This window comes from Amblyraja radiata, chromosome 9 (assembly GCF_010909765.2).
Source record: "Amblyraja radiata isolate CabotCenter1 chromosome 9, sAmbRad1.1.pri, whole genome shotgun sequence".
Lineage (NCBI taxonomy): Eukaryota > Metazoa > Chordata > Chondrichthyes > Rajiformes > Rajidae > Amblyraja > Amblyraja radiata.
Window position 1 is genome coordinate 31,819,265 of NC_045964.1, and position 227,704 is coordinate 32,046,968.

The following is a 227,704-nucleotide window of genomic DNA, read 5'->3' on the forward strand; positions in this document are numbered from 1 at the left end:
ATCTTCTGTGATAATTTTGAGTTCTTATGAATTTCTCAGTCTGCTAGTTTCCAGTTCTAGTAATTTTTGATTCTGGTGGTAGTTTCCAGTTATGATGGTTTTCTTTCCTGATTATTTTTGGTTCTTGATACTTGTTTCGGATTCTGCCGAGTTCCCAGTAGAGGCGATTTTCACGTCTGAGGAATCCCTGGGACTGAGAATTTTCTGTTCGGATTTTTAGATATGCAAATATGTACTTGTGGTAAATGCTTTATTTATTGTTTTATTCAACTGATTCCCTGTTGTAGTTCCATCTGTTTCTGGTGAATTTTCATATCTTATGATTTTTATGTCCCGTGAAAAGTTCCAATGGTATACATTCTGGTGATTTTTGGTACTGGCGGTTTCCAGGTGCAGATATGCCCAGTTCTGGCCATTGACATTTGAGTTATTTTGTTTTTAGGTCTGGTGATTTCTAAATGTGGTGTCTGATTCTATTGAAAACCATTTCTTGTGATTTGAAATCTTGGGGGTTTCTAGATCTGACCATTCAATGTTACAGAGTCATAGAGCTGTACAGTATGGGAAACGGGCCCACCTTGTCCATCCTGACTAAGTTGGTACATTGTGCTAGTCCAATATGCTTGCATTTGGCCTATGGCACTCAAAACTCTTCCCATCCATAGATTTGTCTTTTAAAAGTCATAATTGTCACATTTCTATGGTTTTCTGGCAGCTTATTCCAGATACGCACTATCCTAGAGTGGAAAACGTGGCCCCTAATATCCCTCTTAAAACTCTCTCTGCTTGCTTAAAGACTATATATGTGTCCAAGAGTTCCTAATTCTGATGAATTTCTAGTACTGACCAAGTTCCAGCTGTGGTAAATTCCCTGTCTTGGCCCAGAGAGGGGAGCCTGGTCCCTGCAAGTGCCTAAAGACCAGGAACCAGAGCAGACCATGGAGGGAGATGGCAGTGGATGCTGGACAGAGGCCCGGTAAGAAGAACCAGGGTGTGTTACAATCCTCGCCATCACGGTTAGATGTGGGAGGCAACCCCTGAGGAACAAGGGTTGAAGAGGGCCAGGCAAGGAGAGGGACATTGGTTGCGATGGAGGTGACACTGCAATGGGCCTGTGACCAGCTGGGTCTGTAAAATGGGCCAAAATGGGGCCTCTTGCATATGGACTCAGTGGGCTATTCTGTATCTGTACTAGCTGGGGGATTGTGCTCATATATGGTGATGATCTTCTGATGTCTATACAACAAAAGTGTTTCACTGTACCTTGGTAAAGAAACCATTGAATGTGATCAATCTCCCATTCTGGCCATTTCTCATTTGGGGTCAATGTCAAGTCTGGTGATCCCAGGTCCTTATTCTTATGGTTCGAGTTTTGATGATTTTCAAATGTGAAGTTTGCTTCTGGTATATTTTCTGTTCTGGTTAATTTTCAGTTTGGGCGATTTATTCCTCTGGCGAATCTCCATCCTGGTGTCATTCTAGGTTATTTTGAATTTCCAAAGCAGAAGGTCAGGATCTAAAATAACACGGAAAATGCTGAAAATGTTTTCTGTAAGGAGAAAATAGTTAATAGAGAGAAATCTTTTCGGGTTATGCGAATTTACGAGGATCAAAAACAGCCTCAACTTATTGGTGTAAACAAGGAACTGCAGATGCTGGTTTATACCAAAGATAGACACAAAGTGCTGGAGTAACTCAGCGGGTCAGGCAGCATCTCTGGAGAACATGGATGGGTGACGTTTCGGGTTGGCAAAAGGCACCTATCTTTTCGGACCATGAAGAAGTGTCCCGACCCCAATAAACGTCACCTCTCCATGCGGAGTGGCGGCGCCTAACGGCAGCGGTTCGACCGCAGTCTGTCTTTTTTAATTTTTGTCCCGTTAGATGTATGTTTTTGGTTCTAATTGTTATTATTTTTTAGCTGCGTATATGAGTGGGGGGGGGGGGGGGGGGGTTGGGGAAACCATTTAATCTCTTCCCTGTATGGGGACCCGACTTTTCCCCTGTCGGGTCTCCGATGTCATTGGGCCTAACATCGTGGAGCCGGCGACGGCCTCCAACTGGAATCAACCTGAGTGCTCCAGTCGCGGAGCCTGCGGACTCGCCATCACGGAGCTGGCCGACTTCGGAGCGGGGAGAGCTGTGGTGACGTGCGGCTGCAACCCGACTTCGGAGCTTCGGAGGCTCCGGCCACAGGCCCGGTGGACAGGAACATCGGGAGCTCGCAGGTCCCTGGTGGGAGACCGCTTTTCATAGCTCCTGCAACGGCAACTTCTCCCGCCGGAATCGCGGGGTTTAAATGACTCTGAGCAGGGTCTAACATCGCCCGGCGCGGCTTAAATGGCTGCGGGACTTACCATCGCCCGCCGGGGGCTTTAACATCGTAAGCCCCAGTCGCCTCAATGTTGCAGTTGGACTGCTGGACCGCGGGAGAAGAACAAAGGGAAGAGATAAGACTTTTGTCTTCCATCACAGTGAGGAGTTGGAGTGTTGGAGATTCACTGTGATGGATGTTTGTGTAAATTGTATTAAGTGTGTGTCTTGGTTTTTTTTTTGTAATGTCATGACTGCAGGAATGAAATTTCGTTCAAACCTTGTCTGTTTGAATGACAATAAAAGGCATTCTATTCTATTCTATTATCCAGAGATGCTGCCTGACCCGCTGAGTTACACCAACACTTTGTGTCTACTCTATCTCAACCTGCAGGTTATGGATATTAAAAGTTTTTTTTTAATCTGCCGATGCTGGGTATTTATGACATTTTTTGTCTTTACATTTAGATTTCCAACAACTGCAGATTTGTGTTATTTTATTGATCACAACTCTGTTTTAGAAACATAGAAACATAGAAATTAGGTGCAGGAGTAGGCCATTCGGCCCTTCGAGCCTGCACCGCCATTCAATATGATCATGGCTGATCATCCAACAGTATCCGTACCTGCCTTCTCTCCATACCCTCTGATCCCCTTAGCCACCAGGGCCACATCTAACTCCCTCTTAAATATAGCCAATGAACTGGCCTCGACTACCCTCTGTGGCAGGGAGTTCCAGAGATTCACCACTCTCTGTGTGAAAAAAGTTCTTCTCATCTTGGTTTTAAAGGATTTCCCCCTTATCCTTAAGCTGTGACCCCTTGTCCTGGACTTCCCCAACATCGGGAGCAATCTTCCTGCATCTAGCCTGTCCAACCCCTTAAGAATTTTGTAAGTTTCTATAAGATCCCCTCTCAATCTCCTAAATTCTAGAGAGTATAAACCAAGTCTATCCAGTCTTTCTTCATAAGACAGTCCTGACATCCCAGGAATCAGTCTGGTGAACCTTCTCTGCACTCCCTCTATGGCAATAATGTCCTTCCTCAGATTTGGAGACCAAAACTGTATGCAATACTCCAGGTTTGGTCTCACCAAGACCCTGTACAACTGCAGTAGAACCTCCCTGCTCCTATACTCAAATCCTTTTGCTATGAAAGCTAACATACCATTCGCTTTCTTCACTGCCTGCTGCACCTGCATGCCCACTTTCAATGACTGGTGTACCATGACACCCAGGTCTCGCTGCATCTCCCCTTTTCCTAGTCGGCCACCATTTAGATAATAGTCTGCTTTCCTGTTTTTGCCACCAAAATGGATAACCTCACATTTATCCACATTATACTGCATCTGCCAAACATTTGCCCACTCACCCAGCCTATCCAAGTCACCTTGCAGTCTCCTAGCATCCTCCTCACAGCTAACACTGCCCCCCAGCTTAGTGTCATCCGCAAACTTGGAGATATTGCCTTCAATTCCCTCATCCAGATCATTAATATATATTGTAAATAGCTGGGGTCCCAGCACTGAGCCTTGCGGTACCCCACTAGTCACTGCCTGCCATTGTGAAAAGGACCCGTTTACTCCTACTCTTTGCTTCCTGTTTTCTGATGAATTCGCCGCTAGTGAGCGAGGACTGGTCTCTCTCCTTGTGACTGATGGCTCTTCCACCGAGCTGGTCAAACAACGGCGTAGGTTTCTCCCACCGCACGCCGCCAGCTGCTGAATTTACTGCCAGTTCCTTCCAATCCCGCAGGAATGCAAATCCCCGTCCGTCACCAGAGTGCCAGATATTAATATGAAAGACCCAGTGACCCGTAAAATTGCGCATCTGGAACGCCTCGGCGTGACGCAAGCGGGCGTATTTAGGTGAATTGGAGAAGTTGGGACCGAGGAGTGAAGATCTTTACTGATTCCGACAGCACAGGAGACTTGGAAGTGAAGGACAGATCGCAGCGGCGGTGAAAGTGCCTGTCACCCGTGAGTAGATATCTGCACCGGGGTCTCTGGAATAGAGGGCAATGAATGGAATGGTCTTTCATGGCTATTCGCATGGGTGGGCAGTACCTGAACCCAGAGTAGTCCTTAATACTGAACCAAACCCAGGCGTGCTTTCTGTTTCTGCAGCATCGCCGTCAATTTTGGACAGTGGGATAAAAGCAAACCCAGCAGACAACGGTTGAGGTAAAGTCTGAAGAGTGGTACCGACCCCAAATATCACCAATCCATGTCTTCCTGCGATGCTGCCTGCCTAACCCGCTGAGTTACTCCAGCGCTTTGTTCACGGGGATGAGTTGAGTGTTAAGCGTTGATCTTCCGTCTTATCTTAGTTAAGAGAAGGGGCGAGAGATGCCACTCGGGTGCAAGGTAAAGGCTGGAGATGCAAGGAACTGCAGATGCAGGAATCTTGAGGAAAGCACGACATGCTGGAGGAACTCATCGTATCTTCAGACCAAGGTCCCAAACGTTGGCCACCCATGTTGTGCGGAGGTGCTGCCTGATCCACTGAGTTACTCCAGCACGTTGTGCCTTACTCTGGGGTTGGGGGTTGGATGGTATTCTGCAGTGGCCCTGGTGTTGGGATGATAGTGAGGGGGCTTCCATCTGTACAGTTGCGGGAGACCCCGGTAACTCGCCTTCACCGGGGGTCTTGTTGCGGGGTCAGGTATTCGCCCGAAAGCGGATTGCCGGGCGCCCCCTCCCCTCCCCACCCCGTGGTGTTCACCTTGTGTGTGTTTTCTCATTGACTGCAGCTTTCGGATCAGGATTCCATGAGTACCTTCATCATGTCTGTCCTAACTCGGGCGATCGTCATTCTCGGTAAGTTTCATTCCCAGTGAAACCCAGCGGTAAGTCGTGGCACGGATTTCATCGGGTTGAGAGAGGAGATTGAGACACGACAAGAGACAAGAGGCAGCTGAATTCACCCGCAGCCAACACAGACGGAGCGAATGGTCCTGGCTTCTTAAAACCCGACCCAGCCCCGCGGAGGGAACACCTTACGTTTCCCGCACTCAACCGCGCTGCCTGGATCACATCGATGTAGACCTCCCCGTCTTGTCCAGCGATTAGTGCGGAAGGGCAGGACAAACAAAAATGGAGACAGTCACACAGCGAGAAAGCAGGTCATTCTACCTAACCTGCGCATATCGACTAACACACTAGTCCCACTTGCCTGCGTTTGGGCCGTATTCCATAAACCTATCCTATCGATGTCTATTTTTCTTAAACTTTGCGAGAGCACCTGCCTCAGTCAGCAACCTCCTCCGGCTGTTCGTTCCAAACACCCACCACCCTTTGTGTAGGTTATATCCCATAGATTCCTATTAAACTTCCCAGGTCCTAGCCTGCTCAACCTCAGACCCATGAGTCCTGGCAACATCCTTGCAAATCTTCTCTGTGCCCTTTCCAGCTTGATAACATCTTTCCTATAACATGGAGACCAGAACGGAGCACAATAATCTAAATGTGGACATCTCTGCGATGTGCAGAGAACTAGATTTGGCAATCTGGAATTTGCAGAGATTCGCCCAAATGACATCCTGATATTCTAAATACTACTGAGAATTAATTTCCTTGATATATATCATTTGTTCTTTTCATTAAACTCCAAATATGTTCACATTTAGGTTGCTGCGTTTTGTTGCATAAAAATTAATTATGATAAGACCATAAGACATACGAGCAGAATTAGGCCATTCGCCCATCGATTCTACACCGCCTTTCCATCATAGCTGGAGGGGCTGGAGGGGCTTTAATTTAACCTTTTCCGCAAACCACAATTTCTAATTGTTCCAACCGATGTGGCTGATTCTCGAGCTTGTGACGGGAGGTAACGTTTCGGTGTTACAGGGAATTCTTCTTTTAATGCCCACAGGGACTTTAACATTGACCTCACCAGCACAGGGAGACCAAGGAACAGGTATGTTTGCATAAGTAGACATTATCTAACGTCTTTGTTTAACTGCACGAGATCTGTTTTAAAAATACTTGTAAAATTCAGTAACAGGTAATCAATAGATTTATTGAAACGGGAAGATGTGCGTCTGTACAGATCCCATGCAAGTTGTATACATCCCTCTCTTAAATTTTATGATCTCCATGTATCATCATTGATGTTTTCTCGTCGTTAATGGATTAATGTGCAGAGTTGTGGCGTTGGTTTCGTATTGTGGTTAGTGAATAAATGCTCGCTAACGGGGGGGGATAAGCGTGTTGGTCTGTTATGTCAATGTGATTGCGAGTTGACTCTTTGTTCTTCAAGTGCCCGTCTCAGTCAACTGCTCCACCAGAGGAACTTACTTCAAGGAGGACCAGGTGGATGTGCTGTGCCCGCCACGGTGTGCCTATGCCCAGCTTGCAGTCTGGGGGTCTGGCGTGTATGCCTCAGTCTCCAGTATCTGTTCAGCTGCTGTTCACAGGTGAGATTTTCCAAATGAAGTTCACTCTTTAAATCTGAAATCAAGCTGATCTCCAAACACATTCCCGTGAGAATGACGCATAAAGAAGTGTCTAAGCGCTTCCGTTGATAAGTCCCAACACCCGTGGATACTTCTTCATAATCACTATTTATTATGAATTAAATCTCATGACGGTGTTGATGGAATTATGGAAATAAATAGTCCTTTTACTTTTTGCTCTCTTTTAAACCATTTGGCAGGAGTTAGCAGCTAATGATGGTGTAAATGTGAAACGTCAGATTTCCGTACGGAGTTTAACAGAAACGGGTTGACGAGTTTTATTCCCCGCTGCATCATAAACAAGAGGAATCGATTGAATTAAATAACATCTGAAATTGTTATAAATTGGCCTCGCTGTAAAATACCCTGACAATGTTTTGTCGCATGAGGTTTAATTGCTCACTTAAAGGCACGCTTATTAGGGCCTGTCCCACTTACGCGATTTTTTTCGGCGACATGCCGGCACCTGTCATAGTCGCAGCAGGTTACCGAAAATTTTCAACATGTTGAAAATCCAGCGGCGACCAGAAAAAGGTACGACTCTTTGGGCGACTACTCGCCACCAAACAGGCGTCACCCCAGCGACTTACTATTTAGCCGTTTTCTAGATCTGAGCCAAAATGTAGAAATTTGGATAATTGTATTTCCACCCCCCCCCCCCCCCCCCCCCCACCCTCCACCACCCATATCTTTAAAAAATAATTGTTTATCTTCATTATTGCTTCAACTACTATTGGATGATCCATTCTTTATTAGTCGTTTTTTATTTTTTCAAAGCATCAGATCAAAAGGAACTGCAGGTGCTGGTTTATGAAAAAGTGACACATATCTGGAGTAACAGCGGGTCAGGCAGCATCTCCTAGAATATGGGGAGCTTTTTTGAGACTGGAGAAGGTTCTCGACCCCAAATGTCACCTGTTCATGTTCTCCAGAGATGCTGCCTGACACGCTGAGTTACCCCAGCACTTGGGGTCTTTTTTTTTAGCAGGTAAAGGTTGTCTATTCTCTTTTCTGGTTTGCTGCTGTGAGAATTCATCAAAGTGACTGGCTGTTCAGCAGCTTGATCACATCACAGCTGCAAGGTACCAGGGATCCCACTGGTCCGACAGCTGGCAACAGCCCACGTTGAAAAGGAAGCAGTTCTCACTGGGGGGGATCTTATAGAAACTTACAAAATTCTGAAGGGGTTGGACAGGCTAGATGCAGGAAGATTGTTCCCGATGTTGGGGAAGTCCAGAACAAGTGGTCACAGTTTAAGAATAAGGGGGAAGTCTTTTAGGACCGAGATGAGAAAAACATTTTTCACACAGAGAGTGGTGAATCTCTGGAACTCTCTGCCACAGAAAGTAGTTGAGGCCAGTTCATTGGCTATATTTAAGAGGGAGTTAGATGTGGCCCTTGTGGCTAAAGGGATCAGGGGGTATGGAGAGAAGGTAGGTACAGGATACTGAGTTGGATGATCAGCCATGATCATATTGAATTGAATATCGAAGGGCCGAATGGCCTACTCCTGCACCTATTTTCTTTGTTTCACTGCTGAGATTGCTTGATCTCGGCAGCGAGTTTTCTTTAAGTGTTGTTCCACCAATTCAGGGCAAAATGTTAAACTCGGTGTTTATGAACACTGGCGACTTCTCAAAAATAAATCAGCAAACCTTTGCAAAGTTGTGGTTTTTGGAGCTGGAAGGAGCAAGAGAACTGAAAACAAACTCCAATGAAATTCGGGGGCCCATTTCAGCTGAAGGGAGAATGCAAAAGGGAGACCCGATGCTGAATTGTCCAACCAATGTAAAGCAAATGGAGCATTGTAATGCCCAGCCAAAACACAGGAACACCAAGTATTAAAATGTATAATCAGGTAGTATCATACTCTGTTGGCAGCTTACAACACTGCGGTATGAATATTGATTTCTCTAATTTCAAGTAACCCTTGCATTCCCTCTCTCTATCCCTCTCCCACCCTACTCATCATGCTAATTTCACTGTTCATATCCCTTCGTTGTCACCTCTTTCACTGCCACAATGGACCATTGTAGGCTCCAACTTTCCTTGGTCATCGGTACTGGCTCTGATTTGTTCTGAACCTTTTCATGCCTCTAGTTTCACTCTCCCCACCAGACTCAGTCTGAAGAAGGGTCTCGACCTGAAATGTCACCCATTTATTTTCTCCAGAGATATTGCCTGATCTGCTGAGTTACTCCTGCATTTTGTGACTATCATACCCTGTTCAGTGCCAACACTGAGAGCAGACCGTGTTTCTGGTCGCCATGAAACAATCAGGCGCTGAACTTGGTGCAGAAAGGAGTGAACACATTTATCCCTGGTGTTGTGGGTTATACTAGTGAGGAAAAATGAGGGGAACATCAGCTTTTCAACTTGCAAGAGACATCTCTGACTGGAGATCATTTTATCAACATTCGTAGGAAAGAACTGCAGATGCTGGTTTAAATCGAAGGTAGACACAAAATGCCGGAGTAATTCAGTGGGATAGGCAGCGTCTCTGGAGAGAAGGAATGGGTGACGTTTCGGTTCGAGACCCTTCTTCAGATTTTATCAACATGCACGTCCCTTAGATTAAAGCAGTTTTTTTTGTTGTTATTAAAGAATGACAAGAAAATGTCTAATAAATGGCAAGCATTGTGAGATCCTGTGTCCAATAAATTCTAGTCAAAATTTGTATTTTTTACTTGGCGTTTGTTTTCTTCTTGACACATTTTGGCTACTTCTCAAATATATGCTTAATAGGAAAACATTTTTACTGCTTTAATGTTTGTTCATTTGACAGCCAAACAGAGAAATACTGGCGAGTCAGCAGTGATTTGGTTAAGATTTATTTTTTAGATTCTAAAACAAAATTGTGTTTTATAATATATATCTTAAAAATGCCTTTTAAATTAACTGTTGGAAAATCTTCTGTTCCCTCTCCTATTCTCTCTAAACTTTTATCCTGATGTATGTTCTCTTCTAATTTTAAGTCTTGGGTATTTGTTCGTTAATTAATTACACCATGTGAAATCTTTACCAGTTGTGGTCTGTTGATCAGTTCTGCCAAGTGTTCTCAATGGTAGACCAGATATTTAATTGATGTGGGTTTCAATTGATTAATAATCTGGTTTTTAAATTAATTTTTAACCAAAAATAATTTAGTCTCTAAACTGGCTCTTCTGTCTCCAAAGTGAATGCTTAACTCTGGAGGATAACAAAGAAATACCAGTATCAATCTTAAACTTTGCTTTTGAGAAAAGCCACCAAAATATAGTGCAGGCTTATTGGCTGGAATAAAAGTAACTTGAAGCTATGCAAAGGATATAGCAAATGGGGAATGATGAGAAGAATTAATGTTTATTAAATTACTATTTAATAAAATAGTAATTTTAATGCGAGTGGTGATCTTATAGAGGTGTACAAGATCATGAGAGGAATAAATCAGTTAATTACACAGAATCTTTTACCGATTCTAAAACAATGACTTAGCACTGACTCAAATACAAGTTCTTATGTTGATTGGAAGAATGAATGCGAGGGGTGAGGGGGTTACAAAAAAGCTTTTCACAGTACCCCTGTACACGTGACAATAAACTAAACTGAAACTGATCTTATAGAGGTGTATATGATAATGAGAGGAATAAATCAGTTATAAATGCACAGAATCTTTTACCGATTTTAAACAATGACTTAGCACTGACTCAAATGCAAGTTCTTAGATTAATTGGGAGAACGAATGTCTTGACGTTGCCTTCATCCATCATGGGAGCTACCAGCTTTCACTACCACAGTTAAAACGTCCATTCATCAGGAGGCCAAATGAGCCTTCAACCCTTGGACAATCTATCAGAAACAAAGCTGATTGAGACGTCATAGTGATTTTCACCCAAATATTATATAGGGGAAAAGAGGGGGGAGAGAGGGAGGGGGACAGAGAGAGAGAGAGAGAGGGGGAGGGGGGGGGGAAATAGAGAGAGGGAGATGGAAGGGGAAGGAGGAGGGGAGAGGGAAAGGGGGATTATCTTTAGTGAGATTGCAAAATTAAGGTAGGTTTTAGAGCAATTATATTTTCTCCTCCATATGAATATCAAACAATTGTAACTGCTTTCTTTTCCTTGATAACAATACTGAAAAATATGTATACTATGGTTTGCGACGTTCATTTTGCATCATATTTTTTAATGTGCACACACTAACACAGTCCAACAGTTAATTTAATAAGACACAGTGAAGTGTTTTTTGACTTTAATTCTTTAAATAGGAATGATGTTATATATTGAATATTCCTTTAATACATTAGCTCATAGCCAAATCACTGGAAAACTATAATCTAATTTTTTTCATAACATGATTCTAATCCAATAATTTCCATTGGGACTTGCATTTTAATTGTACGTGATTAGTCTGCTGGTGATTTTTGTTTTTGATTACATTCAAAATGATGGCATCAACTTAACTGAAAATATGGTTGACAGCATTGGTTTGTGATTTGAGATAATTGTGTAAACTAGCAACTAGGTGAATCCTGATTAGGTGAACTTGAAGAAAATTTAACTTGCTGCTACTTTGAATGAATTGTTAAGTAGCATGACGGAATATTCCCCTACTGTTATGACGCAATTTTGTTTGACATTCCAAATCACAACCCACATCATTTAAAAAATGATTTTTAAGCCTTGCATTCGGTGCTCCTGATGTGGCCTCCTTTACATTGATGAGTCCAAGTGTAGACAAGGCTACTATTGCATTGCATTCTTGCCATCTGTCCATCAAGGCTTGCTGGCAGGGCCGGATTTACGTATAAGCTTCACAAGCTTAAGTTTAGTGCCTCGAGATCTTACTTTGCCGGATTTACCTACAGGCCTCATAGGCTGAAGCCTAGGGCTTCAAAATCTAGGGGGCCTCCGGCCAAGGTGTTTTTTCCCCAGAGTAAACAAAATCCTGAGAAAAAAAAATTGGAGCCTTATCAGCATTTCCACTTTGACGGAAATTACCCGAAATTCTGGTTTCGGCCCGCTGGAAGTTTTGGGGGAAAAAAATTGCGACCATCCACGCCTGCGCAGTTGAGGGAAGCCGGTGACGCTGTAGCGACGTAAAATAACGCTGTCTCTCCGCACGGTGCAGTGGGCCGGGGCGGCCCCAGTTGCACTCGGCACAATCACCTCGATGCCTCGTGTCTACCAAAGATCCTAGGTGTCTACTCCAGGTAAGTAGTGGAATATTGCGTTGCGGGAGTGCCCGTTTCTCTGGGGGGGGGGGCTGCGGTGTCTACGGCGCGGAGTTGGAGATTCGCTGCGTGGGAGGGAGAGAGAGGGGAGGATGTGAGGGGGAGAGGGGGAGGGGGACAGAGGGAGAGAGAAGGGAAGGGGAGAGGGAGAGAGAGATGGGGAGGGAGAGAGAGGTAGAGGGAGGAGGAGGGGAGAGGGAAAGAGGGATTATCTTTAGTGAGATTGCAAAATTAAGGTAGGTTTTAGAGCAATTATATTTTCTCCTCCATATGAATAATATCAAACAATTGTAACTGCTTTCTTTTCCTTGATAACAATACTGAAAAATATGTATACCATAGTTTGCGACGTTCATTTGCATCATATTTTTAATATGCACACACTAACACAGTCGAACAGTAACAGGCAATCAAATCAACACACAAAACATTTTCTAAAAAAAGGTTTTATTTACTGCAATTACGTAATATTTTATTAGCAGTGTTTGCATGCTCCTTTATAACATTTTACAGTACAACTTGATTATTAAAACAAGGACAGCTTCAATTCATGATTTTTTTTTTAAATGTATACAACAATGACCCCAATCATCCCATTCCAACCATTCATTACTCTTGGCTCAACCAAAATTATTTCTGAAATATTGGTCATAAATTTAGTGCACAAATGCTCCAAAATAAGGCTCAGAATGCACCAGAGAGCATCTAGAACCCCAGAGTTTCCAGGGCCCTTAAGCAGGCCCTGGACCCCGGCCACAAGGGTCTTTGAGCTTCGCGCTTGTGATATGTGCTGCGTGCACTTATTTCACATAACATTTTTGTAATCCTGCCATGGCACCCCCCTTTTTTGAAAAGCTTCGTACGGGCCTGGGGTATTATATTTTTGACACCGTCATAGGCCTTTCTTACATATGCTGTCACAACGCACTGTAGTCTGTTAACAACACCATTAATTTTCCTTGCCCTCCATTTCAAAATAATAGTGTTTAAGCCGATAACTCGACACTAGCACTGGCAATAAATAAAAAGCGCAGCTTTCCAGCCCTTATCTCATTGGCTACGCTCGACTGCACATCGGTGTCAATCTGGTGGACTCTTCCATCTTCATCTCGTCTTGGCGGTGGGGGATTGGGAGGGGCCTCACAAGTGGAATAGCCTAGGGCCTCTCTTCATCTAAATCCGGCCCTGCTTGCTGGATCTCATGGTTGCTAGCCATTTTAACTCCCCTTCCCATTTCCATACTATCCTTTCTGTCCTTGGCAGCCTCCATTGCCAGACTGGCCACGCACAAACTGGCACAACAGCGCTTCGTATTCCACTTGGGTAGCTTGGCTAGCAACCGTGTAAACATTGATATAGCTTCAATACACACACCCCCCCCCCCCCCCCATCCCTTTTTTGCTTTTCTTTCCCATGTCCACCCCCCCCCACCCCACCCAATGCGCACCCATTTCAACCACCATTTCCCATCTCCCTTCCCAGCCCTGCTTCTATCCCCTCCTTTATACCCATCTTCCATTCCCAAGTCCCCCATTTCCCTCTTTCCCCTCACCCTTGTCCCTGTCAACCCATAGTCTGAAGAAGGTTCCTAACCCATAACATCCGCCTGCCCATTCACTCCCCAGACGTGTTTTGCAGAAAGATTATGTTACTTGCAAGGAAGGCATTGTAGAGATGGATTTCCACATCTCCTTGCTGATCCATATTTGGTTGATATGATGTCAGTGAACAATTAGCAATTTTAAATGTTTGTGCGCAGCATTATCCTCTTTGAAGCGACTATCAAATTGAAGAGTGAATTAACACATAATGTGAAATGTGCACTTCGGTCAAATTCCATTGCTAAATGATTTTGGTGAGAAATTAATCCAGCAATCTGTCTGTACTTGCCTTTGAATCACATTCCCATTCAACCCTTACATCAGGGGAGTCCTGCCAATTCCCAGAAAGGCCACTGAATGGAGCAATGTAAGGAAACGGAGTGCTCCGTTTCAGAAAGAATAGTAAAATACATGAACCGCGCTATCATGTAGAGATGCTTGCATTTTATCAGCTGACCACAAGCCACCCTGAACCACAGAGTGAATAACAGAGTGTTCCAGGTATAAATTGAATACAATTAACCTCGGATGCTGATAACCTACATTACTGAATTTAGATGACCGACACGGAGCCACCAATGATTGAAACAAGCTCACTTTTTCACTCCTCCGGTACCTGATCCAATCATTGAAATAATCTTTGCAGTAATTTCCATGTGTTAGTTAACAATTTAACAGGCAACAGAAATGAAAAATGCCAATTGCTATTTCAAGTGGCAAACAATTTGTTGAAAGGACACCATGTGCTGAATATCTCAGCAGGCCAGGCAGCATCTCCTGAGAATATCGATAGGTGCTGTTTTGGGTCTGAACGGTCATGAACTGAAACTTCACATGCCTATGTTCTCTAGAGATGCTGCCTAACCCGCTGAGTTACTCCAGCGCTTTGTCTGTTTTGGAATTAATTGTTCAGAAAGAAATTAATGAGACCCTTCCTCAGACTGATTATGGTGGGGGAAGAAGAAAGCTGGAAAAGATGCAAAATCTCTTTTCTACAAACCTTCTGCTGATATAGATTGTATATAACATTGCATTTCTTTTTTTCTAACTGGGTGAAACGTCTGCACCACCTTTTAGCAGTGGAGCGCAATACCCGCTTCCCCAGTGGTTCAATGAGTTGATTGAGCCAGTCAGTGCTGTGTTAGCTTTACGACAGAAAGTCAGGCAGTATCTGAGGAAAAGGAAACGGAGGTAGCTAAAACATTAACACTGTTTCTCTCTCCGCAGATGCTGTTTGACCAGCGAGTGTTTGACAGCCTTTTCTATTTTTATTTCCCATTTCCAGCGTCTACAGATTTTGATTTTTGCTGATGAACAGGGCTGAGAATGTAGCTCTGATTTACTCATTTAGAGAAGGGAATTTCTTGCATTTGCAGACCGTACATTGCATTGTCAAAGTATTTAAGCCTGTTTCTTTCATGCCAGCTATGGCTAATAGTACTGCCAAAACTTTCTGTAACAATTGGCACATTGAATTTATTTTGGAGATGTTTAGCAGCAAGGCATCTGTAGAAAAAAAAAATTGCAATTTTCTTTTTTTTAATTTTAAACACCTAATTAGAGTTAGCATCCATTAACCTCTTCAGAATGAAACAAGAAATGTACTTTACCAACACTTTGCCCAAATACAACTATTGAAGATGCAGGGTGGCACAGTGGTGCTGGGGTAGGTTTGCTGCCTTTCAGTGCCAAAGACCCAGGTTTGATCCTGGCTACATGGTGCTGTCTATATGGAGTTTCTACATTTTCCCTGTGCCTGTGTCCCTTTTGTCCGGGTGCTCCGGTAACCACCCACACATCAAATACGTGCTGGTTTGCAGGTTAATTGGCTTTGGTAAAATTGTAAATTGTCCTTAGTGTGTAGAATAGTGTTAATGTACGGGGTGATCGCTGGTCAGTGTGGACTCAGTGGGCCGAAGGGCCTGCTTTCACATTGTATCTCTAAAGTCTAAATATCAGAATTGAAGTATAAGAGGTCATGAATTGCTCAACATAATCCAATAACTAATTTCCAATTTGTTGTCAGATTTTGTGTGTAAGTGAATAGATTTCAGACCTGAAACAGAGCATGACTGAGCAGTACAAACCAACTAATTGAGGGGTGATATTACCACCAGACCTAGTATAAGATTAGAGAACGAAGAACATCATAGAGGTCCAATTTCATTTTGAGGAATTGTTGCCTTGTATTGGTATTCCTTGCACCACCATGTTAAAAGCTATGATTAGTAAACAAACTGCTGGAGAATATAGCAGGTGAGCCAGCATCGATGGAGGGACAAAGTTTCAGGTCAGGAGAAGGGTTTGATGTCCCAGCCCGAAATGTCATTTGTCCATTTTCCTCCACAGATGCTGCCTCGCCCATTAAGTTCCCCCAGTTGTTCCTTTTTGCTCAATATTCCAGCATCTGAAGTCTCTTGTGCCCACTCCATGATAACTATGACACTATGAAATTGTTGATAGTTGTTGATAGTGCTGAGCTACCATCTACCTCATTGGAGACCCTCAGACTATCTTTAACCGGACTTTACTGGACTTTATTTTGCACTAAACGTTATTCCCTTTATCGTGTATCTATACACTGTAGATGGGTCGATTGTAATCATGTATAGTCTTTCCGCTGACTGGTTAGCACGTAACAAAAGCTTTTCACTGTAATTCAGTACATGTTACAATAAACTAATATAGCAATGGAGTTGGTAGTAGACAAGCAATGTGGTCTCATCAGACTTAAGGGGCTGTCGCACTTGGCCGACCTAATTGGCGAGTTTAGAAGAGTTTTAGAACATGTTGAAGACCTCCTTCCACCTCCTTCGACTATGTGGAAGACCAGCTTCGACTAGCTACGACTAACTTCGGGAAAATTGGACAACGAATAGTGGAGAGTGAAGACGACCTCCCTTCGACTATGACGATCTACGACTACCTTCGACTACCCTCGATTACCTATGACTAACATGCCGACCTACTACTTCCTAATCTATGAGTAAAAAAGTATAGATTTTTTCCATGGCGACCTTTTTTTACTCGCGGGCATTTTTTTTAACATTTTGAAAAAAACGCCGCGTCCTAGCTGAGGCTTCGAGTACGCGGAGACCACTCTCGAGCATGAAGGAGAGTTACGAAGACCTCCTACGACCTCGTGTCGACCATGCTGCGAGTATGAGTCGAGGACAAATTCGCCAGAACTCGTGGATTAGGGCGCCCACGTGGGACAGGATCTTTAGCGGCAAGATTGGAGGGAGGTGTTTGAAGTTCCCAATGACTTGTGTGTCAAGTCCAGGGCATAGATTCATTAACATAAGGGATCAACAACAAATAGCCAGGGGAAGGATTAGGGTTGTTGAACTGAGAAACAATCTTCGTTCAGATCCTGAAAGCAAGGTGGTGATGAAGAAATGCCCATCACAGAGAATGGAGAGTAAGAAGCTTCATCAATGGTGAGGTTGGAATCAATGTCTAACAAGGCTTTTATCTGAATCGATCTGCATGTAAGGAATTCTGGTAACGCCAATCATCTTCTGCTTGTCCCAAGCTGATCCTTGTCCTGTTCTTCTTCAATACCTGCAAGAGAAGGCAAGCGGGAGATGACCTTCCTCATTCACAGTCTGCATCCCAAGATTGGTAATCTGATTTGTAAAGATAGTTGGAGATAGATGCACAGAGCGTGAATGAGCAGCACAAGCCAAGCCAAAGGAGTAACCAAGTTGCTGGTTTGCTGAGGAGGTAAACCCAAAGTCATCTCCGCACTAGAGGACTGCAATGATAAACAGTTTAAATATGAAACTGCTTTTTTTGTGCACTGTTAATCATGGGAGAAGATGTTGAGTTGAATACTTGTCTGTCTATGAACTGCTGTATTCTGACCACCCAGATTCCGTGTTGGCAACATTCTGGCCACATTTGTTGGAAAGGAGATTGCGGTCATTTCTGTGAACACCACAAACAAGATCTTTCCACAGGACACCCTGGCAGATGTTCCAACATCTTTGATTGAAGATTGTTAAGGGCTTGGATACGCTAGAGGCAGGAAACATGTTCCCGATGTTGGGGGAGTCCAGAACCAGGGGCCACAGTTTAAGAATAAGGAGTAAGCCATTTAGAACGGAGACGAGGAAACACTTTTTCTCACAGAGAGTGGTGAGCCTGTGGAATTCTCTGCCTCAGAGGGCGGTGGAGGCAGGTTCTCTGGATGCTTTCAGGAGAGCGCTAGATAGGGCTCTTAAAAATAGCGGAGTCAGGGGATATGGGGAGAAGGCAGGAACGGGGTACTGATTGGGGATGATCAGCCATGATCACATTGAATGGCGGTGCTGGCTCGAAGGGCCAAATGGCCTACTCCTGCACCTATTGTCTATTAAAGTTTAAACTGGTGCTATTCTGGCACTGGGTTCCAACAGTTCTGCCCGTATCATAACCTCCTGTAATTATTCAAAATGCTATTCGGATCTCTCTCTCTCTCTCTCTCTCTCTCTCTCTCTCTTGAAACGAGAGATGAACAGCAGTTCGCGTGCAAGTCAAAACAGTTTAGGTTTTACATGTAGACTCCTCACAAGGTTACCTCCTCCATCACTCATTGGCCTAATGCCTGCCAGCGTGCAAGAAAGTTCACTGCTTCAGTCTTTCCCAGCAATAGTCACGACAGTGAAGTCCACCTGTCAAACTTCAGGACACTGAACGTCTTGCTTTGCCAACCACAGGTCTCTCAAGAGTTCTCATCAGACTTGCACTACTCATTCTCAAGCCACAAGAAGGGTTTGTTAGGACAAAAAAGCATGAGAACAACACAATGGACAAAACATGCATGCGATTTAAGCGATCAAAGGTGGCATATCAGGGAAAGAAGTGTGGCAATGCCTTAGCTTTAATTGTGGAAGAAAAAAGGGTGGTGGAGACCGTTTCCTGGTGATTTGGCTAAGATGTTATTAGTTTAGTACAGTTTGGAGATATAGTGTGGAAACGGGTCCTTCGGCCCACTGAATCCACGCCGACCAACGATCCCATGTACACTAGTTCTATCCCACACACTAGGGACAATTTACAGAAGCCAATTAACCTACAAAACTGTAGATCTTTGGAGTGTGAGAAGAAACCGGAGAAAACTCGCATGGGCACAGGGAGAATATACAAACTTTGTGCAGACAGCACCCGTAGTCAGGATCAAACTCGGGTTTCTTGCGCTGTAAGGCAGCAACTCTATCGCTGCGCCACCGTGCTTTCCTAAAAACTGTTCATATTGATTCATATCTGAATTTTGGTATGATGGCAAAATTATTTTTCAGAGTAGTGCCTGTCAGGATGAGTTTGAGAAAAGGCGTTAACAGAGTAATCACTGCTTTCCTTTTCCCTCATCTTTAATATTTCTGTACTCTTTTCACTGATGTGGCATTTTACCTGCAATGTAAAATTGCAAAAGATTAGTTGCACTTGGATATGTTAAAGGCACCATATTATGATGAGGCAGTGAACAGAATATGTAATTTACGTTGTAGTTACTGTTACCACAGCAGCTGCCTCCTGGTGTCACTCAAATGTATTGTTTCCAGAAAGCAATAATTTACAATAGAATTAATGTTTAGTAGGAACTTTGGCCGACAGAAAGAGAATTGTAATACAAACCATTTGAAGATTTATTCAATGGCATAAGTGAAGTCTTCACTGGAATTGCTTCAAATAAAAAGGACCAAGAATAACAACTGGTATTTTGCATGACCAATTTCTGAAGAAGGGTCCTGACCCGAAATGTCACCTATCTTTTTTCTCCAGAGAAGCTGCCTAACTCGCTAAGTTACTCCAGCCCTTTGTATCTATCTTTGGTATAAAACTGCATCTGCAGCACCTTCCTATTACATTCATGCTTACTCTTATGTTGTGTGCCATTTTGTTTAGCTTTCCTAGCACATGCATAAAATGCATGATCATTTCATTCTGACAATTTGGCTATTGTAGGAACAATTTTTGTTTTGCATTATTTATATAAAACATGACAGAGGAAAACTAAGTAGAACTAAATATATAAATGGTGTCACAACTTGTGTAAGATTGAACTCATTTATATTTGAACTCAACTTCATTTATATTTTTTCTTTTTTGCTTAATCTCAAGTTAACTCCAAAAGGAAATGTGGGTAGTATGGTGAAAGTGACTTTTGTAGTGTTTCAGAGACTGCTCTGTGAGAGAACTGTAGAAAATCTGGGAGGGGATTAATTAAGTTTGGTTGAATGGTTTCCTTCATTCTCAATTATTTTGCAGTCTTCTACATTTTTCAATTAACATAAACTGTAAATCCTATTCTGACTAACAGAGTGGAGACGGGTTACTCTCGGAAATAAGAAAGAGGTCATTGATTGAATATGTTGACTTGGTTTCTCTCCCCACAGAACTTGCTGAGTATTTTCTATTTATTTCAGATTTCCGCAACCTCCATTAATTTGCTTTGAGGGTAGCTCTCTGCCTAGTTAGAATATGCTTTAACTAGTGTTCAGGACATGTTTCTGTTCTTAATCATTTTGTTGCATCCCACTGAAGGAATAACCTATCATGGATCAATTATTTCCAATTTTAGAAAACTAAAAAGATGCATGAAGTGAATCAAAAATCTAAGTCGATCAGCATTTCCAAAACATTTTCAATTTCCTTTACTGCAAATTTTCTGTATTTAATTGTGGTAGCTATTTGTAATTTTATCATATTGAGCAAGATTTCAGCAAAACTGTTTGTCTGCTCTGCGTCGGCACCTAAAATTACAGAGCTTGTCTGCTCTGTGTTGGTACCTTTGGCAGCATAAAAAAATTAATGAAATACTATTCATAATACTTTTACAATAACCAATCACAGTGATATCATTCAATCATTCCTGAAACATGTGTTTGGTGCTATTTTCTTTCACTGTCCTTAAAGAGGGAATAAGAATAACGAAGTGAAAGGCCTGGATAGTGTGAATGTGGAGAGGATATTTCCACTAGTGGGAGAGTCTAGCCTCAGAATAAAAGGCCATAACACCATAAATAATGTCAGGTTATTTTGAAGGCAATTGACAGGTTCTTGATTAATACAGGTGTCAGGGATTATGGGGAGGAGGCATGAGAATGGAGATAAGGGAAAGATAGGTCAGCCATGATTGAATGGTGGAGTACACTTGATGTGCTGAATGGCCTAATTCTGCTCCTATAACTTATGAACACTTTTAACTTTTATGTTGCCAATTAATTTACTTAATAAGAACAATCATTCCAACTGCACATGTAAATGGTGTTTCTTCACTGCTGTCTTTATTTGTGGTTTATTACAGTGGTGTGATTGACATCAAGGGAGGAGTGGTTCATCTTCAGAAACTTCCAGGACAGGAAAATTATCAGGGTTCCACTGCAAATGGGATAAGGTCCTCATCGCTTACTCGATGGATGAGCTCCTTCTCGGTCTCCAGTGAGTGGTGCTTTATTCTTTTCAAGAATTTCATATAATGGATATGTTTGGGTATAAGATTCCCAGTGTGCAAAATCAATACCTGAAGAGCTAACTGAGAAACAAAAAGTTGAGAATGCCATGCTGGGAATGCTCAGCAGGTCAGACAATAGCTATGAAGAGAGAAAATCAGAGATAATATTTCAGGTTTGGTTTATAGGCAACAGGTGTAGGAGTAGGCCATTCGGCCCTTCGAGCCAGAACCACCATTCAATGTGATCATGGCTGATCATCTACAATCAGTACCCCGTTCCTGCCTTCTCCCCATATCCCCTGACTCCGCTATTTTTAAGAGCCCTATCTAGCTCTCTCTTGAAAGTATCCAGAGAACCTGCCTCCACTGCCCTCTGAGGCAGAGAATTCCACAGACTCGCCACTCCCTGTGAGGAAAAAGTGTTTCCTCGTCTCTGTTCTAAATGGCTTGCTCCTTATTCTTAAACTGTGGCCCCAGGTTCTGGACTTCCCCCAACATCGGGAACATGTTTCCTGCCTCTAGCGTGTCCAACCCGTAACAATCTTATATGTTTCAATGAGATTCCCTCTCATCCTTCTAAACTCCAGAGTGTACAAGCCCAGCTGCTCCATTCTCTCGGCATATGACAGTCCCGCCATCCCGGAAAATAACCTTGTAAACCTACGCTGCACTCCCTCAATAGCAAGAATGTCCTTCCTCAAATTAGGGGACCAAAACAGCACACAATACTCCAGGTGTGGTCTCACTAGGTCTCTGTACAACTGCAGAAGGACCTCTTTGCTCCTATATTTGATTCCTCTTGTTATAAAGGCCAACATGCCATTTGGCTTAGGTTTGTTTGAGACACAGCATGGAAACAGGCCCTTCGGCCCACCGAGTCCACGACAACCATTAATAACCCGTTCACACTAGTTCTATGTTATCCCACTTTCTCACCCACTCCCTGCACATTAGGGGACAATTTACAGAGGTTGATTAACGTACAACCCACACGTCTTTGGGATGTGGGAGGGATGTCAAAGGGCCGAATGGCCTCCTCCTGCACCTATTTTCTATGTTTCTATGAAACCAGGGCACCAGGAGGAATCTCACGCAGTCACAAGGCTAGTGTGGATGGAGTGGACAGGCGACGCCCCATATTGGTCTGAAGAAAGGGTCCCAAGCCGAAACGTCGTTTGTCCACTCCCTCCACAAATGCTGCCCAACCTGTTGGGCTCCCCCTGAGCAAAGGTTGGTAACCCTTCATCAGAACTTGTGGTGTCTGACCTGTTACACTCATCAATCTGGAAAAGTGAAATGTTTCGCTATTCTTAATAACTTACCAAGTAAGTGGGAGGTTTCTGAAATTGCAATCTTGTTAGCATGTGCTTTCAATGCGAAGACAAGTGGTTATTTTTGCAATATTTTTTATGTTTCAATCTTTATTTATAATGCCTGGAAAAGTTTAAGCCTGAGCAATGTGAGAATAATTAGCATGACACGTTAACACATTTTTTCAAGTTTGAGGAGAAAGATTCCTGTTGTAGGAATTTTATAAAAGCTGCTTGCAATTGCTATAATTACTTTTCAAGTGAATAATATTAATCATCAAATTTGTCAACCTGTAAGCTATTGGAAAATCAGTAAAACTTAATTTTGCTTTCATAAATCTCCAGCTAATTTTCAATTGGTTGGGCATCATCCACTGTCTTGCAGTGTAGCTGCTGCTGGCGCTGACGATGGCAGCCAGGGTGTACTGCTACTGCTCCTTGCTGTTTTGTATGTGTTTGTTCGTTTGTGCCGTCTGTGAAAACCCTACAAAGATTACTTTCACGAGAGAGGCACTCATAAACATCGGATATACGGTACCTCCAAACATCGTTCCGGATTTCTCTCACTCGCTGGATTACTTGGACATACTCGTCAGCGGGGTGGCTGCGTTCAAGGTCTTGAGATGGAGGATGACCCGTGGGAAGCGCTCTGGAGCATATTCCTGGCAAACGTACATTCTCTCAATAACAAAGTGGACGAACTGCAACTCCTGCATCGGACAAACAAGGACTTCTCTCGAGCTGCTGCCCTGTGCTTCATCGAGACCTGGCTTTGTGAGTCGACCCCGGACAGCGCGCTGCAACTGGCTGGCTTCCAACTTCACAGAGCGGATCGCGAAGTGGAGGCAGCGGGGAAATCAAGAGGCGGTGGAATATGCTTCTATACCAACCAGGACTGGTGCAGCGACATCACGGCACTATCAAATTTCTGCTCTCCTAACCTAGAATCCCTCTTTATAAACTGTGAACCCTTCTACTCTCCATGGGAATTTAACTCCTTTATTCTCGCTGGAGTTTACATCCCCCCCCCCCCCCCAAGCCTGCGTACGTGAGGCGCAAATGCAACTCGCTGACCAGGTAATGAGGGTAGAGAGTGACTTCCCGGACTCCATGGTCATTGTTTTGGGGGACTTTAACAATGCTAACCTCAGCCGTGACCTTCCAAAATACAGACTTCATGTTACCTGCCCCACCAGAGGGGAGAGAACACTCGATCACTGATATACGGCAATCAAGAACGCATATCGCTCTGTTCCCCAGGCGGGTCTGGGTCTCTCTGATCATTGTCTAGTTCACCTTATTCCGACCTACAGGCAGAAACTAAAAGCTGCTAAGCCTGTGGTCATAACAACAAAAAGGTGGACAAGCGAGGGCATTGAGAACTGACAACCCTGCTTTGACTGCACGGATTGGAATGTGTTCAGGGAAGCAAACACAAGCCTCGATGAGTATACGGACATTGTATCATCATATGTCAGCTTTTGCGAGGACAGTTGTATTCCAACGAAGACCCGGACATGGTTCAACAACAAGCCCTGGTTCACTGCAGAACTCAGACAGCTCCGACGGTCTAAAGAGGAGGCCTACAGGAGCGGGGATGCAGACCTCTACAGGCAGGCCAAGTACAAGCTGAGAAGAGGAATCAGTGCTGCCAAGGAAAGGTACTCTGAGACGTTGAGGAGCAAGTTCTCAGCTAGTGACTCTTCTTCAGTTTGGAAGAGCTTGCAAGAAATTACCAGCTACAAGAGGAAAGCCCCCCGCTCTTTAGACAATCGTCAGCTGACCAACGACCTGAATGAGTTTTACTGCAGGTTTGAAAATCAGAAACGTAACCCTGGTACCCCCTTTCCCCCCCCCCCCCTCCCCAACCAACACAGCCAGACCCCAGTCTACAAAGAATGGATCCTGCGCCCTCTCCTTCCCGGTGAACTGTACACTGCAAGGGCCAGGAAGCGAGCGGGCAAGATCATCTCTGACCCCTCTCACCCTCACCATTGAATCACTTCCCTCTGGAAGGTGACTCCGGATTGTCAAAGCTGCCACAGCCAGACATAAAAACAGTTTTTATCCACGAGTAGTTGCTCTACTCGACACCCATAAATCCGTAGCCTCCATTTGATCTGTTTTTTTGTTGGTTCACATGCTTGATCAATGCTGTTTTATCATTAATGCCTTATTATTATTAATGTTTAGTGTTTTCTGAGTCATTCGTAACTGTCACTGTATGTCACGTTGTTACTTGTGGGCGGAGCACCAAGGCAAATTCCTTGTATGTGAATACTTGGCCAATAAACGTACTTACTTACTTATTTACTTATCAGCTGTGTCATAGAGCATGAAAAAAGGCCCTTTGGCCCAACTTGCCCACACCGACCAACATGGTCCATTTACACCAGTCCCACTTGCCTGTGTTTGGCCCATCTCCCTCTAACCCCTTCCTATCCATGTACCAGTCTAAATGTTTTTTTTAAATAGTACCTAACTCAACTAACTCCTCTGGCAGCTTGTTCCTACCACCCTTTTGTTAAAAAAAAAGTTGCTCCTCACGTTCCCATTTAATCTTTTCCCCCTCACCTTAAACCTATGTCCTCTGGTTCTTGATTTCCCACACTCTGGGCAAAAGACTGCACATTCACCCTATCTATTCCTCTCATGATCTTGTACACCTCTATACGATCACCCCACATACTCCTGCACTCCAAGGAATAAAGTCCTAACCTGCTCAACCTCTCCCTCTAGCTCAAGCCCTCATGTCCTGGCAACATCCTCGTAAATCTTCTCTGCACCCTTTCCAGCTTAACAACATCTTTCCTATAACATTTCTATATTTCTAGAACCGAACATAGTACACTAAAGGGCCTGTCCCACTTGGGCCGTCATTTAAGCGACAGGCCGGTAGTGACTGACGCACGACGGTCATCATCATGCATCCGCACAGCCTTCTGAAGCACGTGACATCATTTGAAGATAGACACAAAATGCAGGAGTAACTCCGGGACCGATAGCATCTCTGGAGAGAAGGAATGGATGATGTTTTGGGTCGAGACTCTTCTTCAATCTGAAGAAGGGTCTCGACCCGAAACATCACCCATTGCTTCTCTCCAGAGATGCTGCCGGTCCCGCTGAGTTACTCCTGCATTTTGTGTCTATCTCCAATCGTCTTGGCCCCGCTCTGGGAGTAGGAGTGGGGGCGGATCAGGATCCGCAACGGCAGTGAGCCCCAGGCCGAGTTCAGCGATCATTTGCCTACTTCTGCTGCTGTTGGAGGTGAGACGTTGCGCACCGCCAGGGTCTTGGGCCTGTCCCACTTTGGCCGTCAGTTATGCGACAGGCTGGTGGCGCGCGAAGATTTAGTTCAGGACGAAGTCCACGCCTCTCCACACTCCTCCACACCACTCCATGCGCCCGTCCTGCGCTACCCACACGCTAGCAGGCCGCGTAAATGGCGCGCGAGTGACAGTCAAGTGGGACAGGCCCTTAAATCTCTAAATGACTGACCTTACTTTCAAGTTCAGATCCAGGTTTGGCTAGGTATCCTGGTTTCAATCACTGTCTTGATCTGCATGATCTGCAGCTGTAAAGCATTTCAGTGTGGCTACATTTTTTAAAGACGTAATTTTAAATATTTGAAGTAGTTTCACCTTGCTTCACATATAAGTGGGTGTGAAAATCTCATGCCTGCTTTCTCAATTTAAAATGTGATTGGGTGTTGCAAAGCATATCACCAGCTTGCGGTTTACACTATTTTCTCTTAGTTTACCAAATTAAATATGTGGAGTGCAGAAAAAATTCAAAGGCAATAAATTATCCACTTGCATTTAGGCACATAGATATAAAAATAGTTTTGTAAATGGGATGGTCATATTCCACACTGGCAGTGGGCCTATACTCACTGGAGTTTAGAAGGATGCAAGGGACCTCATTGAAATGTGCTAAATAGTGAAAGGCCTGGATAGAGTGAATGTGGAGAGGATGTTTCCACTAATGCAGAGTCTAGGACCAGTGGCATAGCCTCAGAATAAAAGGACGTCACTATAGAAAGGAATGAGGATGAATTTCTTTAATCAGAGGGTGATGAATCTGTGGAATTCATTACCACACATGGCTGTGGAGGCCAAGTCAATGGATATTTTTCAGGCAGAGATTGACAGATTCTTGATTAGTAAGGGTGTCGGGGGTTATGGAGGGTAAACAGGTGAATGGGGTTGAGAGGGACAGATAGATCAGCCATGATTGAATGGCGGAGTAGACTTGACATGTTAACATGAACACACAAAACAGAAAGCTGTTTCTCAAACTAATGCAATGTCCGAAATATTGACTTTATGAATTTCTTCTGCAGAAATGGAGAGGATAGGTCTTGAAGTATCTGGACAGCCAAGAGCAACTGTTGTTCCAACTGGTCTGTATTGTTCATTATATATCCAGAATAATGTGTACTGTATAATCAGATTGAAAATCGTTACACTGTAACCTAAAAATGTTTTTTTTCTTTTCAATTCCCTTCTCGTTGACATTTTAATTATCAGCCACAGGAAGTTTTTGAAATAATTGTTTTGTATTTTGAAAAACAAAACCAGGACATGATGCAATATGATTTATTAGGTCTTTCTCAATAAAATTTTCATCTTTCTTAAATGGTGATGCTGCAATTGAGCTTTCTCCAGACAGTTTTACTCCTGCAAATATTTTCCAAGAAAAAGGAGCCTGCCAAGGTCTGAAACGTGTAGCTTTACTCTCTGGTATATTGGCCCTAGCCTAATCTAGATCCCATCAAATAAGTACCCCATCAAATTTATTATATTGCAAGTAACAAGGTACAGGAAGCCTATTGTTACCTCAATGTTCAATTATCGGATTGTGACAATTTAGTTCAAACTAGTATTTGAAACTTAGTCAATAATATGTGGAATAGTAATTCCCCCCCCCCCCCAAAAAAATATGCAGGGATCAATGGAATACAATTGACATTGTTTCCAAACATGAAACTTTCTGGATGATGGCAAAATATACTGGATACTATTATAATTGTTTTGGTCTGTTGCCAGTATTCAATCGCTTAATGTAGAAAAGGTACCTTTTCAAAAATATTTTTTGATATGACAAAGATTTTTGGTCCCAATGTTATTATTGTACAAATATGAACTGCTTGATTATCTTCATCTAATTCAATTTACATGAAGGTTTATTAATAGGATTATAGTATTTTCTGTAAGAGTTTCATTACTGTGAAGAGAAACACAAGGTTAATGGAGAGGTTTGTGAGCAGGGTTATTTTTCGGAGATAGACGTTTTGTGGAGTACCTTTATACTTTCAGGGCAGTAGAATTATTTAAAAGATTTGCATCCAATAACAGATGGTTCAACTTTATTGTGTATTACAGACATTGTGTATTCAATTTTAGTGAAAATCAAAAGACTGCACCTGCAAGAAATCTGAAATGAAAAACAGAAAATAATAGGTAGTAGTCAAGAGGTATCTGTGAAATGAGAAGCAAAGTTGACATTTCATGGCAATGGTTCTTCTTCAGAGTTGGCCTGGAAGTCCTGAAGAATGGCTAGGGACTTACAATATTAACTCTGTTTTCCCCCAAAGAGTCCATCCAGAACTTTGTTTTTAGGTTATGCCGTTGCTTTCTTACATTGTAGAAGATCGAGGGAAAAGAGCGCTCTATGTTTAATATTCTATTTCTCCCTCAAATTTTCCCCAATTTCAGCAAGATGATGTAAAATACATGCAAGGAAACATGAAACCTGCACTTGGACTAACACTCTCCACTGTTAACATTTCTAGCACGGGCTATAAAGAAAAAAACTGGAAAAAGTAGGAAAAAGAATTCAAAACCGATAAACAAAGGTGAGTTCCTCCCACACTCACAAATCTTTTTAGTGATTTATTATCAATTGATTGAAAAGCAGCATGTTCTTAACCCCACAGAGTGCAAGGTCGATATTGCTTTCTTAATAGATGGGAGCTGGAACCTTGGTAAACGCAGATTTAACCTACAGAAGAATTTTATCACTAGAGTCAGCAACTTGCTTGGCATTGGACCAGAAGGGCCACTTGTTGGCATTGTGCAAATCAGGTAATGTGGGAAAAAGTTGAACAAAATCATTTTTTAATTGTTTTTACAAATAAAGCTTAACCAACATTTCCACTCATTGTATCGGTTAAGATGAGTCACAATGTATTTCATGTATTATATATACAGTGACAATCCTAAAACAGAGTTCATGTTGAAGGACAACATGAATTCAAGAGATCTCACTGCTGCCATTAAAAATGTGACATACAGAGGAGGCAACAGCTATGTTGGTGAGTGTTGTGTATTTATAACAATCTCTTCTCTATATATTCCTAAAACTCTCATCTTGTTTGATTGTGAGTCTGTCTGTGTGTTTACGTGCATAGTTATGCCCTGACTTATGCCAAAACGGTACATGATAGCTCTTACAATTTTTAGCCCACCTTACTCGCATATAGTGAGATAGGCAAGTAGGCGGAGGGATGGCTAATGGAGTTTTATAAGTGTGAGGTGTCACATTTTGGGAGGTCAAACCAGTGTAGGTCTTTCACGTGAATGGTAGGGCTCTGGGGAGTGTTGTAGAGCAGAGGGATCTACACGTTCAGGTGCATACTTCCCAGAAGGTGGCGTCACAGGTAGATAGAGTGGTCAAGAAGGCTTTTGGCACATTGGCCTTCATGAATCAGGGTCTAGAAATTGGGAGGTTATGTTATAGTTGTACAAGTTGTTGGTGTGGCCGCATTTTGAGTACTGTGTTCAGTTATGTCATTAAGCTGGAAAGAGTACCATGATTTACGAGGATGGTCCCAAGACTCAAGGGCATGCGATATAGAGAGGTTGGGCAGGCTAGGACTTTATTCCTTGGAGTGCAGGAGTCTGAGGGGTGATCTTATGGAGATGTATAAGATCATGAGGGGGATAGGGTGAATGCACAGAGCATTTTACGCAGAGTGGGGAAATCTAGAATCAGGGCACATAGATTTAAGGTGAGAGGAGAAAGATTTAGTAGCAATGTGAGGGGAAAGTTTTCTTCACATATGGTGATGGGTATATGGAACGAGCTGCCAGAGGAGGTAGTTGAGCCAAGTACGATAACAAAGTTTAAAAGACATTTGGACAGGTATGACTGAATGCTTTATTGTCATGTTACAAATTCTTTGTTTGCATACCCAAGGTTATCAAATAGTCGCCACATAACGGGCGCTTACAAAGTCCCCCTTGTTCATAGATAGGAAAGGTTTAGAGGGATATGGGCCAAGCGCAGGCAGGTGGGACTAGCATAGATGGGGCATTTTAGTCGGCATGGGCAATTTGGGCCGAAGGACCCGATTCCATGCTGTATGACTCTATGACATCCACACGCAGCTCAAGCTATTTGTGCTCATCAAGTCTTGGGCAGTGGAGGAGATCAGATGTACTGGTACTTGACCTCCTGCTGATGTACTGCAAAGCGCTAATGTGGAAATCAGAAACACTTGACCCACAGGTAGAATATTGCCAGCACTTCTCTGTGGAACCACTACAAAGTCTTATAAACTAGAGCCCATTGCGATTAACTGAAGTCTCCATGCCTGACATGATTTGATTCCCCTTTACAAAATGATACGACAGGACAAAGGCTTTTTTTTTAATGAAAAGGGTTGTGGACAAGAGAAAGTTAGCGGGGGACACTTGTTCTGGTTCCATCCAAGATATGGTTTTATGATGCAGGAGTCCATGTGGATATAGAGAGAAATTCCACAATAAATTGAGGGAGCGCCAGGCATTACAGAATTGATTAATGGATCCATAAAATATTAGAATTTCTGTTTGCATTGGCGAGTCAGTCTGTTAAAATCTTAAATGGAGAAACAGCACTTACTGAGAGGGAGGGGGAAGAGAATCAACCAATTTAATTAAAACACTGCATCAGCTGATGAATAGGAGGTTTAGCGATTGTAATGAATGATAACAGACCCACATCTGTGACTAGCATGCTGGTTCACAGCTGAAGGGTAAAGTGAATATTCTGATAAAATCAGACAGAGTTCTAGATACTGACACTACTATAGGGAGCATTTTATTATCATCAACCAGGGATGAATTTCTAGGCAATTGTTCTAGTTGGTAGAGGAAGGAATATAATAGCTGAGGATGCAAATTAATAAATGATTAATGAATGAATGCAAGTACTTAAATTTTATTGAAGTGTACTTATCAAGCTTGATTTTAAGCACATAATTACTAGAACAGTCCAATGTTTTACCGCAAAAAATATCCTGTTTTTATTTTTCCCATTTCTAAATAGTAAGTTGACATTGGGGCACAAAAGATGGCTCAGTCATAGTGTTGCCATAGATGGCGTCAAAGCCAGGTGACTCTTTGCATGCTAGTCCCAGAAGTGGATCTGCTATCATTCATTACAATCACCAAACCTCCTATTCATCAGCTGATGCAGTGTTTTAATTAGAATATAAACACATATTGACAGTGATCTCCCATATTCTTTATCAACCAATTACAGCTTCTTGTCAGTAGGATCAAGTATTTGCAATTGTGCCACATTTCAATAACCACTTTGCGGCTTATTGCAATGGAATGATTGTTTGGGATAATATGTCAACTATCCAATCAAAAATTCAATCATAGTCACTATTTCTAGACTATTGACATTGCTGGTTTTACAGAAAAGCATAAACTGGATAACCTCCAAAATTCACTCAATGTAAAGTAGAAAGCTGTGCTTTCACGTTCATTCCAGTGGGAATGAGCTTGGTGCTCTTCCAAAGGACTTTATTGGTCTGAAATTTTCTTTCAAATAAGGAAATGAATTTACACTAAATTTTCTGAGATTTTATTTTCTAAAGTTAACTAAGTTCTATACGTCCATAATTAATTATAAACCAGTATAAAATGTATCCGTCAACTTGTGTTTTCCACATTTCTGCTCACCCGAGCTGAAATTATAAACATGTAGAAATTGGTTGATTTGTTTCCCCTTCCTTCCAGCAAGTGCTGTTTCTCCATTTAAGATTTTAACAGACTGACTCTTCAATGCAAACAGAAATGTTAATATTTTAAGGATCCATTATCAAATTAGAACATAGAACAGTAAGAACAGAAATAGGCCCTTCAGCCCACAATATCTGTGTTGAGCATGATTAAACTAATCCTTTCCCTTGCACATGAACCATAACTCTCTATCCCTGCATATTCATGCTCCTTAAGCGCAATCGTCCTATCTGCTTCCACCACCACCCCTAGCAGTATGTTCCGGGCACCCAGCACACTTTGTAATAATCTTGCCCCACCATCTCCTTTAAACCACTACCCTCTGAGCTTAGAGATATGTTCCCTTGTCCTTAACATTTGACCCCTGTGATAAAGATTCAGACTGTCTATCCTATTTATAACTCTCATAATCTTATAAACTGGTATCAGGTCAGTAATCTCATTTCATCAAATGATGTGCTTCTGTGAGATGCAGTATTTTGCAGCAAGAGTGCTTGGTGGTGTGGTGGGGGGGGGGGGGGGGGGGGGGGGGGGGGGTGAACGGATTGGGAAGATGTGCAGAGAAGGTCATAAGAGATAGAGCCGTAGAGCATGGAAACAGGCCCTTCTGCCCAACTTGTCCATACCAACTGAGATGCCACATCTACACTGCTCTCACCTGCCCATGTTTGGCTATTAACCCTCTCAACGTTTCCTATCCATATACCTGCCCAAATGTCTTAAATGTTGTTATAGTACCTGCCCCAACAACCTCCTCTGTCAGCTCAATCCATATACCCACCACCCGCTCTATATGCTCTGGATCTCGATTCCCCTACTCTGGGTAAAAGACTCTGGACATCCACCTTATCTATTCCTCTCATGAGTTGAAACACCTCCATAAGATCACCTTTCTACCTCCTGAGCACCTAAAAATAAAGACCTAGATTGCTCAATCTCTCCCTATAGCTTAGGCCCTTGAGTCCTGGCAAGATCCTCAAAATCTTCCCTGCACTCTTTATAGCTTAAAAAAATTCAAAAGATATGGAAAGACCCAACATCCACAACATATAAGAAACATTTGGATAAGTAAATGGAAAGGATAGGTTTAGAGGGATATGGGCCAAACGGAGGCAGGTTGGACGAGTGAAGGTTGGGGTACGTTGGTCAGTGTGGGCACGTTGGTCCAAAGAGCCTCTATAGAGAAAACTTATAGTTTCCTTGTTGCCAATACTATCCTGACAAGCTTAACTTTTAATTATATAGAAATTTCAGTGTATACCTATTCACTCAATGTGCATTGTATATACTAGGCAAGGCATTGATGCATACAACTGAGGGCTTCTTCACCGCCAGCAAGGGGACACGGACTGGATATCCAAAGGTTGTCGTTATCTTAGTGGATGGATGGCCCTCGGATGATGTGGACAGTGCTGCAAATCAAGCCAGAGAATCTGGTATTAATGTCTTTATTGTCTCAGTTGCAAAAGCCCTTCCTGAAGAGCAAAAGATGGTGTTCGATCCAAATTACGCAGAAAAGGTAAGATCACTGCACAAACCTGTAACCTTAACCTACAGCTTTTCTGTTGAAGATGGACACGAAGTGCTGGAGTAACTTAGCGGTCAGGCAGCATCACTGGAGAAAAGGAATAGGTGGCGTTTCGGGTCTGAAGAAGGGTTCAGACCCGAAATGTCCCGTTCCTTTTCTCTAGAGATGCTGCCTGACCCGCTAAGTTACTCCAGCACTTCGTGTCTACCTTCGGTATAAACCAGCAACTGCAGATCCTTCCCATGTCTTTTCTGTTGAGACGGGTGTATCAATTAGTTGTGTTTTATATTCAACATTACACAGGTGTGTTAAAGTTTTTTTTATCATTTCTAATCCACTATATTGCTGGCATTTTGACTACCCCATTCATATTTTGTTAGTTGTGTTAACTTCCAATGAAATGGTTTAACTTTTCACTAATTGTCTGATATTTTAAAACTCCTTTTAGAATTTTGCAACCAGCTTTTTGGTGTTTCTTTTAAAAAACATTTGAGAAATCTTCAGCAATTAACATACATTGAATTAGAAATATTTTATGGAATAAACAGATATAAATTAAAGCAAATTTCAGCATCAGAGTAGAATGTGCAAATTATGCAACGTGGGCATGTTTCCTAGATTGAGTGAATGTTGCAGCTTCAGAATAAAAAGGGAAGTACAACGGGATCTGGGGGTCCTTGTTCATCAGTCAATGAAAGTAAGCATGCAGGTACAGCAGGCAGTGAAGAAAGAGAATGACATTTTGGCCTTTATAACAAGAGTAGAAACATAGAAAATAGGTGCAGGAGTAGGCCATTCGGCCCTTCGAGCCTGCACCGCCATTCAATATGATCATGGCTGATCATCCAACTCAGTATCCTGTACCTGCCTTCTCTCCATACCCCCTGATCCCTTTAGCCACAAGGGCCACATCCAACTCCCTCTTAAATATAGCCAATGAACTGGCCTCAACTACCTTTTGTGGCAGAGAGTTCCAGAGATTCACCACTCTCTGTGTGAAAAATGTTTTTCTCATCTCGGTCCTAAAGGATTTCCCCTTTATCCTTAAACTGTGACCCCTTGTCCTAGACTTCCCCAACATCGGGAACAATATTCCTGCATCTAGCCTGTCCAACCCCTTAAGAATTTTGTACGTTTCTATAAGATACCCCTCAATCTACTAAATTCTAGCGAGTACAAGCCGAGTCTATCCAGTCTTTCTTCATATGAAAGACCTGACATCCCAGGAATCAGTCTGGTGAACCTTCTCTGTACTCCCTCTATAGCAAGAATGTCTTTCCTCAGATTTGGAGACCAAAACTGTACGCAATACTCCAGGTGTGGTCTCACCAAGACCCTGTACAACTGCAGAACCTCCCTGCTCCTATACTCAAATCCTTTTGCTATGAATGCTAACATACCATTCGCTTTATTCACTGCCTGCTGCACCTGCATGCCTACTTTCAAAGACTGGTGTACCATGACACCCAGGTCTCGTTGCATCTCCCCTTTTCCTAATCGGCCACCATTTAGATAATAGTCCACTTTCATGTTTTTGCCACCAAAGTGGATAACCTCACATTTATCCACATTATACTGCATCTGCCGTGCATTTGCCCACTCACCCAGCCTATCCAAGTCACCTTGCAGCTTCCTAGCATCCTCCTCACAGCTAATACTGCCTCCCAGCTTCGTGTCATCCGCAAACTTGGAGATGTTGTATTCAATTCCCTCGTCCAAATCATTAATTGAGTAGTTGAGTATAGGAGCAATGAGGTCCTTCTGCAGTTGCACAGGGCCCTAGTGAGACCACACCTGGAGTATTGTGTGCAGTTTTGGTCCCCTAATTTGAGGAAGGACATTATTGCTATTGAGGGAGTGGAGCATAGGTTTACATTGTTAATTCCTGGGATGGCGAGACTGTCATATGCTGAGAGAATGGAGAGGCTGGGCTTGTATACTCTGGAGTTTAGGATGAGAGGATATCTTATTGAAACATATAAGATTATTAAGGGTTTGGACGCGCTAGAGGCAGGAAACATCTTCCCGATGTTGGGGGAGTCCAGTACCAGGGGCCACTGTTTAAGAATAAGGAGTAAGCCATTTAGAACAGAGATGAGGAAACACTTTTTCACACAGTTGTGTCTGTGGAATTCTCTGCCTCAGAGGGCGGTGGAGGCCTGTTCTCTGGATACTTTCAAGGAAGAGCTAGATAGGATTCTTAAAGATAGCGGAGTCAGGGGATATGGGGAGAAGGCAGGAACGGGGTACCGATTGGGGATGATCAGCCATGATCACATTGAATGGCGGTGCTGGCTCGAAGGGACGAATAACCTACTCCTGCACCTATTGTCTAAAAGAATGCATAATTAGAATGGAAATTAGATGGAATTTCTTTAATCAGAGGTTGGTGAATCAGTGCAATTCATTATCACAGATGGCGGTGGAGGACAAGTCATTGGGTATTTTTAAAGTGGAGATCGATAGGTTCTTGATTAGTAAGGGCTCCAAAACTTACCGGGATAAGGCAAGAGAATGAGGTTGAGAGGGAAAAATAGATCAGCCATGATTGAATGATGGAGCAGACTTGATTCTCCCAATGACCAAATATTATCATATAATTTCTAGGCAAATGAATTCAAGTGATGACCAGCATAAAAAACTTAACCACATATGTGATGTAGTCTAATTCATCGTTATTGGTATGAAAAATAGGGACATTTATTTAATGCCATCAGTTTCAAATACGTCCATTATTTCTAGTTATCATTACAAAGACACTTCAGATTTGAACTTTTGTTTTTCTACGTTCCCAGATTGTTTGCAAAAACAATGGAGCATATTCTTACGCTATCCCAAATTGGTTTGGTATGTACAAGTTCATAAAGCCTCTAGCACAAAGGATGTGCTCTTACAACCAGATGGCATGCAGTAGAACATGTCATAATTCAGTCAACCTTGCCTTCCTAATTGATGGATCGAGCAGCGTTGGGGACAACAATTTCCGCACTGTTTTAAACTTCATCACTGAAATCGTGAAGCCCTTTGACATTCACCAGATTGGTTCAAGAGTTGGTGCTGTTCAGTTCACATATGACCAGAGAACTGAATTTGATTTTGATGCCCATGTAACAAAGGATGATGTGCTCAATGCCATCAGTAGCATCCGTTACTGGAGTGGGGGCACAGCCACTGGAGAAGCAATTGCACACACCACGAAGAACCTCTTCGGAAAAATTAAGAACAACAACGTAAATGTGCTGATTGTCATTACTGATGGTCAATCTTACGATAATGTTGCAAGTCCAGCGACTGCGGCGCATCAAGCAGGTGTGTGGATGAGTCATATAATTGCAAACTTAGTTACAATGTGCAAATAAATGGTCATTTTTTAAATATGGTGATATCGAATGTGCCTTCATCAGTCAGAGTGTCGAGGTTGGGTGGTCATGTTGCAGTTATATAAAATGTTGATGAGGCTGCATTTAGAGTATTGAGTTCAGTTCTGGGCACCATGTCAGAGGAAATATGTTGTCAAGCTGGAAAGGGTGCAGAAATTATTTACGAGGATGTTGCCAGGACTCTGTGGCACTTGCAGCAGCTTGGAGTCACTGCCACCATTTTACAAACGCAAGCTCAAGCTCCCCTCCACCCTCTCTCAATAGACAATAGAAGATAGGTGCAGGAGTAGGCCATTCGGCCCTTTGAACCAGCACTGCCATTCAATGTGATCATGGCTGATCATCCACAATCAGTAACCCGTGCCTGCTTTCTCCCCATATCCGTTGATTCCGCTAACCCCTAGAGCTCTATCTAACTCTCTTTTAAATTCATCCAGTGAATTGGCCTCTACTGCCTTCTGTGGCAGAGAATTCCACAAATTCACAACTCTCTGGGTGAATTTTTTTTTCTGATCTCAGTTTTAAATGGCCTCCCCTTTATTCTTAGACTGCGGCCCTTGGTTCTGGACTCCCCCCAACATTGGGATCATTTTTCCTGCATCGAGCTTGTCCAGTCCTTTTACAATTTTATACATTTCTATAAGATCCCCTCTCACCCTTCTAAATTCCAGTGAATTCCTGAATATAATGTATGTTATTCCCCATTTGTGGAAATAGGGATCAATCCGTTGCCAGAGATCGTTGTGTAACCACAGGAGAGGTCCTGAGTTTAATTAACTACAAGCTCTTGTCCCATTTTCTATAATGTCTATTGTTTATTCCTCTGAGAACAATGCTCCATTTTGTATATTGCTGTAAATGCAATAGCTGCCATAATCTAATGCAATTATGCTATATTATGGTTAAAAAGAGCAAAGAAAATAGGTGCAGGAGTAGGCCATTCGGCCCATCATGACAGCACCGCCATTCAATGTGATCTTGGCTGATCATCCCAAATCAGTACCCCATTCCTGCCTTCTCCCCATATTCCCTGAATCCGCTATCTTTAAGAGCCCTATCTAGCTCTCTCGAAAGTATCCAGAGAACACCGCCCTCTGAGGTAGAGAATTCCACAGACTCACAACTCTCTGAGAAAAAGTGTTTCCTCGTCTCCGTTCTAAATTGCTTACCCCTTATTCATAGTGAAATAGTGATAAACCACACGACTTCTACATCTTTAATGTTAGTTTTACAAGGCACAATGGGTGGCGCAGCGGTAGAGTTGCTGCCTTACATCGACAGTCACCCGGTTTCGATCCTGACTATGGGTGCCATCTATACGGAGTTTGTACGTTTTTTCTGTGATCACGTGGGTTATCACCAAATGCACGCATCCCCTCCCACACTCCCAAGGCATACAGGTTTGTAGGTTAATTGGCCTTGGTAAAAAAAGATTGTAAATTGTCCCTAGTGTGTAGGATAGTGCTAGTTTATGGGTATCGCTTGTCAGTGGGTCAAAGGGCCTGCTTTGGCAGTGTATCTCTAAATTAAATATAGTTTGGGGCGAAAATGTAATAACGTGGGACTGCAGATTCTGGTTTATACCAAAGACAGGCACAAAATTCTTGAGGTGGGGCAGGACAGAGGATGGCCCGTAATAGGTGAACACAGGTGGAGGGTTAAGCTTAGTTTTGGATATAGGTGACATTTAGCTAAAAGGTAGAAGCTATCTTTCATGATCCTGGGGGGAATTCTCCATGGTTAAAGAATGACTGCATTAAAGGAGCATCACATTCAAGTATCAATACTCACCATGTCCATAAGTCAAAAAAGCAGTCAGCTATATTATATCTTAAAACATTTTCAAAAGTTTTTATAAAAGATGTAAGATATGTTTTTTTCAAAATACCTAAGATTAAACAGCTGAAAGGATTCTAAATATTGAAAACAAATATATTAAAGAGAAATGGACACAAAGTAATGGGTGTAACTCAGCATCTTGGGACAACTTGGATAGGTGACATTCCAGATCTGGACCTTTCTTCAGCCCACTCTGAAGATGGTTCCTAACCTGAAACATCACCTATCCATGTTGCCTGACAAAGTTACTGCAGCACTTTGTGTCCTTCAGTGATGTAAACTAGCATCTGTGTATCCTGATTTTCTTTTTAATATTTTAATGAGATAAAGAATTAAGAGTAGTTTTAACCTAATAATACATTGGGAAATTATAATTACCAGATGTAAAACTTGGTATTTATAAAACTAGAAGAAAGCTAGATGGAGAAAATGGGAGGAACCAATTTCCCTTAACAGGGGATCAATAAAAAAAGTGCTTATAATGGATGGTAAATGGACAGAGGAATGACAAAAACATTTGTCATCATCTACAGGCTAATGGCAGTTTGAGACTTGATCCTGCTGTCATTACTCTAAAAATGCAATAGAAATTTAATGAGAATACTGATTTTAAACCAGCTATTTTATATAACAGAAATTTCCAACCAAAGCTGATACTTTAATCATTTAGTATTTGCCGTCATTAGATGTTTGAATGGAAAGAAAACATGATACAAGAGAATTTTGTATTAAAAATGGCTGCATTTGAAGACAATGTCTCTCTGCCTCAAACAACTATGGTCACATTTTTTTTTAATGATTGTCCACTAAAATTCTGCATCTGTGCCTCTGCAATGAAACAAGATTTTTAACTAAAGAAAAATTTAAGAAAATATACCATCTTGGACCATACTATATCCTGAGAAAGCTTAGGTAATATTGATTTGGATTTTAGCAATGATACAGTGCCCTCCATAATGTTTGGGACAAAGACCCATCATTTATTTATTTGCCTCTGTACTCCACAATTTGAGATTTGTAATTTTAAAAAATCACATGTGGTTAAAGTGCACATTGTCAGATTTTATTAAAGGGTGTGTTTGTTTATACATAGTCCCCCTATTTCAGGGCACCAGAATGTTTGGGACACATGGCTTCACAGGCGTTAGTAATTGCTCAGGTGTATTTAATTGTCTCCTTAATGCAGGTATAAGAGAGGTCTCAGCATCTAGTCTTTTACAAAGCTTAAAAATTGTCAATTTTTGAATGGCCAAGTCAATCATCCAATCTGAACCCAATTGAGCATGCCTTTTATATGCTCAAGAGAAAACTGAAGGGGACTAGCCCCCAAAACAAGCATAAGCTAAAGATGGCTGTAATACAGGCCTGGCAGAGCATCACCAGAGAAGACACCCAGCAACTGGTGATGTCCATGAATCACAGACTTCAAGCAGTCATTGCATGCAAAAGATATGCAACAAAATACTAAACATGACTACTGTAATTTCTTTATGGTGACACTAAAATGAATAAAAATGGCCTTTATTAAAATCTGACAATGTGCACTTTAACCACATGTGATTTTTTTTTCTATTACAAATCTCAAATTGTGGAGTACAGAGGCAAATAAATAAATGATGGATCTTTGTCCCAAACATTATGGAGGGCCCTGTATGTTTGTCCTAAAAATTCATGCTTTTCTTTCTCTTTCAGGTGTCGTAATTTATTCAGTTGGAATTTCATGGGCAATGCAAAATGAACTCAAAGCGATGGCTTCAGAACCCAAAGATTCGCATACTTTCTTTGCAAATGATTTCCCGGTTGTTAATAAGTTGGTGCCTGATATTCTTAAAGGAATTTGCAACGATTACTCACTGAGAGCGATGTAAACCAACAGCTGCCTTCATATTCAAATGTTTACCAACAACATATTAGATCTCTTCTGACAATACTAACAAACATGCTCGTGCAATATTTTGTAGAAATCTAGGCCTGAATATTAACAAACAATCCTGCCTGTGTTATTACTCTGACAATCTATCCAAATTGACAGCAGGATTGGAAAAGCTTAATCCATTGCATTTATAAACAGCTAATGTTTGAGGAAAATGTTATTGCGGGTTCAGTGAATGTATCGGAAAAACATTGTTGGCCATTTGATTTCAGTGACAAGTAACCTCAGTTAAAACTAAATACAAAATGCATTTAATGTGTTTTGTTTGCTTCAATGTTATGTAACCTACTCTGCAAAATATCTTAGTTTTCAATAAATCCCAGTCTATTATTACATTTGAGTAGGCAAGTTGGTATTATATTTAACATAATTACAGTCCACATCAATTTATTAACTCTAAAGGGGCTGTCCCACTTGGGCGACCTAATTGGTGAGTTTAGAAGAGTTTGAAAAAAATGACATGTTGAAGACCAGCTTCGACTAGCTATGACTAACTTCGGGAAAATTGGACACCAAATAGTGGAGAGTGAAGACAATCTCCTTCGACCTCCCTTCGACTACCCACGATTACCTACGACTAACATGCCGACCTACTACGACTAAACCTACGAGTAAAAAAAGTATCGATTTTTTCCATGGCGACCTTTTTTTACTCGCAGGCATTTTTTAACACGTTGAAAAAAACACCGCGACCTAGCTGAGGGCTCAAGTACGCGGAGACCACCCTCATGCATGAAGGAGAGTTATGAAGGCCTCCTACGACCTTGTGACGACCATGCTATGAGTATGAGTCAAGGGCAAACCCGCCAGAACACGCGGATTAGGTCGCCCAAGTGGGACAGGCCCTTAAAAGAGTGATTTTATTATTAATAAACAATCCTCTTCAAAATGGAACTGACCTCAAGCACTCAGTCTCCCTCTGTTTTAGTTTCAGAATGTATTCTTTCTGTGAAAAAAAAAACTGTCTTCCAAAACAAACTTATGGCGGCATGAATCATTTATTTTTTAGCAGTGAAACTTTCTGATATGTAATTTTTTAAAACTTTTATTACAAACTGTAAATGTTACAAAATACTCACCGTAATCTTAAAAGAATTACTGAATTTTATCCAGGGTCTGTCAGAAATAAAGTCATTACGGCAGTTGAAATGTGCAGCCCTTCACTCATTTTTTTTTTTTGGTATGGATTGAATTTATTATTGCCTGTGAATTAAAGATATCAATTATCAGGGAAAGCTTTTGTAATCTTACATACTTTAAATTTTTCTTTGATACTTCAATATTGCTTTTGCTGCACAGTGGAAGTAGTTTGAGGTGAACAAGCTTAATTACATCCTATGAATATAGCGGTGTTTATAACAAAGACTGAAAAAGCATTCAGTAGAGACTGTTAAAGCACACCATTACCAAACAAACAAAAATTTTAGGTTCAAGAGTTCAAGAGAGTTTATTGTCATGTGTCCCAGATAGGACAATGAAATTCTTGCTTTGCTTCAGCACAGTTCACAGTGTGCCAACTGATCTTAACAAACTTCCCAATGCTACTGGAAAAGCAACTTGAAATCAGAGTCTACTGATTATAAACCTGTAATTCATGCTGGAAAGATTCACATTGATGGATTAGAAAAGAAACAACTTGTGGTAGAATAGCCTTTAATCAGTGTTTATGGTATTCTGTGGTCACAGGCAACATAAGACGACTTTCTGTGCTCATGTTACTGCATCTTGGATGAACTGATGTACATATATATTCCTAATTACGAGCAGGAATAATGCAGTTGGCCCTTAAGCCTGATCTGTCTTTATATAGATACATAGACAATAGGTGCAGGAGTAGGCTATACGTCCCTTCGAGCCAGCACCGCCATTCAATGTGATCATGGCTGATCATCCACAATTACTACCCCGTTCCTGCCTTCTACTCATACCCCTTGATTCCGCTAGTCCTATGAGCTCTATCTAACTCCTTTGAATGCATCCAATGAATCGGCCTCCACTGCCTTCAGAGGCAGAGAATTCCACAAATTCACAATTCTTTGTGTGAAAAAGTTTTTCATCTCAGTTCCAAATGGCCTCCTCCTTGTTCATAAAGTTGTGGCCCCTGGTTTTGGACTCCATCAACTTCGGGAACATGTTTCCTGCATCTAGCATGTCCAATCCCTTAATAGCTTTATATGTTTCTATCACCTCTCATCCTTCCAAATTCCAGTGAATACAAGCCCAGTTGCTCCATTCTTTCATCATATGACAGTCCCGCCATCCCGGGAAACAACCCACGCTGCACTCCCTCGATACAAGAATGGCCTCCCTCAAATTAGGACACCAAAATTGCGCACAATACTCCAGGTGTGGTCTCACCAGCGCCCTGTACAACTGCAGAAGGACCTCTTTGCTGCTATACTCAACTCCTCTCGTTATGAAGGCCAACATGTCATTAGCTTTCTTCACTGCCTGATGTACCTATATGCTTACTTTCAGTGACTGATGTACTAAGCCACCCAGGTCTTGTTGTATTTCCCCTTTTCCTAACTTGACACCATTCAGATAATAATCTCCCTTCCCATTCTTGTCTCCAAAGTGGATAACCTCACACTTATCCACACTATACTGCATCTGCCCACTCTCCCACCTGTCTAAGTCACTCTCCATCCTCATAGCACCCTCTTCACAGCTCACATTGCCACACAGCTTTGTGACATCTACAAATTTGCTAATATTACATTTAATTCCTTAATCTAAATCATTAATGTGTATTGTAAATAGCTGCGGTTCCGGCACCCCACTAGTCACCGCCTGCCATTCTGAAAGGGACCCGTTAATCCCGACTCTTTGTTTCCTGTCTGCCACTCAATTTTCTATCCATGTCAATACCCTACCCCCAATACCATGTGCTCTAATTTTGCCCACTAATCTCCTGTGTGGAATCTTATCAAAGGCTTTCTGGAAGTCCAGGTACACTACATCCACTGGCTCTCCCTTGTCCATTTTACTTGTTACTGTAGATCAGTATTGCTGATTTGATCAGTGTCTGGTTTTGCTGCTGACCTGATCCATAATCGATGTCAGGTTTTCACACTACCACCTGGTGGAATGCGAGCAGCCATGTTAGGTTAGTTCAACTTGTGACTGCAGTACGCATTTCGATGGTTTCTGTATGTATCCAAATTAAAGTACTTGTTTTGATATATAATGACTGTATCAATAGTGCTTTGCACATGGTGTCAGAAGTGGGATTTCGGTTCAACTTTGGCTGTTATTTACAAGGCTTTTCATAGACATGGCTGAAGGTTTCAGAAAACCTGACCTATTTGTCTTCGATAGGCGAATTGGACAGTAGTGGCGTACCTTTGAGCGACAGTATGATTTGTTCATTCCTGCAACTTCTCATGACAAGCCGGCAACGGTCTATGCAAGCATGCTCCTTTTCCTCACAGGAGATGTTGCCACAGGCATGGCCTCCATTGGGAGTTTCTTAGCAGGCGACGACTCAACCAGCACAGGTTTTGCAGGGGATTTGTCGACAGGCTTTATGAAGATCTCCATCATCGGCACCAGCCCCATTGTCAGTCTTTTTGCAGGCACAGAAACAAAGTCCTGATCCCGGAACTGCTCACCGTCTGCTGTCAGATAATCGTTTCCATCCTCTGTCCATAACACATCATCTGGGTCATCTGCATAATCATAACACATCATCTGGGTCATCTGCATAATCATACTGAACCTGCCTCAATGGCACCGGCTTATTTACTGGCAGAATATGTCATCGGTTTCGTCTGTAGAGACCTCCGCCAGATTGAATCAAATAAGACCTTGATTCCGGACACACCTCCTTGCCCATACGGTCATACCAATTCTGGGTTTGGAGATGGACCACCTGGCCCTCCGACAATGGTTGGAAAGGACAACTAGAACGGTCATAATATGCCTTCTGCATCAGTCATTTACGATGCAGACGCGTCTGAACCACCTCGGGCTCGCACACTTGTGGCTGGAGCAGCTGCTTCGAGACTAGTCTGTCTGGACATGAGTCGCTGAGCTGGTGAACCGACTGTGGGATCACGTGGAATGTTGCGGAGATTGAGAAGTTCCAAAAATACATCAGACCCGGCCCTGCTGGAATTCTCCATGAGCTCCTTTGCACTGCGGACAGCTCGCTCAGCAGGCCGTTCGACAGGGGGTACTCCGGACTGCTGGTGATGTGCTTAAAGTCCCATTCCTTTGTAAAGTCCTTAAAATGCTGGCTTGTGAATTGGCCACTGTAAACATGAGCCAAAGTCATTGAGTGATTTAAACACATCTTTAATGAGCACTTAGCAGCACTTAGGACAACAGGTTATTGGCTCACATGCACTATCAATCTACAGCCACTATTGTCAGACATGAGGGTTTGAGGTACCCCATGAGCTGAAAAATGCCTCGCAGGTTTTTTGACAACCGCCACAGCAGAAGCTGTGGGGAGCAGATCGATCTCAAGCGTCAACCAGGACCAAGTATTGGTTGCTATGCCAGTCGAAAATGTCAGTAACCCAGGGCTCGAAATTAGCGGTTGCCCGGATGCCATTGACCACTCAAAGTGCAGCCGGGCAACCTAAATGCCGACTCATTTTGCCCGGCTTGGCAATCAAATACTGGTTTATACCGATAGTCACAAAAAACTGGAGTAACTCCTCGGGTCAGGCAGCATCTCTGGAGAATAGGAACGTGACATTTCGTGTCGGCGGCGGCGGCTGTATTCCTCTAGTATCTTTGATAGTGGGGCAAAGATACTAGGTGCGTGGTGGCGAAGGGACGAAGCGAATGACGGGCCCCGATCAGCGGCAGCAGCGGCAACAGCGGCCGCGACAGCGGCTCCATCGCCTCCTCCTCCCGCACTCCGCCCGGCGGAAGGAACCTCCCTCTCTCCCTCCTCCCGGCGTGCGAGAGGGGTTGTGAAAGCGCCGTTGGCGGATTTGCAAGCAGCGGCCGCTATCGCCCTGATAACGGCCACTGCTTGCAAATCCGCCAACGGCGCTTTCACAACCCCTCCTGCACGCCGAGGCCGGGAGAAGGGGGAGGGGGAGGCCTCCTTCCGCCGTCTGAAGCAGCTGCACGACAGATCCTATAGCTATAGGATCTTTGAGCTGCACCGCTCGGCCCCGCACCTTCCTGTCAGCTGGCGGAGGAGGGGAGGCGGTGGCGTGGAGTCGGCGGCACTTCGGCGTTCTACAGGGACAGCCAAGGCAGCGGGGCGATGTTGTCCGAGGAGCGCTGACCTTCCTTCCTCCCCACCTCCTCTGCACCTTCCACCCCACCCTCTCCCCTTCTCTCCTGTACGCCCCCTCCACCCCTTATCCTGGGACCCCTCCTCTCCATCCCGCACTGATCCCCATTCCCTCCTCCTCTATTCAGTCCTCACTGACATCCCCTGCCCATCTATTCCCCCCCCCCCCCCCAATCTATTCATCACCCTACCCACCTCGCATTGATTCACCTGCCACCACCCCCCATCCATCCTACACTGGTCCCCCAATTCATCCTGTACTGACCCCCCTTCCCATCCATCCTGCAATTCTCCCCCCATTCATACTGCACTAATCCTCCCATTCATCCCGTACTGACCCACCCTCCATTTACCCTGCACCAATCCCCCCATCCATCCTGTAGTGATCCCCTCATCCATCCCGTACTGATCCCCCAATCATCTTTTACTGACCCCCCCCATTCATCCTGTACTGATCGCCTCATGCATCCTGTCCTGAATCCCTCATTCATCCCGTACTGAGCCCCTCATTCATCCTGTAGTGATCTCCCATTCATCCTGCACAGACCCTCCGATCCACACTGTCCTGACCCCCCCCCCCCAATTCATCCTGTACTGATCCCCCCCATTCAACCTGTGCTGACCCCCCCCCCAATCCATCCTGTACTGATCCCCCATTCAAGAAAAATGGAGGGAACAGTTTGAAGAAGGGTCTCGACCCGAAACGTTGCATATTCCCCAAGCTCCATAGATGCTGCCTCACCCGCTGAGTTTCTCCAGCATTTTTGTCTACCCCCATTCATCCTGTACTGATCCCCCCCCACCCATCCTTCCGTACTGACCGCCCATTCAACACCACTGACATCTCCCCTCACAATTTTACATATTCCAACCAACACGTACTAATTCACCTGCCTCAATCCATCCATTCCGCACCGATTGCCTTCTCAAACCCCCCACCGCCATCTATCCACCCCGCACTGATTCACACACCCCCTGACCCTATTGTGCTTCATGGTCTTCAGAGCGAACATTGACTATGTTTGATAACGGAATGCAATCAAATGCGTTTTAATTCCCAATGTTATTATTTGTTTTGACACCTTTAAACATATTACCAAAAGAACATTTGCTGCAGTTATGTCCTTTGGCCATCTCTTGTCAGTTAGTGTAATGTTTAACCTGTCAGATGGGTATAGTCGGTTTTAACAGCTATTATCATAAAATGCCTTTAGAAATTTCCTTGCAACCTGTATATTTTGTTATGGATAAATTATGTGGGAAGCGAGAGTGTTTCTGTGCCAATAGCAATAACGACCCATGCTATGGCCATGTCATGGTAATTTTCGGTCCTTCACAGAAAACATGCTTGCATCAATTGCAATGTGTAAAAAGAGTTGAGATATTGTATTATAATTTTGCTGCATGTCATTGCGGTATATATAATGTCTTGATTGGTGAATATGTTTAGTTTGTGACTTTATTTGAAGCAGAAATAATATGTGAATGTAGACAAAAGTGCTGGAGAAACTCAGCAAATGCGGCAGCATCTATGGAGCGAAGGAAATGGGCAACGTTTCGGGGCGAAACCCTTCTTCAGACTGATGGGTTTCGGCTTGAAACGTTGCCTATTTCCTTCGCTCCATAGATGCTGCTGCACCTGCTGAGTTTCTCCAGCACTTTTGTCTACCTTCGATTTTCCAGCATCTGCAGTTCCTTCTTGAACATAATATGTGAATGCTTCATTGAGCATAATTCCAACTGGTAACTACACACTTCGTCCAAGCACATTATCACACACTTCATGCAAACCGTCTTAAATGACCACCTAAACTGTCATTTGGCAACCTAAAAAGCTGTCAAGGTTGCCCGGCTGGCAACAGGGAAAAAAAGTTAAGCGAGAGCCCTGGTAACCACCATAGACTACGGCAAGTCAGGAACCGGGTGCTGCAAAAGGGGCTCTTTCTGTTGATGTGGAGCCATGCTGTTGCACACAGTGCATGACTGCACCCTCTGGCGTATATAATCTGACATGGCAGGCCAGGAAAACATGTCCACGATCCTGCAATAACTCTGGATAGAGCTATCATGGTCTGTGAGACATGAGCTGTCGATTCTCAATGCTCAAACGCTCATTCAAGCACAACATTCCAAAGTGGGAGTAGATTGTATACATTCCAGTATACGGGTTGATAGCGTGCTAGCTCCGTAGTCCTTCATCGTCCTGGAAGCATAAGTAACAGGCTGCTCATCCTGCAGACATGCTGCACCGAGGCCATACTGGGATGCATCACAGGTCAAAGTAACAGGTTTGTTGACATCGTAATAAGCCAGGGTAGGTGGGCGTGACCTCTGACGTTTTAGAGTGTCAAAAGCATGTTGCTGCTGTTCGTGCCATGTCCAGGCATTGTCCTTGTGAATAAGCTGCCGCAGGGGAGTCAAGATCTCGCTGAAGTTAGGAACAAATTTTCCGAGGTAATTAACCATGCCCAGAAATCTCTGCAGGCCTGCAACATCAGTGGGTGTGGACATTTCACTAACAGCCACAGTCTTAGAAGGATCCAGCTGGAGACCATCAGCCGTGAATATATGCCCCACGTAGCTCTCCTGGTTAACACGGAACCGACATTTTTGGGGATTCAGTTTTAAGTTCACTTCCCTTGCACGCTCGAGTACCTTCTTCAAATTGACATCATGTTGTTCCATATCTTTGCCACTAACAATGGTATCGCCGGCGATGATAGCACAAGGGTATCCATCAAACAGTTGCTCCATAGAGCGCTGAAACACCTCACTGGCTGAACTGATACCAAACGGCATGCGCAAAAATCTGTAGCGGCCGAAAGCAATGATGAAGGTGGTACGCATAGATGATGCATGATCCAGGGGAATCTGCCAGAAGGAGCTCTTGGCGTCTAATACAGAGAATACCGTTGGCTTACCCATGTGGGCAGCTACCTCCTCCACGGTATGCATGGGGTGATGAGGCCTTTTGAGTGCTGTGCTCAGGTCCCTCGGATTATTATATATACAAATCTCCTATTTGAGATTTGTATATGTAATAATCCGAGGGACCTGAACACAGCACTCAAAAGTCCTCATCACCCCATGCGTACCATGGAGGAGGAAGACTCTCTCTAACTTCTACAGGTGCACAGTAGAGAGCATGCTGACCGGTTGTATCGTGGCTTGGTTCGGCAATTTGAGCGCCCTGGAGAGGAAAAGACTACAAAAAGTAGTAAACACTGCCCATTCCATCATCGGCTCTGACCTTCCTTCCATCGAGGGGATTTAGCGCAGTCGCTGCCTCAAAAAGGCTGGCAGTATCATCAAAGACCCACACCATCCTGGCCACACACTCATCTCCCTGCTACCTTCAGGTAGAAGGTACAGGAGCCTGAAGACTGCAACAACCAGGTTCAGGAATAGCTACTTCCCCACAGCCATCAGGCTATTAAACCTGGCTCGAACAAAACTCTGATTATTAATAACCACTTTCTGCTATTTGCACTTTATCAGTTTATTTATTCATGTGTGTATATATTTATATCATGGTATATGGACACATTTATCTGTTTTGTAGTAAATGCCTACTATTTTCTGTGTGCTTAAGCAAAGCAAGAATTTCATTGTCCTATACAGGGACACATGACAATAAACTCACTTGACTTGACTTGACTTGACTTTATTCTTCTTTGTAGCAGCCACCATCGAGGACATCCAGTCCGTGGGTTCTGAAACAGACTTGATGACTCCCAATGCCACCATCCTGTCCAGTTCGGCTTTGACCCGGTCTCTCATGGCAATAGGTAGATGCTGAGCAGGACGAACCACAGGACGCATCTCCGGGTCTAAAGACATAGAGTAAGTTATTGGTAGCTTGCCTAGTTTTTCAGTGAAAAGATTATGGTAATCCATGAGAATACGCTGTGTAGAATCTGGAACTGGAGTTAGTTGATGCACGGCCTTGCTGAAGGTAACCAGTCCCATATCTTTGCAGGCATCATAGCCGAAAAGTGGAATAACATTGCGGTCAACGACATAGAATCGCAACCTGTATGGTTGATCCCCTAGGTGGCATTATAGCTTTATAATGCCGACCATGTTGACCTCGCTTCCTCCATATGCGAGAAGAGTAACATTGTTGGGTTTTAATAGCTCTGCCTTCCTCAGAGGATTAAACTGTTCCCGAGATAAAACATTGCATTTTGCTCCAGTGTCGATTTTCATCTCGGTCACTTTATTGTTTACTGTTACGGAGGCCATCGGCACACTAATCTGCACATTTTATGATTCCATTGACCTTTGGCCTCTCGTCCATGTTGCTATCGGACAAATCTGACAGGGGCTCAGCCTGCAGCAAATTTATGGGCTCCTTTATCTGCTCTCTGTTAGGTCGGGATCTGTAACATCTTCAGAAATGGTTTAGTCTCTTGCACCCATGGCAAACTTGACCAAAGGCAGGGCACTTCTCTCTCTTAGCCAAGTGCCCCCCATCACAGTTGTTACATTCTTGAATAAAACGAGCTGCAGGATAATTAAGCTGTCTCTGCCTTGTTAATTCTTGTCTTGGTTGACTGAGGGATAAGGTCCGAGTGCTCCCAAGCTGACCTTGTAGTGCCATCTGCTGCTGCCTTCGTTGCCTTGGAAACGGAGCTAGCACACTACCAACCCCTATACAGGAATGTACACTACTACCATGCTGGAATGTTGTGTTTGAGTGTGCGTTTGAGCATTGCAAATCGACAGCTCATAAGTCTCACAGATCGCGATAGCTCTATCAAGAGTTATTGCAGGATTGCGGACATGTTTTTCTGGCCTGCCATGTCTGATTAAATACGCCAGAGGGTGGTCATACGCTGTGTTCAACAAGCATGGCTCCACATCAACAGAAAGAGCCCCTTTGGCAGCACCGGTTTCTGAGGCCGTGGTCTATGGTGGCAACCAATACTTGGTCCTGGTTGACTCTTACTCCGTGGTTTGAGATCGATCTGCTCTCCACAGCTTCCACTGCGGTGGTCGTCAAAAAACTTGCGAGGCATTTTTCGGTCCATGGGGTACCTCAAACCAGCATGTCTGACAATGGTGTCCAATTCACAAGCCAGCGTTTTAAGGACTTTGCAAAGGAATGGGACTTTAAGCACAACATCAGCAGTCCAGAGTACCTCCAATCGAATGGGCTGGCTGAGTGAGCTGTCCGCAGTGCAAAGGAACTCATGGAGAAGTCCAGCAGGGCCGGGTCAGACTTGTTTTTGGATCTTCTCAATCTCTGCAGCATTCCACGTGATCCCACACTCGGTTCGCCGGCTCCGCGACTCATGTACAGACAGACCAGGACTATTCTTCCAGTCTCGAAGCAGCTGCAACAGCCCCAAGTCTGCGAGTCCGAGGTGGTTTGGGCGCGTCTGCATCGTAAAACTGACACAGAAGGCATACTACGACCATTATAGTTATCCTCTCCAACCATTGTCGGAGGGCCAGGTGGTCCATCTCCAAACCCAGAAGGGGTATGACCGTATAGGCACGGTCAAGGAGGAATGTCCGGAACCAAGGTCTTAATTGATTCAATCTGGTGGAGGTCTCTACAGATGAAAACAACAACATCTTCTGCCAGTAAATGAGCCGGTGCCATTGAGGCAGGTTCAGTATGATTATGCAGGTGAGCCAGATGATGTGCTATGGACAGAGAACAGAAACGATTATCTGACAGCAGACGGCGAGCAGTTCCGGGATCAGGACTTTGATTCTGCACCCACAAAAGGACTGCCAATGGGGCTGGTGCTGATGATGGAGACCCACGTAAAGCCCGTTGACAAATCCCCTGCAAAACCTGTGCTGGTTGAGTCGTCGCCTGCTAAGAAACTACCAATGGAGGCCGTGCCTGTGGAGACATCTCCTGTGAGGGTACGGCTGAGGGGTACGCGTGCAAGATGGATCAGCAAGCCTGTGGCTAGTCAAGAATGTTTTATTGTCATATGTCCTGGATGGGACAATTAAATTCTTACTTGCTGCAGCACAACAGAATATGTGAATATGTAAATATAGTACATAACCGGGGAAGAGAAAAAAAGAGGAAGTTCAATAAATAACAAATATAGTGCAATAATAATAATATAGTCTTTTGCAGTTCAGAGCTCAGAGTTTATTAATTTTTGTGTTTAATAGCCTGATGGCTGTAGGGAAGAAGCTGTTCCTGAACCTGGACGTCAGTTCTCAGGCTCCTGTACCTTTTTCCTGATGGCAATGGTGAAATGAGTGTGTGGCCAGGATGGTGTGGGCCTTTGATGATTTTGGCTGCCTTTGAGGCAACGACTACGATAGATCCCTTCGACGGTGGGGAAGTCAAAGCCGGTGATGGACTGGGCAGAGGTCACAACTTTTTGTAGTCTTTTCCGCTCCTGGACGTTCAAGTTTCCGAACCAGGCCATGATGCAACCAGTCAGAATGCTCTCTACCATGCACCTGTAGAAGTTTAGGAGAATCCTCTTTGACATGCCGAATCTTCTCAGGAAATGGAGTCGCTGATGTACCTTCTTTATAATTACATCGGTGCTGGGTCCAGGAAAGCTCTTTGGAAATGGGCATGCCCAGGAATTTGAAGTTTTGACCCTCTCCACCATCGTCCCATTGATGTGAACAGGATTGTGGGTCCTCATCTTTCCCCTACCAAACTCCACAATCAGTTCCTTGGTCTTACTGATGTTAAGAGCCAGGTTGTTGTGCTGGCACCATTTGGTCAGTCAGTGTATCTCACGTATACTCTGACTCATCCCCATCTGTGATTCGTCCAACTACAGTGGTGTCCGTCGGCGAACTTGATGATGGAATTCGCACTATGTCCGGCTACGCAGTCATAGGTATAGAGTGAGTAAAGCAGCGGGCTGAGCACGCAGCCTTGAGGTGCTCCCATACTAAATGTTACTGAGGATGAAGTGTTTCCGCCAATTCAAACAGACTGTGGTCTGTGGATGAGGAAGTCGAGGATCCAATTGCAGAGGGATGCGCAGAGGCCCAGTTCAGTGAGCTTGGTAACCAGCTTGGAATGGATGATGGTATTAAATGGTATAGATACTGGGATTATGTCTAGATGCAGATCTTGGACTCTAACTATAATCAACGTTACATATTACTTGCTATATATCCTCCATTGTTTTACTTTATATACATATTACTTCTGCATGCTTTATGTTTGCCCTCCGGGCAAAAGCCTAAGAAGGGGGATGTAGATCAAACAGTATTGCTGATTTGATCCGTGTCTGGTTTTGCTGCTGACCTGATCCATAATTCAGGTCAAGTTTCCACACTACCACCTGGTGGAATGCGGGCAGCCATGTTGGGTTAGTTCAACATGACTCCGAGCCTGAAGTACACATTTCAATGGTTACTGTATGTATCTAAATTAAAGTACTTGTTATGATATATAATGACTTAATAGTACTTTGCAATAACATCCTCAAAAAATTCCAGAAGATTTGTCAATCCTCTTCGTAAATCCATGCTGACTTGGACCGATCATGTTACAGATATCCAAATGCTATTACATCTTTGATAATCGACTCCAGAATCTTCCCCACCACCGATGTCAGGCTAACTGGTCTATAATTCCCTGCTTTCTCTCTCCCAACTTTCTTGAAAAGTGGGATAATATTAGCTACCCTCCAATCCACAGGAACTGATCCAGAATTCAAGATTCAATTTAATTGTCACATGTACCAATTAAGGTACAGTGAAACTTGAGTCACCATTTGAATTTGAATCTAGAACATTGGAAAATGATCACCAATGCATCCACAATTTCTAGAGCCACCTCTTTGAGTACCCTGGGATGCAGACCATCAGGCCCTGGGGATTTATCAGCCTTCAGTCCCATCAGTCTACCCAAAACCATTTCCTACTTAATGTGAATTTCCTTCAGTTCCTCCAACACCCTAGGTCCTCTGTCCCCTAGTACATCTGTGAGATTGTTTGTGTCTGCCTTAGTGAAGACAGAACCAAAGTACCTGTTCATCTCGTCTGCCATTTCCTTGTCCCCATAATAAATTCATCTGTTTCTGTCTTCAAGGGACCCACATTTGTCAACTTATGTTTTTCTCTTCACATACCTCAAGAAGCTTCTACTATCCTCCTTTATATTCTTGGCTAGTTTACCTTCATACTTCATCTCCCCGTATTGCCTTTTTAGTTTCCTTCTGTTGATCTTTAAAAGTTTCCCAATCCTCTGGCTTCCCGTTCATCTTTGCTGTTATACGTCTTCTCTTTTTATCCATCCAGCCTTCCTTTAACACTTTAGCTTCCGAATCCTTCTTCCTGGCATTTGCCAATGAGAAGTATTTATTTAAAACCCGACTCATATCCCTTGACTTCACACATAAATTACCGCTTTGGTCCCATGGAGGCTGCTCTTTCCTTAGCTACCCTTGATAAGGTTCACTACTTAAAACACAGACAACTCACAAAAACGTTAGGTAAATCTTTTACCTTTACTGATCATCAGGGAGTGACGGGGATACACCAGTCAAGTTAGCAACAGACACTTGACTTCCCCGCGCCACCACTTCAATGAACAAAGATTTGCATGGTGTTGTATACCGTGTGTCACTTAGTCACATTCCAAAGATGTTAGTCACGGTCACAGGATGCAGCCAATGTACATCACTACAGGACGAGTCTGAGCTTGTCTCTTATCAGTTGGTTGGCTCTCTTATCAATTAGTAGACACATTTCAAAGGCATCTTATCAGTTCCCCGTGCCACCACTTCAATGAACAAAGATTTGCACGGTGTTGTATGATCAAAAGTAGTATATGACATAAGCAATGTGTTGAATATTTGTCTCCATTGATCTCTGATATGACCAAATCAAGTTCAAATTTTAAATAAGGTATTTAATAAGGTTGGTGGACTGGTGCGCACGTAACAACTTGTCATTAAACACCTCCAAGACCAAGGAGCTGATTATTGACTTCAGGAGGTCCCATAATGGAGAATACGCCCCAATCTCCATTTACGGGGAAAGTGTGGAGAGAGTGTCCAGCTTTAAGTTTCTGGGCACTCACATTTCAGAGGACCTCACATGGTCCACCAACACCGCTGCGCTGGTCAAGAAGGCACAGCAATGACTGTTCTTCCTGAGGACATTAAAAAAGACTGGTCTGCCCCAACAGCTGCTGACAACGTTCTACCGCTGCACCACAGAGAGCATATTAACGTATGGCATCTCTGTGTGGTATCTCAGCTGCATGGAGGCGGAGAGTAGAGCTCTTCAGCGCGTCGTCCACAGAGCACAGAGGATTATTGGGACACAGCTACCAGCCTTGGAGGGCATCTACCACACATGGTGCCTCAGGAAGGCCGTCAGCATCCATAAAGACTCCTCACACCCTTGTAACAGACTGTTCGAACTACTTCCCTCCGGCAGACGTTACAAGGCCTTCTACGCCCGAACCTCCAGACTCAGAAACAGCTTTATTCCCAGAGCTATAGCGGCTCTGAACCGGCCCTGCTGAGTGCCCCCCATCCCCCCTGGACTGTCTCCCTCGGATGGTCACGTCACACAGCTTATTTATTTATTTTACTTTTCTTTTACATCGGTTGGAAGCTGCATACTAAATCTCGTTGCACTGATGTGCAATGACAATAAAAGATATTATTATTCTTATTATTATTAAGTACCGGCATGGGTCAAATCAAGCTGACACAGGCCCTCTGCCTGCAATTGCCGCTCACGGTGGCTCCAACTAGAAAGATAACTGGTCCGGTTGCAAGGGAGACCCTCTGCTGGTCTACAATGTCTCTGACTCCAGCAGTCTAACCTTCACTGTGTCAGAGCCTCCACTGGCTCACCTAGGAAAGCATGCTGCGAGACACCTAAAAGTCTTTTCACAGCTTTGTCAGCTGTCAAAGCTTTACAGTAATTTTCAAATATCTCAGAATGCCACAGTCATTTAGAAACCATTACAAAGATAATAAATAATTATTTTTAATTAAAAGTAGTAAAACGTGGAAATAAGCCACATTGTTTGAAACTATGAACTTACCTTCTCCTTTATATTTGCAGCTACAATAATTATTAACTACAATAATTATTGAAATGTTTGGATGCTTGATCCTGCACCATGTGTAACCTTGGATCACATAGAATGCAACAGAGGACTAAAATAGTGAATTTAGTATTTTAAATCCTTAAATCCAGGACGATACAACCACAGAAGTCCTGACCTACTTCCATTTAAACAGATAAAGTCAGTGTTTTTGTTCAAAACAGCAAGCATTTACCAACAAGAACAAAGCCATGAAATATTAGTCTACCTTTCATTTAATATTAAGCTTTACTGGATTTAGGTTTGCAGAGATAGTGTTGTGTAAACAAAATTAAAGCAATGGTTGAATTACACTTGAGAATTCATTTTCTACTCAAATATCGAAATAGTTTGAACTCTTAAAATTATGGCTTAAAAACAGAATGACTACACTGTTCAAATCATAAGTGGCAAACATTCATTTCTATTAAAACTTTTCTAAACAAATTGTGGAACTACATATTAGGTCTATCAACATGTAAAAGGAGGCACGTCAATATTTTGAGTTTGAATGGGATTGTTTTTACTTGTTGATGAGGTGAGAACATTGTCCTTAAGAAGTTGCGGCTCACTGTTTTCTTGAACAGCTGCAGCCTATGGTGAAAGTACTCACTTTCTCTTTGACAAGCATTATTGATAAGTTCCAGAACTTTGATCCAGTAATGGCAATATATTCCCCAGTCAGGAAGCTAAATGCAGGATTATGGAACTGTCTTTCAGGATGGGAGAAGCCACAATGTGTTTAAGAAGGAGCTGCAGATGCTGCACCCACTGAGTTTCTCCAGCATTTCTGTGTACCTGGGAGAAGCCACAAGTTTGGGAGGATCTGCTGAAGGACCTGCAATGCATCTCGTAAATGGCACACACTGCAGCCACAATGTACTACTGATAGAACAATGAATATTTAGGTACGAACCTCAATCAATCTTTTTTCTTTTTTCAGATGCCGAATGACCTGATGTTTTTTTTAAAGCATTTTCATATAAATCAACTTTCCAGCATTCATTGGTGTACATTGATATCTTAGGTAGTCAGATGATATCATGAGATTTCTGTAGCAGACAAAAATAAGAAAGCCCCTTAAACCTCCAGACTCATGGACAGTTTCTTCCCAGCTGCTGTCAGGTAACTGAACTATCCTACCACCAACCAGAAAGAGGTCCTGAGCTATTATCCACCACACTAGAGATCCTCGGACTATACTAAACTTTATCTTGTACTAACCATTATTCCCGTTATCCTGATTCTGTACATTGTGGATGGCTTGATTGTAATCATGCGTAGTCTTTTTGCTAACTGAATAGCACGCAACAAAAGCTTTTCACTGTATCTCAGTACACGTGACAATAAACTAAACCAAACCATTACTGGTGACAGACAACAATTAAATCCTGAAGGCACAAAGTCACTAGGCCAGTTGTGCAGCCATGATGAGGGAGCCAACATAAAAGAACGATCCATTCGACTGTATGCTTTTCAATATGCCTTTCATAAAGCACCTGACCAAAATAATTTTGATAGAGGTGACCACTGCACAACCCCCATGAATTCCTCTTCTCATTCATGACATGGTAGGATGCCATTACATAAAACAAAATAGATTCAGAAGAGGATGTCATAGCTGCAAACCGAGCATTGACTAGGAGATGAGGTCTATGGGCAGTAGATCTTTGCCTGACCACAATCACAATATTGTTAAATTACCATTAGCAAGGCCAGTGGATCAAGGTTACTTCACTGAAACATGTTAAAACAAAAACACATAAGTGGCAGCAACAAGCATTCTTAATATCAGGTACCAAACTTGGAGCTACAACTCATGTTGAGCAGCAGAAACAACATACTAGTGGCAGAGGTAAGCATTAGATTAAATCAAAGTTCTATAATCCTACCATTGGCAAAAAAAAAACTTCCAACAGAAGGGTCTCAATCCAAAATGTCACCTATCCATATTCTATCCAGAGATGTTGCCTGACCTGCTGAGGTACTCCAGCGTCTTGTCTCTGATTGTTTATCAGGCTTTAACTAATATTCCAAGTGTACAACATTTCCTCTTTACATTTGTCATCATATTACCAATTTCCCCAACAACTACATTCTGGAAACCACCAATAAAAACTTGAAATCGAGCCACTCGAACCGTTTTCAACATTCAACGTGATCTTGGCCACTCTGCAACATAACACCACGTTCCTTGTTAGTAATAGGTATCTACAAAAAGTATTCTCACAATTAAAATTAACAATTGATGTGACATTAACTACCATTTTCAGGGGAGTTCTATACTTCCACCATCTTGTGTATCTAGAAGAGTTTCTTGAAGTCACTATCCTAAAACCTGGCTCCACAAAATTCACGCTAGATATCAAAATCAGAAGAAAAAGTTTTAATTCTTAGCCTTCACTTAATACCTTGAAAACTTCATAATTACAACTCTATTTTGTGTCAACTGATGATGTAAATCTCAGAGTTGTTATCATTATAGAAGAATTACATTGTACTTCCTCTCAAAGGCAAAGTATTCTTCCCAAAGTGTGGTCTCAGAACAGTGGAGAGTATTTATTTATAGATTAACCAAGACTTTGTGTAGCTGTACCTAGTCTATTCCTTTGTATTCTAATACTTCTTATTTACCTTATCAATCCCATTAAATGCTGGAGGATTTTCTCGTTCCTTCTGAAATTTCAAAAAGGTTTTTAATCATTTAATGTACAAATTATCTCTTTATTCTTCATCACAAAATGCATCATTTCATATTCTTACTTGAAATTTCAAGTAATTTACATTCATCTTCAAAATATACTAACTGTCTTGAAGATATTTATAGGCCGTTTCACAGTGAAACAAACTCTTTGCATTTGATTATGCACCCAAATCTAAATCCACATCATTTCTACTTACTGAAAAAATACACATTAATTACATGCATTGAAAAAGTCTCCAATGCTTTTGGAAAATTGGAGATTTGTGTGTTTTAAATCACAATGTAAAAGATTCTGATTTAATGACATCTGTCCTCGACCTCCAACAATTAGATAGAAAATTACAATACTTAGCCAACGAACATAAAAGAAAATGCAGTTTCACCCAGAAGATATATTTTTTTATTTCCAAATCCCTTTTCTAAATTGATAAATGATAAAAGAAGGGACATATTTTCAACATAATCTTATTTTACATCATTAGGATAATTAAGGATACTCTGAATTCCACAAAATACTAAGGCGGCATTTTTGAAGCTATACAACTCAAGTAATGTAATAACAAACACTAATTTACAGGTACACCATTTAATATTTATTATATGCATTTTATATACATTACTTTTAAACAACTGTATTTTAGCTATGTGGTACAATCTTACAAATTTACTTAATCATGTATTGTAAAACAAAAAAACCTTACAAAACTCATCAGAACTTGCAAACTCATCAGAAATCTTTGTGGAAGACTAGAAAAAATACTTTATTGTATTAATCATGCATTACACAAACAAAATCTTTAGTTACACCATTAACTGAAGCACTTTGAAAATCTGGGATAGCTATTTCAAATACAGCAGCTTTCTGAATCTTGATTTGGCCATTTTAGTTTTCTATATTTTTAATCCAAAATAAAATCTTTTCACTCCGGATTTCACACAAATTGTTCAGTTTCATGGAGTTAGGGTAAGCCCCTAAAGCAAGTATTCTGACAAGAAATCCTGGGCTGTGATATAAACAGTGTTCCACTTTAAACCTATATTTAGAGCTTGCTAGTTTTCTGCAAGAGTTCCATGTTAGACAAAGATATACAAGGCCCGTTAACACACAATACATGAAGGATATAAAGACCAACAGAAAAGTGAAATAAATAACAGTAGGCCAATAGCATTAAGATGGTTAACCCTCGATAAATAAACTTGTAAATACAATAAGATGTACAAAATATCACATAGTGATAGGATGCTGCAATTTTATTTAACAGAGTTAATTATGGGTGTTAAACCCTCTGTGTTTAATTCCAACACATTTTACAGTTTTCAATGATTACTCTTAATTAGCTTTTACACTGATGTTAAAATAGCATCCACGTGGAAGGATTCACTGAGGATTTTGTTTCATTTAATGGCGCAAGGGAACGATGCAGTTACATAATAGTGGATCAGTGACGTTTCAATGTGGTCTTGAGCCAATGAAACATAATATTAACCCTGTTTGGAGCATTATTCTGACAGGAAAATTATACAAAAGACATATAAAAACTAGACATCCTGTCAAAAATACTGTAAAACTAAGGTTAAAATATATTTAATTTCTATTTTCTTTATAATGCTGTAAGTTGCTTAAAGGTATGTTTGGTGGTGGAAAACTGATAAAGGAATTGAAGGATGACACTCTATGGTTCCATTTTAAGCTTGTTGTCCACCACTGTACCATAGTCCTTACCATAAGGCAGGATATGAGCCCGAATTATTTACTGCTGCAAGAATAAATTCCACAAGACTTTGAATACACCTACATAACAGTAAATTAGCTCAGTTTAAATCCAGTCAAGGCTACAAATACTGGTTTGTTTCTTTTTTTAATTACAGTAATTAAAATCAGTCAGCCTGACGTTATTCAAGGATCTGGTGCTTCTTGGATCAGTATGCACTGTCCCTTAACAGAGTGCCTGGATATCACTGCCCAGGGAGAACAGGCCAGTACTTAGTGTTGTATGATAACCGGGCAACTAATGGCAGTGAAGCAATTCCTGTATTTCCAGCTCACCTGCTACTTTGGGGCAAACACGTTCTAGCAATTGTTAAACAAACACCTTTGCGAGGGCATCTGCTCCTGCACAAGCAATATAGGCCTTTGATGGATGGAAGGCTACATCATAAATAGATTCATCACATTTCTTTCGATGGGCAGTAATTTCTTGAACACATGTCTTGCTATCCAAGTTCCATAGGCGAATAGAACAATCATGACCTGGTACAAAATTGAATATAGAAAATCTGCATTACAGTAGAAGAGTTCAAGTCCAATTACTGAACATATTAACATTTCTTTTTTGCAAGCTTATTACAACATTTTGATCCAATATAACCAAAGCTAAAGTAAAGACATTTCCATACAAAGACAGTTTCTTCCCAGCTGTTATCAGGCACTAGAACCACCCTCTCACCAGCTAGAGTACTGACCTGACCTTCCAACTACCTGATTGGAGACTTTTGAACATTATCTTGCACAATACGTTGTACCCTTTTACCCTTTATGGAATGTAATGCTGAGGCTCTATAAGGCATTGGTAAGGCCGCATTTGGAATATTGTTAGCAATTTTGGGCACCATATCCGAGGAAGGATGTGCTGGCTCTGTAGAGGTTCCAGAGGAGGTTGACAAGAATGATCCCAGGAGTTAGTAGGTTAACCTATCATGAGCGTTTGTCAGCACTGGGCCTGTATTCACTGGAGTTTAGAAGAATGGGGGGGGGGGGACCTCATTGAAACATACAGAATAATGAAAGGCTTAGATAGAGTGGATGTGGAGAGGATGTTTCCACTAATGGGAAAGTCTAGGACTAGTGGTCATAGCCTCAGAATTAAAGAACGTTCTTTTATTTGGTCAGAGGGTGGTGAATCTGTGGAATTCATTGCCACATAAGGCTGTGGAGACCGTCAGTGGATATTTTTAAGGCAGAGATAGATAGATTCTTCATTTGTACAGGTGTCAGAGGTTATGGGGAGAAGGCAGGAGAATGTGGTTAGGAGGGAGAGATCGATCAGCCATGATTGAATGGTGGGGTAGACGATGGGCCAAATGGTCTAATTCTACTATCACTTATGACCTTGTGTGCACACTGTGGACGGCTTGAATATAATAATAAATAATAATGTCTTTATTTATATAGCACATTTTTAGTCAACTTGCATTGACCCCAAAGTGCTTCACATAATTACATCCACACACACAGGCAAAGGTGGGTGAAGTGTCTTGCCCAAGGACACACACAGGCAAAGGTGGGTGAAGTGTCTTGCCCAAGGACACAACGACAGTATGCACTCCAAGCGGGATTCGAACCAGCTACCTTCCGGTTGCCAGCCGAACACTTAGCCCATTGTGCCATCTGTCGTCCCGTAATCACGCAAAGCCTTTTCTTTGACTGGATAGCACACAGCAAACAGTGTTTCACTGTACCATGATACTTGTGACAATAGTAAACTATACAGATGAACACGGCAATTATTCAATATGTCTTATAAATACTAAGGGTCTTGAAAATGACATTACTAAGTAGAATATTATTGTGTATTAGTATAGTTTTGTGTAGGAAGGAACTGCAGATGCTGGTTTACACCAAAGATTGACTCAAAATGCTGGAGTAACAGCAGGACAGGCAGCATCTCTGGATTGAAGGAATGAGTCACGTTTTGGGTCGAGACCCTTCTTCAGACTGTCAGGGGAGAGGGAGACACAGAGACAAGGAAGGGTAAGATGTGAAAACAAAACATCAAATAAGATATCAATGAAAATGTAAAATAGATCATTGTTAGCTTGAAAAGATTGACAATGAAGCAAACAGGGATAAAATTCAATCAGGGGGACAGTCAGCCTGGTCCGAGATCTAAGAAAGGGGAGGGAAGGAGAGAGGGTAAGCAAGGGTTACTTGAAGTTAGAGGTCAATATTCATACCGCTGGGGTGTAAGCTGCCCAAGCGAAATATGAAGTGTCACAGGGCCAATGTGACGGAAAGGTCAGTGTGGTAATGGGAGGGGAGGTTAAAGTGTTGAGCACCCGGAAGATCAGGTAGGTTTAGGCAGATTGAGTGGAGGAGTTCAGCGAAAGGATCGCTGAGCCTGCGCTGGGTCTGGCCGATATATAGGAGTCTACACCAAGAACAGTGGATACAGTAGATGAGGTTATAGTCGGTGTAAGTGAACCTCTGTCTCACCTGAAAAGACTGTCGGGGTCCTTGGACGGCATTGGGGTAGGAGCTATCGGGAGGGGTGTTGCATCTCCTGCGGTTGCAGGGGAAAGTACCTGGGAAGGGGGTGGTTTGGGTGGGAGAGGAAGAGTTAACCAGGGAGTTGCGGAGGGAACCGTCTCTGTGGAAAGCAGAAAGGGGTGGAGATGTGAAGATGTGGCTAGTGGTGGGATCCCGATGGAGGTAGCGAAAATGTCGGAGGATTATGTGCTGTATGTGATGTCTGCTGGGGTGAAAGGTGAGGACTAGAGGGTCTCTGTCCCTGTTGCGACTGGGGAGAGGGGGAGTAAGAGCGAAGCTGCGGGATATCGAAGAGACCCTTGTGAGGACCTCATCTATGATGGAAGAGGGGGACCCCTATTGTATGGTCCCAGAGTAGGGGAATCGAGGACCAGAGGACATAGGTTTCAGGTGAGGAGAGAACGATTTTACAGAAGGTGGTAGGTGTATGGAACGAGCTGCCGGAGGAGATAGATGAAGCAGGTACTATTGCAACATTTAAGAAATATTTAAACAGGTACATGGATAGGATAAATTTAGAGAGATATGGGCCAAATGCCGGTAGGTGCAACTAGTGTTGTCAGCGTGGGCAAGTTGGGCCCAAGGAAGGGCCTATATGTATGACTATGTATAATCTGTTTTATTTAATCCTTGATTTGAAAAAATTAGCTATGGTCTAGTAAATTAAATTAATATATCTTAACATTCAAGAACACATTTTCTATTACAGAAAGGAGCTACATACTTCCTGACATTAAGTAGATTCCATTAGGATCCACTGCTAAACTAGTAACAGCATCCAGGTGAGCCACCATAGCATGGATCAGTTTACCTAAATAAATGAACAAAGCAGAAGTCAGCTAGATTCATTTGTAATTGTACATTATAAATCTTGATACTTTCAATCACTCACCTGTTTTATTATCAAAAAACTTAATATGCCTATCTTCATGAGCCGTGATAGTAACGGGCAATGTGGGATGACTGACAACTCTATTTATTTGATTCGCTAGAGGAGACACTGTGAACAGAAAGCAAGGGAAAATTTGATAAAATTATTCAAATCAAAACATAATTCTAATCATATCAAACTACTGTAAGCTACTGCTGTGTCATATCTAGAATTCCCAGAGAATTAAGTTAATATAAAATGGAAAAGGTACAATTTAATCTAAGCCATGCAGTTCTGAAAATTAAGCACTATCTTGATGACTTTCCTACCATCATAAGGTCAGAAGCAAGGATATTTGAAGAATGCACAAATGTTAAATTCCATTAATAACTCCTCAGCAAATGAAGGATTCGGTGTCTACGTGGAGTAAGACCTAGACAACATTCAGGCCAAGGTTCCACAAGACCCTTTCACCATCCACAAGGCAAAGTCAGGAACATGATGGAATTTTCTCCATTTGCTTGGATGAATTCAGTACCCACACTATTCAAGAAGCTCAAGGTGATCGAGAAAATAGCTGCCTGGGGGACTGTCATCTGATCCATCACTGTAAACATTCATACCATCACTGGCACAGTCGCCTCAATGCGCACCATTCACAAAATGCTCTACATTTACTCACCTGGGCCACTTTGACAGGACCTCCCAAGCTTGGTGTCTCCTCGTTCCTCCTCCCCCCCCCCCCCCCCCCCCACAAGAACAAAGGCACCCGTTGCTTAGGATTTCTATGACCTGCAGATTCCCCTCCAGATTGCATATCACCCTGAAGTGGCAGTAAATCACTGGTCCTTCATAATTGCTAGGTCCAAATCTTAGCCTCTACCCAACAACACTACATTCGCCAGCAGTTCAAAAAGACACATCATCATCACCACCTTTTTAAGGCATCTGAGGATGAGCACAAAATCCATTGCCAGTGATGATCAAGTTTCACAATGAATTAAAAACCTTGTTTATAGGTTTATTTATGAGTAAATAGTTATTAGAATCAATTTGAAGAACTAAAATAAATAGATAGAACTTCTACTGGTTCTTTACCACACAATAACTGTTTCTCATTGAGATTTGTCTGCATTTGTCTTACTATTAAGTCAAGCCATGACACTCATCATCACTGCTATGCCTTCAATTCTATGTTATAGCTTAATTAGTTACATGAAATTATGACATCCTATAATTAAAATCACATAAAGCATGTGGGCAATGAAATAAGCATGCTGACACTATAAGGCAGATATTGGAGTCGGACCATTTTGGAAAGCTACATTTCTATATAGGGAGAAATGAAAACCAGCAAGCTTCCATGGCACTATTCAATCCTCCCTGGAGATACGCTGGCCTTGATCCAAGCCATCTGTCTATCTATTTTTGGGGAACAGTGTATGATGTGGAATCTAAATTTACATGCATGGGGGAGGAGTAAAAATAGAACAAGCAAAGTCATTAATTGGACATTGGAAATACGCTAGTTTATTTAAACTTGTATTATAAAAGCACAAGGTAAACCAACAAGTGCAAGAAGTGTAAAAGTAAATTATTTATTGTACCCGTCGAAAGGAAAATTATAATGTAACTTACATTATAACTATCCACTTTCTGAAGTGATGCAGCCTGACCTGCTGATTTACTCCAGCATTTTGTGCCTATCGTTTGCATTATACCTCTATCAGCCATACAGATGTTTTAATCTTTCCTTATCATTAAACAAAACGCCACTTGCATCCTAAATCATCATCATATATTTTTTGAAAGATTTAATTGTACATGAAGTTTTCAGCAAAAAACTCTCCCTTTCTAGAAGTAACTATAGATCACAGTGGGATATATTTTAACAGGTGGAAGAACGGACCTAGCACCAAGATTGTATTTCCTTTGCTCGCTTCATTAATGAAAGGAAAAACAATCTGACTATTTCAGGTGTCTTGCAGGGTTCAAAGTTAGGAGAAAAAGGGAAGCTAAACAAAGAAGACAAAAGTGGGCACTGGTGAATGCAGAAATAAAATTTGATCTGCATGAAGCCACAGAATGATAATCAGCTAAAAAACATTATTTATTTCATTGTTTATATTTTCATTCATAAACTGTCATCAAAATGTTGAAGGAACCTGCTCTTCCAAAATAATGAAAATAATAAGGTATGAACCAAGCCATGTATTGGACTACATACAAAGCTATCATATTTCAAAAAGCTAATATAAAATAGTCAACTTAAGAAAATATTCAAGTATCGATTGTCGATTTCATTAAAAAAAAAGCTCAATTAACAATAAAGCATTGAGGAATCCGACCCAACCTGTTGCTTCAGAAGGGGTAGGGTACTCAGCCTCATTTCAACAATACTATTTTTCTCCCTTTTACTCTAAAGTACTAAAAGTATTATGAACATATGTGACGTTTTATAGCCAAGATGATCATGGATCTTCAAAGCAATGCACTGATCATATTAGACTCATTTATCTATTCACTGGAGTTTCTGTACTATCTGAAAAGGCAACTTCCTGCTTTTATTTCCATTGTTCAACTCCCTTTTACGCTGATCTTGAATAATGCAGGCATTCAAAAACCAAGCTAGTGCATACAGCAGAGAATATCTTATTGACAATCAGGATTTTTTTTATTAATTAAAGAAATTTGACCTTGATACTAGGTTCAATCTTTTGCCTGCTGAGGTCAGAATTACTGGAACGCTTTTTGAATTTTTCAAATTTTTGTTGATCAAATAAGGCAATCAAAGTACAGAAAGTGGAAGAAATAAGCAGCAGGAGTAGCCATTTAAACCTTTAGGAAACAATGTTGGTTGTGGAGATGGTGATAAGAGTACTCTTCGCCTCAGCTTACTGCCCGGTTTGTTTCCCAGTTTCCCATACACCAAATATTTGTCAATCTTGAAATTGCATATATTCAATGATTCAGCCTTCCAGGGAGCACAAATAGAAAATTCCAAATAGTTCAGAAACTCTAAAATGAAATTCCTCATCATCAGTTTTAAATGGGCAACCTCTTATTCTGAATCTGTCAATAGGCAATAGGTGTAGGCAGTAGGCCATTCGGCTCTTCAAGCCAGCACCACCAGTCCATAACTTAGAGCAAGTCCATAACTTTAGGTTTCCCCCACGAGGAAATATTCTTTCTACATCTATCTTGTCAAGCCCACTCAGAATCTTATGCATTTCAATGAGAAGCCACAAATGATAACTTAAAGAAGCTATATACGAATAAACTTTAAACAAAATGTAGTATGAGACATTGGTTGAAAATATAGCATCAGAAACACAGCCTTACTCAAATGTTCAGTCTTAATGCTTTCAAGATTAGGAAACGAGAAGTGGAATAGGTGAAAAATGGGCATTAAAGGAGTCAATTTAATGACGATTGACACAAAATGCTGGAGTAACTCAGCAGGACAGGCAGCATCTCTGGAGAGAAGGAATGGGTGACGTTTCGGGTCGAGACCTTTTTTCAGACTGATGTCAGGGGAGTAGGCGGTACAGAGATAAAATGTAGTCGGAGACAGTAAGCCTGGTAAGAGAACTGGGAAGGGGGAGAGGATGGAGAAAGAGGGAAAGCAAGGGCTACTTAAAAGTTAGAGGTCAATGTTCATACCGCTGGGGTGTAAGCTACCCAAGCAAAATATGAAGTGCTATTCCTCCAATTTGCACTGAAGAATGAATAACTTCAAGAAAGTGTTATAGAAACATAGAAAATAGGTGCAGGAGTAGGCCATTCGGCCCTTCGAGCCTGCACCGCCATTCGATATGATCATGGCTGATCATCCAACTCAGTATCCCATCCCTGCCTTCTCTCCATACCCCCTGATCCCTTTAGCCACAAGGGCCACATCTAACTCTCTCCTAAATATAGCCAATGAACTGGCCTCAACTACCTTCTGTGGCAGAGAATTCCACAGATTCACCACTCTCTGTGTAAAAAATGATTTTCTCATCTTGGTCCTAAAAGACTTCCCTCTTATCCTTAAACTGTGACCCCTTGTTCTGGACTTCCCCAACATCGGGAATAATCTTCCTGCATCTAGCCTGTCCAACCCCTTAAGAATTTTGTAAGTTTCTATAAGATCCCCCCTCAATCTTCTGAATTCCAGCGTGTACAAGCCAAGTCTATCCAGTCTTTCTTCATAAGAAAGTCCTGCCATCCCAGGAATCAGTCTGGTGAACCTTCTCTGTACTCCCTCTATGGCAAGAATGTCTTTCCTCAGATTAGGAGACCAAAACTGTACGCAATACTCCAGGTGTGGTCTCACCAAGACCCTGTACAACTGCAGTAGAACCTCCCTGCTCTTATACTCAAATCCTTTTGCTATGAATGCTAACATACCATTTGCTTTCTTCACTGCCTGCTGCACCTGCATTCCTACTTTCAATGACTGGTGTACCATGACACTCAGGTCTCGTTGCATCTCCCCTTTTCCTAATCGGCCACCATTCAGATAATAGTCTACTTTCCTGTTTTTGCCACCAAAGTGGATAACCTCACATTTATCCACATTATACTGCATCTGCCATGCATTTGCCCACTCACCCAACCTATCCAAGTCACCTTGCAGCCTCCTAGCATCCTCCTCACAGCTAACACTGCCCCCCAGCTTCGTGTCATCCGCAAACTTGGAGATGTTGCATTCAATTCCCTCATCCAGATCATTAATATATATTGTAAATAGCTGGGGTCCCAGCACTGAGCCTTGCGGTACCACACTAGTCACTGCCTGCCATTCTGAAAAGGACCCGTTTACTCCCACTCTTTGCTTCTTGTCTGCCAGCCAGTTCTCTATCCACATCAATACTGAACCCCCAATACCATGTGCTTTAAGTTTGTATACTAATCTCTTATGTGGGACCTTGTCGAAAGCCTTCTGAAAGTGTTGTACCCGTTTATTGCATAGCAAGCAGATTTGCAATAACCTATATTCATGCAACTCACCAGCATCCACCTGTGATGCCAGCATCACCAGAGACTGAGATGTTTCCATATCATAAATGACTGAATTGCCATTATTAAAGGAACCCACAATGTGTGCTGGATCAGCACCTACAAAGTCAATAGACGTCGGGATTCCATTTTCTGAAAATAAATACAATTGAAACAAGTTAATTGTACTTCTACACCTTTATAAAGAAATATTAAATGGAGGATTGAATAGTAGAATGGGTTGGGCATAAACTTTACATCTCTGACTAAAATGCCTACTTGTAAAGGTTTTATATAAAATGAACTTCAATTTTCAGGGCATAGCTGGAAAGCACAAAACGACTCAATTTAACATTAAATGGAAAACATTTGAGCTGGCGTTTGGTAGGAAAATTGTAACATAGGGCCACAACATCACATTAATTACATGGCGAAGAATGAACCCTACTTTGCATTCAACCATTTAAAAGTGCCGTAGTCAGATCATTTTTTTCTTTTTTAAACAATTTGCCTTGTATGATTCACCCACATTAAACAAAATGCTAATGCCTCAGTCACGCAACTATTCAGAAAGAATACACTTCAAATCCAACTTGTGAAGAAAAAAATCACTTACCCCTTTCTACATTGAAAGTACTTAGGCAAGGAGACTTATCCGCTGGATTCCATAACCGAATAGTGCCATCTGCTGAACAAGACAGCAACCGGTTCTTTATACCACTAAACGAAAGGCCCCATACTGCATCCGTGTGGGCGGTCAGTGTACTCAATATGACACTTGGATCTGCAGTTCAATGTGAAATGAAGCAGTTAGCTTGGAAATAAATTATTAGAGTTCTTTAATGTTTTGAAATCTTCTTTCAACTTTGCCCCTCTCACTTAAAGCTGCATCCTCTAGTCTTTGACATTTCCACCTTAGGAAAAAAAAGTTCTGAGTGTACGCAATATGTATGGCTCTCATAATGTTGTAGCTTCTATTGGATGTCCTCTCGGTTACTGATGCCAGGGAAAATCCAACCTCCCCCTTATTGCTTATACCCTCTAATTCAGGCAGCATCTTGGTAAATCTCATTGGCATCCTCTTCATGTGGCTGTCCAGAACTACACACAAAGGTAGTGGCAGGTTATCTCGATTTCTTTGCGTGATTTGACAGCCACTCAAATCATTCAAATGAATGTGATGTACTGTGATTTCATTATCACTAATTTTAGGAAATTGGAGATTTGTATGTTTTAAATCACATTTGTAAAAGATCCAAGTATAAAAGACATACTTTTGGTTCAGTACTTACCATATGTATCATATGGATCAACACTGGGGCTTGGCATATTCCAGCATCGTATCGTTGCATCAATTCCACCACTAAAACACTGTTCACCATTAGAACTGACAGCCAAAGAAAGCACAGATCCACTGGGCACAATGGAAAAACATTTGTATAGAATTAACCACACCTGAACTTCACTGCAACAACTAAATGAACAATTAATAGTCATACCACACTTAAAGCATAAATATATTTAATTGATCTAATTATAATCATGTTTACAGTAGTTTAGTTTATCCAAAATTAACAACTAATTAGAATTTAAAAGCCTTTGACTTCATTTTTGCAGAAAATTGTGTAAGTATAGAACATTGCTGGATATTTTTTACCAATAGTTTAAAATAAACAATATAAATGACAGCAGGTATAAGGCAAAGATAGAGGCAGACTGGTGTTTCATCTGCATTTATTTCAAGGCTTGAGGCTCAACAGGTAAAGAGAATGATCTCAGTGGGTGTATTGGCTTGGGGAACTGGTTTATTATTGGCATAACAGAAACATTGCTGGAAGAAAGGCAAAATTGGCAGCTCAATATTCCAAGGTATGGACGCTGCAGATATCATAGAGATGCAGGTAAGAGAGGGGAGGGGGTGTTTTTGATCAGGGAGGACATAACTACAGTGCTTAGAGTGGATATTCTTGAGTGTTTGTCTAGTAGGCAGAACATAGCAGGAATGATTACTTCACTAGGAGTACATTATAGGCCTCCCAATAGTCAGCATGAATTTGAAGAGCAGATCCTTAGATTGCAGATAACTGCAAAAATAATTGGTTAATATTAGTGGAGGATTTCATCTTCCCCAATGTTGATTGTGTCTCCCATAGTGTAAAGCGCATGGACAGGATGGAATTTTTGTTTAAAATGTGTCCAAGATAACGTTCCTTGCTGGAGAGAGTGCAACACTGAAACTCCTCTGAGGGAATGAGGTAGGGAAACTGATTGAAATGTCAGCCGGGCAACACTTTGGGACCAGTGACCATAATTCTATTAGTTTTTAAAGTAGTTATGGAGAAGGATAAAATATGTTCACAAGTTAAGATCCTAAATCAGGGCAAGGCCAATTTTGGAGGAATTAGGCAGGAGCTTCCAGAGGTCGATTGGACGAGTTTGTTTGCAGGTATGGAGATGGGAGACAACTGGGAGGCATTCAAAAGTAAGAGTACAGGGCAGTATGTTCCTGTGAGAGCAAAGGTAAAGGCTGGTAGGTTTAGGGAGCCCCAGTTCACAAGAAATATTGAGGCTCTGGTCAGTAAAATAAAGGAGGCATAGATCAGATAAGCAAATTCCTCCGTGAGTATAAGGGTAGGAGAACATTCAAGGCAAACAGGCAAAAGGGGATTATGAAATAAAGCCAGCAGGCAAGTAAAGGGAAATCCTGAGAGATTCTACACATTCATTAGGAGTAAAAGGATCACATTAAGAGTAAAATAGAAAGAATAAGTCCCCATGAAGATCAGCGCGGTCATAGTTGTGTAAAGACACAAGAGATGGGAGGATATTAAACACATTTCTCTCATATGATTTTACTGTGGACAAAATCATGGAATGGTGATGTCTTAGATCAGATTACCAAAGAGGAGATATTGGCTATTTTAAAGCAAATTAAGGTGAAAAAATCCCCAAGGCCTGATCAAGTGCATACTTGTGAGAAGCTAAGGAGGAAATTATGGAGGCCCCCGCTGAGACATTTGCATCATCTTCAGCCCCAAGTGATGTTCAGGAAGAACAGAGAGTGGCTAATGTTGTACTGTTATTTTAGAACGGAAGCAAGGACAAGCCTGCAAACTACAAGCTGGTGAGCAAGTTCTTCAAGGGGATTCTTTGGGACAGGATCTACCAGTGTTTGGATAAACACAGACTACGTAGCGATGTTTCAGCATGGATTGTGCATGGGAATCATGTTTCACAAATCTGATGGAGTCAGTCTTTTTCCCCAGGGTAGAGGATTCTAAAACTAGAGGACATAGGCTTAAGGTGGAAGGGGAGAAATTTAAGAGAGATCTCAGGCTCAACCTTTTCACTCAGACAGTGGTATATATCAAGAATTTGCTGCCAGAGGAAGCTATAGAAATGGATACAATTACAACTTTTAAAAGACTCTGGACAGAGATATGGATAGGAAGGGTTTAGAAGGCTAAAGGCCAAAGGCAGGCAGGTGGGACTAGTGTAGATGGGGTGTGTTGGTCAGCATGGGCAAGTTGGGCCGGGAGGCTGGTTTCAGTGCTGAATGACGCAATGACTCTATAAATGGGAGTAGCCTAGCATTCCAACTTGATCAGCATGAATAAGATGGAAGGGCCTATGTCCGTGCCGTGCAGCTCTGTGGCATATATGGCTTTACTTACATATGGGCTCTGAATGTGTATATTGGCTCCACATCTAATGAGGTACTTCTGAAAGAAAAGAAACAGTTCAACATTAGTGCCTTTTGGCTACAGCGGAAGGCAACTAAAGTTATTTTCCAGGTCATTAATTGGTTATTATTGATATTTTGAACAAAGGAGTTGAAACAAAATCAAACAAGATCACAGCAAATCTGATCTTTAATATCACAATTAAAATGCTTCTTAATATAAAAGTATACAACAAAAGAAAATGCTTTATTTCAGAATTCAGTTCTTATCATTTCCGAGTACATACGGTTAAAAGGGTTGATAAATTGAAATAACTTCTCATGGAGAAACCTCCGAGCACCAGGCACAAATGATCAAAATTTATTAATAAAAAGCAGTACATCAACAACCCAATGAAATCAATGAACCTGAAAAAAATATATAATGTGATTCTAAGCTTTCCCTCTGGCAAATGAGCAATAGAGCAACTGGTTTTAAATACAAAACACAGTTGGCCATTTATAAATCCATTTTGCCTGCAAAAGTTCTCTTTTCCGACCCTCTCCATTAAAATCTCCCAATTTTTCCTCAATCCCTACAGAAACTCTGCATACAGAAAAAAATTGGAATTCGAAGTGATTTTGAGCCCGTTTAAAGAGTTAAGTGGTATGGGGAAGAGCTGGCACAACATTGGTGGATCTAGGTGAGGAGATGTGGATGGAATTACATTAGAAAGAAATGTGTGGAGATATCAACAGGCTGAGACGGGATTGGTGGAGGAAACCAGTGGCTAAAGATAACGGATCCATCAACAGGATAATGGATCCACAGCCATTAGATGGATAGGTAGGTTTAGTGTGGGACTAAATAAGGGACGAAGGGCAGGCAGATGGGAACAATGCGGGAGTAGACACAATGAGAGGAGTTTGTAGGTGATGGGCAGATGGAATGGGTGAGCAGTCAGAAGAAGGGTCTCGACCCGAAATGTCACCCATTCCTTCTCTCTTGACATGCTGCCTATCCCGTGGAGTTACTCCAGCATATTTTGTCTTTCTTGGGTGGGCAAGAAAGTGAGTGAGAGGAAGGGAATGTGGCATGGGAAAGAATGGTATATGTGGGAGGATCCTGGTGGGAATGGATGGATTGGGGTTACCTGAAATTAAGGAATTCAATGTTCATGCTGTCGTTTTGTAGACTACAGAGGTGGAATGAGGTGGCTTTAAACTAGAGGAACTGATGCAAGTTAAAGGAATGACAAGATACAATAAAAAGATGCGTTCAGTCGCCTACTATGCTCCCTTTACACTTACGACTGTATGGCCAAATTTTGCTGTAACTCCACCTATAAGTTTGCAGAACTGAGTAACATTGTAATTGTTAGGAGAATAATCGCCCCCTCAATGACATCAAGATGAAGGAGCTAGTTATTGACTTCAGGAAGCACGGTGGAGTATTGCTCCAATCAGTATCAATGGTGCCGAAATGGAAATGGTTGAGAGCTTCATTCTTTGGCATTAATATTCCCAACAATTTGTCGTCGAACAATTAAATTGATGTGACAGCTAAGAAGGCATACCAACGCTTCTACTTCCTCAGAAGACAGAGGAAATTCATTATGTCTCTAATGACACTTACAAACATCTACAGATGCACCATAGAAAGCATAGTGTTGGGTGGAATCACAGCTTGGTTTGAGAGCAGCTCTGTCCAAGACTGTAGAAAATGTCAGAGTTGTAGATATAGCCCAGTCCATCATACAGACCAGATTTCCCACCACCGACTACATCTACACTTCATGCTGCCTCGGAAAATACAGCCAACATAATCAAAGACTTATCCCATCCCGGTCATTCCTTCTTCTCCCTGCTCCCGTCTGGTGGAAGGTACAGAGTTTGAAAGCATGCACCACCAGACTCAGGAATAGCTTCTTTCCCTCTGTGATCTAGCTTCTGATAGTCTTTTCAATCGTTAGGGTATTGTCCAATTCATCTCTACCCCATTGCGGACATTGGACTTTGTCCATGTAATACAATGCTGAGAACTATATTCTGCACTACATCTCCCCTTTTGCTTTACCTATTGTGCTTGAGTTTGACGATTGTATTTATGTGTAGTATTATCTGATCTCATCGGTTAGCATGCCAAACAAACCTTTTCCCGGAGGTTTTTGTCAGTCTCCCTACCTGCTTCCACTACCTGCAACCTCCGGCAACCACCTACAACCTCCGGGAACCGCACGGAAACCTTGGGTGTGGCGCAAAGTCTCCAGAGGTTTCCGTTCAGGTTTCCTAAGTGGGACAGGGGCTTAACTCGCCTGTTGAAGCCCTTTTGTGGCTGTTTGCTGCTGTACTGCCTTATTCGCAAGCTCTGCAATATTCTCATATCCAGTTAATGAAAACAAACAAATCCTTTGAATCACTTCTTGCCTGCACAAATTACTCAAGTGTTTCACATGAATAATTGCCAAAACAACCAAATACCGGCATAAAGGCATCACAAGTACCTAAAACAGTCATTCAGAAACTTGATGATGACTGTCTACAAGTAGAAGTGGGGGAAAAACTCCTACAGATAATAGAAAATTAAAATATAAACAAAATACTGGAAATAATCGGGTCAGTCTGTGGAGAGAGAATGGAGCTAATGTTTCAGGTCAAAGATGTGTCAACAAGTCGATGACTAGAAAAATTAATTATTTTGCTCTCTCCCAAAATACTGCCTGATCAGCTGAGTTTTTCCAACATTTTCTGCTTTTATTATAGTTAGAAGTCTGAAGCTTTTTAAATAACATTGGCAAAAGTTGATCCGTCTATGCTCTGATCACAAATTTCACCAAAGGATCCTGACTGAGTGAGAATCCTCCTTAATATAGTTCAACAACAAAGCAAGGGAGTGGTGTCAATACAAGGGTGTGCCTCAAATGTAAAATTATGCTTTGCTACGTCAACTTAAACCCAGGAAATGTGGCAGTGCTTAACACATACCAACTCTACCTGACATATAAATATATAATAGTTTAAAAACAACTAAAATCATACTTTTTGGCAGGGACAGTTTTTTGTAGATTCCAGAGTTTAAGCGTGTGGTCTTCAGAGGCTGTAACCAGCACAGGCTCTACAGGATGGAAAACTAATGCACGTACTCCATCAAAGTGACTCCGTAATGTGTACTTGGCGTTCCATGTCTTCCTGAATGCATCCTTATTAGCCGGTAACTGAAAATGAACATAGGATTAAAGTATTATATTGCTGAATTATATATCTAAATATAAAACATTAAAGTGGAAGGACTCTTTACAAGTTGACCAAAACCGCATTATGTAATCTTTAAAATATTATAAAATCAATATTCAAAGTGTGTAGGACCTCAACAAAATACACCTAGCTATGGATTTTGGTTTATCCTCCATTAATAAATGAACAGATTATAACCAAAATACTGACAATCAAGTGGGCCTAATTTTGATGAATTAATTTTTCTGACCCCTACAACCTGCAGTGGAAATTAGAACATAATTGTTCTTTAGGCTTCGGCAGAAAATGAACATGACCCATGTACAGTGCCCTCCATAATGTTTGCGACAAAGACCCATCATATATTTATTTGCCTCTGTACTCCACAATTTGAGATATGTAATAGAAAAAATCACATGTGGTTAAAGTGCACATTGTCAGATTTTAATAAAAGCCATTTTTATGCATATTGGTTTCACCATGTAGAAATTACAGCGGTGTTTATACATAGTCCCCCCATTTCATGGCACCATAAAGTTTGCGACACTGCAATGTCATGTTAATGAAAGTAGTTATGTTTAGTATTTTGCTGCATATCCTTTGCATGCAATAACTGCTTGAAGTCTGCGGTTCATGGACATCACCAGTTGCTGGGTGTCTTCTCTGATGATGGTCTGCCAGGCCTGTATTGCAGCCATCTTTAGCTTATGCTTATTTTGGGGGCTAGTCCTCTTCAGTTTTCTCTTCAGCATATAAAAGGCATACTCAATTGGGTTCAGATCGGGTGATTGATTTGGCCACTCAAGAATTGACCATTTTTTAGCTTTGAAAAACTCCTTTGTTGCTTTAGCAGTATGTTTGGAATCATTGTCTTGCCGGCCCGCTGGCCAATGAGTTTTGAGGTATTTGTTTGAACTTGAGCAGATAGGATGTGTCTATACACTTCAGAATTCATTATGCTACAACCATCAGCAGCTGTATCATCAATGAAGATAAGTGAGCCAGTACCTTCAGAAGACATACAAGCCCAGGCCATAACACCCCCACCACCGTGTTTCACAGATGACGTGGTATGCTTTGGATCTTGGGCAGTTCCTTCTCTCCTCCATACTTTGCTCTTTTTCCAGAACTGTGGTTGCTCTTTTAAGTACTTCTTGGCAAACTGTAACCTGGCCATCCTATTTTTGTGGCGAACCAGTGGTTTGCATCTTGCAGTGTCGCCTCTGTATTTCTGTTAATGAAGTCTTCTGTGGACAGTGGTCATTAACTAATCCACACCTGACTCCTGAAGAGTGTTTCTGATCTGTTGGACAGGTGTTTGGGGATTGTTCTTTATTATAGAGAATTCTTCGGTCATCAGCTGTGGAGATCCTCCTTGGCCTGCCAGTCCCATTGCGATTAGTAAGCTCACCAGTGCTCTCTTTCTTCTTAATGATGTTCCAAACAGTTGATTTTGATAAGCCTAAGGTTTGCCTGATGTCTCAAACAGTTTTATTCTTGTTTCTCAGTCTCATAATGGCTTCTTTGACTTTCATTGGCACAACTTTGGTCCTCGTGTTGATAAACAGCAATAAGAATTTCCAAAGGTGATGGAAAGACTGGAGGAAAGACTAGGTGCTGAGAGCTCTCTTATACCTGCATGAAGGAGGCAATTAAACACATCTGAGCATTTACAAACACCTGTAAAGCCATGTGTCCCAAACATTATGGTGCCCTGAAATGGGGGGAGGGACTATGTATAAACACTGCTGTAATTTCTACATGGTGAAACCAAAATGTATTAAAATGGCCTTTATTAAAATCTGACAATGTAACCACATGTGATTTTTTTTCTATTACAAATCGCAAATTGTGGAGTACAGAGGCAAATAAATAAATGAGGGTTTTTTGTCCCAAACATTATGGAGGGCACTGTATGAGATTTTTTTTGTTAATGCTTCTAGTACATCAGATTGAAGGGATGGCTAGCAAAAAGGTTTGCTTATGGAATTTTTAATGAGGGAACAGTAATTCAATATCAGAAATCAAAACAATGCAAATTTTGGAAATCTCAAATAGAGACAGAAGATGCTGGAAATACTCATTACGATGGACAACTGTACGGGAGAAAAAGATTTGATGTCTCAGGCTGATGGCTTCATTTTGAATATGACACAGGCAATATTGCAAGAAAGAGGAAGTTTATTTGGATTCCTGGGATATATTGAAAGTGTAAAGGAAGATATCAGGCAATTATGGGAACAGAGGGAACATTTCATGGACAAATGCAACTTGGAGTAAACAATAGATGCAAGGAGGGTAATGTCAGAAGCAATAAGTAAGAATTTAAGGAACAGGGACAGCCCATTTGTCGTCTCAAGCCTCCACCATTCAGTAAGATCATGTTTGATGTCTGATCTCCAAGCTACCTTCTCTCTCCTCCCTCAGCCCTGATGAAAGGTCTTGACACGAAATGCTAACAATTCCCCCCCCACCACCCCCTACAGATGTTTAGATTAGATTAGATTAGATTAGATTCGTTTATTGTCATTCAGACCTTTCGGTCTGAACGAAATGTTGTTTCCCTGCAGTCATACTTATAATTAAAAAATGACAAAAACACACAATCAACACAAATTTAACATCCACCACAGTGAGTTCACCAAACACCTCCTCACTGTGGTGGAAGGCAAAATCTTAAAGTCTCTGTTTCTTCCCTTTGTTCTCCCTCTGCGCCGAGGCGACGGTTCAAACTCCGCGGGTGGTCGCTGCCGCCGCCACAGCTCCGAGAGTCGGGTCTCCACTGCCGCCGCCACGGTTCCGGGGCCGAGTCGTGTCTCTGTTGCTGCTGCCGCCGCCGCTACAACTTCGGGGCCGAGTCGGGTCTCCGCTGCTGCTGCCGCCGCCGCCACAGCTTCGGGGCCGCGTCGGGTCTCCGCTGCTGCTGCCGCCGCCGCCACAACTTCGGGGCCGAGTCGGGTCTCCGCTGCTGCTGCCACCGCCGCCACGGTTCCGGGGCCGAGTCGGGTCTCCGCTGCTGCTGCTGCCGCCGCCACCACAGCTTAGGGGCCGAGTCGGGTCTCCGCTGCTGCTGCTGCTGCTGCGCCACGGTTCCGGGGCCGAGTCGGGTCTCCGCTACCGCTGCTGCTGCCGTCGCCGCAACTTCGGGGCCGAGTCAGGTCTCCGCTGCTGCTGCCGCCGCCACCACAGCTTCGGGGCCGAGTCGGGTCTCCGCTGCTGCTGCCGCGCCACGGTTCCGGGGCAGAGTCGGGTCTCCGCTACCGCTGCTTCTGCCGCCGCCGCAACTTCGGGGCTGAGTCAGGTCTCCGCTGCTGCTGCCGCCGCCACGGTTCCGGGGCAGAGTCGGGTCTCCGCTGCTGCTGCCGCTGCTACGGCACCGATGCCGCAAGCTCCGCCATTAGGCCTCGGCGCAGACGGAGACGGGGAATACGACAAAAAAACAAAGTCGCATCCCCGGAAGGAAGACCAAAGCATGTTTCTCCCACCCCACCCACACACATACACAACTTAATAAAACAAAATTAACTAAAACATGACAAGAAACAAAAAGAAAGAAAAAAAAAAAAAACAGACGGACTGCAGGTGGGCCGCGCTTAAGCCAGCGCCGCCATCTTGAAACTAGTCACTCCACATGCAGAGTTGCTTGAGCAGATTGTTTTTTGTTCCAGATTCCAGCATCTGCATTCTCATGTCTCCATGACTGATCTTTTCTTGCACACAAATGCAATTTCCTACCTGAACCCCATTACCCTCAGATTTTCCCTCAGATCAGAAATATATTCCTGTCTTGTACATTTGCTATAATTAAATTTCACAATTCTGAGCCGGAGTTCTAAAGATTCATTAGGGGGGAAAAAATTAACTTTCAACTCTGTCTGACACAGATGACATCTTTGGTGGTAGGAATGTAACAGGAAGATTAATTGCAGTGGATGGTGTTTTATAGAGCATGGGGATGTCAATAGGTTCTAGTAAAGCTGTGAAGGATGCTAAGAGGACACTGGAGATGCATTAGTGCAATGTACAAGAGATCAGTATTCCGAATATATCAGCAATGTAATGCATAGAAACTCATTCTGCAATCATTTGCTTAAAAGATTTTTTTTAAATCAGAAAGCAAATCTGACAGCACTGAGATACAGCAACAGGAACAATGTATGCTGTCATAGCTTATAAGCGACACTAAAGTATGATCAATGGGATATTACAGACAGTAAATAGCAGTTTTAATTGATTAATAAAATAAGACACAAAGTGTTGGAGTAACTCAGCGGGTTAGGCAACAACTCTGGAGAACATGGTAGGTGACGTTTTGGGTCGGGACCCTTCCATCTGAAGATGGGGCCCGACCTGAAACCTTTAGCTATCCATGTTCTCCGGGGATGCTGCCTAATCTGCTGAGTTACTCCAGCACTATGTTTTATTTTTGTAAACCAGTATCATTGTTTCTATTAGTTTCAATTGATATGCAATTTACAAGAATATTTCTGCACTTCATACTTCCCTACAGTGCCACCAGATGGTGGTATAATCAAACTTTTAACACCACATTGCACAGAAAGAAGGAAAAAATAACTGAGATTGACACAATGAGAGTATGAGAACACAGAATGAATTAAACAAATTGCGAATGTCCGGGAAAACAACTCAAGATTAATACTTTAAATAAGTTTCTGGGTTTGTGATAGGACAAAATTTGCGAAAGAGAGGCAATACAACAATGAGAAAAGTACAAGTGCCAAATGGCACAATCTAACCAGAGTTAATTATAGATTTTCCTCCTTACAGAAGATAATCTTTTTGGCAGTTTGATTCATTTTACAGTTTCTCAAGAAACAGCTGACTTCACTGAATGCAGCAAAGGTTACAGAGTCAAGCACTACCAAGCAACACTTCAAGTGTTTCAGTACTAGCCACATTGCCAACACAAAGTAAAATACTGTAGATGCGTTAGGTTCTAAATTAAACAAAAAGTGCTGGAAATACTCCGCAGGTCAGGCACCATCAGTGGAGGGAAAAAAAAGAGAAGGTTTCAAGCTGCTCTTCTTTCATTAAAACTGGGGAAATAAGAGTGACAGAAGTCCTAAATTGCAGAGAAACCAACGAGTGGAAGAGAGAACAAAAGGAAAGATCTGTAATAAGGTGGAAGCCAGGAGATGCAGATATCTGCAGGAGATGCAGACACCTGTTCTTATATCTTGACTTTTTTCATCTCCAGGGACCCAAATAGCCCTTCCACATGAAGCAGCAATTCACAAAATAGTGCATTTCATTGGGTGCTCATGACTTTATTCTGGAGGGTGCGAATGCAGATTGAGCGACCTCGATGCAGTTCAATTCTACTCTTTCTGCTTGGATGACCTTGAGCTTCCAGCATCCTGTCAATTTAATTCTCCTTCCCATTCTGACCTTAACCTCCTACACCGTTTAAATAAAGTGCAGCGTCAGCTTGTGAAACAGCACCTCATCTTCCTTCCAGGCACATTGCAACTCTCAAAACTCAATAATGAATTGTATCATTTCAGATAACCAGATTTCAGATAACTGTTTGTGGCAGAACTGACTTCCAATACAAGGTTGTCCACCTAAAACATTAGCGCAACTTTCCTCTCTTCACAGGTGCTAGCTGGCATGCTGACGATTCCCGGCATCTTCAACTTCTTCATTCAACACTGCCCTCATTCATCTTCCTCCATTTGTACTCTTCCAGTGACCAAGCCTCATTAACAAGTATTCATTTCCTTCTCTTGGAAAGCACTGAAAGCACCTGAAGAAACTCATCCATATCCTTAAGCAGTTACATTTTTGTTCCCCTCACGCCCGCCACCCCTCCCTCCTCACTTCCCACGTCCACACCAAACCGTTGCCACTTAAAGAAACCTTGTTTTCTTATTTTCCAGTTCTGATGAAGTCATTGATCCAAAATGTTATCTGTATCCATAGATGCTACCTGACCAGCCGAGCATCTCCATTGCTTTCCAGTTTTATTCAAAACCAGGTGAGATTGAATAAATCAAGTTGTGGCTATACTAACTAAATGAGAGTGGTAGAGGCAGTGTTGTGGGATTGTGGGTAAGGAGGACACAACCAACACAATCGAAAAGTATCAGGCAAGAACAAATTGTGCAATTCAAATCCAAATTAGCTAATTTATTGTAATTGCTAAATTTGTTATTGGTGCTGAAAGTACTAAGTTGAAAGAGGAGGTGAGCTACGTTGAGCTTACACTGAACCAATGTAGGAAGCCAAAGACAGAGGTCAGAGCAAAAAAGGCAAAATAAAGTGACAGACTGTAAGCTCAGGGGTAACTCTGGACTGAATGGAGGTGCTCTGTAATATAATCACACAATGTGTTATCTTTCCCCAATATAACCATATAACCATATAACAATTACAGCACAGAAACAGGCCATCTCGACCCTTCTAGTCCGTGCCAAACACGTATTCTCCCCTAGTCCCATATACCTGCGCTCAGACCATAACCTTCCATTCCTTTCCTGTCCATATAACTATCCAATTTATTTTTAAATGATAAAAACGAACCTGCCTCCACCACCTTCACTGGAAGCTCATTCCACACAGCCACCACTCTGAGTAAAGAAGTTCCCCCTCATGTTACCCCTAAACTTCTGTCCCTTAATTCTCAAGTCATGTCCCCTTGTTTGAATCTTCCTTACTCTCAGTGGGAAAAGCTTATCCACGTCAACTCTGTCTATCCCTCTCATCATTTTAAAGACCTCTATCAAGTCCCCCCTTAACCTTCTGCGCTCCAAAGAATAAAGTCCTAACTTGTTCAACCTTTCTCTGTAACTTAGTTGCTGAAACCCAGGCAACATTCTAGTAAATCTCCTCTGTACTCTCTCTATTTTGTTGACATCCTTCCTATAATTAGGCGACCAAAATTGTACACCATACTCCAGAATTGGCCTCACCAATGCCTTGTACAATTTTAACATTACATCCCAACTTCTATACTCAATGCTCTGATTTATAAAGGCCAGCACATCAAAAGCTTTCTTTACCACCCTATCTACATGAGATTCCACTTTCAGGGAACTGTGCACAGTTATTCCCAGATCCCTCTGTTCACCTGCATTCTTCAATTCCCTACCATTTACCATGTACGTCCTATTTTGATTTGTCCTGCCAAGATGTAGCACCTCACACTTATCAGCATTAAACTCCATCTGCCATCTTTCAGCCCACTCTTCCAACTGGCATAAATCGCTCTGTAGACTTTGAAAATCTACTTCATTATCCACAACCCCACCTATCTTAGTATCATCTGCATACTTACTAATCCAATTTACCACACCATCATCCAGATCATTGATGTACATGACAAACAACAGTGGACCCAACACAGATCACTGTGGCACCCCACTAGTCACTGGCCTCCAACCTGACGAACAACCATCCACCATTACTCTCTGGCATCTCCCATTCAGCCACTGTTGAATCCATCTTGCTACTCTACCATTAATACCCAACCATTGAACCTTCTTAACCAACCTTCCGTGAGGAACCTTGTCAAAGGCCTTACTGAAGTCCATATATACATCCACTGCTTTACCCTCATCAATTTCCCGAGTAACCTCTTCAAAAAATTCAAGAAGATTAGTCAAACATGACCTTCCAGGCACAAATCCATGTTGACTGTTCCTAATCAGACCCTATTTATCCAGATGCTTATATATATTATCTCTAAGTATCCTTTCCATTAATTTGCCCACCACTGACGTCAAACTAACAGGTCTATAATTGCTAGGTTTACTCTTAGACCCCTTTTTAAACAATGGAACAACATGCGCAGTACGCCAATCCTCCGGTACTATTCCCGTTTCTAATGACATTTGAAATATTTCTGTCATAGCCCCTGCTATTTCTACACTAACTTCCCTCAATGTCCTAGGGAATATCCTGTCCGGACCTGGAGACTTATCCACTTTTATATTTCTCAAAAGTGTCAGTACTTCCTCTTCTTTGAATCTCATAGTCCAATGCAGGGGAAACATTTTAAATACATTTAAGGGACATTTGAGCTCCTGCAAACAGGAAAGGAGTGGATAACTGTACAGCTTTGGCAAGTGAGTCAGTGGCATTGGAGTGTATTGTGAGAAGAAGAGCATGCATTAATGTTGTTGGAGAAGACTAAGCTTGGAACGTTGTAAAAGAGAGAAGGGGAGATGAATCTGCTAGCGGTGGAACATAGAAGGCGGAAGACATTATGGAGAATGATCTCTGAAAACTGGAGACTGGTATAGTGGAACCAGAGAAGAAGAGCAATCCTACCCATAATTGGAATAGGGATGAGAATCGGAGTGCAGGAAATCCTTTCAGACACGAAGGTGATCTCATCAGAAAAGATGCGACTCTTATGGGGGAACAAAGAGAAAAGCGTGGCTTTTCTGCCCGGATGGGAGGAAATGAGGACAGTGCTCTCCTCTGCATCTGGAGACACCAAGAACTGCAAATGCTGGAATCTTGTGCAAAAAACAAAGTGCTGGATAGCCTCAGCAGATCAAGCAGCATCTGTGGAGGGAAATGGACAGATGACTTTTTGGGTCGGCACCCTTCTTCAGGCTGATTGGAGTGGGGGGGGGGGGAGAAAGCTGGAAAGGAGAGGGGGCAATGGGACAAAGCTTGGCAGGTGATAAATACATACATGTGACAGTTGTGAATAGCAGATGGACAGAGTAAGGTAGGTTACAATGAAAAGGAGACAAACGGGTGCAATCTCATTAAACTACATACACATCTTAATCTGGCAAGCAAAAATTGAAGAATTGTAAAAATAAAGATACATTCTTAACCTAAAGTGAGCAGAGGATAGGTAAGGAGGAAACAATGCCGAACTTCCAATAGACAGTGACGCTGCTAGTAGAGCTGCTGCATCACAGCACCAGAGACCCGGGTTCAGTCCTAACCTTGGGTGCTGTCTGTGTGAAGTTTGCACGTTCTCCGTGACTGCATGGGTTTCCTCCGGGTGTTCCAGCTTCCTCCCATATCCCAAGAACGTGCTGGTTGATAGGTTAATTGGCCACTGTAAATTGCCCCTAATGTGTAGGTGAGTAGCAGAATCTGTGAAAGTTGATCAGAATGTAGGGAGAATAACAAAGGGATTAATGTTGGATGAGGGTTAAATGGGCAGTATATGGACTGTGTGGATTTGGTGGCCTGAAGGACCTGTTTCAGTAATGTGTCTTTCAATGATTGTGACACCAATGACGTATATTGATCACATAAGATTGTTCAAAAAATATTTGCAAAATCAAATATTTAGGGTTGGTAAGTGAAACAATTCCTGTCATGATGGAATGCATATTTTCACATGCCTCTAATTTGGACTTTGCTGGTGACATTTTTCCAATTTAGAGGCAGCAGTGAATGAATTCGGGAAACTTGCCAAAGTCTACCTCAGATACACTTGCTATATACACTGAGACAATTGCATCCATGTTCGTACTTGGGTTTGAAGGAACAAAGTGTGCTTAACCTTCTTTATCATTTTGTTACATTGGCAAAGTTACATTTCCTAAAGACATTTTTTAACAAAAATCACGAACAGTACAACTACAACGGAAATGTACAAATAATTGAAGATATCAAACAAGTTACAAAATCTCAGATTACATATTATACAGTACAAAAAGGAAAAGCAAACATATGAAGTATTGCAATCATAAACATTTTACAAGGGCAAGTTTTAAAAAAAAGATGAAAGCCAACAAAAGTTCAAAAGGAGAAAAATACCGTATTTCCCGGCAATGAAGACGCACCTGCGTCGAAGACACACACCCATTTTGAGTTGCTAAATTTTGAAAAAAGGCTGGCGGGACATAGAATTTCTCACGCTCAAAAAAATAAAAAATAAAAATAAAGAAAGTAACAATTCAATTTGCCCAAGGCTTCCAGATCACCTCCATTCTGAATGACTGAATGGGTGGGGGGGTGGAGGATGGTGGGAAAAACGGGAGCACACCGGGACAAGTTGAATCAGTTGTCATCTTATTGAATGACAATACCAATTGAGGTTACTCGCACTGACACAGGAGTAAGCTCCACTGCCTGCTGTCCTGTTATCCATCACCCGCTGACCCGCTCTATGATCTTTGCTCTTGAGCTGGTCCCCTCATTGTCCGGTCTACTTTGAAAGACACGGACCGGGCAGTGAATGCCATGCAGTGTCACCAAGTGAGGCCATGTTCTGCTCCTGGCGGCAGTCGGAATTTAAGGATTTGCAGGAAGCGGCTGACATGAACAAGGCCGGCGAGCGACAGGAGAGAGGTGTTCAGACGGAGAGCACTGCCAGAGGTGAGTGGGCCGGCAGAAGGTGCTGAGGTGGCGGCCGGTTCCGCTGTCCGGTCCAGGCGGCTGCTTGCAGCCACCTGAGCTACTTCCCACCCTGGCCACAATGCGATGGTTCCCCGCCGGGAGCGCCGCGGCAGCAGTGAGTTGCTGGCATGTTCCCCAACCCCCTCCTTCTCAACGCTCCTGCCCGTGCTGACCCGGGCCAGACTCCCCACACGCTGTGAAAGGAACTCTTCCCCCCCCAGCGGCGCTGTTCTTTTACAGCCGCTTCCCATCAGCTGCCAGCAATGAGGGATAAACTTGGCCATCCCTCAGTACAGCAACATCGTTCTTGATGTTGCTGCACTGAGGGATAGCCAAGTCTATCTTTCTTGGCTAACAACCTAACCTTCGGCCTCCTAGACGCAGGTAAATTTTCATGCTTTATTTTTGGGTAAAAAATAACGTCTTCATTGCCGAGAAATACGGTAATTACACACTCGAGAGTAATTTTGAGCTTTATTATTCCAAATTTAAATTTATTTCCAGGACTTGCAGGAAGTCGTGTTGTAACTTCATAGGACTTGAGATGCTGCGTTTGGAGTTTGGTGTGCAATTCTGATCGCCCCATTACAGGAATAGGAAGGTTTTAGAAAGGGTCCAGAAGAGGTTTACCAGAACGCCGCCTAGATTAAAGGGTACCAACTACAAGGAGAGATTTGACAAACTTGGATTGTCTTCTCTGGAACATCAGAGGCTGAGGGGAAACCTGATAGAAGTATATAAAATTATGAGAGGGATAGATAGGGTAGACAGTCAGAACCTTTTTCCCAGGATGAAAGTGCTGGAGGATATATCTTTAGTTTTAAGATGAGAAAGGCAAAAGTTAAAGGAGTTATGTGAGACAAGTCTGGAACGTGCTGCCAGAGGTAGAGGTAAGTATGATAGAAGTTTTTAAAAAGCTTTTGGATAGACACATAGATATGTAGGGAATGGAGAGATATGGATCACATGCAGATAGAGAAGATTGGGTTTGATCTATTATGTTCGTAGGAACATTGTTGACTGAAGGGCAGTAGTACATGTTCCTCAGCAGTACATCTACTGTTCGATATTTCTGTGTTTAATGTATATTAAGGTGATGATGAATAATCTTCCTGAACTGTGCAGATGATCTTAGCAAAGCTGTTCTCACAACGCTGAGTTTTGCAAGAAGGAACGGCAATATATTTTCCATTCAGTATTTCATCCAACTGAGGGATGTGGTGGCATCCACAGGAGCTTGTTGCCCTTATCACAGTGTGTGATGGAGGCTGCAGGTTTGGAAAATGCTGTCACAGAACTCACATTAAGTTGTAAAAGCAGTGTATTTTAGATGGGTTGGTGACAATGATGTCAATGTCTCTCATGATGAATGGAACGCCAGCCAAATTAGTTTCTTTTTCCTTAATAGTGGAGACACAAGGAACTGCAGATGCTGGAATTTTGAGTAAAACTCAAAATGCTGGAGTAACTCTGGGTCAATCAGCATCCCTGGAGGGAATGGACAGGCGGCATTTTGGGTCTGATCTAACCCACTAAGTTCTTTGTTTTGCACTTTAAGCACTTTATTTCACCCTGAAGAGTGTTCATTTTCCCCAGCGTTGCTCAACCATGCAAGCTCACGGTGGCCCATCACATTCATGATCTGGGCCATGTAGCTGGTGGAATTACTTTGGGGAATCTGGTAAAGGGTCATGCGCCACAGGATACCCACAACTACTTTATCAATAGAATGTTCTTTACTAACTTTCAAAGAGAATTGATAGAAAGTATTAGCTGTAATACTAATCATCTGTAATACAATTTCATTTTGAAATCTGTCTCATGTTTATAATCTCACATGGCTCTGTTTTACACCATTACTCGGTAACAATGTGGCTGGCCCAGCTACAATAGGATAAAAATGTTCTATATCTACTAATTTTCACCTCAATGTGCATTAGGGTAATTATAAGAAAATATAGTTTCTGTCATGAATTTAGCAGCTGCCACTGACCCAGGTGAAACAGTATCAATCTACACCACAGGGATGGACATTCCAATTCCAGACCATTAGTGGATTTTTAGCAATAGAAAGATATCAAATTTCTTGTCTAAATAAAGCAATGAAGAGAATAGTGGGACTGGAAAAAGAACACGTCCATTGCCTTTACTCCCCTCCAATCATAAATCCTAATGACATAAAACGATGACATGCCACACACAAACACTAATTTCCACCAGTTGATCATAACTAAAAGAAAACCACACATCTTTAATTTTTCAAGTCTGCTGGCTTAAAATTGGTCTAGGTGGCAGAGACGGTGGAATGCTGGGGATTTCTTTGCAGCGAGTGACTTATCTCTTGCCCCAGCCAACATTTTCATCACCAACAAGACACAAGTCCAGAGTATTGGAAAGGTCCCCACTTGCCAGTGGAGATATCCTCCAACTTTACTCAAGACACTCTACAAAGAACAAAGAAAGAACACTAGACTGGAAATCTTCCTACCATTTTCAACATTCACTGCTTTCATCAAAGACACAGTGTGACTACAAGGGCACCATCTACAAGATGCAACAGAGTAAGTTGTTAACACTTCCTCCATTAACACTATCCAAACCCTCAAACCTTGCCACTAGCAGGCAGGCAGCAGTTGCAGGGAATTTCGACATTCTGACCTGCAAATACATTGCTGTTCTTTCGGATGTAGAGTAGGAATAAATGGATTTGCTCAGATTGGGTGGCTGTGACTACCGGTGTAATGCACAAATCAATTCCTGGGGCCAAGCTATTCACAATCTACATTAATGATTTGGCTGAGGGAAGCAAAAACCATAAGCAGCACCTGTATTACAGCACCTGTATTACATCCACTTTTTTAGGGTAATGGAAAATCACCCTTAAAAAAAAAATCACAAATAATGACCCAAAAATTTGGGGAACAGAATAAGATTCACTCTTAAATAATTTGTGAATCAAATAGTAAATAAATAAACACAAAATGTTTTTTTTCAAACTTTAGCTTCTTGACGCATGTGCAGTTGATGCAGGTTTGCGTTACAGAAAACCGTGATACGTATGTAACATGGGGATTGTTACATTTCCAAGTCTGTGGACAATACTAAACTAGTTGGGATTGTGAATGTGGAGGGCAATACAAAAAAAATTCAAAAGTGATACGAAAAAGCTTTGTGGGTGGGAGAGAAATTGGCAGATGGAATATAATGTGGAAAATGGTAGGGGCACCAACACTAATGTAGATAATGGAAAAGCAAAGTGTTAGTTAAATGGTGAGAGATTAGGCAATATTGATGTTTAAAGGGAGAGACATACTTGCAACATGCAGATTTAGCAACTAATTGGGAAGGTAAATTTTATGCTAGCCTTTATTACAATAAGATTTAAATACAGGAGTAAAGAAATTTAAAAAAACACACCAAATATTTGTGCCAAAACTGTTGTCCAGTAAAAACCTGCTGACCTACACAATTACTGTATAACAACTTCCTGGCCCTAAAATCTAAATTTTAGGTATGCACAGTAAATTAACTCAAAAATATTTCAAAATATCATTAATTAGAAAATAGCTTGAATAACATTTAATATTTCAATTGGTTCATTTTGTCTATAGTGTCAATTGCCATTTTTGCATTCTGTAAAGTGTTCAAAATTAAACATTTTAAAATGTTCTGGTTTGCACTGCAAGAGATTTTCTGTATGGCATTTGATAAGACATTTGAATTGACATTTGCTGAATTCCAGGAATCTTTTTGATTTGACAAAGGACCAAAGAGGGGAAAGTCCACATCACCACAACGCAAGGTCTTTTGAGTAACCTTCAAGTACTGTGGTGAACCTTGCTAAATACAACTAACTGACAAAACCAGGCAATAAATATTATGTATAGTAATGCTTTTTCTATCAATATAGAAATGAACTGCTCTTCATCTATGTGCTCCAAAATATTTTTTTAAATTCAACTGTGAAAATCAAACTTATTTTAAAAGAACTTTAGTTAATATACTCACATCATAACTGAAGTCTGCATCATTTGCTACTGTCAGGTCTGCAAGGTCACCAAGGCCCAGAACACTTTCCAGCACATCATCTGGGCCCATAATAAATGATTTCCCAGTTCCGGATGGAAATGTTAGTGGCTCAGCTGTTTTGAAAAAAATGTTATGTTAAGTAAGTAAATTGAAAAGTAAATGTGTCATAGAACATCCTCAATTTGTTTTAGATATCTTTAAATATATTTAAAACTGATCTATTTGACACACTTTCATTTTTGAGTGTATTTTATACACTCTCATTTTTCGATGATTAAACAAGCTTGCAATGTATCTGCAGACTATCACTAATTTCAATCTTGTCATGCAGTCAAGAAAATTTACAAGATTCAAAGGTAGACATATTGACATAACACACACACCAGACCCAGGTTTATAAAAGTATACTTAAGTCTTCATGATGGGTTTCCGTTTCTTATCTCAAAGAGGAGAAATAAGAAATGGAAAGGGGGGGAGGGAGAGATCCCTTGGAAGCAACCAACTTATGCAGCAATGCTGTATTAAATTATGTTCTGCTTACATATTATTGTAAACAAAATAAAGTGGAAAAGGATCATTCATACAATGTATTTTTCTCCTTGTTGTGTTTTATCAGCTCATTTAGACTTGAGGATTCTCTCTCATTCCCCAAGAACATATTTTCTACACTCATGGCTATCTCTAATTCTACAGATTTTGCATCCACTTGATTCTAAATTATTATTATTGGTGCAATATTGATAATTTTCACCTAACAATAAAACCAACTGAGAGAAAAGAAAAATTCAGTAATATGCCCTGAACAAAACAGTAAGAAAACCCACCAAAAAAACCACAAGAAAACATCAAATGTGCAATTATGAAAAAAGCAAAAAAGTCTGAAAATGTCATTGAAACAGCTGAAACTCAAGCAGTCCTTGCATGCAGAAAACATATTCACACTGAAGACCCAATTATTCACCACTCGCCATAACTGTAGGTAATGCTTAACGAGTCAAGTCAGTGCAAGGAATCTCAGTAATGTATTGTCTAAGAATATCCTCAAAGCTCAAATGGATAAGCCCATTCATCGACAATTTCTTTGCTTTCCCAAATACTGGCAGGTAATCTACGTCTATATTTGACACCACGGAATAACTGTCAAGTGTAACCATGCACTGCAGTTTTACAAATAGCTAGTACAGTATCTATCAATGAGAATGACTTTTGAGTTTCATCATGAGTTCTTCATAGTTATTGTAGTTGCAATCTGTGGACTAAAGTAGATAAGCACCATTTAGAGCATGAAAACAAAGTTCTTGGCAGAGTTTACACACTCCATCTCACAGGAAGAAATAACGTAAAATAAAAAGTAAACTAAGATAGTTTTCGTGCAGATTACAAATACCAGTTATGAAGCAAGTCATCAGTCAAGAAGCATTGGAGATTTAGACTGGAATTAAATGGAGAACCTAGATCAAAAAACTAACATGGATATTCTTAACTCTTATGTTTTATGTTTAATGCAAGTTGTTTAAAAATGTAAATATACGATTAACTAAATCATGCAAGGAAAATATTGCAATATTCTGCTGCTTGGCAGAATGTTTTCCCCAAACATTCTGCTTTCCCTAAGCTTAACTGAGATATTACTTTGCCAACAATGCTAAATTTATTTTCAATTACAATCCTTTGTACAAAATATTAGGGAGATTTACATTTACATATCACAAAGAAATATTTGTTGATTTAAAAATGGATAAATGCGCAAATGAAATAGCTTATCAAACTCTAAATAACAAATTATATCAGGCATCTTCAAAATACAAATTTCCAGTGGGCAATTGCATTATTTTGTGTATTTTACCCAATAGAATGCAGTGCTTTGAATGTCACAATTTTTTTTACACAATTGTTTTGTCACAATATTACAATTATAAATGATCAGCATTATCTAAACCAAAATAATTTGGTTCAGATAACTGCAAAAGCCTGAAACAAACGATCAGTCAGTTTTTGTTACTTGGTAGACAAAATCGTTGAATAAAATTAGGGAAACGTTATGTCATAGGAGAAGGCCATTCAGTCCACCGAGTCATTGTCAGCTATACATGGCAGATTTTAGTTGGTTCCATTCCTCTTGCCGTCCCCTCAAATGCCTTTCCTATTGTCTTTACTGCATTTCGTTGTCTCTGTACTGTACACTGACAATGACAATTAAAGTTGAATCTGAATCTGAATCTTTTGAAAACCCTGATTGTCGCAGCTTCCAACATTCTACAAAGGCAGTAAGCTCAAGAATGTAACCACTCTTCTCATCAAACAGTTTTCTCCTGTGCATATTTTGCCCATTAGCATTTATTAGCTAGCATTTATTTTGAGAGAACTTATATACAAAAACAGGATGTAATGCTGAGGCTCTATCAGTCGCTGCTGGTAAGGCCGCATTTGGAATATAGTGATCAATTTTGGGCACCATATCTGAGGAAGGGTATGCTGGTTCTGGAGAGGGTCCAGAGGAGGTTCACAAGAATATTCCCAGGAATGAGAGCATTTGACAGCACTGGGCCTACATTTGCTGGAGTTTAGAAGAATGAGGGGTGAGGGACCTCATTGAAACATACAGTATTGTGAAAGGCTTGGATAGAGTGGATGTGGAGGGGATGTTTCTACTAGTGGGAGAATCTAGGACTAGAGGTCATAGCCTCAGAATTAAAGGGCGTTCTTTTAGGCGTTGGCTGCCTTTCCTGGAGACCGACGAGCGCTCCAAGCCGCTGGAGTCTGCGGGACTTTAACGTCACGGAGCTTGCGATCCCTTTGCCGGGGATCGAAGCTCCAACCGCGGGGCCTGTGGACTTTAACATCGTGAAGCCCGCGGTCTCTGGTAAGAAGAGGCCGACTCGGGGGCTCCATGCCGCAGAGAGAGTTTCAACCGCCCCGATGCGGAAGTTTTGATCACCCCGACTGGGGCTTCGATCATCGGCTGCGGGGGCTTTGATCGCCCCGACTGCGGATGTTTGACTGCCCCGACCACGGGAGAACAAAGAGGAAGAAGCTTGAACTTTATTGCCTTCCATCACAGTGAGGAATGTGGAATCCACTGTGGTGAATGTTTATGTTAACTTTTATGTGGTTGTGTGTCTTAATGCTTTTCACTTAGTATGGCTGTGTGGTAACTCGGATTTCACTGTACCTTAATTGGTACATGTAACAATAAACTGACCTTGATGCTTTGAAACCTTATTTTTACTTGTAATATATATTCTTAGTGCTGTAGCTGTAAGCATGTTGCTTTGATAAAGTTTGTGAATGTGAGCTGAAAAATGTGCACTGCGCATTTTCAGAGGAAATTGTAGAAAAGATTGATTAGAAATGCTCGAAGGACTATAGATTTAGTTGCAAGGTGGTTGTCTTCCTTGGAGCAAAGAAAATGTAGGAGAGCTTTAATGTCGGTGCACAAGTTAATGGCAGATATTTATTTCGAGAGGGTTTATATACAAAAACAGGATGTAACGCTGAGGCTCTATAAGGCACTACTGGTCAGGCTAGGAAATTAAAACATTTTACAATCCTCAGATTCTGTTCACATTGCCAAATGAAAAATCTTAACATTACATTTAGAACATAGTCCTGTGCACAAACATTTATCACATTATATCTACACCAAATGTTTAAACTGACCGGAGATACTATTTTTCACTGTCAATGTCAGAAAAATCAATGCATTGAGGTTTATGTTCTTGGCACATATGAAATACAGATACTAGAATCTACAATTCATTCATATCTTGCCTCCACAAGTATTATAGTGGGAGTTACCCAGCATATTGGGCAAAACCTATTTGTTAAAATGAATGGATGAATGGACTTGGAGGATACGTCCCTGGGTTTTGATTTAGTGATTGCCTCTTTAAAAGCTCAACCAATATGCTAAGAGCTTAATAGGTAGCTTAATCTTTATGGCTCATGATGATAGGAACTTTGGTCTCAAAATCACAAGACAAGAGCACTGAGATAGGCTCCGACTGAATTTCCAAACACATGCAGACTGAGTAAATGTTTATGTACTTACTGATAGTTTCTTTTGTACGCAGTGCAGCTGATAATTAAAATTCCCAATAACTCAAATCAGAAGTGCTAAAAGTTGCTCTGTTTAAGCGTATGAAGGCAGCTGCAAAATCTTTATAGGGTGGCAACTTAAAAAGATGCATCAATGCAATTATGGTTTTCCAAAAAAGATGTGTGATGCTCTTTCAAGAAATCTGTAATGATTTTGCTATGATCTTGAAAATAAAGATAATACTTGTATGACATGATAACTTGCAGAATCATAACGTCGGGGTTGATTCTGGATCTATATGGATCTCAGTTATATAAGCAAATAGACAGAAAAAATACTAGGAATTCTTGTAGTTACATACTTTTTAGTTAATTATCATCTAATGATGCCTATTAGAAAGTCAGTCATAGCAATGGACAATAATCCCATCAAGCTCTTGTAAATGAACGTACATCATTTCAATTATTTTTGAATATTATCCAAAAAGCAAAAAAAAACAATTGCTATTAGATCAAGTATAACTACAACAGACACGTGATTAAATCCATAAAACATGCAAGAAACCAGAAAACATACAACACATTACTGGAAGTAGGTACATTGATTCAAACTGGACAAAATAGCTTGTTTAAGAAGGAACTGCAGATGCTGGAAAATCGAAGGTACACAAAAATGCTGGAGAAACTCAGCGGGTGCAGCAGCATCTATGGAGCGAAGGAAATAGGCAATGTTTCGGGTCGAAACCCTTCTTCAGGCTAATGGGGGGTGGCGGGGAGAAGAAAGGAAAAAGGAGGAGGAGGAGCCCGAGGGCAGAGGGATGGGAGGAGACAGCCCGAGGGCTGAGGAAGGGGAGGAGACAGCAAGGGCTACCAAAATTGGGAGAATTCAATGTTCATGCCACCAGGATGCAGAATCCCCAAGCGGAATATGAGGTGCTGTTCCTCCAATTTCCGGTGTGCTCGCTCTGGCCATGGAGGAGACCCAGGACAGAGAGGTCGGATGGGGAATGGAGGGGGAGTTGAAGTGCTGAGCCACTGGGAGGTCAGGTTGGTTATTGCGGACCGAGCGGAGGTGTTCGGCAAAACGATCGCCCAGCCTCCGCTTGGTCTCACCGATGTAGATCAGCTGACATCTAGAGCAGCGGATGCAATAGATGAGGTTGGAGGAGATGCAGGTGAACCTCTGTCGCACCTGGAACTACTGCTTGGGTCCTTGAATGGAGTCGAGGGTGAGGTAAAGGGACAAGTGTTGCATCTCATGCGGTTGCAACGGAAAGTGCCCGGGGAGGGGGTGGTACGGGAGGGAAGGGAAGGAACGGTACGGGAGGGAGGGAAGGTCTGCCTTCCGCAAAGACCGCTCCCTCCGTAACTCCCTTGTCAATTATTCCCTTCCCTCCCATAAACAAAATAGCTGTTCATAGAACCACAGAAATGTATGACACAGGAGGCCATTTAGCCATCTTGTCTGTGGTTACAAAGACCTATTCCGCCTAATCCAATATTCCAGTTCTTGTGTGCAGAATTGAAGATTTAGCAGTCAAGACCATATCAATACACTTTTTTAAAAGCAGTTTTCTACCTCTGCTATTCCCTCGTGGAGAACACAGCATTATCTATTTGAACAGTTTTTTCAACTATTTTCTCATCCAAACAATTACCTTAAATGTATTGTCATACGACTGAAAGTCTTTTATTATTCAATCCTTTTAGATACCACATAATTTTGCATACAATTAAAGCTTCTCTTGTTCTCTTCTGTTCCAAAGAAAACAGCACCAACCTATCCAAATACACTTTGCAGCAAAATTACTTCAGTCTTGGGAACATTCTTCCAAATCTCTTCTCTTCCTTCACTATATTGAATCCTTCCATAACAGGGTGAGCAGAGTTATGCAGTGCTCTAGGTATTGGCTAACTTGTTTTAAACATTCTCAGCCAACCTTTTTTACTCTTACATATAATGTCTCAGCTAATAAAGGTATCTGAATGAATAATGTTGAATTGATTGAATGATGTACCATGTATATTATATCAGCTTGAGTATAGAGTTCAATAAACTTATCTTCAAAGATTTATTGCAGGGTTATTTTGGTTTTCTATTAAATTGAGTAGAAACCTGGAATGAAAACAAAACAAGAAAACTCTTTTTTAAAAGCCAAACAGTTATACGAACTGCAATTTACAATGTGAAGTTAGAAGATGTGAGGGGCTGAATTTTTTTTCTCTCCTCACAAGGAATAATAACCATAATGAATAATAATAACTGTACTCCATTCAGTCCTTTAAAGTCAAACTTAAGTTTGGTTCTTGACTTTCCATTACCCTCAACATACTGCAGTTTCAGTTCATCTTCTCGAATCTAGGACAAATATACAAGCCAGATCACAGTCTTCACTGCACATGAGATAATTTTGTTGTTATGCTTCATGTACAACATATTATTATGACTAGATGGAAAGTCCTGATCCAAACTATTGCAAAGTCCACTATGGGAGTCACTCAGAAAAAAATTGTCTTTTGTAAGTGCACCTAAGATTTATGATAATATTCAAATCGTATATGCAAGGATCACTTGGATCAGATACTTAACATTTCGCCACTGCCACAGAAACAGATCTCAAAATGAGACGGGCAAAGTGAAAAAGAAAATTTTAACCGGAGGAACTGAAAGAATTGTACTATGCACAACCATATTATGTAACGCAAGAATTTACATTTATAGCCACCTGAATGTCAACGTAAAAACCATTGACACAAACTTGTGCAAGTGGTCATCTGAACAAAAGAACCTGCTTTACATACTTTGAATGATCGAGCAATCTTCAATATCACACTTTTAAATCCCCACAGACGGTGCTGTGGATCACAAACCCCAAGATAAATCTTGTAAATAAGTAGCATTAACAAGTTAATTATAGAAGGATCTTGTTTCTGAACTGTCTGTATAGCAGTAGCATTTACCTTTTCAAACAAGGACCATTAAATGGAATCAGCTATCCTCAGTTCAACTTCCAGTACACAATCATATTGACCATAAGAAATACATTTCTTAACACAGCATCTAATGAGAATATTACTAGTAAGTAAGTAAGTAAGTTTTATTTATATAGCACGTTTTAAGTCAACTCGCATTGACACCAAAGTGCTTTACATAAAATAGATAATAAGTTTCCATACAAACCATAGAAAAAAGTTAAAAAAATAAAGAAAATGGACACAACACATTATAGAGATTCAACACAAACGTCCCCCCACAGCAGAATCAAAAATTTCCACTGTGGGGAAAGGCACCAGAAAGTTAAGTCCTCTTCCTCTGTGAAACACCCGAGGTCAGGGCCCATTTGTGGCCTTGCAGCCAGTCCGATAATTTTCAGGGCCCTCTTGCTGTGAAGATGGAACTCCGGCGTCGGGTGAAACATTCCTCAGCAGCTTGGAAAGTCTGGAGCGGCTGCCTTCTCCCCGGAGACCGGGGCATTCGTAGCCCTCAGGCCGCGCCAGTTGGAGCTCCGACCCCGGCGAACTCGATCCCAGGCACCGCGGTGCTCCAAATCCAGCGCCGCCCGCGGCCGGACGCCCGCAGCCACAGCTCCGTGATGTTGGGAGGTCGGCGGCCACAGCGCTCCGGAGCTTACCGCACGGCGACCCGGTAAGGCATCACCCGCTCCATGATGGTGTCCCAGCGCTGCGCCGCCGCCGAAGCTGTAGTCCTGGCCGGTCCCGACAGGAAACGCCGCTACATTCTCGATGGTAGGCCGCGAGGACGGGGCGAAGAAGCAGCTCGGAGGGATGCTGCCTCTCCGACCAGGTAGGGGACTAAGAAATAAAAGTTTCCCCCTTCCTCCCCCAACCCACCACATAAAAGACCTCCAACTAACATTTTATGACATTTTATGACAGGACTTAAAATTAAAAAAAGGTGAAGAGACGGACTGCGAGCAGGCTGCCATACACAGACGGCGCCCACTCCTGCACATCCGCCATCTTTAACTAAAACTTTAAAAAATGTATGATACTTTGGAATTAAGTCCCATGAGACATATACTTTAAAAGTTATATATTGAAGCAGTTTGAAAGTACTGCTCAATCTTAATACATACGCAACTGAGTTATAAAGAGACCTCTTCCAGAAATTGAAGTAAAACATGATGGAAATCTAATTAAAAAGGCAACCTGGAAATTTAATATTGTCACTTCTTTACCAAAAGAATAAACAATATTGCTAAAAATTGAAAAGCTCATAAGACCAAATTCACACACATTGACTAAAATCCGCAAGTATGTTTAAAAGCCAGTTCTGGTGTTCATAAGTCCTAGAATATTTTTCCAGACTAATAATTTTCTTACTAGGTTGATTATTGGAAACTATATTGCTACATAATTCAATGGTGTAGGGACATTTGTAACAATAAAATATTAAAGTGTCGAGGGTAAAATATTTGAAAATGTCTCATCAAACTATCAAAGTTTAAGTCAGTGCAGCATAAACCTTTGTGTTAGCATTGATAAAATAATGACAAGTCCCACTCAAGGATTTGAATTATTATTTTCAATTCATTTCAGGGATGCAAGATATAATTGCACTTCTAAAAAAAAAACCTTCTTGAAGGGTCCTTATGCGTTTTTTTTTATATGGTTCCTACATCAAATGGAGAGTTGGGTGGATCATACACAAACCATTTTTTGTCTGAAAATGGTTGGAAACGCTTTAGATTTGTCTTTTGCACCATCATGCTGTACACCATATTCTTTGAAGATGGAGATTTTCAGTGCCAGCTCCTGCCAATATTGTTTAATTATCAACCATCATTCATGACTGGATATGGCAAGCTGAATAACTCCAATATAATCCATTGCTTCTAGGGATGTCTAGCCTTAATTACAGCCTCATTTTCAATATGATGCATGCAGCTCCTGACATTTGTTTTTATATTCAATCTCTGCCTTCCAATTTAATAGCAATGATCAGAGAAATAAAATAATGAACCATGGTAAAATTGATTTAAAAAATGCATATGCAAAGTTCAGCAAGACATTCAGCAAGACTATAGCTCTCTAAAAATAGCAACACAAGTAGCTAGAGTGACAAATAATGTGTGTGGTGTGCTTGCTTTCATTGGTCAGGCATTGAGTGTAAAGGGCCTTGCTGGAATCTAGAGCAATAAAAGGGGAGCTGCTGGAGCAATTCAGCAGATTAAAAGGAACACCACCATTTCAGGTTGAGATCTTTCATCAGTCCAGATAAGAGTCGCAATCAGAATTGATGACCCTCCATTACCCACCACAGATGCTGACTCCCTCCAGCAGCTCTCTTTCTTTTGCTTTAAGTTCCTATTGAACCAGTTATTATGAAAACGTTCATATCATGGAAAGTACAATAAACTTTTGCTTTAGATGATAAGTAAGGTAGTTAGAAACTGGCCTCTTTTTTTTAGCTCCAGAAGCTCAATCGGTAGTGTACAGGTGATCGCCAGTCGCCAAAGGGCCTGTTTCCACACAATATTTCTAAAGTCCAATCTCCTCCCATTGCAGATGCAGTAAATTAAAAGCAAATTGCAAACATTACCTATTCTTATTCTCCAGAGCTGGAGTAACTCTGACCCTCTGAGTTACTCCAGCTTTTTGTGTCAATCTGCAAACTTACAAATGCAAGCTGGTCATTCATCCAATAATCATTATTACCAGATGGAAGGGTTCAGATGCCTGGGAATTTGTTGCAGCTAGTTAATTTCCAAGCTTTGTTCCAATGAACCTGATCAGAGACTTGTTTTCATGGGTCTATATTTGAAACACAACATCCAAATGAGTTTGCTTCTCTTTCTTGGAGCAATTGAAGCCTGGATTAAATGAGAAATCGCATTAAATGAAACCATTCATTGAGTGAGTGTTTCTTAACCCAATAATATTTATCTCTCAAATCAACACCCTTGAGAAACAGATTAGCTGGTCTTTTGTTTTACTGCTATTTGCATGCAAATCAACATGTCTCCAAAACAATTAGAATTGACAAGTAATTTAGATGTACATTTAACTTAATAAGCAAATGCTCCTTGACTCTGTCCAACTGGAGAAGAGAAAGTTAATTATGGGTTAATCTACCGAAAAGACAAACCTGAATGATTTTTGTTCTCATTTAACTTCCCTAGATCCACACGAAACATTTGCTGTGGGTAAAGATGATTATGGAATAGAATGAAGTCCCATTAACATGGAATGCACAATTCTCATCCCACCACCTCCACTCCTTTTCAAAATGTGGCACTGTTACATCAGACTGCAATGTTTCAGCATTTCGCTAACTTGACAATTCAATATCAATAACGCAGTGTTCATTTAAGGCAGCGCTAAAATGGTCTTGCATCAACACCCCCTTCAGAACATTCCAATGTGGATTATATGAAATTATGAACTAAGTTGCAAACCATGTTGGAAAACTCAAAATGTGAAGTCACAATAGAAATTAATGAAGGCTTGAAACGTATTCATGCAGCGTTCAACAACCACTCAGCCAACTGAAATTCCTTTCTACCAACTGCAATAATCTTTTCTATGATCTAATCACTGACCACCTGTATCATAACACAAAATAGCAAAACTCCACGTGATAACAGGAAGAAATGGAGAAATGCTATTTCTATTTAGGAATATTGATGGGTTGCAATGTTAAATGTTTGTTGATTTAGTTAGAAACTGGAGCAGGGAACCGTGTGGTTAACTAACCTCTTTATTTTTTTTCAGATTCTCACATGAAAAGAAATCTACTTTTCCTTAACAGATTAAAACTGATGGATATGTTCGCTAACACAATTATGTTGGAATGAAAAGAAGATACCAACACAAAATACTGACAGCTGAATAGGGAGACACAGTAACAATTTTAATGATACCTTCTTCTGCTCTTGAGCTGTCATGATCAGCCAGTCTGGAAGGGATTGGCCTAGACTGAATCATGGTTCCAGATGGCATATGAGGCAGCTCATCATCTCTAAGATCTGCAATCATATCCTGAAGTTTTGACCTGTTTACCCCTGTAAATGAAAGCCATTACAAACTGTTCAGTCACATATTTACATTCTTGCTTGTGTAAAATAGGTACTATGACTACATCTCTCTGTTCTGATGGTCAAATTAAACATAGATTCACTCTAACTCTTGCTAAAGCAGTCCAGTCTAAATAATGTTTCATACATGAATCCATACTCAGGCATCGTTAAACAATTGTCGCATTAATCTGTACATCACATTATAGAAATTCAGTATGCACAATTTTAAAGTTATTAAAAAGTCATTATGTTACTGTGTCAAGTAAAGAAAAGTCATTAGGTTCAGCTATAGAAATAAGAGTTCATTGATTATGCTTTGAAAGGAAAAAAAGGAACAATTTATTTGAGCAACATGAATGGAGAAAACAAAGATGAAAAGGTTAAGACTTTACTCTAGGGGTGCAACCAACTAGGACTTCAATTTTAGGGTCGCAAGACTTGACTTGATCAGCTTCTGTCATGATGATTTTATTTAATATGTTCTGAGTTACACCAAAGAATGTCTCACCATACAAATAACAGGAGCAAAACATGAAGCAACTATTCATCTTTCCCTTTCTTTCTTCTATACCTAGATATTTCATCACAGCAAACTTGATGAAAGAGCAAGGCTAGCATAAATTATATTTCTCAAAATAACAATTACTCACCAGGGTAATGCCAATCCTCCATGGCAAGTCTTCCATGTTGTTAATTTTGCATCAGACTACCTCATGATCTAGAAGTTGAGTGTAATGTCTTATAGTCAATTTATGGAATTAGCTTCCATCTTAGGATTCTTCAAAGGCCAGAGGAATTTGTACAAATAACTTTTGTACAAAGATGTGGAAGTGCTCTTAATTCAAATCGGTCATGGGACCATCTGATATATCCAATATATCCTCACACTCCAAGAAAGCACTGTCAGTTAACTGAAGAGTAAGGTCCAAACATAGACTCAAGGAGTTCAAGCACCAACAAATAGAGGAATGGACTTAAGTGCAAAAGATTTTCTTACTTAGAAATGATCAGCAGAACGTCCAAAGACAGCATAGTAAATAGTTGTGTGCAAATGCATAGTAAGCAGCGGTATTTCCATATTCAGTGTTGCTGCTTCCAGCTTCAGTTTAGTGTGAAACAAACTGGTAGACGGTAAAGAACAAGACATTGCTGGAAGGATCATGAAACAAATCATCTATAAACAGGGTTTAAAGGAAGAAACATTCCATACAAGGCAAACAAAAGATAGTTTAATGGCCTGTTCAGATAAATGGTAACATTTGAGTCACCCTGTGGAATCTTATCAACTGTTAAGAGAGAATGCATACATATTAGGTAGCATTCATTCTTCACACACAGCCTCTCAAAACCATATGAAATGTCATACTATATGTTACAGCTAAAACACACTTGCAAGCCTTTAGGAACTTTACATCTTCTCTTTTTAAAACATAGTCAGACTATAATTCAAGCACACTTTGGGGTGTCTTTTATTGAACATTAAGTTCTTGCTTCCAGGCAAAGTGCATATCGATTTTAGCCAGGTCATACAAACACAAACAAGCCTTTCAACCCACCAGGTCTACAACAGCCATCAAGTTCCAATCTAGACTAATCTGACAAATGAAACATTTCCTATGTATGTATCACAGGAAGCAATATTCTCTTCCAAGGACTAAGCATACAAGAATACTTCCCATGGGTAACACAATGCTAACATGTATTTCAAGAGGACAAGAATACAAAAACAGGGATGTAATGCTGCGGTTCTTTTAGGTGCCGGTCAGGCCGCATTTGGAGCCATATCTAAAAAGGAAATGCTGCCTCGGAACAGGGTCCTGATGAGGTTTATAGGCATGATCCCAGGAATGAGTGGGTTAACATGAGTATTTGACGGCACTGGGCCTGTACTCGCTGGAGTTTAGAAGGATGACGGGACCTCATTGAAACTTACCGAATCGTGAAAGGCCTAGATAAAGTGGATGTGGAGAGGATATTTCCACTAGTGGGCGAGTCTAGGACCAGAGGTCATAGCCTCAGAATTAAAGGACGTTCCCTTAGGAAGGAGATGAGGAGAAATTTCTTAAGTCAGAGGGTGGTGAATCTGTGGAATTTTTTGCTACAGAAGGCTGTGGAGGCCGAGTCAATGGATATTTTTAAGGCAGAGATTCTTGATTAATACGGGTGTCAGCGATTATGGGGAGAAGGCAGGAGAATGGGGTTAGGAGGGAGAGATAGATCAGCCATGATTGAATGGCAGAGTCGACTTGATGGGCGGAATGGCCTGATTCTGTTCCTATCACATATGACCTTATGACCCAATGAATTGATCAATCATTGAGATTGTCTGCTTTGTTCTGCCACTTAAGATATAGAAGCCAAGTAAAACTCCTTACAAAACAATGTGTTTCACAAAACAATTGCAAGTGAATATAAAACTAATTGCCATTGTAGCTCTTCCATTGACACCTGATATATGTTAAAACCAAAAATATTAGGATATATCCATATGGACATTTTTGCACGAGTCAATTAATTTCAACTGGTCAGTGTTTGAAATGTTACTAATGATGTCTACTGACGTGCTGGTTGTGGAGAAAAGTGGAATTGCAGGATTATCCTGCAACTCTCCATCCAAAGTAAATATGTGTATGTCAGATATAAACCTGATACACATATCCTCTCTTGAACAAGTACGTTGAAACTATTCATCTCATCTAAGAATAATGCTTATTTCAGCAAGTCAGCATCTTGAACAGATAAAAGATAACAATTTGTTACAAATAAAACCACACAGCATAAGAGTGTAGTATTCAATAGATGAATAGCAATTCCAATAAAGTGCTTTGAAATGTGCCATATTGACAAATAGGTTTCTTACACAGGAATCATCCAACTATTTATGTTCCTCAGGAAAATTACATTCTAAGCCAAAGTTTGAAAAAAAAGTCCTTGTAGTTCTATTTATATTCAATTATTAATCATTATTTTTAATCTGACATTGCACGTATTAATCATTGCAATTTATTTCCAAACTACAACACATGGTCCAAGATCTAAACACAGGTTAAATAGTGCTGGCTATCCCCTAACAATGATGCCATTTTGAAAATAAATTACTCCTAATTCAGCAATTTCAGAGTTCAAGCTTAAAAAACAATGTAACTTTTTTGCTTTAGTGGGAAAATTATTACTAATTTGAAGTATACTTTTGCTGGACTAATCTTGGTTTGTGGTATATGGACAATTAAATAATCCAAAAGTAGGCACTGGAACAATTGAATTGAATTGAATACCTTTATTGTCATTCAGACCTTACGGTCTGAACGAAATTTCGTGCCTGCAGTCATACATACAATCATACAATAATAAACAACAATAAACACAAATTAACATCCACCACAGTGTATCCTCCAAGCACCTCCTCACTGTGGTGGAGGCAAAAAATCTTAGGGTTACTGTCTCTTCCCTCCTCTTCTCCCTCTGCGCTGAGGCGATTCCCCACCGGGCGATGGCACAAACAGTCCCGCGGCTCACCGAACCCCGCAAACGGGCCTGTTCAAACACCGCGGCCCGGGGGTGGTCGAAGCTGCCGCCCTCCAGTCCAGCACACGCAGCTGCTGGCCCGCGGCTGAACCCCGGACTCAGGTCACCGCCGCCAGAACGCCGTCCCAGCCACCGGAGCACCATTCCAGCCCCGAGCCGGATCGCCCTCATGTGAGTACCGTTCTCCCTTGGGCTGGGCCACTCCGACGGGAGTGCCGTTCTCCCTCGGGCTGGGCCACTCCGACGGGAGTGCCGTTCTCCCTCGGGCTGGGCCACTCCGACGGGAGTGCCGTTCTCCCTTGGGCTGGGCCACTCCGACGGGAGCGCCGTTCTCCCTTGGGCTGGGCCACTCCGACGGGAGCGCCACAGCCCCTCACGGGAGAGTCTCTCAGCCCCTCGCCAGGCCGCTCTCACGAGAGCGCAGTTCCAGTCCCGGGCTGGGCCACCCTCACGGGAGCGAGCCCAGGGCGAGTCCTGTCAGCTGCCTCCAGAGTCCCGAGGTCGCCAGCTCTGCCATTAGGCCTCAGCGTAGACGAGGCAGAGAAGGGGGATACGACAAAAAGGTCGTATTCCCCCGAAGGGAGAGACAGCAAGCCCCGTTTCACCCCCCACCCCCCCCCCCCACATAAACACAACCTAAAAAAACAAAAACGTAACTAGACAAAACGAAAAAAACAACACAAAAAAGTAAAAGACAAACGGACTGCAGGCAAGCCGCAGCCGTCCCCAGCGCCGCCACTTCCAATAGACACATAGACCATCTTCCTACAAACCAAAAGTGCTGAAGAGGACAAGAATGGCAGTCTTCAACTGCAAAATAGACACAAAAAGCTGGTGTAACACAGCAGGTCAGGCAGCATCTCTGGAGAAAAGGAATAGGTGATGTTTTGGGTCAAGTTCCTAAGGTGTTTCAGTCATATAGCTCGTTATCACCTGCCCCACAGTCAACAATGGACCATTGTGGGCTCCATCTTTCCTTGATCATCATTGCTTTTTGCATATCTTTCATTAATTTGTCCTACATCACCGTCTATATCTCGTTTCCTTTTCCCCTGACCCTCTGAGTTACTCCAGCTTTTTGTGTCCATCTTCGGTTTAAACCAGTATCTGCAGTTCCTTGCTGAACATTTAGTCTTCAATTACAACCTGGGAACATATAGTCCATGTTCTCTTCGTAGATAGCTAGCAGAAGTGTTAGTTGAGGCAGGTACCATAACAACATTTAAAAGACTTTCGGACAGATAAATGTATAGGAAAGGTTTAGAGGGATATGGCCAAGCGTAGACAGGTTGGACTAGTAGAGATCATGGTGTCATGGGAAAGTTGGGCCGAAGTTCCCATTGCCATGCTGTACGATTCTATGACCTGCATGGAAAATTTACAGGGATAATGACCTCATTGTATTTGTCTCTATTCCTTTTGTCTAAAGGATTATGAATGCATAATTGACTTTTAAATATTTATGTAGCAGTAATAACTGTCTAAGGACAAAAGAATGAAGGAACTTGTTTAAAGGCACCCCAATGGTCAATGTGACTTTGGAACTATTTTGACTTGATATAGTTATATTTGTGATACTGAAGACTAATGACTTGCTGGTGGGGGATGGAGGTGTAGAACGACTGAACGTTCATAGTAAAGATGAGGGAGTGGAGCCTTGAAAATGGAAGTCATTAGAGGGAAGAATGGCGTGTGAAGTATCTTGGACATAGGTCGGTTGGAATTAGACCAGGGGGGGTAGGATGGAGAAGTCTGCGCCCAAGGTGAGGTGTTCCATACGAGAACATCAGAGATATCCTCAGTCTTTAGGGAACGTGATTCCTCTCTTCTATCATAGATGAGGCCCTCACATGCGTCTCCTCGGTACCCCGCAGCTCCACTCTTGCTCTTCCTCCCCCTAGTCCTTACCTTTCACCCCAACAGCCGTCACACACAACACATAATCCTCCGACATTTTTGCTATCTCTAACAGGATCCCACCATGAGTCACATCTCCCCATCTCTATCCCTTTCCGTTTGCGCAGAGACTGATCCCTCCACAACTACCTGGTTAACTCTTCTCACCCAAACCACCCCTTCCCCAGGTAACTTACCCTGCAACTGCAGGAGATGCAACAACTATCCCTATACCTCCTCCCTCGACTATCTATCCAGGGACCCCGACAGTCCTTTCAGGTTTGGCAAATGCTCATTTTCACCTCCTCCAATATCATCTACTGTATCCATTGTTCCAGGTGCGGACTCTTGTACATTGGTGAGACCAAACATAGACTGGTCAATTGTTTCGCTGAACACCTTCGCTCAGTCCGCCTGATCTCCCGGTCGTGAAACATTTTAACTCCCCTTCCCATATTTACCTTTCCATCCTGGGCCTCCTCTATTGTCAGTGAAGCCAAATGCAAATTGGAGTACCAACACATCATATTTCATTTGGGCAACTTACAACCCAGCAGTATGAAAATTGATTTCTCTAATTTCAAGTAACCCTTGCATCCCATCTCTCTCCATCCCTCCCCTACCCGAGTTGTTGTACTAGTTTCACTGCTATCCTGGAGAGTTCCATTGTTTATAACTTGTTTTCAACTAGCCCACAGCTACTATTCCCTTTATCATCGTTACTTTTTTGCATATCTTTCATTCATTTGTTCTATAACTCTCTGTACCACCATCTTTCTCTCTCGTTTCCCTTTCCTCTGACTCAGTCTGAAGAAGGGTCTCGACCCAAAACGTCACCTATTCCTTAGCAGAGATGTTGTCTGACCCGCCGAGCTACTCCAGCTTTTTGTGTCTATCTCTATACTTATAAAACTCTGATATTGGATGTGTGTGTATTTATTTGTGTATTTGTATGTGTGTTTATTTGTTCGTCTGTGATTCACATCACCTCGAAAACACGACACGCTAACGGTGACATTTTTACTTATTCCGATAGAGATTTACGCCATGATGTAAAAAATCGCCTCATCTGAAAATTTGATGCATTTTTTCCCCGAGTTATTTATGAGAATGTTCAAAATGTTCAAATAACTTGGTAAATAAACGGGATGGTCTCGCTGATGACGTCACAACGGCTCTGCTTGCTTCTGCTCGCGCTGTCACAATGGATCTGCCTGCCTGCTGTTGGGAGTGACATCACCCCGGTTCTGTCTTCTGTACCTCTTGGCTTCTTAACTTTCACTTCTTTAAATTTGTCACTTAGCGTTTTTAAACTGCTGCTCAGGTCGTGCTGCACGCTCCGCTGGGCTCCTTCAAGTTCTAGAACACTGCGGCCGTTATCTGTTTTCCACGCGCTTCAAGTTACGTCCCCCCCCCCCCCCCGACTCGCAGTCATCTGGTCGCCGCCCGCTCGCAGTCGACTCACACTCGGCCGGCTGTCCGCCTCCCCCCCCCCCCCCCGGGCTCTGGATTTAAGTTGCTGAACACGCAGTAATTTGGTTGGGCTTCTGAGGTCCCGAGTGCTCCCAAGGCCCGCCCCCCGCTCGCAGTCGGCCCCGATCGCTCAGTGTCCGCGCCGCTCGCTCACCAAGTTCAAGTCCGCTCTTTCCCTCCCCCCCCCCTCCCCCTTCCCCCCCTCCCCCTTCCCCCTCTCTCTCTCCCCCCTTACCCTTTTCTCCCCCCCCTCTCACCCTCCTCTCCCTCCCTCTACCCCCCTCTCCACCCTCCCTACCCTCTCCATTCCCCTCCCTCCACCCCCCTCTATCTCTGCCCCACTCTCTGTCTCTGCCCCCCTCTCTAGACACGCCCGCGAGGTGGGGGCTATGCGTCAGTGGTTAGTGTGTGTGTGTGTGTGTGTGTGTGTGTGTGTGTGTGTGTGTGTGGGGGGGCGGGGGGAGGTGGTTAGTGTGTGTGTGTGTGTGTGTGAGACGCCGTAGCCCCCCCCCCCCCCCCCCCGCAACTCTCAAACTTGGCCTCAAGTCTTTTTTTTTTAATGTTATCCAAAAAATCTTCACTACCACTTACCTTTAACCACCAAAGGGATTTTATTCTAAATCTGCATGGCTACTTATGCCTGTAAACTATTTCTTCCCCCCACCCCTCCCCCCACAAATACTATTCTTAAAGATAGTATATAATGCTGAATTGAGTTTCCAACTGCTTTGTAGCTATGCATCAATAAAAATTGCTGTATTATACCTTTCCAACTGAATTTCTTAAGATTAACTTTGGATGTCCTTGCAAATAAATAATTTATTTCTGTTAAATTTCAATTTGCAGTGCTGGTAAATCAGACAATCATGAAATCTCTAGCATCAGGCGGGTCCCGGAGGACTGGAAGAATATTGTTCCTTTGTTTAAAAAGGGAAGTAGAGAGAATTCAGGGAGTTATAGGTCCGCAAGCTTCATGTCAGTGGTAGGGAAGTTATTGGCGAGGATTCCTTGTGATTGGATTTACTCGCATTTGGAAGAGAATGTTAACTAGGGTCAACCGGCATAGCTTTGTACACAGCAGGCTGTGTCAAACTATCTTGATCGAGTATTTTGAGGAGGTGATGAAGGTAATCGATAAGTGGTAAAACAGGCATATGGTATATTTACCTTCATTGGTGGAAGCATTGGGTACTTGTCAGGAAGTCACAATCTATCTTTATAGGCCTTGGTTACGCGGCATTTTGAGTACTGCATTCAGTTGTGGGCTCGCCAATACAGGGAGGATGTGGAGACTCTGGAAAGGGGGCAGAGGAGTTTACCAGAATGATATCTGGATTCAAGGCTATTAGCTACAAGGAGAGGTTGGACAGATTTGGAAGCTGAGGAGAGACCTGAGAGATGTATATAATGAGAGGCATAGATAGAGGGCATAGGTTTAAGGTGAGAGCAAAATTTAAAGGAGATGGACGAGGCACGTTTTTTTTATTACACAGGTGCCTGGAACGCACTGCCAGAGGTGGTGACGGAGGCAGATACGTTAGTGACGTTTATTTAAGAAACTTTTGCATAGTCACATAGATATATAGAGAATGGACAGAAATAGATTTGTGCAGGTAAGTAAAATGTGTCTTGTCATCAAGTTCGGCACAGACATTGTGAGGTGATGGGAGTGTTCCTGTGCTGTACTGTTCTATGTTCTAAATACTAATTTTCAATTTATGTTATTGTGTTTCAGTTATAGAAGGACATTACACAATTTTTGTTTGTCTGAAACATGTTTGAACCTGCAAGGAATTCCTCAATTCCTACAGACTTTAGTTCTCACACAATGCTACATTCATGACCTTAATATCAATGTACCTCACCTGCGAAACACCTGTGAGATTAACAATGATAAACCATATGAAAGAACTGGTCATTGACCAGCGAAATGAAAGAGATGATTACTAAGTTATTGAGCTTTCATTTCAAGGATTTAGACCGATGATGAAGGGACTATAACATTTTTCTCAATCAAGAAAGTGCACAACTTTGAGGTAAACCTATAAATTGCGCATCTCGTATTCTTTACATTCATGCCGGTAGTGATTGTGGGTGTAGGATGTGGTGAAATAGGAGTCTTAGCAGATTGCTGCATTGCATTTTGAAGTCAGTGCTCTCTGTAGCCACAGAGTGCCTGATGTGGAGGCAGTGGCTGTTCTGACTGGTGGATTTGAGTGCCAAACAAATGGGCTGCTTTGCCTTGAATGCTATGATGTCCCTGCAGATGCACTTACGCTGGCAAGTGGAGGACATTCCAATACATTCATCTTGTGTTTTGTAGGTGGAAAGGTTTGCATAATCAAGCCAGTCGTTTGCCATGCGATACGCAGTCTCCAGGTTGTTTTTGTAGCCACAATAATTGGACGGCAAGTCCAGTTAAGTTTCTGGTCAATAATAACAACCTGAATGTTGATGGTGGGAGACTCAGCAACTCTGACTTGCTTGAGATGGTCTTTACCGGACAGTTGAATTTAGCAAATATTACTTGCCACTTATTATACCATGCCTGCATTTTGTCTAAGTCTTGATGCGTGCAATCATACATTGGTTCGTTTTCTGAGCTGCAAATTGAATTAAATATTGTGCATTTATCAACCAACCATCTTCACTTCTGACCTCATAATGGAAGGCCATTAATGAACCAATTACAAATTGTTTTGACTCTGTAGCTCCTTAAATGATAACCTGGGGCTGTGAAGATAATTCATGAACAACCACAACCATTTTTCTTTGTCTGAGACATGATTCAACCAACGAGCTTTCTCCTCAATTCCTGTGGACTTCAGACCTAACACGATGCTACCCTCGGTGAAATATTGCCTTCATCAACGTCTCCACCTGCAAAATTTGGCTCTTTTCTTCATGTTTGGACCCAGTGTAGGGAGCAAGTTTCTCAGCAAAAAAAAACAAACAACACCGGTGAGATTAACAATGAGAAACAATACAATGGAGCTGGTCACTAACCAGCAAAATGAAAGTGATGATCATGGAATTCAGGAAGCTGGGGAGTACACACCCCAGAATGCATCAATGGTGCTGAAGTGGAGATGGTCGAGAGCTTCACGTGCCTTTGTGAAAATATAACCAACAATTGTTCCCAGTCCAATCACAGTGATGCTACAAGAAAGTACACCGATGGCTCAACTGCCTCAGTAGACAAGGAAAATTCAGCATGTTGCCAGTGGTTCATTCCAAATTCTACAGATGCTTCACAGAAAGCACAGAAAACTATCTGGATGCTTCACATGGCAACTGCTCTGCCCAAGATCGCAATAAATTGCATAGTTGTGCTTGCAGCCCTGTTCATCACACAAACCAGCCTTCCTCTATCGACAAAATCTACTATCATGCTGCCTTGGGAAAGCAGCCAACATAATCAAGGACCACTCACTCTGTTCATTCTCTCTTCTCCCATCTCGTCAGGCAGAAGATACAAAAGCTTGAAAACACATTCCCCCAAATTTAAGAACAGCTTCTTACCTACTGTATCAGACTCTTGCATGGATCTTTCATATGCCAAGGACGAATTCCCTATCTCCAAAATTACCTCACTGAGGTCCTTTAATCTTATTTCGATCTGCACTTTGTCGTAGCTGTGACATTATATTCTGCACTGTTTCCTTTCTCTTTGACACTGCATGTTTTCTCATGCATAGTATGATTGTACACATGAATGGTAGGATTTGCCTGCAGAGCAAGCAATACAGAACTTTTCATTGTAACTTGACAATAATAAACCAAAACTGTTTGATAGCAGTCAAAAGTCTATTCCATCAATTTGTTGGACTTGTGCAAAATGGAGGAATGGCAATTGTCCAAATTAGATTTATCATGCCTCATTCTATTAATGATACATCACAAAGTTAACATTATGTTCATGTACCAATGTGCCAAAGCATAAAAAAGCAATTATGTTATTGCTGCTAAACTTCAATTTTAATTTCACTAGACAGTGAAGCCTGGTATTGTGGCACGAAAAATCAGCAATCAGAAAAAACCCACCGCTGCTATCCACTCTGTACATCTTCCAGAGTATTAATGGCAGAAGATTGAAAAAAGATATGGTGCAATGACTGAGGAAACCTAGACTTAAAAAGGCAGTTGCACAACTTTGCAAAGGAACAGCATTAAAGAATCTAGTGCAAATACATCCAAACTTTTATGTCAATATAGAGTAGTAAGCACTTAATTAGTCTTTATCATCTTCTTTGAATTCTATTTATCAAAGATTATCTTATAATAACTAATAGAAACGATCAGGTTCAGAGTCATTGAACATCTTGTGTTTTCCCACAACCTATGCATTGTTCCTGGGAATTAAATTTATCTCACCTTTGTCACAACTGTATTCAGTTTTGTAACTATGTTTGTTCGCTTGTTCGCTTGTACTGTGATCTCAAACTGCTTATATAGGATGTCGAGCATTTGTGGATTTGGAATGCATGTCTGGATACTCATAGCAGCATAAGCCTAATTCAGAACCTTCTTCACCTGGAACTAAACCTGCCTGAACCTAACCAAATAAACGGCAATTGACGCTATTGACAGAGGCAAATTATTTTTGAATTTCAAATCTATATTTCATTTGTTAAAAATTGAGCAATACTGTATTGATGGGTCGTCTTTCAAATTACATTCCTAAAATTAAACCTTAATTAAAAGGTCCAGAACTACCTTTTTCCTCATTTCACCCTGGTCCAGTTCTACATGAAGAAACAAAATCCAAAATCTTATTTTCAGTTAATACTGCAGCAAATAACAAAATCAAAAATATAGTGGGCTTTGAGGCTCCATTACCAATTCTTCCACCGCTTACTCCATTGCATCTTATTGAGTATTTTAAGATTTGATCTTAAATTAACATCAAATATTAAAGAAAGTTGACTTTAATTACCTTGATAAAAATATTATTTCATGCACATGCATCCATTACTAAAAAAGATTTGCAAAACTTAACCAGTATACATGCGCTTCTATTTTGTTTGTATGACATTCATGCAGTTTGAAATATTTAACGTGCAATGTTAGTTACAATGTGGCATGTGCAGCATTTCAAAACTTTATCCTAAGATAAATGAGTTTATATTTTGTTTGTTAAAAGACAAAATCGGTAATTTGATTTGCAATATCCCGAACGATCATTATTTACCAATCATTAAATTGAATACTTTAGCTTTCAAACAACATTCATGAACTTTCTGAAACAGCTGTTTACTTATACGGCACAAATGTATCACTTCAGAAGTAAATCCATTTAAATTGACCCATCTCACCAACTGGTTCTGCCTAACACAAAGGGAATCTCAGTTTATGAGCAATTTATTATCATGATAGAAATTTGAAAATGCATTATTTTCTAAAGGTTTGAACCACAGATATAATTGTACTCTCAGACTATGACTTCCAAATCACAAATTCTAACCCAACTAATCGATGTTCGTTGCACCCCCAATCTATAGCGTCAGAGTTAAAGAAAAATAATGAGCAAATAGAAAGGAAGCTAATGAAAAACAAAGTTTTGGACAAATGAAAAACAAATGAGAGTAGAACAAGTTTATGTCTATAGAAAAAGTTGCACTATATGGTTAATAATCATCTGCACTTACTCTTGACCCCCTTCTTGCCCTTCCGTTCCTTCATGTACTCTTCCTTCAGTTTATTTATTAGTCCCTTGTCTACAGCCCAAATCTCCGAAGATGGGGAGAAGTCATCTTTGTCTACATGCAGCACATCATTAAAAGAAAGATCAGCCAATCATTGCTGCTAATTCATGAAGATTAGTGGTTTAAAACATAACCAACGAATAATTACACACGTTTTTAACAATTTTAAGTGTTAACAAAACATTTGCAAGCAAATTATTTTTTTTGTTATAAACCCTATCTTAATGGTCAATGTGAACATAGTTAGAGCAGTTCCACACCATCTTATCCAATATTGCAAAGCACCAATGCAGCCTGCATTTTTACAAAATCCTTACAAGCAATAAATTAGACAGCAAAACTACAAGGGTTCTCCCTACTAACAAATTCACTCAATGTCTATATCAACATGTGCAAAGATCAGGAATAGCTTTCTTTAATTTGATTACTCTGGTGATTGCCTGTTTATTGAATAAATGGCCACAGATTAGTTTCATCAATATATCAAATTTATTATCTTTTGACATGACTTCTAAATTGCATTTTTTCTGGATTTGTTTTATCCTTTTACTAAGTTGCTTATTGATGGCACAAAAATGTTTTATAGTCAAAGCCCATTCTTGACATTGATAACCCCTGCAAGAGGCCAATTACACAAATGCTCCAAACCCAGATAACAAGAATATATTAGTAACTAGATAAGCAAAGAAAATAACAGAAGAAAAACTATTCAGAGTTCAAGTGTTTAATATGTGTTAAATTTTCTGGACCTATTCAAAGCAATCCATTCAATTGTATTTGGCAAATGTAGACTTTAGACTTTAAAGATAAAACACGGAAACAGGCCCTTCAGCCCACCAAGTCCGCACTGACCAACAATCATCCCCTACACTATTAACCTACAAACCTGTATGTCTTTGGAGTGTGGGAGGAAACCCACACGGTCACAGAATGTATAAAGTCCGTACAGACAGCAGCGGTATTCAGGATCGAACCCGGTCTCTGGCACTGCAACATAGCAACTCTACCGCTGCGCCACTGTACCGCTCTATTAATAGAGGATGTGGCGGTTCAGGGTAAAAGAGTGAGCAGGGATTTGGAGATGATATCGACATTCAACCACAATATCATTAAATGGCGGCTCTGGCTCAATATAACCCCTCAATTCTATGCCCTTATCTTTTTATTGTCTTCATGGCAGATTTCACAATTCAGTCATCCCCAATATAAACAACTGCTTACTGACAAAATATTATTTAAGTATTAAGTAAGGGGGTAAAGAAAATGAGTGTAGACAGGAAAAATCTTAAAAGTAGAAAAACACAAAGAGAAATTTAAAGTTTTTTGGATAAAAAGCTAAAATTCACTTTTTTCAGATTTTTTTTTGGTCCAATCTATTTCAACTAAAACAAAACTTGGAGCTTTCTAATAAATAACCAAAACCAAAATATCTAAAAATCTCGGAATGGTAGTCAGCGACACTGGCTGAAGTTTATCATGCCACTCACAGTTTTGAACAATTATTATGAGGGGAGAAGTTCAGAACCAAACTAATTCGATTTAGTTGGACAAGTAATCAAATATAAAAAAATAATATAGAATATTTTTGGAAATAATCCAGGGATTTTCTTATATTTTCTAATCTGACCATTTATTTTTTAGTATGATTATTTAAAAAAAATCTAAACCAACTGAATTATGCCAAAAATACACACTGAATATTTTATTTCAAGAGACTTTGTGTAAGGTGAATTATTAACAACAGGATAGCAGGGAGAGATCTGCTGAGAAAAGTAATATGTTATAGAATTGTGGAACATCCTTTAATCACAAGGGAAAACATGCAGAATGAAGTACCAGGGTCAAGGCACAACATTAATACATGCTTAACACAAACTTGCAGCATCACCTGCAAGGAACTTATTGTTCTCGAAAATGCATTTATCAGAACAGACAGCAGCTTATTTCAAATCAACCGAGTAATCAGAGAAACAAACCTTGAAACATGTTCAGGACATGGGATTCAAGGGCACGATTGGCAATCACTGCTTATTTACTGGGTTACCCTCATAGAGGTTGTGGGCTGTGCAATTGCGATCCACGTGGCCAAAGCATTCCCATGATGAAATTTGTTCATTTTCAGGATATTAGCCAAGTATTGACAAAAGGCTAATACAGATCCTAGTCAAAAATGCAAGACTTGGTTGGTATCCAGTATTGTTGCAGTTTCACCCTTTCAGCCTATGGTGAGTATGCCATCATACTCCTGAGTGGAGGTTCCTAGTAGATATTGGGAAAGCTTTGGAGGATCTTAATCCATAATTTGCCCTACTCAGTTACAATAGTTATGTGGCTGATCTGGCATAATAGCGACTGTAAACCCACAACGCCACGAATTTAGGCATTTTAGGACAGAAATAGCATTGAATGTCATACGCAGGTTAGACTCTCTCTTCCTGTAGATGGTCATCACATATCACCTATTAATCTAAGGCACAATCTTGCCCAGATCATTGATACACATGGGAAAACTACACCATTACTTGAGGAACTATAAAACTGAATCCATATTGCTGATCTTATGATGGAGGAATCCCACTTCACGAGACTGATGAATACTTGTAACTACGGATAAAAAATATTAATAATGGAGGACAAATGCTAATCCCTCTGCCTCAAACACAATCTCAATTTCTTTCTAGAGAAATAAAACTAGAACTATTTGCATGTGACAGAGATAATAAGTTCAATCACATCAGATTACATTAAACTAATTCTTAAGATATATTGTCGCAAAACCAATGGTAACATTGTCAGAAGACTCATCAGAACTCAATAAACATCAACAAATACCAAATCACATGCAATGAATTGGCCTGCGTGTGTAATTTGTCTTTAGATGTTCTTACCCCATTCTGTTCCATCCCCAGAGCTTCTAGCTTCCCCAGCTCCTTCACCATCTTCAGCTGTTACTAAGAAATCAAATTCTTTCAAAGCTTCTTCAGTGTCATCAGGCAAGTCAGTAGCTAGCCCTTCGTTACCGATCTAGAAGTTCCAAAAATTGATCATTTTTAAATCACTGTTGGTATCTTCTCCAGTCAAATGCTCCTCAACTTGAAATGGTTAGCTGATACTGTTCAAGAGCTTTACAATTGTTTTTTTTAATTAAAACAAATAATTTTGAAAATATCTTGTTAGATCTCAATCAAAGTTACACGTCACAAAAATGTTCCAAGTTTGGAAAACAAAAGTGCTATTTCAGGACCACAATACTCACACAGGAGAATGATCAAAATAATGTTCCAAAGCGGTATAGTAAATTATGAATAGATTACTGCTGTTTTATAACAAATTATGATTTGACTACTGCTGTTTTCTTATATCTTCCCAATTAACTACAAAACATATTTTTTGTGTAGACCTTTGAGTAACAGTGCAACTTTGTGTCATATTTCAATAAATTATTTAAAATGTTATGAGGTAAAATACTGTTGCAAAACAAGAAACAATCTTTACTGTTGCTTAACGTTTCACATGATGTATTATTATTCTTTAGGAAGTTGTATGAAGTCCCTCAAAGATACTGGTACAACATATCTGAATATTTACTTTATGCTTCTTGTTTATTCTGTGCTTTTCTTTGCTGTCTGTGTTATCTTCTGTCATTTCACCTTCTTCTTCATCATCATCACTGTCATCATCTGTATTTTCTAGGAAATTAAATGTTTCAAGAACAGTCTCAGCTAAGCCACCTCTTGGCTTATCTCCTGCATTCCTATATATTGAAGAGTATAGAAAAAAATAGCATGATCTAAAGAGAGCATTGATATTCAGAAATTAACTTTACAAAACAACTTACATGTCTTCAATATACAATATTCATATTCATTGAGATTTATCTGTGAATACTTTGCCTTCGCAATCAGGATTGACTTTATTGCACTAAAACCACCTCACGGTTTTAATCCGTTTTTCACCCTCGCCCTCCCCCAACAGTAGAGCGACTTCATTCCACAGGAAATACTCCATTTTGATCAAATTAATCTGTGTTCATTAACAACTGAGATTGTGTTCAGGCTATTTTAAGGGGACGGGACCTAACGGGTCCCACTTGGTCTAGTATTTATTTTTTTATTTATTTTATTTATTAGAAGCAAATGTACAAAAATAAAACCAACGGCATATAAAATAATAGTTATTGTACAGCTTCAATTTTAACTTTTAGCTATAGTCGGAAGAAAAGAAAGGTGAAAAAGCAAGAAAGAGAAAAAGTGAAATGTGCAAAGATAGAACTCCTAGACTACCAAAGTGGTGTAGCCAAAGAGTGAATAAATGAAAGAAAGAAGAGAGAAATAGAAAAAATAAGAAAAATCCACTACACTACATCCACTGGCACCCCTTCATCCATTTTACTTGTCCCATCCTCAAAAAATTCCAGAAGATTAGTCAAGCATGATTTCCCTTTCATAAATACACAATACAATATACAACAATACAATTTATTGTCATTTGAGCCTCAGTGAGGCTCAAACGAAATTCCGTTTCCACGGCCATACAAACAAAGACAATTCCTAGACATACACACAATTTAGTTCACACAAACATCCATCACAGTGAACCTACTGTGATGGAAGGCAAAGTCTTTTCTCTCCCCTGTTCTCCATGTCTCTCCCGCTGTCCAAGCCCCAGGCGGGCGATGATAAGTCCCACGGCCATTTTAGGCCGTGCCGGGCGATTTACGGCCCCGCTCCCGGTCCAAATGTCACAAAGTTGGAGCCCCCGGCGGGCGCTGGAATGTCCCACGGCCATGAAGCCGCGCCGGGCGATTTATGACCCCGCTCCAGGTCGTTCCAACCCCGCGACACGGGCTGGAGAAGTCGCGTTGCGGGAGCTCCGGGAAGCGGTCTCTCTCTCCCCCCGGACCCGCGAGCTCCCGATGTCCCGACAGTCCACCGGACCTGCGGCTGCGTTGCTGGAGCCTCCGAGCCCCAGGAGTCGAGTCGCAGCAGCGAGTCACCACTGCTCCCCACGTTCCGAGGCCGGCCAGCCCCACGATGGTGAGTAGTCCGCAGCTCCGCAGTCTCCCGAGCCCCCGGGTCGTTCAGGTTGGAGGCCGCTCCACGGTGCTAGGCCCCAACGACAACGGAGACCCGACAGGGAAAAGGTCGGGTCTCCCGGACAGGGAAGAGATTAGTCCATGTTGACTTGGACTAATCCTTTTACTGCCATCCAAATGCCCCATTATTACCTCTTTAATAATTGACTCCAGCATCTTTCCCACCACCGAAGACAGGCTAACTGGTCTGTAATCCCCCGTTTTCTCTCTCGCTCCTTTCTTGAAAAGTGGGATAACATTAGCTATCCTCCAATCCACAGGAACTGATCCTGAATCTATTGAACATTGGAAAATGATCACCAATGCATCCACTATTTCTAGAGCCACCTCCCTGAGGACCCTGGGATGCAGACCATCAGGCCCAGGGGATTGATCATCCTTCAGTCCCATTAGCCTACCCAATACTATTTCTCGCCTAATGAAAATTTCTATCAGTTCCTCTACCCCCTTAGATCCTCTATCCTCCAGTACTTCTGGGAGATTGTTTGTGTCTTCCTTAGTGATGACAGATCCGAAGTACCTATTCAACTCTTCTGCCATTTCCTTGTTGCCCATAATAATTTCACCCGTGTATACCTTCAAGGGACCCACATTTGACTTTGCTACTCTTTTTCCCTTAACATATCTAAAGAAGCTTTTACTGTCCTTCTTTATATTCCTGGCCAGCTTCCCTTCGTACTTCATCTTTTCAGCTCATATTGCCCGCTTTGTTCCTTCTGTTGTCCGATGAAAGTTTCCCAATCCTCTGTCTTCCGGCTACTCTTTGCTGTGTTATACATCTTCTCCTTTAGTTTTGTTCTATCCCTAACTTCTCTTGTCAGCCACGGTTGCCTCCTACTCCCCTTAAAATCTTTCTTCCAAGGGGAGTAGGAGGCAACCGTGGCTGACAAGACAAGATAACCCAACCACATTTTAGTTTGGAAGTGGAAAGAACTAATAGAAATTGCATTAATTGCAATGTGTAAAAAGAGTTGAGATACTGTCTTATAATTTTGCTGCATGTCATTGTGGGATATATCATGTCTTGATTGGTGAATATGTTTAGTTTGTGACTTTATTTGAAGCAGAAATAATATGTGAATGCTTCATTGAGCATAATTCTGACTGGTATCTACGCACTTCGTCCGAGCACATTATCGCACGCGTCATGCAAACCGTCTTAAAAGACCACCTAAACTGTCATTTGGCAACCTAAAAAGCTGCCAAGGTTGCCCGGCTGGCAACAGGGAAAATAAGTTAAGTGAGAGCCCTGACATCTCTTTTAATCTTTACCTCTCTCAACTTAAAGCTATGCCTACTTTGATTTTTTCCATCCTGGGAAAAGATTCTGACTGTCTACCCATTCAATGCCTCTCACAATTTCATATATTTCTATCAGCTCTCCCCGCAACCTCCAGCGCTCCAAAGAAAACAATCCAAGTCTATCCAACCTAATAGGAATCTGAAGGGTAACCTTTTCACACAAAGGGTGGTGGGTATATGGAAGGAGCTCTCAGAGGATGTAATTGAGGCAGGTTCTATCACAATGTTTAAGAAACAATTAGACAGATACAGGGATAGGACAGGTTTAGAGGGATATGGGCCAAATGCAAAAGGTGGGACGAGTGTAGCTGGGGCATGTTGGCCAGTTTGGGCAAGTTAGGCCAGGGCCTGTTTCCACACTGTAGGACTCTATTTAAGGATGCCACATAAATGATAGCTACATTGTTCCTTCTCAGAGTTCTTTAAAATAAAGATAAAGGAAAAGCCTAATGTCAAGTGAAGGCTAGAAAAAGTTTGCTTATGTTTCTTCTTATTCCCGTTGTGTAATAAAGGGAACACTGCAGTCACTGTTCAAATGAGAAACTAAATACTTGCTTTTCATTCATCTACAGGGGACAGGTGACACAAGCCAGACCAGCATTTATAGTCCACTCCTCATGATGAACTTACAATGGCCCTCACATCAGACTTTTGGAATTAATGTTCAAAATTTTGTTGCAAAAAAGCCTAATTTGACTGACCGGGGCTATGTAGATTTTGTTTAGTAAGTTACAAAAAAATCTTGTTAAATCCCCAAATTGAGATTTGTATGATGCCAACCCACTTTAGTCATTGTATCGAAACTAAATCAATGTTGGGAAAAGTACGATGCAATTAGAACACAGAAAACCTGTACACAGTATTCTTCCTCTTATCCAAGCAAAACAATGAACATTTTAGTTTCTCACCTTTTAACTTCTTGTGTTTTTTGTTTAGATGGCGATTCTCCCCCATTAAGAATCTGTTCCAGGTTTTTTGACTCAACTGAGCCATTCTGCTCAGAGGCAGTGAGGCCTAATAATGATCGCACTCTTTGTGATCGCACATCTAGAATTGTGTCTGTGTAACCAACTTCCTGTAAATACCTGTGAAATTTGAAAGAATACTCATGATTTTTGATTTGCAATTATTTCATATTTCTATTGCACTTTTAAATTGCTACCAATCAATATTGCTGAGATCACACAAATGTTTATAATAAATGGATTAGTTATGCCATATTTCACCAGTAACAGCTTTCAATATTAACATAAAGAAATTTCAGAAAAGTTGCACAATTAATGTCATTAGCATAATTATAATCATTGTTTAAGTACATTCTTTCACCAAACCAACATTTTTCAAACAGTGGTTGCTTTATTAATACATAAATTGAAAATTAGAACTGTAACTATGGGTTATAGAAGAGGGTAGAATAAACCATTACAAATTAAGACTAAACAGTTTATATAAAAACACAGCAAATTCTTAGAAAATGAAGCATATATTATCTTCAATTTTTCAAAAATATTGTTCTACAGCACTGTAATAAGAGAAAACAAAATTCAGCTCGTACTTACTGTCTGAGCAACTGCCTGCCTTGTTTCCATGTCAACTGACTATTCTGAGGTACAGATGGCACCTCTGTGTCTTTGGTTTCATCTAGAGAAGAAAACACACAATATCAGAAGATTAAAATAGTGAAACTCCAAAGAAAGCAACAGATGGCCAGGAAAAGGCAATACAGCAAACACACCGAGTTCCTACACTCACACCCAACTGTTATGCAAAGGATCACTCAAGGCTACATTACAGGCTCAAAGTTCTTGTGCATTTCATCTGATATTTTATGGGTTTACATTTTATCCCACCCCCTAAGGTCGCCAACAAAATCAAAATGAAGGTGCAAAGTAAATCCCCATTCCATCCCAATGGAAAAACTTCTCTTATCAGCGTTTAATGAGAAGCGTCAATGTTTTACTGATTGAAGAAATGGAGGTCTAAACATCATGGTCCAAACATTGTGCTATTCTCAAAATATACCAAAGTAATCACTCTTAACTGATAAACCCATCACACAATAAACTTGCTTTTGTTTCTTTAAGAAGGAGACTTTGTTTAACAATAACAATCTAGTTTGTTGGTATAAATAAACTCTAATTTTTCTCTTGGGAAAACCTGATGACCAAAATGACTTCCGCCTAGGTTGTAAGCAAATAACGCCATGAGCTCCCTTGAACTTCCCGACCTTCTCCAGACTAAAGGGCATGTCCCACTTACGCAATTTTTTTCGGCGACTTGCCGGCACCCGTCATAGTCGCAGCAGGTCGCAGAAAAATTTCCAAATGTTTAAAATCTAGCGGCGACCAGAAAAAGGTACGACTCTTTGGGCCACTACTCCCGACCATACAGGCGTCACCCCGCGACTGTTTGGCAAGCTGTAACAAGTCTCTGCTATATGAGGCCAAAGCCAAAAGCAATGGCTGGTCGTGCTTTTTCAAATGTGAGCCCCATTTATATCTATGCTAAGTATGTTTGCATAATTTTTCTTCATTCACATACACCTAGATCAGATCAGAGAAGGAATAAATAACTGAAAATTTATTTTTGCCCACAACTGGAAAATACCATATCACTATCAAGTGAAAATATTTTTTAAGGGATTTTCATTCTGGGGGGAGGGGGGGTGTGGTATAGGGGGGAGCTTTCATTTGGGGAAAAAAAAAAATCGCAATTTTCATGGGGGGGGTGGGGGGGTGGGATAGGGGGGAGGTGAGGAGTGGGGGAGCATGGGGATAGAGGTAGGGAGGGAGAGGGAGGGGAAAGTGGGGGAGGTGAGGCGGGAGAGTGGGGGAGGAGGGGGAGGTAGGGAGTGGGGGATAGAGGAAGGAGAGGGCGGTGGGGGGGGGTGTGAGGAGGGAGAGGAGGGGGTTAGGGAGGGGAGAGGGGTTATGGAGGGAGGGAAGGAGTGACTGAGGGTAGGGGAAAGGAGAGGGAGAGAGTTGGGGAGGGGTGGAGGAGGGGAAAGAAGAGGGAGGGTGAAAAGGAGTGCTGGGGATGAGGGCGGATGGAGGAGGATAGTGTTAGGAATAGGGATAGTGAGGTAATGGAGGAGGGGAGGGGGAAGAGGGAGGAGGGGAGGGAGGGGATGATATTTTACAGGTTATTGACATTTTGAACTTTCCCACTTGCCGGCCGCACCTGCGCGGTTGGGGGAGGGTTTGCTGTGACTCGCTTCACAACGGGGATCTCTGGCGTCATAATGGAAACCCATCATGTATGCGCAGTTGGTGGCTATGGGTCAGTGGTGGAATATTGCCTTGGGGGATGGGCCCAACGGGTCTGCACCTGGCCTAGTATATCTATATACTTATATAAGTCTCATCTTGTTTCTATGTGTGTATATGTATTATTGTATCTTCGCCAAAACGGTACACTTTAACGCCAACATTTTTGCAGAACCGTACTCAGATTTTTCCTCATCGTCACCCTTTACGTACTTTTTTAAATTCATTGATTGTTCCACTCATTTGGAATCTCTTTTAGTTATTTAACATGTTATACTTCTCTCCATGCTGCGGATTAGTAACCTTGCTCAAGGTTCTATGGTGCCATATATTTCACCTCATCATTGAACTTTTAATGATCTACAGTTTTGGAGCATGCTCTTTTGCCTAAAGTCATGTTCAAACTCAGAAACAAACATTCCTCCAGCTCTAATAGAAAAACATCAATACTCATTAAAGCACAAAATAAAAGACCAAATCCCACCTCAGAGATTTCTTTTTGTTGCTAAATTTCAGAATAATAAATCTAATTTCCTGTTTTTGGTTAACAATTTAAAAAAAACCTCTGGTTTCTAAACACTAAACAAATCTTCAAAGCAGCATTATGAAAGTTCTTATCAAAATATTTAAAGCAAAAGAGAGCAAATTGAAAGGACTATCTTTCAAATACAAATAATTGTGTAAATATTAGCTATTCAGTACAATCAAAATCCATATGGACTATTAACACTGGCAAGGTCATCGCAAAAATAACTTGAATTTGCTCATCATACTTCTACTGCTACACATATCTACTGTGGTGCCATACCTAAACAGAAAAATGTACTTTAAAAATGTTCCCAATTATGAACCGACTGCTCTGACAATTTGTTGGTATCACAAAGTAAAGAAGAAAAATTATGAATGCCTACAGACATGCAGGATGGAGTACATTCAGCTAGGGATCATACTTATTTAATTTTTTCTGTCAGAAACATTGTAAGGCTATGATGAGGCCGATCAATATTATACCGTTATTGATTTATCTTTATAATGTAGTGATGTTAACCTTTTGCTTTTATGTGTTAAGAAAAGAGTTTAAATCAACCAGATATCAATGGGCTTTTTATCAAGAGTTTACAAACATGATATTGATTGGTGCAGATTAAAGACTTCCAGAAATAATAACTAATAACTAATTACATATAACTGCAGCAAAATGACCAGTAACATAATTAAGGAAGGAAAAGGGAGAAAATTTGAAGTTATTATTTGTTAGTTGTTGTTAGTTTATTTATAGTCCACTGTACAGAGTTACAATTAAAAGTTTTTCTGCATGCTATCCAGTCAATACGAGAATTGATACACGTATCCCTGGGTTGTTCCAGGAATACACTCGGAGATTGAGTTCAATTCAGTTAAAGACTCTTTGGTCTGCCAAAACTTGTTGTTCTTCCAGCACAGCAAGATGCCAGCAAAGGAATGCTGCCTATTGGCTCATTCCAGACTGCAGAAGGAAGTGCCGAGGGACACACTGAAGCTTGGTGCAGCCAATGCAAAAGGCTCTGTGGGAGACAACCAGTCAAGTGTCCTTCTGCTACTGGACATTGAGGGGCAGAGTCTGGTTGGAGCACCCCTCAAATACAGGAAGAGAACTTCATCTTAGTAGGATACGAGTGAAAATTGTGTGACGAGTAAAGAAAATGCGAGGAGTTAACAATACTGCATAGGACATACAACAGTACAGTACAGGAACAGGCTCCTCTGCCCACAATGTCCGTGCCAAATACAATGCCAAGTTAAACATATCTCCTCTGCCTGCACGTGATCCATATCTCTCCATATCCCATGTATCCATGTGCCTAACTAAAAGTGTCTTTAATGCCACAACCATATGTCTCAATCACCACCTCTGGCAGCACGCTACAGGTACTCACCATTCTGTATAATAAAGTTTCTCCCGCATGTGACTTTTAAAGTTTGCCCCTCCCACCTTAAACCTATACCTTCTAATCTTTGACATTTCCACACTGGGAAAAATGTTCCGAATGCTGACCCCATCTCTGCCTCTCATCCATCATTTTATATAGTTCTATCAGGTCACTCCTCAACCTCCGATGTTCCAGAGAAAACAATGCAAGTTTACCCAAACTCTCCTTCTAGCTAACTCCACCTCCCCATGCCCCATCATTCTGGTAAACCTCTTTTGTAACCTCTCCAAAGTGTCCACATCCTGCCTGTAATGGAGCTACCAGAATTGCACACAATACTTCAAATGCAGCCTAACCAAAGTCCTATAAAACTGAAACATGATTTCCTGACAATTATACCTGCCTAGACTGATAAAGGCAAGCATATCATACACCACCTTTATCACTCAAAAATATAAATGTATAAACCATCATGAGAGGAATAGATCGGGTAGACGCAAAGTCTCTTGAAATCGAGAATCAGAGGGCATAGGTTTAAGGTCAAGGGGGAAAGATTTTATAAGAATCTGAGGAGTAACATTTTCACACAAAGGACAGTGGAATTATAGAACAAGCTGCCAGAGGAGGTAGTTGAGGCAGGGACAATCGCAACGTTTCAGGAGCAATTAAACAGGTACATGGATAGGACAGGAGTAGAGCGATATAGGCCAAACGCAGGCAAGTGGGACTAGTGTAGATGGGTCATGTTGGTTGGCGTGGGGAAGTTGGACCAAAGGACCCTTTTCCACACTGTATGATGCTATGACCGCTATCCACTTGTGTTTACACTTTCAGGGATTTATCAATGCTGTAAAGATTCTGGCCAAGTTTCCCTTTATATTTGATCTCCAAAGAGCAATACCTCACACTTGCTTGGATTAAACTCCATCTGCCATTCCTCTGCCCATTTCTGGTGCTGATCTACATCCCACTGTATACTTTGACAACCTTCCTCACTGTCCACAACTCCACCAATTTCTGCAAACATACTAACCAAACCTTGTCTAAGTTGGTTACATATAATCACAAACAACTGAGGTCCCAACACAGATCCCTGCTGAACTCCATTAGTCACAGACCTCCAGCCAGAATAACAACCTTCCACCACAACCCTGTCTTCGATGAGTAAGGCAGTTATGAATCCAACGACCAAGTGACCGTGGATCCCACACACGTTAATCTTCTCAATCGTCCTACCATAAAGGACTTACTAGATGACATCCACTGTCCTATCCTTATCGATCACCTTCATCACCTCAAACTCGTAAGACATGACCTGCAGAAGCAAAGCCATGCTGACTGTCCCAATTAACCCATTCTCTTCCAAATGCGAGTAAATCTATCTTATCATGAGGAATCTTCTACAATAGCCTCCTTACCATGTGGGGTGGCACAGTAGTAGAGTTGCTGTCTTACAGCTCCTGTGACCTGGGTTCAATCCTCACTAGAGATGCTTATCTGTACAGTTTGTATGTTCTCCCTGTGACTGCGTGGGTTTTCTCCGGGGAGCTCCGGTTTCCTCCCACATTCCAAAGACATGCAGGTTGGTGTGCTAACTGGCTTCTGTAAAATTGTCCCTAGTATGTAGGATTGAACTTGTGTACTGGGATTGCTGGTCTACATGGACTTGGTGGGCCAAAGGGCTGTTTTCATGCTGTGTTTCTAAACCTTTTTTTTTTAAATCCACTGACGCGAGGCAGTGTATAATTTCCTAGATTATCTCTACACTCCTTGTTAAACAAAGGAACAATATTGGTGATTCTCCAGTCCATTCGGACCCGTTTGTGGCTAGAGTAGATACAAAGATCTTCATCAATGCCCCTGCAATCTCCTCTTTTGACTCTCTCAACAACCTGGGATAGTTCCCATCAGGTCCTGGAGATATGTCCACGTTAATGTTCTTCAAGAGCCCTAACACCACCTCCTTCTTGATCTTAAACTGCCCCAGCATCTTAGTAAAGTGCACATTTAGTACCTCGCCTCCATTCTCTGACCCCAGGCATAAATTCCCCCCTTTATCCTTGAGCAGTCCTACTTCTCCCTGGTTACCCTCTTGGTCTTAATGTGCTAATAAAAAGCCTTAAGATTTTCTTTAATCTGACTTGCCAATGACATTTCATGGCTCCTTTTGGCCCTTGTAGTTTCCAGCTTGAATTCTACCCTGCTTGTTTTATATTCCTCAAAGGTCCTGTCTTATTTCATCTTTCTAAACCGTACCTACACTTCCTTTCTCTTATTGATGCTGTTTCATTTACAGAGACTATTCCATTCACGCTGGTGCTTTATTCAGATGTACACACAAGTTGAAACAACATATTATGCAACCCATCATTAAAAGTTCGTTAGTCACCACATTCTGCTATTTTTCTTAACCCAGCATTGGTTAGCACATTGGTGAAGTTTAGAGGCGTATCAGAAAATTTCTTAGTGATAGTTTCTGATTGAACAACTTCAGAAAAATATACACGTTAATGTAATAATGTACACTTTAGTTTTCTCATCGTATTTCCACTTGCTCTTCACTTCTGTTTCTTTAACATTATGCCATTCGTTAGCACAACCAAAATAGAAATTGGATTCATCATTAATCTCTGCATATAAATTGAATAAGACATGCACAATTCTGGCTGGGTATGAGGCTGAGCTACAGGAGGTATTTGATGTTTTCTTTTTGTTAATATATTGAAACTGAAAATTTCAAGCCTTAGCTATAAACTAAAGCAATCCTTTAACATCAATAATACACTAACTTGAAATCAAGATCTGTTTTTATAATTTTGTTTGCCAATGACATTTATGGCTCTATTTGGCCTTAAACTGAGTGACTTGCTCAGCCACATTGCCGTGGGTACAAAGTAACGTGTATAGAGGTCAGGCAGGGTAACAATTGCAGTTTCCACTCACATTAATAAATCAGATGGGTTTTCACATCAATCTGACCACCATCAACTGGATACTTTTTTTTCTGCTACAGATAATTTAATACATTTAAATTCTTAAGCAAAAAGCAATGCTAGCGGAACCTAGCAGATTAGGCAGCAACTGCAGATATAGTGCCCTCCATAATGTTTGGGACAAAGACCCGTAATTTGTTTGCCTCTATACTCCACAATTTGAGATTTGTAATAGAAAAAAAAAATCACATGTGGTTAAAGTGCACATTGTCAGATTTTAATAAAGGCCATTTTTATACATTTTGGTTTCACCATGTAGAAATTACAGCAGTGTTTATACATAGTCCCCCCATTTCAGGGCACTATAAAGTTTGGGACACAGCAATGTCAAGTAAATGAAAGTAGTTATGTTTCGTATTTTGTTGCATATGCTTTGCATGCAAAGACTGCTTGAAATCTGCGATTCATGGACATCACCAGTTGTTGGGTATCTTCTCTGATGATGCTCTGCCAGGCCTGTATTGCAGCCATCTTTAGTTCATGCTTGTTTTGGGGGCTAATCGCCTTCAGTTTTCTCTTCAGCATATAAAAGGCATGCTCAATTGGGTTCAGACCGGGTGAATGACTTGGCCACTCAAAAATTGACAATTTTTTAGCTTTGAAAAACTCCTTTGTTGCTTTAGCAGTATGTTTGGGATCATTGTCTTGCTGTAGAATTAACCGCCGGCCAATGAGTTTTGGGGCATTTGTTTGAACGAGCAGATAGGATGTGTCTATACACTTCAGAATTCATTATTACTACTACCATCAACAGTTATATCATCAATGAAGATAAGTGAGCCAGTACCTTCAGCAGCCATACATGCACAGGGCATAACGCCCCCACCGCCGTGTTTCACAGATGAGGTGGTAGGTATGCTTTGGATCTTGGGTAGTTCCTTCTCTCCAGCATACTTTGCTCTTGCCATCACTCTGATACAAGTTAATCTTCATCTCATCTGTTCACAAGACCTTTTTCCAGAACCGTGGTTGCTCTTTTAAGTACTTCTTGGCAAACTGTAACCTGGCCATTCTGTTTTTGTGGCTAACCAGTAGTTTGTATCTTGCAGTGTAGCCTCTGTATTTCTGTTCATGAACCTGCCAAGCCTTTGACCCTGGAACTGTGTGAAGTGGGAAGCGGCTGTAAAAGGACAGCGCTGCTGGGGGGGGGGGGGGGGGGGGGGATGAGTTCCTTTCACAGCGTGTGGGGAGTCTGGCCCGGGTCAGCACGGCCTGGGCTGCACAAAGTAGCACACTTGGCTGGGCCGCCAGGGGTAAAGTTGCGGGGAGGGCAGGAGCGTTGAGAAGGAGCCTATTTTTTAGGGTAACCAGTGGTTTGCATCTTGCAGTGTAGCCTCTGTATTTCTGTTCATGAAGTCTTCTGCGGGCAGTGGTCATTGACAAATCCACACCTGACTCCTTCAGGAGTGTTTCTGGTCTGTCGGACAGGTGTTCGGGGATTTTTCTTTATTATAGAGAGAATTCCTCTGTCATCAGCTGTGGAGGTCTTCCTTGGCCTGCCCGTCCCTTTGCGATTAGTATGCTCACCGCTGCTCTCTTTCTTCTTAATGATGTTCCAAACAGTTGATTTTGGTAAGACTAAGGTTTGGCTGATGTCTCTAACTGTTTTATTCTTGTTTCTCGCTCATAATGGCTTCTTTGACTTTCATTGGCACAACTTTGGTCCTCATGTTGATAAACAGCAGGAAAATTTTCCAAAGGTGATGGAAAGACTGGAGGAAAGACTTCCACTTCTTCTTCTTGTAGGATTCCGGCAGTGTAGACGCTGCTAAGCGTATTACTGCCCTCCACAGGTCAAAGTTTGAACTAAATTCTTACATACAGTCATGTAACTTGCAGGAATTGAAGAACAGCCCTGGATATCAGTTGATGTTTCTCACTGTGTCCAAACAAAGATAAAACAGAAAAAGCCTCAACTCCAAGTCCTGTCAGTCTAACAAACAATACTTTTCTTTCTACCCTATACTTTTTACATTCTAGGAAAACATGTTTAACTGTCTCATTACTCCCACATTCACACAAGCCAGAAACATGTTTCCCTACAATGCACAAATAGTAATTTAACCCACAGTGTCCCAACCTCAATCTACACAGTTTAACTGAGTCCCTACGGGACAGAGGTGTACAGAAACATATTTTCCTAACTTCAGATTGTATAGAAAAGTAGTGTCTACCCCTGACTTCCATTTCCCATCCTCCCTGCCATTCTTTTGTTAAGTCCTCTTTAATTATTTCTCTCAGTTCCACTCTCCCCAATGATACATGGATATCTATTTCTCTTCTTAAACTCTCCTTTGCTATGAGGTCCACCTGCTCATTCCCCCTCACCCCAGCTTGCCCGGGAACCCAGCAAAAAGTGATGTTACACGCAAACCCAATTCTAGAAAACACACTCAAGATTTCATTTAGAATGTCAGGACGAGCTTTAGATTTCCCTACTCTTAAAGTTTCAAGAGCAGCTGCAGAATCAGAACAGATAATGACTTCTCTAAAACTGGCTTCCTCAATCCACCATAGAGCCCATTGAATTGCCATTAATTCAGTCGTGAGAACAGAGCTTCCATCAGAAATGCGCCGGCCAATCTTCAACCCAAGCTGTTCCACATACACTCCAAACCCAGCTCTCCCACTAACTGGATCTTTAGATCCATCTGTAAAAACAATCAAAGTGCTCTCACTGATTGAATTAAGATATTCCACTATTCTTGGAGTCACCTCGCGCTTATCTTTTTCCTGAAGAAAAGCAAGCTCAATAAACAGTTCAGGAAGAACCCAATAGGGCACAGGTAGCCTTATTGTATGCTCTATAATACCCCCTTGTTCCAAACCCAGCTTCCCGGAGGAAAGACTAGGTGCTGAGAGCTCTCTTATACCTGCATTAAGGAGGCAATTAAATACACCTGAGCAATGACAAACATCTGTGAAGCCATGTGTCCCAATCATTATGGTGCCCTGAAATGGGGGGGGACTATGGGTAAACACAGCTGTAATTTCTACATGGTGAAATCAAAATGTATAAAAATACCCTTTAATAAAAGCTGACAATGTGCACGTTAAGCATGGGATTTTTTTCTATTACAAATGTCAAATTGTGGAGTACAGAGGCAAATAAATAAATGATGGCTCTTTGTCCCAAACATTATGAAGGGCACTGTATGTAGTGGAAAGCCCAGTGTGGTTCTGTAAGGTACTTGGAAGTACATGGTGGTTGAGGCACAATTGTGGTTAGGGTTATTCAACAGCCTGACAGCTGATAAAAAGAACCATTAATTAATTTAGAGGTAATGATTCACAGGTAGCAAATGATTAGCAGTAAGTGGTGTGGCCAGGGGAGTATGGATCTTAGCTGCCTTCTTGAGGCAATACTTCCTGTGAGTCCCTTAAATTATTAGGGGGTCAGTACCCATGAAAGATTGGGAAGAATTCTGCAGCCTACTTCATTCTTAAGCAATAAAATTTCTGAACCAGACCATGATCAACCAGTCAGTATGCTCTCCAACCTGCACTTATAGAAGTTTGATAGAGTATTCAGTGGCATGCAGAATATCCTCAAACTTCTGCAGTAGTGGCTTCCCTTGTGATTGGGCCCAGAACAGATCATCAGGGTTTGTACACCCAGGAATTGACAATGAAGACCGAAACATGGTCTTTCAGCTTTTCTTTCCTTGTCAATAATCACCTCCATGGTCTTGATAACACAGAGAGCAAGATCTTCCTCTTGTACTCTAACTCGTCGTCACCCATTATTCATCCAATGGTGATGTCAGTAAATTTAGAGATGGCATTGGAGCTGTGTCTGGCAACAGAGTCGTATATATAGAGAGAGTAGAGCAGAGAACTAAGCACACAGTCCTGAGGTCCCCCTGTGCTGATGGTCAGCAAGTGTTGTTGCCAATCCATACTGGTTGTTTGTCAATTAGTAAGTCATGGATCCAGTTGCACAGGGAACAGCAGAAACCCAGTTCCACAAGTTTGACGATGTGCTTTGACGAGATGGTGTTGAACAGTAGATGTAGAACAGGAAGATGTACGTGTTCTTATTAGACAAGTGAACAGTGCAGAGTGGAGAGCCAACGAGATTATATATGCTGTTAAATTGTAGTGGCAGAAGGCGAATTGAAGTGGGTCCAGGTCATTGCTAAGGCAGAGATTGTTTTTTGTCATAACCAACCTTTCGAAGCACTTGATCACAATGAATCTGGAATGCATTGAGTAAAAGAGGTAAATTCCAATGTAGTAATCACATGGGATGAATGACCTCCTCTGCTAAAAGCAATTAGCAAATTATTAGACTGGACATTGCAAATTATACAAACTGTTCCAAATGAAGTGGAATATGGATAAAGTTCAAGTTCACATTTATTGCCACATGCACCAATTAAGGTACAGTGGAATTTGATTTACCATGCAGCCACACAAACAAAAAGAGCACAATACACAATAGAATATAACATAAACATCCACCACAATGGAATGAACATTCTTCACTGTGGTGGAAGGCAATAACGTTCAGTCAGTCCTCCTCCTTTGTTCATCTGTGATCATAAACCTGATAACAAGTGACGTAAAGATTTTAATAGATGAAGCAGACGTTTTTTGTTAAATGCCGTTGAAATGCCCAATCAGTTGTATCATTATTGCTATTTTAAAACAAGAGAGAACTGAGCAGACCATCAGGAATGAAAGAAAGCAACAAATCTGGACAGGGCAAAATCTCTACCAGCACAGTTGAACTTGTAATGTCGCCCTCATGAAAAGGTGCAGATTGATATCTAAATTGCGAGAGTTTTCCCAACAAAAGACAGCAGCAACATCGTTACTCTAACAGAATCAGACTTTGATTCAGGCAATGTGCCCGACCTCCATTACAATCCCCAATAGCTCCCAACGAACTTCTTTCTTCAAGGACCAGAGAGACTATTCCCCTTCTAAGTATTTATTGAGGATTCATGCATAGGATGCGGTACTGTGGAAAACTGTCAGGAAGGAGTGGACTTGGGAGTCCTCAATGACTCCAAGAACCATGATCAGCATCAGGACTAACATGGGGCTGGTAACCACCACAAACACTCCGCCTTCTGCTGGTGAATTTGTTCTCGTAGTTGAACAACGCTTGACATACTGGAAGTAAATAAAGGGCAGAGATCCTTGCCTCTTGATAATCACCTCGACAGACATGACCTTGACTTCAATGTCTAGCACTAAGAGTGGCTTGATAGCACCACTACCACCCCCAAATAAGCTACCTGAGCTGTGAAAGGTACTGAATGTAGAAATATGTAGAACTGTAGTTGCTGGGTTACAGAAAAAAAGGCTCAGTCTGAAGAAGGGTCTCGACCCAAAACATCACACATTCCTTCTATCCCCAGAGATGCTGCCTGTCCTGTTGAGTTACTCCAGCATTTTGTGTCTATCGCTGGAGTGAAGGGCCTGTCCCACTTACGTGTCCTTGGCACGCAAATTACGCGACCTCGTGGTCGCGTTGAGGCGTATGGGCATCATATGGCCGCGCGGGGCTGGTCCCACTTAGAAGCGCGGAGGGGTATGTAGTTGTGCGCGACATCGCGCGGGGCTCCAAAATATTTGTAGTGAACAAAATCTTTGTGCGCCAATGGCCTGTCGTGGAACTGACGGCCAAAGGCCCTGGCGCGATGCTACGTCTCACCTACAACAGAAGCAGAATCAGGCAAACGACCGCCGAACTCGGCCTGGGATTCACGGCCGTTGCGGTCCGGATCCGCCCCCACTTCTACTCCCAGAGCGGGGCCAAGAAAATTGAAGATAGACACAAAATGCAGGAGTGACTCAGCGGGACCGGCAGCATCTCTGGAGAGAAGCAATGGGTGACGTTTCGGGTCAAGACCCTTCTTTTCAGACCGAAGAAGAGTCTTGACACGAAACGTCACCCATTGCTTCTCTCCAGAGATGCTGCCGGTCCCGCTGAGTTACTCCTGCTTTGTGTCCATCTTCAAATGACATCACGCGCTCCAGACGGCTGTGCGTACGCATGTAATCACGCCCGACCTTCGCAGGACCGTCTTGGGTCAACGCGACCATGAGGTCGCGTAATTTGCGTGCCAAGGACACGTAAGTGGGACAGGCCCTTAACTCAGCAGGTCAGGCAGCATCTCTGAAGAACATGGATAGGTGATGTTTGATGGACAGGGGACCCTTCTTCAGACTGATTGTTAATGGAAGGAGTGGGGCGGTTAAAGAAAGCTGGAAAATAGGAGAAGCAGGACAAAGCCTGGCAGGTAACATGTGGATATAGGTTGGGGGGGGAGGGGGTTGAAGGTCGTTTAATAGACAGATGGTTGGACAAAGGTCAGAAATGAAAAGGTGGAAGGTGTGTGACAAAAGGATTGAAGAGTTGCGAATTGTGAAGCTAGAGGAAGGAATGTAGGTGTAAGGAGAGAGCGGGGCACAATGGCAGGATGTGAGTATCGTTAACTAAAATTGGAGAATTCAATGTTCATACCATTGGGTTGTAAGCTACCCAAGCGGAATAGGAGTTGTTGTTCCTCCAATTTGTGCGTGGCCTCTTCCTGGCAATGGAAGAGGCCCAGGATAGAAAGGTCAGTATGTGTATAGGCAGGGGAATTACAATGGTAAGCTGCAAGCAGGCCTTGTTGGACTGAGTGCATGTTTGGTGAAACGGACACCAAGTCTACACATGGGATCGCCTATGTACAGGGGGCCACATCGGGAACACCAGATGTAGTAGATGAGGTCAGAAGGATATAATTACAAGACTGTGTCTGAGGCAGCTGAGGAGCAAACCAACAGAGGTCACATAATAACTTGATTTTGAAATTTATATTCCTTCATTAACTCTGGTTTTGAATCCTGGAAAAGTTAGTGCTAATTAACATTTTAAATTATGGGGAAATTCAAAAGAGAATACATGCCAACTAAAATTAATCCAAATACTCCATGCACAGTTAACTTAAAGGCCGAAAAATTAATCAGTTGTGGTGAAATATTAACCAGTAACTGTATAAGTGGTCCTGTTAGCACATATTTTACAAAAGTAGATCTCAGATGTGCACCAGTTAATATACTTACAATTGCATATTTTGGTTTGAATATGGTTTGCCAGAGATGCAAACGAATAAACTGGGCATTGGTGAACAACAAGATCAGTCAAGCTTCTTCTTAACGAAAGACATTTAAGAATTGAAAAGGAAGTTGGTGCCAAATTGGATACAGAGTAAGAACAAAAGCAGATCAACTTAAGAAAGCGGAAAACGAGACAGAAAAGGAAAAGTAAAGATATAAAAAATAATTTGGACATTTTAAGTCCCCTTAACCTTTTGATTCCACACCCATTACCTTACGGGAAAGAGAGAAGGTGATTAGTGGTCACCGGCAAGGATCATTACATTATTACAAGTGCACATAAGCTGATAACTTTCTGCGATGTGATGATCAATTAGCTCACAGTTGCAGCAATATCATGTAAATCTGTGAGATTTGATGAAATTAAATAACAGCACCAGAACAAATCAACAAACATAGTAACTTTGACTTCATAGGATTCCCTCTATCTTCCTGACCTCTAATCATTGCAAATTAAAAAATAATAATTTAAACTTGGCAAAACCAAATAATTTCTTATAACATCCTTAAGCAAATGTATTTTGTAATTATTGTCTTAGTCCTAAATAATTTGGTATACATTGACATAAATATATAAATATATTATCCAACCAACTTCAAATTAACTATTGAGTACCATTCAGAAACTACTGTAAAAGAAGTTATATTTAAAACATACTTTCTATAAGTATTTCATCTGCTTTTATTACCTGATTCAAATGTTGGCATCCTTAAGTCACCTTGATTCAATTCTGTGCCGTATTTTAATTTATGATATTTTGCCCTTTGGAAATAAATAAAATTGTTAGCATATATCATTCTTTTAAAAACAAATCTTATTTAGTGAAGAGTGCAACAGTAATTCCCAAAATAAAATTTGGAAAAATTAGTAATTGTTCCTACTCCTATGGTGTTCCCTCAATCAAAAGCAAGGCTAAAAAGCTTGATGATGTACCAAGCTTGATTGCTGACCATTGCCTTCAACATGAAAAATTTGCAAACAATTTATTGTCTAAGTTTTCAATGTTTTTGAAAGCAAAATACAATAAAAATCAATGTATTCATATAAATATGAATACATTTATGAATTATATGAATTTATAGTCAGATAATTTATACAGTTCAGTGTGGAGAATGTTCAAAATAGTTAAAAATTACTGACCATCATTAGGTCTAACAGAAACAAAGGATAAACCTGACCCCAACATTTTCCCATAATCAAGAACAAGTTTCACCCCAGACACGCCCTCTTCTCCCCACTCCAATCAGGCAAGAAGTACAGGTGCACAACCTTTTATCCGAAGTTCCAAATAACGAAAACCTCCGAATAGCGGCCATTTTTTCGGTCCTTGAAGAAAGGTCCTTGAAAACGTTCACCGAGGGTGGCCCGCAGAGGTGACAGCGGAACCTCCGGTCGGTCCTCGAAGAAAGGGGAACTAAATCCCCATTCATAAAAGAGAAGGTGAGGGTATATTGCGCGGAAGGGTTAATAATTGACAATGTGCTGCTGCCTGCCCGCTGAGTTAAAAAGTTCCCACGGTAGACTCACGATACACAGTGCAGATTGTCGCTCCCTTCAGTTTCACCCCACCTACGCCCCTCTGCTTCCCGGCCATGTGTGTGACCCCTTCCCTCCCCTCTCCAGCTCCCCGCCCATTGCACCGGCGCGGGGGCTTTGCACTGTCTTCACGTCGGCGATTGCAGGACTGTGCTAGTCACCGGAGACGTCAGGACCAATTGGACACCGACCCCCAGGCCCACCGCAAGCACAGAGATCCCAGAGACCCACAGCCAGCAGCAGCCCAGCCCAGCCCCACTCCAACTACAGAGGAACCTGGGTTGCGGATGACGGGGCGCAGCTCGGGGCGTCGTAGGGGCCCATCGGGGAGCGGCCACTCAAAGCCACGCCGGGCGTTGTAAGTCCCTGCCCCGGTCGTGATGTTGGAGCCCCCGGCGGGCGCTAGCAAGTCCGCGGCAATTTACAGCCGCGCCGGGCGTTGTAAGGCACCCCTCCAGGTCACTCTCAACCTCTATGATGTTTGCTCTCAACCCCGTAATTCGGGCAGGAGAAGTCGCCGCTGCCGGTGCCCCGCAAAGCAGTCTCCCACCGGAGACCCGCGAGCTCCCGGTGTCACCATCCACCGGAGTCGGGTCGCAGCAGCTCGCCCCCGCAGCTCTCCACGCTCCGAAGCTGGCTAGCTCCACGGAGGTAGGTCCGTAGGTCCACAGGCTCCACAGCTCCCACCGCCGCCCACCGACCCCCAGGCCCACTGCAAGCACGGAGATCCCAGAGACCCACAGCCAGCAGCAACTCCAGCCCAGCCCCGCTCCAACTCCAGAGGAACACGTAGGGGCAGAAGCTGATGGTGTGCAAGGTACGTCTTGTTCTTGGGGTGGCGGATGAGGGGGCGCAGCTCGGGCTGTGGGCGAACTGCCACTTGTCGCTGTAGCGGCCAAAGATCATAGAGGAGCTCCTCTATGATCTTTGGTAGCGGCCCATCGGGGAGCGGATTCCTCTGGAGTTGGAGGGGGAGGGGGGTATTGTGCTGTTTGATCGCCCCCTGCTATCCCAGGGACAGGGAGACACAGCGGCTTTTTAGACTGGTGGGCAATCACTTCCAAAGTTCTGCCCACACAGTCAGTACACCTCTCCTACACTGCATTTCATACAAACATTTATTCTGCAAGAAAAAACGACATTGAAGACTCAAACTCGCGATCGAGTAACTGCCAGGATCAAGGCGCAAACTCGCGACCTTGCGGATATGAGCCGAGCACTCTACCACTGAGCCAGCCATTAAAATCTACGCAAAAAAATTTCCATTCCGAAGACCGACAAATTATGAATTACGAAAAGTGTCTGGTCCCAAGGCTTTCGGATAAAAGGTTGTGCACCTGTACAGAAGTGTGGAAATGCATACCTCCAGATTCAGACACAGTTTCTTCCCAGCTGCTATCAGGCAACTGAACCAACTGGAGAGCGGACCTACCCTACCATCTACCTCATTGGAGAGCTTCAAACTACCGGTATCTTTAATCGGACTTTACCTTGCAGTAAACGTTATACATGTTATTCTGTGCCTGTATACTGTGGTCAGCTTGATTGTAATCATGTATAGTCTTTCTGTTGACTGGAAAGCATGCACAAAAAAGCTTTTCACTGCACCTCGGTAAACGTGACAATAAACTAAACTAAATAAGTCCGAAGAATCATTAGCTATAATGGCACATAAATAACTGTGTACCTAAGCATAACACAGTCATAAGTTCCGGTTTACAAATCAGACATTATTCGAGGTTGGGCAGAAGAGTGGTCTCACTGTTTCAGTGACCTGGGATCAACAGGTGTTAATTCCCCCCACCCCACTTCCTCCATACAGGTATGGTATGGGGAGATGTTTAAGGTAAGGTTAGAGAGAAATAATTGAGGTAATGGGTTTGATCCTTACAGGTCTGTCCCCCAGCCTGGCACTGCCCCAGTCCCACAACGGCCGTGACCCCCATTCTGTACACTGGCAGTCAGGGGGATTCAGTAAACTGGGGAACGCACAGAATCTGCCCGCACTCATTAATTATGCGAGTTCAGGAGCCGGTGTAATCCGGAAACTCTGCAGCAGTCTCATTCACCGTTCACCTCCAGTCGGACTCTTGCCTGAGTTTCACCTCCTGAACTTGTTCCAAAAGTCACCTCATATTCACCAGCGTCCTCTCCCCGTAGATCACGGATTTCCAGACTGAAATTCCCACGGCTAAGAGTTATGCCCATGTCCCACTTAGGAAACCTGAACGGAAACCTCTGGTGACATTGCGCCCCACCCAAGGTTTCCATGAGTCGCCAGAGGTTTTGGTCACTCGCCTGGAAAGCCTCGACCGAAGCGTGAGCTGCATCTACCGACCAAAGATCCTACAGGATCTTTGCTACCGACCGCGCACACACACATCGCAAAGGTGGGGCCAGGGACAACAGAGGAGTGCTTAAGAGGAAGGTAAATGGCTGCCACAGAGTACGGTAAGTCCTTTAGAGAGCGCGGGAGGGGGGGAAGAGAGAAGGGGAGAGAGAAGGGGAGAGAGAAGGGGAGAGAGAAGGGGAGAGAGAAGGGGAGAGAGAAGGGGAGAGAGAAGGGGGGGAAGAAAGAAGGAGTGGAGACAGTTTTAAGAAGTTTAATAAAGTTTAGCGGGCATTTTACCTTCTGGCGGATCTTCTAGGTCCTGAAAACTCCAATGAGCCAATCAAAATGGCTGGTCATCGAAGGAGATTGCCTTCGACTGCCTGTAAGTAAATAGCGACCCCACTCCACTGGCTTCGACCAAACAGCAACCTATTTTTAGTCGAGGCCGGTTTTAATTTTGTTGAAATAATCGAAGGAACATAGATGAAGCCTCGATCATGCGGAAACCACTTTCCACCATTAGGGCGAGTGACCAAAACCTCCGGGAACCTCATGGAAACCTTGGGTGGGGCGCAAGATTATCAGAGGTTTCTATTCAGGTTTCCTAAGTGGGACAGAGGCATATCCCGTCCCGTGTAATTGGCGTAATAGTATTCAATGTTCCCATTCGAGTCTCGGCGCTACCACAGAGCCCGCTAAATAGACCGCCACACGGAATCCAACTCCCCATAGAGTAATATACAGCTGCCTATTATTGAGCACAAGATGGCACTGTTACTTTTTCTAATTAGCTTAATTAATTAGTGTGCAACCCTTTGAATTGACGAGTTATGAATTCCTCTCAAAGATTTTTTAATCTAAATCTGTGCCAAATTACAAGTAGATACCAGAGATGGATCACAAAAGTGAAAATCAAGACACATTTTGGATGTTCGGCCCACCGCTTAAGCTTTCAACTGAGAGCCTCATTGTGTTTATTCTTTTCAGTCAATCTTCTCAGTTCTATTAACATACAAATCTTTGTGGCACCTTCTCTGACCATCAATCTCAATTTTTTTTAAATGTAGGCCAGAATTGTGCACCAGGTTCGGCATATCTGCTCTTAATTTGGTGTGTCTAGGAATTAATTAAGTTCTTAAGATTGATTTTTTAACCTTATTTAACTTTCTCTCAGTCATTTCTGCATCTGCACTTCTACATCCCTTTATTCCTCGAGTCCATTCTTATATGTAGTCTCATTTTCTTCCCATCAAAATATACCAGCCTACAATTACCTCCACGGAAATTGATTTGTTAATTTCATTAAAGTTACAAAAGTGCTAAATTACATTACTGTTTAACATGTCTAATATATCATTTTAATGTATTCTACCTCATTAATTAACCAAAATCACACCCCTCCATTACACTTAGCATTACCTACAATTTAGAAACACTCAATTTCCTAGCTCCTGCCTGCTGACAACAGCATAGTCCACACTGTAATAGCTTATCAAAAATCCTTTTGAAATAATATCTTGGATTATATCACCAATGGTTCACTTAAAGAATTCAATGATCATGTATACATTTCATTTTGAAATTCATTATTAAAAAGAGGCTGATATCAGCAGACATAGAACTTACAGAAATTCCCCTTCTCAAGCACCGGCAAGTTCAGTACTTTCATGTATGCGACTTATTTATCATTTTCCACCGCCAGATTCAGTATAGTGAATAATTACATACGATTATAGCTGAGTGTCAGTATTTCTTGATTGTTTTTTAAAATCCTTGACAGTGTTAAATGTTTGTGTCATAGGCTGTTTTAATATGTTTAATAATCGCTTTAAGTTGAATAGCTAAAATTACTGTCTAATAAGCTTTGGACTTTATTGAATGGTAGAAACAATCTTTTAACAGTCAGCTAAAGAGGGATGTAAATTAATTGGCTGTCAAAAACCTTTCAATATTTCCATAACCAGACCTTATTTTCCTGCAACATCACATAACGATTAATAAGGCCCTCCCACAGTGCATCAACTTGCTGTAGAGTTTGCAGCCAGTCTGACAGCAATTTATCTATTATTACATTTTGAATATCTCCATCATTTATTGGATTAGGAGTTTTTAATCTCCCAACATCAATAACCAGCTAACATAAGGGTAAGAATAATTAATTCTTAATTAAAGGTCCTTAAAGCCTGCACTGCCATTCATGATCGAGAGCTGATTTTCTATTTCAGCACTATTTACCTGCAGTATCTACATCCCTTGATTCCCTTAGTCCAGAAAGTTAATGACCTCTGTTTGATTGAGCAACCGAGACTCCACAGACTTCTGGGCTAGAGAATTCCAAAGATTCTCCACCCTTAGAGAGAAGAAATGTTGACATTTCCCTGTGTCCCCTCTCTACTTAAAATAAAAATACATTAAAATGCACGAATTAACAAACATCTTGAGAGAACTCACAATACTCTATATGAATGAAAAGCAAAAAAAAAAAACTGCAAATGCGAGAAACATGAAATAAAAACAGAAAATAGCAACATCTATGGAAAGAAAACAATAATTTATGTATGGGAACCTTCACTGTTTCTCATTCCACAGATGCTGCCTGATCTGCTGAGTGTTTACAACATTTTTTATTTTTATATAACTTCATGTATTTTGTCAACTGCTCATAATAAGCTAATGAAAAATGTTGCAATAGTATCTATCTATCTATCTATCATCTATTACATAACTAAAACTGATCTTGTGCTCTTCCGGTTTGCGCAGTCTTTCTATTTGCGCAAAAACGGTACGCAATAACGCTATGATTTTTCGTCAGATCACTCACCGTTCTCCTATGCTGCGAGTGCACCAATTTTCGTTCCGATCGGTAGTATGTTGTAACGGTTAGCGAGGTTTAATAAGCGTAAAAACCGCGAGATCGCAGATCCGCGCTGATTGGTCGCTTCTCCTGTCACTCACCCGGCCGGTCTGCCCCTTCCTGCACCATCGTGTTTTCATTGGAACTGAGGATGGCCGGCAGAGGTCTCCAACCGGACACAATTTTCGGAAGAGGATCTACTATTATCCAGTATAACTGTTCCATTCTTTTACTAGTGTATGATTATACTCGGGTATGATTTGACTGGTCAGCATGCAAAACTGTTTTTCATAGTATCTTGGTGCATGTGAAAGTAATAAACTAAACCAAACTAAACTTACTCCCTCCCCATAAATGAGGGACCAGCACTTCCATGTGAGGTGGAGATTCGCAGACACTGCTCCAATCTGGTTGACTGCATTCAGTACTCGTAATGAGGTTCCTCTACATCACCAAGACCAAGCATAGACAATGAAACTATTTTGCAGAGCGCCTGTGCTCTACCTACAATAGCCATTTTGAACTTCCAGTTGCATATCATTTGAATTCCTCAACTCCTTCCCACACTGACCTATCTGTTCCCCAGTGACACGGTGAGGTAAAACACAAACTAAAAAAATAACACGTCATGTGCAGCCTACTATCCAATAGTATGAACGTTGAAATTTCCTATTTCAGGTAACCCACAACCTCTGTGTTCCTCAAACCCACTCCCACGGGTTCTCTCCCTTTTCACTCTTTCCATCCCTTCTCTTCCCATTCACCCCTCATTACCTCGACTCATTACCGTCCCCACATATTCCCGCCATCCCTCCATTATCTGTTCCACCTGTCAGCTGCCAGCATGTGTTCCACCCTGCTACATCCTCCACCTGGTCCCGTAAGCCCAATTCCAACCTCCTATCTGTTTTCACCTGTCATCTATCAACCTTTGTCGCATTCAATCCTCTTGCTTATTTATACTGGCAATCTTCCCTTTACACTTGGGCCAAAATGAATATCCTTTTGGCTATAGAGACACTGCTTCATCCACTGAGTTCCTCTACAAGTTCATTCCAGATTCCAGTACCTGCAGTCTTACATCTCCATAGCACATAGATTTGTTATATCACAAACTACAGTCATTATTTATAAAAAATATTCAAAAGAATTCCATCAGAATGCTATAAGAATGTTAACACTCACTATGTTGTTCCATAGACTTGGTATTTACTGAAAACATTACTGCATCAGTTTTGTATTTACCTCCATTCGAGCACATTCCATGTTGTAGACCCACCCCCAAAAAAGAAAGTGTATTATGGCTTGTTAACTAGTCTTTTTAGAATCCTAAAGTGACTTTTATCACAGCCCTCTCCTTATATTCCCTTCTTTGGTCCATCCTTACTCTGCATGTCAAACTGATTGATCTTCAACTTGTCTTCATTCTGTGAAATATTATTGACCCGAGCCATATCCGTTTCTCTCTTCGCAGATTCTACCTGGTTTGCTGATTATTTCCATTATTAATCAGCTTTAAATTCTAAAGGTGGGGGGATCAGGGGGATTGAAATTAGTGCTTTACTATTATTATTGCTAATTAATACAATATTAAATATTCATTTGTCAGATATAAACATTCTCTCACTCTCAAATTGTCTTATACTTCAACAGTAATAATGACCCAATTCAGCTTTTACACAAATATATTTAATCTATACTTTTATTGCAGTAAAAACCTTATAATGGGTATATGATTAAACCAAGTACATTTTTTGTACAGGGTGCCCCTTGGTTACAAATGACCTGACTCGCGGAAATCTAACTTTACACAGATTTTCCTCTAACTTTACACAGATTTTCCCATATATTTTTAAAGCATTTATCAAGCTATAAGAATAGATTGTTCCATGGTATACATTAATGACTGGATACAATAAATATTACGTTAGTTTAAGGCAGTGTTGGGGTGCTATTCAATGAAATGAAAACAATTATTCCACATCCCCTTGCGTCATCTCACATCTGGATTAAATCTAATTTGCCATTTCAGTTTTAGTTTTAGAGTTTTGGAGATACAGCATGTAAACAGGTCATTCTGCCCACCAGCAATCCCCGCACAGTAGTTCTATCCTACAGAATAGGGACAATTTACAGAAGCCAATTAACCTACAAACCGGAGTGAGTGAGAAAACCAGAGCTCCCGAAGAAAACTAGTGCGATCACAGGGTGAACGTACAAACTCCGTACAGTCAGCACCAGTGGTCAGGATCGAACCCGGGTCTCTACCACTGTGCCGCCTTCTTCTCAGCCCAACTGAACAGAGCATTTACCTGTTTACATTGTCAAAACTTTCCTATGCTTTATCAGTCATCCAATTTTTGTGCAAACATCTATGCCGTGCTTTTTATATTTACGTCTAAACAACCAACAAATGTTTAAAAAATACAGGTACCGAGTTCTGATGAGAACACTCTAGTTACAATATCATCTGTCAGCCATTACCAGTTACTTCCTGCCCAAGTCGATTTTAGTTTCAATTTATTTTTAATATTTTGATAAAGCAGGATAGTGGATTTAATTATTTACAAGAGCATGGATAACCGAAATTAAAGAGGAGCAAAAGCTATTTCAATGTAATCTTAAGTATATTCCAATAGAAAGCCAGTAAAAGAGCATCAAATCAAAATCAAAAGCTTCAAGTTACATTACATTTTTCAAGAACTGTATACTGTATTCAGCTTTACTGCATTTAAAAAGCAAACATATTTTATTAATTTAAGAGAAACTGACATTGTTGGCACTATCTTTAATTTGTTCGAGGAGTCTATGCTGATGAGCCGTTGTCTTGAACATTGTCTTGGAAGAAATTCACCATTAGGTATGAATTCCATGATCTTGACCAACTAATGATAAGAAATAGCAATTCATGTTCAGGTTAGAATGTTGCATGACTTGAAGGGAACCCTGCAGTGGTGCTGAACCTATATACCTCATTACCACAAAACCAGGGCAGAAATCATCCTCAATCGAGGGACCACCTCAGAAATCTCAGACCTTCAAAGTGATTGAGGTAGTGAATCTGGAGAATGTTATTAAAGCCTAAATACTGAATTGCAGTGTGCCGGTGATAACGAAGGTGAATGTTTAACAGTTTGCTTTACCCTGGGTGATCCTTAGCTTCTTAAATTCTGTTAAAGCTCATCCAAAGAAGTGAAGAGTATTCAATCACACTCCTGATATAGATAAGTGTTAGAATAGAAGCCGTAAGTGTGCAGTCATATGTCACTAATATTTTGTGCCAAGACAGAATAGAAATGTATACACTACCACTTCAATGACAAGCCTAAAAAGGTAGGATACTCCAGCGGAACGAGGGATGCCATCATGCCAAGCCTCATTTACAAGGACAAAATTAAATGACAGTGCTACTTTAATGACAACACTGAAGCTATCATTCAAGCAATGCTTAATCAATTATTTAAGAACATGTATTCACAGACAAATATATTGAATGAAAATCAAAAGATTCAAGTAGCGTTACATTTTTCAAGAACTATATACTTGCAAAGCTTTAAAATAAAACCCTCAATCAGAAAATGCTAGTATTGCAGAGAATATCAATTAAGTTGCAAGAAATTTGATTAATTTATGACTGTTTTTATTATCTTTACATAAGCTTTTATACATTTGCTCAATTTGATGCCAAGTATCAACCAGATTCAGGAAGTGTTAAAATTAACCATGTAAGGATTGCCGTGGCTCACTATTAATGTCTTTATTTCTGTACCAAGCTCTACTTTGGATGTGAATCCAACTTGGCACTTGGCACACAATGCAGAGAGAGCACCACACTATTAGAGGTGTCATCCTTAACATGAGACATTCATTCAAGACGTCATCTGCCCTCTGCTGTGGATATTATTATCACTGCAGATTCCATGTCACAATTTGACAATAGAGACACAAAAGATTGCAGATGCTGAAATCTCGAGCATAGAAACAACCTGCTGGAGGAAGTCAATGGCAGCATCTGTGGAGGGAAATGGACAGTCACCATTTTTGATCGACCAGAAATATCAGCTATCCATTTCCCTCTACTGAATTCCTCAAGCAGCTCGTTTTTTGCTCACAATTCAATAAAATGTATTTGGAAACTCAGTACACTGGCTAACATTCAGCCCACAATCAACATTTATTATTTCACTGTTCATCAAAATTTTGCTGAAACGAAGCAAGTCATAATACTTCCAAATTACAACTGCACTGTGCTCGAAGTAATTTAGTCTTCAATCATTTTGCAGGCAACAATAAGATTATAAAAGGATACCATATAAACCCATGTCCTCCCTTTCCTTAACTACTTAGAAACCAGAGAGAACCATCATTTAAGTGTTAGTTGTATTTCAGATGCATTTTCAAATATCAGTGATGTACTGAATCATTAATGGCCCTGACCATAGCAACTCAATTCAATTCAGTTCAATGCAATTACTTCTACAACAATTATCTGTGCTAACAATCGACATTCATTCACATAGCAAAAAAACAAAAATTTCCAAAAGTGCAACTTTAAAATGTAACCAGTGTCCAGGTACAAAAGTAATTGTTATCCATCAACAATCTTTACTTTGATCAAGGGAACTATTCTTAATCTGTACCAGCAAATCAGCAATCTGTACCCCACCCCCATTTAAATCCATTCTCCTTGCTGTGACTCACTTCTGATCCTAATCTCATTGCATTCAATTTAGTAACATGCACTCTGACTTTGCAATTTACTCTGTAACCAAGTCAAAAGTATACATTAGCACTCAAATTTTGTTCTATCATTTATCATGGACCTGGAGCCAAAAGCTCATATTTCTCTCTCGAAGACAGCTTTGCATCGATTTTTTTCTAGTGTTGCTATGACTGTATGAAACTTACATTAAATTAACAGCTGGATAGACAGATATGAGAAAGAGTAGTTCCATTTCTCAACATGGACATAATCTGCATTTATTTCAAAAGTATTTGAACTCTTGGCTGTAAATAATTCAATAAATATAAAATCGGCAATTCGTTATAGAAGTTCTCGGCAGGATGTTTTTGCAATGTGCTCAAATTAACTATAATTTTAATAGTTGCTCATATGCAGATAAGTTACCTTATTTGACAAATACGTAGCCCCATTACATTTCTCTCCATACAGTACAATCCCTCAGAGAAACCAACACTTTCTGGGGCTAAATAAGAGCAGAAAATACTAGAAAACTCAGCACTTCATGCAGCATCTGTGGAGAGAGAATTGGGGCCAATCTTTCAGGACGATGTTCAATCAACACAACTAGTCATTGCCCCGAAATATTCAGTTTCTCACTCCATAGATGCTGCCTGACTTACTGAGCATTCCCAGTGATTTCTGTTTTTATTTCAGATATATTGCATTCTCAATATTTTCTGTGACTTTGCTTTTAAGGTTTAAATGTTAGTATAAGATGTTTAAATGTTAGTATAAGAGCAGTACATTATTCTCCACTGTACAATTTAAAATTATTGAGTATTTAGACAAAGGACAATAGACAATAGGTGCAGGAGTAGGCCATTCGGCCTTTCGAGCCAGCACTGCCATTCACTGTGATCATGGGTACCCCGTTCCTGCCTTCTCCCCATATCCCCTGACTCCGCTATCTTTAAGAGCTCTATCTAACTCTCTCTTGAAAGCATCCAGAGAATTTCACAGATTCACAATTCTCTGGGTGAAAAATGTTTTCCTCGTCTCCGTTCTAAATGGCCTACCCTTTATTCCTAAAAGGGGTTAAAAGAATTAAAAATTCTTATTATTCTTTAATAAATGGTATTAGTAATAAGTACTCAAAATTTGGCTTTTAATTAAAGTTTGACCGTAAAAATGCCGATTTCCTTACTCTTTCTTCCAATTCTCAGTAATGTTCCAGGGCAGGTATGACTTTCTCATATTAGAACCAAGCAGCTAATTTTCACATGAAGCCAAATGGAAAGCTGTCATCAGATTATTTCAAAAGCACATTCAAATTAAATCCAAACAGATTATCATCATTAATATATGAACAGAAATGTGCACATGAACTAAGGGATCCTATGTAGTCTCAATTGTAGATGTTTTGATATTCCATCATTTACAATGTAAAAGGTGCCTTGTAGCCAGTGTATCAATAACCCTACTTCATAAAAAAAATATGCAATCCTTCCTTGAATGCAACAACCAGAATTAACTTCCAATTAAGCAGGATTTTACACAGTACTGAAATAATCACTCACAACCGATCAATAAATGTTCACATTGAACTAACTAACAAATGAGTAATGCTTATTTAAATATTCAAATTAGGAAGAACATTGGGGGGGAAACTAATATATTCTGGCTGGAAATATAATAATTAGGTTAAATTTATACTTTTATAATATTATGATCATTAGTTGGAAAATTTCCGTATAGATAGTACTTTAAAACAGTTACCTTTCTTGTTTTAAGGCATATTCTAACATTTTTATTCTTCTTACTAGGTCCTTCTTCAAGTTTTCCTGACCTTTCCTTTCTCCTTGTAAAAATGCTATCCGAGCCTGAAAAATAAAATGAAAGGAAATAATTGAACAGCTAAATCAACACCTTGTGGTATCTGCAACAGAGATCTCCAAAATCTCAACAATTAGGAAGTCAAGTGTTGGTCAGAACATTGGCTCACATTTTAAATATTCGGTACCATGGAGCCTATTTTAGTAAACTTTTAGCAATAGTTTCATCAATGTAAAATACTTAAATATAAAAAGTGTGGAATCAGTACTTCAATCGGGAGTGCAGGATAGCATCACATTAAGCAGGTTTTAAGCAGCCACAATGAGGCCACACACAAACTAGAGGAAGAGTACCTCATATTCCGCTTGGATAGCTTACAAAGTAACAGTACGAGCATTAAATTCTCCAATCTTAGATAACACCCCGCTTTCCTGTGCCCCTCCCCCTCCCCCTCCCCCAACCCCAGCGTGTACCCGTTTCTCCCAATATCTCGGCTCTCCTTCCACCTCTATCCATCTATCACTTGCCAGGCTTGGCCCTGCCTCCACCTCTTTTCCAGCTTTCTCCCCCATATTGCAATCAGTATGAAGAATTGACCTGACACAAATCGTCACCTATCCGTGTGCTCCATAATACTGCCTGATCCACTTAGATACTCCAGCACATTGTATTTATTGTATGCAAAATTCCAGCATCTGCAGTTCCTTGTTTTATCTATGTTATGCACCATCATTATTGTACCGGTAAAAAAAAACAATGAAATCATGCTCTGAAGATAGACACAAAATGCTGGAATAACTCAGCGGGTCAGGTAGCATCTCTGGAGAAAAAAAAGTGGCAACATTTTGGGTCAGAACCCTTATTCAGACTAGAAGTAACTTTCTTCTATTTTTTCATATTTTTTATCCTTAACTTTGTTACCATAACTTTGTCAATTGTTGGTCAGCCTGGCTCTACTAGACACCACAATCACTTATAATTGGCTTCAAGTTATTGCCACAGGCGGCTGTGGAGGCCAAGACATTGGGTATTTTCAAGTCAGAAATTTATAGGTTCTTGGTTAGTAAGGTTACGGGGAGAATGGGATTGAGTGAGAAAAATAGATCAGCCATAATTGAATGGCAGAGGAGACTCGATGAACCAAATGGCCTAATTCTCCTCCTATGTCTTAACATTAGAAGACATTTATTAGAAGTACAAAATTGCAGGTAGAATGTAACCGTGAGCTACATTCTGTTCAATTTTTCTGGTAGAAAGTGATAAAATTAGTATTACCATCATGGCACCTGGAGATTTTAAATTCAGTAAAACAAAAAGTAAAGTTGTAATTTAAAGCTATCGGTAATGATCAAAAATGGCCCTATACCTACATACCTATTCTGGTTGAAGAAGAAAAACCTGCTGTCCTTACTCATTCCTGTGATCACAAATAGGCCAGATTAGATTCAAATTTCAGAATCGAGAGAATTGTCCTAAAGTTGTGCATCACAGAAACAGGGCCATGTAGACAACTTTTCCACCTTTGGGTCACATTATAAATAAGGGAGCATTCTCACTTAAATACAGAAAACCATGTATCCAAAACAGCTGTTTAAGTCACAAAAATAAATAGGATTGTAATTCTTTTCAATAAACAGATGCAATTAACCTGTTCTGTGAGAAACAATTACCCCCTTTTAATTTACACATTTAGATAATGTACTCCTTTCACAATAGAGATTTCCTATATACTAAAGACATCACTATTCCAAATCCAGAAATATATAATTTAACACTGGATTTTTGGATGACAATAGTAACAAAAATAAAAGGGTCAATATTAGCATCAAATTAAACATAACATTAAAACAAATATGTTTAAAAAAATGTACAAACGTCAATAATTTATTTTTAATTGTCTAACTGCTCTTCACTTCCTTTTCCAAAGGCACATCTATAGTTTTTGACAATATTCTGTTTCTTTCCCTCTTTTTATTAAATGTAATTATTGCTGATTTCTTTAAGCGAGTCTATAAATATCGAGCAAGGAAAGATAACACTTTAACTTACTCCAAATGGAAACTAAATTGTCAGCAGGGAATGACGAAAAGCAACAGATGTCTTAATAGAACTGCTTTCCAAATTCTATATCTGTTGTATAGACTGAAATCACTCACTACATTTACACTATCAGCTAAATAAAAACATATTTCCTCCTCTATGCTTATAAACAATGTGGGGGGAGGGGAGGTTAAAACTCTAAAGGTTCACATATTCAGAATTATCAAATCTAATGTGTAAACATTAGGCCAGAATGGGGATAAAAAAACCTCATCTTCAGCAAAAGTTATTTTAAAAAGGTACAATTTTCAAAATTGTTACTAGACTACATAATAGAAAAAAAACTATTAAATTCCTAGAAGTTCTTGGATGCATCAAAACCCTTCTGAAAAACTTGTATAAAGCATTATTATTTGTTTGACACAAACTACAGATATGTTATTCCAGCATACACTCATGTGTTGCTTATCGTCAATGTAATGGTTAAAGCAAACTGCAGATCTTACTAAAAAGGCTATTGAGATAACCCAAATGCTTAAAATGTTAGAGCACTTGCCAATAAAATAATTAAAAAGAGGCTACTAATGATAAGAATGCAAACTCCTACTAATATAGAATGTAACCATGAGCTACATTTCTGTGACTCTTCTAATGATCTTCTTAAATATCACTATCATCTTACACTGGAGAATGTGATGGCACAATTCATCATATATTTAATCTTCAGCAACTTTTAATTAACATATATCAATTATTCAATATAACAAATCTCCAAACAAATGTTGCCATAAAATAATAAAAATAAACATTTTATGAATGCCCATTCAAAATCCATGAGCCAAACCACACATTGAAGAATAAAACTAGGAGCAAGCCATTTATCTAATTTCCCCTCGGCTTTTAATTATATGCATAACTTCTCCTCTTCTACCCCACCTGTAATTCTTAATATAGATACAAAATGCTGGAGCAACTTCGTGGGACAGGTAGCATCTCTGAAGAGACGGAATGGGTGACGTTTTGGGTCGAGACCCTTCTTCAAACAGTCATGGGAAAGGGTCTAGAGATATGAAAGGGTAAGGTGTGTAAATGACATAACAAAGCAGATGTTGATTAGGAAATGTGGAATGGCTCTTTCTTAGCTATGGGTTCACAATTAGTAATATAAAATCAGGAGGACAGTAGAACTAGTCGGAGAACTAGAAGATAGACACAAAATACTGGAGTAACTCAGCGGGACAGGCAGTATCTCTAGAGAGAAGGAATAGGTGACTTTTCAGGTCGAGGGGGAGAGGGAGGGGGATGGGGGAAGGGGAAGGGGAGAGGGAGAGGGGGAGAGAGGGAGAGGGAGAGAGAAAGCAAGGGTCACTTGAAGTTAGAGTAATCAATAAACATACCACTGGGTTGCAAGCTGACTAAGTGAAATATGAGGCGTTGTTACTCCAATTTGTGTCGGGCCTCATTCTGACAGTGGAGGAGGCCCAGGTCAGTATGAGAATGGGAGGGGGAGTTAAAATATTTAGCAACCCGGAGATCAGGTTGGCCTAGGCGGACTGCTAAACACCTTTTCCCTATTTTCAGTCTAATTGGTCCACACCCGAAATGTCATATATCCTTTTTCTCCAGAGATGCCGCCTGTCTTTGGTATAAACCAGCATCTGATGTCCTTTGTTTCAATACATTGTCGATGTGAACTTTAGCAAGGCCTTTGACAATATCTACTGCTTTGGCCTCATGCATCTTCTTGGTTGCCTCATCAACAAATTCAGTTAAATTGAGGCATGATTTCCCACGCACAAAGCAATGCTGACTATCCCTAATCAGTCTTTGATTCCCAAATGAGGAATAATTCTGTCTCCAAGGGGGAGTCTGGGGAATATTCTACTTCCTTGTTCTCATTCAACCATGAACTCAACAACTTTGTCTATATCTTCTCTTTCAAGTACAGTTATGGATGGGATTCTATGGGCTGTTGGGATTCTTGACCTTGTCCCCAATTGAGTGTTGGCCTTGAACTAAACATTCGACAGATGATCTTGAGGTATGTATACCACCAGTCCTAGCCAGCGAGAAGACTAGAATAGTCGGCATAGATTGCCATAAAAACAGAAACTGCTGGAAAATACTCAGTTCTGACAGCATTGATGAACTGCTGTAGATTTGGGAGCAACAGCAGCAGGAGTTTAGCAAGAGATACGACTGATTGGCTCTAGCCCAAGTGGGAGGAGAGAAGTGAGTCAGAGGGGTGAAAACAGTTAAAGTAGAGGCCAAGGACAGGCAGACTTTACTCAGAACTGCTGAGATTTGGGAGCAACAGCAGCAGGAGTTTAGCAAGAGATACGACTGATTGGCTCTAGCCCAAGTGGGAGGAGAGAAGTGAAAACAGTTAAAGTAGAGGCCAAGGACAGGCAGACTTTACTCAGAACTGCTGTAGCTTTGGGAGCAAAACCAGCAGGAGATTAGCAAGAGATACGACTGATTGGCTCTAGCCCAAGTGAGAGGAGAGAAGTGAAAACAGTTAAAGTAGAGGCCAAGGACAGGCAGACTTTACTCAGAACTGCTGTAGTTTTGGGAGCAACAGCAGCAGGAGTTTAGCAAGAGATACGACTGATTGGCTCTAACCCAAGTGGGAGGAGAGAAGTGAGTCAGTGCTGGGAAAACAGTTGAAAACTGAGGAATTTGGTTTGTAAATTGGTAAATCAGGCAATTTATCAGTCAATTTAAGCAAGACGGCTCTTAGCGAGCGGCAGTGAGTAAGCGGCCTTGTGAGGGAAGTGTGAGTCTTTGGCTCGAGAGTCTTCGGCGAGGAGACCACGCAATACGCTTGAGAGGTAGAGACGAAAGAAGGAGATGTCAGGCAAGCTGATTCAGTGCGATGCTTGCAGTATGTGGGAGGTCAAGGACACCGCTGGTGTCTCTGGCTGCTACAAATGCGAGAAGTGCATCCAGGTAGAGCTCCTGAAGGGCCGTGTTGGGGAACTGGAGAAGCAAGTAGATGACCTCCGGTTCGTCCGAGAAACGGAGTCGTTCCTCGACAAGTCCTGCAGTACGATTGTTACACCTAAGGTACTGGAAGAGAGAAGGTGGGAGACAGTGAGAACGGGAGGGAAGCATGGAATGCCAACGTCCCCGGGTGTTGTACCTCTTGTGAACAGGTTCACCCACTTAGAAGCTGTCGGGACAGAAGAGGTGTTTACACTGGGCGGCGGACTGGCTTGTGATGCGAATAGGGCTGTTGAGCCAAAACCAAAAATGCCTAAGGCAGGCAACGCCATTGTAGTGGGAGACTCCATTGTGAGAGGTACGGACAGGGGTTTCTGCGGCAACAGACGGGATGCGAGGATGGTGTGCTGCCTTCCTGGTGCCAGGATCCAGGAAGTCACGGACAGAGTGCAGAAAATCCTCAAGGGCGAAGGTGAACATCCGGAAGTGGTAGTGCATGTCGGCACAAACGATGTTGGAAAGAAGGGGATGAATATTCTGCAGCGTGACTTTAGAGAGCTCTGAAAAATGCTGAAAAGCAGGACCTCCAGGGTTGTTATCTCTGGTTTGCTTCCAGTTCCTCGTGCTGGCGAGAGCAGGAACAGGGAGATACGGGACCTGAACGTGTGGCTGAGGAACTGGTGCACGGGGCAGGGATTTAGATTCTTAGATCACTGGGATCTGTTTTGGGGTAAGGGGGAACTGTACAAAAGGGACGGATTGCATCTTAACAGGTGTGGGACCAGCATTCTGGCAGGCAGGTTTGCCACTGCTACACGGGTGGTTTTAAACTGAATAAGGGGGGTGGGGTGTCGAATGGGACAGTGGAGGATGGAGTTAAAGGGAAAGGGTTTCTTAAATGTGTGAGTGTAGAGACAGAGGGGTGTAAAATGAGGGTAGAAGCAATAGGTAGCAAGGTGAAAAGTAAAAGTGGCAGACAGACAAAACCAGGGCAAAAATCAAAAAAGGCCACTTTTCAACATAATTGTATAAGGGGTAAGAGTGTTGTAAAAACAAGCCTGAAGACTTTGTGTCACAATGCAAGGAGCATTCGTAATAAGGTGGATGAGTTGAATGTGCAGATAGCTATTAATGACTATGATATAGTTGGGATCACGGAGACATGGCTCCAGGGTGACCAAGGCTGGGAGCTGAACATCCAGGGATATTCAATATTCAGGAGGGATAGAGAGAAAGGAAAAGGAGGTGGGGTAGCGTTGCTGATTAGAGAGGAGATTAACGCAATGGAAAGGAAGGACATTAGTTCGGAGGATGTGGAATCGGTATGGGTAGAGCTGCGAAACACTAAGGGGCAGAAAACGCTGGTGGGTGTTGTGTACAGGCCACCTAACAGTAGTAGTGAAGTTGGAGATGGTATCAAACAGGAAATTAGAAATGCGTGCGACAAAGGCAAAACCGTTATAATGGGTGACTTCAATCTACATATAGATTGGGTGAATCAAATTGGCAGGGGTGCTGAGGAAGAGGATTTCTTGGAATGTATGCGGGATAGTTATCTAAATCAACATGTAGAGGAACCAACGAGAGAGCAGGCTATTTTAGACTGGGTATTGAGTAATGAGGAAGGGTTAGTTAGCAGTCTTGTTGTACGTGCCCCCTTGGGCAAGAGTGACCATAATATGGTTGAGTTCTTCATTAGGATGGAGAGTGACATTGTTAATTCAGAAACAATGGTTCTGAACTTAAAGAAAGGTAACTTTGAGGGTATGAGACGTGAATTGGCCGAGATTGACTGGCAATTAATTCTAAAAGGGTTGACGGTGGATATGCAATGGAAGACATTTAAAGACAGCATGGATGAACTACAAAAATTGTTCATCCCAGTTTGGCAAAAGAATAAATCAGGGAAGGTAGTACATCCGTGGATAACAAGGGAAATCAGGGATAGTATCAAAGCGAAGGATGATGCGTACAAATTAGCCAGAAAAAGCAGCATACCGGAGGACTGGGAGAAATTCAGAGACCAGCAGAGGAGGACAAAGGGCTTAATTAGGAAAGGAAAAATAGATTATGAAAGAAAACTGGCAGGGAACATAAAAACTGACTGCAAAAGTTTTTATAGATATGTGAAAAGAAAGAGATTAGTTAAAACAAATGTAGGTCCCTTGCAGTCAGAAACAGGTGAGTTGATCATGGGGAACAAGGATATGGCGGACCAATTGAATAACTACTTTGGTTCCGTCTTCACTAAGGAAGACATAAATAATCTGCCGGAAATAGCAGGGGACCGCGGGTCAAAGGAGTTGGAGAAATTGAGTGAAATCCAGGTTAGCCGGGAAGTGGTGTTGGGTAAATTGAATGGATTAAAGGCCGATAAATCCCCAGGGCCAGATAGGTTGCATCCCAGAGTACTTAAGGAAGTAGCTCCAGAAATAGTGGATGCATTAGTAATAATCTTTCAAAACTCTTTAGATTCTGGAATAGTTCCTGAGGATTGGCGGGTAGCAAACGTAACCCCACTTTTTAAGAAGGGAGGGAGAGAGAAAACGGGGAATTACAGACCAGTTAGTCTAACATCGGTAGTGGGGAAACTACTAGAGTCAGTTATTAAAGATGGGATAGCAGCACATTTGGAAAGTGGTGAAACCATTGGACAAAGTCAGCATGGATTTACAAAAGGTAAATCATGTCTGACGAATCTTATAGAATTTTTCGAGGATGTAACTAATAGCGTGGATAGGGGAGAACCAGTGGATGTGGTGTATCTGGACTTCCAGAAGGCTTTCGACAAGGTCCCACATAAGAGATTAGTATACAAACTTAAAGCACACGGCATTGGGGGTTCAGTATTGATGTGGATAGAGAACTGGCTGGCAAACAGGAAGCAAAGAGTAGGAGTAAACGGGTCCTTTTCACAATGGCAGGCAGTGACTAGTGGGGTACCGCAAGGCTCAGTGCTGGGACCCCAGCTATTTACAATATATATTAATGATCTGGATGAGGGAATTGAAGGCAATATCTCCAAGTTTGCGGATGACACTAAGCTAAGGTGCAGTGTTAGCTGTGAGGAGGATGCTAGGAGACTGCAAGGTGACTTGGATAGGCTGGGTGAGTGGGCAAATGTTTGGCAGATGCAGTATAATGTGGATAAATGTGAGGTTATCCATTTTGGTGGCAAAAACAGGAAAGCAGACTATTATCTAAATGGTGGCCGACTAGAAAAAGGGGAGATACAGCGAGACCTGGGTGTCATGGTACACCAGTCATTGAAAGTAGGCATGCAGGTGCAGCAGGCAGTGAAGAAAGCGAATGGTATGTTAGCTTTCATAGCAAAAGGATTTGAGTATAGGAGCAGGGAGGTTCTACTGCAGTTGCACAGGGTCTTGGTGAGACCACACCTGGAGTATTGCGTACAGTTTTGGTCTCCAAATCTGAGTAAGGACATTATTGCCCTAGAGGGAGTGCAGAGAAGGTTCACCAGACTGATTCCTGGGATGTCAGGACTGTCTTATGAAGAAAGACTGGATAGACTTGGTTTATACTCTCTAGAATTTAGGAGATTGAGAGGGGATCATAGAAACTTATAAAATTCTTAAGGGGTTGGACAGGCTAGATGCAGGAAGATTGCTCCCGATGTTGGGGAAGTCCAGGACAAGGGGTCACAGCTTAAGGATAAGGGGGAAATCCTTTAAAACCGAGATGAGAAGAACTTTTTTCACACAGAGAGTGGTGAATCTCTGGAACTCTCTGCCACAGAGGGTAGTCGAGGCCAGTTCATTGGCTATATTTAAGAGGGAGTTAGATGTGGCCCTTGTGGCTAAGGGGATCAGAGGGTATGGAGAAAAGGCAGGTACGGGATACTGAGTTGGATGATCAGCCATGATCATATTGAATGGCGGTGCAGGCTCGAAGGGCCGAATGGCCTACTCCTGCACCTAATTTCTATGTTTCTATGAAGAAAGAGACAGAGATCGCATTTCAGTTCCGTGACCTTTTCTCAGACCTGTGAACATTTAGAACTTTTCTAATTTCACCTATTTCTGATGGAAGTTATTCAAAAGGTTACTATGTTAGTACTGACTGACATGCAATTTTAAATATTTTCAGTTTAAATTTCTAGAACCTGCAACTTTTGTGTTTCTATTTCTGTAGACATTGAAAATACAATGTGGAACATTCAATACATTCGCTGAAGGATGGCAACCAGAGCAGGTAGAAAATGTTGTACTCCATTTGTCCAGTCGATAAAAGATGTAATCTTCAACAACTTTCCTCACTGTCAAGACCTCTTTAAATATATTATCACTGCTCTTCAATCTATTTTTATTAGTGTTTTAAATCATTGGTAATTGTAAAAAAACAGATGCAAAGCAGCTCATTAGTAATACTGTCATTTACTCTTGCCAACTATGATATCACTAGTATCTGGCTTCAAATTTCACTTAGCCAAACACTTTCTCTTGATAATAAAAACCCTTGTGTTTTATTTTACAATCCCTTTCTACATTTCTTACCACGTTCTATCATTTGCTGTCGGTCATCTCTCGCACATTAATAGAAACCCTACCGGTTATGTTTACTAAATCATTATTAATCTTAGTTTTAGTTTATGAGACTGCAAAACCTTGCAGCTCAGAAATACCTTCCCTAAACTTCTTCGTATTTCTATTTCTCTTTCCAGATTTAAAATATGACAAAATCCCAATTTTTATCTCACCTTCGGATATATATGTCCAATATTCCTGAAAGATCACATATTTTTATTTATTTGATATCACTCCCGCAAAGAGACATTTTGGCCGATTTAATAACTTTTACTGAAATGGAAGTTGCTATTACAACATCCCACTTCCCCTTGTGATAACTGCTTTTAATTACACATGTAAATTTAGCAAACTACAAAGATCTTCTCTTGTGCTAGAATCATACAGTACAGATATAATTTCTTCAGTGTACTGAATTTACAACGTCAATCACCCAACACCAATCCCATTTTATTCTTCCATATTCCTATCAAGTCTCCCAGGTTTTCACTTACACAGTAGGGATAATTTTCAGTTACCTGCTAACCTACCAACCCACAGCTCATTGTGACATGGAAGAAAACTGAAGCACCTGGAAGAACCCACAGCGTCACATAAATAATCTGCAAATGCCACACACAGCACCGGAGATCTGGATTGAACTATGTTCACTGAAGCTGAGAGGAAGCAGCCCTATGAGCTGCCCATAACTTTATTTAAGCTTTACTTAAATTTAAAACATTGATTTCTGATTTAGTCTTCCCCTTTACAAACCGAATACTAAATTCTAATATGGTATAGTTAAATACAGAGATAGCCGAGTGAATAACAAAGTGCTTATTTTATGGAACTAAAGAGAAAGAAAAGATGGGTGATAGATTATCAATGACAGATCAATCAGGATCCCTGATCTAATTGTGTTAAAAGTACAGATGTATAAGCACAATATAAGGGCAACAATTGGAATTAAGAATCCTTGACGGCTGAGTTTCTTGAAAACCCATTATTCTAAATGTGAAGCTCAAGATATCCATCAATAATATGCTGAAGTTGGGGTCAAGGAAAGAGCGTTCACGTCGCGGCCCTGTTTACACCTATCTTTCCACCACCACGCACAAGAAAGACACCATGAAAGTTGTTCAGCTCTGTCTGAATAACTTCTAATCTTGTGTGTGGACACAATAAGATGAAGATGCTGAAGTTTAAGACAACGGATAATTTATTTTTTTAAGTAGATGAATTGAGAAAAGCTACATTTAAATTAGATTCCAATATATTAGAGTCATACATTAAAGTGATGGACCCTTCAGCCCAACAAATCTCTTATGAAATAATTCTGGTACAATGACGAAAATTATTACCACATTTGTGGAATACCAAACATTTGTTCATATTCTTTTTTAATTTCTCACAGCAGTACAAGTCCTTCCCGTGGCTTACATTCGAATCTAAAATTATTTTAAACATACTCAAATTGATACAAAAATCTTATTCTTAAACAGACCGAGGACAATACATATTTAAACAAAGATATGTAAATAAAAATAACAGTATATAAAGAATGACTGTACAGCAAGTTTTTGTCATCCGCTGACTTATTATCAGAGGATCAGTATACACACAAGGTCGTGTAGGGGGGAACTGCATGTGCTGGTTAACACCAAAGATAGACACTAAATGCTGGAGTAACTCAGCGGATCAGGCAGCATCTCTGGACAAAAGGAATAAGTGATGTTTCGTCGAGACCCTTCTCTGCTGAAGAAGGACCCAAACTGCTGAAGAAGGGCCCCTACCCGAAACGTCACCTATTCCTTTTCTCCAGAGATGGTGCCTGACCCGCTGATTTACTCCAGGATTTTGTGTCCATCAACACACAAGGCCGACCGTGCATTATGTGTTGTTAATGTCGGGACGACAGATGGCACAATGGGCTAAGTGTTCGGCTGGCGACCGGAAGGTAGCCGGTTCGAATCCCGCTTGGAGTGCATACTGTCGTTGTGTCCTTGGGCAAGACACTTCACCCACCTTTGCCTGTGTGTGAATGTGTGTGAGTGATTGGTGGTGGTCGGAGGGGCCGTAGGCGCAGAATGGCAGCCACGCTTCCGTCGGTCTGCCCCAGGGCAGCTGTGGCTACAGAAGTAGCTTACCACCACCGAGTGTGGCTGAGGAGTGAATGAATAATGCGATGTAAAGCGCCTTGAGTATTAGAAAGGCGCTATATAAATCCCATCCATTATTATTATTATTATTAAATATTACACAATCCTTTGGAGCCTTCTTCTGTGGCATCCAATGAATTCTGTCTGCCACAAGATTGGCTGTATTTGATGGTTTTGTGTTGACAAACAGTGAAATGTCAATAATCAGTGTACAGCTAAAGCAGGGGTCAATAACCTGGGCTGGATTTTTCTTCATTGGTTACCATGTTAATGTTTCCAAAACATTCAAGATTACATCTAACCTTGCACATTTTGTCTATGTATGGGTCTTTACAATTCCTGCAGTCATCTACTGGGAAATTAAAGTAACAACTATACTGATACATAAACTTCCTTTGCGGACAGAGCTAGGATAAGGATCTAACATGGACAGGTTTGTGTGGAGTTTTGCTGACAACTGTACTGTTTCTGCTTCAGAGGTAGTTATAGCTGCCCTAAAAGAAGAGAAAAGTCCAAAGCAAGTCAATCTCCTCCTCATAAGTCTGCAGCAAATCAAAAGCAAATTTAATTTTCTTTACCAAGTTGAAACCTAGATAGAGGCTGCTATAACCGCAGTAGGTTTGACAACTAAATTTCATCATAGCCTTTGTATCACTGTCAGTGGCGTTTAAGGTATGTGTTGTAGTTACCCATAGGAAGTGTGTTTCTCCCTTTTCCTCACGAATAACAAGGACTTCAATGTCTTTCTTTGACGGGACTTCATAAAAGTAGAGCCACTGGCTTGTCCCAAACGATATGTTCACCTCTAAGTACTTCTCACCTAGCCTGAAAAGTTCCTCTCATTTGATTTTCTTAAATTTTCATGTCATAGCATCCAGTTAAACTACTCAATTAATACAATTTCACCAGGATTCAATCTCATCCCCATCCCTCTTCTTTTTCACCTGGAGTAAGGGACGTAGAATCAATTTTGAACCCCTCAAACAACACAAACGATCCATAGGTTGAAGGTCTTAAAGCCCTCTGTTTCTTTCTCGACCACAGAACCAACCAATCCCCGTCTACAAATACTCTCCTCCGCCTAGCAGAGCTGGTCCTTACCCTCAACAACTTTTCCTTTGACTCCTCCCATTTCCTAAAAAATCCAAGGTGTAGCTATGGGCACGCGCATGGGCCCCAGCTATGCCTGCCTCTTTGTAGGGTACGTCAAACAATCCTTGTACGAGGTGTACCATGGCCCTATCCCCGAACTCTACCTCCGCTACATTGATGACTGCATTGGTGCTACATCCTGCACCCATGCAGAACTCACTGACTTCATCCATTTCACCACTAACTTCCATCCGGCACTCAAATTCACCTGGACCATTTCCGACATCTCTCTACCATTTCTAGACCTCACCATCTCCATCGCAGGTAACAGACTACTGACCGACATCTACTACAAACCCACTGACTCCCATGGCTCTCTGGACTACACTTCTTCCCATCCTGCATCCTGTAAGGACTATCCCCTACTCCCAATTCCTCTGTCTACGCCGCATCTGCACCCAGAATGGGGTGTTCCAAACCAGGGCATCGGAGATGTCCTCATTCTTGAGGGAACGGGGGGGGGGGGGGGGGGGTTTCCCCTCTTCGACTATAGATGAGGCTCTCACCAGGGTCTCCTCTATATCCCGTAGCTCCGCTCTCACTCCCCATCCCCCCACTCGTAACAAGGACAGAGTCCCCCTTTTCCTCACCTTCCACCCTACCAGCCGTCACATAAAAGATAATCCGCTGACATTTTCGCCACCTCCAACGAGATCCCACCACGAGCCTCATCTTCCCAGCTCCTCCCCTTTCGACTTTCCGCAGAGACAGCTCCCTCCGTAACTCCCTGGTCAATTCGTCCCTTCCCACCCAAGCCATCCCTCCCCTGGTACTTTCCCTTGCAACCGCAGGAAATACTACACTTGTCGCTTTACCTCCCCCCTCGACTCCATCCAAGGATCCAAGCAGTCTATCCAGGTGAGGCAGAGGTTCACCTGTACCTCCTCCAACCTCATCTATTGCATCCGCTGTTCTAGGTGTCAACTGCTCTACATCGGTGAGACCAACCAGGCTTGGCGATCGCTTTGCCCAACACCTCCGCTCAGTTCGCATTAACCAACCTGATCTCCCAGTGGCTCAGCACTTCAACTGCCCCTCCCATTCCGAATCCGACCTTTCTGTCCTGGGCCTCCTCGATGGCCAAAGTGAGTCCCACCACAAATTGGAGGAGCAGCTCCTCATATTTCGCTTGGGCAGTTTACACCCCAGAGTATGAACATTGACCTCCAATTTCAGGTAGTCCTTGCTTTCTCCCTCCTGCCTTCTCCCCATATCCCCGACTCTGCTATTTTTAAGAGCCCTATCTCGCTCTCTCTTGAAAGCATCCAGAGAACCTGCCTCCACCCTCTGCTCTCTGAGGCAGAGATTTCCACAGACTGACCACTCTCTGTGAGAAAAATTGTTTCCTCGTCTCTGTTCTAAATGGCTTGCTCCTTATTCTTAAACTGTGGCCCCTGGTTCTGGACTCCCCCAACATCGGGAACATGTTTCCTGTCTCTAGTGTGTCCAAGCCCTTAACAATCTTATATGTTTCAATGAGATCCCCTCTCATCCTTCTAAACTCCAGAGTATACAAGCCCAGCTGCTCCATTCTCTCAGCATATGACAGTCCCGCCATCCCGGGAATTAACCTTGTAAACCTACGCTACACTCCCTCAAGAGCATTGTGAACAGCAATAGTCAACCTCCGCCTTGAGGTTGCACAAAACCAAAACTTATTACTGAGCCTATCACTGCCTGAGGAGGATTGCAAAGAGCCAAATCAGTAGTTTCAAGAAGCGATGGATTATCTTAAAGGCGTCGTTGGCAATGTAGAGAAATGGATAGCTGAAGTTGATTATAGGACCGCATGTGCTGCAGCAGGAGATGCTACACGACAAGGTGTCGAAATCGAACATGAAGTAACACCACGAGATAGTATCTCAAATGTCTCTACACGAAGATCAAGACATAAGTCTGGTTCTGAAGCCAGTGCAATTTCAAGAGCCTCTGCTCGTAAGGAAGCTGAAGCAACTATGCCTGCTCTTTCGCTACAAGTTGCCACCTTGGTGAGAAAGCATGAGGTTGAAGCACAGGAAGAACAGTTGGAACAGGCTAAAGCACGTGCGGAACAGACGAGGAGAGAGGCCGAGGCACTTGCGGAACAGACGAAGGGAGAGGTTGAGGAACAAAGAAGGCCGTTAAAGAGAGAGAAGGAACAGTTGGAACTGGATACGAAGTTGGAAGAAGCCAGGACTAAGATTGCGATACTGGAGGGCCAAGGTTCAAGAAGCAGCTCTAAAGTATCTAATGGGAATAAGCACTTATTTGAGAAAAGGAACTGCTCCAAGGGAAACAGCAGCTGAATTAAATATACAACCACCAGAGGAAGACTGGTCTAGCCATTCAAAGCTAGCACTGAGTAAGTGGATGGTTGATAAAGCTCCATCTCAACCACAGGTAGTCAAACTAAAGCAAATAACCTTTGGACCATTAGTTAAGGCTCGTGATAAGATCTACGCAACTCAGCACTCTTTTCAGAGGCCTAATACACAGGCTCGAGCAAGCCAAGATTGGCGGATGCCTGTTTACGATACATTGAGGCCTAGCCTGGGAAGAAAACTAGCCTAGGGACGTGACAAAACTTATCCAGACCAGCACTCTTCTCAGAGACCTGTTTACCGTTCCTCGGAGTCCAAGGAGGGATTTAGAGATGAAGTCTGTGATTTGATGTGGAATAAAAGGAGAATTAGCGAGCCTCTAGCTCAACATAATATCTCTCCCACTTTATCTCCAACGGAAATTCCTAAGTTCGACGGTGATCCTTTGCAATATGAAACTTTCATAGACCAGTTTGAGGATGGAGTGGAAACGAAAACAACTAATGAAAGAGTTTGCTTACAATAGACAATAGGTGCAGGAGTAGGCCATTTGGCCCTTCGAGCCATTCAATGTGATCATGGCTGATCATCCCCAATCAGTACCCCGTTCCTGCCTTCTCCCCATATCCCCTGACTCCGCTATTTTTAAGAGCCCTATCTAGCTCTCTCTTGAAAGCATCCAGAGAACCTGCCCTCTGAGGTAGAGAATTCCACAGACTCACCACTCTCTGTGAGAAAAAGTGTTTCCTCGTTTCCGTTTTAAATGGTTTACTTCTTATTCTTAAACTGTGGCCCCTGGTTCTGGACTCCCCGAACATCGGGAACATGTTTCCTGCCTCTAGTGTGTCCAAGCCCTTACCAATCTTATATGTTTCAATGAGATTCCCTCTCATCCTTCTAAACTCCAGAGTGTACAAGCCCAGCTGCTCCATTCTCTCAGCATATGACAGTCCCGCCATCCCGGGAATTAACCTGGTAAACCTACGCTGCACTCCCTCAATAGTAAGAATGTCCTTCCTCAAATTAGGGGACCAAAACTGCACACAATACACCAGGTGTGGTCTCACTAGGGCCCTGTGCAACTGCAGAAGGACCTATTTGCTCCTATATTCGATTCCTCTTGTTATAAAGGCCAACATGCCATTCGCTTTCTTCACTGCCTGCTGTACCTTCATGCTTACTTTCATAGGCTGATGAACAAGGACCCTCAGATCCCGTGGTACTTCCCCTTTCCCAACTTGACGATTTAGATAGTAATCTGCCTTCCTGTTTTTGCTAGCAAAGTGGATAACCTCACATTTATTCGCATTAAACTTCATCTGCCATGCATCTGCCCACTCCCCCAACCTGTCCAAGTCACCCTGCATTCTCATAGCATCCTCCTCACAGTTCACACTGCCACCCAGCTTTGTGTCATCTGCAAATGTGTTCTGGAACATTACACAAACGGATATTCAAGATTCAAGAGAGTTTATTGTCATGTGCAGGGCTCTCACTTAACTTTTTTTCCCTGTTGCCAGCCGGACAACCTAGGCAGCATTTTAGGTTGCCAAATGACAGTTGAGGTGGTCATTTAAGACGGTTTGCATGACACGTGCGATAATGTGCTCGGACGAAGTGCGTAGTAACCAGTCGGAATTATGCTCAATGAAGCATTCACATATTATTTCTGCTTCAAATAAAGTCATAAACTAAACATATTCACCAATCAAGACATGATATATACCACAATGACTTGCAGCAAAATTATAATATAGTATCTCAATTCTTTTTACATATTGCAATTAATGCAATTTCTATTATTTCTTTCCACTTCCAAACAAAAATGTGGTTGGATTATTCAGCATATGATCAACCTGTGTCAATAAATCCTGGACCATGGGAATATATATGCTTAACCATGCACACTACAAATTGATGTAAGCATATTTTCATTGAAGGACCGAAAATGATCATGACATGGCCATAGCATGGGTCGTTATTGCTATTGGTACATAAACACTCTCGCTTCCCACATAATTTATCCACAACAAAATATACAGGTTGCAAGGAAATTTCTAAAGGCATTTTATGATAATAGATGTTAAAACCGACTATACCCATCTGACAGGTTAAACATTACACTAACTGACAAGAGATGGCCAAAGGACATAACTGCAGCAAATGTTCTTTTGGTAATATGTTTAAAGGTGTCAAAACGCCACATTACCGGACATTCAGATTAGATGTATGTGTTGTGAACAGCAATGAAGATACCCAGTTGGTACGCACCAGATTTAAAAAAAATTATTGATCAACGCTCTTTCCATCATTCCAACTTCAGAATTAACGTTAACATTTCAACTGAAATATCTCCTGACCACAATTTGTGATGTATATGACCGACTGTAGAAGCAAAACCTGGATAAATCCAACGTATAGTTGTGAATGTTGCTCATTAAATAACTACAGTACTGATACTCCATATTAAGAGCATTGATTTGCCATTAAAACGAGTTCTGTAATAACGTGTCAACGGTAGCAGTGACAATCGAACACTGCGGTTTTAATGTTTCATGTGTTCACAATTTAATAAATCCATCTTTATGGATTAAAACAAATAATAACATTGGGAATTAAAACACATTTGATTGCATTCTGTTATCAAACATAGTCAATGTTCGCTCTGAAGACATTTCCAGCACAGTAGGATCGGGGGGGGGGGGTGAATCAATGCGGGATGGATAGATGATGGGGGGGGGGGGGGCTTGAGAAGGCAATCGGTGCGGAATGGATGGATTGAGGCAGGGGAATTAGTGTGTGTTGGTTGGAGCAAGAAAAATTGTGAGGGGAGGGCGCAGGGGTCAGTGGGGTTGAATGAGGGATCAGTGCGGGATGGACGGGGGGAAGACAAAAATGCAGGAGAAACTCAGCAGGTGAGGCAGCATCTATGGAGCGAAGGAATAGGTGACGTTTCAGGTCGTGACCCTTCTTCAGACTGATCCCCCCCCATTCTTCTTGAATGGGGGGGATCAGTACAGGATGGATGGTGGGGGGGATCAGCGCAGGATGAATGGGGGGATCAGTACAGGATGAATGGGGGGGTTAGTACAGTGTGGATCGGAGGGTCTGTGCAGGGTGAATGTAGAATCACTACAGGGTGAATATGGGGATCACTACAGGATGGATGATCAGTGCAGGATGGATGGGCGGATCGGTGCAGGATGGATGGAGGGGGGTCAGCACAGGATGAATGGGTGGTTCAGTACAGGATGGATGGGATGAACAGTACAGGATGAATGGGGGAAAGCAGTGCAGGATGGATGGGGGAAGCAGTGCAGGATGGATGGGAAGGAAGGTAAGTACAGGATGAATTGGGGGACCAGTGTAGGATGGGTGGGGGGTGGCAGGAGAATCAATGTGAAGTGGATACGGAGATCAGTGCAGGATGAATAGATGGGGGGGGGGGTAGATGGGGAGGGGAGCACAGGGGATGTCAGTGAGGACTTAATAGAGGCGGGAATGGGGATCAGTGCGGAATGGAGAGGAGAGGGTCCCAGGATAAGGCGGGAGGAGGGTGTCGTACAAGAGAGAGAGGGAGGGTGGGGGTGGGGAGGAAGGAAGGTCAGCGCTCCTCGGACAACACCGGCATCATCGCCCCGCTGCCTTAGCCGTCCCTGTCCACCCTCAAGTGCCGCCGCCAAAGGGGGGGGCGGTTGGGATCTCCTCGCCACCGCCTCCCCTCCTCCGCCAGCCAACAGGAAGATGCGGGGCCGAGTGGTGCAGGTGCTTCAGGTACTATTGTCTATTAGTAATTGCCTCATTATATAGAGCAATTAGGGGCCGGTATGTAGTAGCCATTTAGCTTAACTCAGTATGTTATAACTATAACCAGTTACCTTTAAATTTTATCTGCCTGTAACTATGTGGGTAGGATTTATATGTAGTCTGAGGCATGTTTACGGCTGGGATTCTTGCGCAGACTCCCAAATAGTTAGTTTAGTTTGAAGAAGAATGGGGGAGAGGTCATAGCTTTCGACCATGCACGAGCATGACCACGATTGAATTGAAATGTATTTATACAAGAAGAAGTTTGGATGAATATCTTACTGTTTTTACTTCTACAATAAAGAAACTATTAATCAAGAGACTGTGTTTGGAAGATTCATCTTTCGACGGCATTGAATGTCTCGTGGAGAGCTCGTGGGTGCGTATCGATTATCTTCTGATCCCCTGCTTGAATTAAAGTGACAAAGGACTAAATCCTTGAAACGATATAAAAATCTGTCACTACACATAGAATTCCACAGACTCACAACTCTCTGTGAAAAAGTATTTCCTCATCTCCATTCTAAATGGCTTACCCTTTATTCTTAAACTGTGGCCCCTGGTTCTGGACTCCCCCAACATCGGGAACATGTTTCCTGCCTCTTGCTTGTCCAAACCATTAATAATCTTATATGTTTCAATAAGATTCCCATCTCATCCATCTAAATTCTAGAGTATACAAGCCTAGCCACTCCATTCTATCAACATATGACAGTCCCGCCATCCAAGGAATTAACCGTGTGAACCTACGCTACACTCCCTCAATAGCAAGAATGTCCTTCCTCAAATTTGGAGACCAAAACTGCACACAATAATCCAGGTGTGGTCTCACTGGGGCCCTGTACAACTGCAGAAGGACCTCTTTGCTCCTATACTCAACTCCTCTTGTTATGAAGGGCAACATGCCATTCGCTTTCTACACTGCCTGCATGCTTACTTTCAGTGACTGATGAACTTGTACTTGGCCCATTATACTTCCCCTTTTCCCAACTTGACACCAGATAATAATCTGCCTTCCTGGTTTCGCCACCAAAGTGAGTCGCGGCGGCGGCGCGACTCACGTTGCAGCGGCCCCTACAGCCTGTCTTTTATTTATTTTTTGATCTAGTTAAATGTAGTTGGCGTGTTTTTGTTAATACTGTTTTTAACTGTGTATATGTGGGGGACGGGGGGGGGGGGGGGGGGAAGGGGAAACTTTTAAAATCTCTTCTTGTTGTCGTTGGGGCCTAGCACCGTGGAGCGGCCTCCAACCGGAATGACCTGGGGGCTCCAGTCGCGGAGCCTGCGGACTCACCATCGTGGGGCTGGCCGGCCTCGGAATGTGGGGAGCGGTGGTGGCTCCAGCTGCAGGCCAGTGGACTGTGACATCGGGAGCTCGCGGGTCAGGGTGGGAGACCGCTTTTTGGTGCTCCAGCAATGCAACTTTTCAAGCCCGTGTCGCGGGGTTGGAATGACCCGGAGCGGGGCCGTACATCGCCCGATGCGGCTTTAATGGCCGCGGGACATTCCAACGCCCGCCGAGGGCTCCAACTTTGTGACATTTAAACCTAGAGCGGGGCCATACATCGCCCGGCGCGGCCTTAAATGGCCGTGGGACTTACCATCGCCCGCCTGGGGCTTCAACATCGGAAGAAAAATAGTGCAGGGGAGAGAAAAGACTTTGCCTTCCACCACAGTGAGGAGGAGATTCATTGTGATGGATGTTTGTGTGAATTGAATTGTTTGTGTATCTTGTAGGAATTGTTTTGTTTGTATCGCTGTAGAAACAGAGTTTCGTTTGAACCTCAGAGGTTCAAATGACATGGAATAAATATTGAATTGAATAACCTCACATTTATCCACATTAAACTGCATCTGCCCACTCACCCAACCTGTCCAAGTCACCCTGTATTCTCATAGCATCCTCCTCACAATTCACACTGCCACCCAGCTTTGTGTCATCTGCAAATTTGCTAATGTTACTTTTAATCCCTTAATCTAAATCATTAATATATATTGTATATATATTGTATGCGTTGTGGTACCACACTGGTCACTGCCCACCATTCTGAAAGGGACCCGTTAATCCCTGCTCTTTGTTTCATGTCTGCCAACCAATTTTCTATTCATGTCAGCACCCTACCCCCAATACCATTTGGTCTAATTTTGCCCACTAATCTCCTATGTGGGGCCTTATCAAATGCTATCCAAAAGTTCAGGTACACTACATCAACTGGCTAATCTTTCTTCCTCTTTGGAATGAACTGATCCTGCACCTTCTGCATTATTCCCAGAAATACTTGCCATTGTTGTTCCACTGTCATCCCTGCTAAGGTATCTTTCCAGTCAACTTTGGCCAGCTCCTCCTTCATGGTTCCATAGACTCCTTTGTTCAACTGTAATACCGACCCCTCCAATTTATCCTTCTCCCTCTCAAATTGTAAATTAAAACTTATCATGTTATGGTCACTACCTCCTAATGGCTCCTTTACCTCGAGTTCCATTATCAAATCCGGTTCAATACACAACACTAAATCCAAAATTGCCTTCTCCCTGGTAAGCTCCAATACAAGCTGCTCTAAGAATCCATCATGGAGGCACTCCACAAACTTCCTTTCTTAGGGTCCAGTACCATCCTGATTTACCCAGCCTACCTGCATGTTGAAATCTCCCATAACAACCGTTACATTACCTTTACGACATGCCAATTTTAACTCTCAATTCAATTTGCACCCTATATCCAGGCTACTGTTTGGGGGCATGTAGATAACTCCCATTAGAGTATTTTTTACCCTTACAATTTCTCAGTTCTATCCGTACTGACTCTACATCTCCTGATTCTATGTCACCCCTCGCAAGGGCCTGAATTTCATTCCTCACCAACAGAGCTACCCCACCCCATCTGCCCACCTGTCTGTCTTTTCGATAGGACGCATACCCTTGAATATTCAGTTCCCAGCCCTGGTCCTCTTGCAGCCATGTTTTATAAGGAAAGTAATTTTCCAGCCAGATACCTGTACTGATTTTTGACAATCTGAATAACTTCTTTCAGTGATTATCACTGTGATCAACTGGGATCTAATTTATTCACATAATATATATCCAGCAAGTCTGAAATCACTTCTTCATGCAGGAAAATAATCAACATGTAATGTACTTATACTTTACTGCACTTTATTGGAGAGGATAACTGGCATTCATGGAGATTTAATAGTTTTATTCGGTAGTCGTACCTGCTTTATTTTGTAGATTATTTTAAAACAAATTCATTGGTGTGTTATCTGCCATGTGCTATTTAAACAGACTCTAATAATAATAATAATACATTTTATTTATGGGCGCCTTTCAAGAGTCTCAAGGACACCTTACAAATATTTAGCAGGTAGAGGAAAAACATGTAAGGGGAATGAAATAAATAGTAGAGACATGAATAAATAGTAGAGATGAAATGACATGAGACTCTGTTAAGTAATTGGAATTATCTGTAAAATACACATTAAATGCAAATCCTGTCATATTTCATGTCGGACCAATATAGTGGCTGACACTACTTTGTCAACAAACACTCATTAAATACAGCTTGGTGCTAAAAGCTTGTTACAATCAAGCAGGTATCAGCATTATGCAAAATGGGTCCTCGACACATATCACAAAATAAGCTTCAGTTAATTTCCAGGCTGCAATTACCACAAGCTAAGACGTGATTTGGCATGTCTCTGCTGAATCCTCACAATGGAATTCTAACATTGAGTTTTGCATAATAATTTCATCAAGGGATTAAACCGAATGGTTGTTCTCTTTGGACACCACTGATTATAAAATTACAGGGTCAAACATACAAAATTACTTCCAGCCAGCCGTCAAATTCACTTAGACTCTCTCTGACACCTTTCTCCCCTTTCTCGACCTCAACATCTGGCTCACCAGGTCCAAGTGTAGATTCCAATGCTCGTTTAAACCCAATGGAGACCTCAGTTCTTATGTTCCCTTAAATCCAGTGGGATCCTAGTTCCCGTGGTCCCTTACTAGGCTTGTTGAAAAAAAAGTTATGCTATGTCTTAAAAAGTTAATTGAATTGGAGCATTCATTGAAATATCCTTCAATAGTCTGAAAAGTTTGCAGGCTAACACCATCAAGATTCTGGGTGCCAATTAACAAAAGTACAGGTGCACAACCTTTTATCCGAAGATCCAAATAACGAAAACCTCCGAATAGCGGACATTTTTTCGGTCCTTGAAGAAAGGTCCTTGAAAACGTTCACCGAGGGCGGCTCGCAGAGGTGACAGCAGAACCTCCGGTCGGTCCTCGAAGAAAGGGGAACTAAATCCCCATTCATAAAAGAGAAGATGAGGGTATATTGCGCGGGAGGGTTAATAATTGACAATATGCTGCTGCCTGCCCGCTGAATTAAAAAGTTCCCACGGTAGACTCACGATATACAGTGTTTCGTGAGTCTTGCGTGGGAACTTTTTAACTCAGCGGGGCAGGCAGCAGCAGATTGTCGCTCGCTTCAGTATCACCCCACCTACACCCCTCTGCTTCCCGGCCATGTGTGTGACCCCTTCCCTCCCCTCTCCAGCTCCCCGCCCATTGCACCGGCGCGGGGGCTTTGCACTGTCTTCACGTCGGCGATTGCAGCAGGACCGTGTCAGGACCAATTGGACACCGACCACCGCAAGCACGGAGATCCCAGAGACCCACAGCCAACAGCAGCCCAGCCCAGCCCCACTCCAACTACAGAGGAACCTGGGTTGCGGATGACGGGGCGCAGCTCGGGGAGTCGTAGGGGCCCATCGGGGAGCGGCCACTCAAAGCCACGCCGGGAGATGTAGGGCCCTGCCCCGGTCTTGATGTTGGAGCCCCCGGCGGGCGCTAGCAAGTCCGCGGCAATTTACAGCCGCGCCGGGCATTGTAAGGCCCCGCTCCAGGTCACTCTCAACCTCTATGATCTTTGCTCTCAACCCCGTAATTCGGGCGGGAGAAGTCGCCGCTGCCGGTGCCCCGCAAAGCAGTCTCCCACCGGAGACCCGCGAGCTCCCGGTGTCACCATCCACCGGAGTCGGGTCGCACCAGCTCGCCCCCGCAGCTCTCCACGCTCCGAAGCTGGCTAGCTCCACGGAGGTAGGTCCGTAGGTCCACAGCTCCCACCGCCGCCCACCGACCCCCAGGCCACTGCAAGCACGGAGATCCCAGAGACCCACAGCCAGCAGCAACTCCAGCCCAGCCCCGCTCCAACTCCAGAGGAACACGTAGGGGCAGAAGCTGATGGTGTGCAAGGTACGTCTTGTTCTTGGGGTGGCGGATGAGGGGGCGCAGCTCGGGCTGTGGGCGAACTGCCACTTGTCGCTGTAGCGGCCAAAGATCATAGAGGAGCTCCTCTATGATCTTTGGTAGCGGCCCATCGGGGAGCGGATTCCTCTGGAGTTGGAGGGGGAGGGGGGTATTGTGCTGTTTGATCGCCCCCTGCTATCCCAGGGACAGGGAGACACAGCGGCTTTTTAGACTGGTGGGCAATCACTTCCAAAGTTCTGCCCACACAGTCAGTACACTTCTCCTACACTGTATTTCATACAGACATTTATTCTGCAAGAAAAAACGACATTGAAGACTCAAACTCGCGATCGAGTAACTGCCAGGATCAAGGCGCAAACTCGCGACCTTGCGGATATGAGCCGAGCACTCTACCACTGAGCCAGCCATTAAAATCTACGCTAAAAAATTTCCATTCCGAAGACCGACAAATTCTGAATTACGAAAAGTGTCTGGTCCCAAGGCTTTCGGATAAAAGGTTGTGCACCTGTAATACCATACCCCTACTGAAAGATGGTTTGGGCAGAAGTCCTAAAAAATCTCCAGATACTTGGCCCAAAGTAATATGGGCCTGTCCCACTTAGGCAATTTTTTCGGCGACTGTCATAGTCGTAGCAGGTCGCCGAAAAGCCGCTGTCTGGACCCCCCTACGACAATGTCTACAACAAGCTACAACAACCTACCACCTAGTCAAAGGCAAGCTACCGACAACCGGCGACCCATTAGGACGTCCACCCACAACCAAACCTACGACAGCCTACGCTCACAAGCTACGACCCTGTCGGCGACAACTGAAGACAACTCAGTCGCCGGTACCTGTCGCCGGTTGATGTAGGGAGTCGCCAATGGAATTCACCGAAGTCAGCACCCGCGACAACCTACGTCACTTGGCGACAACCTACGTCATCCTGGCGACAACCTACAATGGGACAGCACCTACGTCGGGAGAAGTCCAGCTACGCTCACTAGCGTCAAGCCCACTGTCGCCGAAAAACTTTGAACATTTCAAAATCCAGCAGCGACCGGCAAAACGCCACAAATCTTTGGGCGACTGAGGAGACTACTCACGACCATACAGGCGACACCCCGGCAGCCATGTGGCGACAGCATGTAGTCGCCTAAAAAATCGCCTATGTGGGACAGGCCCTTAAGTCTCCCTTACAACCTTTAAGATCAAATTGTAGTTAAATTCAATAGTGCAACCAGAAAGGTGGGCTGTTAAAATGTAGAATAACCCCTCAATTGGTAGCTTCAACTGGCAAGCTGATCAGAACATCCTCCAAAATGGAATTTAAAGAGGGAATTATTTTGGTTCTCTTTTTAAAGAAAGGCTCATGAATCAGGGTAAAAAGTAGGAGTACCCAGGGAAATGGTACCTTTGAGTCTCCAATGCATTTCTTTAGGGATATTGGGGACATGGACCAGTCTTTCTATATCATGGTCAAGCAAATATAGAATGTTTGTAAGAAGATGCAAAACATCAAAGTCCTTGAACAAAAATTTTCCCTTCCTTACGATTAACTAATTTCCAGCAGGTAAGCAGGTTTATTATGGAATAGCATTCCAACACTGCAGTTAAAACCACAACATATTAATACCGAGTGGCACCACCATCGTGGCAGCCTTGCCAACAGTCTGTGTGTCCTTTCCACTGTTTTTATTATTTTAAGTATGTTCTCAAAGTTTGTTTCATTGTTGGTTAATTTATGCGGGGAGTGGGGGGAATAGGGGCAAACTTTTTTTCAGTCAGTTACCTCGACAGGGATGCGATTTTCTCCGTGTCGCATCATAGCCCCCTCCACCTTTGCGGCCTAACAACCTGGGGTGGTGCAGCCTTTCCTGGAGACCGGCCCGGAGCTTCAAGCCATGGGTGCGGCAGACTTACCATCGCTGAGCCGGGGATCCTTTGCCGAGGATCACCAGAAGAAGAGCTCCGACCGCGGGGCCTGTGTACTTTAACACCGTGAAGCCCGCAGTGGCCCATGCCGCAGAGTGTTCCAATCCGTCCCGACATTGGAGTTACGATCATCCTGATGAGAGGGCTTGGACATCAGACTGTCAGCAGCGGCGAACTGCGGAGGGTTCAAAACCCCAACCACCGCGGGTTAACAAAGGAGGAAGATGACTGAACTTTATTGCCTTCCATCACAGTGAGGAATGTTGATTCCACTCTGGTGGATGTTTATATTAAATTTATTTTATATGTGTATTGTGTTCTTTTCACTTAGTATGGCTGTATAGTAACTCAAATTTCACTGTTGATTAAGTGACAATAAACACAAACTTGAAATATGCATTACTGTCCTAAATCATGATATCTTGCTTTCACTGCAGACATCTTATGAAAGTAAAGTGATAAAATCTCTCGGGTAAAAAATGGCATTTGTGAGACAATAATTTTGGTTTACATACTTCTGACAGAAATAACACTAAAATATACAATGGACACATGAACCTACAGATGCTGCAAAACAAACTAACAATATTCAGAGAATGAATCATAAAATTTAGATTTTATGTAAATTATGCAATAGTGAGGGACATTTCCTAGAACAGTTGACTTAATGTTTTTATTTGTTAGGTTGTGGCTTCTGCTGAAGAGACACTCATCATGTCCTTTTCCAGGAAGGGAAAACTGCAGTTAAGTGCCAAGAGAAATAGAACATTTCTTGCTTGTTTTTGGCCTTGAATGGAAAAGCCAAAGCTTGGTTTGTAACCTGCAGTGATGAACGGATGCAACTTTCAAACAACTCTATGTAAATCATGACAGAAAATAAGAATAGCCCTCAGAAAATACAATTCCTGCATAATGTTGCTGGAAACAGAGGTCAATACTTACTAGTGCTTCCAATAAGATGTTGTTTTTCACCATATAATAACTTCACGAGATACCTTTCTTAAAATAAAAAAGTGCACTGTGCATAAATAAGCACTAAGCTTGCAAACATCAGCTTCTTATTAAAAAATCATATTTTAACCATTTTTTCAGATCAGAAACCAAGCAAAGGTCCATGCTACTTTTTGTATTTCAACTGCAACTGACTAAAAATATTGATGTAACTGTTATGGTTCAGCAAGCAAAATTCATGAAGAGACGTAGAAAAAATGTAGAACCAGAGCATGGGAATGGGGAAGGAAAATAAGGGATCTGGAGAAAGGAGGGGACAGGGGAAAGTAGCTGGGCGACGGGGATGGGTGGGAGTAGAAAGAAAGAGGGAGGAAAGGGGAATGGTTGTGGAACATCAGGTAATTGGCTAATTGAAATTGGCTAGTGACCCCTGACGGAATGCACAAACAGTGAAACGGTCGCCCAGTCTACGATTGGCCTAGTCGATGTAGAGAAAGCCACATCAGGAGCACAGAATGCAATAGATGAGGGCGGAAGAGGTACAAATAAACTTCTGTCTTACAATTAACCTACAAACCTGCACGTCTTTGGGATGTGGGAGGAAACCAGAGCACTGGGAGAAAACCCACGCGGTCACAGGGTGAACGTATAAACTCAATACTGACAGCAATACACAGATCTTCAGGAAGCATGATGTACATTAGCATCATTGATGTCAAAGTGGAAATGGTTGAGAGCTTCAAGTTCATTGGCATTAATATTACCCACAATCTGTCATAGACCAACCACATTGATGCAACAGCCAAAAAGAAATTAGGTATATCTCCAACGATTCTTACAAACCTCTGCAGATGTATCTTACAAAACATACTGTGAGGTTGCATCACCGCTTGGTTTGGAAACAGCTCTGCCCAAGATTGCGAGAATTTGCAGTTGTATATGTAACCCATCACTGACTCCATCCACACTTCATGCTGCCATGGAAAAGCAGCAAGTATAATCAAAGACGTGTCCCATCACGGTCATTCGTCCTCCTTGCTCCCATCCGACAGACGTTACAGAAGCTTGAAAGGGCTCACTACCAGGCTCAGGAGAAGTATCTCCCCCTCTCTTATTAGGCTTCTGAATGGTCCTTCCATAAGCTAGGGTAACGTCCAATTCATCTCTACCCCATTGTGGACATTGGACTTTCTCTATGGAACTGATGCGCTACAATGCTGAGGAGTATATTCTGCACTCTGCATATTCTCCTTTGCTCTACCCATTGTACTTGAGCTTGACTAGACTTTATTTATGTATGGTACATTTAATCCATTTGGAAGCATGCAAAACAAATCTTTTTACTGTACACATGCCAATAATAATCATAAGCATGCATGAGCTGAATTTAAGAATGGATTAAAATCAGAGTAGTTACTCTCAATAAAAATAAGCATAACAAATATTGAAATTACTTTATAGCAGAAATCTATTTTTAAAAAAGCAGAACTGATCAAACGCTCAAAACATAGCAACAGGATTCACAATTTCCTCGTTAGCAGATCTCAATCAGTACGAATTAGCAACAACACATCCTCACTGACCACCAGCACCAATACCTCAGGCTGCATAGTCAGTTCCTTTCTCTATTAAAATCCATGACTGTGTAACCCCACACAGCTCCAACACTGTCTTTAAACTTGCCGCCGATAGCACTACCATTGGACCAATAATAGATAATGATGAGTCAGAGTAAAGGAGGGAGATCAATAATCTGGTTAAGCAGTGCCTGAACAACAATCTTGCTCTCACGATAGCAAGTTCAAGGAGCTGGTTGTTGACTTGAGTAGGGAAAAGCCAAGGCACCATTCATCTGTCTTCATTGGTGGGATGTTGGTGGAGACAGTCAGCATCTTTGTTCCTCAGTGTACTCTTCTCCGAAGATGTCCTGAGCTCACAAAGAAACAAGCACGTAGAAAGCTCACCAATGTCTGCCCCTACTTCCTCAGAAGTTTGAAAAGATTCATTTTGTCGCCGAATACTCCAATCAAACCTTTGCAGGTGTGCATTGGAGGGCATACTGACTGATTGTATCATGGCATGGATCAGTAATCCAAGCTCTCAAGAACGAAGGAAGCTATAAAACTGGTGGACATTGCATGGACCTTCATGAGTACTGACCTCCTCACCATCAAAGGGATCTACAGGAAGCATTGTCTCAAGAAGGCAGCTAATATCTAAGAACATTTTATCTAATATCTAAGAATATTTAAGAACAGCCCATCAACCATCAGGTTCTTGAACCACTCTACATAACACTACTTCAGTACCAAAGTACTATGGGCTTTGTACGACTGAGGTTGCACTACATGCTTCAGTTAGTGCTATCAAGGTCAGATTTTCCTCGAATACTTGCGCAAATTTTTGTGTTGTTGCATTGACGATGCCAATAAAACTGCAGAAAGTAAGACTTTCGTTGTTGTTGTTCATACTTGATGCATGTGGCAATTAAACGAACATAATAAACAAAGAACATTTCTTCCTAAAACATTAAGTAGGACATTGCTATTCTTCCCAACCAGCATTGAACATGATCTACAAGTGCATAATTTTATTTATCTTTGTATTGCTAATTTCTGCATATTACGTGATTGTCAGGGCCCTGTATCTCTGCACTATCCAAACAACGCATTTGGCCCCAAACTCAAAAAAATATCCATTGAAAAACATGACATTTTTATCATTCCTACACCAACTACTCAACTCCAGCGTAAAAAAAAATTACCATATGCACTGGGGGCTTGAAACAATCAAATAAAATCACGTTCCCAGAGCTGAAATGGTGCTGGCTCAATGGGCCGAAAGGCCTACTCCTGCACCTATTTTCTATATTTTTTCTATGAAATGTCAGTACTTGCTGTAAGTTGAATACTTTAAAAGTTGAAATAACAAGTAATCATCCTATATTCCAAGAAACAAATTTATATATTTTTCCTTTTTAATCTTATAACTTTTGATTATATCTTTAAGACACACTATCTTGTATCATGAGGTTATGTTCATGGAAAGTAACATGCCTTAGAAAAAAAGCCATATTTTTCTCCTTCCACACCTTTCAGGAACCTAAATCTTATAGCTTAGATTTCTATCAGAACACCATGACATCTCAATAATAAATTACTTCTTGAAACATGCATAAGTAACACTGCTTACAGTTTCTCTAGAGATGCTGCTTGACTCCACAGGGCTCTCACCTAACTTTTTTTTCCTGTTGCCAGCTGGGCAACCTACGCAGCTTTTCAAGTTGCCAAATGACAGTTTAGGCGGTCATTTAGGACGGTTTGCATGACACGTGCAATAATGTGCTCGGACGAAGTGCGTAGTTACCAGTCGGAATTATGCTCAATGAAGCATTCACATGTTATTTCTGCCTCAAATAAAGTCACAAACTAAATCAAGACATGATATATACCACAATGACTTGCAGCAAAATTATAATACAGTATCTCAACTCTTTTTACACATTGAAATTAATGCAATATCTATTATTTCTTTCCACTTCCAAACAAAAATGTGGTTGGATTATTCAGCGTATGATCAACCTGTGTCAATGAATCCTGGACCATGGTAACATATATGCTTAACCATGCACAGCAAGATTGATGCAAGCATGTTTTCTGTGAAGGACCGAAAATTATCATGACATGGCCATAGCATGGGTCGTTATTGCTATTGGCACAGAAACACTCTTGCTTCCCACATAATTTATCCACAACAAAGTATACAGGTTGCAAGGAAATGTCTAAAGGCATTTTATGATAATGGCTGTTAAATCCGACTATACCCATCTGACAGGTTGAACATTACACTAACTGACAAGAGATGGCCAAAGGACATAACTGCAGCAAATGTTCTTTTGGTAATATGTTTAAAGGTACAAAACGCCACATTACCGGACATTCAGATTAGATGTATATGTTGTGAACAGCAATGAAGATACCCAGTTTGTACGCACCAGATTAAAAAAATATTATTGATAAACGCTGTTTCCACCATTCCCACTTCAGGATTAACATTAAAATTTCAATTGACATACCTCCTGACCAAATTTGTGATGTATATGACTGACTATAGAAGCAAATCCTGGATAAATCCAACGTATAGTTGTGAATGTTGCTCATTAAATAACTACAGTACTGATACTCCATATTATAAGAGCATTGATTTTCCGTTAAAATGAATTCTGTAATAACGTGTCAACGGTAGCAGTGACAATCGAACCCTGCGGTTTTAATGTTTCACGTGTTCACAATTTAATTAATCCTTATGGATTAAAACAAATAATAACATTGGGAATTAAAACACATTTGATCGCATTCCGTTATCAAACATAGTCAATGTTCGCTCTGAAGACATTTCCAGCACAACAGGGTCGGGGGGGGGGGTGGAATCAATGCGGGATGGATAGATGGTGGGGGGGGTTTGAGAAGGCAATCGGTGCAGAATGGATTGATTGATGCAGGGGAATTAGTGCGTGTTGGTTGGAACAGGTAAAAGTGTGAGGGGAGAGCGCGGGGGATGTCAGTGGGGTTAAATGGGGGGGATCAGTATGGGATGGGCGGGGGTCTGTGCAGGATGGATGGGAGGATCTGTGCAGGATGAATGGGCGTAGACAAAAATGCTGGAGAAACTCAGTGGGTGAGGCAGCATCTGTGGAGCGAAGGAAATAGGCAACGTTTCAGGTCGAGACCCTTCTTCAGACTGATCCCTCCATTCTTCTCGAATGGGGGGAATCAGTACAGGATGGATGGGGAGGATCAGTACAGGAGGAGGGGATCAGTGCAGGATGAATGAGGGGATCAGTACAGGATGGATGGGAAGGGGGGGTCAGTACAGGATGGATGGGGGGAAGCAGTGCAGGATGAATGAGAAGGGGGGTCAGTACAGGATGAATTGGTGGACCAGTGTAGGATGGAAGGGGGTGGCAGGAGAATCAATGTGAGGTGGATAGGGAGATCAGTGCTGGATGAATAGATGGGAGGAGGGGGGTAGAGGGGGAGGGGAGCACAGGGGATGTCAGTGAGGACTGAATAGAAGCGGGAATGAGGATCAGTGCGGGATGGAGGAGGGGTCCCAGGATAAGGGGGGGGTGGGGGGCTGGAGGGGGCGTGAGAGAGAGTGGGCAGAGAGAGAGGGGGGAGAGAGAGAGGGGGGGAGAGAGAGAGGGGGAGATAGAGAGGGGGAGGGGGAGAGAGAGAGTCTATGTTTGTTGTTTTCTCTTCGTCGCTCTTATGTGTCTTTCCCTCTCTTTTCATATAGGTGGAGATAACGGTCACGCTCTCCTCGCAACCCCCCGGCATCATCCTTAGCCGTCCCTGTCCACCGCCAAGTGCCGCCACCAAAGGAGGAGGCAGTTGGGATTTCCTCGCCACCGCCTCCCCTCTTCCGCCAGCCAACAGGAAGGTGCGGGGCCAAGCGGTGCAGGTGATATACGATCTTTGCTCCGGATGGCAGAAGGGGGCCTCCTCCTCCTTCCTTCCTCCCTCCCGGCCTCGGCATACGGGAGGGTTTGTTTTGGAAGCGTTTATCGCTGTTGGCGGAGTGGCATACAGCGGCCGCTATCAGGGCGGGTGGGGGAGGTGGAGCTCCGACCCTGCGTCACCCCGTAACTAGTATCTTTGCCCCGCACTACAGTCGCCGCCAACATGAAACGTCACGTTCCTTTTCTCCAGAGATGCTGCCTGACCCACTGAGTTACTCCAGTTTTTTGGATCTATCTTTGGTATAAACCAGTATCTGCAGTGCCAAGCCGGGCAAAATTACACGGCATTTAGGTTGCCCGGCGGCATTTTATGCGGCCATTGGCACCCGGGCAACCGCTAATTTCGAGCCCTGCTCCAGCATTTTGTGTCTATCTTTGATATAAACAACTGTCTGCAGTTCCTTGTTATCTATCTGTATTACTAAAAGTCTGTTCTTGACCTGTTTTGGCCATCTGTGCTGCGATTTCCGAGAGAACGCCGCCACCTACGGCCGTCATTTTTGGCCACCTTGCTCAGAGCCCCCCTTCGCCGTATGTGTGCCGAGGATTTTTCCCGTCGATGAAAAATGACAGAGATATTAATGTTTTTACAAAATTCCCCATTCTCTCTGCTGCCCCTGCTGGCGGCAGGGGGAGGGACTATAAAACCAGGAAGTGGTGTGCCTCACACTCTTCAAGATGGAGGAAGGCAGAGGGTCACGTTTCTCTGAGCTGTGAATAACACTGAACACATGTCTACTCAAATGTAAGTGTCCTTAGTGGTTCTAAAACGCTTGCAGAATGTGTCTATTGGTTCTAAAATGTTTGCAAAAAGTGTCTATTGGTTCTAACATGTTTGCAAAAAGTGTCTCTTTTGGTTCTACAATGCTTGCAGAATGTGTCTTTTTTGGTTCTAAAATGTTTTTTAGGTTCTTTCCTCCCCCCCTCTTTCCTCTCCCCCCCCCCCTCTCCTCTCCCCCCCTTTCCTCTCCCCTCTCCTCTCCCCCCTCTCTCCCCTCTTTTTCTCCCCCCCTCCCCTCCCCCACGATTCCTCCCCTAAACCCCCCTCCCCTCCACACACCCCTACCCCCTTCCCTCCACCTCCCTACCTCTCCCCCTCCCCTCTCAGCACACCCTCTCTCTCCTTCTTTCCACTCTCCCCCCCCTCTCTCCTCTCCCCCCCTCCCCCTCCCTTTCTCCGCTCCTCCCCTCCCCCACCCTCCCCTAAACCCCCTCCCCTCCACACCCCCTACCCTCTTCCCTCCACCCTACCTGCTCCCCACCTCTCTCTCCCCCCCTCACTCTCACCATCTCTCTCTCCTCCCCCACCTTTCCCACCCTCACCCACCCTCCCTCTTCTCCTCCTCTCCACCCCCCTCTCCCTCTTGCCCCTCTCTCTGTGTCTCTGTCTCTGCCCCATCTCTCTCTGCCCTCACTCTCTCCCCCCCCCCCCCCCCCTCTCCAGATGTGACTGCAAGTTGGGGGCTATGCGTCAGTAGATAGGGTGGTTATGGGGTAAAAGGAGCAAATTAATAATATTAATATAATATCAAGGGGGGTAATTAGCGTGAGTGCGGGGGGGGGGGGGGGATAGTTAGTGTGTGTGACGCTGCATGCCGCCTCCCCCCCCACAACCGCACGTTGGAGGAACAGACCCAACGGGTCTGCACTTGGTCTAGTAACTCTTACAATTTGCTTTAATTACAACATTGTAACCCTTGATACCTACTTAATAAAACATTTCAGCTGTATAATTATTTCGACAATTTAGCAATAAGATCTCCTTTTGATCTAAAAATAATTTTGTCATATGTACAAACACGGATGCAAAAAAAGTTCTGATTTTGTTTTATTCAATTGGCTATATCTTTCATTTCAACGATTTGAACAGGTTGTTCAATAGACCAAAAAGAAAATTAAAATGCTATCAAAGCATACCATGAATAACAAATCTAACTTTACAAATTTTACTATACAATTCGATTACATTAGATCTGGCCCAAGCCCTGAATAATTTGTAAACAAAACACATCACGCCTCATCTGAAAATCAATGATAGTCATGCATTCATACTGCTAATTTGAAATGCAATGAGAAAAAAGAGATGTACCAATGATCCAAAAATCTCATAAAAATGTTAAAGACTACAAATGCTGAAAATCTGAAATAAAAACTGAAGATGCTGGAAATGCTCTGCAAATCAGGCAGCATTTGTGGAGAGAGAAACAGTGCTAAAGTTTCATCAGACTTGAAAAGTTAATATTTACTCTTCCCATTGATGCTGCATAACTTGCTGAGTACTTCCAGCATTTGCTTTTTATTTAACCTAGGTATGCAACTAATACAATACAATAAATAAAATACAATAAATAAAATATAATACAATAATAAAAGTGGCTTTACAAAGGAAAATAACATCCAGTTCTATTCATGGCAAATATAATTAATGAGAAAATTAATGAAGGAAATTCATTAAGAAAAAGCACCAAATGTAAAACAGGTTTATGATATGTAACTCGATAGATTGACATTTTTGACACCAATTCAATTTAAATAGAAAATATTAAAAATGCCTTAAAAACCTGTACTGAATAAAAATGTCAATCTCAAATATTTAATGAACCCAGCATCCAGAGAATATTCATCATTGGCACCATTGTGTTTATGCAAATGTGTGGATTTCTACACAAGGATCTATTGCGTTTACTACGAAATGGGATTATAAAATATTCCCTGCTGAAAGAGACACAAACAAATGGTCAATTTTATTCAACTTCATTGCATAATTCATCATTCAAAACCTCCCTATTTTCCACAGGTTTTCTAAATTATCTCTTGTGCTTCGCACCCTCAATCCCATGCATAATGATTTATCCTGCACGTTTTCTTGGTGTTTATCAATATGAATGTTAAAATAATTTCCATCAATGCTGCTTTACAAACTAATCTGTGGTCTCTGATCAAAAACTACAGCTAAATTGCAAAATAAAACAAATTTAAAAATAGAAATACAAGTCAAAAAGAAGTGGAAAGTCTGACCTTCACAAACTAAAAATATTTTGTAAACAAAAGAAAATGGTCATCTAAAGAAAAAGTTGAATTGCAACTACAACCCAGGTATGAAGCCTTGGAAGTCACAAACAATCCAGATCCCAGTCTTCAAACCAAACATACTGATCTGAACCCACATCACATAGGCCAGATCCTTAGTCTCCCAGCTATTTGTAGCCATACCACCAACTATATTTAATCAACTAACTTGCAATACAGGTGCATAACCTTTTATCCGAAATTCCAAATAACGAAAAGCTCCGAATAGCGGACATTTTTTCGGTCCTTGAAGAAAGGTCCTTGAAGACGTTCACCGAGGGCGGCCCGCAGAGGTGACAGCAGAACCTCCGGTCGGTCCTCGAAGAAAGGGCAACTAAATCCCCATTCATAAAAGAGAAGGTGAGGGTATATTGCGCGGGAGGGTTAATAATTGACAATCTGCTGCTGCCTGCCCGCTGAGTTAAAAAGTTCCCACGGTAGACTCACGATACACAGTGTATTGTGAGTCTTGCGTGGGAACTTTTAACTCAGCGGGCAGGCAGCAGCAGATTGTCGCTCCCTTCAGTTTCACCCCACCTACACCCCTCTGCTTCCCGGCCATGTGTGTGACCCCTTCCCTCCCCTCTCCAGCTCCCCGCCCACTGCACCGGCGCGGGGGCTTTGCACCAAAGATCTTAGAGCAGAGCCCTAAGATCTTTGCTTTGCACTGTCTTCACGTCGGCGATGCCAGCAGGTCAGTGCCAGTCACCGGAGACGTCAGGACCAACGGGACACCGACCCCCAGGCCCACTGCAAGCACGGAGATCCCAGAGACCCACAGCCAGCAGCAGCCCAGCCCCGTTCCAACTCCAGAGGAACACGTAGGGACAGAAGCTGATGGTGTGCAAGGTACGTCTTGTTCTTGGGGTTGCGGAAGAGGGGGCGCAGCTCAGGCTGTGACGTCAGGACCAACGGGACACCGACTGCAAGCACGGAGATCCCAGGGACTCACAGCCAGCAGCAACTCTAGCCCAGCCCCGTTCCAACTGCAGAGAAACCCGGGTTGCGGATGAGGGGGCGCAGCTCGGGCTGTGGGCGAACTGCCACTTGTCGCTGTAGCGGCCCATCGGGCAGCGGGTTCCTGTTGGTCCTGACATCTCCGGCCACCCCCCTGGACAGGAGCTGAGACTGGGAACTGTACCGCCCTTGCCCCCTCCCTCTGCAACTGCAAACAACCCCACTCTCCTGGGGCGGTACAGTTCCCAGTCTCTGCTCCTGGCCGGAGACGTCAGGACCACCAGAAGCCGCTCCTCGATGGGCCGCTACGGCGACAAGTGGCAGTTCGCCCACAGCCCGAGCTGCGCCCCCTCATCGGGACACCGACCCCCAGGCCCACTGCAAGCACGGAGATCCCAGATCAGCAACTCCAGCCCAGCCCCGTTCCAACTCCAGAGGAACACGTAGGGGCAGAAGCTGATAGTGTGCAAGGTACGTCTTGTTCTTGGGGTGGCGCAGCTCGGGCTGTGGGCGAACTGCCACTTGTCGCCGTAGCGGCCCATCGGGGAGCGGATTCCTCGGGAGTTGGAGGGGGAGGGGGGTATTGTGCTGTTTGATCGCCCCCTGCTATCCCAGGGACAGGGAGACACAGCGGATTTTGAGAATGGTGGGCAATCACTTCCAAAGTTCTGCCCACACAGTCAGTACACCTCTCCTACACTTGTCTCCCGCACTAAGATCATCTCGCAGAGAATGATCCCAGCCTAACCCTCCCTATTCTCTCCTATTCTGCAAGAAAAAACCACATTGAAGACTCAAACTCGCGATCGAGTAACTGCCGGGATCTAGGCGCAAACTCGCGACCTTGCGGATATGAGCCGAGCACTCTACCACTGAGCCAGCCGTTAAAATCTACGCTAAAAATCTTCCATTCCGAAAGCCGAAAAATTCCGAATTACGAAAAGTGTCTGGTCCCAAGGCTTTCGGATAAAAGGTTGTGCACCTGTAGTACTGAATCTAAATTTGACTATAGTTTTGAAGTCTATTTTATGCAGCTCAAAAATTGGCGAAATTAAAGATCACAAAGTGGAGTTTAATTTCGATCTAAAACAATACTGTCTGTTTCACAACAGGAGCCTGAAATGCTTTTTTTTTTCCAAGAGCAGCTTAAAATACATATCCAGTTCTCCTCCTCCCACCTTTTCTAAATATATACAACTGACTCACCTTTTTAATCAGAGTACATATATTTATTGCTACATTGCAACAGAAACCAAATTTAAAATATACTTCATTTGTGATATTGGAATATTTTTATTGAGATGCAATTATTAGCTCATGAATAAAAAATATTATCATGACTCACTGCCTTTATGTGTATCATGCAAGATTTTGCTGCCAGTTAGCACCAGTAGTATTATTGACCTATGCGCGAAGGCTGTACTTATCTTTTGAGGATAAGAAGGGTCTCGACCCAAAACGTCACCCATTCCTTCTCTCCAGAGATGCTGGCTTTCCCACTGAGTTACTCCAGCTTTGTGTCTATCTTCGTTTTAAACCAGTATCTGCAGCTCCTTCTTACACACTTATCTTTTGAGGGTCTACTAAAGTCCATTTGTTCATTCCAGTTGACCCAATTGTCAATGTTGAGCCTTTGTATGATTTAAAAATTCCTATGAAACAGACAAAACCCTATCCTGCCCAACCACTGCAACAAACCTTTACACAACTGATTGCTTGTAAATGTCATTGATATTCAGAAATATTATAAAATCTAAATAATTACAAAAATATTAAAAAAGCAAAAATGTAAACACTCTGGAACATGTTGCGGAAGTTCCAGAGTGAATGAATAAAACAGGAGGCATAGAATACAAGGAGTACTGAGATTATGCTGTAAATCTACACAATACATAAACCACAGCTTACTACACAATATTTAGGTGCCATTATGGCACAGCTAGTAGAGCTGTTGCTCCTAGCGCCAGAAGCCGGGTTCGATCCTGATCTTGTGTGCTGTCCGCGTAGTGTTTGCACGTTCTCCCTGCAACTGTGTGGGTTTCATCGGGGTGCTCCAATTTCCTCCCACATTCTAAAGATGTGTAGGTTAATTGACCTCTGTAAATTGCCCTTTGTAGGGAGTGGATGAGAAAGCAGACTAACATAGAACTAGTGTGAACAAGTGATCAATGGTCGGTGTGGACTCTGTGTGCCGAAGGGCCTGTTTACATGCTGAACCAAACAATCAGTCACTTGACTAGAATAAAAAAAGAAAATAATTCTAAATGCTCAAGTGAAAGAGCATGCTTTGTTCTGAAGTAGAACATGACCCATTTCACTGATACTCCATTGCAAAGATTTTGCCAGTTGTAATATATTGTCACGTGCACACTCAATTGACCATTTTTGTCCTATTATAAGCATAGAAACATAGAAAATAGGTGCAGGAGTAGGCCATTCGAGCCTGCACCGCCATTCAATATGATCATGGCTGATCATCCAACTCAGTATCCTGTACCTGCCTTCTCTCCATACCCCCTGATCCCTTTAGCCACAAGGGCCACATCTAACTCCCTCTTAAATATAGCCAATGAACTGGCCTCAACTACCTTCTGTGGCAGAGAGTTCCAGAGATTCACCACTCACTGTGTGAAAAATGTTTTTCACATCTCGGTCCTAAAGGATTTCCCCTTTATCCTTAAACGGTGACACCTTGTCCTGGACTAGTACTAATAAGTACTAGTAAAACAGGAGGGCGGAAAACAGGAGGATTATTGCGAGTGGGCATTATACACTGTGAATGGGCAGCTAACAAGATTGCACATTTACTTGGACTCAAAGGATGAGGGGGAAGAATTTTGCCCACACAATTGCAACAAATCAAAACTGATGACGATAACAAATGAAACAAACATTTGAGTCACAATGAACAGCAGGATCAACAGTGAATCTTCTTAAACAATGAGATTTCAAAGATTCCAGTACACAGAAAAAGTAAAAATAATAAATTGAAGCTTGTGAATTCAATGTCAAATCAGGTAAAGGAAAATAATGGAGAGAAAGAGATGTGAAAAAGACAGAAGGAAAATAAAAGTAAATCTGCCTGAGATTAAAAATCTGAATAATTATAAATCTCAAATAAGCCTTCACTACTGTAATAATTTATTTTCAATACGGTGGTGATTTATTAGAATAAGTTAGCAATTATCAAGTTATCTAGTGATTACTTTCATGGTGTGCATCCAGCACTGAAGTACAACAATTCAATGCACATCAATAGCAAGGCAGTGCACAAGATTTATTTGTGGAGAACTCAATTCAGGTAACAATTTGGGATTCTTACATCTAATCTCACATCTGCCCCTTGCCTAAAGCTGTTTAAATGATGGCCTGTGCCATTAACACAATTTATCTAACAAATAGTTGGGATCAGTTAACATTTCACTACTGGTGATAATTTGGCTCCTTTACTACTGGCATTCTCCATTTCAATAAAAAGAGCATTACATTTAATCACAACAATGTACAGAAATTGATGCTTCATTGAATCTTACAAACCCATAACTGTTACCTCAATCTACCACCATGCAATTGAATCCACCAAGTTAAATTTAACATACAATACAATACAATACGGGTTTATTCGTCACATTGCACATAAAGTGCAAGTGAAATGAATACAGCTCGTGTGCAATGTTATGAGCACAATGTTTCGTGCTCAAAATTATTCAGCCATGGCTACTTCAAAGGGTAACAATAGTATTCAATGGTACAATTCTGAAATAGGTGCGATAAATTTATTTTCAGTCAAAAATAGATGTTAAAAATCAGTTTATTTAAAAGTTAGGCAAAAAAGTTATCAAATGAAATTTGACAATTTAAAAAACAAATGATCTACAACAACACTTATTTGGGTAATTACAACAGACCAATACCATATATAAAACATAGGACTGAAATTACACTTTTTTTAATGGATTACAGCCCCACTTTCAAGATGCTTGTTAAAAATATGCACATTATTAATGATCCCCAAATAGTGAGTGACATTCTTAACTCTGTGCATCACAATTAAGTAAATACCAAGTGCAACCCACAGCATATTTTATTGGTACTTTCAAGATTTTGGTAATACTAAAGCAAACATGGTATCTGCCAACACAAGAATAAACTTCCTCCATGTCCACTGTTAAATTGTTAATACAACACTGAAACTAAAGACCAATCAGTGTTTCCACTTAGAAGGAAATTATCCGAAATTCTGGTTGTCTTCGGGTAATTTTAAGGAAATTGTATAATTTTGGGAAATTTCCGCACCCGGCCCGCGAAGGGGTGTAAAGGTAATACACATAGCACTGCCGGTTTGGCACTCAAAGGTTTAAGCAGAGCACTGTCAGTTTAACGGGTGGGAATTTATACAAAGAGCTGTCGGCTGCAGCGCTATGGGTTCTAAATATAGCGCTGCTGGCTGCAGCGCTATGGGCTTTAAACATAGCGCTATGGATCACAGACTGTTCGGGAAAATTCTCGTATAATAATGAGTCTTTGGCATTCTCTTTCTCAGTGGAAGTTGAGCCTTTGATTATTTATCAGGCAGTGGTAGAATTCTAGATAAGCCTTGTGGTGAAAAGTTACTAGTGGGCAGTGGGATTGCAGTTACATTTGAGGAAATATTATACAATAGAATTGCTTTGATAATAACTTTTGTGTGAGGAACTTATGTTAAGTTGCAAGAGAAGGACTTGGAGCTGGGGTTTTCAGAAATACATGTCTCCACAAAGAAATAAAGTGCAAAGAACACACACACAGGAGAACAGATGGCTTATCATAACATGGAAATGTTGATCTGAATCGGCATAGCTTTGTTTGCTTTGAAGCAGCTATAACGCTGTCAGAAGTTGTATTTGGTTTAGTTTGGTGTTTAGAGTATAGGTTGTTGATGAGGTCTCTTCGCAGGACATGGGCACGGTTTGTCCTTTATTTGTGACACATATTTGAGCTCTGGTGTGCCATAAAGAAGATTTATGGTTGTCTATATTGAGTCTTGGGCAGCAAGGCTAGATAATAGTCTGTGATCTGGTTTGTGCTGTTTAAATGTATTTATGTTGAGACAAGAGATAAGGCATAGGTATAGGTGATGGTTGTATAACCTTTGCATAAGGGTGATTTCTTATGTTTATAGAAAACTGAGAAAGTAACTCTGTGTTGATAATCTTCCATTTGCTGTGCGGAATGCTATTAGTGAGGAGGCCTTACGTTCGTTTCGTCCAGAGATAGAAGGGGGAGGTTGTAATTCAGAATGAAACTAGACCCGAGCTTGGTAAGAAGCAATTATAATTTATCAAGAGTGACAATTAGTGGCCTTTGTGTAGTTGGGGTTGGGAATTGTAGAAATAACTTAAGTCCTTACCACTTTGTAAGAATGGGGCAAAACTCATATTTAATCCATAAGTAACTGTATTTTAACTATGAAGTTGTAGGGAAATTATTTGTGAAATGTATTGTGTTTTAATTAGGATTGTAAGTATTAGAATTTGTTTAAATCTGAAGTTTTATGAAATCTGAAATAACTTTCTTTTCCAAAAGTGAAAATATATGTTTTGTGTGTATGTATTGTGTGATTGCTGTATGCTGTGTATTTTATATTCTGAGAGGTGGTCTCTGAGAATTAATTTTATATTTCTGTGGTTTTACTTCATTGAAATAAAATGATTTTGAGCGAAGAGGTTAAAGAAAACCAGAGGGAGCAAGGGTTGTAAAGAGGCCAGAAAAGGGAAAATCATGTGACTATACGTGTTGTCAATCACTGGAAAGGATTTAGTTGATTGGTTAATGCAAATAAGCTAATGTATGATAAACCATAATGATTGGTTAATAGTTTGCCACTCCTTCTGTACCATAATTGTCTAATACCTATATAATGTGTTAAGTTTGTACCAAAGTCAGTAGCTCTTTCGACCTGCCCCAAAGTTTCTAGTTCTGTGTTGGAAGGTTTAAAGAATTACCCAGCGCTGTCAGAACAAAGAATTGATTTTAGCAGAAATGGTTTGAATCAAGTTTTCTTGAATTGGACTGACAAAACAACTCAGTTTAACACATTGGTATTGGCCTTGATTTTACAGAACGGTGGGTGGGCTCAAGGTGCCGAGAGGGAGAGAGGGAGGGGTGGAGAGAGGGAGGGATGGAGTGGGAGAGATGGAGGGAGAGACGGAGGGAAGGAGAGAATGAGTGGCAGGGAGGGAGATGGAGAGGGAGAGAGGGGAGCGAGAGAGGGAGGGAGATGGAGGGAGGGAGGATGAGATGGAGGGGGGGAGTGAATGAGGGAGAGAAAAAAGGGGGAGAGGCAGGGAGGGAGAGGCAGGGAGAGGGAGGGAGGGAGAGGGAAAGGAGGGAGGGATGAAGAGAGGGGGAGAGGAAGAGACGGATGGAGGGATGATGGGAGGGAGAGTGAGCACATGAGAGCAGGTTGAAAAAACGAAGACAACGAAAGATGTTGGAGGCAACGAAAGCTGCCTTGCATAATATTGTACAGGTGAGTAACAGAAGCAGGCAGATACGGTGCAGTTCCATAGATCTGTTTTGCCTTGTTCTTCTTTGTGTTGTTAACATGTGCCCGCAAACAAAAAACAACAACAAATAGCACGCAGGAAGCATTTTTGAAAATTTCAGGAAATATCATCAAATTCCAGGAAATTTGGGATTCTATTTAAGGAAAAAAATTGAGATGTGGAAGCACTGATACCAATGCAAATCAGAGGATTTCAGAGGGAAGTTAAACTGTCCAATATATATTAATCACAATAATTCAAAATTATAGTCAACATTTCTGAATCAAACAAATAAGGAAAGTTTATGATTAACGGAACAATTCTCTGGCCCATCCTTAATGAATGTAAACTGACATCACAGAGAAGCTGTTAAATCAGGATTAAAGAAAATAGACAAATCAATCACTCCTGGTTTCTGTGCTGCAACTCCTGCTAAGAGTGCACTAGAAAATTTGTTGAGGACAGAATCGTATTCTGATTAGTATAGGTGTCAGAGGTTATGGGGAGAAGGCAGGGGAATGGGGTTAGGGGGGAGAGATAGATCACCCGTGATTGAATGGTGGAGTAGACTTGATGGGCCAAATGGCCTAATTCTACCCCTATCACTTATTACCTTATGATATTCTCTTCAAACTACACTCACAAAAAGCAAAGTCAATTAATAACTTTAAATATGAGGTTGAGTAAATCCAGCATAATTAGTGGCTCAGATCTAGAAAGGACAAATTGCTTTGTTGGATCAATCTCATGTATTATAATTTGAACAAGGTTAGTCATACAAAGCAATTGTGCACACACAGATTAAACATGGATTGTAAATGCATTCAGTGCCTTTTCTATAGATGAAAAAGTATCATTAAGTTGCTATAAAGATTGAACATACATGCAAAACAAGCAATTCCATTTCCTCAGATAGTGTTACATTTTGGCCTTGGTGAAAATCAAAACTGTAGATGCTGAAACAACAGAAAATGCTGGACACATGCAAGTCAGGTAGCATTTGTTGAAAAAGAGTGTTAACACTTCAAGTCAAGCACACTTTTTCAGAACTCACTCTGGTACTTTCTGTTCTGCAGTTGATACATTAGGTCACCTAAAAGGCCAAGGTACCAAATCCTGAACATCCTCATTCCATCTGGCTACAAGCTAAGTTGCAAGTAATTTCAAAATTGATATTGCCTCAAGTTGGAAATAAGGTTAGATATATTTCCTTAATGCATTTACAAACTGAAGACACATTAGAGGCAATGTGCACCAATATGCACCTAAAGTCCAACATGACAAAGTAATTTAGTCGTGATTGAAATTGATGGATAAACCATTGAAGGCATTGTGAGTCTCTGCACATGGCTGACCATACCCAGATTTACTTCACCAACCTACGACATCCCTGCATTGCTACATTGCTTGTCTGAATTCCAGCACCAGATGAACTGAACTTTCCTCCATAAGAACATTGGGATGACCAGGACTATTACTTTTGGTCCCCATTAGAAACTTTTTTCTCAGTCATTAGCTCTATTACTATTCCTGGCAAGTGCCTGAAACTGAAGCTAAGTGTTCACAAACCTCGTATCATCATATCATATCATATCTATCTATCTATCTATAATACTAAAAGTCTGATCTTGACCACTTTCCTGTTGTTCTGTATATTGATTTAAGAAAAAACGCTGCCACTTACGGCTGCGATTTTTGGCCATCTTACTCAGTCCCCCTCCGCTGCACAGGACAAGAGGATTTTTCCCATCGATGAAAAATAAAAGAGTCATTAGTGTTTAAAAAATGTTGAGATGCTCTCTCCTGAAGGCCCGCCCCTTCCGGAGGGACTATAAAACCCGGAAGTGTTGAGTGCCTCAGTCAGTCTCTGGAAGATGGGGGAAGCGAGAGGGTCACGTCTCTCACTCTGAGCTGTGAATAACACTGAACACATGTCCACTAAACTGCGAGTAGTTTTACTGACCTGTCAGTGCCCTTAATGTGGTTTGATAAATATAGTTTGGAAATGCTAAAGCTGTGTTGCCTTTGGTTTGGAAATGCTAAAGCTGTGTTGCCTTTGGTTTGGAAATGCTAAAGCTGTGTTGCCTTTGGTTTGGAAATGCTAAAGCTGTGTTGCCTTTGGTTTGGAAATGCTAAAGCTGTGTTGCCTTTGGTTTGGAAATGATAAAGCCTGGTGTCCTATGGTTTGGAAATGCTAAAGCTGCCTTGCCTAAGTAAAGTTGCCTTGCCTAATTAAAGTTGCCTTGTCTAATTAAAGATGCCGTGCCTAAATAAAGTTGCCTTGCCTAATTAAAGTTGCCTTGCCTAATTAAAGTTGCCTTGCCTAATTAAAGTTGCCTTGCCTAATTAAAGTTGCCTTGCCTAATTAAAGTTGCCTTGCCTAATATATAATTAAAAGTCTAATCTTGACCACTTCCTGTTTGCACTTTATATTGATTTTAGAAGAAACGCCACACGTACGGCTGTAATTTTTGGCCATCTTACTCAGAGTCCCCCTCCACTCATCAGGTGCCGAGGAGTTTTCCCATCGATGAAAAGTAAAAGAGTTATTAGTGCTTAAATTTTTTTGAGATTCTCTCTCCTGTCAATCACGCCATGAAGGTCACGCCCCTTCTGGTGGGAGGGACTATAAAACCCAGAAGTGTGGATGTGGCTCAGTCTCTGCAAGATGGAGAGGTCATGACTCGCTGTCTTTAGTGGCCTTGCACCTGCTTGAAATGGTATGAAACTGCACTTGAATTTGGTGGCCTTGCACCCAGCTTGAAATGGAATTTCAAGGAACAGCCGTGAGTCAACTGCCAGCCCACTAGCCGTGAGTGAGCTGCCTGCACAACAGGCTTGAGTGACTGAGCCGCCAGCCCAAGAATCCATTCGGCCCACAATGTCCATACTAGCCCTCTGGAAACCAGTCCGTTCAGCCCACAACACCCATACTAGCGCTCCAGAAAGCCCCCCCCCCCCCCTCTCTCCGGCCACCAATATTGGAATCGGTGGAGAGGAGGAATATTGCATTGGGGGACCAGCCCTCCCCAAAACGGTAAAATTTTAACATATTCTTGTAGAGTTTTATCCGGTGGAGTCCAAAATCGTCTTACCTGAAAAATTCGAGCTTGAGTTATTTATGAAAATTTTCACAAATGTTTGAAAATAAACTAGATGGGCACGTCGCACTGGCTCTGCTCGCGCTATATTCCACGGGCTGTGAGTGATGTAACCCTCCGACCCCTCTACCCTACCCCCCCGGGCTCTGGATTGAAGCTGCTGAAGTCCTTTGGTAGACGCGTGCCCCGCTGCTCACTCCCTTCCTCCTCACTCCTCCTCCTCTCTTCCCCCCCCCCCCCCCCCCCCCCCCCGTACTCGGGCCCTGAAGCTTGAATGAAGTCCTTAGGTTGACGCACGGCCCGCTGCCCGCACCCCGCTCCCTTCTCTTCCCTTCCCCTCTTTCCCCCACTCCCCGAGGGAACGGGACCCAACAGGTCCCCCTTGGTCTAGTGACTATTAAAAGTCTGATCGTGTGTGTGTATGTGTGTGATCACATCTGCTCCGAAAAACAACGCCCTTACGGTAAAATATTTACATAATCTTTCCCCTCTCACCCCCCCTCGACCCGGGCACCCTCTCCACGGGCCTCCCCTTCCCCCCCCATCTCTCCCCCTTGGCCCGGACCGGGCCTCCCCCACCCCACCCTCTCTCTCCCCCTCGGCTCGTCCTCTCCCGCAGCTCGGGCCTCCAACCTCTCTCTCTTCCCCCCCCCCCCCCCTCGGCTCGGGCCTCCACTCTCGAACCTCCCCCCCCCCCCCCCCCCCCCTCCCTTCCACCCCCTCTCTCTCTCTCTGTATCTGCTCCTCTCTCTAGACGCGCCTGCGAGTTGGATGTCAAGTGTCAATGGATAGGGCAGGGATCGGGTAAAAGGAGCAAATAAATAATATTAATATAATATCAAGGAGGGTGTGTGTGTGGGGGGTAGTTAGTGTGTGTGTGTGTGTGTGTATGGGGTGGTTGCTGCTGTCCCCCCCCCCCCCCCCCCCCCCCCCCCCCCCCAAGGCACATGTTGCCATTCAGCCAAGATGACACGTTAATATTTTTTAAACTGTAGAGTAAATTTATGGGAATATGTGGGGGGAAATAATTCAATATCAATGCCATTCTATGTTTTTATTTCCACAAAAGAGAATGTAATCATGCAATACAAAATGCTTGAAATATACATAAGAGTATAGAAATTCATTATCTTTAACGAAGGATACCAAATCACTGGACTATGAAGGGGGTCTTAAATGTAACAACGACTAAAAATGTCTCCATAAAGTGAACTGATTTTTAAGTAATAAGCAATCATAGAATTTCCCTGCTAATAAAAATAATCCATTGGTCCCCAAGTTTTCTGCTTATAGTTACAGATGCCATGCGCTTTTCTGGGCATAATGGGATTTCTAATTATGCCGAGTCACATTATACATGACGTATGCTCAATGTCTAAAGCATTGGTTTAAAATATACGTGTGAAAATTTACAAACCAATCACATCCTAAGCATGACTAAAATTTGAAGAGAATTCCTTCCCAATGTTTACTTTGCCGATGCTCAACACGTCATTGCATTGCACGTTGTGTATGGAACGATAAGGTATGATTTCAAGCAATAGTTAGTTCACGTCTCGTTCACAAACAGAAGGTGGAGTTGCATTTAAACGTAAGTGACACAAAGTACAATAAAGGCAGCAAATTACTGAACTATAAAATCAAACTTTATCTTGGGTGTTACACCACGTTTACTTTAAAATATATTTTACTAGTACTTATTATCCACAACAAATGCAGGTTGAAAATTAAATCGCAGATTAATACAACAAGATAGGCTGTTCTCAAGCCGAACGTACACAATAGAACGTTATTTCACTTCTAATGCTCTAATCAATTCAAACTTACAAGAGCACGTCTGAAGCACTTTAAGGGAAACGTTTTTTTGTGTCTAGGTTGGTTAGCTTTGGGCAAGTGACACAACGCGAGTCATCCCCGACATCAAGTGTTCCTGAAATACTGCGCGAGCAATGACCAAACAACCCCAAATTGTAAGGAACTGCAGATACTGGTCCAGTCTGAAGAAGGGTCTCGACACGAAACATCACCTGTTCATTTTCTCCAGAGATGCTGCCTGACCCGCCGAGTTACTCCAGCACTGTGTCTCCCCACATTGTTTAAAAACAGATAGCCTGAGCTCATGGAAACCCCTTGTGATCTGATGGAGGGGACGTGCAAAGTGGGCACAGGTTCAAGCGGTGAGTGGGATGGATGGTTGGTGGACTGGAGGTGTGTGAGTGAAGGGGTGGATAGAGGGATTGAGACAAGCACACAAACACAGACAGAGAGACACGCACACAGACAGAGAGAGACACACACACGCAAATTGTCCCAAGCTTTAGTCAGCAGGCTGGCGCCATATTGGAAACCAAAATGGCGGCGACGGCGAGAAGGCTTCCACATTTGGGTAAATACCAGCTACTGCTCCGACCCCTATCCCATCCCTTCCCCCCGGCCAGCCCGTGGCCTTTGGCTGACTGAGGTCGGCCCACGCCTGCCCTGTTCATCCCTACCTGCAGCTCGGCTCTCTCCACCTCCCAATGCGCTCGCTCCATCTCGAAGCGGGCCCACTCGTGCTGGATGTAGTGTAGGATGCCGGGGATGGTGTAGTGGGGCCGCTGCAGCTCCTCTTGCTGGCCCATCGCCTGCTGGTGCAGCGGCTGTTGCTGCTGCCACACTCCGCCGCCGTTGTTGTTGTTGTTAACGCCGTTCCCGTTGTTTCCCGGGCCCAGCAAAGCGCCACCGGGACTAGTATGCGAGGACATTCCCACAGAGTGTTCATCCATGTTTATTATTGTTATTAATGAATAAGGTTATTATTATAACTGTATATCAGGAGGGGAGGGAGGAGGAGCAGAGCCCGACGACGAGCTTCAGCGCCGCCAGCGAGCCGCCATGGACATTCTTTCTGCAGAATATGGCGGCGCGCTGCATTGTGGGACGAGTGCGCGCTCCCGGCGGTGCGCGGGTTCACGCCGCGGGTGCGAGCGAGCGCGCGCCCGGGGGTCGTCGTGGGGCACGCGCTCCGATCCCGCGGGGAATGGGAAGGGGCGGGGTCACGTGGGTCAGGGGAGAGGCGCGCTCGTTCACGACCTGGGATTTCGCCAAAGAGAGAGAGAGAGAGAGCGCGAGCAGCAGCAGCGGCGGCGGGAGGAGGAGGAACGGCATCTGTCTGTAGAAGGGTCTCGACCCCAAACGTCACATATTCCTTCTCTCCAGAGATGCTGCCTGAGTTGCTCCAGCACTCTATGTCTATCTCTGGAGAACACAGATAGGCGATCTTTCGGGGTCAGGACCGCTCTTCTGGCGGTTGAAGGGATGATAAGTAGTTTTCAGTTCGTCAGGCTGTTCGCTTTGGAGTTCCATCAGGTAATTTGATAATTGTCAAAGAAAGGAGGTAGTGAAACAGACATACATCACGGAAACAGGCCCTACTGCCGAATTTACCCATGCTGACCACGATTAATTATCTCCGCTAATCCCACCTGCCCGCGTTTGACTAGTATGTTAAACCTTTCCTATCGATGTACCTGTCCAAATGGCTTTAAAATGTTGTCATAGTTCCTGCATAAAATAATGGGTCATTAAATTAGTCAAGGTGAAACACATAGCTAGGGTAGAGGATTGTTAAACGACAGTAAATTGAGTTACGAGTTGACACTAAAGGACGCAAAGTGCTGGACCAACAGGGCAGCATTCGTTAACCTTTTGGGTCGGGATCCTTCCAAAAAAAACGGCTAAATGGGATTAATTTAAAAAACGTGAAAGTTGGTTCAAGTACTAAAATACTGCCCACTTCAAGCTATGGTTCTATGTCGCTGATGTGGGACTACATTGCATACTGCAGGAACAAGGAACTGCAGATGCTGGTTTACGGAAAAAAAGAAAAAGTGCTGGGGTAACTCAGCGGGTCAGGCAACATCTCTGGAGAACATAGATAGGTCAAGTTTCGGGTTGGGATTTCTTCAGACTACATATCCATGTTCTCCAGGGATGTTGCTTGACCCCCTGAGTGACTCCAGCATTTTGTGTCCTTTATTTTTGTAAACCAGCATCTGCGGTTCCTTATTTTTACAGCACAAAATGTAGTCCTTCAATCAGAGACCAAGAACCCGAAACGTTGCCTATCCATGTTCTACAGAGATGCTGGCATACGATACGCCATACATTGATACAATCAGTTCAAACTTATGCGATAGATAGAGTAAAGGGGAAGATATAGAGAACAGAATATAGTTCTCAGCATTGTAGCTCTGTAGACAAAGTCCATTGTCCGTGAATCAAACAGTACCCTAGCTCATGGATGGAACATTCAGAAGCCTGATAACGGACGGGAAGAAGCTGTTCCTGAGTCTGGTGGTACATGCCTTCAAGCTTCTGTACCTTCTGTTGGAAGGAAGCAGGAAGAAGAAAGAATGGCCAGGGTGGGGCTAGTCTTTGATCATATTGGATGCTGTAAAACAGAAAGGGATTGAGAGATATTTCTAATAGAATTTAGCTTTTAAACACCCACGATCCAAGTAGGTTGGTCGGTGGGGGCGCTGCGTGTCGGCTGCCCTGCCAGCAGCATGTTTGTTAATTCGACTTTTTTTGGTGTGTCTAATGTTAGTTTAGGTGTCTCTTGGTGTGTCTTGTATGGGGGGTGGGGGTGGGATGGCTTTTGGTCGCCTCCTCGACGGAGAGGCGACTTTTTCCATGTCGCCTCCCTCTTGACCTAACAGCATGGATTGGAGCAGCCTTTCCCGGAGTCGGGCCCGGAGCATCAGCAGCAGGCACAGCATGGACTTTTCCATCGCGGAGCGTGCAAACCCTTGCTGGTGGTCGCCAGAAAGGAGTGCTCCGATCACTGGCCTGGTGACTTTTGCATCATGGGGCTGTGGTCTGCGGAGCCTCTAGCCGCAGGCGTGGCGTGGACTTACCATCCGGAGTCTGAGATCCCTTGCCGGGGATCGCCAGAGAAGAGCACCAAGCACCGGATTACGGCCTATAACATTCTCAGGTAGGAAAGTGCCGATTCGGGTGCTCCAGGCCGAAGAGTGTGTTTGATCGTCCCGACGTCGGAGTTTTGATCATCCTGACGAGAGGGCCTGAACATCGGGCCGTCCGTACTGGCGACTACGGAGGGTTTATGGCCCCGACCACGGGTGAACAAAGGAGGAGGACTGGCTGAGCTTTGTTGCCTTCCACCACAGTGAAGAATGCTGTGGTGGATGTTTGTGTTAAATCTTATTATGTATTGTGTGTTCTTTTTAAGTGTATCGCAGCTGGCAAATTCATATCACTGCACCTTTGGGTGCATATGATGAATAAAATTGACTTTGACTTTAGCTAGTAGCTGAAAGAATAACCACTCGTATTTCGATCATCAGAAGGCAAGTTTGCAGGATATATCTATCTTGGCCAGTTGCAGGAGTGTGTAATCTAAATGTTACTGTGCACAAGTGGGAAAGGAGAGAGGACTGGAAATAACCACTATCCTTTGATCACTATCCAATGATCGTGGCCATTTTGAGGAAGGAGCATGGTAGTGTATTATTGAAAGCAAGAACATAGAATCTGTAGCAAAAAAACAAACTGCTGGAGGAACTCAGAGGGACAGCAGCATAATTGGAGGGAAATTGACAGTTGTTTGTTTGGTTCGAGCCCTTTAAATGGACTGGATAGTCTGGCAGAACAGTGATAGAGTTGCCTTGGTCCTTACTGAAAGGTCAAGTGTTCAGATACCTCCGCACATGCTGCCATCAATTTGCTTTAGTTTTGCTGGCAATCTCTGACAAGAGTCAAGAGTGTTTTATTGTCATACTAGACCAAGTGGGACCCGTTGTGCCCCGTCCCCTAACGCAATAATCCACCACTCACCCGTTCCCCCAACGCAACCCGTTTCCACCACTCACCTGTTCCCCCAAGGCAATAATCCACCACTCACCCATTCCCCCAACGCAATAATCCACCACACACCCAGAGCCCCCACAGGAGGCCTGGTCCCCCAACACAACCCGTTCCCCAACGTAAGATTCCACCACTCACCCGTTGGGTCTCTGTCACACGGGAGGCCTGGCCCCCCAACGCAACCCGTTTCCCAACATAAGATTCCACCACTCACCCGTTCCCCCAACACAACCCGTTCCCCTAATGCAATATTCCACCACTCACTCAGAGCCCCCAACTGTGCAGGTCATTTTAAACTTTTAAAAAAATGCAATTGCACTATGATTTAATGTGATGTCGGTGCCACCGACAAGGCTTTGTTTGTTATCCAAATCTAATCATTAAACTTTGCTTTGCTGACAGATTATTTCCCTGAAGGACATTTGCCGTGAAGGACTCGGTGTTCTGGGATAGAAACATTGTAGCCGAAGGGCATTGTGACGTCATAACTGCCTAACTGCCAGTGCAGATTTGAAGAAATCCAACTTTTAAATGTCACTTTAAAACTTTTAAATCTCCCCTCTACGTCCCACTCCTTACAACAGAGATCAGCAGCAGAGATCGCATTGTGATGTCATTTTCGGTTTTTGAAATCTTCACGGCAGCTTGTGTAAATGAGATCCCATTGTGATTGGACGAATGTGAAATGCCATTGTGACATCATCACTGGAAGCTGCTAGAAAAGTCTCCCACTCACAGGCAGTTATTATTTTCAAAGTTGGCTTTTTAAAAACTAAATATCAATAACTTGTGAATTATTACATAAAATGTAAAGAAACATGATACGACCACGGGGAAAAGCTGAGTAAGATTCTGCAAAAACAATTGCGCTATTGTGTAGTTTTGGCGTAGTTCCTTGATCTTACAGACAGACAAACAAGACAACACTTTTAATGGTATACTAGACCAAGTGGGACCCATTGGGTCCCATCCCCTCAATGCGCGTTTGCAGGGGGGAGGGGGGGGGGGCAGCCTGCGGCGTCACACACAATAACCACACACACACACACACTCACTAACCCCCCCCCCCCCCCTTGTTATATTATTATTCCTTCGCTCCTTTTCCCCCATCCCCTGCCCAATCCACTCCTGCATAGCCCCCAACTGCGCAGGCACGGCTAGAGGGGGGGGGGGGTAGATAGGGAAGGGGAGGGGTAGATAGGGAAGGGGAGGGAATGGAGGGGGAGGGATGTGGAGAGGGGGGGCGCGTGGCGTCACAGGGGAGGGCTGGTCTCCGAACGCAATACTCCACCACTCACCCATAGGTCCCAATGCTCACCACTCCCTAGAGAGGGAGGGGGTAGAGAGGCAGTGGGGGTAGAGAGTGAGCGGGGCAGAGAGGGAGAGGGAGGGAGTGGTAGAGGGGTTGAGAGGGAGGGGTAGGGGGCTAGAGAGGGAGGGGTGGGGGGGGAGCGCGGCGTCAGAGGGGAGGGCTGGTCCCCAAACACAATCACCTATAGGTTCCAATACTCATCACTCCCTAGAGAGGGAGTGAGGGAGATGTGGTAGAGAGGAAGGGGGAGAGAGAGGGCGCAGAGAGAGAATGGGGGCAGAGAGCAGAGAGATGGCTGAGAGAGAGGGAAAAGAGGGGGGGGGAGAGGACAGAGAGAGAGAGAAAGATGGCAGAGAGAGCTCAGAGAGAGAGAGAGGGGCAGAGAGGGAGAGGCAGAGAGAGAGAGAGCAAGCAGAGAGATGGCAGAGAAAGAGAGCGGAGAAGAGAGGGCAGAGAGAGAGGGAGAGACGACAGAGAGAGAGGCAGAGAGAGAGGGGGCACTGCATGGTCTCCAGTCCAGGCCCCGACTTCATCGCCGGGCTCGTCCCTGATCCCGGCTCATCCTTGGTTCCATCGGCGGCTTCTGTTTCGGCGCCAGTCTCGGCCCCATCCCAAGCCCCGAGCTTGAAAATGTCATTGGAGAACTTGAATGCCCCTCCCGCGCAGAGTGTTCTGGTCTGACGTCAGTCGGATTTATTGTTGTGTATTGAGCGTTTGAGTGCCCCTCCCGCGCGGAGTGTGCTGTTGTGCCTAGCGAGTTGATTGTGACGTCAGTCGGCATTTTTTTCCTTCAAAATTAGAACTTTGAAAACCTTAATATTTTGAATCTGTTTTTAAAAGGTTAGTTACTTTTTAAATATAGATTGAAATGCGACAGGAAAATATGTATCCGGTTGGCGTAAAGAATGTGAGTAGCATGTGTGAAAATGGGAAGGCTGTGCCCTAGCGTTTAGGAGAAGGCACAAATTAAAGAGATTAAAACAGAGCCAACACAACCTGGCTCACACAGACATTTAGAATGTTAAGAACAAAGGGAAAAGTTTTAGTATAATAGAGATATAGATAGATGTCCCAGATAGAACAATGAAATTCTTCCTTGTAGCAGCACAACAGAATGTGATCATAGTACTCAGTAAACAATATAATAAAAGAGAATTTAAAAAAATTCACCATACCGTGCCCCCCATGTCCATGTCCATGTCCATCAGCGGAAGGACCCTAGACTGTGGTCCTCCCCCACCGAGCCTTGGCGTTGGCTGCACCGAGCTTCAGTGCGTCCCTCAGCACGTACTCCTGCAGTCTGCAGCGGGCCAATCGGCAACATTCCCTGACGGACATCTCGCTCCGCTGGGTGGTGAACAACGCTCGGGCAGACCAAAGAGCGTCTTTCACCGAGTTGATGACCCTCCAGCAGCACTCGATGTCAGTCTCTGAATGTGTCCCTGGGAACAGTCCGTAAATCACAGAGTCCTCTGTGACGGAGCTGTTTGGGATAAAGAGTTCCAGGGACCCTTTCATACTTCTCCAGACTCTTTTTGCAAATCCACACTCTGCAAAGAGGTGGGCAACCGTCTCCTCTCCATAGCAGCCGTCCCGAGGGCAGCGTGCGCTGGTAGTGAGGTTCCGACGGTGCAGGAAGGATCTGACTGGGAGGGCTCCCCTCACCGCCAGCCAAGCCAGGTCTTGGTGCTTGTTGGTGAGTTCTGGCGATGAGGCATTTTGCCAGACAAGCTGGGCAGTCTGCTCTGGGAACCATGCCACCGGATCCATCGAGTCCTTTCCCTGCAGTGCCTGCAGGACATTCCCTGCTGACCACTGCCCAATGGACATGTGGTCAAAGGTGTTGGTCCGAAAGAACCTTTCCACAGACGACAGATGGGGCGGCAATGTCCAGCTGACTTGCACATCGCATGGCATCTGTGTCAGGCCCATCCTTCGCAACACCAGGGACAGGTAGAACCTCAGCAGGTAGTGACACTTGGTGCCTACGTGCCTTGGCTCTACACTCCGCCTGATGCAGCCACACACGAAGGTGGCCATCAGGGTGAGGGCGACGTTGGGCACGCATTTACCCCTGTTGTCTGCTGACTTGTACATTGTGGCCCGTCGCACCCGGTCTATCATGGACCCCCAGATGAACTGGAAGATGGCCCGGGTGATCCCTGTGGCGTAGGAGGGAGGGACAGGCCACACTTGCGCCAAGTACAGCAGCCCCGAGAGCACCTCACACCTGATGACCAATTTTTTTCCGGTTATGGAGAGGGAACGTTGCCTCCACAGCTCCAGCTTCTTCCCCACCTTGGCTATCCGCTCCAACCAATTCTTGTTACACGCCTCAGCCCCCCCGAACCAGATCCCCAGCACCTTCAAAAAGTCAGGCTTGATGGTGAAGGGGACGGAAGATCGGTCGGGCCAGTTGCCAAAGAGCATAGCCTCGCTCTTCCTGCGGTTCACCCTGGCTCCCGTGGCCGACTCAAAACTGGTTGCAGATACTAATCAATCTGCGGAACGCTCCTGGATCCAAGCAGAAGACGGCGACATTGTCCATGTACAGGGAGGTTTTGACTTGAGTGCCCCCACTGCCTGACAATGTCACTCCTCTTATGCTCGCATCCTTCCTGATGGACTCGGCAAAAGGTTCAATACAGCAGACAAACAAGACAGGAGAGAGAGGGCAACCCTGCCCGACTACAGACCTTACAGGGTAACTGTCTGATTCCCACCCATTGATTTGGACTGCACTACGGATATTGGTGTAGAGCAGTTTGATCCAATTTCGGATTCCCTCCCCAAAACCCATTTTGGAGAGCACGTCCCTCACGTACGTGTACGTGTATATCCTGTCGAAGGCCTTCTCCTGGTCCAAGCTGACTTAGCAGGCATCCACCCGTCTCTCCTGCACGGAGGCAATGGTATCTCTCAGCAGCGCTAGGCTGTCTCACATTTTCCTGCCAGGTACAGCACAGGTTTGGTCCGGGTGGATCACCCGTCCCAGAGCAGACTTGACCCGGTTGGCGATGGCCTGAGACAGGATCTTGTAATCTATATTCAACAATGTTATGGGTCTCCAATTCCTTATATCCTTCATCTTCCCCTTCTGCTTGTAGAATAGGGTAATGCTGCCCTTCCTCATGGAGTCTGACATGCTGCCGGCTAGAAGCATGTCGTTATATACTTCCAGCAGGTCCGGGCCCACCCAGTCCCACAGAGCCCAATACAACTCGGCCGGTAAGCCATCGCTTCCGGGAGTTTTACTCGAGTCAAAGGAACGGATGGAGCCAGTCAGCTCCTCTAGGGTCAGTGGTTGGTCCAGACTCTCCCGCTTGCTGTCCTCCAAGACCTCTGTGATAGAGGACAGGAAGTTCTGGGAGGCGGTGCTGTCTGTGGCCTTTTTGTCATACAAATCTGTGTGAAAGGATTTGCAGATCCTCAGCATGTCCGTCTGCGAGGATGCTACCACATGGCGGACCCTGGATTGGAAGATGATGAGAAGAAAGCCATTATCTCTAATGCAGGGATACCAGGACAGGCTACAAAGTACCAAAGCTACTCTCACTGGCAAACCTTTCACTCATAGTGAGTGTAGCACAATAGAACACAATTGAATAACCAGTTTAGTGATGAGACAGGAGTCGGGTGAGGGTTGGGTGGTGGATAGCACATCTTATCTAATTTATACGATTACCCCATTGGTGTGTTCTAGTTTAAATGTTTCAAAGTAGCAAATCACATTACATTTATTTCAGTTTGCTTGAGGGTGATTACATTTTGCTTTGAACTGTGAATGGGGTTTCCTGTCATGTGAACTAGTGATAACAAGGTATTTATAGTATCGGCAGAATTAAACTGGAATGCAGCTGTGAAATTACTGGCATGGAAGTCACTGTATCCATTAACCCCATTCAGGCCTGCCTGAAGCAGCTGTTTGATCTTACCCTTTCAGTTAGTTGCTGCGAGGTAAACCAAAAGACGGTTCATTATGAATGTAGTTCTCATTATATTTTTGAGTCTGAAGGATCCTGACCCAAAACGTCACCTATCCACGTTATCCAGAGATGCTGCCTGATTCGCTGAGTTACTCTTGCACTTTGTGTCCTTTTTTGTAAACCGGTATCTGCAGATTCTTGTATGCTCTTAACAGCTACAAGCATCAGGTTCTTGAACCGGCCTACACACCCCCAAAAAAAAACCCTCACAAGTATCCACCATTCACTTGCCAGGCTTTCTCCTCCAACCCCCTCCTCCACAATCAGTCTACACAGAGTCCCAAGCTGAAACATGACCTATCCATGTTCTCCAAGGATGCCGCCTGACCGCTGAGTTACTCCAGCACTTTGTCTTCCCCAGTGTCTTACTCTTCTTATAACGTGATTATTAAAGTTATTTGCAACACTTACAGGCGCCTGTGTACAGCCAACTTATACAATGCGACACCGCTGCACTGAATAGTATTGAGAGTTACTCTTTATTATTTTGTTCTTGAAAAGTAATCAGATTGCTCTGCAGCACAGGTTCCAGTAATTTAAAAGCGTATGAGGTCATATTTCTCTTTTGGAGGATACATTACAGAGCATGTTTCCACTTCCCAGCAATGGCATTTTCTGCCCTCGCTGATCTTCATTGGTTTCTTGTGATGAAGAAAACAGATAAACCCGCTTCTTGGTCATTCCTATCACTTCATTTTACAATAAGAGGCACATGAGACAGTGCTTTCAAATTCTGTACTCTTGTAGATTGCTGGCCTAGCATTGTGCTGAAAATCTGTAGGAGGATCGAATCGAATCTGATTCTGATTCTTCCATGGTGTTCTCAACTGCTGCTCCATCACATTTTTATGTTGCACCAACATTAAATAATCATTTCTTTAAGTTCCAAAAAGTTACTTTTAACCTCACAATAGCAGTTATTTCAATTGGAAATTAAGTATATTGGTGTTGTTGACAACCTACAGTGCAAAACAGAACAAATTGAATCTGATAGACACATGGTATAATTTTACATTGGCCACTGATTAGTTAATGAATCAAATTTTCCATATTTATAGTCCATATCAGTAAGAGTTCTAGTGTGAAAGTTATTGTAAATGATTTCAGCTTTTTAGCAATAAACTTAAAAACGATAGTACATTTATTTAACCATTCCTGTTTTAACTACACTGGGGCAGCACGGTGGTGCAACGGTAGAGTTGCTACTAATGCCCCAGTCCCACTTAGGAAACCTGAATGGAAACCTCTGGAGACTTTGCGCCCCACCCAAGGTTTCTGTGCGGTTCCTGGAGGTTTTTGTCAGTCTCCCTACCTGCTTCCACTACCTGCAACCACCTGCAACCTCCGGGAACCGCACGGAAACCTTGGGTGGGGCGCAAAGTCTCCAGAGGTTTCCGTTCAGGTTTCCTAAGTGGGACAGGGGCATTAACCAGAGACCCGGGTTCGACCTTGACTGCGGGTGCTATGGAGTCTGTACAGAGTTTTACGTTCTCTCTGACCGCGTGGGTTTCTCCGGGTGCTCTGGTTGCCTCCCACACTCCAAAGACATACAGGTTTGTCGATTAATTAGCTTCAGTAAAATTGTAAATTGTCCCTAATGTGAGGACAGTGTTAGTGTACGGGTGAACACTGTCCTCAAGCTCGTTGGGCCGAAGGGCCAGTTTCTGTGCTGTAACTCTAAGGTCGAAAGAATATCTGATTTATTAACAAGGCACAGTTGTTCAGAATTCCAAAGATAAATGTAATGATTGCTATATTTTACTGGTTTATTTTCAGAAACATAAATGGACAAAATTTGTCTTTCTGAAGAGATTTACAAAATGATTAAATTCTTCCTTTTGATGAACAAGCAAGGGCAAATAAGACTCTGTCGATATTATGAGCCTATGGAAATCCAGAAAAGGACATTGTTAGAGTCTGATGTCATTAAAAAATGCCTATCACGTACAAAGGACCAGGTAAAAATGTAACACTTTTGATAAGTTACTAAATCTATTCAGGATTCGGAAATAAATCTTTCTTAAAAATGTAATTGCTTATTTCAGAACCAATTTGACTTGTTTAGAAACAAGGAATTGCTGATGCTAGTTTACCAAGGAAAGACACAGAGTACTGGAGTAACTCAGCACGTCAGGCAGATTAGACACAAAATACTGGAATAGCTCAGCGGGACAGGCAGCATCTCTGGAGAGAAGGAATGGGTGACGTTTCGGGTCTAGAACTTCTTCAGGGCATGGATAGATGTTTCGGATCAGGACCATTATTAAGACTGATATGTCAGAAGAAGAATCCCAACCTGAAAAGTCACCTATCCATGTTCTCCAGGGATGCTGCCTGACCTGCTGAGTTACTCCAGCACTTTGCGTCTTGTCTTCTTGTTTACTTCAGCTACAGTAAGGTAGGATTTTGTTGTTAGAGCAAGTTTCAACAGCCAGATGTACCATATCGGGTTTGTGGAGTAGAAGTGGGTGGGAGCCACCTTGTAAAGGACTATGTAGAAAAAATTTGGAGTAGGAAAAGAATAAAATCTTCTTTAAATAAATAAGAATCATCAATGGAAGAAACTTACATTTGAGTGGATCACCCTGCTACTTCCGGATAGAGAAGTCCACATTACCATCCAGTTGTTGAGGTTAGGATATAATGTGTGACTCTAATTAACTGAAGATGGTAAGCAAAATAAATTAATATTTTTAAATTTGAAAAAATATTTGGATTTAGACATCAATATAACAAATTAAGGTCATGAAACTAATGAGGATGCTTTCTGTCTTTGTTCCAGTGTTCCTTTGTTGAATACAAGGATTTTAAACTAGTTTATCGACAATATGCTGCACTCTTCGTTGTAATTGGGATTGATGATGCCGAGGTAAACAGTGCTTACCATTCACATTGAATCAATATCAGCTGAACTTCTGTAATTACACAGTGCTCTATTTTAGTCTGAGTATGTATTCTATTACTTGTTTCTGCAGAAAACTCATCATATCAAATCAACAGCTTTTCTTTCCAGTGGCAAAATCTTTTAGTTTTTAGTTTAGTTTATTGTACTAAGGTACTAAGGTACAATGTAAAGCTTTTTGTCTGTGTTATCCAGTCAGCGGAAAGACTACATGATTACAATCAAGCCATCCACAGTGTACAGATACAGGTGCAAGATAAAGTCCAGTAGAGTCCGATTAAAGAAAATCCAAGGGTCTCCAATAAGATAGATGAGTGCTCAGGACTGCTTGAGTCGTTGACAGAATGGTTCAGTTGTCTGATAACAGCTGGGAAGAAACAGTCCCTGAATCTGGAGGTGTGCATTTTCACACCTGTATGGCTCTTGCCTGATGGGAGAGGGGAGAAGAGGGAGTGTCCTGGGTGAGATTCCTCCTTGATTATTCTGGTGGCCTTGCCGAGGCACCGTGAAGTGTCGATGGAGTCAATGGAAGGGAGCTTGGTTTGTGTGATGGTCTGGGCTGCGTCCGCAATTCTCTGTAATTTCTTGCAGTCTTGGACGGAGCTGTTAACAAACTGTGCTACGATGCATCCTGATAAAATGTTGTTTACAGCGCATCTGTAGAAGTTAGTTTACTTCTCTTTGTTCTGATAGTGATGAACCGTTTTCCCATTGGAGTGTTCCCTCCATTCACAATACTTTGATAATCCTTTATAAATAAGACCATAAGACATAGGAACAGAATTGGGCCATTCTGCCCATTGAGTCTACTCCGCCATTCGACCATGTCTGATCTATTTTTCCTTCTCAACCCCATTCCCCTGCCTTCTTCCCATAACCTTTGACGTCCTTACTAATCAAGCTCCTATCAACCTCCGCTTTAAAAATACCCAATGATGGCCTCCACAACAGTCTGTGGCAATGGATTCCACAGATTCACCACCCTCTGGCTAAGGAAATTCCTCATCTCCATTCTAAATGAACGCCCTTTTATTCTGAGGCTGTGTCCTCTGGTCCTAGACTTGCCCTCTACTGGAAATATCCTCCACATTATATCTTCTAGGCCTATCTCTATTTAATAAAGACAGAGATTTCTGAAGATTCTCTCTGGAGAGAATGCTTCAGATTCGAAAACCTCAGCTTGTGGGCCTTCACCAGAATTGTTCAAAATTCCAACGAAAGGTCATCGACCCAAGCATTAACCGTGTTTCATTCTCCACAGGACACTGTCTGATCTACTGAACGTTTCCAGCAATTGTTCTCTTCTTGTTTATCATTTACAATAATGGAAGTGTATGTTCTTTTACTTTTCAATCTTTATTCAGGAGTTTTTGTTTTCCATCCTAACTTTAGTGCAACAACCCCCTTCTTCAGACCTTCCTGCAATTGCTGTTCCCACGTGACATAAACTAGTTTATCGACAATATGCTGCACTCTTCGTTGTATCCAATTTATTGATAACATTGAAAGGGAAGTAATGGTTAACTAAAAAATGACAAAATGCTGGAGTAATTCATCTCTGAGTAACTTCTCTGGTGAAATATTGCCTGACCTGCTGAGTTCCTCCAACACTTTGTGTCTTTTTCTGTAAACCAGCATCTGCAATTCCTTGTTTTTAATCTGTTTCTGATTTTCAGAATGAACTGGCAGTGTATGAACTGATACATAATTTTATTGAAGTTTTGGACAAATACTTCAGCAGAGTGGTGAGTTATTAAAGAATATTAACAATAAGTGAGAGAAATATATACTGTTTGGACAGTTAAATGTATTCCATAATGTAGCAGCACAACACATGAAAAGAAAAGGAAGAGACACTAATACCATTGGGCTGGGTCATATGCATAATACCAATAAAACAATAGTACCTATAATCTTAATAAGGAATTAAACTGGCATTTAGTGGGAAAAATAACTGAAAGCAGTAAGTATTGAAATTCTCGTGCCAGCTAGATTAACTAGGTTAAAGATCAAACTACTGGAGGAACTCAGCGGGTCATGCAGCATCTGCAGAAGATAATGCACAGATGACATCTGAGGCCTTCTTCAGACCTCCCATCAGTCTGAACCAAAAAGTTGGTATCCATTTTTTTCCCCACACATGCTGCCTGATGCTCAAGAGTTCCTCCAGCAGGTTGGGTTTTTTTTTTGCACCAGATTACAGCATCTGCATTCTCTTTTGTCTCTAGATTAACTACTCTTCATTCTCTTACTTTGGGTTAATTATTCATTTAATGTATCTATTCCCCTCATGATTTTATACACCTCCATAAATCACTCCTCATGCTCTTGTGCTCCAGTCCCAGCCTGCCCAACCCTTCCCCACAGCTCAGGCCCTCAAGTCCTGGCAATATCTTCTTAAATCTTCTCGCACTCTTTCCACCATAACAACATCTTTCCTATTAGGGTGACCAAAACTGAACACAATATTCCAAATGTGGCCTCACCAACGTCTTGCACAACTATAACATAACATCACAACTTCGATACTAAGTACCCTGACTGATGAAGGCCAACGTACTGAAGGCCTTCTTGACCAACCTATCTACCTGTAATGCCACTTTCAAGGAACTATGTACCTGCACGCATAGTCCTCTCTACTCTAAAACACTCCCCAGAGCTCTGATCCTTTTGGCTCTGGAACTGATTCCCATATGCTTGTAAATGATGCATTTGTCTCTCCTACATTCATGATTCTCTCTATAAATAGTAGCTGTTTTTAAGAAGTTAAACTTTTAATGCAATGAGTTAGTCTTGGTGATATGACAGTAGTACAGAGAGCTACTACATAATGCAGTTTCTGCACAGCTCAGGATTCTCCACTTTAAACAGGAGGTTTGTTGAAATACAAGAAAAGAGAAAAATCCTTGATTTCTTTTCTAATTCTGTTTCTGTATTTGTTTTCCAGTGTGAGTTGGATGTATCCTTTTGCTAAAAGTTAAGTGTAGTGGACTTCCTCTCAGATTAAGTGTTTTATTGTTTACCTACCCATGGTAAATACAGTAAAACCTCGTTTCAACACACCTTTTTATAATGGATATCGTTGAGAGCGGACAGACAGGCCAACATCACCACGGCTTCCATCGCCTCCCTGGCCGTTTAAAGCTTCCAACACCACCCCCAGCTCGCAAGGTGCACCAGCGAGCCCTTTTTCACTCACAGCATGGTCTGGTTGACGTGGCTGTTGTTGCGGCATACCTTGTAGCTCCTGGAGACGTCCTTTTCTTCAGGCCGCTACTACTGACAGGATGTGCTCAGTCACAGTGGGGCTCCCTCCTCTCTCACCAGCTCCACCGTGGAAGATGTCGACCACTATGGGGGGGGGGGGGGGGGGAGGAAGAAGAGGACACGGCAGTGGAGTGGAGTGGAGACCAGACAAAGCAATGGCCGATAGGAAGAAGCGGCAGCTGGTGAGAGGAAGGGAGCCCCATGGTGACCGAGCACGTCCTGTCAGTGGCAGCGGCCTGAAGAAAGAGCTGTCGGCCAGAGGCTACAATGTGAGCCACAACAACAGCCGTGATAACCATGCAATACTGGTGAAGAAGGCTCACAGGACATTGGCGCCTAGTTTTAAGGTGAAAATGCCTCCTTAACGTGTTCTCCAGAGATGCTGCTTGAACCACTGAGTTACTCCAGCACTGTGTCCTTTTGTGTATTAACCATCATCTGCAGTTCATTGTTTCTACTACGTACAATCATAATGCCTTACTCGGTTATAACAGATAATCGGCAATAATGGACACCATCTCACAGACAGCAACCGGAGTCAGGATCGAGCCCAGGTCCCTGTACGGTAACGCAGGAACTCTACCACTGTGACACCACGCTGCCCCACTGTTAAATAGTAATAGGACTCCAAAAACAATCCGCACTTCAAAGGCTTCTTTAAAGGGTTACTATTGTAATATCAACTTGCTATTGTTGGAAATTGTATTGTGTTCTGACATTTTCTCAAACAGGATTGTCACTCTCCTTAACATCTGCATTTATTCAGATTATGTTTAATTTAGATAAAGTCCATGTCATCTTGGACGAAATGATCTTGAATGGACGTATTGCAGAGACCAACAAAAGCAGAATTCTTGCCCCACTTCTTGCACTTGACAAAATGACTGGAAGTTAAAATAAAAAAAACAATTGCCCAAAGCCAGCACCATCTGAATGTTCTTACCAAATGCTGCATAATAGATTGCTACCGAGGTTCTGACTTTTATCACAATGAACACGCTTCCTTGGCTTTCTGTGAAAACGAGCATTGGAAACACAGCATGATAGTTATCTATATAAACAAGCTGTATTAATGTAACATTGATCAAGTACTTTTTTTCATAAGGTGCAAACATTACTGCTAAAGTTGTTAATTGTTGTCCTGAGGAAGTAGTGCTGAGCCACAAGTGATAAAGAAAATGAAAATGTAGGGAGAAAAAATGGGATCCCGTCAAACAGATTATCCTAAAAAAGACAAAGACTCACCGGGGTCAGGCAGCATCTTTGAAGAACATGAATAGGTGACGTTTCGGGTCGGGACCCAACAGATTGTGGGCGGCACAGTGACGCAGTGGTACAGTTGCTGCCTTACAGCGCCAGAGACCCGGGTTCGATCCTGACTACGGGTGCTGTCTGCGAGGATTTTGTATGTTTTCCCTGTGACCGCATGGGTTTCCTCCCTCACTCCAAAGACGTACAGGTTTGTACGTTAACTGGCTTTGGTTAAAAAAAATGTAAATTGTCCCTATTGTGTAGGATAGTGCTAGTGTACTGTGTGATCGCTGGTCGGCGTGGACTTGGTGGGCCGAAGGGCCTGTTTCCGTGCTGTATCTCTAAAGTCTAAAGATTATCTTGCCCTGGACAAATACAATTGCCATTTATTATATTATGATTGGTTTAAAGAGTTATTTATGTACGAAGAGCTGTATCTTATGTATCTTCTCTTTACTGGTGCGAGCGACTAGAACCAGTGCTTGGTTATCATATGTTATCTTCAGTACTTGACATATCTTGAAATAGGTGTGAATTTAAAGTTGTGAACAGCCTGGGATAAGACAGTTTCCATTGCATTGGAACTGTGCCAGAAACTGGAACAGAATATTCATATCGATTTCACCGAGCTTCAGATGGAGGAATAATAAATTATTCAAAAGCTGAAAATTGGTAGTCACTCAATAAAATAGACTGGACACTGAAAAAAATCCATTATCTTTAAGCAATTAATTACAATTTATTTCATCGTGACAGCTATCAATTAAATTGTCTTGTGCTTGAAAAGCTGAATACATTTGTCTAGAAAAATATTTCAAAGATCCTAAGACATCTTGAACTGATTATATGCAGTACTTTCAGATTTTCAATACCAACGTTAGTTTTCTGTTCAAAAAATATCCATGATCTACCTTGGATCAGTGTTAATAGGGCTGAGACAGAAATACCGCTGCAGAACCCGAGGTATAAACTTAAGGATAGGCACTATCTGAAGAAGGGTCTCGACCCAAAACGTCACCCATTCCTTATCTCCAGAGATGCTGCCTGTCCCGCTGAGTTACTCCAGCTTTTTGTGTCTATCTTCGGTCAAAACCAGCATTTGCAGTTCTTTCTTACACGTATAAACTTAAGGGTTCCATATGTCTGGAGATACAGCATGGAAACAGACCCTTCGGCCCACTGAGTCCGTGCCAACCAAAGATCACCCGCTCACATTAGTTCTATCCTACACACTGGGGACAATTTTACAGAAGCCAATTAATCTACAAACCTGTACATGTTTGGAGTGTGGGAGGAAACCGCAGCACCCAGGGGAAACCCATGCGGTCACAGGGAAAACATTCAAACTCCATACTGACAGCACCCGTCGTCATGATCAAACCTGAGACTCTGGCGCTGTGCCACTGCCGCCCTGCAGTAATATGTGCAGTAATACAAGTGACTATTGGTATTAATACAAATACTATTACTCAGTCGGTCCAAAGGGAAGAATGACAGGAGCATTGTTACTAGCCTGACAAGTGGATTTGGTTGTTAGTCCTTTTAAAGACCTGCCTGGCTGGGACATTAAATTGCTTGTCTTCCCAAAGTCCACATGCATGGTTCACTCATTGCTTGCCAGCAGGCATTTGATCAGTTCCATTCTTGTAGAAATCACTTCCTCACCTACCCCTTCTAATAATGTCACTAATTAGTTATTTGATGACCTACGAGCATAGTTTTACGTGGCAGACGCCATTCGCTGACGTAAGTGACAAAACTCCATCAGACACTAATGTACAAGTATGGGTGACGGTGGCGCAGCGGTAGAGTTGCTGACTTACATGACCACGTAGGTTTTCTCTGGGTGATCCAGTTTCCTCACTCACTCCAATGACGTACAGGTTTGTAGGTTAATTGGCTTCTGTTACTATGTCCAGTTACTCTTTTTCTCTCTAAAGTCTAAAGTAAAGGTAAAGTAAATTATCCCAAGTGTGTAGGATAGATCTAGTGTTCGGGTGATTCCTGGTCAGCTTGGACTCATTGGGGCCAAGGGCCTTTACTTTAGACTATAGAGAGAAAAAGAGCAACTGGACATAGCAACAGAATAAAATTAAGATCTCTTAGTACCAAAGATTTCAAAGAATCATACTTATGTTATGATTCTTAATTGGATTAATTTAAATGATATTAATGGGGGGTGATCTTATAGAGGTGCACAAAATCATGAGAGGAATAAATCGGGTAATGTTCATAAATTCATGTGATAGGAGCAGAATTAGGCCACTCGGCCCATCGTCTACTCTGCCATTCAATCATGGCTGATCTATCTTTCCCTCTTAACCCCATTCTCCTGCTTTCTCCCCATAACCCCTGACACCCGTACTAATCAAGAAACTATCTATCTATCTCTGTCTTAAAATATCCATTGACTTGGCCTCCAAAGCCTTCTGTGGCAATGAATTTCACAGATTCACCACCCTCTAACCGCGTGGGTTTTCACCGGGTGCTCCGGTTTCCTCCCACACTCCAAAGACGTACAGGTTTGCAGGTTAATTAGCTTTGGTAAAAATTGTAAATTGTCTCTAGTGCGTAGGATAGTGTTTGTGTAAGGGGTGATCACTGGTCGGCACGGACACGGTGGTCTGAAGGGCCTGTTTCCATGCTGTATATCTAAACTAAATTAGAATATCGTCATCTTGGCCACAGCACAAACAGATGCCAGATTTCACTGAGTAATGGTGACACCAGCCAAAGGAGTCGAGTTTCAGCAACAGAGACCTATCATCTAATCAATGCCTTCCACCGGCTGCTTCCCTAGTTCCATCAAACAAGATAACACCAGCTGTGATCTTGACATTTTAAATGATAGTCCAGTGTAATGACCTAGACTTATTTAGCAACATTCTGTAACTTCTCCAGGTGCCTTTGCCAAAGATAAGGAACCTGTACCGTTTCAGTGTGGTCAATGGCAGGTCAGTTCCGATCAAAATTCTGCATTGATGCAACAGTTCCCCAAAATAGTCCTTCACACATCATCTAGTTGGTTGGAAAAAGTGGATGCAAGGATGAGCTTCAGCATGTACTGAACGAGAAGTACTTTGGTTTATGTCTTGTCACAAATTAAACAGTGTTTGGAACTTTAGAGACATTTGAAGTCACAAAGACCAAAACACCACTTGCTGCTTCTTGGCATTGTTCCATTGAATGTTGAATATTGACCATTCCTCAGCCCACTTGCCCAACTGATCAAGTTCCTGCCGTGATATTTGATAACCATCTTCTCTATGATACCACCCACTTTAGTGTAATCTGTAAAGTTCCGAATCATTGCCTTCTACGTTCTCATCCTAATGGTTGATATAAACCACAAACAGCAACAGGCCCAGCATCAATCCCTGAGGCACAACACCAGCTCCTGGCCTCAGTCTGAACAACAGTCTTCCAGTATCACCCTCTGCTTCCTTCCACTAAGCTGATTCTATTCAGGCAGCTAGCTCTCCAAGGACCTCAGTTGCTCTGCTCAGGAGCAACCTACCATGCAGAATCTTATCAAATGGTATATTTGCAAATTATTTTCAAGAGTATATTGCAAACTATTCTCAAGATATCTATGCTTTACAAAACTACAGCTCTGCATCTGAGAACACGTCATCCATAAATCTGCAGTCATTCTTAGATGAATGCCTGGAAGACATGCAATGCTTCACTTCAAGTGCTATTAAAGAAGAATTGTTACAGTAGGGAAAATAATTCTAAGTATGTTAGAAGGAACTGCAGATGCTGGTTTAAACCGAAGATAGACAGAAAAAGCTGGAGTAACTCAACGGGACAGGCAGCATCTCTGGAAAGAAGGAATGGGTGACGTTTCGGGTCGAGACCCTTCTTTCCAGAGATGCTGCCTGTCCCACTGAGTTACTCCAGCTTTGAGTGTCTATAATTCTAAGTATGATCCTTCCAGACAGTAACTTGATGTGGAATACCTACCTTGGATAGCGAGAGATGAAGCTATGTATTTCCCCAAGCTTCCAGCTTTTTTATCTAAAGGGAATGAGTTCCAATGATTAATGAAAGCCAGTGAAAACTATGACAGTAGGTTTCTTCTAAATCTTTCAGTAACCAGTCTTGTTAATCAAGCAGCAGACAGGAAGGTCGGTATATATTAGCCTTGTACACCCTCTTGTGGTAACAGTACACCAAAGCACCTCATATTTCACTTGGGCAGCTTACAACCCAGCGGTGAGTATTGATTTCTCTAACCCATGCTTTCTCTCTCCCGCCCTCCGCCACCCTAGTTCTCTGATTAGTTTCACTGTCTTCCCGATTAATTTTGCTGATTGTATGCCTCATCACCTTTCCTTCAGTTGACAATGATCCTCTCCACATTTCCTTGTCTGCTCTGATCTGTCGTTTTCACACCTTACCCATCCATATATCTCTAGTCTCTCTCTCCCCTGACTCTCAGTCTGAAGAAGGGTCTCGACCTGAAACGTTACCCAATTGTTTCTCTCCAGAGATGCTGCCTGTCCCGCTGAGTTACTCCAGCATTTTGTGTCTGTCTTCAGGTGTAAACCAGCATCTACAGTACTTCCTGCACAGTACAGCAAAGGAGATTTTTTATTGGACAGTAGAGCAAGTCATTTATTTACACTCAAAATAGAGATTAGTGTAGAGTATTGTTATGTAAACTTGCACCAGGACATATTAAGAGGAAAAATATTACGAATCTATTCCATCAAATTAAGTTGTTGTTCATTTTTTATAAAGAAAGACCTGCATTCATATGATACTTGATGCATTGACCATTACAAACTACTGTGCATATTCTGCTTGTTGTGACTGTTTCAGGAAATCAGATGCCAATTGTGGGCATAGCTAATTCCCACAAATAGCATAATGGCCATGACATCAATAATCTGCCTTTCAAATGCTGGCTGAGGGATAAACATTGGCAGAATCCCAAGGATAACTCTCATGCTCTTCTTTAAAATGGTGCCAGGGGGTTTTAGCAAACAGTTGAATGAAGATAATGTCTAAATTAAACATCTCATCCAAAATTCAACAGCCCTGAGATCGAGCATTCCTTTAGTAGCCGGGCAGAGAATCAGCTTGGACTTTTGTTTTCTATCATGTGGAGTCGGTCTGGTACTTACATTTTCTAACTCTTGTAAGAATGATACCAAAAGAGGACACAAAGTGCTGGCATAACTCAGCAGGTCAGGCAGCATCGTGGAGAACATGGACAGGTGATGTTTCCGATCGAGAACCTTCTTCAGACTGATTGCAGTGGGGAGTTGGGGGAGGGGGAGTGAAGAAAGCTGGAAGAGGGGAGAGGCAGGACAAAGTGTGGCAGGTAATAGCTGGGTGATGGCACGGTGTTTCATTGGAATAAAGGCCAGACATAAAAGCAGAAGGTGTAAAACGGGATTGAAGAGTTGTGAATTGTGAAGCGAGAAGGAGGAAAGCAACAGGAGGGGAAGGGGGAGAAATCGGTGGGGGTCCAGGTGGGGCTCAGAAGAGGGAAGAAGGAAAGTAGAGAAAATGGGGGAGGGAGGGGGGGGGGGGGAGGGAGGGGGGGGGGGGGAGGAAAGGGGGTAGTAGGGAAGTTAGTTAGAGGTTGCCTAAGATTGGAGAATACAATGTTAATTAATACCTCTGACATCCCAAACAGGTAGTTAAAATTTCAATCACAGCTGCCTTTAACTTTATAGCAATCATGATACCAACTGGATTACAAGTGGCAGTCAGTTCCTGCTTGTTTTCAATCCCTTGGGGGAGTGGGAGATTGCAACCTTCATGTGGTCCACCCTGTTTCGACGAATGCAATCAACCTGGCTTGCACAAACAGAAGATCAAACAGAACAAGGTGTCTTACAACTTTAGGCTGTGCACGCCACACACACAAAGATGAATCCCTTGGTCAGATTTTATTGCAATGACATTAGAACAAAAACATGCCCCAAATGTCCTTTTGGAAATCAGTCTGAAATGGAGAGCTATATTTTGCACATACATTTCAGTTAGTACTCATTGTTAGATTGTAGAGTTCATGTGGCTGCATGCAATACTGTGTATCCAGCAACATGTGGATGTAACAAAATCACTCCATCATTATTATGAAAATAATAATTCAACTGTTTGTTCCAATAACATGTAGAACATTGCTTTTCTTGTCTTAGGCAGATTTTAAAAAAGTTTTCGATCTTATTCTGATCATATTATTAATGTGACTGTCCCTGGAAATCTTATGTTACAAAATCATATCCATCCATCATAAGACTCTAAATAATTCATAATAACCAGAAATTCCCAGCTGTTGCCACATTGCTTGGCCTCACATTAATAATCAAGTTATGTGAATTAATTTATCAGTCCCGAGGAACCCTCCCTCCCCCTCAGTGACCCCTAAGGTAATAGGTTACAATAGAGTCCACTAACAATGTATTAGAGCGTTCCCAACACCTTCAGTCTGAAGAAGGGACCCAACCTGAAACGCAACCTATCAATTTTCTCCAGAGATGGTCCCGAGCAGAAATGTCACCCATTCTTTTCTCTGGAGATGCTGCCTGATCCACTGAGCTATTCCAGCACATTGTGTCTATCTTTGCAACATCTGCAGTTCTTTGTTTCTACATGCTGCCAGATTCACTGAGTTATTACAGCACTTAGTGTCTACTTTTGGTATAAACCAGCATCTGCAGTTCCTCATTATTATATTATGAATTGTGTAGCAATCGTTCACTAAATAAATTATTGCGAAACAAAGTCTGCCTCTTTGGTGCAGCGGGCAATGCCCATGTTCAGTTCAGTTCTATTTTATTTTCCAGCTCAGTTTAGTTTATTGGCAAGTGTGCCGACATACAGTGAAAAGCTTTTGTTGCGTGCTAACCAGTCAGCAGAAAGAGAAAATATGATTAAAATCGTGCCATTTAAGGTGTATAGATACGTGATAAGGGAATACCGTTTAGTGCACGGTAAAGCCAGCAAAGTCCAATCAAGGATAGTCTGAGGGCATCAATGAGGTAGATAGTAGTTCAGCACTGCTCTAAGGTTGTGATAGGATGATTCAGTTCCCAACTGTTATCAGGCAACTGAATCATCCAACCACAACCAGAGAGCAGTGTTGAACTACCATCTACCTCATTGTTCAACAATGATCTTTCATTCACCTGTTTCACATTACAGAGCTTTTAAGGTTTCCCGCCATTGCATGAAGTTTGTATTTTACCCTATGTTGGTGCTTTAAATTGTTGCTGCTTCTAATAGAAACATCAAAAAAGGGTTCCTTCGAAGGATCGCAACAACAAAAAAAAGAATGATTCCCATTTAATAAAACTGCATTACATCCCTGACTTGTGTAAGTTCAAACAGGTGCACTAAATGCTCATTGCAGCTGCCATCACTTTATAACAATCATGTAAGGCAAGGCAGTGCCTTTACCACCTCAGGCAATTGAGGAAATTCAGAGTGTCTCTGAGGATCCTCCAGTGCTTCTACTCAGCGGCTGTGCAAAGCATCTTGTCCGGAAACATCACAATTTGGTTTGGGAACTGCTCTGCCCAGGCAAGAAGGCTCTGCAGAGAGTAGTGCGTTCGGCCGAATGCACTATGGGAACTACACTCGCCTCCCTGCAGGAACTATACATCAGAAGGTGCAAATCCAGAGCCAACAAGATCATGGGGGACCCCTTTCACCCCAGCAACAGACTGTTCCAGCTGCTACGGTCAAGCAAACGCCTCCGTTGTCATGCTGTGAAAACAGAGAGGATGAGGAGTTTCTTCCCAGAGGCCATTAGGTCTGTAAACTCCTATCTCACCAGGGACTAACTTGTTGTACCAATTTACTGTTGTGTGGTGTCTTTTTTAAATTGCTGTTTTTTCTTTTTTTTCCTCCCACAAATATGTAATATGTGATCATGTTCCATTCTGTTTTGTAGTTTTTTTGCACAATCCGCGAGCATTGCCACTTTTCATTTCACTGCACACCTCGTATGCATATGTGACGAATAAACTTGACTCGACTTGACAAAGGTTGTCAGATCAGAGATAGCCTCAGCCAGGCCCCTGCTATACCCATTATGGCTGCCCTGGAAGAGTCTGCCTGTGAAGGTGGTAGAAACTGGTGCATTCACCAACATTTATAGAACAGTACAGCACAAGAACAGGTCTTTCGGCCCACAATGTTTGCCATGGTGCCAAGGCCAACTCTTATCTGCCTGCACATAATTCATATCCCTCCATTCTCTGCATGTACATGTGCCGATCCCAAAGTCTTAAATGCCACTATTGTATCAACCTCCAACCACCATTCCCGGCAGCACGTTACAGGCACACACCACCCACTGTGTTAAATATCTTCTCCTGTACATCCCCTTTAAACTTTGCCCCTCTCACTTAAAGCTATACCCTGTAGTATTTGATTTTTCCATCCTGGAAAGTATCTTCACTTTTTATGCCCCTCAATTTTATGTACTCCTGTAAGTTCTCCGTTAAATCTTTCAACCTCTCCTTATAACTCAAGTCCCACGGACTCGGGAATCTTTCTTGCACCTTTTCCAGGGTCATCCGAACCATTCAGAGCACCAAACGTGGACTTAACACATGTGGGCTTTCTCCCTCCAAAATGCCACCTATTCATGTTCTCCAGAGATGCTGCCTGACACGCTGAGTTACTCCAGCATTTTGTGTCAACCTTTGCCATCAACCTGCATCTGCAGTTCATTTTTTATTACATTTGGACTTACCAACGTGTTGTACAGATGTTAACATTCTTATTGCAGATGTTGACATGTCCTTCACTTTACATTCTTCCTCATTACAAATTATCCAAGTGCTAAGCTTTAGCAAGGCAGACCTAGAACAAAGCTAGGAAACAATCACAACTGCAGACCTCTGATTTACGTAATTTGAAGATTATTCTGGCCTGATACAAAGGTTTTGTTTAGTTTGATGTCATGTGTACTGAGGTACAGTGAAAAGGTTTTTGTTGTATGCTATCCAGTCAGTGGAAAGACTATCTACGATTACAATCATGCCGTCCACAGTGTATAGATACAGGACAAAGGATGTAACGTTTAATGCAAGATAAAGTCCCATAAAGTTCAATTAAAGATAGTCCAGGGGTCTCCAATGAGGTAGATGGTAGGTCAGGACCGCTCTCTCGTTGGTGATGATGGTTCAGTTGAAGGGTTACGTGCAGTTGTACTGTGGTCAGTTGAGCAGAGTACAACTGCACAAAGTTGCAATGCCCAAAGGAGTCCAGTGAGGAGATGTCTTTCAGGAGAATGCGAAAGGGGATGCAATGTTATACAGTGCCCTCCATAATGTTTGGGACAAAGACCCATCATTTATTTATTTGTCTGTTCTCCACAATTTGAGATTTGTAATAGGAAAAAAGTCACATGTGGTTAAAGTGCAAATTGTCAGATTCTAATAAAGGCGATTTTTATACATTTTGGTTTCACCATGTAGCAATTACAGCTGTGTTTATACAGTTCCCCCATTTCGGAGCACCATAATGTTTGGGACACAGCAACGTAATGTAAATGAAAGCAGTCATGTTTAGTATTTTGTTGCATATTCTTTGCATGCAATGACTCTAGATGTCTGCGATTCATGGACATCACCAGTTGCTGGGTATCTTCTCTGGTGATGCTCTGCCAGGCCTGTATTGCAGCCATCTTTAGCTTATGCTTGTTTTGGGAGCTAGTCCCCATCAGTTTTCCCTTCAGCATATAAAAGGCATGCTCAATTGGGTTCAGATTGGGTGATTGACTTGGCCACTAAAGAATTGACCATTTTTTAGTTTTGAAAAAGTCTTTTGTTGCTTTAGTAGTATGTTTGGGACCATTGTCTTGCTGTAGAATTAACCGCCAGCCATTTGAGGCATTTGTTTGAACTTGAGCAGATAGGATGTTTCTATACACTTCAGAATTTATTATGCTACTACCATCAACAGTTGTATCATCAATGAAGATAAGCGAGCCAGTACCTTCAGTATCTACACATGTCCAGGCCATAACACCCCCACCACCGTGTTTCACAGATGAGGTGGTATACTTTGGATCTTGGGCAGTTACTTCTCTCCATACTTTGCTCTTGCCATCACTCTGATATGTTAATTTTCATCTCATCTGTCCACAAGACCTTTTTCCAGAACTGTGGTTGCTCTTTTAAGTACTTCTTAGCAAACTAAGCTGGCCATCCTAGTTTTGCGGCTAACCAGTGGTTTGCATCTTGCAGTGCATCCTCTGTATTTCTGTTCATGAAGTCTTCTGTGGAAAGTGGTCATTGACAAATCCACACCTGACTTATCAAGAGTGTTTCTGATCTGTTGGACAGGTGTTTTGGGATTTTTCTTTAATAAAAAGAGAATTCTTCTGTTATCGGTTGTGGAGATCTTCCTTGGCCTGCCAGTCCCTTTGCGATTAGTAAGCTCACCAGTGCTCTCTTTCTTCTTAATGATGTTCCAAACAGTTGATTTTGGTAAGCCTAAGGTTAGGCTAATTAACAGTTTTATTCTTGTTTCTCAGTCTCATAATGGCTTCTTTGACTTTCATTGGCACAACTTTGGTCCTCATGCTGATAAACAGCAATAAAAGTTTCCAAAGGTGATGGAAAGACTGGAGGAAAGACTAGGTGCTGAGAGCTCTCTTATACCTGCTTTAAGGAGGCAATTAAACACACCTGAGCAATTACAAACACCTGTGAAGCCATGTGTCCCAAACATTATGGTGCCCTGAAATGGGGGAAGTATGTAATTTATACATGATGAAACTAAAATGTACAAAAATGGCTTTTAATAAAATCTGACAATGTGCACTTTAACCACGTGATTTTTTCGATCACAAATCTCAAATTGTGGAGGTCAGAGGCAAATAAATAAAGATGGGTCTTTGTCCCAAACATTATGTAAGGCACTGTAAATGCTCAGCAAATTGTCAACTCTGTCAGACTGAACACACATGATAAGGAGCATCACAATGTTAATGCAGGCAGATCACGTTGAGTCCAGAGAGCATCACTTCTACTTAGTGGTTCATTATTTTCACATGTACACAGGTGCAGTGAAATTATATTTGTTTGCATACAGTTCACCTATGTACATTCACTGGTTAGTGAAAAGTGTATAGAAATAGTCCACTGAGACAGTATACTCTAGGTGTTGGCACCATTTTCAAATGCCAGTTTGCCAGTCTTGGTCTCTTGGAGCAGTGCCTGATCTAGCCGTGCCCTAAGCTGCTGCACTGGTCTGTGCCCAAGATTCTGGAGCTAACATGCATTACTGTGCTAGTCACAGACAACAGCTTGGGAATGGAGTTATTGATATGCCACGTTTCAGGTTCCACGGATGCAGCAGGTCAGAGCAATCAAAACCTGCACGTCTCATCAAAGCTGTGCTAACTGTGACTGAAAGTGCTGAAGTATCTCTGGTCAGGCGAAAAAGGATGGGTGCCATTTCTGGTTGGGACCCTTCTCTAGTCTCCGACCCAAAACGCCACCCATCCTTTTTCTCCAGAGATGCTGCCTGCCCCGCTGAGTTATTCCAGCACTTTGTGTCTACCTTTGGCAGAAACCAGCATCTGTAGTTCTTTGTTTCTACATTAAGGCTTTAACTCCCTCACCTCCCATTCCCCCACAAGGCACAAAGATTTCAACTCCCACACTATCCTTTCAACGAAAGGTTACTTAAATAGGTAGATACTTTATTGTCACATGTACCGTGAAATTCTTTGTTTTTTGCATACATGGTACAGGGCAAGGTGCCGAAAAAGTTACAAAAGTACCTTTAAATATTGTTGGTCCCTTCTTCGTGATCCCTTCCCCCCTCCACCTCCCAATTGTACCTCTTGTTTTCTACAAGTACTTCTTTTAGAAAGGAGGAAGGTTTTCCAAGGCTGGCGTTCCTGTGGGAATAGTTGGAAACAGGTTCCTCATGGACAAAGGCTTGTTACATGCATCCAGCATAAACATCTGCCTAGAATAAGTTTAGTTATAGCAATGAGAGGTGGAGGGAGGGGGAGCACTACAATTTTGTAGTGGAACTGCAGGGAAAGCAATACAATAAAGTACTAATGTTTGTTGAAAAGTTAATTAAATGAAATACAATTACTACGCAATTTATAATCCTGCTTTTTATCGTAAATGGTCCTTTTCATATTTTAGAAAATTTACAAAGTGCTGGAGTAACTCAGAGGGTGAGGCAGGATACCCAAAAAACACGGATAGGTAACATTTCATTTCGAGACCATTCAAGAACGTAGACGGGTGAGACTTTGGGTTGGGACAAAGAAGGGTGCCGACCCAAAACGCCACCTAGCTATGTTCTCCAGGGATGCTGCCTGACTGCATGAGTTACTCCAGGATTTTTGTGTCTGAAGATAAACCAGCATCTGCTCTTCTTGTTTCTACTTTTTATATTTTAGTTCAGTCATGTGGAACAGAAATATTTTAGGCTGCAGTGACAGGCAGTGGAGATGGACAGAGGCATTGTGCAGGTTGGACTCGTTATGCCAGCTGACAAATGCTGACCCCTGCCACAGGATCACAGAAATTACTCTGAAGAACAGTCTGCCATAAAAATTGCAACCAGTGTAAGAAGAGACACACACACACTTCAGAAAAAGTCATCCGAAAGTTGATCTCGGCAATTGTGAGAATATTATTTTCCATGATATCCACTTTTGGTAAAGGCCACGTTAGAAGAGAGGAAATATGGATCTTGTACAAGCAGATGACATCAGTTTAACAACCTCATGTTCGGCACAAACATTGTGGGCCTAAGGGCCCATTCCAGTGCTATACTGTTCTATGTTGTATATGTCGCATATCATCTTTCCGTTTTGCTAATATAGTTAAAGGGATCCAAACAGAAGAATCACTGACCCATGAATGGCTTTACTCCCAAAGCTGTTCCATTACTGTGATCCAAGTAAGGCACTCGCATTATGTTAGGTACGGTCTACACAAAAATGGACTCTGTGATCTATGATCACCAAATACACACTGATGAGCTCAAAAACCACCTCTGCCCCTTCAAATGCCTTACAATGACCTCATTCGCAACCAGTCAGAAGCAAAATATTAAATGGTGCTTTACTGTCACACATACAAAGTGCTAACACACAGTGATATCATTTTCTTACAAACAGTCCAGCAGGGTATTGCCATACCAGCCCGATTAGCAATTGTACAGAAATAGTTTGCTGAGCTCGCATGCAAGAGGCGCCATGTTTTAGCACCATTTTCCAAGTCCAGTCCGTGCTCCAGTTGTTGTGAGCGGAACCCGATTCAGGCCCCAGGCTGCTGCGGGCCACCAGCCATCTCTTCCCTTGGTCGACCAGCAACCGATGTCCCTCTCCGCACCCGTCCAACTTTGTTCACCGGGGGAGCCTCCCGCAGCTGACCTCGAGGGTGTGGTACGGCCCGACCACGGTTCCCTCGCCTCGTCTATGGCCCTCTCTCCTCTCCTGTCGCCGCTACCTCCATCCTCCCAGACTCTGCATTTCAGGGGGGGAGCAGCAGTGGCTCAGTGTGCTCCCCCCTTCCAAGCTGGGGTTCACCAGACCCTCCAAGCATGGGCCGGCTTGGCGGCTACCCCTTGCAGGCCGTGAACCACCAGGTCATGATTCAGATCCAAGTGCTGCAAAGAAAGGCCAGCATTTCATTCTTTTAGAACAAAGAACAAAATGATCTCACACGGTTAATTAAGATAAACCCCTCCACCATTTCAGCCATCAGTATTTGCCTATTATGCCTCAGTTAGACATTTAACATTAATGGGAACTGGCTGCTAATAACCTGGCAGATTTCACCTAGGAATAGATCTGTTAGTTGACTACAGGGGCTGTTCAAGTATTTCATTTGATCAACAGCTGCAAAGCTGATGAATGGAAGGAGCTAGCCATAAGGGGACTGATCCTGCCTGGAGATTAATTAGAACATTATAGAAGCAGCAGGTGCATTGCAGCCAGACTAATGGACTCAGTCCCATCAAACAAAACAACCTCCCTTTCATTGACTCCATTTACACTTCACGCTGCCTCAGCAAGACTGCCAGCATAATCAAGGACAAGTCTCACCCCAGTCACTCCCTCTTCTCCCCTCTCATCAGGCGAGGTACAGAAATGTGAAAACACACACCTTCAGATTCAGGGACAGTTTCTTCCCAGCTGTTATCAGGCAACTGAACCATTCTATCAACAACTCGAGAGTGATCCTGACCTACCATCTTCCTCAATGGATACACTTGGACTATCTTTAATCAGACTTTACCTTGCACAGAAACGTTATTCCCTTCAGCCTGTATCTGTACACTGTGGATGGCTCGCTTGTAATCATGTCTAGTCTTTCCACTCAGCTGACTGAATAGCACGCAAAAAAAAAAGATTTTAATTGCACCTCAGTACACGTAATAAACTGAACTAGTGTATGAACTTGACACTTGAAGCAGCTATCACAGAAAAGACCAGTGTGTGGAGATCAGCATGAGGCCAATCCTGCACATTCCAGATATTGTTCATACTTTTAGCTTCCTGCTGATTGCCTGAAACAGATTTCAAGTGCACTGCCTGTGGCTACATACTGGAGAGTAAAGCAAATGTTTTTTAAGAAGTCATTCATTTGTCAGTATGTGGGCATTGTGTCAATGCTGGCAGTTACTGTGTGCCCCTCACTGTCCTTGAGAAGGTGATGACAAGCCAGTTTCTTGACACGATGTAACCCTTCTGTTGATGGTATTCTCGTGTATGATTTAGTGATGAACCTGTGGGTGGTAGTGCCCATCAGGTCATCAATATTGCAATGTCCTGAGGAGGAAAATCTACAAAAGCAATTTCAATATATTTTTGGCATTTATAGTACAGGTTTTCCAA

The 227,704-nt window shown here is 42.4% G+C and overlaps 3 protein-coding genes and 2 long non-coding RNA genes across 14 annotated transcripts; 4 read left to right on the top strand and 1 right to left on the bottom strand.

Moving 5' to 3' along the window:
• Window positions 1–4,141: 4,141 nt before the first annotated feature.
• On the top strand, window positions 4,142–40,363 carry coch (cochlin). 2 transcript variants are annotated; one of them, XM_033026990.1, is made up of 12 exons: window positions 4,142–4,290; window positions 5,064–5,130; window positions 6,188–6,232; window positions 6,575–6,731; window positions 20,875–21,008; window positions 26,674–26,733; window positions 28,126–28,188; window positions 28,270–28,417; window positions 28,544–28,647; window positions 32,641–32,867; window positions 35,672–36,185; window positions 39,788–40,363. In XM_033026990.1, exons 2-12 carry the CDS (start codon window positions 5,082–5,084, stop codon window positions 39,961–39,963), a joined length of 1,677 nt encoding a protein of 558 aa, XP_032882881.1. In that variant the 5' UTR covers window positions 4,142–4,290; window positions 5,064–5,081; the 3' UTR covers window positions 39,964–40,363. The 2 variants fall into 2 exon arrangements, with proteins under 2 accessions (XP_032882881.1, XP_032882882.1); XM_033026991.1 differs by lacking the exon at window positions 4,142–4,290 and adding an exon at window positions 4,390–4,494.
• Window positions 40,364–58,048: 17,685 nt separating this feature from the next.
• Window positions 58,049–197,223, bottom strand: strn3 (striatin 3). 4 transcript variants are annotated; one of them, XM_033026992.1, is made up of 18 exons: window positions 196,760–197,223; window positions 147,975–148,078; window positions 135,481–135,554; window positions 121,063–121,144; window positions 120,412–120,588; window positions 116,695–116,860; window positions 115,995–116,130; window positions 113,050–113,160; window positions 100,352–100,492; window positions 89,409–89,542; window positions 74,871–75,046; window positions 71,845–71,892; window positions 69,463–69,584; window positions 68,787–68,954; window positions 68,183–68,323; window positions 63,209–63,316; window positions 63,041–63,127; window positions 58,049–60,300 (listed from the first exon to the last, which is right to left on the bottom strand). In XM_033026992.1, exons 1-18 carry the CDS (start codon window positions 197,030–197,032, stop codon window positions 60,131–60,133), a joined length of 2,418 nt encoding a protein of 805 aa, XP_032882883.1. In that variant the 5' UTR covers window positions 197,033–197,223; the 3' UTR covers window positions 58,049–60,130. The 4 variants fall into 4 exon arrangements, with proteins under 4 accessions (XP_032882883.1, XP_032882884.1, XP_032882885.1 ...); XM_033026993.1 differs by lacking the exon at window positions 113,050–113,160 and having other exon boundaries at window positions 196,760–197,183; XM_033026994.1 differs by lacking the exon at window positions 100,352–100,492 and having other exon boundaries at window positions 196,760–197,183.
• LOC116976929 lies at window positions 166,804–175,632 on the top strand. The gene is made up of 3 exons (XR_004413075.1): window positions 166,804–166,922; window positions 170,633–170,634; window positions 175,622–175,632. It is a non-coding gene; the product is annotated as an uncharacterized LOC116976929 (long non-coding RNA).
• Window positions 195,761–212,680, top strand: ap4s1 (adaptor related protein complex 4 subunit sigma 1). 6 transcript variants are annotated; one of them, XM_033026999.1, is made up of 6 exons: window positions 195,761–195,858; window positions 207,210–207,391; window positions 208,216–208,302; window positions 210,012–210,080; window positions 211,283–211,294; window positions 212,369–212,680. In XM_033026999.1, the coding sequence occupies exons 2-6, from the start codon at window positions 207,218–207,220 to the stop codon at window positions 212,495–212,497; spliced, it is 471 nt and encodes a 156-aa protein (XP_032882890.1). In that variant the 5' UTR covers window positions 195,761–195,858; window positions 207,210–207,217; the 3' UTR covers window positions 212,498–212,680. The 6 variants fall into 6 exon arrangements, with proteins under 6 accessions (XP_032882890.1, XP_032882892.1, XP_032882887.1 ...); XM_033026996.1 differs by lacking the exon at window positions 195,761–195,858 and adding an exon at window positions 196,585–196,653; XM_033026998.1 differs by lacking the exon at window positions 195,761–195,858 and adding an exon at window positions 197,423–197,615.
• A 413-nt stretch (window positions 212,681–213,093) lies between these two features.
• Window positions 213,094–225,575, top strand: LOC116976928. Its single transcript, XR_004413074.1, has 3 exons — window positions 213,094–213,358; window positions 215,368–215,369; window positions 225,565–225,575. It is a non-coding gene; the product is annotated as an uncharacterized LOC116976928 (long non-coding RNA).
• The last annotated feature ends 2,129 nt before the right edge of the window (window positions 225,576–227,704 follow it).

Bases quoted from the DNA above. Each gene is read 5' to 3' on its own strand.
- coch (XM_033026990.1), top strand. From the start codon at position 5,082: ATGAGTACCTTCATCATGTCTGTCCTAACTCGGGCGATCGTCATTCTC. The intron at 5,131-6,187 runs GTAAGTTTCATT...TAATGCCCACAG, and splicing joins TCGGGCGATCGTCATTCTCG to GGACTTTAACATTGACCTCA. The intron at 36,186-39,787 runs GTGTGTGGATGA...TTTCTCTTTCAG, and splicing joins GACTGCGGCGCATCAAGCAG to GTGTCGTAATTTATTCAGTT.
- strn3 (XM_033026992.1), bottom strand. From the start codon at position 197,032: ATGGATGAACACTCTGTGGGAATGTCCTCGCATACTAGTCCCGGTGGC. The intron at 75,047-89,408 runs GTGAGTATATTA...GTTCATTTTCAG, and splicing joins ATGCAGACTTCAGTTATGAT to TTACCGGCTAATAAGGATGC. The intron at 60,301-63,040 runs GTATGTAGCTCC...ATTTTGTACCAG, and splicing joins AATCTACTTAATGTCAGGAA to GTCATGATTGTTCTATTCGC.
- ap4s1 (XM_033026999.1), top strand. From the start codon at position 207,218: ATGGACAAAATTTGTCTTTCTGAAGAGATTTACAAAATGATTAAATTC. The intron at 207,392-208,215 runs GTAAAAATGTAA...TCTTTGTTCCAG, and splicing joins TATCACGTACAAAGGACCAG to TGTTCCTTTGTTGAATACAA. The intron at 208,303-210,011 runs GTAAACAGTGCT...TCTGATTTTCAG, and splicing joins TTGGGATTGATGATGCCGAG to AATGAACTGGCAGTGTATGA.